The 288,358-nt window shown below is 43.1% G+C and overlaps 4 protein-coding genes across 17 annotated transcripts; 1 reads left to right on the top strand and 3 right to left on the bottom strand.

Annotated features, from left to right (window-relative positions):
* Positions 1-9,865: 9,865 nt before the first annotated feature.
* Positions 9,866-10,432, bottom strand: ASCL4 (achaete-scute family bHLH transcription factor 4). The gene has a single exon (XM_013947405.1). The coding sequence runs from the start codon at positions 10,430-10,432 to the stop codon at positions 9,866-9,868; it is 567 nt and encodes a 188-aa protein (XP_013802859.1).
* A 7,064-nt stretch (positions 10,433-17,496) lies between these two features.
* Positions 17,497-34,935, top strand: PRDM4 (PR/SET domain 4). Of its 2 annotated transcripts, none has more exons than XM_067308951.1 (11): positions 17,497-17,576; positions 18,615-18,748; positions 19,415-19,600; positions 21,741-22,535; positions 25,683-25,832; positions 27,035-27,153; positions 27,935-28,020; positions 29,193-29,320; positions 29,876-30,190; positions 32,113-32,281; positions 33,695-34,935. In XM_067308951.1, exons 1-11 carry the CDS (start codon positions 17,566-17,568, stop codon positions 34,002-34,004), a joined length of 2,403 nt encoding a protein of 800 aa, XP_067165052.1. In that variant the 5' UTR covers positions 17,497-17,565; the 3' UTR covers positions 34,005-34,935. The 2 variants fall into 2 exon arrangements, with proteins under 2 accessions (XP_067165052.1, XP_067165047.1); XM_067308946.1 differs by having other exon boundaries at positions 27,014-27,153.
* Positions 34,936-36,054: 1,119 nt separating this feature from the next.
* PWP1 (PWP1 homolog, endonuclein) lies at positions 36,055-53,440 on the bottom strand. The gene is made up of 15 exons (XM_067308959.1): positions 53,295-53,440; positions 53,151-53,209; positions 50,760-50,944; positions 50,232-50,317; positions 47,758-47,854; positions 46,508-46,618; positions 45,665-45,795; positions 45,315-45,388; positions 43,010-43,106; positions 42,075-42,136; positions 40,200-40,311; positions 39,060-39,150; positions 38,040-38,161; positions 37,458-37,563; positions 36,055-36,715 (listed from the first exon to the last, which is right to left on the bottom strand). The coding sequence occupies exons 1-15, from the start codon at positions 53,358-53,360 to the stop codon at positions 36,600-36,602; spliced, it is 1,515 nt and encodes a 504-aa protein (XP_067165060.1). The 5' UTR covers positions 53,361-53,440; the 3' UTR covers positions 36,055-36,599.
* A 20,087-nt stretch (positions 53,441-73,527) lies between these two features.
* On the bottom strand, positions 73,528-267,627 carry ABTB3 (ankyrin repeat and BTB domain containing 3). Of its 13 annotated transcripts, XM_067308845.1 has the most exons (17): positions 266,522-267,627; positions 158,192-158,341; positions 142,023-142,227; positions 128,510-128,662; positions 113,656-113,821; positions 105,984-106,073; positions 102,614-102,715; positions 101,396-101,489; positions 101,151-101,286; positions 99,187-99,407; positions 97,174-97,352; positions 84,774-84,879; positions 83,807-83,909; positions 81,933-82,014; positions 80,837-80,905; positions 77,590-77,703; positions 73,528-73,782 (listed from the first exon to the last, which is right to left on the bottom strand). In XM_067308845.1, the coding sequence occupies exons 1-17, from the start codon at positions 267,468-267,470 to the stop codon at positions 73,573-73,575; spliced, it is 3,129 nt and encodes a 1,042-aa protein (XP_067164946.1). In that variant the 5' UTR covers positions 267,471-267,627; the 3' UTR covers positions 73,528-73,572. The 13 variants fall into 13 exon arrangements, with proteins under 13 accessions (XP_067164946.1, XP_067164953.1, XP_067164960.1 ...); XM_067308852.1 differs by lacking the exon at positions 80,837-80,905; XM_067308859.1 differs by lacking the exon at positions 102,614-102,715.
* Positions 267,628-288,358: the final 20,731 nt, after the last annotated feature.

The raw sequence follows: 288,358 nt of genomic DNA, 5'->3' as shown, positions 1-288,358 counted from the left end.
GCAGCACCCTTCATTTGCACACAGAGAGATTTTTGGGCGTGTAGGGTTGATGATGGAACTGGGCAGGGCCTGAGCACGTGGTTGGGGATCCTTTTGTGGCTTTTTGCCTGGCTTCAGTGATGGTTTGCATTAGTCAGCAGGAGGGAGTTGATGGCAAAGAGGACTCTGGTGGTGCCATTGGGGTTATACAGCAGATTACCTGCAAAGAGCTCTCTTCCTCCCCACCATCCTCACTGTATCCAGTATCATATATGCAAGTGCCATGCAGGCAAAGCTGGGTAACATGCAAAGGCATTTATCTATGAGCTAAGGGGACTCCGGCGCTAAGCAGAGTCCTGTGCTTCCACTCACACCAGGGACAAGCAGCCAGATAGGTTTAACAGCACCGCAGCTACAACCAGCTCCTGTGAACTGGTATAAAGGCAATCTAGACAGTATTTTCCAGGGAGATGGGGCAGGATCTCTTGGTGTTCTCAGCAAGACCTGAGAGGAAGGCCACACTGTTAAGGAGAGAGAGGGGGAAACACAGGGGTAAAATAAACCGAGTTTATTGCTAGGCTCCCAGGCCCTCCTGACAGCAGGTGGGCTAAGCACTGTAATCATTCTCTCCGCTCCCCAGCTAGAGCACAACCTGCTCACAACTGCTCAGCACTTTGATAAGAAATACCCTTGGAGGTATTTTGCAATGATTAACAAGAAAAGATGAATGAGAGGTGATGGTAGGTATTTGAGACAGGATGTTTGAGGTGCTGGCAGACAGACACACTGTCATGCAAATGCTGTGGTTTCAGACATCTTTGTGCAATGGCTGGTGGTAGAATTATATTGCTTTTTTTATTGTTAGTTTTTTTATTTTAATTTTGCTTATGAAACAACTCCCTGCCCACCTCCAGCCCAGCTGCAGGGAGACATGTCCAACTTCATCAAAGGCAGCAGTTAGTGTGATCAACAGCAGAGAGGTGTAAGCAAGGAGGGACACTAAAATCAGGGGATGCTATGAGAAGCACATGAAATACACAGTCAGGACATGTCCCTCTACCTGTGCCCCTTTAGCAGTAGCCAGAGCTGTAGGTGCAGACTGGAGGGAAGAGAGAACTATGGGGACTGGCAAAATGGAAAGAAATGGGCATTACTATCATGATGTAAACCTATATCCACCCGTTGAAAAACACTAACAGCAGGGAACAGCTCTTCTTATAGTCCTGGGTTTGGAAAATCTTTCCATCACAATCAGAAGAGCACGCTTAGCCTAGAGTCCTTTGATTCCTCTTTCTAATGGATTTGTTTCTGCTTTGGGTTGCGTGCCCAAAGGTGGCCTGAGATCCTGCCAGTGCTACAGACACTGCTCCTTGTTTCCTTGCCATGTTCACAGAGCCAGCACTTTCCTTTTCCCGTGTGATGCCCAGCACAACATCCCCCTGCTTTCCAGGAGCACTCCTAACTCTCGAGGTGAGGGACAGAGGAAGAGGAGGGAGGAAAACTGGTGCCAGTGCTGCAACTCCTCATTTAAGAGACATATCTGTCGTGCTTGGCCTCTTGTCCATATCCCAGGCTCCTTGTCACATCTCTTGTCATGGTGCTAGGCTCCTGTTATCTTCTCTGCTGGACATGCATGTTCCCAAAAAGTCCTCTCAGGACCAAGTGCTGTGCCTGAGGTGCACCCTTTGGAGCCGGGCCAGCAGCGTCCAGCTGAGCCTTGCAGGAGCCACAGGAGCCAAAGCACATCCCGCCTGTGGCTGGGGAGCAACTCATGCTTGGGGGCTACTATCAGCCCCGCGGGACCCCCATGACAGACCGCAGATGCAGCAGCTCATGGCCAAGCTTACGAGGGATGGCCGAAGTGAGCAATGCCTCAAGGGACAAAGCTGAATCTTCCCTAATCTCATGGCACCCCTAGGCTAAAAATGTAAGGCCAGCACTCCAGGGGCATGAGCACTCCTCCCTCTAAGTGGAGTAGGATAAATAAACCGGGGGAAGGAGAAATGCAGGTTAAATGATGGAAGACATCCACACTGGCTGGTGGGAGGCAGAAGTCATGCCTCACTCCAGCTCTGCCTACTGCTCCCTGTAAGTCTTCGCCCATGAAAGTCACTGCTCTGCTTGCTCCTATTAGCATTTCTACTATGCAAAATCTCTCAGCCTTTTTACATCTCCATGGGGTTTGTCTGTCAATATGTTATCTTTAAGTCCTTTGTTTACATGAATTAATCCTCCCCAAAAGGTGTTGTTTCTAATTTGTTCATATTTATTATATGGTGATGTATAGACCATCTACCTCAGTGTGAGTGTTGCCTTGGGATAAACCCTCTGCTGCAGAGTTTGTGACTTCTTCAGTGCTTCTTAAATTTAAAGAGCTCCATCTAGACAGCAGCCTAATATAGTATAATGCTGGCAGTAAAGCAAATACATAAAAAGACCTGAAAATTCCATTTATTTGTAACTACTTGTTCTCTTCGTGAACTCAGTGCAGATGGAAGAGATTGGTTGGGATTCAGTGCTGACGGCTGACAGCCCTGGAACACAAAAATCTTATATTTATGCCCAGAACCACACAGCATCGTGATAAAATCACAGTGATAAAAAGGTGCTCTGTGAGCAGCAGAACTAATGAAGCTTGGCTTGGCTTGGCTTTGTGCTATACGTTCCCATGCTCCGTTGCAGTAAACTGTTCCCACATTTTCAACCCTTCAGTCTCCCCTAGTCTATTCATTTTCCCCCTCACAAATCCAAAACTGCCTCAAAATGCACATACTTTCATCCCTTGTCCGCAGTAGACTGGGGGAGAAGCAGTATGTGTTACAATCAGTGCAAAGCATGCGTGCCTGCGGATGGGCTAGCTGGTCCTCAGGGGCTGACTGGCCATAGAGCAGGCCAAATTGGAAAGGCAGCTTGGTGTTAGCTCTTCCTCCCTAAGGACTCTAATTGGGAGTGTTTTCCCACCATGATGTCACTGATCTTCATGGACCTTGGAGAAATTTCATGTCTTTGAGACTTCTTTCTCCTGTCAAATCTGAAGGGAGCCAAGGAAGCTCCAAAGTTTTCAATGGGGAAACTAGCAGAGATGTTTGGACTCCTAAGCTTCTTTTCCCTAGGAAGCCTGACTAAAAAGTATTACCCATAATAATAAATCTTTTCCTTTCCTGCACCTGTAGAAGCATAATGGCTAAAAACTGAGATCCACAGTAACACGAATTTAGCTCTTTGGGCTTCTTCAAATACAGATTCATTCCCAAATGAGAGAGTGAGTCCAACAAGCCTGGCTTCAAAGCTTTCAAGGAAGAGGGAGGGAACTCAGATGGAAATATGGGCTTGCTGGCTGCTCCCTGTCCCTGTCACCCCAGCTATGGGGGTATTGGCCCCTTCAGGCCAATGGTGATAATCAGCCAGAGTCTTCAGCCACCCAACTTCACAGATGGGAGTACTGACCTTGAAAAAAGCCTCAAGCTACATGAATACCAAGTTATGAATGGTGGTGACTAAAATGCAGATACACTACCTGATCTCTGCATCTGCCACAGAGGTTGTGGCCTCCAGCAGCTGGGTAGCAAGGTAATCTGGGGCCATTGACATCTTCAGCTGACCTAGCATCAAGCACCACAGCTCACCAGCTGGAGCCATAAATCCTCAGCTGGGCTTCCCTCCTCTGCCCGGCACCTATCTTGACAAAAATTGTAGAAATTTGATTTGTATTTTTGGACCCTCTGCCTGTGAGGGTTGCTTGAAAATCAGTCAGAGATTCAGAAGCTTTTGGTGACCTAAGATCTCACACAGAGTGTTATCTAAGCTTTGTTTCCAATGGAAACTGAACTAAAAATCACTAATGGTCTTTGTCTCGGATTTGCAATGTTTAGAACTCATGAGTGCATTTGCACAGGCTCATGGTCTCCACAGGAAAAGTGCAGTGACAGCACGATGCTCCAGGGCCCAGCCATGGGCTCCCCCAGCATTTCTAGCTCAAGAGCATGCAGCTACCATATTTGTTAGGGAAGAATGGTTCTTATGTAAGCCATGACAAATAAAGGGAAACCAATTAAACCAATCTTTTCTTTTGATTTTCCTTTGAAGTGTATCCAATAAACTCAGCCTGTGCACATACCTGAGCTATCGCTTTACGAGTTAGGTTTTTGTTGTTATTCACTTCATTTTTTAACTCAGTTTGCAAACCTGGGAAAGGTTTGTCTTCTGAGGTTGGACCTCACTGTCAGACTAGAGCTCTGAATCTTTATTCTCACCCTCAGCCCAGGCATTGGTAGAAGCAGCTATCCACAGCTTTCATATATTCCCAAGTAGCTGCCTTCTTGCTGACTGTACTTGAGTGCATGTTGCATGCTCAGGCCAAGGAGGGACAAGTTCTGGCAATAAATATGATAACCAAACACATATGTGCCACCAGATGCCTTTCACTTAGGGCTTAATCTAGTGAAAAATGACCAATTGATTTCAGAGAGAGAATTGCTCTTGTAAAGCCCTCATGGAAAGACCTTAGCAGAGCTGAGTCCTACATCATTGCAAACAGTAACTTGTGTCTTTTCCCAAGCCTATTTCTTGACTTTTAAATGAGAATTTTTCAGGTGATACAACAGGACAAGGCTACTAAACAGTGGATGTTAAAACAGGACCTGTCAAATCCCACCCATGGAGAGTGGTAGTTAGTATAACTGGCTCCCATCTCACTCCCCACCCCACAGCTAGGCAAGTGTCTGCTTCCCAGTGCCAAGCAACAGCCTTCTCCCACTCTGCCATCATCTGCCTCTCTGTGATCCCACTGCCATGTGAGCACCTCTGGGTGACCCAGCCCATGACACACCAGCTAGCTGTGCTGGGTATGCCAGTCAGCAATGGTGGGTTTTCACATGGGGGAAGAGAAGGCACTTGAGAAGTCAATGTTGCTGTTGTCACATTAGCTAGGATGCTTTAACTGCTTTTCTTAATTATGATATCTTCAGACATCAGAGTCAGGCATCAGGAATACCTGTGCAATGTAGATATGAGTGGGAAGGGAGAAGGACAGTCTGATGGCCAGAAAGGTGATCCTTTCACTCCTGAAAAGCACTAACAGCCTCCTGCACAACACATTAAGTGAGCACAGTGGTTTCTATTGAATTTCCTGGTCTTGGCTCAAGGTCACTGCCAGCAGTCCCCAAAAGAAGTATGTTTTCAGTTGAGTCAAATGAATTCTAGTCATAATGTTTTCAGCCAGCTCTGGAGTGTCTTCTGAGCAGTGCCACCTTGCAAACTGCTGTAAATTGCAAACAAAAGCACTTAGCCATCTGCGCTCATTTAAACAGCACCCCCGCCTGGCCCTTCTCTGTGTTTGATTCCCCCATTAATTTCAGTGTAAAAGAAGTATGGAGAGAAAAATTCACCTTTAGAAACACCTTCTCTCCTCTACTTTGTTCTCCCAGCAAGGCAGGCTTGCTCATCTAGCAGAATTTTTCTATTGCTCTGTCAATGGACATATTGACACTGAGGTAGACAAACATATAAAAATCATGTGGGAAGTACAAGTGAGCATTTATAACAGATTTTTACCTACAAGCACACCTTCAGGTTGATAATGTTGTTCATCTTGCTTTTACAGGGCTTTGAGACCTACAGCTGGACAGCCATGTGTAGGAGCTAAGTATTGCTACAGTCTCACCGCTTTGCTCCTCTCTGTTTCTTTGGGGCAAATCTCTCTCTTACTCTCTCTATAGCAATTTAACCATGTGCTGAGGACCACTACTGAGGTACCTGCTCAGGGTATACCTGCTTAATTCATATTTTGTAGAGCCCTTGCTAAGCTACAGTGATTGATATCATCTAACCTCAGCAGGGCTCTCCCCTTGGTACTGCCTGAGATGCTCTTCAAAATGTTTTGGATCTTTTTTGCCTTCTTCCTTAGTATGCTGGTGACAAATGTTTACAAAGATTCTTTATTTTTGTGTGAATGCTCCCTGTTCATTCATTCCAGAGGCATAAATTGGCCCTGATTGCTTTACTGTCTGAACATTACTTTTCTATAGCATCTTCTGGTTTTCTTTGGCCATTTATTGACACTGGATAATATAACATGAAAGGAGTGTGGATGAGCTTTTACTGAAGAAATCAGCTAAATAGCTATTAGAGGATTAAAAGCAATCCCATGGCCAGGATTACACATCTTTAAAATGCTGATAATATCAAGGAGCAAATGGATTTGTAATTTAATGGCAGAAGAGGGAAGACTTCAGATGTACGTTTTTTTCACATTTGATAGAAAGATTAAAGTGTCTGCATTTGGTGTGCAGGAGTTTGATAAAGCTGTAGCACGGTTGCCTAGGGATATCAGTGTTCGTCTTCTTTGTAAATAATAATTACGCCACATGGAGACAATTCTTCTGGTCAACATTTTTATTAAAACTTTAATTCTCAGGGTGACAAGTTGGATCATTGTCTGCTTTCAAAGTCTGATAATGATACACTTTGGAAGCTTTGAAGAAAACCTTTGTCTAGACAGAAACAACTTAAGAAAGCTTTTGAAATGTAGCATTCACTTGAAATCTTTGTTGATGCATGTAGGAAACACTGAACCATATTTGGGAAATTTTTTGTTGTTTTCTACTTCCTTGTGCTAAAAGTGCTAAAACCATGCAAGAGGTTTGTATGACAACAGAAACTGTGAGAAACAAAACGTAGAATGTTCTCTCCTATGAGTGGTTCAACCTGTGACAGGCTTTTCCCACGGAAAGAATTCCCTTTTCATCCAGAAATTAATTTTCCTTTAAAATAAAATTAATCTACATATGACATTCTAGCTCTTGAACCTTCAGCACTGAGACTGATCAGGACACATTTTAAGAAAACTTCCAGACATGTTAAAGAGAGTGAACTGTACAATCTTAAAAAAAAAAAAAAAGGGCAAACTACAGTTTCATTAAAATGTAGATTTTTAACTAGTCTCCTTGACCTGAGTCACAGAAGTCTTTTCCAGAATGTAATTTCGCGAAATCCAGGTTTGGTTCTGACTGCAGAATATTAAGACTAAACAACAAATAAAAGAGAACGGTCTGAAAGTGCACCAGATCAGCCCGCGTCTCCCACGGGAAGGGACACGTCGCAGCAGTGACAGCAGCGACAGGCCCAGGGCACCACAGAGGGGACGGTGCCCACTCAGGTAGACTCCCGTTGAGCCACATCCCGCAGGAAACGAAGCTGAAAGGTGGCGGAGCCACCTGACCTGGCGGTCAACCCCTGACCTGGCTGGTGTGGAGAAGGCAGCACTCGCTACCCTCTCTCTGGGATTGGAAATCACGGTATGGCTCTCAGATAACCCTGTAAGGGCCAAATGTCTGCAATAACCATCTGACCTAAACATTTCTGTGGGGTGTTATCTGATGCCTTCTGCCCACAAAGTATAATGGACCTTATGGTCATCTTTATTCTAGTGGCTCAGTTTGATTTGGATAATTTATTGTAATTTGACATATATTAACTGCTTTTCATCTTCAGAGAGCTTTATAAACAACTGTCTCACAGAATTCATCTGAGGTACTCTGAAGGACCGTACATTTTTCATAGGTAACGGAGATTTATTCTCTGCTTCATGGGAGAAATGCAATTCAGTCTTACTGATAGAGTTATCACCAGCATTACTGTACTTCCAAAAATCTAAAATCTGAGGCAGAGAGAGGTTGAATCTCCTGTCAGAGACCACAAAGGGAAGAAGAAAAGCCAAAAAGTAATGGATCCCAATCAGAACACTCAGACCACTACCTTACTCTCTTCCCCTTTCTTTCAATAACAAATACAAACACTTGTGCACCCCAAAATAAGTGCTTCAGCTCTGGATCCTCAGAGAGAATTGTCCAGGAAGCTGGACATACACTCTTTGGGTCTTGGAAACAGATCACACAAAAGTAACAGCCCTTATAGAAAAAAAATAGTCATCATAAAAGGAACCTGGCGACTGCATAAAGAATAAAGAATGAAGCTTGTGACTTGCATTGCCATTTTTAACAGCGCTGCTGTAGTATGGTCCGGCTGAGTGAATAATTTGTAGCAAGCCATTTGAATAACTCATTTAGACACTTTCCATGTGTAAATAGTGTGATTTGCCTGAATGTATTTGCTTTTCAAGATTATTGGCTGAAAATTTTGAAAAAAATTGGGTTCAGAGCCTCAGCAATAGTTAGACCAAAACTTTTGCTGCACGAGCTTGAAGGTAGGCAGTCAATAGCTAGAAGTGTACCATCAGATGTTTCAGAGTAGTTTGCTAGAAATCAGCAGAGGAGTATTTTTATACATAACAACTTTGATTAGCTGCCCTAAGCACACACCTTTCTTTCTGCTCCCTTTTCTAGATTTAAAAACTCTTACAAGTTTCATAGTTAGCAGTTCATATTTGCTTCCTGATCATTTTCTTTATTCTTTCCTGAAAATTCATTATTCCTGCAAACACTGCTGCCCCGTTCATTATTATCAATAGAAAGTGGAAAAAAAACACAGCCAGGATTAATTCCACTTTTTATTTAAATGAAATTCATGGACATGTTTTGAGGTATTTGATCAGTATTTGTTCATATTTATACATGAGTATTTTTTCAGGTTTTCAGTCAGCATATCATGACAGGAAGAAAAAAGATATGAAACCATTTCTCCAACATGAGGCCAAAAAAGAAGTTTGAAAGGTAAGTGGGAAGCATATGGAAAAAGAGCCGTCTACCCCTAATTTGGAATGGCAGATACTTAAATATAAGCAGATAGTTAAGTGTTTGGTTAAATCTGGCCTTGGAGAAAAGGAAGGTTTTTGAGAAATTTGAAGAAAAATTCTGCATCAGATTTTAAGTAGACATGATCCAAATTAACAGTATTTCATAGATTTTGAAATATTAATCTTAAAAGGTGTAGTCTTTTAAAAAATAATACAATATTCTAAAAAAAAAGAGAAATGCCTACATTTTCATGCAGCTGTAAACTGATATATTTAATGTTTCCCTTTTTGTACCCACCAGTACCTAACCACTACAGGAACATATTTCTAAGCGTATAAACTCTGACTTGTCAAAAAGCCACAATCAATAATATTTTGTCTGCAAACTCAGTTTTCCTAAACGAAAGAAAAAGGCTGGAAACATTGTTTCGGTATCATTAGTGGAACTTTGCTTTTACAGGTGCAGTTTTATAAAACTCTGTTTGCCACTTTCTTGTATTGATTGGAATGAAAGTGTCAGACTTTCTTTTCCTGAAAAGAATCCTTCAAATAATCACCATATAGCCCAGTTTTCAAAGTATGAGTTGTTTCTTCCACTTTGGAGGATGACTCAAAAGAAATCCATTCACAAATATAGGCCTATTTATACAGAAAAAAAAATGTTTTTCGGAAATAGAAGCATTTTTGTGAGTTTTCTAAAAATTTTAGGGAAAGACATTTTTATCTAAATCTTACCTTTCCCAGTCCAATTGTTTATAACCCAGTGCGTCTCAGGTTAGCAGTCAGGAAAAACAGACAATAAAAGTTACAGAAGGGAGCAGGAGAGAGGGGAGGAGGATTTCCTGAAACTGATTTATCTGTTTGTCTCACCAAGCGCAAGGCAAAAGAAAATAAACAGAATGGTTTAATGGTAAAATGGCTGAATGGTAAAAATTGCTTCGGTTTTTACAGTCTAAAGAAAGTTTAGTAGTACAGCTGAAGCAATCTGAGAGAAACCTGCTTGCTTACAAAGCCTCTTTAGGTTTCATGCAGACAAAATTAAAAGTCCCCTGACAGACTGAAAATACCTTTATTTCTTCCTAGCTTTTTTTTTCCTTTTCCTGGTATTCATTTTAATCTGCAGCAAAATCCCCAAGGTTTTAGATTTGGTTTTCAGTCGATCTGGAAGGCTTTTGTTTCCAGAGAGGATGTTTCCTAGCTGCCTGGCTCCTCAAATTCACTGTACGGGGATGACGCTGAAGAGGTTTTAGACTCTCCATCACTGTTGCACTCCCTGGGGGGACCAGGACTGGGAGCTTCTGTGATCTCCTTGGCACAGAGTGTTTCCTTACCGCCAGACCCTAAGGGATGACAGTCCAGCAAGCTCTGCAGGTGTTTGATGTAACTTATGGCAGCTCTCAGGGTCTCCACTTTGCTGAGGCGCTTGTCAGCAAATTCCTTGGGCAGGTGCGCTCTCAGGAGCGTGTAACCCTCATTCACACAGCGCACCCGCTGCCTTTCCCTCTCGTTCCTCTTTCTAACGAAGGCAGGCTCAAAGGAGTAGTCATAGATGCCCACGTATCCGGGGAATGGGATATAGGAAATGTGACCTGCGTGCCCGCTGTAGGCTTGATCCCAGTAAGATGGGTCCAGGTGGAAGGGAACCCCAAAGGGCTCCCTCAGGGGGACCACGTGGGGAGTCCCGTGGCTGTTAGCCAGGGACGTCGCTCCTGAAAATGCAATCCGGTTCAATAGCCTGCCATCATCTTTATTGCTGTCCATGCTTTTTCTTTTTTTCACCAGTGCAATTGTCAGTTCCTGAATTTGGCTTCCAAATCTTGTATCAATCCAAGCAAAGAGGAAACATTTGTACAGGTACTCTGCCCCGCAGGCTGCAATTTCCTCCTATGGTATATAACAATTCAGCTCTTCAAGTACAGCTAACGATTCATGAGGTCCACTCTGTGCCTGAAAATCAGCTCGAAGCCTTGTTTTTATAGATGTAGGATGCCAGCTAATTTATAGATGGGTTTTGAGGACCATCACTCCACACTTTAAACCCTGCTTTTCCTCTGATCTTCATATTTCAAAAGATAAGAGGGTTCCTGTGTATTCCTTTTCTCTCCACTTGAAATTATGACCATAAGAGTTAATGCCAAACATAAATAATCTTCCAGGCTTTAAACACTTCTCATGTATTGTAATCCACAGTATCGTTTGATATAATTGTCTCCAAAAGATGGGTAATTTGGAAAGTTTACATGGATCTTCAAAGCTTTGGCAGAACTCCTCCCTTTCAGGAACCAAGGATCTTCTGTCATCTGAAAACTACCCAAAGGCTTTTCACAATGAAATCCAAAAGACAACTGCAAGTTTTGTTGTTTCTGCTGCTCTGGTCTAACTGAAACAGCTCACATGCAGTTTGCAAAACTTATATGGCATCTCTCTAGCTTTCTGGGGAAGCTAAGAAATCATCAAAGGAAAGAGTGCTCTCTTGTGGTTGCAAGTCATGTCAGATCGAGAATGAATATGTGCAAGCATAAGAGGAAAACTGCTTTCTTCACCTGAAGAGAGGCTTTTTCAAGAAGTGTGAGTTTCACAAGTTGAAAGTGTGCATTTTCAAAAATCTTCAACATTTTGCCTGCTTCTATTCATTGCAGAGATGTTCTGGTCATTACTATGAACATCTGTCTCAAAAAAACAAATGTAACGGTTATGCTCTGATTGCCCCCAGACAGCAGTGTAGGTATTACTAGATGTTTACACAGATACTGGCTTGCTAGATGGACTCTGCATATAACTTTAACTGGGGAGCGGAAAATTCCTCTTGACTGTGCCAGACGTGTGCTGCATCCTCCAATTTGCTTGCCAAAGAGAAGAGGTGGACAGAAGACAAGGATTTTTGCCAGTGTAAGGGCATAATGTCCCAACCTGTGTTTCTAGGATGTTCTGTTGTGTTAGGATCATCTTCTGCAGCAAATGGAGTGTATTTGAAGGGTTCCATAGTTACAAAATCTTTCCAGAAACACGTTTGAAGTGAAATAAATCTGCTGGTTCTCCCAACATCAGTTTGGTGAGTTGAACTTTTGGTCTGGGAGAGCTATGGGAAGAATGTGAAAAGGTACCAGCACGTAGGCTCTATTAAAACTGTTCTTTTGCTCAAAGTGAAAGTTTCCGCCCTGTTCAGTGTTTCATGCCAAGCTGTCTCAGAACGGTGAATAACTGAAACAACATCCTCCACTCTGAGAAACACATCTATGTCTCTGCTGAGTCAGAAACGAGCAGCAATGATGTCAGTGTGCATTTTCAAGCCAGCTTTTGTATCTTTGCTGGCCTGTTCTGCAGCTTCAAAAAGCAATGATATAAGAACAATCTAGATTTTAATCTTCAATGTATGATAAACATACATACAGACAGTTCCAGAAAGAAATAAGTGAGAACAATTCTGGACTCTGATTTATGCCAGGGGTAGGATCAGCACCAAAATGGCTCAGAAGCCAGGGCAAGTATCCATCTACTTTTACCTCCTTCACTGACATCACCTAGCAAGAGCTGGTGCTTCAAGTTGAAGGTTTTGTAGCATTACCTGAGAGTCAGCTACTACATTTCATGAGGGGCTGAGATCTTTTTCAGTCACAACTAAATGTCTTTCTAAAATATGTGCCATAGCTCAGATGGAACATAGGGGTGCAAAGCAGGAATTACAGGAGAAGGCTCCATAGTATGTGCAATTCACTTCAGATCAAATGATCAAGAGACTCTTCCTACCGTTAAAAAATCTGTGAAAACTATTGAACAGCATGGGCTTCTCAGCATGACTTGCACTGTAACTTCTGCTGTCAGAAAGGTCTCTAGTAGAAAAGTTTTCAGAAATGATTCGTTAGATGAGAATAGCTCATTCACTGAGGCAGGTCAGGTTTTAGAAGTCTTCTTAAAGTAAAGAGGATGTTGATCTGTATGCAAATGCCTGAAGTAAGAAAATGACATTTGATTGTATCATTATTTAATTTGAAACTCTGTTATCTTTCACAAGCAGCACAGGCAAAGATCTTTCCCAGTTTCTATGATTTTTGCAGTGACAGTAAGGAAAAGGAGGAAGGAAATGTAAGGAAATGGAAGCATTCCTCTTGGGTGCCTCAGATGCTAGAAGTTTCCAGAGCTCCCTACAACTTTGCCAAAAGTCTAGCCTTGTTCAAAAGGCAGGGTTATGTTTCAGTTTGGTAACACAAACACACTATTCTTTGCAGCCAGACCTCTTTTCTATGTTTACTGTAAATGCAGGTCACCTGCACCTTCCAGAGCATCAGAATTCCACCTGCACCAAACAGACACCTGCTTTTCCTACAGAAAAACCCATGTTGGTTTTCTCTTTCTTCAGAGAAATACAAGAAAAAATGTTACAAGTAAATGTTATTTGTTAATCTGAATGACTGAAAGAGTTGATCTCATATCAAATGGAGTCTGTAGGCTGATTTTGTTTCCGCACAAGAGAAAAACGAAAATCCTGCCATGAGCTTTTGTTGAATGCATTATCTTCTTGACAAGCTAATGCCGCTCTCCTGGAAGGGGGGTCTCCCCTGGGCAGGGAGCCAACAGCCCACTGCAGATCCCTTTGGAGAGATCGAGCAGGATTAAAGCAATGAACATTTCTTGTCCGGACCTCTGGCCAAAGCAGGCCCTTCTCAGCGTGTCTGCGCATGCACACTGACTCAAGTGAAAGTAAGCAGGACTGACCCACCATAGGGTAAGGCTAAGGTGCTTTCTTCTTAAGAGTAGGTTAAGATGAAATGGATTATGCCCCCTTCTAAGAAAAGCCTTTGATCTTCTTTCTTGGACTGTTTCTCAGATTAACTCCTCTTCCTTAACACATTTGCCTGGGTGATGCTTTGATCCCAGAACACCACATCCTCCAAGCTGAAAGGAAGCAGAGAGCTTGGTTGCATAGTAGAAATAAAGCCTTGTTCACTCCTCTATAAGGGCAAAAAATCCCACTACAGAACTGTTGCAAGATGATAATCAGGCTCTAAGGTTCTGGAAGTATTTATATTACATGTTTTGCTTTTTTTTTTTTTTTTTTTTTTAAATACAAAGTTTAAACTGGGACACTGGGACATTCCTTACATTCTCCATTGCCCGTGGCACTCTAACAGGTTTCCTTCCTTTTCCTTCTCCTTCACTATATACTATAGCCAAAACTAATAGAAAATATTTCTCACATACATACAAATAAAAGATTAAGGCATATTCCTTCCAGATATAATTTAGTTGTGGTTTTAATTGCATATATCCCAACACAATATCTACAAGAAAAAGAATGTGATCTTTGTAGTGTTATACTTACAAAAGAACCCTCAACTACCTGTATTACTACTTTGCTTCCAATTTGTTCCAACTCCCACAAGAATCATGTATAACACTACTAACATTCTTACATTACACAGTAATGGATCTGAATGACTTTGAATTACTCAAAGCAACAGATTCGCCATGACACCGTGTCCCTTTGGGTCTTCTCTGAAATGAAAATCATCAGTGGAAATGCTACAGCAGAAATGCAACAGTCAGCTGAACACATGCAAGTCCACCTATTTCCCAAGAGGTATCTCAACTATTTTATCTGTGAACCTATTACCAAAGAGGAAAAAGAAAAAAAACATCAGGAGTTAAAAGAAACCCTCACAACATTATTCATTTCTTATATTTTACTGTATTATAATTATACTGAATTCTAATATTTATTATGCATATCATAGCTTGTCTAGGATGTTGCAGTTTATTCACCTATACAAAATTAAGAGTTTCTCATGTTATCTGTATATCACAGAATCACACTAATAACAACAATTTAGACTGAGACTCATGAATACAAGACTGAATAATTTCATGCATCTCTAATACTGTTTTCTCCTTCAGCACAGGCCATGTCTCCCCAGTTTTATAGCTAGAAGTAATAACTATCTAACTGAAGGAGGGTTTTATACTGTGACCATCACCAAGGTACAGGCGAGCCTGCAAGGTGCTGACCAGCTGATGAAAGGTGGAAGGGAATTTGTTTTTTTGATGTTAAACAGGTGGCCTCAACTACTGTTTTTCTGCTTAATCGCTGTCCAATGTAGTCCTGCTCACCCTGAGAAACAATCCAATGGCAGGTTCACAACAGCGGCAGAAGAGAGCTAATGACTGTGTTATGAGATGTACACATGGTCCAGCAGGGATTTCCACTCACACTACAAAGTACCAAAGCTTGTTTACTGCATCTTTTTTTCCCTGTGACTCCACAAGTCTCCCTTATGCTTCAGTATGTCTCCAAGATCTGAAGACAGCTTGAAAAATAGTGCTGTAATTTGTTCCTTATGCAGCAAGTACTGCTACAGATGTCAATAAACTAAGCTTTTGGGGACACAGTGCAGTTGTCTTATCAAAACACTTCACATATAAGTGTTTAGTATATAAAAAATACCTTTCCTTTCAGAAGTGATATTTCTGAAATGTGTTTTATCACAATACCTCGGGCATGTAGAATATATCTCTGTGAACAGAGATTAATTTCTCATTCAGTGACACTTCGTATTATCACTGACTTCCTTTGATACTTCGTGCTTTAAGCTGGTAGTTAGATATCACTTGTTCAAGGGAGTAGAGTGACTGCAAAACAAGCTGAAATCTGGGGGACTCAGACATTTGCCAGTAGGAGAAAGTACTCTTATCTGTGTATGACTATGTCCAGTCTGGCTCACAGGCCACAGAGAATTACTTTCAGCTCAGTTAGTTAAAATAACATGAGGATTTCAGTAACAGGCCAGTTCTCTGGTAGAGCTAGTCTATCGTAATTGGCATAAAGACAAGCTCAGAGCTTGGGATAACAGGACAGAGGCAACATGTATTGAGTATAACTGAGAAGTTGCAAGGATGACAGAAATGAAGATGAAAGGTCTCCAGTTGTATTTTATGTATTAGGGAATGCAATGTGAAGAGAGGACTTTGAGGCTTTTCTTGTAGCTGCCCTTACTTTATCAAAGACAGCCGGCTTGTAATTTTTCAGTAGCATTTCTAAGAAAGATGCAAAGTATCAACAACCACGTGAATATGTGGTATTATACACATAAAGCACAGATAAACCTCCATCACATGCTTAGCAGCCCCTAAAAACCTGAGGGGCTGTCTCTGGCTTGATGAGATAATGTTTATCAGCTGATTCAGATACACTCGATCATGGAAGACTTAATATCATTTGGTTTAGTGGGGAACATGAGGGCTTGTGGAATACGTGGGAAACTAAATGAGGTCACTCTTTTGGTCACAAATGACACTGAGGCCAGGATTCACTTCACCTAACTGTAGTTCCCTACAAGTTATATATAGAGACTAAACTGACTATGTAGGTTCCAGTTGTACTGTGACTAGTACAGCAGCTATAAACACAGCAAAACACTTCCAAAGGGGATTCATCCCACGTCTTGGATATCTACCCTAGGATGGGACAAGGCACTTTCTATAGGAGCCTATTTCTCTCCATCAACTGCAGAGAGAGCTTGAAGAACTAGCTTATGTGAGCTGGCTAAATTTTAGACAGTTGAAGTCAAATGAGGAGAGACTATTTCCACCTCTAAAAGAACCGATGAGTTTGTACTGAACTGGAATTACCCTTCCAGATCTTCCATTTAGGCTTTTTAGATCAAAAGGTATCAGGTAGAAAAATACCTGAAGTTTCCTCCTGTGCAGACATCCTATCAAGGGATGTCTCATTAAACGAGACATCATTTAAGTGTTAGGCTTGATCAAATTACAGAAGCATATTACAGTGTTTCAGGAAGCAGACATTCACCCCAGTACTTAAGTAACTTGTAGATTGATTTGAGCAGCGTGTGATTAATATACATGTGTCACAGGTGACTGTGAGCTGCAGAACTACTCACACACATCAAGAGATTCTAGCCTTAGCCAGAATTATATGTATTTGCCATAAATCACACATATTTGAAGAATACCAGATCTCCAGAATGTATCTAAGAAAGCATGGGCTGATGACACCAGAGGCCATGAAATGTAACCCTCTAATGACAACAGACACACAGGTATAACGAAAACATAGTGAGAAAGCCTGGATCTTTGTGTGGAGAAAAATGAATAATCATCACACCCTTGATCTGAAAGAAGTGGCGCATGAAACGTCAGGTTGAACAGCAGGGACCCTCAGCAAGCCCATCAAGGCAGAGAGGACACTTCAGGGCTGCAGAATGCCAACTGAAATTGTCCTCTGAGGAGGGAAAAGAGCTTCCAGGACAGTTCTGCTTTTCATATTTCCTTCTTCTATTTCTTATTTTAGTAATATTCTCCTGCTCGTAATAACTTTTCATGCAAAACTCCGGAATTAACCTTTAAGGAAAGGATCACAGGACAGGGCAGTCGGCGTAACAGAGCTGCAAGGCGGCCCAGCTCTACACCGACGACGGCCTGTGCGAGGCCACCGGGCGGCCCAGGCCTGCGCTGGGGGAAGGCCGCGGGGCAGCTGCCGCCGGGCCCGAGGCCGTAGGGAAAGCCGGCGGCGGGCACCGGCAGGGCCGGGGCGGCGGCGGCGGCGCTTCCTGGCGGCGGAAGCGCCCCCCTGCGCCGCCGCCATCACGGCCGCCGCCATCACCGCCTCCCCCTGCCTTCCTCCCTCCTTCCTTCCCCCGCGCCAGCGGGGCCGGCGCCGCTCGGGGCCCGCCCAGGAGGCGGTGGCGGCGGTTGGGGCCGGGGCTGCGGCCGCGCTGGGGCCGGCGCTGGGGCTGGGGCTGGCCCGCGGGGCCCGGGCCGCGCGGCGGGGGCTGGCGCCTGCCCTAGGGGCGGCGGCGGGCCGGGGCTGAGGGGCCCCATGCGGCGGCGGCGGCGGCCGCTCCGCCGCCGGCAGAGGCGCCGCGCCGGCACCGGGCCCCATGCACCCCAGGTGAGCGCCCTCGCGGCCGCCGGGGCCGCGGCCGGGGCCGGGCGGGCTGGGGGGGCGCGCGGGCCTCGGCGGCAGAGGGACCCCCGGGCACCGTCCCCGCGGCGCCGTGAGGCGGGGCGGGGGGGCCGCGGCCGGGGGGCAGCGCGATGGCCGGGCCTGCCGTTGCGAGGGGCGAGAATGGGCCTTGAATCGGCCCTTCATTTCTGCGGAGGGTTATGACCGCTGTAGGCATCGCCCGCCTCTCCGGCCCTCCAGACTGCTGCTCGGCAGCCCTGCAAGCGTGCCAGGGCGTGCGGGGCTCCGGACAGGGCTCCAGGAGCCGCTCACAGCGGGGAGGTGACAGCGGCCCCTCGGTGTCCCGCTGAAATATTGTGTCATCCGTCGTGCCTGTTTTTTTTGTGTGAGAGGAGCATGTGCCAGTTAAGAGCCAGGCCAAGGTAGCCTATTAAAACTCTGTAAAATGGCTGTTTTGCAGAGGTGACTCTTGTTCCTACTGGCCTGGTTCAGATTGATGGTGAATCAGAGATTTTGTGTCCATTGCCAGTTTTAAGTGATCTTTCCCACTCCTCTCCCATGAACAGAGGAGGAACTACGGACATGAATGTGGATTTCAGAAGTTATGAAATATAAATCAGATGCTGTTGTCCAAACATTTGTGACATGCAGCTTGCAGATTGGTCTGCATTCACAATACTTAAATCACAATGGCTTTGACTATAAGGAGTGAAGCCCTGTTTTCTAGACAACTGTAGACAGCTATGGTCTGATTTGTGTTTTGGAACTGGCTTTTAAATCCTGGATATTGGTATCTAATATCAATATGTATCGATCACATCATGATCTTAGTGTGAATAATGTGTCATATGCTTAGCTTTCTAAGGCAGAGTTTTAATGTGTCAATATCTGGTTTTAAGTTTGTTTGCTCAGCCCTTCTTCATCACAGTACAGTAATCAGGAATGTTGCTGCTTCTGTTTCTCTCTCTTGCACTTTTTTTTTTTTTTCTCTTCCTCATCCTCTCTCTGTTCCCTGTCCCCCAGAATGAATGAAATGAACTTGAGTCCTGTAGGGATGGACCAGCTGACCTCCCCCTCTGTGAGCAATGCCCTGCCCGTCTCAGGGAGTCACTTGGGATTGGCAGCATCACCCACTCACAACGCCATACCAGCACCAGGTAAAGGGGGAAGCTCCCACAAAGGGTATGAAGGCTGGTGCTCTGTGTTTTACACTTCACGTGGAAGTTCACAGTTGGTAGCAACGTTTGCTCTGATAGCAAGTCCTGTGCTATAGTGGATCTCATGGCTCATCAGGTGATTGGCGTAGCATTGTGGAAGGATAGACCGTAAACCGTTGCTTATGGGGTGAAGCAAAAGGGACGTGTGCTTACCAGGCCTATACCTTAATGGGAATCTTATTTTGTTCTAATGGGGTGTTTTGCACTGTGTTTAGGTGCGTGGTAGCAGAGTCTTTTGAAATGTGAACTGTAGCTGCAAATCTGTCTCCATCTTTGTCTATTTTCACTTGTGTGGAAATAATGATTTTTTTGTTTTAACCTGTAAAGCAAAACTGTTTTCTTAACTTGTTTTTTTTAAGGGGCTCCACAGACATTTGCAAAGCAGAAACAGACCCTACATAATAAATCCAAAAAAGATCTAGCCACATTCAGGCATGCCCCTCAGTCTAATAACTGTGATCCTTTCTTTGAAGCTTGTCACCTTGCTTTGAAAATACCATACTGTGCTTCCATAGTGAACTTCTAAGCAATCAGAAAGCCTCTTTGGTTATTTTTTCATAAGCTCAAATAGTTCCATTGAGTTTAAATGGGCATTTTCTTTTGCAGGGTTGCCTGTTGCAATTCCAAACTTGGGCCCTTCCTTGAGTTCCTTGCCCTCTGCTCTGTCTCTGATGCTCCCAATGGGTATTGGGGATCGAGGAGTGATGTGTGGTATACCAGAGAGAAACTACACCCTACCTCCACCACCGTACCCACACCTGGAGAGCAGCTATTTTAGACACATTCTACCTGGTAAGTAGTCTGGTGCTGATGGATGGGAACACAGAGAGAGATTGTGTTAAGAGCGACGTGGAGGCAGGCCTGAAGCAGGCAAGACTAAATGAGTATTTTGTGGAGCTGTAAATTCACTGAGTTTGTTTGAAGTCTGTGTCATTTATGCACCTGTATTTTTCTTTTATGTCTCTCTGTCTTTTTATATAAAAATATGAAGAGAATTGCAGGGCATTTGCTACTTAAACTAAATCTCTGATTTCTCCTCGCGTTGTTTTCTGTTGATCTTATAAATAAAGCAAGGCATGCCTGGTTTCGATCTTAAGTGGCCTGTTGTAGTCTGAAAACTGCTGCTGTTTTTTATTTTCTCCTGTAGTCTGAAGTAACACATTGATAGGGGCATAATGCTCGGTTGCAGTAGTTCAAAGCTTAAAAAGAACAAGCCTTCAGTGAGGAGTTTGGGCTCGTTCCCACCACTTTAGTCCATGGCACAGATTTTTTCATTATTGTTCAAGGCTGGTTTCCAAAGGTCTAACATACTGATTTCTATCTCAGTTTCCCTCTAGCATGCATTTTAGAGTGTAAATGTAAAATTTTACATGCAAGTACATCAAGACACAGAAATTTGAGCTTTAAATGTCCTCCTTGTTTTCCTTTATAGCTATGATTGACATTGTGGAAGAGGGTAGATAAACTTCAAGGTCGCACAGTGAGTGTTGTTGGTTTAGCCTGGATTAGGAAAAGAAATACAGCAGCCCGTATTAGATCCCATCCAACTACCTGCAACTGGTGGCTGAACTTACCTATTTAGGAGTAGCCTTTCCTACTAAGTGCCTGTGGCCAAAGGGCAGAGGAGGAGCCAGTGCATCTGAGGGCCAAGGGTATTTGCCATTCTTCTGAGCTGGAATAATTTATGCAGAAATATATTTTTTCCTTGTAAGCTGCTTGATGATTATTTGATGTTTCATAGGGCTCTTTTGTCAGTCATCTTACTGCCTTCAAGAATCTCCCTTGTTCAAGCCACATGGCAGTATTCCATGCAGAAATATTTGATACCGTTGATTAAATGAAACTGTTTATTACTAATTTCTTGGCTCAGCCTTTTTTGTGGGGTTATTCCACTGTTGCAGGAAGACTATCCATACATGCATATTAGTGATAATGTCCATATTTGAATGGAAAGTTTGTACAGAGCAAATGGCTCATAGGGTTCAAGGCCAAAAAGAAACGTGCTGACTCAGATCTTGCAGAATCTGCAAAATCTTTCTCTGTCTCCACTGGAAGTACTGTTTACACAAATGTGCTGATGTATTTCCTCCAAAGACCTTTCAGCTTTGTCCAACAAGAGAAGTTGGTAGTATGTAAGTGTAGGTCAGTGTTTCTTCATATCTTAAGTTACAAGGTTGTCTGACGTTTTGAAGAGCTTTCCAGAGCTACCAGAAAAGATGTTGGGGTTTATAATTTAAATTCTCAAACTGGTTCTCAGGCTATCAGGACCTTGGTAGGTTTTATGCTTTTAATTTAAGGAAAGAGAGCGGGTAACTCAGGATACCTTTGAGAGACCTTAGCTTGGTCCTTCAGGATTGCAACTGTTGAGCTCTGAGAGAGACAATTGTGTTATTTAGTCTTAGAGGAATTAGTCATTGTTAAAACTTAAACACCTAAGCAAAGAAGATATATCTTGGAGAGCTGTTTCTACTTCCCATATTCTTAGCAAAGAGTAACCAGGGATTATGAAATGTTTAATTCTACCATCAGTCTTTCATCTTTTGTGAGCTATTTCTTGAGAATGAAAAATTATAACTAAAATGTGAGGAACTCCTTTCTGATTCAGTTTGTGTACTAAGGAGCGTAGGTTAAATGCTGCTGGAAACTTGGCTGTTCAGAATATGACAAACAAGTAGAGGCTGGCTTTATTGGATGGAAACTCTGTTTTCGTTGTCAAATGACACCTTGGAAAGAGAGTCTGGTAGGCATAAGTTTGTGAGCCATGTTTTAGTCCTTAATTGGACATCATGTATAGAGTGTCTTCAGGGATCTAGGTCTTAATGTAGTGTACTGCAGGGACTGGCTCTTTGTTTAAATGAGATGTCATTGTCAAATGTTTAAATGAGTGAGATGTCATCTCACCTTCTTCTATTTTCCCCTCTCATTCTGTCAGGTATCTTATCTTACTTGGCTGACAGACCTCCACCTCAGTACATCCATCCCAACACTATAAATGTTGATAGCAATCCAGCATTGTCAGTCCCCAATAATCCCTCAGCCCTAGATCCGTACCAGCCCAGTGGATCCGTGGGGCTGGAACCAGGGATTGTCTCCATGGACTCTCGCACAGTGAACGCGCATGGTGCTCAAAGTCTGCATCCTAGTGACAGCCACGAAGTAACACTGGATACGACAATCACTATGGAGAGTGTTTCGAGAGTAACCAGCCCAATCTCTACGGATGGGATGACGGAGGAGCTTACGATGGATGACGTAGCTGGGGATCATTCGCAGATGCCAAATGGCTCCCGGAATCACGAACCTTTAGCCGTAGACACGGTGGGCAGTAACTTGACGTCGGATGCTGTGGGGCACGGCGGCGTCATCCCCATTCACAGTAGCACTTTGGAACTCCCCGTTGTCATGGAGCCCGACCACATCGCCGGGCGAGTGACTGGAATATCGGACAGCACACTAAATGACTCCATTCATACTGTGGCCATGAGCACCAACTCTGTGAGTGTGGCGCTCTCTACCTCACACAATCTAGCTTCCTTGGACTCTGTAGCCTTGCATGAAGTGGGCCTCAGCCTTGAGCCGGTGGCGGTGTCTTCCATAAATCAGGAAGTAGCCATGGGGCCAAGTCACGTGGACGTGTCTGCAGACAATCTTGCCTTCGTACCATCCTCTCTGCAAATGGAAGACTCCAATTCAAACAAGGAGAACATGGCTACCTTGTTCACCATATGTAAGTGTGCATTTGCTGCTTTCTTGGGGTAGGGTTTGTTATGCAGCTCTTGTCTGGAGGGAGGAGAGGTCTCTTGCCAGCAGTCTTACAGATCTCTGGTGAAAGAAACTTACATTTCTTTTAACTAGTCCAGAAAAGCTGGACATCTGCAATTGCGGATTAACCTCTGACTAGTAGGAGTAATGGGATGGTTTAGCATTCTTCTCTTTGTATCCATTTCCCATGCCACCCTGAGGTTGGAAGTGTAATTCCTTACGAGCCTCTTGGCTTTTGTAGATAGCTGATACTGCCCTTTGCAATGAGACTGTTGTTTTGTAAAGTCACTTCAAAAATGACTCTTCTTGCTCCCTTAAAAAAATGCCCACGCTGTACACTTCCTCATGTTTGTATAATTGTTGAGTATAATGTGTGATTTTTGTAAAATTAAACCTTGAACAATCATTGTGAAAATATGGTTATCAACAGGACCTACTGGAAAGAAGAGCAGAAAGGGAGGGAAGTTTTTAATGTTTCTAATTATTCTCATCAAAGGACTTCAGTGCAGAAGTTAGCTGATCTCCTGGGAAGAGAGGAGCACTGGACATTGCACTCTCTTGATCCTGTCACAGTTAAAGGGGTGGTGTTCGAGAACTGTGGAGTTCTCATTTGCTGGGACAGAGGTCTTTGAACTTCCAGCAGCGGCATGACTGGCTTCCTGCCACTGAAGTGTAAGGCCAGCTTTTATATTCAGTTTTGTTTGTTGTGGTAGGAGTGCTGAGTGCTGCCTTTGCACGCAAACTGGTCCTGTATCTGTCAGATTCTTATGACAAGCTTTGCCTGCAGATCTTTTTAAAGAAGTTGAAAGAAACAGTGTTAGCAATGTGAGAGGTGGAATTTAGGTGCATAGTCCTCTGAATCTAGTCAGGCACTTGAACAAAACTTCCATTTTTTTGTGGTGAAATATAACTTAAAATCAGGTGGGTTTAGAACTATGATAAAATTATAACTCTTAGTGGAAAAGTTTCACAACTGATGCCCTCAGAAGTTCATACTAGCATCTGTTGCTGACTATAAGGGCATGTTGAACAAATAACAATCAAAATACTTTGATATCCACAATGCCAGTGATGAAATCCCTTCTCTCATTCACTCCAGAGAGGTTTGGTGTGCCAGTTTATTGTTGCTATATTTAAACTAGTCTAAAGCTGTTTCCTAGCTGACATTCCCCATTGGTAAGATATTATAATAGCTGTTCCACTCCTAGAGCTTTCATGTGATTTGCAAAATAGATCTTTCGCTTGGAAAGGTTTATATTTTAACTTTTTGTTGTTGTTTTTAAACTTCTCCTGAGTAAAACATGAATTTTTGGATGAGTGACAACAAGGAGGAGGAGTTGTCTTAGAGCCTGTTGATGATCTTTCCTCACTGGGAAAGCAGGGGTTGGGGCCTTTTGCAGAAAGATTTTGTAAAACATTAAGTAGTACTTGTCACCTTTGTTTGCAGTCATGGGTGCCTAAATCAGAGAAGTAAAACACTGTGATTTCCTTGCATTATTTGGCAGGGAAGAAGGTGAAAAGGAAACAGTATATTGCACATGCCTTAGAATGTGGGGATTTATTCATCATCTTAAAAAATGTATGGAACCCTAAACCTTTGCAGGTGGAGGTGTGAACCCCTTTAGAAATGTCACATGCCTAAAACTTGCTTTTCTTCCTTTTTGCCTCGTTGGGGCTAGTCCATGAACCCCCAGTGGTCTGTGATATGCAAGGCTAAAAACAACTGTTACGAACAGTGTTTCTCCTTACTCAGGTCTGGTTGTTGTGGTTGCAGTACTTCTACATGTCATGTGTACACATGAAGCAAATATTATACAAGCTCTACCTAAGTAATTGTACCTACATATCTCTAAATTTTTAGTTGCTTAATTTGTACTTTGTATGGGGCCAGATTACAGTAGTCTGACATATTAAGGGATTATCCCCAAAGCTCTCTCTCCCCCCCTACCCCCCCCAAAAAAATTAATGAAGCTGTTGTTTATGCCAGGTGAAGATTGCTTCTGCAATAAGTCTGTCATACCAAAGTTGAGCCTAAAGAGGACAAAAAAAGTCTTTGTGGAGACTCTGCTTAATTAGCTGTTCAGAAGAAGAAAGATTCATCAGGAGAGTGGTTGCTGAATGGGTGTTCATTGCTCCTTTTATATAGAAGTAAAATGACAGGAATGTTTCTAGAAGTGTTTTATGCTGTGCTTTTTCCTGAAATTATTGGACTGCATAAAAATATCTTCCAGTGGTTTATTTATCAGCAGTACTTAAGCTGAATGACAGACTGGAAGAATGATGCTACTGCCTGTTCTTGGACCTATGTTTTTGTTCCATTCAGTGACATCTCATAAAGGTACTACATGAGTTTACCGCAGTAGGCCCTTCAAGAGCAACAATGAGGCCAGGTTTCTGCTGCCATGAAAACCTGTGCATTGTCTGAATTTAATTGGAAATAAGGGGATATGTGGGTTCAAATTAGAAGAATTTTAGAAAGAAGACCTTCCTGTCCCTGTGCGTGATTATCCTTGAGGTTTTACATGCAAGAAAACACTTGTGTTTCTGGTAAATTCAGAAAACTTAACCAGTCAGGCAGTGTTTGGTTTGGTCTGACTTGTGTTTTTTTTTTTTTTTACCTGCCAATAGAAGAAATTTCACTTGTGATCTGAAAGAAAAGGGCTCTCTCCATCATTAGTATTAATGCCAGCTTTGGGGAGACTGCCATCAGAGTATTGTAGTAGTTTTGGTGAAGAGCGGACTCTGTCCCATGGCTAGATTGCCCCTGTAGGGATAAGTCTAGAAGATTAAGTTACCATCAGTAAGGTGAGTAGGAAATCCTCATGTTTGATCTGAATTGGATAGGAGCAGCCACATGTACTACCTGACTGTAGTCAAGTGATTCATGTTCTTCTGAGTAAAAGCTGGTAAAGCTGATGTGTTAAACCACACAGAAGCAGCCTGCTCTTTGAACATTATAGGATTTTTACCTTTCAAGTTCTGTACCCCTTGTATGAGTTCAGACAAAACATCTCTGGCAGGGACTGAGCCGAAACATGTTGGTCGGGAGCTGACGGCACCACAGGGGCTGTTGCATCCTTTTGATCCCTGTTGTCCCTTTCCCTCTCTGCAGGGTGCACGCTGTGTGACAAGGCATATCCCTCAGACTGCCCAGATCATGGGCCTGTCACCTTTGTTCCTGACACCCCGATAGAGAGCCGTGCCAGGCTTTCTCTCCCTAAGCAGCTTGTCCTCCGACAGTCTATCATGGGAGCTGAAGTGGGTAAGAATCGAATTACTGTATGTTTCTATGGAGCAGTTTAAAATACATCCACCTCCCGAAATCGCAAACCTTAGGGATTTTAATATGGGAAAGATACACTGCCATAGAGAGGTGGTTCCCTCTTTTGTAATCCCCATGACTTCTTATATTATGTAAGAGCTGCTTGTCCTCTGGTCACTGTTTAGATTCTTGGGGTGCTGCCACAGAGTATTAGCTGAAATACTTGGTAGGGTCAAGAACAAGCCAAGTATGATGTTTATTCTTACCATGTGCTAAACTGCCCAGGCACAGCTTTTTGGGAAAACATTATAGTAACTGCAGTTTTGGGGAAGATAATGATTAGAAATAATGGAGGAGATTTCTTGTTCATCAGCCTCGTTTGCTACGTCTTCTGGATGCTCTCATTGGAGAATTGATCACAAGTGCCTCTTTTCTCTTCTTCCTCCCTCATTTGCATTTGGCATGTAGACTGTGACCTTGTCATTGGATGTGGACCTTGTTACTGTATTTCATGCCATTGACACCTGGAAATCGAAGAGTACAGTACAATACTCTAAAGATCTGAAGGCTAGAGAAGAATGTGATTATTGGCTTGCTTAGTGATGCTGCTTGTTAAGAGTAGATTACATCTGTTCTTTTCAAGCTGCACTAGTTTCCAGTGTATTCCTGAAAGCTATTCAGTGTATTCTTGTAGACCTATATATATAAGTGTTTAATAATAAATAATATACACGCAGGAATCCCTCTGCCCATGACAGAAATACAGCTGCCTCTGGGGAGAAATGCAGAAGCTGCTTAACAATGCCCAGCAACAATTCTGGAAATTCCTGGGGATTAGGTAGGCGAAATGTAGTTACTGAAACTAGTATTTTCTGCTTCTGCAGAAAGTGCAATGAAAATTTTAATTGGTACAAGTGGTTAGGATCTTAGTTCTTATAGCTTACTGGAAAGTAAATTACTTGCTTTTGACAAACAAAATAAGTATTTGTAATTACAACAAAGCGGCTCCCAATAGTGTCATGTGGTGGTGGTGGTTCTTGTTTCTGCAGTAGGTGTGTTCTACATGTGAAGTAGAAGCTTTGATGATCTTGTGCTTAGATATTACTCTTGGAGCGTTATCTCATAAACCTCCCATCTCCTTGTTATGCATGATTAGTTGTTTCTATAATTGATTTCTGCAGATGTTTATCTTCTACTGATAGGTGTGTGGACACGAGAAACCATTCCTGTAAAGACTTGTTTTGGACCTTTGATCGGGCAGCAAAGCCATTCTTTGGAGGAGGCTGACTGGACGGACAAAGCAGCCAGTCACATCTGGAAGGTGAGTGGATGTTACGGCTCACAAATCCTGCAAGTGTGCCTGTGTCTTGTGAAAGCCACCACAGGACACAGCAGCTTTAACATTATCATCCTCACCTGAAGTTAGACCTATTTCAGCAATTTGTTTGATTGCTTAATACTTATTACCCGCACAGCAGACCCATACAGCATGTAATATACTGGTAATCAGTCCTGAAGTACAACAACCTTTAACACCTTTTCTTTTAAAGGGCTGTTTGTGGTTTCCAGTATCTCTGTGGAATTGTAGCAAAGATTGTATATCAATTTCTAGGGCAGCATTTGTTTATTTGCTTTATATCATTGTTTGTTGAAAGTTCCCACAGGTGATTAATCATTTGCTGTAGGAAAGCTACTTTAAAGCTTTCTTTTTCTCATCAGTTCATGTTGAGAAAATAAAAGTGGTCTGTATAAAATAAAGCATGTACTGTTTGCCCAGATACTATTATTCATAAGTTTAACTTGTAAGAAAAACAGCCAAATGCATTTCTGCTGGGAGCTAAAAGTGGTGAGTGGGAAAGTTGCTGATAAACAGTTTTTCTAGCCTCCTGGGTAGTGGAGAGGTCAGGATTCCTGTGTGAAAGGGCAAATAAGGAGTAAGAACAGGGCTGTGATCTTGGCAGCGGGAATGGAGACTTCACTGCTCAGTCTAAGTAAACGCTTCCTCTCTTAAAGAAAGAAGCTGTCTTTGACTGTTTCTGTTGCCGCATTTTACCCTAACATTGCGTTTTGGTGTGGATTTTTTTGTTTGTTTTTCCCGTTAGATCTATCACAGTGGCGTCCTGGAGTTCTGCATCATTATGACTGATGAAAATGAATGCAATTGGATGATGTTTGTACACAAAGCCAGGTAGGAGCCATCTGTCCTGTGCTAAGTAGCTTTGGCTACTGGGACGTGGGCTTATAGGAGGCTGTGCAGGAGAACGTGCAACCTGCTGTGCTGACTGCCCAGATGGGTAGAGAGTTCAAGTCCAAGTGGCACCTGGGAGTTTTCTAGGCATCTTGGACTGGGGAGGGGAGCAATGAAAGAGAGTACCCAGCGGAGACCTATCTGGACACTTTGTTTTCCTTGCTTTAAAGCTTTATACCAGGTTCTTTCTATTTTCTTCCTGAATGTTAGCTTGTTACTGTCGTCTTTCTGTCTCATTCCTTCCAGATATATCTGTGAAGATGGTATTGACTGGCTTCTTTTGTGTTTGACCTGTGTTAGTGATGTGTCCCTGGGTTCTTTTGGCTTGAAGATCCAAACTCTTACAGATCCCGAGAGCTGTCCTTTTTGGTCTTTTTAGAGTGAGAAACTATGCAGGCTGACATCAGTATTGCTCCATATGTGGGCCAGTGAGAAAGCTGGACCTCTGCTATTGCTCTGTGACAGAAAGTAGGTTTTCCCTGCAATTCATTTCATCGCTCCAGTATGCAGGAGTCAAGAAGCTGATGCTTGATCTTCCATTGCAGTGTGGCAGTGCTTTTTCTGGTTTCAGATAATGGGAACACAGGCATACAGCTTCAGAAGATGAATTATCACATCTTGGAAATGTTCTCCAAGAGTTATTTTTGAAGATAACTTTGCTTTAAGGCTTTCCTGATATATATATATATATATATATATATATATATATATAAAAAATATATATATATTTTTTATATATATATATTTTTCCCCCTTGTGTGTTCTTTATTTCTTAAGGGGTTTATTATGAAAAAATATATTTGTTTTTTAATTTTTTTCTTAAGAGGTCACCAACTCTTTTCCCTCAACCTACTCCAGTCTCTGTTATTTTCTCTGCAACATATTTCAGTGTCATGAATGTTTTATGGCTTACTGGACTGAGTTGGCTCTCAAGGTCCTTTTTTTTTTAAATAATTAATAAAGAAGTGACAAAAGTGAAAATTTTCACAAAGTGCTGACAGGTCTTTGAGGTTCTCTTATTGCCTATTAATAGGAATTTCCCCTTTTTTTTCCCCGTCAAAAAGTGAGTATTTCTGGAGAGTTTTTTTTCTTTATTGTCCTTATTGCTGTAGGAACCGGGAAGAGCAGAATCTGGTAGCTTATCCTCATGATGGAAAAATTTACTTTTGCACCTCGCGGGACATCCCACCTGAACATGAGCTTCTCTTTTATTATAGCCGGCACTACGCACGGCAGCTTGGTAAGTAAGCACTGACCTTTGTTGGCTTTGCAGGGAGCACTCAGCTCAAATTACCTTTTAGTACCATCTCTGGGTACTGTGACTTGGGAGTGCTGTATGTTCTGTGCCAGTTCCTACCGGTACACATCACACTCCCTTTTTATATTTCATTGCTACAGGAGTACCATCATTTACAAGAAATGTTTCCTGTCTAATTCTGCTGATCAGGAGTAAAAGATTTCAGTTTTGAAGAAAAAGGGTTGTTTTTCTGTTGTTCATCCATCTGGTGCTAAGGGAATTTTGCTAGTTGAAGATGTTCCCACCCTCCCCACCTTCAGTTGTGCTAATTTGGGTTTGGTGGAGTTGTGCTCAAAACCAGTCCAAAGCATGGCCCCACAAAACAGTTGAAATGACCTGCCTGAAAGTGCTAAGAAGGAAGCACCACCACTGAAGGGAGCTGGAGTGAAAATCTCTTCAACTGCCTTTGCTACTGGGGCAAAGTGTTAACTTGGGTCATGCTCACTCTCTGTTAGGCCTTGCTGTGCCTCATTAAAAGTGATGCTTTTGTATTCAAAGGTGTCCCAGAACATCCGGATGTGCACATCTGTCACTGTGGAAAGGAATGTGCTTCCTACGCAGACTTCAAGGCCCATCTGAGTAGCCATATTCACAACCACCTCCCCAGCCAGGGGCACAACAGCAGCCATGGGCCAGGCCACGGCAAGGAAAGGAAATGGAAGTGCTCCATGTGCCCCCAGGCTTTCATCTCCCCTTCCAAACTCCACGTCCACTTCATGGGGCACATGGGCATGAAGCCGCACAAGTGTGATTTCTGTAGCAAAGCTTTCAGTGATCCTAGCAACCTACGGACACACCTCAAGATACACACAGGTAAGGGATGTGGACTTTATAGATAAGCCTGTGCTAGTAAATACTTTGGGGCAGGACCTGTTTGCTGATCCCTTGGCCAGTTGGCAGGGTGTAGCTCATGACCATAAAGCTAAACTCTTGCCCCCTCCTTAAGAGTGGCAGCATCCTAATGGTCTATCGGAATGATTTCTAGTCCATGCTGACCCCAAGTAATGCCTGGACATTGCCTGAGAGAGTGTAGTTGGCCTGGGGTGGGACAGTGCTGGGCTCAGTAGTATGGATGCTACAGAACTGTACTTAGCCCTGTGTTCTGGCCCAGCACGCAATGTCCAGAATAGCTTTCGGTGAGTGGAAGTACATTACAGTTGGGAGGAAGTGTCAGGCCTGGCCTGGGAGATAGAAACCCTTTGTTCACTCACAGCAGATCCAGTGCTGGCAGCTATGGTGAAACTTAACATGAAGGCTTCCCTCTGACTCATGTGGAAAAGCTAACTGGGATTGAGAGCTTGTGATGTAGACGGTTGTACACTTACGTACAGGGCCAAGTCTTCTGCTCTTTCCCACTTGAGTTATTTTTCACCTGAGGCAAATGGCACAAGACTGAAATTGGTGACTGTGGGTAAGTCTGTTACCCAGCTCTGTCAGGCTTCAAAATTTAAGTCTGAACATGCTGTTGACTTCTGTGTGGCATTTGGATATCACTCTAGAGGTTTTGGGGATAAAGTAAGAGTTGTCAGAAGATAGTGAATGAGAGCTTTTAGAGGAAAATAAAATAGCAAAAGATTTTTGAACTGTGTAAGAAGAGAGGGAATAAGAAAGGTATGTATTCAATACAGAGTGAGGATAAGGGATGGAATAAAGATCAAGTATGGTCCAGAAACAGGCAATGTGGATATCTTTGCTTCATTTTTTCAGTGAGGTTGAAATGGCTAGTGGGAGTGAAGGTATGGAAATGACAAAGCTGGAAGGTGAATAAAATTGGGATTTCAGTGCACTTGAGTCAAGCACAGGAAGCTGCAGGCTCAATAGTAAGGAGTTTTAATAAACTGATTGTGCAAGTGTGGTACCGTATGACCACAAAATACTAAGTGGGATAGGGATTCAAGTGGTGTTCAGTCTGTGAGCCTGAATTCAGTGGTACACAGGGTTTTAAACTGCATCTGCGAAGGAATAATGGAAGAACTACAGATAGTAGAAAGTGGGGTAAAATACAGAGGTACCAAAGATCTTGATAGCTTGCTTGATATTTGTTAGGTTAGAGAACTTGTTTACTTAGACAAAGGCAATGCAGTGCATCAAATCTGTCTGGGCTCCAGTAAGGCATCTGATGCAGTTCCAATGGGAAATTAGTGGAGATGAGGAGGTACTAAGCTGCAGTAACTAGATGGCTACTGGGCTTAGTATTAAAAAGGAGGCTATGATTATTTTTACTCAAGAATTAATCCTACTCTTGTTAAATGTTTGCATGAATCTCCTTGCTGGAAAACTTATTACACGTACACTGGTGGTGTTTTGTGACACCCCAAATAGGGACGCACTGTTAGCATAGACAAGAATCAGAAAGCATATCTTACAGGAAAAGCTGAATGAATGACTACAAGCACCGGAGGAAGAGGAATGGATGGGGTTTAGCGGAACAATGTGCAGGACCATGCACCATATGAAGGGCTCAGTAGTTAGAAACAGTAGCATGAAGGTTGTCTGTCTTTTTTTTTTTTTTGATGAAATGAAATTAGCTGTCTGCTTTTTTGCATAGTTAAATGGGGATTGTAACTAGGTAGGCCTTTATACTGAGTGGGAAGGAATTGTAGGTGGTGATAGGTCCTTTGCACAAAGAATCTGCCTTTCCTCAGTGTAAAATTTTATTTTTCAGAAGTGGCCAGGCTTGTTTGCTCTTGGTATTTCTTCTGACTCACTCTGTGGGTGCATGTATGTAATCCTAGGTCAGAAGAATTATCGCTGTACCCTCTGTGACAAATCATTCACCCAGAAGGCTCACTTGGAATCGCACATGGTCATCCACACGGGGGAGAAGAACCTGAAGTGCGATTACTGTGAAAAGCTATTCATGCGGAGGCAGGACCTCAAGCAGCATGTACTTACTCACACACAGTAAGTGATCTAACAGGATGTGTTGGATTGGCCAGTGCAGTAAATAACGAAGCTTACCAGCCTGAGAGAGAATCTCCAGTTTACAAATTGTTTGGCCTAGGGAGAATAGGTTCATCCTCTAAAATGAAGTGCATCTGGACAAATTCCTTGTTACTGCCATTCTGCTGAAGTTGGACTGTTCTAGTATTTGGAGTATTTTAATGACAAAGGGAATTCCAGGCATGCAGCTTGTGTTGTGAAACAGCATTCTGAAGAGCTCACCACTTTGATTAATATTTAATTTTCTCCTGAAAACTGTTTCCAGGTCCCAACATGACCATTAAAAATCATAAACTCCTCAAGCGTATTCTCACTGAGTAGCCCATTAGTGAAGTCTCTTGCTCTGTGCCCAGGAAGGTTCTTCATTCCCAGCTGTAACCTCCCTCCCAGGTCTCATTCATGCATTTTGTCGGTTCCTTGCAGGGAGGCAGCCACAGTCAGGCAGGGTTGATCTGCACCCCCAGATCCTCTTCCATTGATCTCTCTCCCAGTCCCTCAGCTCTCTGCCAGGACAGATCCTTCCCTTTTTGCTCCAAGAATCTCCTCCATCCTGTCTGGAGCTACTCCCAGTCTGAGTTCCTCCCTTAAAGGCTGCTTGCCCAAATTTAATCCCTCTGCTTGTTTCACTTTCAGCATCTGGTTCTTCTGCTCACTTGGAATCAGATTGCTGCTTCTTCTGTGCTGCCTAGGAGACAGCATAATGCAGCTAGCATCAGAGACAGAGACTTGCTTTGCTGTTTGTTTTTTATGGCCAGAGCTAGGAGCAGCACTACTTGTGGGAGGAGTTCTGCAGAGTCATCTGCAGAATTTGACTGTCACACTCTGGTAAGCCTGAACTTAGCATTTGCAAACTGAGGTTTGTTAACACTTGGCAGCTTCCCCCCCCCCCTTTTTTTTTTTCCATTTTTTGTTGCTGTTTCTACAGGGTGGGAAGGAGAGGGACTAACCTTGCCACCATAGCAACACTTCTGCCCTTGCCAAAACATAGAGATTAAGATGAGTTTGATCTTACTCCAAAAAAAAAAAAAAGTTATAGAATTGTTTCTTCATTAATTTATCATTAGGAAAGAAAAACAGTTGGTAGCAAGCTAGCAGTTAAGCCAAAAAACCTCAACTTTTGCCAGCGGTCTTGCGGGAACAGAGAATAAGGTCTTTGTAAACGTACTGGTTTTGTTAATGCTGTGCAGTTTTCTCTCACTCCAGTACTGCACTATTGCTGTTATCTGTGGACTATTTCTACTTCAAACATACTGAAACCAAAATTGAGAAAGCAGAATAACCCTTCTATTCTCCTTCTCACCACTTCCCCACTACTTAATACAGTGTCAGCTGCCTTTCTGCAGGAGTGAACTGTAACTTTTTCATGTCTTGCAGAGAACGGCAGATCAAGTGCCCCAAGTGTGACAAGCTGTTCCTGAGGACAAATCACCTGAAGAAGCATCTCAATTCACATGAAGGAAAGAGGGACTACGTCTGTGAAAAATGCTCCAAGGCTTATCTAACCAAATACCACCTCACTCGCCACTTAAAAATATGTAAAGGCCCCACATCCAGTCTGTCAGCCCCAGAAGAGGAAGAAGAGGAGGATTCAGAGGAGGAATTAATAGACTCTATGAGTACTGAAGACTGTAGAATTAACAATGGAGTATATTCAACAGGTGATGCCCTCTCAGGACACAAATGAAGAAAGTGAGAGGGAAATTTTCTTGGATGTTGAAAGTGGAAGGAAAAAATCTTTTCCTTGTTTCCCCAGTCAATATCTTATGTCAAATGAGGAGTTTTCCTTTTGTTTTGGTCTCCCCACTACCACCACTTAATAAACTCTGTAGCCAAAATGCTGAATGAGAATGGATCATGCACTTACTGTTGACAATGAACAGTTGCTAAGAAGAAACTCTGATGCAAGGAGATTTTTCACGTACACTGTGCATACTTGTTTTTCCAAATCAATCACTCAGATTATCCAGCCAGTGCCAGGATACATGAGACACCTTGCATAGTCCCTTGAGGGAAGAGCCACAAACCAGAAATACAGTTGAGTGATTAGAGTGATCTGTGAGCCAACTGTCCTGAATTGCCAAAGCCATGGTAGTAAAAAAAAACAAACAACAAGTTGGTGTCAGTTGATTTTGGGGGGGGGGGGGGTTTCTATACTTTTTAACTGAAGGATGTGGTTTGGCAGAGAGAAGGAAACCTGAGCATTGATATTCTCTGCTAAGAATACAAATTTAATGCTTTGGTTAAAAAAAAAAAAAAAAAAAGCCGGTGAAATCAGCATTTGTGGACAAAGCAATTGCCCCACTACAGCAGTATTCAGAAAATCAAAAATGGGCTTTTGGAAAGTGGTTATTGCCTCTTTTTGCTCTGGGTCACTAGGACATGTAAGTAGGTAAAGAAAGAGGGGAAAGACTGTATTGACACAGTAAGGAAGAAGCTTACAGATGATCTTTCAGTGTTTACAGTATGTATTACTTTTATTGCTGTGCTGTAAACTTTTTACCACCTAGAGCGATGGGAGGGTTTGCTGCTATTATTATTTATGGAATGAAAATGTATTTCATTCAATTGTTTTCCTTTTGAAAAAATTAAAATGTGGCTCTTTCTTTTCTAATGTTCTTTTTTTTTAATGATTACATATTCTTGAAAAAAGGGGTTTTATTTCTAGTACTGATGGGAGGAGAGATAGATAGCACCACTTACTTATTCTGCCTCTCCCAAGGTTTCCTGGTATAAGGTATGGGTAAGAACTCTTTCATGAAGATGTGTGGCTAAAAACTTTGGTCTTTAACAACAGTGTAGTCTTGTACGTGTGCTGTATGGCTCCTCTGGCTCTGCTCTACAAGGAAAACAAACAGCTGCAGTCTGTTCTTTGACAAGATTATTGGAGCTTCCCACATGAAAGAGGCTCCAGTTTTTGTCCTAAATGGCCTAAGCTCAGGCATACCTCTCCCTCTACCCCACATTTTCCCTAGAGAGCTCTGTGGGGGCTGTAGACCTTCTTGTTCTATAGTTCTTCCATCAGCATTCTGTATTGATGTGATTTATCATTTGCTTTACCTCACTAGTATAAGATATAATGGTCTAGCATGGAAAGAAGTAATATGTGCACTGATACTACAGCTACTTTAATACCAGGTACTTTGACACCCAGGACATTTTTGCAGCAGTAGTGCTTTAATACACATCTTCCAGGATGTCAATATGCAGAGAGGGAAACACTTCACAAGAAGATAAGAATGTGATTTAACTTCTGGCCTAGGATAAGACACAGGGTTTATTTTAAAAGTGAGGAAAGTGCTTGAGTCACATTCCCCAATTAGGTTCCTGCTGCTCTAAACCATAGTGGTTAAGTCAATGGTTAGGCTGATATTCAGACTGCTTCCTCCTTCAAGTTTCACACAAAAATGCTTTTGAGAGGTTAAGAACTCAAGTACGAACACAGATAGCTTGAACAAGACAGAGTCACTAGCTGAGATCCTTGCCTAAGTTTTGTGCTCTGACAGCACTTTTCGTCCCCCTCTGCATAGTAGCTCCTATTTCAATTCAAATTCTTTTTATATATCACTTTTAGAACAAGGGGGTGGGAGATGCACCATTAGTAACCTCTATGTGCTGTGGAACTGGTGAAAAGAAACTCTTGATCCTGATTGATTGATAGGAAAGAGCTGGGAATACTTCTGGTTTGATAGTGGTGACCTCACGGCCCAAGAAATAATACACTCAAGACAAAAACATTAAATAATAAGAAGAATTTTTAAAATGTATTAGAAATCTGTAAATCTAGCCACAAATTATTCAAAGGATACATCTCGATTATTTACACTTGCCCTTTTGTTCAGCATTTGTTTTACACTACACCAGTTCTGTCTGAAATATTTTTCATTAGGCCATTAAAAGAGATTTACTTTCTTTGCAATATATGACACACACTTCTGATTGATAGTGCTCTATGTTTTTTCTGGTGAAGATTTACAAATCAACTTTACAGATGTATGGCCTGCTGCCCCCCTATTTCAGGGATCATGATCTCCGGCACAAGCAAGTAATTTAATCTTTCAAAGCTAGTGATAGAGGCAGGAACTTAAAACTGCTGACTTTGAGCATAACCATGTGACCATGTTTCTTTGTATGAGATGGAGAAGGCTGCAGATTACAAGACACTTGAGTCATTTCTATGAACACTTTCCAAGCAGGGGAAGTTGTAGCATACACATTTATCTGTAGAATACACATTATCTGCAGTCCCATTAATTACTTTGATTTTGTGAGGTTTGATCTATCATGATTCCATTGCTGTCTCCGAATTGTTGCCGCTACTGTTGGCCAAGGAGCTGCAAGCCATGGTGTTCGCACCAGCGAGAACAAGTCTCTCTCTGTTTCCAAAAACTTCATTCACTGCAACACAGATAAAGGATTGCTTACATGTTTCTTTCCCAGGTACAGGAGCAGTACAGCAGGTACAGTATGGTTGACATCATAGAATGGAAATCCTAATCTGATGCAGTTTTCAAAGCTCTCCCCCTTTTCCCTGAGCAGGGAGTTGAAGTTTACATGTCAGAACAGTCTCCTGTATATAATACTTAAATTACAAGTCCTGTTCTTTCTCCACCAGAAAACCTTGATGTTTTCCTGTGCTTAATTACGAATGGGCTGCATTTATCCTAAGTACAGTGAAAGGGATGATGATTTTGGTAGAGCAAAGCATTAAGCTTAAATAATTTAATTCTGGTTTTAGTCTCTCTAGTTTCCACCAACCTCTTAAAGCCTTCTCAAAAATTCATGCCATTTAGTTGCATGCAACCCAGACGACTGATCAAAACCAGTCCTCACTTTTGTTCCTACAGGTACTCAAGAATATGATACCTTGATTACACCAGGAACATTTAGGAAAAAAAACTCAAAACATAGGTTTTATGAGAAAGCAGTTATTGTATTTCTGCTGCAAGGAAAAAGACAAATGTACAATTCTCAGAAAAGAAAAAAAAAGCTGACAATGTGAAAACACATCCAGTCTTAGGGTATTTCTTTAAAAATAATAACCTACGGTTTCTCTCAGAACCACAATACATTACTGAATATGCAATATACCCTGAGGGCAGGGAGGGAGCCACAAGATTCCAATAAATGAGAACATTACCTGCAGAAATGCTGCTTATATCCCAGATGCGCAGCCCTTCTCGCTCTCCTCCAAAAGCAAAGACAAAAGGAAAGTCAGGGCAGCAAGCTGTGCAGAAGAGAACACCCTGGGAGAAAGGTAGAGTGATCAGTTTTTTGTTGTTTTTTTTTTTTTAATTAGATACACTGACTTCTTAAAATACTTTTACCAGCTAAGTTTAACAGATGTAAGCTTGCTGTTTCCTCAAAACTGAGTCAAAATTATTTTATAAAGACACAAAATTACAGAGCTTTTAACTACAAACAGTAAATCACTTCTTTGCCTTGAACCTGGTAGATACACATTAGACTACCCATAGTTCTGCTCCAGAACACTGCATCTGGTATTCAGGTCCAAGGCTTTGAAGTGTTTGGCCAATTATATGTTGAATTGAATACTGCAATGTAGTGAGAATGATTTACCTGGAATACACATTCTTAGATGTGATTTTTTTTCTAAAAGTTGTCAAGTTATGGAAAACAAGATACAAGTTAGAAAAAAAGATTAAGCAGACTTGGTTTATATATAAACCTCCTTAGAATCAAGAGATGAAAGTTACTTTACCATTTTCATATCCCTGGAATGGATTAGACTTGGTTTCTCTCCCAGGATATCCCAGATTTTCACATATTTGTCAGCAGAAGATGTCACAAGGCACCCTTTGATCTGACTGCTTAGTTGTAGCCCTGGAAGATTACAGTGCATCAGTCAGAGCACCATGTAATCACTGTTTCACAGAGACAAGGATACATTTTGAGCAAACCTAATATTCTCCACAGGCCTTATGCTAAATTTTTTTCCAGCCCACAAGAGCAAAAGGTTAATGGAAGTTTCATGCTGCCATTGCTCCCATAGTGACAGAAGTAACAGTCTCATGGGAGCAAATTAACTTCAGGTAGGCCTATTTCACCTGTCTCTCTAACCACAGAGTCTTGCACAGTGCAAAGATGTTATTCTTCTTATTCCACATAATCAGGCTTCCCCAGAGAGCTTTCTTCATTCATTTCCCAAAGACCATCTCTTTTGCTATCCAAGACAATGGGGCATATTCACGTCATCTAGTTTTAGACAACTGATCCAGTACTTCAAGTTGCTTTTTAGAAGCTCCTACTCTGGTCAAGTTATTAAAGTAGCAAAAAGCAGGCAGTGTTAAGACCTTCCCATGTGCCATAGCCAAGTAATCTCCAGAGTGAATATCAGTATAAAATAATTATGGATCCAGGAGGTAAATGCTACAGTCAACAACCCTCAACTCTCTTTTTTTTTTTTTTTCCCAACCTAGCTTCCACAGTTTTTGTCCTTCCTCTCCCAAAAAGTATACGGAACATGCCCCAAGTGAACAGATCTGCTTTGCCATGCTTAGTCTTCGTGACATTCACCGAAAAGAGTTCGCTTGTTAAAATACTTCCCTTGTAATGACTTCTCAGCAGAGATTTGTTTCATGGGCCAGCTACCCACGATTAGTACACATGACTTTTGTTAAGCAAGTAATCACTGCCGCCTCAGCTGTATCAGTTGAAGACATCTTCTAGATGTGTACCTCCATGTGTTTGGGGACAAACACAAAAAACAGACACAAATTACCTGATACCTCTTCATCGTGAGCCTTCAGAGTAAACAGTGGCTTATCAGAACGAGCATCCAGACAGTACACAAAGCCATCTTCTGTGCTTGCCTAAGGAAAGCACAATACTTTAAAAACAAATAATCACAGTCATTCATCCAAAAAAGCTTCTATGAAATAACACCCACACACTGCCTCAAACCACAGGGATTTAACAGACTTGCACTACTTCTCAGCAGGGCACATTACATTGCCCACTGAAGTCAGACTCTGGCTGGTACCCGAGCTACTCTAGGTACCTAAACTATGCTGCACTGACATACACACAAGTCTTATCACAGAATCACAGAATGGTTGTATCCTATACAAATTTCTTAAATCACATTTTGAAAAAGGTTACACTACTAGGCTTGGTTCTGCTATTAGGCAATGAAATACAGAGCCTTTTGTCTCTTAGCTGCCAGTTCAGTGTTTTTTGGGCCATCCAGTGGCTGCATAACTGTCTGTGCAAAGTTAAGCATGATTTTTCTAAGAGGGATCTATATCAAACTCAACAAAACTGAGCAACTGCTTTTGTTGGCTGTATACACAAAGCAACAGAGAACTAGACAGCAGTTGAGACTAAACAGGATTTTAAACGAGTATTTTTGATTAAAAGTTTTATAATAAAAGATTTCCAGAGAACAAGGTATTTTTACTCTATACCAACTAGGAGGACAGTGCCCTCTAGTGCTGATGTGAAACACTGAATTAGTATTCAGGATCTTAATTCTCATTAGCTACTTCTCAGCTGCAATGGCCTCTCTACATGAGGCATAACAGGGACTACGCAAAGGAAAATATATCCCAGCCACTGAACACTATGACACCATGGCAAAGACACCACCTCTGCAGTGATTAAAGGATCAGCACCAATTGCTTTTCTTCTATCACAATGAAGAGATGATACCAAATGAATAACTGAATTCAATACACATGCTGAAAAACAACCTAAAAACATCCCCCCACATACACACACTGCATTTCTAAACTAGGCAACACCAAGAGCTCAGCTCTCCATCAGCTCCATTATATGATTCCGAAACATTACGAACACAAAAATACAGGTTAATTAAAACAGCAATAGACAACAGACCAAGAGTAGAAGAGTATACACTCACTAAGAAGTTGCAAGGCGAAAAATGATTCCACATTACTCTTTCAACTTGACCACTAAACCGCCAGATTCGATGGTTATCTTGTGGACTTCTGCAATCATACAGCACAGCTGATCTGTGGGAAGAAAGGATGGCAGAGGGGATCACATCCAAACACTTCATGAATTTGATTTGATCTAATGAACATGATTTGAAGAAGTTTGTTTTTAATCACTGTCCTATAGAGGATCCACGTAAATTACAATGCTAATATTAAAATGGAAGCAAATTCAATATTTAGTCTTCCAGCTCATAACAGATGAAAAATCTCTTACAAGTACAAGCTTCAATGTTTCATCCTGGTTAGAAACAGCAGTTCTATTGAGACAAAGCAAACAGACCTCTGATTTGCTCAATACATAAGATACTTATCGCATAAAAGACAGTAATTATGCAAACATATCACTTAATTAGGAACAAACTTTAATATAGTCAAGTAATGACTGTTCAAAAATAATATACTAATTAGGAAATCAGTGTGTGACACAAACATTTTCAAATATGCTTTAATCAAAAAAATTAATCTTTAAAAGTGGTTAGGGAAATGTTACTTTAGCAAGGACAAAGAGCAGATGGTATTTAGTAGGTCCTTTGGGATTCTTTACAGCTGTGCGCTCAGCCCAGTGGGGGCAGAATCTGTTCAGGCTCAGAAAGCTCCTTTATGCAAATGTAAGAAAGGATAGATGCTGTCACTCTAGCAATATCTCATCTCAGTCAACATCCACAGTATAACACATTTCCACCCTATCCTATAATTATAGCCAAAGAAATCCGATTTCTCAGTTCTTTTACCAGACATTTTTAAAAACAATTTTAGCGCACATGCAATTCTTAATTGGTCTTTCATGTTATGAAAGGATCTGCCAGTATTCCTTGAATAACCTGCTGTCCTGGGATGCTTTACAGGAGAAGTCTACAAAGGCACTACACTGGCTTATGGGTGCCAAGGGGTTGAAGGACTTGCTAATAAGCAATGGAGAAGTTGGCCTCAGTGTTTGGACTTTTTTATTCTTTTATTCTATTCTGACGGAAGTGGACAGAAGGAGGTTCCCAACAATACAAATTCTTTTTCCCCCAGTAATTTTACCTAACAGAATGTAGTAAGAACATAATATAAGCCAGAGAACATAAAGGCGTGGCTAAAGATTAACGAGTCTTTAAATATACAAGTGCAAAGTCTTAAAAAGCAGAATAAAAATTTAATAGAAACAAAACAAAACATGGTTATAGAAGTTATTAAGAAGTTACCCCCAGAAAGTCTTCTGATTGCTAAGTCTTGCACAGAACAACAATTACAGAGCTGGGCAAAGTGTCCAGTCACAAACCATTTCACAGCACCTCAAGACTGCAGTTACAGGCGGTGCCCTGTGAGGTTTTGGCAACAGCACACCTATCAACAAAGGCTACAGAGAGCTAATGGGGATTTTCAGTTCCCACATCCCCCCCACCTCAGGCTTACAGTTTGGTCAAATCTGGACAAGCTTTCACAGGGATGAGAAATGGCACATTTCCAATGCAGAAACTGCAATAATGCCAAACTAAGAAAAAAATTCATTTTGGAGCAGACACTTGGCACAGAAAATTTCAGTCCAGATGGTTAAAGGATTTGGCCAGTCCTAAGAAAGAGGCAAGGAAAACTGCATATTTTGGCCACATTCAATCCTGGCTACCTTACTGGGGGGGGGGGGGGGGGGGCAGAACACCCCCAAACCCAACATTACTCAAATTTGGCACAGTTATAAGCAATTGAAATAAGAAAACATGAGGCAACTTAATGGACTCAGTTCAATATTTATACCCACCCTAAGTATAACATTTGAAAACACCACCCTTGCTTACTTATCATAAGATCCAGAAATAAGGGTCTGAGTTTCAAATGGATGAAACTGCAATGTCTGAACCTATATGAGAGAAATAAAAAAAAGCATTGAGCTTTAACACACACAGCACTTTCTCAGAAAACTTCTAGACTTCTAGTAAGCTTGTTGAAACTCTCATTCTCATAAAACAGATCAAAAAGTGCAAGAGATGCACATTATTTCTATTTCAGTCACCACTGCCCAGTGGAAACTAAATATTGGCCAATGTCATTTAACTGAGCAAAACCACATGCCCCCTTTCTACCTTAAATATTAAAAAAATAAACTAGAAGACGTAGAAGAATAGCTGCTTCAGTTTGGCAAAAAATGCATACGTTAGCAAGAACAGCAACAAAAAAAAAAAAATCAGGGGTTTGCCAAGGGCAGTGACTTTGTTAACAGCAAAATAAGGTTACAGCTATTAATAACTAACTTTCACATTTTAATTAATGTAAGATGAATTGATTTCTGAAGTACCCATCACTATGGTATTTTGGTATCATTTATTTTAAAACATACTCATCTAAAACAGATTGTAACTGACACTCATTGTTTCCTTAAGAGAGTTACAATTTGACCTATTCTCAGAGACCTATTTTTTGTAGCTTATACCAGCACTATTAGATTCCCAATCATCAAGATTTATATAAAAGTGTCTTAAAAACTCCAAAAAATGCTGTAAAATCTTCCCTCAAACTTTCTAAAGGATAAGCTAAATAAAACTTTTGAAAGTGAATAGTGTTGTCCACAAAAGCAACTAATTCAGAAGTTTGAAGAATTCTGCACAATTCTGCACATTTTTTGGAAGTTACAGAATTGTTGTTCTAAGAGTTCACTACCAAGCAGCTAATGAAATAAATCACAATATTTTTCTCCATATTTTACAGTGGAAGAAACGTAACTATAATTACATACCTTGTCTGTGTGTAATGTCAGGTTGGCTGCTGGCTTACCCACAGACATATCCCACAGAATCACAGTATGGTCAGCAGACGCACTTGCTAAAACATTCCTTACAACATAATCAAAAGATACAATTTTTAAAAACTTTCTATAGACACAAACAAATAATGATAAAAAAAACCCAAAAAACATACAGAGTCTGATTTTGAAATCAGGTACACTCTGATCTACAGTCTACATCTTTCAAAGCACGAGAAATAACTTCCTGGAAGGTAATTATAAATCACATGCGAAGATTACAAACGGACCATATTACATTACATTAGTAAAACGCTTTCAGTACAAAATTGACAGTTTTGCTTGTATTTTTCCCCACGCACACCTAAAAAAGAAAAATTACTTACTGGAAGCTTTTTTTAAGCAAAGCAAGGCTTTTGAGGACTCAATCCTTTCCTCTGGCATTAAGGGAGTATTTTTAAACATTATTATGCAGCTTCGGTTTGCTTCCATATGCACATGCCAAGAGCCAGACAAACTTATTTTTAACAAAATAGTTCACTCTCCGGCATGTTTGCATAATTAATAATGACCCAGCACTGTACCCCCTGCATAGAATGCTCAAAGTCAAAGCAATTACTAACAATTTACAATTAGTTTACAGGCCCCCACATTTCAACTTAAATATCAACTATGTTCAGAGCAACAAAGACAGTTTAGACCTTTAAACAGATAAAGCCCCAAACACTCCCAAAGGCCTGTCAAGTACACAGAACAATCACTAGCAGTGCTCTTAAATACAGATCTATTACTATAACATGCTGTTTCTGTTTGAAATTGCTCCTCCTACTCCTCTCATACTAACCAAGTGTTTCTAACTGAAAAGGCTGGCATTCTCCTCAAAATACTGTTCTCTCAAACTGTGCTGAAAGGGCCAGTTAAGAACACACACAGTGGAAGCTAGGCGAACATTTTACAGTAACCCATTATGACCTACAGGCAAAAAGCTATTTACAAAGAGCTGTCACAGCACGACCTGCTCTACAAAAATGCATTTAAATATAAGCTGTTGCAAGGAGCTCCTCGTTTTGCACAAAAGCTTCCCATTTCAAGGCTGTTTTTTTCTCCTGGAGGATCTACTGGTATCAATGAGTTTGTAACCCAGCATATTACAGAATTATACATTTCAGACATTTAACTATTATAGCTGTAATTTCTGTGACTTTTCTATATACTGCCATCAGCCAGCCACTTCCAGGTAACATGAAAACTACTCTTTCGTAAGACTGATGGAATAATCATTACCATACTCTGTGCATATATATAATTTAAAAACAACAGACAATGCACTGTAAATTAAGAGTGCAATTTATGTACTTTTACTGAATGTCTATGGGGGTGGTTCCTTCTTCAGTGACTAGATAATAAGGAATTATAAGTGAAGGTTGACACTTGCTGATCAGGAGCATGTGGAAATGATTACGTGCATCTTCAGAGACATTTATGACAGCAGGAAAAAAAAAAAAAGAAAGTCTGTTATCTGACTGGAACATTAGTTTCAAGGCTCATGCCAAGGAACCTCTGACAGCTGTACTGTTAAAAATGACCGAAGTGATTTAATAAATAAATAAATAAATAATAATAAAAGCATCTTTACTTCAGTCAGCACGTTCACTGGCCTTGACCTGTCCCTCAAGATGAGCCAGCTTTGTGTTCAATAGCAGCATTTCATTACTGGTTCATTCAAGCAATGAAGAATCTCAGTCTCAGGTAACCCAAGAAGTCAGAGGCATTTCTGTATTTGTACTATTACTGCTTTTATGTTCCCTTTTTTGCTCACAGCTCTGGGGCAGAAGTCAGAAGTGGGGTGGGAGGCCGGAAAGGAGGACTGACAAGGAGTTCCTTCTATAATAGCTACCTCTATCTGTTGAAATGGTGTTTCAGATCATCAGCAAATCAGCACAGGTCAGGGCAACCTTTGTGCTACTCTAGTTTGTGCATCTGATTTAAATGTAGCTGATTCATTAAATGGCTTGGACCAGCCTTAGCCCTGCCCTCATCTGGACAACTTGCTAATAAAAAAGATCTGGAGCAATATACAGGTTTAAGGAAAAAAGTAAAACCCATGACTCCCAGTTTGAGGGGAAAAAAAAAAAAGAAATTGGGCAAATTTTGAGAATTAAACTGTGATTCATTCTAACACTGTTCTCAAGTTCAAACTTATAATACACAAAGTTTTGGATTTGTGTGAAAAATGAACGCCTAATTAAGTATGCCAATTTGTAACCATCCACTGGAAGTTATCCAAGTATTCTTTTACCTGCTTTGTTTATTCCAAGAGAGGTCAAGCACAGCATCAGTATGTCCTTCCACTGTCCCTTCTGTAGATAAACCCTGTGTATGTGGACACAATTTAAAGGAGATTTTAGAGCCTTGATGGAAATCAAACATTTGATTGAATCACAGGAAAATATCAGTCGTAAACTATCTGGATAAAACCATACCTTTATCTTCTATAACCCATCTAGACACCATCTTTCAACAAGACAGACAGAATTAAACCAGACTGCATATGGTTTTCTTTTTTCAGTGTAGAAAAAAAGAAAGAAGACATTATCCTTGCTCGAAATTTCTACAGTCCAAGAAGATAAGCTTCTTTGCAATACTTACTTTCTTTCCTTTCTTTTTCTTCTTTTTCTCTTTCTTGCTTCCTAGGGAAAAGACTGGTTCTAAGGAGTCCACTATATCAAGGTCCCAAATATCAATAACTGGGGTCATGTTTCCCACTGCAACATAACTTCCTGCAGGAAGAAGACCATTACAAAAGAGCATATTCGGCAATCTAGATGTTGCTCATTTCTTTAATTAAGTAAAATTTTTAATTAAGTAGAATTTACCCTTATGTGCCAGAATCTTCTATTTAAACATTTTTCATCATTAGAACTGACAAAGACCAATTTAAAAATATTAACTGACAACAGACATGGCCAGAAAAATATGACTTGTTCTCCAGTACACTTCTCCATTAGCAAAAGTAATTGTCCAAAGAAGCTGCACAAAGCTCCACATTTAAGGAAAAAAAAAAAAAACAACCCACATTCCAGGTGATATGAAAACATTCTGTGAAACACAGGAAAAAGTTACTAAATACATAAGTACATATAAATTTTCTTGTGCTTTATAGTTGATCAACTGCATTGGCCAGAATGAGTTTGACCAAAAGCAAACTTTCATTTGCAGACTGAGAAAAGAAGATTAAGAAAAGAGCTTTATTTGGGCTGCTAATTAATAACAACTTTATTATTTGTAGTAAAACCAATATTTTCATTAAAGTCATTTATTATGACTATATCACCAAACCAAAGAGAATTGATATTTTTTCCCCTCTTAACACCTAGGTTTTATTTCTCTGTTAGTACCTCTGGAGGAAACTATTTAGCGACATTACATTTATATACTTCAAATAAGAATGTTTTTATTGGACATATACAGTCTCCTTTGTCATTCATTTACCTGATGATTCAGCAGGATTAGGATCAAAATTCAGCCACTCCACACTTAGAGGATATGCAGGCAAAATAATATCATGATGTACATAAAATGAGTCCTCTTCATGATTATAAACTGAAAAACAATTAAAGATATTACATCCACAAAGAGACAAAACAAGCAACTATAAACAGTTCATTGCCACAAAACACACATATGGCAAATACTAAATTCTCAAGAAGATTTAGAATGTAAATTTACAGTGTGTTCAAAGATTAACATAAGGCCAGAGCCTCCACTACTAATGTTACACCTCACAGAATTATGCAAAATAAACACTCTCTAACGTACTTTACATAAGAAAGTGACAAATTCAGCAAAGCTTAATCACCTCATTCCTAACACGCTCTGTTATTTTTTGTTTGCAAGATCTTTTGAAATATGTTGCATATATGTATCACCGCAAAGCATTCCCCTTTGTGCATCAGAGGACATTAATGAAGTTTTAAAGACTTATTTTACAGAATCAGTAATCCACAAAAAATGAAATAATTCCAGATTCAGTCACATGGGAAATGGGGGTAAAGACAGTTTTCAAATTAGAGGAACCTGGAGAAGTCAGGGGAAGTTACCATTAGTAGGGTGTAACTGAGGTACAGGAAGAGTTTTAGTAAAGCAGCTCTATACTAAACACAGCATACTCTTTTGCCAACTATTTTTCTCCTCATAATAAACTAATTTAGTAACTGGATAGCAGATAAACCCTATTAGTAATCTTAACAACATGGTATCATATCATCTCACACATACACACACACAGAATCACTGCACCATTTTTAAGTCCATGTTTTAAGTAGCATGCTGAGAGCACATTTAAATAAGCCAGGAGAAAGCAAGAAAAAAAAAACAAACAAAAAAACACGAATACAGGAAACTTGCCTGGTCCAGATAGTAAGACGGTTCAGAAGAAAGAATTGTGTGTTTAGAAAATAAAAAGGCCTTAATATTTTCTAAGTGTTATTAGGAACACAGTAAGGAAAGCAAATGTTATATAGACTGCAAAAGGCACACTATTCTCTAAAATAACAGTAACTCCACATGGAATACTTTGTTTCTGGAAAGTGGGTGAAACACCAGGGCATAGGAAAGAAGACTAAACACATAGGGCAAATGGAGGAGGGGAAAAAAAAAAAGTTCCGCAAAGTGATAGGGAACAGGCTATGCAAACAGTATTTCCCAACTTCACTGCAAGGAACAAATCCCATGTTACTCACCATGGACCTCTAAACTACAGTAGTCTTTATCAACTCTGCCACAAAGTACAAGATTGTCACTGGACTTAATCATAAAGTCCTCCTGTTCGTACTGATCCTGAAACAGCAAGAAGGAGAAGACCATGGATGTTAGAAAACACACACCAAACCACACATGTTCAAAAGCCTGAATCAGTAATAATTTTTAACCATAGCTGAAAACTCTCAAAACCCAACACCCTGCTCCCCCAAGACCATCTAATGGTGGTAAATGGAGAAAGGCAGGAGCCAGAGTCCATCATGGGACATTTAAACAGTTACCATATAGACTGAAGGAGTGTTTAGGTGGACTGAGGTGGATTTATGGAGATGTTTAAAAACCAAATATAAAACCACCTTTTCAGGTTCTGTGATGCAACACATGGCGGAAAACTAAATCACTACCAGGAGCCCACACATGCAGCTTATTTCCCTTAGGCTCTCAAGCCTTGAACATTTATATAGCGTAACAATGTTTTACACAATAAATATATTGTAGCTGCTCCTCACATCCAGGAAGTAATTCCAACAGCATTAAAGTATTGTCCACTTTCTGGAAAACATTTCCAGAAAAATACTGCCTGCAGCTATACTGGGCATTCAGCTGCACCAGAGCAGATGTAGTCTCTCATCTCATTTTCATTGTTAGTGATGAATGGATGCCATTCATGGAATTTTTATTGCTTGAAAACCAAGAACTGTAAATAAACCTCAGTAGTGTTATACAAAAACTACCATCCTTCAAATATACAGTACATGCAAGACCTTTTAGCCTTCACATTGCAAAATTAGGGTTTTTTAAAATTTATCCAAGCATCTATTTAATATTAGCGTTCCATCTATCAAGAATGCAATGTTTTAGTTAGGCAAGTTAATGCTGCACAGTACTTAGTCTTCAACAGACTAGTACACACCAGAAATAACATAAAAAGCATGCTAAAGCATTTGTTTTATGTATAAAAGTTTTCTCCTTCAGAATTTGAGGAAAGGACTTCAGTATAGATGTAGGGGACAGGGAAAATGGTGTTCACTATTTCTATGTCTGGAACAGAGCCAACTTTTTTGACACAGAATTAGTGTAGCTCATACTCTCTCTGATTCTCCTTAAATCCCTGTGCGAGTCCCTCTTTGATTTTTAAAATCACCTTTAAGACATGTCTCTCCTCTACCAGTACACAAAAACAAGAAAAATCATCAACCAATCAGTGGAGCACAGAGAAAACATACAGTGCCATAAAATGTACATGGCAAGTGAACTGGTTTTAAAGATAGACTTAAGCTTTCCTCTCTGAACTTTGTTACAGTATGTGAAGTCACCATAGTAACTCACTGCCTGAGACCACATGCGTTTTACAAGTTCCCCTGACAAACAAATATGACATTGTGGTAGGAGTCTCCTGCTACTCTGCTCTGTCAATGTTATTAGCTATGTAAAGAATTCAAAATAGCAGAGAAAAGTCAGTGTCCAGATAAATCTCAGAACCTTTATGGATAGAAGACATCTCAAAAACTCACCTACTCCATCACCCTGCCCTAGATGTTCATAGTCTCTCCTGGTCACTCTCTAGGTTATGTTTTTTCTTCTCATTCAACCTCTCCTTGTAAATTAAGTCTATCAGAAGTTAGAGTCTATCCTTATAAATCATATTTCTGGACATTCTTTGAAATCTCTCCATATCTTTTCTGAAGTGGCACTCAAAACTGGACCCAATATTCTAGCTGAGACATTACCATACTAAGTAGGGTAGAAGGATTACCTCACATCTTGCATGACACACCCCTGCTTACCAGAAAAAGACATTATAGGCTGTCTAATGGCACAGTGTTGTTGAAACAAAGTTAGCTTGCAATAGACTACAGCCAGAGATTTCCCCCCACTCTGCAGGGCTCCTATAAAATTTCCCATCTGATACATTATGGGAACTGATACAGGCAAAAATAGTCAACTACACACCATGCTGTGCATAAGGGACATATTTCTTCATGCCATACCCCTAATTTGACACAGTAACTTTGAATTTTAATCCCATTCTCTAAAGTAGTCCGAGTCCCTCTCAGCTTGCTTTCTTCCACAAACTGGTGGAAGACTCTTATTGATCTGGGTCATTAGTGACCTGAGATGACGAGATTTGTTATTTCTTCAAGCACTTGCTGGTCCCTGCTAGATAACTGACAAATCACCTCCACATACAGAAGCAGGCAGCTTAAATAATGAGCCAGATCTCCCTTATATGTGACCTAGAAGTGAAAAGCACGCATAAAAGGGACTGCACAAAGCAATTTTAAAGGAAAAATGTTCTGTTGCCACAACATTTTTTGCAAAATGTTGCCAAAAACCTGGAAAACCTTTTGAAAAGGACCACAGGCATCTATAGACTATAAGGCAACCTGGCACTGGTGAAAGTTTAACAGATTTTTATGTTGTTCAAGACATTTAACATTTTTAAAGTACTTACAGTGCTTTTTAGGGTGATGTAAGGATCATGATCATTGCTCCCATATACTGCCAGACCAGCTAAAGTCTCTCCAAGCTTTGTATCACCTAGATACAAACACAACATTTCTTATATGGATCAATGATAAGTGAAGTCTTAGAAACTCCTGTACCAATAACTGTATTGCAAAATATCCGGAGCAGGCATGATCAGAAGTTCAATTTCCAAATCTAAGAAGAACCTCAGTAAGCTAAGTTGCTCAGTGCTTTCAGAGATGTCTGCTGCTCCGTTCCACCACTACAGCAGGGGGAGAGACAGCCTTTCCAACTCTGCTCTGTTTCAGTGCCTATCCCTTAGGGAGGGGGGCACTTAAATGTTTCACTCATTCAATGGCTTCTTGAACCGGGACAAGCAAATAATTCAAAATGTCACTTTCCCACATTTGAAACAAAGTACTGCATAATTTTATGATACTCGTGTCTTAAGTACAATGAGAACCAAAAAAATTCACTCACACTACAGGTTTGACATCTAAATTTCTCTTGTTACCTGTGCTTTCCTCTTCATCGTATTTGTCCAAGTCATATTCAGCCAGTTCATCATCACTCAGCTTTTCAGCGGTTTCCTCCTGGTCTTCATTTTTAGGAGAAGACTCAGCTCTGTCAGCAGTAGCAACATCCATGCCATCTGCCATCTGGCCTTGCTCTTCTTCATCGCTATCGTCAGCATCCTCCCTGTTAAAAGACACGCATCCCCGAAGAGACGGACATTTAGAATACTTCCAGGAAATAGGGGATGTGTAACAAGATTTTGACATATTCATTTCACATGCATTGACTGTTCACATGCAATCTATTCTCTCCACTCCTTTACTATCTTTTCCCAAAATACAAAGCACCATTATTCTCAGACTGCTTGACAGAGCTAAACCAAAGTGTGTCTAAACCCATCTCTCCTATCCTTTCTTTGTGGATACAATGCTTTCGACTTTTCCTCAGTATGTTCTCATATGTCCAATTCCTTCCTTCCTTTTCCTTACCCACCTGTCCTATCATTTGTGATGAATCTTGCACTTCTGCAAGACTTTTAAGACCTTATTTCCTTTATACATCTCAAAAACTAAAAATCCTTCAGCTAAGACCTAATTAGCTCAAGTTTCATAACTGCAACCTTCTCTCTGCTTTACCCAATAGCAATGCTGCCCCACCTCAATCCATGCTTGCTAAAGTTATATTCCTATGAATCTAACCATCACAGACCAACTCTTTTGGGCATCCTAACGGATCTGGTTACACTTTTGTATTAGAGGAAAATAAAACAAAAGCTTCATTAGGTAGGGCCATATTGCAGATTACTTCTAAAGACAAAAACTAGGCAACATCTAGAGAATTCTGAACTTTCATGACAACGATTCAGTTTCTGTTAACACCTGCACGGAATTCAATAGAAGAAACTGTGCAGCAAACATTGACCGAAGACCTAACAGACATCCCAGACCTCGCAAAGGAGCTGCATAGCAACTCCTCCCTGCTGAGTACACTCTATTACTGTCCTTCTGTTTGCAAAATTCCCAGGCATCAATAATCCAAGATGCTCTCATAATCTTTAAAGTGCCAGAAATCTATTTTTATGATCTGTTTAGTAAAATAAACACTTTTTCTCCATCTAACATTTTATTCTAGTAACAAATGTAAAAACTGATAGCAAAGTAATTAGAGATTTTAAATCTGAATCTGATTTGTGATGTTTGCACAGGAAAAAAAAGTGACCAATATCGCAATGAATTCTACAAAGTACAAGATGTTATGAAGAGATCATAACACTTTTGGTTGTTACAGTTATCTCTAAATTTTCATGCTGTAGTTCAACAGAATGAATAATTACTACCAAAAAGCACCTCAGATTTTTCTGTATTTTTGTAATTGCAAGAGAAGAGAATCTATTCAGGAAACAAAAGCATGTATATGTAAAGATAAATACGTAACACTGTGTGTAACAGAAATGTGAAACAGTTTGTTAAGAAATGAGTGTGAAATAAGAATCTTCAAAACATTTAGGATGATTTTGAAACCATTAAAAAACAAAACCAGAACAAAACACACTCTGGGATAAACACTTCGTTCAGTAATAAAGTCGCAGATCCATGTAATAGAAATCGGGTGGGTAATGTTTACTCAACTATAGGTTTAGTATTTACTGCTACCTACTGTATCTGTTCAATCACACAATACTGCAGTATAACCTTACACACTACATAGCTCAAACAGAATCAGAAGCCTGAATCTGTGAATAAATCTGTAGTTGAAAATGCTGAAAATGGAGTAAAACCCTCAATCCTGCCTCTTTTTCCAGACAAAAGAGACCCACTCCTTTAACTTCTTCCATAGATTACATTTCCTACATCCCTCACTGCTGTTATTCTTCTCAGGGCTCTCTCATCCATTTACTTTTTTCTTTAAGGCAGAGTGATGAAACTGAATCCAGTTACACAACTAGGAACTTTCAGAGTTGAGTGGAAAGTAGTGACATCTCCTGTTTCATATATGATCCATCCTGAATGATGCTTTGCCTTTTTTTGCCAAAACACAGATACCCACTCATTTATCCTGAGCTCCGCTACAGCCTCCAAACCCGCTGAGACGGCAATGTCTCACACTCAGCATCCACGTGTTAACACTGTCAGTTTGGTGCTTTCACCTCGGGCTGGCGCATCTCCGAAGCGCCTAACGGCCCCCCGACCTCCCCAACACCTGGGATTACAAACTCGATCTCTTACTTCCTCCTTCCAGTCGCGGACGGCTGTTGCAGGGACCAGGCCCCGCGCGCGTCTCCGCAGATCTCACCTGAAGCGCTCGCCTCGCCCGAGCGCCAACGGCCGACGACGGAAGAGCCGCCACGAAGGCGCAAACCCCCTCCCTCCCCCCCATCGGTCTCGCTCACCCCAGCCTGCTCCGGGCCTCCCCGATCAGACGCTTCAGCTCCTCCTCGCTGAGCTGCACCTGCGGGCGGACACAGAGAGCGGTGACAGCGGCGGCGGGAGAGGACGAGGACCCGCCGGGACCCGCCCCGGCCCCCCGCCCCCACCTTGTCCGGCGTCTCCTTGGCAACGCCGCGGCGCACCCACGCGGCGCACGTGACTGGGCAGCTCATGGCGGCGGCGGCGGGCACGCGGGGGGCGCGGCACGTGCCAGCGGCTCCGGCGCGCCGAGCGGTCGCGCCCGGAGTGACGCAGCCCCCCTCGGCTCTGCCTGTAACGGCAGAAGGGGAGGCGGAGGCAACAGCCGCATGAGGTCATCACCGAGCGCCGGGAAAGCCCAACGGCCGAGGGGGCGTGGCCTGAGGGGGAAGTGGCCGTTGAGCAGCTGGCGGGGCGGGGCCTGATCTGTACGAAGAGGGAGAGGGAGAGGGAGAGGGAATGGGAATGGGAATGGGAATGGGAATGGGAATTCAGCCAGGCCAGGCTAGGCCACCGGCCTGCGTTTGCCTATGCCATTAACCAGTTAGGGGAAGAAACACGTAGGGTGCCCGGCCCAGCAGGATCCTCTTTAGTGACACTGGTCCTGCTGCTGTGAGCAGAGGAGGAAGGGGCAGCTGGCTGCTTCCTGAGGTGCAGTTTTCAAGCCTGCCCTTCCAGTGTAGCCCCACTCCTCAAGCCGCCTGACTTTTGCTAGCCTGCTTTTACTCCTGCATCTTGCAGAACACCTTCACATACATTTGAAGACAACCCTGAGGCCGGAGATCCAAAAGCAGTTCTTTGGCAAACAGGCTGGCATAAAAGCGTCTCCGCCTGTTCCCCAGTCACGCTTTCTTGCTCCTCTCTCGCCATCTGCATTGTACCAGCACAGCCGCCTCTGCAGGTGCACCATGACTGGGATCAGGGAACAGATCTGACTTCACAGGGGGGACAGGAATTGGCAGCCAGAGGGGGACAGCCACTACCGCTAATGTGACATAAGCTTAGTTTGTGATCAAACTTGCAAGGAGACCTATTGCCTTGAGCAATAGTTGCTCCTGTTCCCAGCAAATTAATTCCAGAAAGGTACTCAGTTTTGTCCCTTAATTAGCCTGGATTATTATGCTTGGCACTCCTGCCATCTTTAGCTTGTGCTAGGACTAGGCAGAACTCAAAGACCCATTTAGTAGCAAAAATTAACACTTTGCAACATAATACATCTTTGCATAACCACTCTACTTGGATGGTCTGTTTAAGTAATGTGCTGCCTCATCTCCAGGCTCTTCAAGTCCTTTACTTACTGCACCTAATTACAGTTTCATATTCTTGCAGGAAGAGACCTGCTGTACTGTCCTTCTGCTGTTTTTATACACTTTGGCTCTAAAATATTCCAACAGTAATCCACCAAAATTAGAGGTTTAGCAAAATAAAAAACTACACTGATTTAGCACAAGATTCTGCTTTTGTATCAGCATACATACATGGCTGGAACTCTGTATAACTTACTGACTTTAAACTTATAGCTTGTTGAATTTTGGGGGATATACATATAATCCAGGGGGGATTAGAAGATATTCACTGTCTTTGAACATCACTAAATACACTCATAGTATTCAGTATAGGTGCCCTTTTTGTTACTGCTTTTTAAATATTGTCCAAGGAAGATAAACTGATGCACAGTCTCTGGTGTGAGGAATATGCAGGAACCTCTGTGAGGCAATAGCTTGCTCGCAGGAGATGTTTCTTTTTTCCCCTCCCAAATATCCATATCCTATACTAGCTACTTAATTAAATCAGAGAAAACTGATAAAATGTCCTTTGGAATATATAGAAAGGTAACCTTTCATTAACATGCAGAAATCATTGCTGTTTGCATCACTGAAATCTTATTTCAGAGGCTAACTGCAAATTACAAGGATGAGGAAACAAGGTTAGGGGAAGGAGCATTTCTCATGGTAAAACTCAAGGATTTGGCAGCCAAATTTCAGCTTGGCAGATAGGATGGCTATGTTATTTCATCCATATGTCACTAGGCAGCACAACTGTAGCATTTTCTTTATTTTATTTTGATTCCTCTGTGGTTCTGGCATGAGAGATAAATATCAAAACATTGCTACCTCCCCTGCTCCCCTGTTTATTTCACCCATTTGCTGTGTTTTGTCTTAACTTAGGAAAAAAACATATGGAGGCAAAAGCTATATCTTTTTAGCTATTTGTACAGTACCTTGTAAAATGGGCATCCTAGTCCTACCTGGGGTCTATGGTAGGGGTGATACATAGGTAATTACCAAACTGTGTTTTGCTATGCTGTTTTGCTGTGTTTTTGCTGACATGTTATTATTTGCTTTGCTGGTCTTCTCTTACTGCGTTAAGAAATCCCTCTTTTCCTCCCATGCATGAATTGGCTACAATTTCACTGCCAGTCCTTTTCCAAATTCTTAGGGAAGTTTTGTGTAAGCAGATGCTATTCCCAAAGGATAGGCAGAGGGAAGTGTTATGCAGCCAAGAGGTGGAAAGAAAGGTTACTTTCCAGTGACTGTGGTTCTTAGATGTGTTTTTTGCAAACATACATTTACACTGTGGATGTTTGTACAACAAGAACTTGAGCCAGACTTTTTACGGAAGCAATACGCAGAGGGGGCACACGCTCTGCCTTCCCTCCCACTGTATACATAATCAGAAAATGGTAGTGCCCTGTGGTGATGCTCAACCAGAGGAGTACCAAAAAAGAGACTTGGACATGGAGGAGGGACAGAAAATAGGTAGCAAGTGTACATATAGATAACACAGCCCAGAGAATTGCAGTTACTGCTAAATAACTTTTCTTCTCCTTTGAGAGCCAATACATAAATGCTAGGTGTCTCTACTACTTCCCTCCTTCATACGCTCTCTGGGGATTTGGAACTGGGAAAAGAAAGATCAAAGGGCTGATTTATGAAATACATTATTGGTTCAGGGTGCCTTGGCAATAGCACAGATGTGGTTGAAAGAGTGGAGCCCCAGAGAGGGAAGCTCCCTGCAGACACCTGGGATAGTAACTGGTTTGACTCGAACTCTAGTGCAGTACAGCCCCTAAGGAGCAAACCAGGACGTCTCATAGATCATAACACACCAGTAAAAAATGGTCATCTTCGTATCTAGTATGCAAAGATGACTCTGCCATAGAGGTGTGAGGCTTAGGAAAGAAAACAGATGTTTATTTCTTAATTTGGATGGAATTCTGACACAACTGTGTGGGATGCACCCAAAGAGCTGTCCTAGTTGAGAACAAGACTGTATAGATGACAAAAGTCTGAATCTCTCTGACTCTGCTAGGTGGAGGAAATGGTCATGAAGACGGATATATGCAACAGGAGACAAGGGCTTGAATGGCTGTCCCAGGCTGTCCTTGGTTGAAAGGACCAAGTTCAGATCCTATGGAAGTAAGAGGTCTCTGACCAGAAGAAAAATTATCATCAGGCAGTTACAAAACATTCTCAAGCCATAGTTTGTTCTGTAATGGCCTTGAGGCTTTCCTAAAACCGAGCTTCTAAGATTTACAGGCTTCTTTTTTTTTTTCTCATCAGCAATCAATCAGACATGGCAGTACATCTCCTGCAGATTTGGACTCTGGCTGGAATCTCTCTTAGACACATTTCTCTGATGAGCAGAGCTGAGTTTACTTTTCCTCTGTGGGGCATCTGCAAAGTAGGGCAAGACACAATATTGGTGATTTTCATTGTTTCAGTTTAGTCACTGCTTCTAGTGTCAGAAACTCCTATGCCTGTCTGAAGTGAAAAGCACTAAAACATTGGCCCTATTTCTGGATCTGCTTACGTAGAATTTGGAGCATTTGAGCTATCCCAACCTACTACTTTCTACCTAAGGATGCAAGGGCTGGATAGTTCTCATCAACAGAAAGCGTGTGTGCTTACTTTGGTCAAGGTGCCTTCATCAACATTCAGAAAGGTTCATCTGGATTAAGTTACCTAGCTAAGCAGAGCAAAGTTGTGATCTGGCATGGACTTACCAGGTCAAGAAAAGGCAGGGGGTGGGGAGGGAGGGCCAGGGCCAGGAAAAGTAGTAGGAAAAGTCAGTAGCTCCTTTAAAGGGAAAAGTCAACTTCTTCATTTTAGGGGATGGGTCAACTTGGTGCCAGAGAGCTAAGATATTTGTCTTAACACTAATGGTGTTAAGAGAGGAAACCTGGTTGATGAAGAAGTGATGCCGAAGTAGCTGATACCAGTAGGCTCTCCAGTAATTATCTGAAAAATTGAAAAGAGGGCACTGCACTCCCCAAGGCTCCGCCGAGAATTTGAAATACCTTGAATGATGAAACTGTCAGGGACACTGTAAACATTTCCAATATGAAAGTTGGAAGCTACTACAAGGCCATGAAAAGGTTCATACTGTAAATCCTATGGGCTGTAAGTAAGAAAACAGAGGGAATTTTGTATGTTTTAAGAGAGGTTATGCTGTAGGCTTATGGCTGCAGTTCAATTGGCCTCTACAGATGTAAAGAAAAGCAAGTAAAGGAACTGATACATTAGCAGGCCCCCTTATTAAAAAAAAAAAAAAAAATTCTCTCTTCCCAAATGAGCTGCAAAATATTACTTCAGCTGTCCCAGAGATGAACAGCTGAACAGCAAGGCCAGGACATCAAGAAATCCTCTGACTTAACAAAGAAATAAGGGAGTACTTATTCTGTGGCTTTGAAACACCAAGGGTAGCCATAAAAGTCCTCAAGGTTACCTTTTGATTCTCCATTTGCATTCCCTGGGTGTTCCTATGAAGTAAAGACTATGAGTAGTGAGAGGAAACCAAAGGAAGATCAGATCTCAATAGGGCAGCATCCTGTCAAGGGAGACTACATACCGTATTTGCACACAGCAGCATAGCCTGGAGGGAGAACTCTTCAACTGACAGCTAGGCATAAAGTTACATTTTCGGGTAGCTGAAATGCGGTAGCTGCTTTTGTTTTTCATTTATCCACAGTCTCTCTAAGGAGTTCTCCGGGAGAGCACCAACCTCCTCACTTTAAAAGATGAGGCATTCTTGTGCCAAAGCTTATTCTCCCAGGTCTTAGGTATTGCTTTTGGTGTTTACCTTTAATGGAATAAACTAGATCTGTTGCTTACCTTTTAACTATGCCTAGTAATAAGTGTGATGATCTCAGGGTGAACCAGATACACACATAAGGCATTAAATGCTTATTGGAACAGTGAGTTTATTATCAGTGCAGAGAAGTATGCTTATGGAGCATCTGCTTCCCTAAAATGTGTGCTGAGAGTTTGGGAGTTAGAATCCCATCATGCCTGCAGTGACTGTTTTAAGATAGTATTGGAGTCAACATAAAGGAAGAGGAGATCTTCTAGTCCGTGCCCTCTCAGCAATCTTGAAAAAGGACTTCTGGATGTGGATTCTGGATTCATATTTGCCACACACAGCCAACAGAGGAAAATAATTTTAAAGATACTGGTAGAAAGCAGAAGTAGTAGAGTTGAGAGGAAAAGGAGAGAGCTGGGAAGGAAGAACCAAGAAGCACATGAAGGTAGGACACAGTCAAGGGCCTAGTCGGCCATTCTTGGCCAACACACACAGAGAAAATGACAAAAGTTGAAAAGAGCATAGAACATTGCAGTATGTTAAAGATTTACTAATAAAGGAAAGTCAGTACACATATGGGTACAGGGGAAAAAAAAGAAAAACAATTGGTAAAACTCCCCAAGCACTGTGACTCGCTACGTTATTCAAGTTCTGCCCTTTAATGGTCATTCTCAGAGCAGGCGGAAGTGGGGTCTGCATGCGCTCTCTGGACATTGTTGTGGTCTCCACCCCAGACTTTGCCAGTCAGACCTCCCCGGTGTGAATGTGCCCATGTGAGCATGCCAAGGAGAGCCAGCGGGGCTGCATCACGCCTCTGAGAGCTGACGTGCTCATCAAAACACCTGATGACTCTCACCCCTCCAGCTGCTCTGTGCCATGAGACCGATGGGAGCTATTAGGGCTGGGATTTGGCTCAGTGGTAGGACATATTTATTACCTCCGGATCCTAAAGTATATTGTTCAATACTAATTAAGTATTTATTATTTCAGAAGAGACTCCAGCTTCTTACACAAGCCACGGGGCTTGTAGAGCAGAGGGACTGATAAGCTCTAGAAAGGTAGTCAGGCAGCAGGGCTGCGCTGGGTACGGCAGCCTCCCAGACTGCAGAGGATATGTGCACAGGTTCTCAGCATTTATCCTGTGGTCTCAGATCTTCATAGCAAAGCTTGGAAATAGCCAGCCCACACTCCTCTGGAAAAGCATTTCCCTAGAAACATTCATTAGAAGAAAGGAAAGCCATTGCAGAAGTTTTCATTAAAATATAAGGCTCTATTGACTTGAAAAAGTTTGGCTGATATTATTAAACACATAGAAATATGCCTGTATAAGCCACTATGCAGAAATTATTATTTTTTTTTTCTGAGTGGCTTTCTTAAATTTGGCTTAGATGTTACTGTTACCTTTGAAGTAATGTAAGTTAAACTGAGAATCACTTTTTTTCTGCTACACAAATATCTCTGCTACTGACTCCATCAGTAGACCTACATTAAGCACTTCAACAGTGCTGTCCTATTTGAACAGAACCTAAAGCTCCTCTCAGGTGAGCACTAAAATTAGCAGTGGTGGTTTAAGATATTGCTGCCCCTTTCTGCCCCAGAAGAGGAGAAACAACAGCAGTGGGTGTCCTAAACCTTAATTAGCTCAGTGAATACATTAAGAAAACATCAAAAAATGTGAACTGAATATAACCAAAGCATAGATGAGTTTGCAGAGAACACAGAACAATGTTGTTCTGTCTGTTGTTCTGTCAGGTCTCTCTGAACTTCTCTGTTTTTCTCAGTGAAAGTTCAACTCAGATGCCCAGAAATGTTTTAAAATTGTCCCTGTATCCTTGCTTGGGAAAGGAAACACATTAATCCAGTTTGCTAACAGTGAAGCTTGCTTTGCTTTTTCTTTCAGTTAATGATACTGGGGAGGAAGGGAAGGGGGCCTATATTTGTCACAAAATTTAGACAACTCTAGGGTTCCTCTAGAGCTGCCTTTCACACTGTGCTCCCGAACAGCTAAGCTTGCAGAGCCCAAAGGCACCTGACAGAGCCAGGATCCTGTTCTGGACAGTCACCCAGTTTACTGTGAGCAGCGTCTCACTCCCGTGACTCGCATTTGTGGCTTTTTCTTTATAGGCCATACTTGAAAGGCGATTACCACTTTTTGCCTCCTGGACCAGCCTGTTTCATAATAATCTGATACATTATGAAGAAAGGATTTGACTTTAAATCCACCAAAACATAAATGGTATAAAACATTTTAAATTAATTTTAAATCCTAGATCAACAGATGAAGTAAAAAAATCCTAAAATCAAAAGATTTTTCAATGCTTGCTTTAACTCTCAAGCCAAAGTTAATCAATTCCTTCTATTTAATTCTGACTTCTCCTGTGATACCCCTTTGCTGCTTATTTGTATACACTTGCAGCAATATAACATAATGAAGCAAGCTTCCAGACTTTCAGATCTTCATGTATTCAAAACAGCTTGTCTACAGTGCATTTGCAGATGCTTAATTTTAAGCACGATGGAGCTCCGTTCCCAGCCTCATGTGCACATTTGTTGCCAGATCAGGGCTCGGACCAGAAGCTTTGGAAAAGCATCCACGTCACTTCTTCGCAAGCACAGCAACCATATTGACAGCACAGAGTGGGGAAAAACAGCACCAGAATTTCCAGATGAAAAAAACCCTGAAGGTATATGGTTTCTGGGAGATGATTCTTGGAAGAACCCCAGTCCTGTAGCCATCTGAAGTATATTGAGAAATATCTGAACTGGAGAAGGAACAACAAAAACACTCACAGCAGCCATTTCCTAGGCTAGAAAACAATGGAATTTTTATTGAACAGAGATGGCTCATAAACACACTCAAAAGAGTTCCACCTGCTGTTCAGCAATATTCATTGCCATCTGATAGTAACCTATGGGGGCAGCTGTATAAAATAGGAATAAAATACCAAATTGCTATATTCATTAATAACTTTGCCTTCCAAATACAGAACTGTATGTTATTATTTAAAGTCTGAAAATAGACTACAATTGTTAGCATTTAAACCAAAGTTTTATGATAACAAATATACAAAAAGGCAGTCAATATATTAAACATTTAAATCAATAGCATACATTTCCCAGAGTAAACACTGAGCAAACAAAGCCACCAATGATATTCAGAAGTCACGTAAAAGTTTTAAGGTCAAGCTCCAAATGCTGTAGCTTTCCTAAAGTCATAGTGATATTACACTTTTATCTAGCCCCTAAACTATGTAGCATGAAATTTGAAAATATAACATTTGCTACCAGCAGGAAATTGGAAGTTTCTGGGGTCCTCATTGTGTTTATCTTTAACAGAGGGAAAACAGGGGGAAATGGGAGTTAAGCACTTTGTTTTGCTAGGTTGGGGTTTTAGTTCTGCTATAAACCAGGGCAACAGTGTCATCATATTAAACATGAATTCCAGCACTGCCAAAAAAAGAAGTATTGGCCTGACAAACTGCATGAATAATCAGCCTTGCAACTTGCATTAAACAGAACGGGATTTGCATACCTGCCTATTTTCTGAAAGTCAGTGCTATTTCTACTGCACAGAGAAACTCTCAGTAGTTGATCTAATGCCTGAGTTTGAAAGCTTGTTACATACACTCAAGAATAATGTGACAAATTTACTATCAATAAAAACATGTTTTAATGCCAACAACTAATAAAAGTTCATATTCCAATATTGCTCACAACATAAATGTACAATTTGCACAAAACGTGGCTCTTCAACATGAATATTTTGCAAGCTACAATATATATATATATATATATAATATGTATAATTTCTTTTCTTAAAGAATTATAGGCCAGAGTGCATGCAAAGAATTTCAAAGCAGTAACACAACAGGAGCAATCACTTGTTTACAGGTTACTGAAACCATTCAATACAGAAACATTGGGATATTAGATAGACAGACAGACAGACAGATAGGTAGATGTATATACACACTGCTTCTTTGTGGACCTTCCCATGTGACACAAGAAGTGTGGGTTCCTTCTTATTAGATCAGGTCCCTGTTAAACACTGATCCAAACAGGGCTTTAAATGTTCTCCACACTCTTCAAATATCAGAAACCATAAATCACTTCCCTTCTATTGGAGATGACAGCGAAGGAGGCACTTGTCCTTTAGCCAGGAGTGGAGGCAAGCAGTCTTCTCCATAGCCAACATCTGTCCCAGTTCCTACTCCTACAATTATAAGCAGTGGGTTGTGATCATCTATCCATCCTATTTTTTGGCTGGTCCCAAGCAGTCTCCAGCAGCCTTTACAGTCAAAACCCAAGACTGAAGAACCTGGATCTCCTAAATAGCAGTGCACAGCACTGCCACCACTCTAATCAGATATGTACAGGGAATGACATGTATCCTCTGGTTAAAAATTTACATAGAATATATACAAATAAAGCTATACTATCAAGGTGCAAATTTATTATTCTCTGGTGTGTTCCAATGAAGATTTCTTAAAAACCTTTATACAAACCCACCAGGAGAGTTTACACAAAGTTGCCATTTGTCACAGTTCATTAGGTAGACTTCTTCTGCAAGCTTTATATTAGAAGCTCCCATTACTTTCCCTTGGAGTTCTGCCTACGTACAGGACTGGATTTGGTAGACTACAGTCATGTCTAATAAAATTTTTTTGACTTTGATACATTTCCAACTGGGGTGAATTGGCACCATGTGTTTGGTTTGTTTTTTTTTTTCCCCCTGGGAAGTCATCAATCTCTATGAAATGAAGCAGGACATGTAAGTTGACATCAAGGGTGGGGTAGGGGGAGTTGCAGTTTGTGCACCCAATCCAGCTTTCCTTGCTTTTGATAGGACTGTTTGTGGTATGTGAAGCTAGCAGAGTTTGGCCCCAAGGGTATATTTTGAAGTCCTTGGCACTATTTTACACTAGCTGATGGCAGGCAATCCCCTCAAAGAAATTTGAAAAAAAAAAAGATCAAATGTAATTTACTAAATAGTAAACATCAGACTGATCCACTAAACAGATGGATATGGAATGCAACTTGTCTAAGATTAGAATGGTTGATGTTTTCTTAGGCAAGTCTAAATTCATAAAAATCTTTCCCACCACACACAGGCCTCTTTCTGCAGCATGTAGATATATGATCCTTTTAATAAAGTCATTGGAAATGCAAAGGCTGTGATACAACAAGCACAAGGAAAGCCTACCCTCTCCCATCTCTGTTCACCAAAAACCTCAAAATTGTGCAACTAACTAACTACCTGTTTATGATCCTTGCTGAAGCTGGGTTGCTATGTGCAATGACAGCAGGATTTGACCTTCAGTCTTTATGGTGTATGAACCACAACTGTGCAGATGATGGGATAGCAAAGTATATCTGTTAGTGCATTAAAAAAACCTTACAGCCTTGCAGTAACTCACATTAAATATTCCCACTGACTTCGCGAGAGGTAGAGCAGACTGTAACAAGTGTGTGTTCTGCACCACTGCAGTTAAATTTTTCATCAAATCTTTATAAGGCCATTTTCCTCCATTTTATAACTTGATTCTAACAAGGCATTCAGAGCAGAAGCTTTGCACATGTAGTCTCAAGCTAAGGGAAATATATTACATGAGAAACAAAGATCTATTTACTTTTTCCCTTTTTTAGAATAATACAATAAAAAAAAACCTTGCTAATTTCACATTCTGTCCTGCATTAATACAGTGTTAACAAAATGATGTTTAGCAACAACAAATGAATCATAACCTCATTGGAGATTTTAAAAGGATTAGCATCAGACAGAATGGGGTTTAAAATGATGTAAGGTGCACTCGGAGAACGTTCTCAGAGTTTTCCCAACATTTATGCTAAGGATCTAATTATGAGATAGAACACATAAAGCTTTCTGATCTAGCTGACTGAATACATTATGCTCAAAGAAAAAATTATGTTCACAATAAAAATAATTAAAAAAATAAAAAGAAATAAAATATGAACACACTTTTAAAATAACATTAGGGCTGTGGACAGGGTGGACAAAAGCTGCCACTTCAAATTATGGCTGACCTCCTGTTTTTAATACATTCCCCTTCTGCCCTTTCACAAAGGGCCATAAGTCAATTTCTTCAGTGGAAACAGCTTGCTCTCAGTATATTAACAGCTCCAAATAGGTAATTTTCAAAAACATCTAACAGTCTTGAGAGACTGACATCTTTGAATGAGCTATAGGAATGAGCTATAGATGCTTATCTGTCTTTCTGCGGAAAAAAAAATGGTTCCAAAAACATTTTTATTTCTTATACTCTTTGTCTGTTCAAAAACATCTGTCATCCTATTTTCTATACTCTGTGCTATTTGTAAGTTGAGCATTCATAAAAGGATAAGCAAAGAGGAAGGATGTTTCATCTCTGTTGTTAATTGTAGATGACCTCAAACACTTCTGCAAAGCCACAAACCAATACTTAAGGTACAACTGTGGAAGGAGGCCAATGTCTTCTTATTTGTTGAGGATCACTGTTGGGTTGTGTGATATTTCATTTGCTTCTCCATATAAAGTGAAACCTTCCCATACACACCCTAACAATGGATGCCAGCAAATAAAACCACGGTGCTAGGAAAGAAAAAAAAGAATACCCAAGAAACAATCATAACCACTCCTAGTTTTACATTGTGCAAATTAGGAATCTGCCTCCCCTCCCATAGGAGGGAATTCAAAAGCTGCAACAATCAAGATTCACTCAATAGTTCTGCATCATTCTAGAAACCATCTTATTTCTAGCACGTCCTTTCCTCTGGTCTTCATTTTTCTCGTCTAAGTTTAGCTTCAAAGACAGCTCAAAGATGCAGGTGGGAGTGGATGTGAAAAAGGATGAAGGAAGTAAACATTTGTCACATGGACAGTGCTAGCTCCTCTGTCTTTTCAGAGTGCTCACACTGGGATTTCCCCATTCAGCTGTTGTTTTCAGCAGCAAACAAAGATATAAAACCAGTAGGGGAAGGCAGAGGAAAGATCTCTTCCCCATTTAAGGATCAAGATTGTGCTTTCTAATTACAGATATGCATTTGGCTTGGAAAGCATGAGATGCAAAAGGACTTCAAAGGTGACTGATAGTATGAAAGAGAGGTGGAAAACAGACCTGATCCACAGACTAGAAAAATCAATGAAAAGGCTTCCAGCAATTTCAGTGGGGTAAATTTCATCATGCTTTCATGTTTGTTTTGTGAATGGTGCTATAGTAGAATCCTAACTTGTATTTTTCCTATAACGCTCATTTATCCTTCATTTAACATGGAAATTACTTTCTTGAACCTTGTATCAAATATTTATAAATGCTAAAGTAGGTACAAAGTGAAACCCTTTTGGGAAAGTGGGGCGGAGGGAGGTTTAGCTGCACTAATGGATGTTGCATTAATGCTTAGCATCAAGGAAGGCTGACTGCCATTAACAAGAAATCTCATTACAAACATGATTTCACGCCTCATAACATATCCTGTAGATCTATTTACTGTCCATCTCTCTCCCTCTCTCTCTCTCTCTCAAACAAACACACAAAGATAACTCTATGGACAGAAAATCCAAAACGTTTCATATGCTCAACCTCCCTCCCCTCAATAAAAAAAAAAAACAGAGAAACAGAAAATGCACAGCTCTGATATAAAATACAGTACTTTATAATGCCACCTTTGTTCTGAATGACTCGAGATGTTTTCCAAACTTTAAGCTAGTCAAAAGCCTGCTTTGAGGACAACGATTGTACAGATGATATTATAACAAGCTTTCAGATGACCTGGACTGAAGTAACCCACCTCAGGATCTCAGTGTTCAGGATGCCTTGGGCTCTTTAAAAGATACACAGATTAGAGAGAACCAGACTTTTAAAAGTCTCATTTGAAAGCCTCTCACGCAGTAAGCCATATGAGAGTTAATTTATCCACTGCTGGGAAGGGGAAAGGGTAAGACCGGGCTCTCTTGTACCTGTGGCTTGAACAAGTCCAGATGTTTTGAACCATTTTAATCTGTCCCTGCCAGCATATCTGAGGTGCTAAGGCTGTGGCCTTAATTAATTAAAATGACCTCCTAACAGATTGGCTTTTTATAAGGTGGATGTCTCTCTCTCTCTCTCTCTCTCTTTTTTTCCCTGAGCATCTCCATTTTCTAATGTGGCTTATTTTAAAACATGAATGATTTCTGATTGGGTATTTCAGAGAGGTTTTTTTTCCCCCTTTGTTTGCTTAGAAAGGCAATAAGAAACAAGATTGCCTCTAACTGCGGTGGGTAAAGCAGAGTAATGGAAGTTTTAATGAAAACACAGCAGCAGAGATGATGGGAAGTGGAAAGACCAAAGCTAACCACACACAAAGGGGTTCAGGCAAATTCATTCTTGCAGCTGCAGCAGTGGAGATATTTATAAGGACAAAGAAAAGTTACCAGTTGCTAGACCTCCACTGCTGAATCTGAGAAGTGGGAATGAGCAAAGCCTCCGTGTGAACACTGAAGAGACGAGAGCCAAGCGGGCTGGTTGGGAATGCTGAGAGACACATGGGAAATGAGGCTGCTTCCCTCTTTCCTCCTTCCTCCTCTCCTCATGTCCTTGCGTTCCCCTCCACTCTCCTTTGACTCCATGGAACCTCCAAGTTGGAGAAAAATGAAGCAGGAATAAGGAAATTCCATATCTCTGAAATCCAACGCAAAGATCTGGGGCTAGACATTTAAATTCTTGCACCTAATCCTTTTCCCTAACTGAGACCTCTTCAGCAGCATGCCGTGCCACACTGACAGAAACCTGTGCCTGCTCTAAGTATGCCTGTTCATTCAGGGGCACAGCACCATCACCTCTGCAGCATGAAAAAACAGAAGAGTGAGTAAAACTATCAGCCCAAAGAAGAATGGAAAAATCCCTCCCCGAGTGAAAACAAACACCAAAATTGCTGTTCTGGTACATCATCTCCAATCAGGTGGACAGACCTAGCCAACTAAGCAGCATAGCTTACAAACCAGGAAATGTTTGCAGAGTCTAGTGTTTCTGGCCAATGCAATCCCCTTTGCAAGTGACTGCCATGTCTCCTGGTGTTTCAGAGAAGAGCAGTCCTAGGAAAGCACAAAAAGCATCATCTACAGAGACTACACAGACCTCAGGAAAACAGGAGATACCACATTTTGAACCTTCTGCACAAAAAAGTCTAAGATAAATATACACTAGGCCATCAGTGGTTGATCCATGGAAGGAGACTTGAGCAAAGATAAAAGAATGACGATTTAATGACAACAAAAAGAAATACCTCCCTCCTACACACACTAAGTTTAGTTCTTAGGCCCCTTGAAATCAGTTAACAAATGCCCATTAGCTTCTGTACATATCCAGCCAGATCTTAACTCAGGAAATATTACTGGTGAACTTGATGGCAGATTTTCCTTCTGCTTTGGGCACCACATTTGTAATATTTCAGCAGTGGTCTCACTGAACTCACAGATCATCAATTCACAGCTGAAGACTCAGCTTTAATATTTTTGCCTTTGAAGACCAGTTATGAATTGTAGGCCAGGAACAATTCTACTGAAACATGATAATCTGGTCAGGGCTGGGAGCCTCAGTTTGTACCCCTTGAAGATAATTTGTCTTGCCTAAAAATAATGAACATGTTAAAGAATAAAAAACATTAATTTTGTTATAAATGAATGGAAGATGTGATTGGAAGTGCTAGGAGTTAAAGACAAAATGTTGTGCTTATATGCAGTCATCTAAAATAAGTGATTTTCTCATGTATGGGATTTCAGATATTATTTCAAGGTTACCGTTCTGAAAGCTAGTTTATTATATATTTGGACACATCCTAAACAGCCTTCTTAATGCTTATATATTTCAATCGGCCCACATCTCTGGGCTAGGGAATGAAAGCAGCATCCAGCCCTACGTTTCTGTAAAGCCCTTGCAGATCCGCACATGAAAGACACTTTGTCAAGCAAACTAACTCTAAGTCTTTGTTTGACTTTAGGTAACTCTCTTTCATCAAAAAAATTATCCACTGACTTCAGAGGCAGCTTTAGTGAAGGCAGGCTTCAAGAAGATGTCGTCCTTCAGGAATATTTTTAAGAGAGAACCAGCTCTAAATACCTGCAACTGACTTCAACAAGCTCTGCAAGTTCTCAGGCTCTAGGATTTGACCCACAGACAACAGTACTAGGAATGACATTTTCTCTAAGCTGGCTTGAGCCTTGTCTTGAGTATGCAGATGTGTGAACTTTAACAACACCTGCATTTTTCTTGAACATAAAAAATTCACTTAAACAGGGTCTCACATACCTGAGTCCCCACAGACTTAGTAGTATTCTGTGCCATAACAGAACTCTGATTTTGGATAGGTATGGGGAAGAGGCTCTCTTTCTTCCTTCTCACCACACCACCTCAGAGCAGTTTATTCCAGTACAAACTGAGGATTTTTTTTTCTTTTAATTTTAAGAACAGCACATCATGCTACGCTGAAACAAAATTAGAGTTCCTGAAAGCCCCCTAACACACCAGATGCTGTAACACATCTAGAAGGACTAGCACAGTGTGTGATATGAAGCCAGTGGTCAGTGGATATTCAGTACAAAAAGGCTCAGTGTCGAAAGTAGCACGTGGAGATTCAGCAGGCAGCTCTCATTACTGCCAACAGACTTGCTACTAAGCCTTCACACGTCTTTAAAGATGTTTTCCTCTGTCTTTAATAGACATTTGCACAAATCTACTCAGAAGCTGAGACCAAGCAGGAGAAGTTTTAGCTGGGAAAAAGTCTTAGCCTTTACAAAGCTGGCCTTTTTCCAGAGTGGAGAGCATCTGGACACCAGCTGTGTTTAGAGGACAGAAGGCATAAGGAATAGGTCACGGAAAATTTGAGTAACAAGAAGACAGTGCTGAAATTTGTCCTGAAAAGAGTACCAGCCTTCCTCTCTGATGTCCAAAACCTTTGCCCTCATACATTCCCCATCCATTTCTCTTCCCAGCTCTCAAGCTCATTATTGGAAAATTACTCATTAGTGAGAACACAGATACCATTTCTGGGCTTGGGAAGGGATCCAGCAGGGCTCAAGAATAAAAAATCAGGACATGTGGAAACTGGCTGTCTGTTAGGCAAGGTGGAAATGTGAGGAAAATCTGGAAACTAAGACAGGGCCAAGTCTCTTGTAAAAAGGCAGAAGGAAAGATCTTCAGTGAGGCTGGGGCAGGATGCCTTTAAGTCCTCAAGTATTACAGCAATGGACTAGTATAAAAAAGACAGATGGAAAGGAACCAAAACAACCCTTCAGTCATTTCAGGCTAGAAAATTATAATAAAAAAAATCTCAGGTTTTTCTAAGGATTTTATATTTCTTCCATTTCATCTAGAGAGGCTGGAGAAGGCTGGAAGTAATATTTTCTTCAAAATTGGCAAATTATTGCAAGTTGTACAAAGACTAAAGAAGCAGAAGGGGTTTTTTTGTTTTCTAAATGATAATACTATCTTTCTAAAATGCTAATAAAATGCTCTGATAGAAGAACCTTATCTGATAGAGATGGTATTCATGGACACCCACTGATACTCACACTGCTTTTTAGACTAAATTTATCACAGAGCCCTTCCCTCCACACCCCAGATTAATGGAATGAAGAATCCATGCATGAAGCCACATATAATAAAGCTAGGAGATTATGAAACATGCTAGAAGACAGGACCAAAACTAAAAACGATCATGATGAAGTAGGGAAATTGCCCCAGTTAAACCAGAACAAATTTTAATAAAGATGAGTTGTAAGTGTTACACTTTGGAAGGTACAAACGAATGGACAAATACAAATGGGAACTCCTGGTAAAGCAGCAGTAAAACCCCCAGGAATTATAATGAATGATAGACTAGATGCAAGTCAGCCATGGGATGTTCTTTCAAAATATTTTCTGGGATATATGTTTAGATATTCTGTAGGTAAAACTCAGGAGACAATTACTGCAGTTTACTTGTTATGGGATAAAACCCCTGCTGGAATAAAGCATTTTGGGGAAACTAAGAAGTCAAGAGGGGAATAACAACAAAAATCAGAGGCCTAGAACATATTTTTGAAGGGACTAGGAAGGACTTATACTAGTGAGGAAAGTAGGATAATTCCTCTCATACATAAAATATTCTTATAAGAAGGCTGTGGATCATCTGCTCTTCATGTCAATCAAGGCTTGAAAGAAAAATGGCTTGCTTTGCAGGAAAGAAATTCTAAATCAGGTATTAGGAAAAACTTCCAAGGTGAAGACTGTGGATTCTTGTCACTGGAAGTTTCAAGAGCTGGCAAGTTACACATCCTCTGGGGTGGACAAGCTATGCCTCATCCTGCTCCCTGGCAGGAGAGGTGGGCTAGTTTTCAAACTCTAGTCTTCGGATCCATAAAGATCCACGGACTACTTCCAAGAGAAATGAATGCTTGGGTTACATGGGCTGGCACTTTTGCTGGCAAAAGTTATGGGGTTCATCTGTAAAAAAAAAATGTGAAAATCATGACTTTTTAAGGTTCCTTTCAGCTATACATTGATGACTTTGGCATGACCAATGTTCTTAAGGGGAAAAGTTACCTGCTTATATATCAGTAGCCACAATCCTTTCCTGTAGCAGTTTTGACTGATATGCTACTTTGGTGGTGTTCTCTTCTACCATATGATAGAGACCAGCAAAGCAGATCTGGTGGTGACAGTGGGGTGCCCTGCTTTCTGTCATGCTCAGCCATCCAGATTCACAAGCCCCTGAAGGAGTAAAGGGACCCACAAGTGTGTAGGCTCACACAGTTCTGCTGAGGGGCTCATGCAGTGTGTGCCTGATGGCAGGCACACACTGCTGCTGGAGGCTTGAGTTCTCATTTTGCCTTTGGGTGCCAAAACACGATGACCATTCCATTCACGGACAACCACCAAAGAACAGATTATGCCCTTCATCTCTAAAAGAAAAGCAGCAAATGTTAACACAGATATTCTTGACTCAACTTATCAGGAGAAGGACTAGCACAAGAAGTTATCAGTGTTTACTTCCTACTGTGTCTCAGGCTGGTTCCTACACATCCTCAAAAACCATCCCATTCCAGGAGTAGCCCATGCACACAGTTCTCTCTGTCCTATTAACAAAGCACAATTAGCATTTGAACTAGAAACACTAGCATGACAGTTGTGGCTATCATTATCACATTAGACACCAGACTGCCTAGCCACACGTATACCTGGGTGCTTGTTTCCCAGCAAAAGATATTCTGCCTGTGGATATATGCGTATGCAACTCCTGATGACTTTGTTGGGCATTACGCATGTACCCAAGGGAAGAATTTTAGCACTGTGGTTATTGTCTGAAAAACTCTGCTATTTTAAAACTTGAAGCTGCAGGGTGAGGTCTGCTGCTGTCCTCTAGTTATTATTGGTTTGGAAGGATGGGTTTCCTTGGCCGAGGAAGCACATATAATAAGCACCCCTGTGTGTTGTAGTTGCATCAACCACATTCTTGCTTCTCTAATATCACAGCATTCCCAGAAAAGTTGCCATTATCTAAATGTTCTGGACATCATCTTGTATGGACAATTACTGTGCAGAAAAAAACTGTTTAATTGACTGACATGCTGTGTCCCTGCGACATTAGTGGCAATTCAGACATTTTTGTAATTTGTTGCAGATACTGTATCGGTTTTAAAAGACCAAGCATACAGGAGGATTTACACCTCAGAGTCATAAAACAGCTTCCTACTGTCTTGATAACTAAAGCCAAAACTGTTCTCTGAGCATTCCAAAAGCTATAAACATGGAAGAGCACCCGATGCAGATACTTCAATGAAAGAACAAGAAGTTAACATGCACTGCCAAATTAAAACATCTAAAGTCTATGGACTGGGCACAGTTTCTGAACAGCATGCTATAAAATAAATATATTAATGTCATTTTGCCATGGTCAAGGCAACACCTTTGCCTGCTTCTTAATGTGGTCTTCTCTATGTTTTAAATCAATTGATTCATGATAGGTATTATTCAAAGACAGAGCATCAGGAATGTGGTGGCACTTAACAGATTTGCCTTGCTAACAATACGCTGCAAAATAAATGGAGCCCTGACATTAAATCCCATCCCTGATCCCACCCCATCCAAGCCCTGCATTGTAGATAACCTATACATTCTCAAGATACAGTGAGAAATCGTTCTATAGTACATATTTAATTATAATTTAAAAAAGTCTAACTCAGACACATTCTCTGGCCAGTAGCAAAGTATTGACACATTACTAGAATAAAGATCTGTTATTATCCCTTCACTGTAACAAACAGAAATCAGCATCTCGGGAAGGGTCTCTGGGGGTATCATATCACAACCAATTGCACTGAATGAAAAAATATGCTAATTTCACAAATGGAGTTTGACAAGAAGTAACATTGCATTTGTCTTGGCAAAACGAAGCACAAACATAACGTTTCACAGGTACAGTTACCATGCAAATGCATGTTGAGTTTGTCATTGTTTTTAAACCCCAAATCACAATTAGCATGCAGTTCTCCTGCCCCCCCCCCCCCCCCCAAACAACTGTGATAGAGATAGTCTTGGTAATGTACCTCTTTGGTGTAACCATTGCCTGTTAGGCAAGATTATACCACCTTAGGAAAGAATACAAGCAAAACTTGATCATATGTATGTTTACACAATGTACATTTTACCATTTAAAAAACAAACCGTTACATAGATTCTCAAACACAGCTCTGTCGAAAATGAAAATTTAAGCTTAAGAAATAGTTTTAAACTACAAGGCCACCCCTTTATTTTTTATGAACAATTTAAAAAGTTCCCACCCCTAAAAATCTGCCAGTATATTTCCTCAATTATAACAGTCTTACCCACTCTCAAACACAGCTGATCATTGCTCAATGGCAACTAACAGTTCTTACATTTCTTAAATGCACAAGATAATGGACGCCGGGATAGATATAGTTTTTAAATGTGTAACACTGTGGAACAAAACAGCCTTAAATGACTAATTTATGTGTTCCATGGCATCACTGCTCAGGCAGGGGCTTCTGCTGTTCATTGATGTGGGTTCTGGCTTTTGTTGGCATCTAGCTCCGTGACCACACTTTTGTGTTCAGAATTTGAATACAACAGTGATTCACTAGACAATGTTGTATCCCTGTTACTCAAAAACATGGAGGAGCTATGTATTCTGTATTCCCTCATCCAAATGAGGCTGCAGCCTCAATGCAGCACCTTTGGCCAACACAGAACTATTTGGATGTGAAGCGGAATTTTTTTTGCATTCATTTAAGCAACTGCAACAGGAGACTTAACTTGCAGGGTCTTTATTGAAGTGTTACCATCTTCTTCAGCTTTATACAACGGAGCCCTTTGAAGAAGACAAATGAATTGACTGAATCCTTGTGGCCAACGTCCTCTGTAAGTCCTGTAGTACATTTTGACCAGACGTTTCTCCATTCCTGTCATACAACAGCTGTTTGAAAGCTTCATTTTCAATGAGGACCATCATATTTTTTAGAAAGTAGCCTTCACAATAGGCAGATAGTTCTGTGACTCCGAGAAACTACAAGAAGTGAAATTAGAGAAAGATAACCATTCTGATAAAACCTGGTCAGCAAATACAATGCTAAAAGCTGCACACAAACAAATATACAAGCCAAGCCTTTTGGATACAGATGCATATGTGTGGGGGTGGGAGTTAATCAAACAGTATTTTACACTGACAATTCTAATGACAAATTCCATGTTACAAGGCCCTTTGTTACAGGAAAAAAAATTCCAGGGCTGAAGTTTGGGGCTCTTGGAAATTGGTGGGAGTTTTACCAGAAAGTTCACTAGACCCAGGATTTCATGCTAGAAGTCATACCCTAAACCTATAGGTTTGGAGAAATCTACTAGAGACCAAGTTTAATGAACATCATCCTTAGCAAGGATGGGACACACCCCCTCCAAAACTTGGCATGCAATGTAACAGCTTCAAAAAATCTTTGGAGGAGAAATGGAGGTTTGTTGGGCATGTGGTGTGAGGCTGTCAGCAGTCCCTTTACGCTGACCATCATGCCTTTGGAGCAGGCAGGGATGACGTAATGCATGAGCAAACCTCCAATGACCCATACTAGGACATGTAGTCACAGTGGCTGAGCTGTGGGCTGGCTCCAGTGGTCATGCAAGGAGTGGACATGATATTCCGCTATAAGTCATGCGAGGTTACAGAGCAGTGCTCAGCCCATCCTCCTGCCCAGGTAAGCTCCTGCTCGGTCTGAGCTCTGAGAAGAAATGAGAACCTTTGGCTCGCTTGAGACTGGAACGACTACATCACACTGTTACCCACTACAACCTTAACATCATGTTTGGAACTAAGAATGGAAACCACTAAAAAAAGAAAATAAATACAGATTAGGGCTAGGTAGCTTTCTTCCTGAGGAAAATGAACGATTTCAACTTGATTTCAAACCGTGCAAGTTTTCATCAAATCATGAGTGAATTATTTTACACTTGGATGAGACAGTGTACGGTGTGAATCTGTATTCTTCTCTGAAGCACCATTCATCCCTGTTCATTATTTCATTATATTCACGATATTGAGGAAATAATGTGTTTTTCTTTTCTTTCTTAGACTTGCTTTGAGCCCCAAATTGCAAGCTGTGCAAGTGCTGAGTGTCTTTAGGCATACATTCAAAACTCCAGTTAATTTTGCTGGGTATGGGCATTCATGGAAAGCACAACTGCTATCCAGTGGTAACTAATCAATCACCATTATAAAGCCAATTTGCCAACTTACTCCATCTCTTTCTGGAGATAACAAACAGTGACAAAGATTTTGAGTGAAAATGAAAACCTGAAAGTGATACTAATCAAAAGACTGCCTCTTTGTAGATGTTTGCAATTGAATGGAAAACAATGGAAAGTTCATAGGATTGCTACATATGATTTTAATACTCTCAATTCAGCTTTTAAATTGTAAATGTGACCAAATGCACATTCTCTCACCTTCATACCATATACTTCACCTCTAATCCAGGGCCTCAATCTCTTGTCCCTACAGCTCCTACTACACAGCTCACCACCCTGCTAAACACTCCTCTCCTACAGCTTATGCCCCCAAAACAGACAGACAACCTTCCAAATCTGCTCAGTTCATGCTATGCTTCTGCCAATTCATTTCTTTCTCCCAACCATGATGACAAAGACTGCGCACTCTGTGCCTCAAGGCCAACCTGCTCCCCATCTAGAAAAGCAGGTCTCAGCATTGCCCGAGTACCTACAGGCGTAGCCGAGTGTGCAAAATACCAGGCACTAGAAATGGTATCTAGAACAGGAGCAAGTTACCCAAGTCCAAAGACACAGTCATCTGCTCCTGACTGACACAGTGATTCCTCGCTTCAGTGCCTGCTCACCTTATTCCCACCCTCACTGCATCTAACATGAGCTTCTTTGACACTTCAGACAGCAACATGGAAAGCCAGACAGTCAGCTGGCAAACTGCGCTTGAACTGCTTCTGAGCTCCCTTGGCTCATGAAGACCATCTGGCTTCCTCTACCACATATCATTATCTCGTATTTAGATAACAGGCAAATGAAGCTACTGTGTGTGACTGGAGCACTCTGAGCAGAATGAAATGTGCTCAAATTAACAACCTGCATATCACACAAACCTGAAGCAAAAAGATGGAGGGTCTTCTCTACTCTGCAGGCAGCATAATAGAGAGATATCTGAACTACATTTAAATGGATTAGTTCAGGTCTTGGAAACCTTCCAACTATGGCAGTATGAAGCTTAACACTGGTCATTTACTGGAAGCAGGGCAAATTAGCCCATGCAGAACTCTAGGGTGACGTGGCTTAACTAATTCCAGGACTCTATACTTCATTCTCAGCTAGCTTAGATATCCTTGCTGTGAACTCCACATGTTAATGCATACATGACCCTGGCCTTTCAAGCCTACCAAGTATACCGTTTCCACTGAACCCAGAGAGATGCAGGGATGGAAGAGTTTCAGGTTGAGGCCCTTACAGATAAATAAGGAGCCACATTTAGTCATGAACTAATCCCAACTAATCCCCCACTAACCAATCCCAGCACTGGCTGCATAGAAGTTCCTCAGACAAGTCTAAAGCTGGGCTCAAGAACGTTCTTCAGTCAGGATGAAAATAAGCGCTACATTTCACAATTTGGAGAAAAGAGGTGTGATCTTAAAACAAAATTATATGTTTTACTTACACATTACGTGTTTTACTTTTAGCAACAATAACATAAACCCCAAAGTTCCCACATGAGCTTAGAAGATAAATCAGGTATTTTTCAAGAAGATTCTAATACTGGTGATTTTTTTTCCCTATTACAATAAATGGACCTGCAGATACATTTAATCTATTATTCATTTTGGAAGTGGAACTTTATGCTGTTTCAAACACTGATTGCATGTGTCTGCACATCAAGGCTTTGCATTACCACTCTCTGAAGGAAATACCTGATGGTGGGAATAAATGTCTGATCAGCAGGGGTTTGGAGCAATCTACAGGATTATTCTGTTCAGTCAAACCTCTGTGTCACACTACAAAATTTTATCTTTCATATAGACCATGTAAGTTATGGAAAGACCATTTAAGGAATACTTAAAAAAAAAATTAATTGCAATTATTTTTGTATCATTTCCATCATGCAAGTGAAAGTCTAACTACATAGCACAAAAGAGAAGGGGACATAATCAATATGGCAAACACCTTCATCAACGACCTAAAATAGGTTTTCTAGATCTAAAAATGCCATGTCCGATGGCTTAGGTCCCCCTCATAAGCTAAGTAAATATTTGATTCCAGTGAGAGGCTGGGAATCTCTCCTCTCCAAAACATAAAATTCTTACTACCATCCTTGCAAGGTTGTGAGACATTGCACTTTGACAATATGACATTTTCATATATTGAAAAGCTGACACTAACATTGAGTATATCACCTCTATAGGCTACAGGCAGAAGGAAACAGGAAACTGTAATTGGAAAATCCCACGTGGAAGGTGAAAGACAGAGGTCTTACTCAGTTAGGTGATTCTTGCTAAATGATTCAGCAGTTTGTGTTGCTGTGATAAGGGGTAGGTCTGCCACATGGTGGTAGACACAAATAGAGTTTGAACCGGTTAGGGAAGGGGATGTGTAGCTGCCAGAGACGCTCTTATACTATGTGATCTAGAGCTGTCACTATACTAGGTACCTACTAGCCATTCAGTCTCAGTAAATGCATGACAAATCCTTGATACACGACAAACCACACCAAGTCTATCACACATCTGTCACTACTTATCATGACCCATGACCACACAGAGTATGAGGACAAACACATACATAACATGCATACATATGTGGTTATTTTTACCTTGGCATGATTATAAATATCCACGCAGTTTTCTGTATTAATGCTTTTTGCACAAATGATCTCACAGTGTCGTTGTAAAGCTTCAAGCTGGAAAAATTTAGCAGCAGAGAGAAGCTAAAAAAAAAAAAAGGAAAAATACTCAGAACTGCTGAGCAATACAGTATCAGAGCTTGCTTCTTCACTGTTTCACTATATTTTTTTCCTCAGCCCCTGCTTCAGTTTGAATGAATGTATTGACCCTTGATAAATAGTCAGAATGAGAAGGTTGCTTTGTTGGTTCAACCCCTTGCAGTCCCCTCCACATCAGACTATGGGAAGCTGTGTGTGGAGAGACCACCACTGGCCGGTCGGGTCTCCATGATGACTTTGGGAGGGGGGAAGTGCCAAAAAGAAAGTAGCATCTTGGAGAGTTTTTGGTCACTTTGCAAAAATGACTCTGCATGGAGGGATCTGCAATCACATTCCAGGAAGAAAATGTCTGGGCTCCACTGTTCCCCAAGCTCTGGCTGAAGGAAACACCTGGGTTTGATGTGGAGATGTCAGGGGAAGGGCCAGGACCAATACTACATAGGAATTCAAACCAGATGACAATAACCACCCTGTGTAGCTTAAAAATCTATGGAGGTAATAAACTTCAAACCTATCACCTCAGCAGGTTCAAGGAAATGGAGTCAGATCTCCATATGCTCCTTGCTCTAGCTTGTGAGCAGTGGTAAGGTCATGTCTAGGCCACAGGCACTAAAACACTGTCTGGCTCCACAGGACTCCTCGGGGTGGGCACACAGTGGGATACGATGCAAACGTGTGGACTGGCTTGGTACAAGGTAATGCCTCATAACACTAGCACTAGTGTGATGTATCAGTGGCTGCACTAACATGGCTCTCGTGCTGGCAGGACTCAAGCTGACCTCTCTCTTTGGCACTGCACCCACTTGGTGGGTACACTGCCTGCACTGGCACTACCTTGGGGTCTCTGCACTGCGCTCCACTGTGTGCTCTAGGCACAACCTGAAGCTTGCAGGGTGAAGGTGTGGCTTAAGCTGTGAGTTTTCCAACTGATTTCATTAGTGCCAGGATTTCCCCTATTGCCCCTTTTCTGTTCTTTACAGCTGGGGAAGAGGATTTAATTTTTTTTTCTTTTCATGGTAGGTCATCACCTCTGGCTCTGCTCTGGCTTAGAAAGCACACTGGGGTTCTTCATTACTTGACACCTTGCTCTAACCCAGACGTGTCTCTTAGGCCAAGCTGTTGATCTCTCTTTAGGCATTTATATGACCCTTATCATCATGGGCCCTGTGACAAAAAGCCATCCTGTGACTCCCAAAGAGCTCTCATGCTGCTAGGTGGAACAAAACCCTGAAACTGCCGTGACATTATTCTGCCTCTCCTGTGCAGTCTGCTCAAGCTCTGCTTTGATCCCATAAATAAATCAAAATGCTGGAAATCTGCAGTGCTGATGTGATAGCAGCCAGCTGGCCCCAATTATGAATTGCAGCAAAGATTTCTGTGGAGTATTTCTGGTGCTTCTTGTTATCATATTTGTAATAAGGCAAGTTGCTAAATGCAGTTTGGAAAGATAAAGCCAAATCCTATTCCAGCTGCCTCTGTGGCTTAAGCAGTCACGTGCTGGTTTGTAATTACTTTAAACTGTGAGGAAGCGTGGCTAGATCTATTATCAATAGATCAGTCAATCAGTCATACATTCTAGACTCACAGAAGTTTTGGGATGTTGCAAAAGTAGAGCAGACAGCTGAACTGCAGCACAAGCTTTTTAACAACCTAGGTGATTACATATGCATCTCTCTAAAGCTGTTTTACCATCTAGTTTGACAATCCTTATTTGAGAAAGGGTTAGAAATTCAGGAGCTTCTTTCAAAACTGAGTGAAAGAGAGAATCAGTGACCTGTTTCTATAAAGCTCAGAAGGTCAATGTGGGTAGGTTTAGTTAAAAATCCACAGCCTGCATTGGAGAGGGCTAATTTCAGTCCTGACTAGTTCCATCCTCTGGTTGCCAGCAGGATTGTTACAGATGTCCCTGTACCCACCAGAGCTGATTCTCTGGTCAGTCATATGCCAGAGAAGAGCTGCTGCCAATTTCTGGTTAGCCTTATTTCGGTGAAAGTCAAGCCTCGCATGAATGCCCCAGACAGTAATGTCACAGGAACAGACTAACTAGTGTGAGCAATAATAAAATATCGTGGTGCTGGTGGACTATAATCTGTACACTGGTGATTACCAGCATATAAGTAGCTCTGACTTTAGTATTTACTATCCTGTGTTCCTTTTGCCTGCCATAACTTGATTGTTGTCCACAGGAAACCTCCCTGAATGACTATCAAGAATTTGCTCAAACATGTCTTAGTTTTGTTTATTGGGAGTCATTAGGTTGGTCACTGCTGGTAATGACAGCACACAGTATTTGGAGGAGGATGACTTAACATCCGTACAGGTTATGGATGTGTGGCTACACTGAAGTCAGCTCCAATTGGCTTGGCTTGGCTTTTGCAAATTGGCCCGATAGGACTGTACTTTTTACATCCAGTGATATTCTTGAAAGGAGAAAGAAAGGGGTAAAGAATTCTCTGTATCTCAGGGTGCAGCTTAAGACTTCATTCAGAAAATCAGACAATCATGTGCTTACTTGCCACTGAATTGAACTTTGGCTCCAGTGGGATTGATCCCATGGCTAAAATTAGCTACCTGCCCCAGAATTCTCCTGAATGATGAACAAAACTGGGTGCTTTTACACCGCTGAGATAGATTTGGACATGTAAGCCTGAGCTGACAGGCCAGGAGTCACAGCATGGCAGAGAGAAGCTGAATGGCCTCCCTGGAGCAGACCACCTCACCTATTAGGCCAAGAGAGAGAGAGGATGGTATGCTATGCTGCCAGGTAACACCAGCTTTTTATTTCCCTAAAAGAGCCTCTCAAAGCATCTAGCTAGATATTTTTATTCCAGATAATTTTTTTTGTTTGATGACCATTATTTTTCTACTCTTTCTTCTGTGACAGTCAACTTCATACTGGCAGAAGTTATAATAATGGACAAACAGCAGGGCTGGAAGGAGACTGAGTATCCTCCTGTGGGACTGCAGACAGCCTGGGCACTTTGGGCACTGAGGGTGAGGTGATGCTGGGTCTTATGGGAGATCTCATGTCTTGCCCAGCAGCCAGGGTGCCCTTGTGCGAATGGTACACAGATCACTTAGCATTGCTCCCACTGCAATTAAAATAAACACCTCTTACCTCCATAATTTCATTATTTTTAATCAGGAGTGACTCTGCACCTCCATAATAAAGATACTGCATAACCAGCTGCAACGAAACAAAGGGAGTGTTTACAAAAAGCAATCCAAGGCATCAAGGGAGCAGGGGTGGTGGGGGTGGGGGTGATGTAAAAATTGCAGGGAACACCCGAGACTCTCCAACACCAGGGTTCTGGAGATAAAAGTGGCCCAAACCTCCTGATTTCAGGATTTATTTGGCTACTCTCTCGCTCTCTGCACAGTTCAATGTTTCCTTCTTGCAGGTACTCTAACTTGTCTTCTCAACCCTCAACAGCCACATTGCCCAGACTTTCTGGTGAGGTCCAGACAGCATACAGGAAGCTGATTAATTCATTCTGAATTTTCCAGGTATTTTTCAATATGATTAGTACATTTTTTCAGGAAAGAATGGCATATATAATGGTTAGTGCCTTATTCCTTCCCTGGCAACAGCACCCATACCTTCACCTAGCTGTGTGTGGGCATGCATGGATGATGAGAAAGAGTAGGGGAGGCTTTGCGCTGTAAGATGAGCCGACTAAGATTTCTCTGTAGTGAGCTTCGAAGCACGCTTAAAAGTTACTGTAGGCAGCTGGGAAATATCTGCAGCTGTAACAGCCAATACATGGAAACTGTCCAAGTGCTGACTCAAATAAAGGGAAGCATATACATGCATATGCTACATATGCAGAAAGAAGGCTCTATATTTTCATGAAAGAAATGTGATTAAACGATATTGCTAAAGACAGGAATGGGCTATGTCTCCTCCAAGCCTGTCCATTAAATACAGAAAGAGCCTATAGGATAAAAAGGTATCAAGTACTTTACACTGAAATGTCCCATGTCTGCACACCCCATGTAAGTGAAATGTATGCTATTATATCTTGCTGGGCACATCACATGTTTGCAATCAATAGCACTGTGCAGTTTAGTGTTTAAAGGGAGATGAAGCCTTTGTTCATGAAACGACTATTCTGAGCAATGTTTATCAAATACAAATGTATTAATTTGGGCAGGGTATATGCAATGTTCTTACTAAATGTTCCATTCAAATTCAATATGAGAACTGACTTTACCTGAAAGATGGGGTACTTCACATAGTTGATCTCAATACAAGTACTATCAGCTGCAGGCTTGCTAGATAGCAATGCTTTAAACCTAAATAGAAATGAGCAAAATTGAAATACCAGCCTGGTTATCTCTGTGAAAAAGTACAGCAAAGTGGAAGGACAGCATCAGCTCTTTCAAAAACAGTACACTAAAATGAATGGATTTGTCACTGAACGACATCAAGATTTAGACACTGACATAAAATAAAGTTCAAATTGAAAGGAAGAAGCCCCTCTTTTAGGAAATTTCAATTCAAAACTTTGGAAAAATACATCTGATATCACAACAGAAAAAAATCTGTCCAGGAAATTCAGATGCTGTAATGTTGTAGGGCATATTATAAAACCAGAATCTTAATGTTTTTTTGCTTGAAGAAAACACAGTCTTATAGGAAGACTTGCAACATTCAAAAACAGTGCACTGTCTCTTTCAAAGAAGATCAATTTGGGCCTATTTGCCTCATACTGCTTTAAAAAAATGGTTTGGAACAAAATATTTAAAAACCTACACTAAGATTTATTAATGCTTTTATGCAGACTCAATACAATTGTGTAGGTACAGGCAGAAGAGAAAACTGGATAGGTTGCTGTTCTCTGATTATCAAAACCTGAAATTCAAACTTGACTTTCAAGATAAAAACACAGCGGAGTTCTTTTAAGTTAATAACTGCTGATTTATGTGAGATTTATATAAATATGTAGCGATCTATGTCTCAAAGCTAGGTATTCCCATTTGATCAGAAGGTGAAAATGGGAAATACACTGTCAAAAACATCTGCCTTTGTATTTCCTCTTTTTGATAATTCATCTGACCTTCTAGAGGTAATGCAAAGCTTAGCTTATCTATCAAGACCAGCACTTGCTGGATGGTAACTTTTTCCATACAGGAACTGCACTTTGTTAATTAAAATATGGATAACAATTGGTTTGTTTTTACTACTGTCAAACTCTACTATGAACACAATTTAATCAGTTTAAAGCTGGAGTTTGGAATGTGCTTGTATGTTTACCAATATGCTCTAAAGCAAAATAGGCACTTCTTAGGCTGAAGGCAGGGTCAAATATTGAAGTTGCTTTATGCAATCTTTTTACTTTGTACAGTGATGGGTTGGCAGCATCTCTATCATTGATTCCCACATTTCTCAGACTATGCTAATTCAATGGCTTGCCCTTGCCACATCTTGAAATAAGCCCTTACGTAGGGCTGGCTAAACTTGTTTAAAAGCACATCCTGAATGATAAAGCTGTGTACAGACTAGATTTGTGAGCAGTGAAGGAAAGGATTTTTCTTTAAGGCTGGGCTGAGCTGGGTGACCTGGATTCTAGCCTTCTGAGCACAGGGAACAGACCACAGGTACTGCCTTTGGATACAGCGTGCCATGCTTTGTAGATGCTTAATTTTATTTTTTAAAGTGTAAAATGCTGTCAATGAATTGTGTGATAGTAACTTGTTTATCCTGGAGATAGCCTATACTGATGCAAGGCAGGATTTAGTGGCTCACAAGATAAATAATTGTTAAGAATCAATGACTCCTTTACAATTAAGGGCCGGATGCAGCAATGAGCTCCATGCAAGCGTGCCTTGGTGAAATGAAGTCATACGCATGGCCATAAGCACAGAACATTTACAAGGTGGGAGCCCAGTGACAGGAGTGCTAAAACGTCCTGCAAATCAAGCAGAAACAAGCTGTTGACATTTTCTGGTTAGGAGAAACTTGAAGATTGAATCTGTTAGCACCATTAGTCCTCAAAGAATTGAGGCAACAAAATGGCAAAAAAAACACCAAAATACAAAATCAAATTCTATTTTTGTTAAAAACAGAAATGTTTCTATATTTTACCTTGGTGACGCGGTAAATAGCAACACTCTATGTGCATAAAATGGTCTTCCTTCCACCAGAAATGTAACATCTGACATCTCTTTGTTGTTAAGAAAATGCGGATCTAGAATCACAAAATGAAAAATAAAAATCAAACAAATAACTTTGGTTTGGAAGAGGTCATGAACGTACAGAATATTTTCCTGTTCTGACCAAAAAAAAAATACAATAGTGTAAAAGGATATTGTTTTTAATGAGTAAAGCCCAAAAAGTTATTTTAGACAGTCTGAGACAGAAGATACACAGACAGCCAAATGCAATTCAGACAAAGGAAATACAAAGCTTTGAAATCCACGTTGACCTTTTGCTACGAGGACAGCCATCCCTCCCGTATAGCTCAGATCCGGTGGAGAGCTGGCACTGCCTCCTAGCTCTGTTACCCAAAGATAACTGCATCTAAATGGACACACGAGGGCCCTATTCTCATGGACTTTATTTCACCCAATTACGCCATGCAGGGAAGACTTTGTTTGAAAGAGAAAAGGGGCCAGGAGACTCACTCACATCTTCTCTAGATCACATTAAAACAACTCAGGCTCTGTCAGCATGGCTGGGAGGGCTCTGCCTTTGTGGTGAGAGAAGATCTCCCGACCTGTAAGTGCCAGCCATAGCCAGGCATGGTGGTTTCAGACACGGACAGATGTTTGGCTTTAGGCCCTGGGCTCAGATCCCAGCCTAATTAGCAACACAGACAAATCTTTGCAGAGTTATGGCCCCGTTCTAATGCACCTGATGATCCATCAGTGGGAGTTGTGGGTCAGGTGAAGTTCAGAGCCCTTCATTTTTCTAGTTCTGCCATTCAAATTCACATTTTCTCTGACTTGTGCCCTCCCAAAGCACCCAGTCTGCAGTGCAGAGTTCCCATTGCTCTCTGTAAAGAACCAAAGAATAACTTTAGGTCATGGCCTATAATGCACCTGATGCTTACCTAAGCGAGAAGTCTGTTTGCGCTTAATTTCAACAAGCTTTGGAATAGGGTAGGGTCCATAGCAATGAGTGAAAATGACAGACAGCTGCTGACTTATCACTTCATTCTAAACAAAAGAAACCAAATATACACAATATAAGGTTGAGTATTCAAAGGGACACGTTACAGCGTTCTCAAGAGTTGCCTATTTTGAAGCTGAAAAATGTCATCATTGAAGCTTTATTAAAAATCAGCACTTAGAATTATCAGTATTGGGTTATAAACTACAATTCTTATTTACTAGTTTGTTATGTCCCCTGTAGGAATTGACTGAAATGAAAAGTCCTCTTCTTGGATTGAAGTCTTCTTCCCGTGCTAAACTCCACAGCCCCTGAGCCCTCCAGTAAATGAAGCTCCTTTACAATAGCAATTTCATTTCACTTGCAAACTTACTTTACTGTAAAAGGACATTTTGTTGCTTTTTAAAAAATGATCATTGGTCACATTTTAGGAAACCAGGGCTACAAAACAGATATAGCTGCACTGCCTGCATATATTTCTAACCAGAATACTCTCACAAACAGTCCCCACTTTATACAGTGACACGAGGCCTCACAGCTTCTCACAGATTCTCTTCATATAATCCCAAGTATTTCATTAATGTGATCTTACATCCTTGGCACTGGCCTTGGCACTACTTTTCTGAGGAAGCCACCAGAATCTCACCAAATCTGGGGCTGCTCCCTGGCCCTACCCATTTCTACCCAGACTCTGGGGGCAAGGCATTCGCAGGACATTTTCCTAAGTGCCTGAGCAACTTAAGTATTTGTAAGCCTGAACTGCAATGATAGTGAAAGGGATTTAGCACTTAACTACCTAAGTCACATCTAAAAGCAGGATTTAAAAGCTTTTGCAAATTTTATCCCACCCTTTGCTGGTAACTGGAGCAGGTCTACTGAAGTCAAGGGTGCCATAAGGCTAATTCATGAGAACAAGCATCTTGCCTTTTAACTACTCTGTTGGTTGGCAATTCCTTTCGATGCTAGGGAACTGTGAAAAGATAAGGCACTTGGATATGAGGGGGACCAGGGCCAGGGAAATAAGCAGGTAAGGGAGAAAAATAAACTTCATATGAAAAATCAAAAAGTTTAGATGTTCAGCTAAAAATATCTCCAGGCTTATGAAGCAGAAATTGAAGCTTTCCTTTATCTGAGCACATTTCAACTCAGCTCTAAAAGTAGAGATCCCTTAAATCCCCCCAAAAATGGGGAGGAGTGGCAGAGATGCTGTAATGACTCATGTATGGCATCTAATTAGATGGGGTGGGAAAAGGGTAGAGCTGTGCCCTCATATGCAGCGAGTGCTGATGTCAATGGAAATTACACACGCTCACCTCCAGGCAGAAGTTGGCTCCTCTCACTACGTCAGACATAATACTAAGAGAAACCTGCTAGCACTGCTCCAATTTACTGCTGAGTAATACCCAATGAGCCGACACACTGGTGTCCCCGAGCGGGGAGCCAGGGTACCAGCCCCTCAGACAGGGGCCTGCCACTGCCACTCCGCTTAAAGACAAGGAGGACATTCTGCATGGGCAGCATCTTTTTGTTTAGTGTTTTTCATACGGAGCTTCTCAAAACACAGAGAGAGTGAATCATTAGGCTAAGTGAAAAGGAAGATTTAAGGCCAGATTTAAAGAAGGAAGTGACTCAGTTGCTCAGAGGGCTGAAAAAAGAGCTCTAGACAGACAGGGCAAAGAGAGCAACTGCTCTCTGCTCAAAGGGTTGTGCTGAAGAGAGGCGGCTGACTGAGTCAGCCCGGGAGGAGTGTGCTGGAGGGATACTGATTACTGGCAGGGCAGCTCTGAGCTGCGTTCAGCCATTGCCAAGAAGCCAGTAAATACAACAGAGGATGGGAATAAAACTGCAGATCAGGGCGGAGGGAAGGTTGCAGAGAGGAGACATAAACGGAAGAGCAATACTCGCCTTAAACCAGGGAATAAAAGGAGTTACTGTACTAAAGAAGATAGTTGCTGGCACCTCTCTCTGCCTCTCTAGTCTGTTGCGTGCACAGGTCCTGCCTATGCCACCGTGGTTTTAATGGGCTTGTGAACTCATTAGTCCTAGCCAAAGCCACCTTTTCAAAAACACACATACATAACAATAAAGATAAAGCACCCCCTCCTTCCAGTGATGCCCATGTGAACATCCTGATGGGAAATCTGGACATATCCCTCTCCATACCCCTGTAGGAGACCGGGGGTCTCACCCATGTAGCAGACGGGGGTAGCAGCCAAGGCACTGCACACTGTGACGTCCAGATGTACTGAGGCCAGGGGAAAAAAGGCCAATCCCAGTTACATGGGTGGGCAAAGAGGATCCCTGTTTGTAACTCAGACCAGCACAATGAACTGGTTACACGCGCAGACAGTCCCACATGAGCCTGCCAACATCGGTGAGGCACTGCTAGCTCCTGGGATAATTAATGGGGCATGAGCCCTGCAGTGTATGGATGGAAGCCCATTATAAAGCCACCTTGCCACTGACTGTCCACAAACCTGTTGAAAACTCTGGTGTAAATGAAATTTTAATTACCTCAAAATGTGAAACATTCAGTGTGAGATACTTAAAAAAACCTCTAAGGTATAGAATAGAGATGGGACAAAGGAAAAAAATACAAAAAAGGAAAGACCTTACTGTTGGTCAAAGAAGCAGAACCATCAAACGAACAGTGACTTTATCCATCACAGAGCCTCAGAGCTCAAACACAGGACATTACTTGTTTGGCAGAGAGGAGGCTGGAGGCCTTTGGCTTACATCGATAAAACTGAATACTCATTATACATGCCTTTGGAAAGCCAAAATCTGCTAAGCTAGAAAGCTAACAGGAGGATAAGTATGTGCTCATTTAGAGTCATAGCTAGCAAACAACAGCAAGGTTTCTACCAAAGACATGGAGAGGGGAGTGGTGAGATATTACCACAGAGCAACTTAACTTCCCACACAAACACACACAGAGCCAAGTCTTTAAGGGCTGTGGCCCTGAATCTGCTCCCTGAAGTCTGCTGCTTTTACCAATAAACCAGGCAGGAAGCAGCAGCAAAGAAGAGAGATGAAAGGGAGTCATTGTCAAAGGTACAAGTCTGTGACTGGATTGCTGGGGAAAAAAATTGCTTTTTCAGAATCCAACTCCTGCTCTTGGAGCAGGTTGAGCTGGGCTACCTGTCAAGCAGCTGGGAAGAAATTACAGGAGTCCATGAAGAGAATCTGGTGCATCAAAGTTGCTATAATGGAGAAAATGTATCTACCCTATTCAGTCTTCCCTTTTGCACAGTGTCCTCACCAGAAAGCTGAGAGACCACCTTGGTTACCAAGTCCATCCTACTGAGGCACTGAGCGGGGCAACTCTTCCCTATTTCTCCTATCATCCTACCAGCTGATTGTAAAAGAACAGCTGTAAAAGCTTTCAGCAGTAGTTGTGGGTGGTGATATTAACACTGGAGGGGCAAACCGAAGTTTGTTTTTTTGCTGCAGTTTGATGTTGGAAAACATTTTGCCAGGATGTGTGATGCTGAGATCTGGACTGAGGCCAGCTTCCTTTCAGACATGGGTGTTCATTCTCAGTCAAAGAGAGCTGATGTGCATCTTCTGTTGTAGGAGGGAGAATATAGCTTGGCATTGGATATTATAAAGCTATTTACCTTTCTATGGGGTAATTACAGATAGGCAAGAGGGAGCAGGGAACAACAGTGAATCTTCTTAGGGAGATGGTGCTTCCAGCAAAGAGCTTGTTTGTGAGCAAGCAACTTTGCTTTGTAGATACAGGCAGTCTCCTGACTTAAAAGCATTCTTCAGAAGAGACCTAAAGGAATCCCCCATACTTGGTGAGTGCACTTGAACTGTGAGGGGAATTCATGAATTCTTTTGAAGCAAAGCTGAAGGTTTTCAAGTTGCCTCAGCAGAGACGTCTAGTAGATTGATTTGAGAAGAGATGAAGAACCAGATGGGGGGGCATTCATTTTTTCCTGAATGCCCTTCTGATGAAGGTCTGCAGCAGAACACAGAAGAGGCTCCTCCAGACTTTGGCTCATACTCTGGAAAAGCTTGCTCCATTTTAGCTTACCCGATTCAAACCATTCTAGCCATTCTGTGGCACAGTCCTGTGATGCACTGGACACAGTGGGAAACACCGAGCCAGTTTTCTCCAGTACCTAATAAAGGTATGTGTCATCTTGGACACCTATGCTCCAAATTCTTAAGGGGAATTAAGGATTAAGCAGTTTGGCTGCTGTTTTGCTCTTCTCTGACTTTCCAGTCTTCTAAGATCTTGGCCACACTTGCTTCTGCTGCCTCCTCTTCATAGGCTCCCCCATTCCCACACTGCTTCTCCCTGGACTGCTCGAAACCCAGTGCTTTGGCCTCCTGACTGGCCTAGAGCCATCCCGCTGCCTCTCTGCACTCCTTGAAACCCAGTGATTTGGCCTCCTGACCAGCCTACAGCCATCCTGCTACCTCCACACATTTGCCCTCAACTATGGTAACAATTTAGGTTTCTTTTCTTTGCCTTTGAAACTCCACACAATACTTTTTCTCTTGCACTTATGTCACCCTCCCCAGTTCAACTCCATTAATGCCAATTTAACCAGTCCCTTTGTTTCTGTTTCACACAGCTTAAGTGTGCCAGGCCCTCAAATTCCTCTACCACAAAGCCCCAAAATCAGCAACTCACAGCATTAAACAGAAAAATAACATGTTAAGTTAACCATTCTTCTGGGCTCCATGTCTGCCTGTTACTACACATATCCACCCTGTGCAGAGACACCAGCAGGGGTGCTGGCAGAGGTATCTTTTCTTCCCCCAGTCCTGCAGATGCTGGGAGATGACCTAGCTCTCCGTTAAATATAGAGCAGCAGAAGAGCTGTTCTCAATCACATACTCTGCACATGATCCCCAGTGGCTGTTCCAGCAGTGGCAGATTCTCAGGATACCCAACTCTGTTGAGGACTGGTCCACAAACTTCCTTCCATGACATGCAGAGATGCCCTTGAATTTTTCCTCTATTTATGCTCCCCTCTTCCCAGGAAGAGCCAACGAAGTTAAGTAATAGAGAGGGCTTTTCGCAGACTGCCCTGGCTTGAGCCCCCGAACTCTGCTAGGAGACTTTCCCTGCCATCTCTCTGAATCTTTTTCATCCTTCCCTAGGTGTTTTTGCTATGGTCCTCTAGCATAACTCACTTTTGCCAGCTGCATCAAAACTGTTTAAATGCCACTTTAGAGGATCGCTCCTAGATGATTAAGCAGCATACCCATAATTAATATTAGTCAACAGTTGTAAAGGTAGGGAAGCCCCAGAGGTTGGAGATACAGTTAGAGGCATTGAACTGCATAACAAAATAGGTTTTGTTAGTGCTGGGCTCAAGTCCTTCCACTGGAAATACAAACGGAATGGAATTAATCACAGGTAAGGCACAAATGGACCCTTCAGTTAGTTTCTGGGAAAGCTGCCAAGCTTTCCTTTCAAAAGGCTCTTTATACCACAGCTGTGCATTGTATGTAAAAAGCTCAGATCCCCGGGCACAGTCTAATCCCTGGGTGAGAGCCCAGAAAAGGGCAGGTGTCACATCCATGGCATTTATTTATTGTAAATGAAGAAACGGCTTCTGCCTGTGGCAGGGAAACATTTTAGAAGGCAGATAGAGGGTAGAAAAAATCAAACCTGTGTTAGTCTGAAGCGGAATCTGTGTTACAAAAACACAATGCAGGGTTAATAGCCTGTTATTAACATGCCACTTGGTACCTGGCGTTCCCATCTCACATGGAGAATGCATGACGTACATGTGTGGATAACTTGCCTCCTGGTTACTCTGAACTGTTTAGACACAGAAGTACTACAAATGACAACAGACAATGTTACAGATCACTACAATTACTTGAGTGCAGTGAAACCTGCTTTAAGAAATCACTCAAAGTTCCAGCCAAAAGATCAATCACCTACTACAGGATGGGCATTAGCTGACACTCAGACAGATGGTATTAGCCATTCCATGGAATCTGTAAGCAGGCACTTTAGGACCGTGGATGTCTTCAGGGTTATTTTTAGTGCAGGTTTTGCTGTGTCTGCCTCCTCTATGGAAAGCCCATATTTTTTTTCATTTAAAGTATTTCAGTCATTGGCCAAAATATTCCATTTTCAAGTGTTCATTTTTTCAAGAAAAGTAAAATATTATAGGGAGAGCAAATATTCTAATGAAACTTGTCATTATATTAAAACCTCAATTCTCTGTTGAAAAGCAGTTTAACAAGAAAGTAAAATTTCACCCAGGCATAGAGTGTTTCCTGATCTGTTTGCAGGCAAGAGAAAAAACATACAACACTCTACTAAGAGAAGGCTTTACCCTAGGAGCTCAGGAAGACCCAGCGCCTGCCCATAAGCCATACTGGATTCACATCTCCCCTCTAACCTAACCCCTTCCTGTAGAACAGGATAGTCTGACTTCATAGAGGAAAACAGAGCTTCATTCAAACCCATCTTAACAAATATTCATTTCAGCCCATCATGATGCAAAGGACAAAAAGAGGAATTTTCCAGCTCCTTCGTCCTCCAACATAATTTCCTGGGTAATTTGTGGCCTAGGGGGAAAACTGATGCTTGCCAACCCCCATGTCTGGAATTTGTAGAACGGAAGTATGAATTGTGTCTGTTGACATACTCTGAGGAACCTCTTCAGACATTTGCTTTAGAGGAATTAAATCCAGAAAGACCATATCAATAAATAAACAGGACACCCATCACAAGCTTCAGCCTCTGAATATTTTTCTGCAACAGAGCAGGCAGGTGTTTCAGGCTGTCCTCTTGCTTTTTGCTTCTTGGAGACATGTGAAAATTGTTTTTTCAATAGTTAATTTTCTGTGACAGAGGCTATATATTGCTATTTCTGAAAGGATATATTTTAAAACATGATTTTCTTTACTTTCTAAGAAATTTTGGATTTCAGGCGGCTAAAACACTGTTGAAACAGTACTTTAGCTCTTAAATTATACAGGCCAGGTTTCTGAAGATACCTACATGCCTGAATTCTTCTAGAATTTGTAAAACTGCTTATTGTTTTGAATTGTTATTTGTTCTAAATAGCTGTCAACATTGGACTGATGGCTATTATTCAAACAGGTCCAAACAGTTCAACTTTTCAAAAGAGTCCATGCGCTCCTGCAGATTTCTTCAGCTGCTTTTAGATGCATTTGTAGAGTTTGTGAAACTCTGCAGGAATTCTGAGGAAACATCTTTGCAAAGTAGTTTCCTGCATCTTTCAACAATCTGTACTGTACAGTATAATCAACACCTCATTAATGGGCTAAATCTTAAAATAAACTACCAATGGGAAGGGTGAAGAGAAAGCTGCAGAACACTGCTGAGTAGGGGGGGATGAAGGACCTCCCAAAGCTTTTCAAATTGCTAGTATATTATACTAGCAGGAATACTCATAGTCTGGAGCCAATGTTTCCCAGTGCAAAGAACCTCCAACATTGCGTCCAGTGGAGCTTCAGGACAACACGTTAAGCACATGCACTTAGGCACACCTGGACTAACACATGCCCTTCAGCAATATATTCCCACAAAGGATCCAAAGTAATGGCAAATAGTAGTTCCATGTCAATACAATGGGGCGAAAGGGAAAAAGTTGTGAGAGATATTACTGGGAGTTAAAAGGTTTTTTTTCTCCAAAAACTAGGCCAAAACCAGTTATGTTCTAAATTGCTGCATGCAGAAAAAGCAGTGGATGAAACTGGCTCATAACAGCACTGCCGGCAATAGTGCTGGCTGGTCTCCATGGAAATGGGTGATCTTACTGAGCTCACACTGAGGTCCAGAGTGGAAATCTAAATCCAGCCTCCTCCAAAGGCCAGAGCAGCTTAACATCTAGGGTTGTGGTTTTGAGTCTTTCTCTTTTCAGCTTGTGGAAATGTCAAGGTCAGACTGGGACAGCTCCAAGATTTCTGTAAACAGGGAACAAAGATGCATCACTCACATTCAGCATGTTATTTTTCAAGATAACCTCTTTGCAAAAATGGAAGAGCACATATGTGTCTATATGAGCTCATGACAGCCACGGCTCCCTCCAGCCAGAGCTGCCGCTGTCCTCCCAGCCTGCAGCACGGTGGCCTGCCAGCATGGTCTGTACAGGTGTACCGGAGCTCTGACATTCCAAGCCAGTAGATCTGGGTGCAGCCTCCTCACCACTCTTTTTAAATTCTGTATTTGGGGGGCCAAACTGAGAGCTATGGCCAGACCTCAAGAACAACCCCTCTTCAGGCAACTACGGTACTCTGACATGAGGCCGGATGGAAATTCAGGTCAAAGCCAAACGCATGCAGCAAATGTCAATCTCAGCTGGAGGCAAATGAGAATTTCCAGTGAGAATTCTGTGGGTTTTCTTTAGGCCATGAAGTGCTCAATGCAGATACTGATAGGCAGAAGTTTGGTTGCATTGTTCTGTCCTTCTCCTGTAACAAGATCACCAGGGTCATCTTCGCTTTGAGGGACTCAACTCTGCTCTCTGCTCTATGAAGCATCTGAAGTTTAGCTCCGGGCTACTCGCTCCAGAAGCGTCTCTCCGACTTTTGTCTCATGCAGCCCTGTCCAAACCACTTTTAGCAGGCTATGCTTGCAAGTGTGTCTGCTTCAGAGATTCAATCTGCCTCGAAACAGCAGTGACTTTCCTCCTCATCTGGTGACCCAAATCCTTCAGTGAGCCACAACAACTTCATTGACAGTTTTAGTGTCAGGGCTTTGCTGGTTTGAACTTTGCTTGCTCTTAGGAAGGTGCCTTAAACTGAGCTCTCCACGTCCTGTCTACTGATACTACTTTCTCCAGAATATGTTGTTTCTGGTCTTCAGTTTGGTAATGACTCAGGCTTACTGCATGACAGCAGTAACCCCAGGGGGAGCAAGTGCAGAGTGATCTGTCTGTTCGGATAGCTCTGCCTCAGCAGCACAGAAATACTGTCATTTCTCAGCTCTTGATCCAATTCAGAATGGTGCAGTTGATTAAGATATTTAAAGGCATGAAGGGCAATGAAAGCGCTCAGTCCCACCGGAAGCCAACAGGAGCCAGGAACTTAACCCTTATTTGTGCCTTTCGAACTCTTCCCTCAGGGTTTTAGTGCAGCAATGAACAACCAATATGCAATTTATTAACTGTGCTTCCCCACTTTATTTCATAGCTTTAAGAAAAGCAATAATATTAGGGACTTCAGCTTAAGCACATATGCACCTGTCTTGCCTGATTTGCCAATTTTCCACCCTATGTTCCAGCACTGGGACTTCTGAAAGTTTTTCTTCTCTTTCTGCTGTCACCATTCTGGCACGTGAAGGGGAGCAGAGTGCCATTCTGCCAGAGGCTGACACAGAGCTGCCAAGGGAATTCTGACACCTGGACCCTGAAATCCTCAAGGTACAGGCATTTTAAAAAACATCTGTACGATAAGAGGAAGCGTACTTCTTTTATTTGGGGTAGTTCTTGTAGCTATTTGTATTTTATCTACAACTTTTTCATTTGTGTGGTGCCTGGCCTTTTTGCATGGCCTGGGAACCTGCGAGAACATTTCTTCAGACAGTGCAAAGCAGAAGGTGAAGGCAGAAGGCCTGCGCTCTTTCCAAAGACCTATTCTATGTTGTTATGCAATTTTTGGAGAGTCTCTCTAGCCAAATTACTCAAATTACAATTTTTTCTCTGCCTTATCTAGGTTGTCACAGTCTCTGAAGCTGAGACTGTTAGAGGTAGAGAACACCTGCATTACCCTATGAGGTGATGGAAAGCTGCCTGTTTGCTTACCTCAGTTTCCCTGTATAAGGGAGGCTAAGATCTTCCCTGTCTCAACTCATTAATGTTTGTAAATTGTTTTGAGACTATGGGATATTTGGAACTATTTACAGAAATGGAAAATGCCATTTCTATTAGGTACAAGTTGCCATGCAATTAAAATACACTGAGCATCACAATATGTAGCAAATGGGACATCTTGTTTTATATCAACCAAGAAATGCTAAGTGACTCTGTGCTTCCTAGTTGCTTATTTTATGCTTTGTGCCCTGATCGACTCATTAAGGAAATGTACTGGGCCAGACTGTGATGTTTAGCACGAGTCGTAATCTCTCCTGAAGTTCCCAGCCCACAGGGAAAAGGATGCCCATTTGGACAAATCAAACTTCTCTCCCCACAGCTTTATAAAACGCAGAGCTCTATAATTTGCTGTGCAAAGAGAGGGATCTGAACCACAGCTACAGCCCTTCTGCACTTCTTGAAGGAGATTTCCATTCTGTGGGTATATATAAAGCACAGTCTCTGCTCTCAGCCCTTCCAGAGAAGTGGAACAGAATATCCTTTGAATCTCAGCTTTCCTCAGCTGCCTTCTATGGCAGTGACCAGGGAGAAATTTTATTGTCTCTTTCTCCTGCAAATGATTTTATTTTGATTCCTGCCAAAGGGCTGGATAGAGTCTGTCCTCATTTCTGTCTGGGAGAGCTTTGTGAGAGGTCACTTGGACAAGACCGTGGCAATAATTCATGCCATTTGCAGACAATTTTTAAACCCTTACAGTGTCCCAGAATGATTCATGATTTTTCTAAGAATATGAAATTGTGTGTGTGTGTGTGTGTGAATATGCATGTGCATGAAGAGTGAAAACAGGCAGTTCCCCTAGGCCCAGAGGCAGGAACAAAGACCAACACAGATTTTGTCTTTATCTTATTGGGTTTGTTGTGCTATTTTATTTTTTCTTCCCTCCACATTTTAGCTTTTAAGTGAATCCAAAGCAAAAGGATGCACAGTCTTATTTGCTACCATATTGCCTACACGAGACACTGGAAGACCTAGTCGAACATCTCCCAGAGGTATAATCCTACATAAATAACTTATTTTAAAGCTGAACATTTATAAACCCATTGGTTTTGGCTTCAGCCACCCAGGAGAACAGCAGTTCCAACTATCTTCATCCTAGACTACCAGGTCTAAATCTAATCTCCATGAAGTTTTCAATATCATTAGTTTGATATCAGCTTTCATACCAAACAGCACCTTGCTGCTACTTGCTGGATGAACATGCATTAACCCAAGCAAATTCAGAGGGATGAGTCTACAAATCCTAGGATTTGGAATGACTTCATAAAAGTTATCTCTAAAAATTCTCCATAAATACCTATCCATTACAAACTAATCCCAAAGCAAAAGTTCATGGGAACAAAACTCAGAACAATTGCTGGAACAAACGTTCAACATTTGCTCAGGACTTTGAGTCCTGCTTCTTTTGGAGCAAGATACAGGAAATATATCTGTGTAAGTTTTCACTAGCTATGCTAAGCCTGGAACCTTTCAGCATTGAGTGCCTACACCAGAAACTCTGTCCTTTTCAGATTATTTGGGTTATTGCTGCAGGTACTAAAAAGTATTTGCTCCTTGCTGCTGTGTGTTGAATTGGATGAAAAATGGTACTTACTTCCCAGTTAAAGAAAGAGAAGACCTTATCGACACGTACTATAGGGCATAAGAAAAAGAACAACAATCAAACCCTTTTTACACTTTTCATTACTAAAATAATTTTCTGATATCAGAAAACAGTAAACTTGACTGGGCTTGGGACAGTAAACTTGACTTGGGAGGGACTGATTGTCAATGGCAGCAGTAAAGAAGAGACTGCTGGTGTTAAAACAAGTCTTAAAAGAAAGTATCTAGCCTTCACTAAACAGGTAAGACATTTTCCTCTCCTTGCCTGCCCCACATTCTTCCCTTTTGCTATTATACTTGCATACCCAATGGTAACTCTCTCAAAAGGTTTTGTTACCCTGATTTGTCTGGGTAAGAAAATGTCAAACTGAAAGAATAAATCTGGGGAGACTGCAAGTACAAACACTCACACAGAAGATTTTTAAAAATTATTCTATATGTGTGCTTGTAGCAACCAGTCTCCCCACAAGTTTAGAAGTCCAAATCCCGCATGAAGGGAAAAGAAAATCATGCAAGAGGTCAAAGAAATCCAAAGCAAACATGAATATTAGCTTTGTTGTACGGTCCTATATAGCAAGCTGGGTAAAGTTACTCTCTGGGTTGGTTCAGTTATCAACATCTCTTGGTGTACTGCAATGACCCTTGTGACATTAATTTCACCATTACACATTAGCTTCTGTTGTCTCTCCAGCTCTTTGTTAGCATCAACATTAAGCTGTTCTAGCAGGAGATGTGAATAGCCTGCATGTTTTTAACCCATGCTTCCACAGTGAAAAAAACCGAGACACACAATACAAAAAAAAATAATTCTACATAGTCTAAACAAGCTTTGGGACAGCTGTGCAAAACCAGTATTGCAAGGTTTGCATCTTCTGGGATCGGAATGAGACTGTTTTCTTTAAAATGCATAATTTATCCTACCTTGCTCGCTTTCAGTATCTCAAACATCAAAGGCAACCCTTGTGTGATGAGCTCCTCTGTGTACTCTTCTTCCTGAATGGACTTGAATTCCTTCAATAAGCACTGGATGAGGGGTCTTCTGTGCTGCTGGAAGGATGTTCGCAAGGACTCCAACCATGTGTGCAGTGTCCAGGGAACACCTACAGACGGAGGACAGAGCTCATTCCCAGCTTCAGAGGAGTGTGCGTCCTTTTGCTTTTTTTTTTTTTTTTTTTTTACCTTTAGTTATGTTAATCTTAAGATTTTAAGCAAAAGCTGCCAAATAACCCTAGAAATCAAATTCCTATTTATCCACAAAGATGAAGACTGATGGTTATCAGGACATCCCAAACCTAATACACAGGGGCGCTCCTCCAAGTGTTATGAGAAGACTGTGGTCTCTTTGCTCATCTAGCCTTCAGCTTCTCTGCTGAGACTGCCAATTTGTGATAATTGCTGTGGTGCTTTGAGATGCGAAAACCTGTTGGAAACTAGATTTACACTAGCTCATTTGTTTGAATGTGGCCCCAGAGAGGTATTAAATGATAAAAAAAGATTTTGGTCACTACCCACCAGTATTCAAACTGGTGGTCCCGCGATTAAAACTTTTTTTAAGCTCTACCCCTAGTCCTCTACTGATCGTTACTATTTCCCCTAAACAGCACTGAGTGAATTAAGTAGATCAGCCTTTTAAGTAGTCATTTGTCATGGCAGAACCACTCTTCAAGAACTTAAAGGGAAATGCTCCCATGCACTGACTGATAAAACACACAGTCCAGGCATTATGCTGGATGTGACCTAGTTTCTGTTCTTGCAGAACACAGCGAGAGGAAACATGTGCTCTGAGCCCTGGGTTTGGCTACAAAAGGTCCTTCCTTCCACTTCAGCAAATGCCCCATGCCCTGAGGGCAGCCCCTTTGCTCCCTTCCCACCCATCCCACAGTGCTTTTCTTGCTCAGCCCTCCGGGTGAGGCTAAGCACATGGCCACCACGGGCTTCCCACTCTGGCGGCAAACGCTGATTCAGGCGAGAAGAGGCCAGGGTGGGAGCACTGTGCCATGCAGAAGTGAGCCCAGCACCCTGGTCTCTCTCTCTGAATGTATGTTAACAGGGTCAGTAAACAAACAGTCCAGACCGATTTCCTTTTGCACTACCTGCCCACCCTTGGCAAAGGCAGGAGCAATTCCCCAAGAGGCCGGTGTGATGTTTAAGCTCCATGTTGGCACAATTAGCCCACTGAGAAGTCAGTTCATTGCTGCTTTACAGGCTGAGTGCAAAAGAGGAGCTGTTCTTAGTTAACACTCTGCCAAGCCAAGGTCAAGATAGTTGCTGGTGGAAACCACTCAGTTGTGCAGAAAAGTGCAGGTGGCCCCTGAGGAGGGTGAGCTGAACTGTGCCAGGAACCCACACAACCCCCCGACACCTTCAGACTGAAGGAAGAAGAACAAGGTGCTGCTCTCACTATGAATGTAACACACAGGACTTGCCACAAAAAGTGATTGCCTGTTTTGTAGGGTCAGATTAGGAAGCAGGAAGCTTAACTGCTCAACTTGTCTCTGCAAAACACTGTCTGAGTGTGCAAAACCAGAGAGTGGACAGATGCACTTCCAGCACAGGCATCAGCAGACCTGACAGAATGGAAACTTCCAGGAAAAGCCGAGCCTCACAACGTGTATGCCATGTGGCATCTGCATTTGTGACGAGACAAGAGAAGCACATGACACCCAGGGGACATCACCCTATTCAGTCAGGGTTCATTGAAACAAAGCTGACTTGACAGATGCCCAGGAACCACAGCTCTAAACCTGTCTTGAACTGACTGAACTCGCCTCTCCCTCTCCTCACCCACAGACCCACTTGGAAACCCCCTACTATTGCTGCTTCCACAGGAATTCATGCAGATTTAACTCTGGTTGGCTTGACCAACAGCTTGAAAACATGTTTCTAAGAGTAGTCTCTCGGAGGAGGGAAAGGAGAGAGGACACCACAACTGACCTATGCTCCTGATGTCAATAGTCACATCCACGTATCCGTGCTCAGCACTGTGATACATGGCTTCCTTCAGGGCTTTCAGTTTGGCCTTGCTGTTGCGGCTGGCGCAAAGTGGAGCTGCTGCAGAATCGGGCAAGTCACTCCCCTCAGCCAATATCTCCTCCAGGGACAGAATATCGCTCTTCTCTTTCTCTGGCTGAGCAAGGAGCTTACGAAACACATTCCTGTCAACCACAGCACAACAGGGAGAGGGAGAGAGAAAAAGAAAGAGAGACACAAAGCAAAGTTAGTGGTTATGCTTTCTTTCTGCCCAGGATGCTTGCTGTGCCATGGCAGGTTAGGACACCTATCCAGCAGGCCGATCAGAAATTATTCCAATTAACGGTCATTAGGTAGGATGGGCTTACAGCAGCCCTGATACAAGCACCACTCCTGCTAGTCCACCTGTACTGCCTGGACCATGTCTGCAAGACTGGCCACGTTGCTGCAATAACAGAAATTGTACAGATGTCATATGTGCAGCAGGACCTCGTAGGAACAGAAACCCATGAGCTAAACATGGCTGAACTTGGGTGGCACCTGCCCCACTCTTCAGGGAGGCTGAATTGCCTTTAGAAAAGTTTTAAGGACTTTCACTTTGAGGACACCACTTGAAAAGGGAGATGTCTGAAGCTGCTGAGAACACCATCACTGCCAATTAACAGTCAAAGCAGTCTGTGTAAGCTGGAGCAACTAGCCATTCAACTAGGCTGATCAGGGCAGGTTCAAGCAAATTTGGGACCACTCTGCAATGCCAGCCATCTAGGCTGCCAAATAGCAAAGCCCAAATTCAACCAGTGGCTTGGTACCCCGCTCCCCTCTGGTTCATACCAGCATAACCTCATTGATCTCAACAGATTTGCTCCTGGGTTTCCGCGGCTGTCAGAAGGGAAACCGGGCCAGCCCCATCCCACCTCCCACGTACCCCGGCGGCTCCGACAGTGGCACCTGTGCAGGCCTGGGGCACGGCACATTCTGAACAAATGAGGGATTCGGGGAGAGAGGGAAAGACAAGGCAGTGTATGTGCACAGTGTACAGCTAGAAAGGTAAGAGACAGTTTTTGTGTGAAAATTAAGTTGTGACTCCACAACATGCACAGCCAGCACCCAAATCAAGGAGAGCCTCAGGTCCTGCTAGGTGACACTGGTACTACGATGCAGCTCCCGCTCACACCAGTTGGCACCAAGGCCCCAGCAGTGAACATAAGATTACAATAAATAAACTGTCCTCTCTGTCCCAGAGATTCCTCATAGGCTTCAGATGGGCAGCGTTGTTTGAACCCACCCCGACATGCCATTAGCATGTTGTTAGGCTGGCAGCTCTTCTCTAAGCAAATAGACGGTAGATCTGTCTCTAACCTGTATCTATGTTCCTCTGGATGGCTACAATCAGAAAAGTAGGAATGTGAAGATCATAATACTAATCCATTACACTGCAATTAACTCCTGAATATTGCAAGATCATGCATGCCAGGTGATTATTTCATTATTTTTTTAAAAAAAATGCAGCATACATACAACATTAACACACAGGACTTTACAGTAAACACAGATGCAGAAACTCTGCTTGGTGACAGTTAAGGCTGCAGCAGCACAAACACAATCCACCCAAACCTCAGAAATACATCCATGAGAAATTCAGAAGGAATGTCTTTGGCATTCCTTTCCACCCTTGCATCAGCTCCCATTTTACAAACATAACATTGCAACACACCACAAAGAGTCCCCCTCCCTTTTTTATCAGAAATCAAAAAGCAATTTGTACCACCAACTGGTCAAATTCACATGCTAGCGAAAAGCCTTATATCTCTGCTCAGCTGGTGGCATGTTTAATTGTTCATGCAGAGCTTCCACCCATCTGCTCAAATCAGACTCCCAGGCAAAAAGTAACCATTTGAACGATGCCACTAGACTTGTTCCCACTCTACCTGTGTCCATGTGCAGCAGCCTGACTGAAAGAGTTCATGTCACCTTGTGGAGTCATGGAAATGCCATTCCTGTACATTGTTCCTATCATGGGGTCAGCTCCTCGCTCCAACAGCAAACTAACCAGTTCAAAATTTCCTGCAAGTCAAGAGACACATTTTTATTTCCTTTAAAGTCCAATATTTGCTCATCTAAATCAGAGATCCCAACTGAAGAAGTTAATACAGTGGGAGGAGAAAGTCCTTACCAGCAGCTGCTGCCAACTGTAAGGGAGTTTCAGAGTAATTTTCCTCTCCATGCTCCAAAGAACCTTCTACCTTTGCTCCAGCATCCAGCAACAGCTATAAAGAAAATTCACCATTTAGAGCAACTGGGGCAGTCACAGTGTTCAGGGTTCATGAACAGTGAAGGATGAGAGTCTAATGCTTCTTGTTCTCTGCAAACCAGATGCAATGGAGACAAGTGACATGCAAATTCTGCCCATAATTTCACAGAGGAAAATTGATTCCTTTTTTCGCTCATTTTACACTGCCAGACACCAGGAGCATTAGTGTCCAACTTCAGAGCCAAAAAAGTGTTACTCAGTGTTTCTGAATGGGAAATGGGGATAAGATCAGTGTTAGGAAGTAAATGCACTGAGGATGGAAGTACTGAAATTTGCCCAACAAGCAGCCTTCCTTCACGGTCTTCTAGAAGGTCAGCACCATCCTAAAATGGATCAGATTTCAACTGCCTCCATCTTTAATATAAAGACATGGCCAAAGAAAGGCAATTCTTAAGAACAAATTGCAGCAGTGAGTCCAAAACCTGTGGTCTCCATCAGGTACACTTCCACATGAATAATAACAGTGATGAAAACAAAACTGGCCAAGGACAACAGGATAGAGCCTGCACTCCACCCCTCTCTTGGCCATTTCTGTCATAGGCTTTCATTATTTTGGAGCTTCGTTAAGTGTGCCACAGACACAACTGTTTTGAAGAATAAACCTGCTCAATTTTTGAGATGCCAAAGCACAGAACCAGCATATTGCACAGGACGTCTTGCTTGGGTAAGGAGACTGAGTGCTTCTCTGTCTTTGGAACAGAACAACGGTTGTTGTTGTCTGCCTCTCCCCCCACCAAGATAGCTTTTTTGTTGTTGTTTTTTAGAATATTATAGTGTAAGAGAGTGTAATGAATGAATAAACAAACATATAAAACAAGTGGTCAGGAAGGAGCACAAGGAGTTGTCAGACTTTCTTTGGTGCAGCTTTGCTTTAAAATTGTCCTATTTAAACCTCATATTGGTTAAGGTTTGAACACAGTATTCATTATATAATAGGTCTATTATATATCAGTACACTCCAGAAGAAGCAGAAGTAACCAATATGAGTATGACAGAGGATACTGGTTTGAGATGGATGTAATTGTAACTGAAGAGGAGAAACAAAAAAAATGAGATGCAGGTAGGGAAATACAATAATACCTGAACTACAGGAATATGTCCATGCAACACAGCAAATGTCAGAGCTGTCCAATGGCGGGTCTCAGGGTGGACGGATGGGTATTTATGAGCAGTACTGACAACCTATAAACAAATTAAAGTTATTTTTTTAATGGCTTTCGAAGACCTATAAGTAATAAAACCCAACCTGCCTGAAAGCCAGGCATGTGAGGGAGTAAATGAAATAGAAAACCTGGGAAAGGTGCTTTATAAAATGTTTGGTTTCATTTTGTCCAGCAAAAATTTTCTTAATACTAGAAGCGTTCATGCTGATTTGACAGCTTGAATAGAGTTCATACCAAATGAAGTCTTTTTACCAACTACTGTAGCTCCACCTAAACCACTGGCCACCAGATACTTTTGCACAAGGTCAAAACATTCACAGCTGTTTACAGCAGCACACACTGGGGAAGCGAGGACTCATCAGGACACTTACAGCTAAGGACCACTCCCCACTGACTCTTGCAGGCTGCGAATCAACAGCCTTGGGATTGCTTCGTGTCCAGAAAAATTCTTTCCACACAAATCAGTGTGACTTTTGTCACTGACATCAAGGAAGGCATGTTGTGATCCCTACACTAGAGTTTAAAGATGTGTTTCCAGGCTCCTTGTCCTTCACTGGAGGAGAAAAGACACTTAAGAACTGATGGGGCAGAGTGGCATTTCAAAGATGTTTTGAAAGAACTCCCTTTTACTGCTTTCTCCTGTCTGAATTGAGTTAAAAAGAGCAGAACAGCTACAGTCAAAAGAGAATCAAACTATATCCTTTAAAAAAAAGTGATACTTCACACATTGCTCCTTCCCTTCTCTATGCTTTCATGCCTCATGCCTCTACTGCAGACCTTGGGTAAAAACTCTTTGCTTCAGTTTCCCTGTCTTCAAGATGGAGATATTAATATTAATGAGGTTCACAGAGATGGTAAAATCTAATGAACGTTTGCAATCTGAGACTGCATAGTCAGATGGAGTGTGACACTGAAATTCAAAGTTTTATTATTGATCTTCAGAGGAGGACTAAAATCAGAGTAAAAGACGCACCATCTCTCTCATCAGCCAGCTCTGCTTTCACTATTTGGTCTGCAGTAGTTTTATCGACATAGGGGAGTAGGGCTGCATTAGCAGACAACATTTCAAAGCTCCACATGCAAACTCTTGCTAGAAGCATATGACCAGTCCCTCAGTCTCAGTGCTAGGGACAAGGGCAGAGTCTGAACAGCCAGTGCAGATCCCACAGCTTGCAAGAGGAGGAAACCTGCACCCGCAGCTGGCCATATCGCCCAGATTTGCCAAAGGGAGAGCTCGAAATGCTCTTCTCTCTTTTGCAGCCCCACAGGGGCGAGTACAGCATGAGCCCTGAAGCAACAGGAGAAGCGTGCTGAGGTCTAAGACAGGCATGGAACTTCTTTGGGTCTGGGTTTGCTCAGAGGGAAGAGGATCAAGCAGCTCGAGCCTTAGGGTTTGGGCTGGGGAGCAAGAACAGCAGAGGGTGAGGATGAGCAGGCTAGGTTCAAGGCAAAGCAGCCCCTCCAATGAGACACACATCCAGCTACTCCTCTTCCTCAAGCATGGACTCCCACTATTGTTTGGGGAAGCCCACGGCAAGCAGAGAAGAAAATTAAGTAGTTTTAACTCCTGTGCTCCTTTTCTTGGTTAGAAATTCTTTTCAGTAGACACGGGGTTTGCAAAAGACCTGCAGTTGACAGGGCTTTTAAGGCCTCAGTTGAGATTTGCTGAGCAGCTACAGGTTCTACCAACTCCACAGCAAATTGCAGCTTCTCAACACATCTGGAAATGAGTCCATTTTCTCTAAAGATGGGCAATCAAAAAGGGAGGCACCCAGCATCTGTGGCTACTTTTGGAAACATATATAACTGACTTGCAAAGTGAAATGGGGAAAATGATGCAGGCACCTGACAGAGTATTTATTTTTGTTCATGGCTGATTTGCCTCTTTTTTTTCCCACATAATTGCCCAATTCTCACAGTTGGTTGTGGTATGCACAAATCATCTTATAATTGCACACCATAATTATTCACAGTTCTTGTCCCAAAGTGTTTTCATTTGACTTTAGAGCAAACACTCTAGAGAAATGAATCAGGGAGGTTCAAATTCCTCACTGGAGCTGTTCTCTCAGATGTCAGCAATTTCAGGAAGACAAAAGTGTTTAAATTTACATTTGGTTCAAGTCTCGAAGATTACTGGAGCAATTGGGAGGACTGGACTTTCTTCTTGTAATGAAAACTTGTCCTAGGAATCAAATGAATGCCACCTCAACCTGGTGAGCAACGAGCAGGGTTAAAGGAAAAATCAGTCTCCATGCCCGTCCAATCTTTGGTCTGTCTATGGAGATGCTAACAAGGGTTCAAGTGTCCAATTACTGTCAGCTCTGAGGGTGGTTTACTTGAACTTTGGGAGGGGAGAGGCAAGAGTGGCTTCCACAAGGAACTGAACTGAAATCATCAAGTGATTTCACATAAGCCACCAAACAGCAATCAGATAGTAATGACTATCAGTCTCTTACAGGTGACATCCATTTCTACTTTTAAATTAAATTTTTTAAAAGTGCAAAATGTCCGGCTGAAAGCAGTGACTACAATTTATTAGCTCTCTCAAATCCAAACAGAACAGATGAAACACAGATAAGTGAAGCAGACAGTTTAATTTACTCATGACCTCAACAGATTGAAACTGGAACCATTAACAAATAATTCCTCTGTGGATTTTCAAATGGCTTTTAAAAATGTACATACCTGCATTGCTCAGAGTAGTAGCACAATCTGTTTGGTGGCCAGATTGTGCAAGTTTGTGATGTGCGTTCATCAAAGAGATGTTTATATTCTGGAAGCTTCAAGCTCCTCATCCAACAGTTTTTAACCCAAGGCATTTCATAAAACAAAACAGTGGATCTCATATTGCACTTGTGTGTTGTGGATGCTTACAAGCAACAACCCAATGCATAGAAATGTTCAAGCTTTGGCAGGTTATCAGAAGGGTATTTCTTTTACCCTCTTCATTTTAACTTAGCTGAGATTCAGGCAGTCCTACCAGTATCATTAGAACTGTGCTAGTATTCATGTCTATATTCATTTGCAGTGTGCAATCACAAATAAATCAACAATATTACCCGTGGGATAAGTCTCCAATGACTTGACCTTTTCTGTGCAGTGGATCCCAATGTTAACCTAATGTAGTTTGATTTCAATATTCATTTCAAGTGTTGCTGCCCAGGATAAGACAACTTTTTTCTATTTTTAATTCTTGGACATTTTTCCCTCTGCTACAGTTTCAGTGGGTGGTTTAAGATGTAAACAAATAACAGAACAAAGATACAATCATAACAAAAAGTCCTCACCTCAGCATTCAGATCTGCTCCAGCATCTAGCAGCATCTGCACCATAGCCTCATCACCCCTGACACAAGCATACATCAGTGGAGTCATGCCCTAATCATTTTTTGGAGTTAAAAAACAAAGGAATTGACAAATTTACCACAGAACTCTTTTGTTTGATTTTTTAAAATAATTATTTAAGTACATATCATCACGACTAACAGTTTGTGTTTAACAAAATCCATTACCTCTGTTACAGACAAGCCCCTCACACTAGCAAAAGCCGACTGCTTAGTAAAATCTCAATTATTTGTTGCCCCATGGTTGGTTGTTTTGTTTCTGTGTTATCCTCAGCACCCTCAGCACAGTGAGTGAAACTAGGCTTGTCATCTTCATCTTCATGCACTAAACTAAGCATCTTTGTCTTTGGGGCCCCGGAAGAGAAATGTTTATATCAAAGCAACTGTATTTCCACCAATATTAAAAAAAAGGCAATCATTCTATTCCATTTTCTATGATCCCTGTTTCATCAAATCTACTTTTTAATTTCTAATTCCTCACAGAGCCTTTAAAAACACCCACAGTTTCTCTTAAGACAGGTTAGATCTGGGCACAGCTTTTTCATGAGGGGCTGGAAATGTAAAAGCTTCGTATAGCACTCCACAGCAAACAATGACTTAATTTTAAATGAAATGCTAGACAGCATTGTTGCAAGTTGCTGGCTCTAGGAAAACACTGCACAGTTTGGAGGAAAACTAGATTAACTGACCCTTCACTACAGAACCACCACAAAACAATTTGTATTAATCTGAAATATCTGGTGCAGCTGATCACCATTTCCCTTAAGATAAGTATTACTTTGGCAGTGGTAATGAGTCTAGATGAAACCATGAAGATATCATTACATCTACCATAAATTATAATAGAAAAATCTGCTTATTAAATACGGTGGGGGGTGTTGATCAATAGCCACCAATTGTATTACAGTAAATGTACTGCAGCACACAGCTACACTGCACGCATGTTTACAACCTGTCTTGAGGTCCCCTAGTAAATTTGCTGTCAGATGATAGCATGCTTGCTGTTTAACCTGAGTGTTGTCGTGAAGTGAAATTATTTTCAAAGACAAGAGAGACGCTCAGCGTAGCCAGAAGCAGAGCCACAACTCTGTTCTTCCCAGCAAGAGCCCAGCACCACTACTTTTGCTGAACTACCCATTTTTCATGTTTCCATGCAGGGCTAAGGATAGGGGCCTCTTAGGCATGTGAAAGTTGCCCTTGTAGAGAAAATATAAGGTTTGACTCTGTAAGATACTGAGATTTCTCAAGCCCCCTTGAAACACATTGAACATTTCACTGGGCACAGGAATTTGGGGCCTGATACCATTATTAACAAGAAGCAACTTCACCTCAGGCAAGGAAGGTTCTTGGGTGACCTGAGCACAGCGAACAGAGGCAGCGAACAGAGGCAGCGAACAGACGCAGCAGTTTGCGCAGCAGTTTGCGCAGCAGTTTGCGCAGCAGTTCGCGCAGAAGGGCACGCAGAAGGGACGCGCGAAGGGACCTTCGTTTCTGTTCCCTGTGGTGTAGGTTTCCTCAAGTATGGTCGTGACACGCCGCACAGCACGTTCCCCAGTGGCTGTTGGAGTTGCTGTGTCAGAGGCTGCGACCCAGACCGACCCTCTGACAGTAGATGCGGCTCTCCAGGTCTCAGGCTGCAGGGAGTGCTTGGGGCCTCTCCGGGAGGCCTGGGCTGGCAGCCAGCTCTCCTGCAGGAGGTGTGCTGCTGTTGACGAGTTGTGTCGTCAGGTAAGGGAGTTACGGGAGGAGGTCAGTAGGCTGCGCAGCATCCGAGAAGCAGAGCAAGAGATAGACAGGGTATTCTCGGAGACTGTGCAGCTTCGGGAGTCCCAACCGCCTGCAGCAGTGGAGTTGCCAGAGGGCTCTGTGCCGTGTGAAACGGTACATCATAACATTGTAGAAGAAGGCTGGAAACTGGTCACTGCTCGTGGGAGGAGAAAGGCTCCTACTCCTCCTGAAGACCTGAAGCTGAAGAACAGGTTTAGTGCCCTCCAGGATGAGGAGGAGATGGGCATGGCTGCCAGGGAAGTACCTGGGACAACAGACCCTGTGCCTTGCCGGAACGCCCGGAAAAAGCGGCGGGTGATTGTTGTGGGGGACTCCCTGCTACAGGGGACGGAGGCATCTATCTGCCGACCTGACCTCTTGTCTAGAGAGGTTTGTGGCCTGCCGGGGGCTCGTGTGAGAGATGTCATGCAAAGACTGCCTAGGCTCGTCCATTCTTCGGACTATTACCCACTGCTGCTCTTCCATGTGGGTGCCAATGACACCAAGGGCAAACTGGAGACCATCAAGCAGGATTTCAGAGCTCTGGGGATGGTGCTCAAGGGTCTGGGAGCCCAGGTCATCTTCTCCTCAATCCTGCCAGTGAGGGGGATGGATGAGAGGAGGAGGAGACGGACTTTCCAGGTTAACGACTGGCTGCGCCGCTGGTGTTGGCAACAGGGTTTTGGTTTCTACGACCATGGGACCCTGTTTGAAGATTGACAACTGATGGCGAGAGATGGGATCCACCTCACGAGGCGGGGCACGCGGGTCTTTGCCAACAGGTTGGCCAGCCTGGTAAGGAGGGCTTTAAACTAGGAAAGATGGGGGAAGGGGAGAGTTATAGTGACAGGGTAGCTGGCAAAAGACAGCTCAAGTCGGGATGCCTCCAACAGGTGAATGCAGCCAGGGAAGTGCGCGTGGGATGTGGCTATGGAGGATCCTCTTGTACCCCTCCTGGGAAACCTGCATGCTCGATCACCTCCCTGAAATGCCTGTACACCAATGCACGCAGCTTGGGGAACAAACAGGAAGAACTAGAGATATGTGTGCGGTCGCAGGGCCATGATCTCATTGCCATTACAGAGACATGGTGGGATAGCTCGCATGACTGGAGTGCCGTCATGGATGGCTACGTGCTTTTTAGGAAAGACAGGCCAGGAAAGCGAGGTGGTGGAGTTGCTCTTTATGTGAGAGAGCAACTGGAATGTATTGAGCTGTGCCTAGGGGTGGATGAAGAGCGAGTCGAGAGCTTATGGGTAAGGATCAAAGGGCAGGCTAGCATGGGGGACACTGTTGTGGGTGTTTACTACAGGCCACCTGATCAGGATGAGGAAGTCGATGAGGCCTTCTACAGACAGCTGGAAGTAGCCTCACGATCCCAGGCCCCGGTTCTCATGGGGGACTTCAACCACCCCGATATCTGCTGGAAAGACAACACAGCTAGGCACAAACAGTCCTGGAGGTTCCTGCAGAGCATTGGTGACAACTTCTTGACACAGGTGGTGGAGGAGCCAACAAGGAGAGGTGTGCTGCTGGACCTCGTACTAACAAACAAAGAAGGACTGGTGGAAGATGTGAAGGTCGGGGGCTGCCTTGGCTGCAGTGACCACGAGATGGTGGAGTTCAGGATCCTGCGAGGAGGCAGCAGGGCACCAAGTAGGATCGCAACCCTGGACTTCAGGAGAGCAAACTTTGGCCTCTTCAGGGACCTACTTGGAGGAATCCCATGGGTGAGGGCCCTAGAAGGAAGGAGTGTTCAAGAGAGCTGGTTAATATTCAAACATCGCTTCCTCCAGGCTCAAGAGCGGTGCATCCCTATGAGTAGGAAGTCAAGCAAAGGAGGCAGGAGACCTGCATGGATGAGCAAGGAGCTCCTGGCAAAACTCAACCAGAAGAAGGAAGTCTACAGAAAGTGGAAAGGGGGACAGGCCACTTGGGAGGAATATAGGAATGTTGTCAGAGTATGCAGGGATGCGACGAGGAAGGCTAAGGCCCGTCTGGAATTAAATCTGGCTAGAGATGTCAAGGACAGCAAGAAGGGCTTCTTCAAATACATCAGCAGCAAGAGGAAGACTAGGGAAAATGTGGGCCCTTTGCTGAACGGGGTGGGTGCCCTGGTGACGAAGGATGCAGAGAAGGCAGAGTTACTGAATGCCTTCTTTGCTTCAGTCTTTACTGCTCAGGCCAGCCCTCAGGAACCCCAGATCCCGGAGGCAAGAGAGAAAGTCTGGAGGAAGGAAGACTTTCCCTTGGTGGAGGAGGAGTGGGTTAGAGATCATTTAAGCAAACTTGACACCCACAAATCCATGGGCCCTGATGGGATGCACCCACGAGTGCTGAGGGAGCTGGCGGATGTCATTGCTAAGCCACTCTCCATCATCTTTGAAAGGTCATGAAGGACAGGAGAGGTGCCTGAAGACTGGAAGAAAGCCAATGTCACCCCAGTCTTCAAAAAGGGCAAGAAGGAGGACCCAGGGAACTACAGGCCAGTCAGCCTCACCTCCATCCCTGGAAAGGTGATGGAGCAGCTCATCCTGGAAGCCATCTCCAAGCATGTGGAGGACAAGAAGGTGATCAGGAGTAGTCAGCATGGCTTCACCAAGGGGAAATCATGCCTAACCAATCTGATAGCCTTCTAGGATGGAATGACTGGCTGGGTAGATGAGGGGAGAGCAGTGGATGTTGTCTACCTAGACTTCAGCAAGGCTTTTGACACTGTCTCCCATAGCATCCTCATAGACAAGCTCAGGAAGTGTGGGTTAGATGAGTGGACAGTGAGGTGGATTGAGAACTGGCTGAAAGGCAGAGCTCAGAGGGTTGTGATCAGCGGCGCAGAGTCTAGTTGGAGGCCTGTAGCTAGCGGTGTCCCCCAGGGGTCAGTACTGGGCCCAGTCTTGTTCAACTTCTTCATCAATGACCTGGATGAAGGGACAGAGTGCACCCTCAGCAAGTTTGCTGATGACACAAAACTGGGAGGAGTGGCGGATACACCAGAGGGCTGTGCTGCCATTCAGAGAGACTTGGACAGGCTGGAGAGGTGGGCGGAGAGGAACCTCATGAAGTTCAACAAAGGCAAGTGCAGGGTCCTGCACCTAGGGAGGAATAACCCCCAGCATCAGTATAGGTTGGGGGTTGACCTGCTGGAAAGCAGCTCTGCTGAGAAGGACCTGGGAGTGCTGGTGGACACCAAGTTAAGCATGAGGTAGCAATGTGCCCTTGTGGCCAAGAAGGCCAATGGTATCCTGGGGTGCATCAGGAAGAGCGTTGCCAGCAGGTCGAGGGAGGTGATTCTCCCCCTCTACTCAGCCCTGGTGAGGCCACATCTGCAGTACTGCGTCCAGTTCTGGGCTCCCCAGTACAAGAGGGACGAGGCACTACTGGAGCAAGTCCAGCGAAGGGCTACAAAGATGATTAGGGGACTGGAGCATCTCTCTTATGAGGAAAGGCTGAGAGAGCTTGGCCTGTTTAGCCTGGAGAAGAGAAGGCTGAGAGGAGATCTTATCAATGTGTACAAGTTTCTGAAGGGAGGGTGTCGAGAGGATGGGACCAGACTCTTTTCAGTGGTGCCCAGCGACAGGACACGCGAGGCAACGGGCACAAACCGAAACACAGACGCTTCCATCTGAACATGAGGAAAAACTTTTTCACTGTGAGGGTGACAGAGCTCTGGAACAGGTTGCCCAGAGAGGTGGTGGAGTCTCCTTCTCTGGAGATATTCAAAACACACCTGGATGCAATCCTGTGCAATGTGCTCTAGGTGACCCTGCTTGAGCAGGGGGGTTGGACTAGATGATCTCCAGAGGTCCCTTCCAACCTCAGCGATTCTGTGATTCTGTGATTCTGTGAAGTTATTTGCAAAGACAACTCGAAACTACTTCTGCTAGTCAGTGGCACATTTCCTTTGGCAGGCAATAAACAGGACCAGAACAAACAGGACCACAGTAATTATAAAATATTGTGCTTGGGCCTTGAAATATAGTGGTTGGGCACATGGGGGTCCAGAGCAATGAATCCCCCACAGTAATTTCAGGGACCCTGCTTAAGCAAAGAGTCTGCCTAAGTACTATACATGATATTTTGGCCCTGCTGAAGCTGATGAGGGACTTATCATTGACTAAAATGGGGGCCCAGAATGTCATTTTGCAATATCAGGGTTTAAAACAGTTAACGAAGTTTCTAACCTCCCCTTCCCTTCCACAGCGGTCACTGCTGCTTTTGTATCTGCCCATCCCTGAAGCTTGCTCTGCAGCTCAGGCTCGCTCTGCATCATCACTCAACCCCTCTCCCTTCGCATGTGGGAGGAATGGATTTTTAATGAGCCCATCATTACTGCTCAACACATAAACAGGAACACGGTAACAACATGTGCAATCAACACAACAGGCATTTGGGTTTTGGCAAATAAAAAATGGCTTTTTCTTTCAGCCTTATATCGCTTAGGGCTCTGTCCTGCAAGATGTGGGATGTCTGATCCAGCGAAGCATTTAAGCACAGGCTTAACTTTCACTCAAATGGGATGTAAGTATGTGTTCAGAGCTGAGCATATGATTAAGTACTTTGACGAATCAAGCCAGAGTGCTCCCAGCTTTCAGCCTGGAGGACAGAGGAAATGTGCTGTGAAAAGCTTCCAGGTTCAGACCAACTTAAAATAATAGTGATTTAAAGAAGTATAATGTATAAACCTTGGAATGATCTCTCTGATATAAAATTTATTCTGAGAGTATTGCTCTCTTCTGAAGCATTTCTCAAACTAATCCATGATATTGTCTCAAACTGAAACTACTGAACAGCAACATAACTCATATTCCCAGAGCAGCTTTCATCTCAGAGGACCTAAATCCCATTTAAAATGCAGCTCCCATCACATGTGACTACAACAGGGGTGGCAGTCGGCTGTCTCCTGCCGAACAGGATGCCACAGCTCCGGGAACACACAGTGACACTTTCATCAGGGGCACCAGGATCTTTCATATTTGTGCAGAACAGGCAGGATCTTGGCCTTGAAGGTCTCATCAAAATGAGTTTCTCAGAAAATTCAGGCAACTTCATTTCAAAAGGAAATAGTAATATTCATTTTCATCGTTTCCCTCTGGGAATGGGGAACAACCTTATGAACATCACAGTCCAGCACATTTCTGCTGGTACAAAATCACGGAGGCAGGTTTATCCCAGATAAAACCAGTAGCCTCATAGAGATGCTAATATTTGTTAAGAATCTACTCAAAGACAAGGGCATAGACTCATAAAGGGATTTAGCTTACTAGTTCCTTTTATTCCAGATAAATTGAGGCTCCTAATTTGGTGGGTGTTGGTCACAAAGACCAATAGAATGGTAATGCAGTAGAGAGACTGTCACATCTAGGCACTAGTTCAAACTGGGCCCAATTCAATGACAAGGTGAAAGAGAGTTGCCTTTGCTTGCCAAGGCTTGGGTGGTATATATGAAATGTGTTGCAAACCTCGGGGCAGTTTTCTGTGGAAAGACAGTCACCTCACAAAGCCCTGCCCCGCACCACTGTTCATGACATTACAACAGTTTAAGTATTCAAATCACCACTAAGCTCTCTTATGATTACCTTCTGGTTTCACCTGAATCAGTTGAATTGTAAGAAGGGGGACTCATTTGCCCTCATGCTGAGTTACCTCAGTACAAGATAATCAATACGACTCAAAATGACCAAGCTTAACTTGAATGTTCACCTGATGGTGCTTTAATTCAATGCAAAGTAATGCAGGGAAAGCATTAAGGGCCCTTCTATATTGAGCTGGATGTTGGAGCTCATGTTGTGTAATAAGCAGACAAAACTCTCATGTTTTACAGTTACTTCTTTACATTTCTCTTTTGTTACCTGTTCACTCATGCTGTTAATTCCATCCGGCCCCAGCAAGGATATGGCCTGTTTAACTAGATCTGTTCGGCCACAGTTCAGCATTCGGAAACCCAGGTCCTGCTTGAACTTCGCTTCAGTGGCAACTGCATCCAGTTTCCGAGATGCACAAAAACAGTCGTCGATTCTGTGAACGTGAGAAATAAACTCCCTCAGAGGACAACCAGAGGACAGACCTCACTGTCCCTAGGCAAAATAATACTTTGTCCTATCTTTGAAGGACGTAGGTCGTACACACAGTCATTCTCCTTTGACCTGCATGCTCAAGGGAAACGCTGAATGTGAAATGCTAATGCAAGTTAATGGAGATTGTCCTTGATCTATCTTTTATGGGACATGTTATACATTTTATAAAAAAACTGGGGAAAAAGCCACAGCTTTCACTTGATTTTGTTTCTGTGTTGACACAACCCACAGAGCACTCTCACCACAAATTCTCTCTCCACACGGGAGGCAATCCAGTCTCCCCGATCTCTGAAAAGTCTCACTGACTTCAGCAAGCTCTGGAGCTAACATCAAATGGACGTATAATCACTGACAATAAACCAAAGAGGACATAATGTAATTCCAAAAGGCTTCAAGGATCTTACCAAACAGCCCCAGTAACAGGGAAGCCTTTTTGGAGAAGAAAGTGCAAGTCCCACAGACAGAGAGGCTGCCATACAGTCAGGGAGGAGAAGGCACTCTTGACAGGTAATCGTGGCAAAACACCATGACTCCTTACTGGCTGTGCATAACAGATGGGATGTCATTTCTTAAGGTCTAGTTCAAAAGATCCTCAAACTGCAAACTGCTCAAAATATCCATTTAAAATGGAAGAAGGGCTAGGAATTATTTAGCCAAGATGTGAAGCTACAGCTCCAGAGAGAGCAGGCAATTCAAATCTGATGTTTACCTAACTCAGTTTCATCTTATTAAAAGACAGCTTTGCTTTTCTTTCATGCTGAAGAGTGTCTGGGGCAGAGGGTGGAGTCCAAATCCACAGTGCTTTTTGGTGCGAACTTGGATAAAGAACTGTTTGGATAAACATTACTTTCATTCTCCAAAAACACTAGGTCGGAAAACAAGGGGCTACTTACGAATGAAAAATAACAAAAAAAGATCAAAAGGGAAAAAGGCGAATGTGCATCGAACACTTGTATTCTATTAAATATGTAAAAAATTGCAGGAAACAGAAAAAGCCATAAACAGCACGTCATTACCATTTCATTCTCTTCTTCAAAGTGCTCTATCAGAGCTGCATATAATATAGAACACTGCTTAATATTTAACAACGATATGCAGTGAATATACTGTTTATATAGAAGCAGTGGTATGTAGTTGTAGTTACTGTTCTTCCCCTTTCAAGATAGGAAGGAAAGTGACACGGGAAATGTTAATTAATTTGATCAAAGCTGCAGCAGGACTTAGTACTCAAAGCTGTATCTGAGTTTAAGCTTGCCTAGCTGGGCCACGACCAGATTAGAAGGCAACAGACATTTCGGTAATGTTTATTCTACATGCTCAGTTTTAGTTTCGACTGCTAAAAAGTTGATGTCAAATGAATGCAAACAAAGTAAGCTTGGAGTACCATTACCCAGGGCTACAAGGATGACACTTCATCACAACAGTATGCTGCAAGATTAATGCGCAACACTCAATCACAATAAATACACTGTAACAGAAATAACAAATTCTGTTGGAATAATATGTCTATGACAGAGATGAAAAAACAAACCCATCATAAGGCTGTTTTTTGTGCAATAGTTTCTGAGAAAGTTTAAGAAAAAGGGGGAAAAAAACAGCAGAGACATGCAGGGCTCAGCTCAATGACGCAGAGACCCATGGGAGCAATTACTGCTCTTACAAGTTCACACACTACAGCAGTATTTGGTACTTGCCGCACCATAGCATGAGATGCTAGAGATCATCTGTGCACTCTTGCAACGTACAGCAAAGATAAAGCATACTCAGAAGGAAGGTGCTTGGGGTTTTCAGTGCACAGGGAGAGAGCATGGCCTTCTCAGCTCCAGCTGGCCATGTCCAGATCACTCTGGACTGAAAACAAGGTGGTTCCTTGGAGAAGTGCAGCTATAGAAAGATCTAGAAATTCTCTGAGGACTGCAGAGGTGTCTGCCACTATGAATCACTACTTGTGTTATACCTCAGTACAAATGATGAAGCAGTGGCTCATAACATACACTCAGTGAATAAAATGGGTCAAACTCAGTGCTGGTAGAAACAGGCAGAGCTTCACTGACGTCAGCCAGGCTTGGTGCATGCAAAACACTAGTCAATGATCTTCCCTTTAAAGAAAGCAGGATTTTGACTCGGTTTGCACACCCACACAAGGGAGGGAGGAGGAACAAAGACTTATCTTACCTATCTTGTGTGGGCTACCCAGATGTCTGTTCCGGCATGGGTTAGGAATTACTTACTCTGCCATGAGTAACTCCTCTGTGAGCTGGCTCCTCTCCCCTGAAAGCAAGTCAGTCCACCTGCTTATAGCCAAGGAAGGGGCATCATAATTGCTGTTGATATTAGGTATCAGCAAATTAGCACTCCTCAGTCACCTAGGGGACAGGGGTCTTCGTCCAAGGCTAGGGCTCCTAGACACTATATCTGCCCAAACGTTGCGACAGTAATACAGGTTCAGAGGAGTGTGTGCCCCAGCTGCAAGGCTGCTGGGCACTGACTGGTGCTGGTGGGTCAGTAAAGACTGCTGACCTTTCCGGGGCACTTATACTCCCCGTGGCACTGCTCTTCAGGGTGCTCCTGAAGGGACACTGAAGAAATGTGATCTAGACCAAGCTACCGTAAAGCAGGAGACCAAAACTCAGTACCCATTACCAGTGGTCTAGTGCTTGGTTATACCCCCAAAAGGACCCATGATTAATGAGTTATATCCCTGATTTATGGGACATAACAAAAGAAACCACATGGCAAAATTTGACATAGATCACTGCTGGTGCCATCATTATCATATTTTGTGAAATGGATAATGATTAAACTGAGGAGTTTAATAAAATAAGAGCATGATGTGAAGGAAAGGAATGGAAAATGCTGCAGAAAAGAAAATGTAGCAATACCTTAAGAAACCAGAGAGATGAATAAGTTAAGGAAAGGAGATTTAACACATACAGATACAAAGCAGTGAAGAGAGATCAAAAATGATCAGGAACACGGCATCACTTGCAACACTGGAGAAAAAGAACTGGGAAAATGGTACAGCAGACAGAAGGAACATTCTGCATATTTCAGAATGAAAACCAAAAATTAAAAAACCTCAAAGCCATCAAAAACAACCTTTAGCCAACACGGCACTGCATTTACTCCCAAGTCCTCTTTCATACCACTAACTGTATAATGCTGATTCCAACAGGATCATTCTAGTGAGCACGAGCAGGCAGGCTCTGCTCCGTTTTTCACTATGTAAGTGGCTGCTGCACTATCATGGCTATGGGTACAATATAGAATCATAAACATAAAAGGATGCAAGATAAATGGAAGAAGGGAGCAGGCACCCAGGGCTGCTGCACTCCAATTTTTTAACTTTGTACTGCAACAAGTATATCGATGAGTTATGAAGAGGTGGGAAAAGAATGGGAAGAAGCTTGAAAAATAAGGTTGAGAAGGAGCAGTTAAGTGATCTAAATATACAGGATCACTTTTTAGAGTTGTGAAACTGTGCATGCAAAGAAAGGGAAGTCAGCGTAAGTGCTGCTGAAAAGAGCAATGCAAACAGAACTGGAAATCTCCCCAACTGCACAGTCAGTTCACAACCCTTTTGCCAAAAAGTTTTTGTGATCTTTCCAATTGCACAGGATGCTGACACTGGCTCGACAGTGGGACGTCCCCTCCAAGGCCATGCCAGTTTGTTGCCAGATCCTGCTGGCTGCCAGCTCTCACACAGTCTGTCCTTCCCGTAAGTCCTCATCCTGAAAAAAAGGTGCTTTTTCATGAAAGCACCCACCTCAATAACTTATCTTTCCCCTGCCTCCTATCCCTTCCCTTCCCTCTGCTCCCAGCTAGGCTGTGAAACTCAAGGGAGCCCCATAATCGCAGTAATTCCCAGGAACATCTGGCATTCAGAAGAAAATTCCACAGATATTCAGCTTAATGAAATCCTTGTTTATGTCTGGGGATGGGTGGATGTCTCAGACCACTGCTAATTTAAGCAAATCCAAACCAAACAAAATTAGGTATGATCTAAGGAGAGTTTCTACTCCAGCACTACTGACATGAAGAGCATGGAAGGCTGACGGGAGGAGCAGAAGGTCCTCAGTGGCCAGCGCTCTCCTCTGCTCCTCCCTTGAGACAATCTCAGGAATGTCAGGACATCGCCCCTCTGGATGTTAGCTGGGCCAGATAAACTCTGAGGTCCCTAGAGGGCAAAGTGAAGAGGTGACTTAATGATAAAGGTACTGATAGCACCTTTTGAGGGGGATCTACTCTCTCACAAGACTGAGTCTCCAGTTATGTACTGCCATGGTTTGCCTTCCACAAGTTTCTGTATTTAGCAACCTATGGGCTGCCCAGGCTCCTTGGGACCACTACCACCACTATACACATGCTCAGATCCCCATAACTTAGAGACATGATTATGCTTGAATTAACATGCACTGATCATAGACTTTGTGTTCAACAGCAAATCCACCCCTCTAATTCAGGCATTCAATCACACACCCTATACACTCATTAACTGATCCTTCCCCACCTTGAATCAAGCAAACAATTGCCTTTATAGCTGAAAGAAAAATTAGGAACAGATGAAACATTCTGTATTTTATTTTTGTAGCAAAAACCTGTGACCACATTTTTTAACGTACAAAGCAGTATGATTTATTCCAAACCTTCTTTCAATTCCGCACAGATATTGCTTCTACAGCAGTTAGCTTCAAAATCATTATAGTGTTGCCACTGCACATAATTAACATTACTGTGGCTTTATATGGGGAATGCCATGGTAACATTAATTATTTGCAAACGGTTACTGTCAAATTCATTATGGTGACCATGACATTCTTTCATACTCTGAAATACTCAAACTTCTGAGAGGAGTCAAAGATAATCTTCTTCATTTATAAAGGGTCTTAATAGCAGAGCAAATCATTTTTATCTTTTGCCAAACTCATCTTATGAAAACATAACGCAGCACTTCTACAGAAGCAGTTTAAATGAAAGTTTTTTTCATTTTCACTCGGACTGGGTAGGATAGGGTTTGTGCATCTCTTTAAGAAGTTACTCGTGGACTGAATACATTTGGGAAAATGGATGATTCTAAGGCAAAGTGTTTCCATTTTAACTGGTAGACACAGCAGTTCTCTTATTGCATAGATTTTTAATTATTTGTTCTTTTGGAGGGGATTATTGTTATAGTCAGTAGTGGACAATTTAAAAAATGCAATGCTCTGTAAATGTAAAAAAAGAAAAAAAGAGAGAGAGAGAGTGAGTATCCTAATTATGTTCTAAGCTATACATGCCAGTATATAGCTGGCATGTTAATAGTTAATTTAAAAGAAAGAGAATGCAGACTATTATGAGTAGAAGGACAAACAGTTCTCTCAGCTGAAATGAACAGATCCTCCTCATGGTATCCAAGCACCAAAAACTTAGTTGCTCAACTGGGACCTGATCATCAGCCCTTTCAATTAAAAGAATGATAATCTATTAATTAAGCTGATCTTTTTAGCTCTGTGGAATTTATTCACTATGTCTCTGTCCTAAATATGAATGAGGTCTCAAGTCAGAAATTATAGTTCAGCTGGTTGTAACGTTGGAAGGAGCCATATTTTAGCCAGCAAAATACATTTGCAATGTTTAAGTTCTTGAGGTCAAGGATTGAAGTTTTGATCTGGGTATGCAGAGCCCATGGAATAAAAGGGTCCCATTCCTTGTCTGGGGCTCTTCAGTGAGACCACAGACATAAACAGCAGTATCAGGAGTAGCAGACAATTTGATTTAAATTTCTTGGAACTCTTTCCAGTGTGGTGCTTTAAAAGGAAATATGATGCTGATATTAATACCGCATGTAAATACTACATAGTGGCAATTATTCGCATTTTCAGTTTTGGAGAAAGAGAAACTTAAGTGCATACATTGATCAAAGTAATGAAGAGGACTATTTCTTTAACACAAACATAAAAATCTCTGTTCACTTTAATCAGGAGCCAAATTAGACAAGAAAATAAAAATACTCTAGATATTTATTAACTGGCCTCTTATTTCTGTCAAAGAGACACTGAGAATAAATTGGTTACAGATACTGGAAAATACATTAGAAACGTGATGTAACTATCAAGTCTGTATTTCAAAATGGTTTTAATATTCTAGTCCATGTGTATAGACCAGGAACCACTTTCAAAATTGGATCTGACTTCAGATTTTAAAAAAAGGCCAACAATATGAGAGAAAAAATTGCGTACAGGCTCATCTCTCATATAAATAGATAGCAAAAGTCTTCACTAATCAGCGGAAGACAGTATGTTATCTGTATCCTGATTATCATACTCAGGAACATATATAGAGATGGAGTGTATGAAACACTGATGAACTTGCTCTCAATGGAAAAAAACCAGAAGGGCTGTATCCTAAAGCCTGTAAAAATACAAGAATGCTCCGGCCCTGCAACTGAAGTAGAACATAAGGAGAAGGTCCTCATCTTCAATAATTTTTTATTACTGTTGTCTTCAAACAGCAGGTTGCCAAAACAGGTTGAGATTCACCTCAGGAAACCTGTGCACTACCTTTTAAGTATTAAAATCTCCTTCATCCTCTGGTACCATCTGCCCCAAGGGACTGTTTGATTTTGTCAAGTAGCTTGTTTGCAACCGCTCGCTGCTTTGGCATTTTTGTGTCTAATTACCGCAATAGCCATGGCCGGTGTTAAAGGATTAGTGAATATCTGCAGGAAGAACAAGGACATTCAAGGAGCTAGGCACACACCAACTGTCCCTACTTAACAGCGGCTGGATCTAATTAAATAGAAGAATTTCTTAGCAATTTTTGACTCTCTCTCTCTCTCCAGAACCTCAGCCCCTTTCCCAGTGCATTTTAAGAGAGAGTAAACAGCAGTGGCAATATTTTTCTGCCTTCAGATCTCTATTTATTAAAGTCTATTTATATTTTTGTGCTGTAGCACAAGCACAAGATTTCCATAAATAAAACATTCAATGCAACTCTTCTTCTTTCGCTTTCAAGTGAGAACTGTATATATGTGGTATAGTATTAAGACGACATAGCAAATGGTGTAGCCTGCTCTGGAGGAACAAAACAGCACACCTTGCCTTTACGCTGCTGTAGTCTTCCCTTTCCACAACCTTAAGAAAACTCTCTACAGTGAGCCAAGGATGTTCTCACGTTAAATAAGCTTCACTCTTGAGATTGATAATCCTATTTTCCTAGAGCGCCTTCATTAAGAGGGATGGTCCCAGACAGCAAAAGCAGTCTCAGGATCCCTGGGCCAAGGATACTTTGAAATTGGATCAGATTTTCAATCAAGGACAGATTTTCAAAGGCATTTAGACACTGAACTTGCCCAGAGAGCTTTCTGGATCAGAGCTGTAAATGCAACTTGGAGCCCTGGGTAAGGCTGCGACGGGGCAGCCACTGCTGGAGCACACGGGACTGGAGAGTTGTTAATCCTGGTCCCCTGCTACTACAAGGCTTGGACCTAACTACATTTTCAGCTTAAACTTACTTGTGACCAGTTAACATCCCCATATTTTTGTGCCCACACTGCTCTTTAAATAAAGTATATCTTTCCCTCCTTGGTGTTTACTCCTGATGTATTTATAGAGAACAGACACGTGGTTCCTCAGCAGTCACTTTGCTCAGCTAAATGAGGCCCATTCTCCTAGTTGTCCTCTGTAAAAAAAAAATCTTGTCAATCCTCACATCATCCATTTCTCTGTATGTGGTCCAATGTGAATATTTTCTTGACCTGGACATGGTATTTTCTCTTCCACATCACCTCCTACCAGTTCCACATACAGAGGCACCAATATTTTCCTACTTTGACTGGGAATACCTCTCCTGATGCATCCTCAAATTTGCTTTTTCATGGCTAAGGAAAAAGCCACTTGGGTGGTTCACAACTACTCTGTGATGAAATACTGCACTCTGGTCTTTACCACTTTGCTCCTTTTCAATAATCAGCTCCTGATACAGGATATATATTATAGTACATATTACATACACACTACAATATATATTTTTGCAATTAATCCCCATGCTCTTGTCCTTACATTGTGGACAAATGAGTTTCATTCCATTTCTACTGTTCCAGTCCTCAAGGTCATTCAGTTTTTCCTGGATGATTTCCCAAACTTGCTCTGTTCAGACAATGCCTCTCAACTTCGTGGCATCAGCAAATTTTAATTTCATGAGCACAATGCTGGTATTTGTGCCAAAGCCTTTCCTGAAAATTAAAAAAGATCAGTTCTAAGACGGAGAGTTGAAGAACTCCCCTTGTAACCTCATTCCAGTCAACAGAGCCCTTGTCATCTCTCTTTGAGCAAGCTCCTACTCACTTTCCAATACTTTTACTAATCCCCATCTTCTCCATCTTAACTAATAACTCCCTGCATGGACTGCATCAAATAGTTTACTGAAGTCCAAATAGATGAAATCTACTGAATTTCCTTGGGGTAGAAAATCAGTTATGTTATCAAAAAGCTATTAGGTTAGTCTGGCAAGATCTATCTTTAGAAAATCCGTGTCACATTTTATCCCATTTTCCCTCACCAACATGCCTTTAATTAGTCTTTGCTACAAAAACCATTCTAAGGCCTGGTGTATTATTGATGTTATACTAACAGCCTGGAATTTTCCTTCGATCACTTTTTGTCCTTTTCAAATATGGGCACTGTCATTATTAACTTTTAGAGTTATGGTGATAGTCTGGACTTTGGTAAAAATATTTCCCTCTGACCTTCTGATTTCATTAGCCAGTTCTTCCTCATCTCTGGGACAGAGGTTATCTGGTCACCCCAATTTGAGTGCATTAAGCTGCATAAATTTGCTCTCCTTTTGGTTATGTTTTTCCATTTTCATAACCCTGTTGCTGTTATTTCTTTTACCTTCCCCCCTAGGACTTTCTTCCTGAAAACAGAAGCAAAATACTCATTCAAGTTCTTGGGCAATGGTACCTGGTGGGGCTGATGCCCATTACTCACAGGTGCCTTCTGATGGCCAGGACTTGTGTTTACCAGTTTCACTGCTGTAGTCCATTAAGAGAGGAGAAAAACATCTTTTTTCATGGTCACGAGCACAGATGGGACCCAGACTCACAGCTGGTCGGAGAGGGCAAGAGATATTATGTGAGCCCAGCATCCTCTGGGAATCCAGATATAACTAAGAAATGCTGGCTGTGTGTATGAGCGAGCAATTAAAGGGGATCAAGTTATCACAGCTTAAGCACACACCACCCATCAGCTGAAAGGCAGCAGCAAACCCTGGGCACGCTCTCAGCCCACCCAAAGCATAAAGAGGAACGTGTCAGGCCCATGACCCTGAGGAAATCTCTTGGGATGCTTCAAGCTGACGTGTCACCCTTTGCAAATGGGGTGGGTCATTATCCCTCAGCAGATGAGTGATAACTTGTTAAGCCACAGAAGCTCAAGGGCACTTGCTGGCACTTCCAGGCCCTACCTCACTGATCTGCGATCCCCGTCAGCTGGAAGCCCGGCCGTGCTCGCCAACTCCTTGAAACTTTCCATCTGTGCACAGGCACAATTCTTGTCCTGCTTTTGCCAGCTCTGCATCGCACGTATGCTGTGCTCAGCCAGAAGTTGGGATGACTGACAGTGATGCTATCACCTGCAAGTAAATTTGACTAAACGTAAGGGGGAGCTCTTACTACACCAGCTGAGACAGCGTGCGCACTGCTGCGCGATTCCCCTTGAGTGGATAGTCCCCTGACTACCAGGGACTGCAAATAAGAGAATGAGATGTCTCTTACCAGCACCCTGTTGATACCAGAGCTGAAGAGGTCTCCTGCAGGCTGCACATAAATATGAAACAGGGCAAGAAGAAAACAGACCCCTGTGGAATTTCACCCACAAGGAGTCTGATGGCAAAAATGCCATTTCCCATCACTACCCTTTGGTTACGACTGCCAAAAGATGACATCAGACCTCTCTAAAGAATTTGCCTGGACTCCTCCTGCCGACACCTGCCTCCAGTGAAACAGCTGTGGTTGTGGCCTGTGATGGACAGTAATGAATGCCACAGGGAGCAATCTCACTTTTATAATGTACAAGAAAAGGCACTAGCTTTTTCATCTACTGATAAGAAGAAATCATTCATCAAGGCTATTAAACTCTGCTTCTCTTCCAAATCCCAGCCTGGAACTTTTCAGCCTTCAAATGAACTGGGCAAGTGACAGGTATGAAGGAGCATTAGAGGAGAGCCACCCACTACTGCAGCTGTAGACAAATGTCTATCCTTATGGGGAACATTTCTGAAGGATCTCAATGCTCTGGGGCCACATTCTGCATTTCTCTTCATTCAGATGACAGGAAGGGTCCCTTGGACATGACATGGGTTTGCTCAGTAGCCCCGCAGGGCGTTTCTTCCCCAGGCAAGCTGGGGACATTTGGGGTTCAGCAGTCAGTTCTGCACTCTCAAACAGGTCAAGTAGAGATTTCCTGAAATACCTTTTCCCCTGTCACTGGAACTACCAAGAGGAAAGACACTGCCCACTTGATTCACTTCAATAAACTGCAGAGCTGTTGTCTGTGGGGAGGAGGCTCATTGCTAGACCCAAGCTTTGCAAACAGCTATCTGTGGAGTACCTTCCTACCACCTCCTACGGAGAACAACACCATGATGAACTGAAATCTCCCACCAGCCACAAAGATTTGGGAAAAGCAGCTTTCCCCAGAAAGGCCAGAACAGAGACAAAGTTGAATATAGGAAGTTTGAAGTGATGCTGGGGGTAGAAAAAAACATTTCAAATAACACATAGGAATTGTACTTTCTAGAGGGTAACTGCTCTCAAGTCTTCAAGACTCCCCGAAATTGGACATTTTTTTGGCTTTTTCCTGCTTCTGGATCTCAAAATAAACTATCTTCCCTCCCTTCCACCCCACCAGCCCCAGAACATACCCTTTTTAAACCTCTGACTAGCCAGAAAATAGCACTTTTTCCAGTCAAGCGCATAAGTGACCATGTAACAGTCACCTGCATGACATTACCACTCTTCTCTTGGGGCAGTTTGTTGCACCATCCTTAGATCCTCCTGGATTGCCATGATATACCACGAGCAGAAATGAAGCCATTGACCCTGACAGAAAGTATGGCAGCCTTTGTGCTAATGATACAGGGTGCTCCTCCCTTGCTCTGTTTCTCTGCGTTCAGCCTGCAGCCCACAAATGCAATGTAGCCATCCATCAGCAATTCCCCCCAGCACATGCCTAACACACTGTTTTTTCCTAACAAACTTCCTACGGAAAGGAGGCATAGAAAAGACATGCAAAGAACTTCTTGTGTTGAGGCTCAACAAGTGGAGAGGCACATGTGCTTGGACTCCCCTTGCAGATGCGATGAAGAGGAGTAGCCAAAACCAGACACCTGTTTGCAGTCACCCAGACCCAGGGCCAACAGAGAAGTGACAATACCTTATTGCAGCAGATGAGCAGGTCCAACAGAGTTGTTTCCCCTGCACCCTTCTTTGACAACAAATTACCTCCATCTCCTGAGGCCTTCATTAACGAAAGGTCTAGCATCCGCCTTCACCAGACTTGTGCCAGCAGAGTTTCTTTGCACTGAATTTTCTGCTGACTACGTCGAGTTGCTTCAAGTGGCACACGATACCCATGATAAAGATGAGACCTCATTTAAGTCTGTGCTCCCACTTGACCAAGAATACTTTGGATGCATGCAAACTTCAGTTTCACCTAGCTGTTGTACAGCCAACAGTCAATTTGTCTGCAAAACCCACCTCCTTGCAAGAAGTAGAGACAACTGTCCTATTTAAAGCTGCCACTCCTGGGGGAAGCTAAACGTTTATATCCCTGTCTATCTCCCATGGCTCTGGAAAGGGAAGTAACTTTCTGGCATGTCTGCTGCTATAAAACTAAAAGAGATTAGGAAGGAGACAGGGAGCTCCTGATTCTAGCTTCCTTCAGCTCTCTCGCCAGAGCAAGAGCAGTTGCTCTTTTAGGAGATGAAAACATTGCAAGAAATAAAGGAGATGGATTGAAAAAAAAAAAAAGATCAGAAGAGGGGAGAAAGAGTGGAAAAATTGGAATGAAAGACAGGAAGAAGGCAGAGATGATTTACAGAGCCACATATCAGGAACCTCACTGCCGGAGTATGTGATTGAGCTGGGAAGTGTCACACGAATCTGCTGGGAGACCTCCACGCTCTAGGTTCAGATAAGAAACTGAACATTTGTTTTTTATCTGCACTGATCCTGAACTCCAAAGCCTTTGAGATTCTGCCAAATCTCTCTTGTGCTCTCTCTCTCTTTTCATTGCATATTCTTCCAGTGTGGAAGCTGATTTTGCTTTATGCTTTTGCAATGACGAGTTATGAATCAACACTGTGGAATGATGCAATATCACAGCACAGGACGTGGAAAATGGGATGTAACACATGATGAATTTTTTGGTTCAAGCTCTTATATTTTAGGGACTAAAGATTGTTAAGAAAAGCCTAGAAATTGAACTGGTTTCAAGGTTCCACTTATTAAGACGTTTCTATAAAGGTCATGAAAATGTATCAAACTAACTGCATTTAAAATCCTCCAGCTGTCATCTGTCACAGAGCTTATTTGAAAAGCCATTCCCTGGAAAGCTGTTGTGCTTTTCCCCCCACAGTGTTTGCATTTATGGAATTGGTGCTTGCTGAGGGCTTGATACTTAGAAACACTTCAAAGGCTGGCACTTGGGTTGGTGGCAATGGGAAGTGCTAAGGGTCTGTACTGAAAACAAATAAAAAATTACAAGCTGTAAGATTTCAAATTAATGTCCTGATGCTTCACCTTATTCTTCAGAAAAAGCTCAGTTTTTCCTTTGATCTCAGAATTACAGCCGCATAGGACCTGATTCTCAGCCACTCAAAGAACCTTTTACCCTATGCTGGCCGTACCCACAGATCCTAAAATAAACACAAATTACATGAACACTCATTTACAGACTTCTGCCAGAACAGTAGAGTGAGATTTTCATTTTGGGACATCAGTCAGGTGCCTACAGTCACACAAGGGTATACTGCAAAGTCTGGTCTGTGTAAAATCCAGAACTTGGTTCAGAAAAGATTTCTCTTTTCACCCCCACTCGACTAATTCTGGGCTGTATTCTTCAGTCTCATTCTTGCCTGCAAGAGTGGAATAACAGCTATCACTTATTTTCTTTATGAAATGAATTCTTGATCACAGCTTTAAACCAAGTGCTGATTTGTTCTTCAAAATTAATAAATATTCCTGGAGCATAATACAACTCACCCCTACTTAAAATGATTTGGAAACTTCTGTAAAATTCTCTAAATAAGTGATGGTGTTTTCCATATACGTGTTGACAAAATATAACTTTAAAAATGGTATATTGGGTTTTTTTTCATCCATAAATATTTAATTGTTTTAACTTCATTTTTAAGACCAAGGATGTAGGGAAGAAACACTACTGGCTTATCTGCAATCCTACCAAAATACTAAAAGAGGTTTTTAATTGTTCCTTTTCAAAACTAAGTACTTGGTCTTCAAAAAGTGCATAGTACCTATAAGTCCTGACATTTCAGTAGGGATGCAGAACATTGCACTTTTGGAAATGAGGGCCAAGATGTTCACACTGAAGGGAAACAATTACAGTCAATATTTGAAATATGGAACTCTCAAGATTTAGCTTTTGAAATTCAACACATTTTTTCAATTAAAAATTCACTGTCAGCTCTAAAAATCTTTATGCAGGTCTCAAAATAAAGTATTATACTATTTGGTGAAAGAGCATGTCAAGGCCAGAGACAACAAAACACAGCTGCTCTGAGGCTGGTTGTCACAGCTAATCATGTAGATAATTCCTCTGCTTTCCGTGTTGCAGGCAAGAACGTACCTATTGCTGTAGGAGAGTCAGACTGCTGAAAAATAGGTTGTTATGCACAAATCTGTTAAGTAATATTAGTGAATAATCCCTACTTTGACAAATTCATAATGCCTTTTCAGATGAAGATATAAAACATATTCTTGACTCCAGAACAGCCCTAGAAAATGCTTTTATACATGTACATAATAATAAGGCAAAACAGACACTAAAAAACGTATTCTGGCAATAAATACTTTAGGACTTCATCAGAAAACCAAAAGGTCACATCTCATATACGAGAAAGTCAAATTATCTACGCTGACATTTACAACTAATTTGAACTGACACTAGCATGAAAAATATAATTTTACTGCAAGAGGTAGTCTTACCTATAAGTTTAAATGTGCCCTTTAACCATTACTGCTGAAAACAAAGCACTGAAAAATATCTGCAGCCCTGCCAATTACATCTCAGGATTTTATAACAGAGCAATGTGAAGCAGACAATTAGCAGAAGATTTCAGCCCCTCGTTACCAAGCCGAACCTAATGGCAAAAGAAAAAAGCAGCTCTGCCGAGCAGATTAAGGGCTCGATCCTGCTGTGAGATATTCAGGCACCCATTACCATGCAACCGGCTTATCCACGGATGTGAGCAAATACCAGAGCCGATTTTGCAACACCCACAGCGATGAGTCCGAGCATCCCTGTGCCTCCGAGGAAATAACAGAGCCCTCTGCCTGCCTGCTAAATTCCTGCCACTTGGGAAGAGAGGCAGCTTTTGCACAAAGCATACGATCTTTTGGGGGACTTACTTTAACTGTCGAGGTTCACAGTCAACTCCGGGCAGCAGGAGCCTCGCCGCCTGCCGCACGTCATCGCTGTCCACGGAGAAGCTGCGGCGGTGCCCCGCGTGCGCCACGGCGACCCGTATCCACTCCATCAGGGGAGGCAGCACGATGAACGGCCTGGGGGGGCACACACACACATCAACGCTACCGTATGCTAGCAGCAACATTGCAGGTATAGAGGCAGGGGTGGCGTGGGGGGTGTTTGTGCATGTATACATGTCTACAGAGGAGTGCACAGCAAGAAAATACACACAGAGAAAAGGAAAGCAGGGAAACACAAGCATGGGGGAGCAAAACCGGCTCAGCATGTTTCAGGCAGGTCCAAACCAAGATGTCCTGCCCCGTCTCTGCAGCGGGTTTGTTAAACAGGGAGATTTCGTCTATGGGGCGCCTGCAAGCCCAGTGCATCCTCCCTCTACCCCCAGCTTTGCACGGCATACCCTGATATGGGAGCGGGACGGTGTCCTGCTCTGGTTGGCACATCCGTGGCCGTGCATGCTCCCTTGCAGGAGGGAAGGGATCGTCCCCCCGCCCTCGGGCTGCAGGTGATGGGGAGGTGGCACGCAAGGAAGGTCCCACCACCTCCTGATGATATAAGGTGAGACTCATCCTCAGTGGTGACAGCGGGGACCCTTCCAGGTGATCCCACTGTATTTTGGAGGCATCTTGAGCAGCTTCAGAAATCAGACTACTTTGTTTCACTTTTAACTCTACTGCCATTTGTATTAAATTGCTACACCTTAGGGTACCAGCTGTTCTGCCACTTGATCAAAAACAACAAAAAAATGCCTCCCACCCCCCCAGAATACGTGTTGGCACTCTGGGTCACAACCCCCACTTGAGCAAAGCTTGGTCACTAGCAGAGTTACAGTCCTTCACTCCAGAAGACCTGGACAGCCCAGGGGCCTAGTGGGAGCTGCCCAGGCCTTATGTCCCCTTATGTCCCCAGGCCGTTCATCGTGCTGCATGTCCCCATCCACACTGAAATTTATTTAGGGATCAAGAGAGAAATGCCAAACCTTGAATAGCAGCCATAGCTCTATGTTCTAATTTAGGGTTTAAAAAAAATTTAAAAAATCTGCTGCTGAACATCTTGGAAGGTCACTGTCTGTTAGATTCAGGGGAACCAAAATGGACAAAATTCCTAGAGCAATGTAGGCTGCAGCAAATGCCTTCCTATCCCTGGCAGGTCCAAAATGTCCAAATTGGGTGTCTGCTCCGATGGTGTCCTCCATGGCTGTATATAGGAGCAAAAAGTCTGTGTGGGGCAGGGATAAGGAAGGGTAACAGAAATCCCTATTTATTATCATAAAAAATAACCTATCTGGTCCAAGAGATATTTGAAAACTATGCTCAAAGTCCTAAGCTGTATGTAGACACAAGGAGGCTGTTTCATCCGTGAAGTGGATACCATGGCTGGGGGATGTTAACAGAGAACTGTTTTAACATTAAAAAAAGGGATTAAGCTTATAAATGAACATTATCTTCAAGTAATATCTGTACTTAACCTGCTCATACTTTGTTTTTCTGAACTTTTTCCTTTTTGTCTCCTTTCCTATTTTGCTCCTTTTCCCCTCCTCTTCAACTCTATGCTCCATTTATTAGCTCACAGGATATCTTCCTAATAGTGAAAATGTTCCTACTAGTACAGCAACTTCCCCTACTGTTGCCCCCTTCCTTTCTCCTGCTCCTTTTCATTCAATATCCCTTTTGCTTACTTACCTTTCCCTCTCTGCTCTCTTTTCACAGAGGAAAGAAAAAATCTGAACAAGGTAGCCAATAGGCAAATACTTTACATTTTAAATATATAACTTTACCCCCAAAGAATCTACCCTGAGAAAAATGATTTAATAGGATGTTGTTTCTGGAATATCCTTTTTCCTATTTATAGTGCTCTTTATGCCATTTATTTCTCTTTTGAAGACTTTCCTTTACATGGCTCTGATATTAATATTCTTAAGTAGGGATGAGGTATTTCAAAAGGGCTGAAGGACGCAGAAGCCCTGAGGCCACTAACTTTCCCTGGGACGTTGGTTCCTAAATCTCCCGGGCACTTAAAACGAATAACCTCCTTTTGAAATATGACATCTTTTGCTGACGTGACACTTTCATTATTATTCTATTCAAATACATTTTCATCACCTCGTGACCAGACTGCATTTGTTTCTAAGGCCTTTTGCTTTCTCCAGGCCTGCCCCTCCAATTTAAGGAGGCTGATAAGAAAGGAATATACTCTCGCACAGCTACCGTGAAAAGCTTTCTCTAAACCAGCTAATCTGTAGTGACAGTGGCGGTGGTGGCAGCGGTCAGAGGAGGGAGATTGTGTGCCTCAGTGGATAAAGTCGCTGGCTGCTTTAACGGAGGACTGCAAAGACCTCAGGCCGTATTATACGGGGGCTGACCGGCGAGAGCAGAAAGGGGCCAGGATTTGGCCATAAGCCTCTCCATCCGAGCAGGTCGGCAGTGCCTGGTAGCGGAGCAAGCAAACCTGGCCCTGGGGAGCTGGGGGTTAAGTGCACCTGGTGCAAAGAAAACGGAAAGGCTCCAAAACTTGTGACATGCTGTTTCACCAGTATATCAGAGTGGGAACAAATCAAGGGACAACAGCCGGGGAAAACTGCTGCGCGCTGCCCCGGGGCGTTAGTAGGCACAGCAGCAACTCTGGGAGAAAAGCACTCGCTGGTACACTGCAGGCTGCCAGCACCAGCTCCGTGGAGCCTGGCTTGCTGCTTGCTCACATGCTGTCCTCACAGGACAAAAAAAAACGTATTTCTCCTCCAGCCATAAATGAAGGTGAAAGAGAGAAAGAGGAATATTTTTGCTTCTGGAACATGACCTTCTTTCTAGGCTATGGCAAGGAGAAACAACTATTCTTTGCTTTCCTTAGAGCGGAGCAGATTCTCTTTAGTAGTGTTAAATAGCTGGGAACAACTGATTGGTGGGAGTTGTTTTCATCACTTACCGAACAAACAGCAGAAAAGGAACTGCAAATCACACCTGAAGTGTAAAAATGCATATAATTACACATAAAACTTGGTGTGATGAAAACAGTTAATAGGAAGCTAAATTCTAGGCTACAGTTTGGATGGGAGAACACAGTCTGGATCAGAGAAATGAAGATACGCGTCTATAGAGCCCTCCTATAAAAACTGCTGGATGAGAAGAAAAGCAGAGGGCCATGGCTGAACAGGGGATCCAGAGGTTTGCTCTTTCTGCTCCTCTCTTGCGCACATCAAACTTGCCCAGTAGAAAATCTGGCCCACTGCAGTAAGGAGCAGATAAAGTATTTACAGGCATTGTAATCACTGCACTATAAAATTTCATTTTTTCTTTCCCGGTCTTGCAAACTTTAACACAGAAATAGAAATGAACATGGCTATTTGGTATAATAAATGCAGAAGGGGAACAGAATCAGCATTCTGCGGAAGCAGCAGATTTTCTTTAAAGGCTAGTTTCACTCTGTATGTGATGGCATGGAATTCACTCAGAATATATTACATTCTTTTTTCAGAGGCAAAAAACCCAAGGCAGCATATCTGCGCATGTCAGGGAATTTGTATTTTGAGAAGAGAACCAAATATGGTTGAGTGCAATAGGTAAAAAATACCCCTCACAAGTCTATGTACCATGTGAATGGTTTTTTAATGCTATTTGTGGGCCAAGGAAGGGGAACACAAAGTTACAGGGAGGTTGCAGCCACAAGATAAAATGGCATCAGCAAGATACATTTTACTTTCCAAATGACACCGTGAGAAAACAGATTAGGCAAATACATCACATCATTAGCATACAAAACTGATAGATCTCCGCTATTCAAAGGCAGATAACAACCAGGAGAGTTTCATTACTTTTGTATCACCGAGCAGGCACGTAGCAGATAAGTCACCTCGGTATACTTTTTGGAAGTGTACACCTTAATTAAATTAATCTATGAAAGATATGAATATATGCTGGGCTGGACTCTGACCGATCAGATGTGGAAAGCCAGGACTCAACTGCCACGGCAGCATCTTATCAGGTTGCAGGTCCGTGTGCACTCTGGATAGCACAGGGCAGACCTTCTCCTCCAGCCCCTGTTTATACCTGCACTTAACCACAAATATATGCTCCAGTCCTCTTTAATTCACTGTGGTTAAGTTAAGCATGAGCTGAAGTACTGTCCCAGAAAAGGAGGGATTTCATCAGAGGCTCAGATATTTTCTTGAGCCATAGTCTAAGGGAAAAAATACCCTGATCCGGATGCAGAGAGACTTTTCGACATACAGGTCCCATGTGAGAGAGCGAGGAGGAGGGGGAGGCAGGGGGAGGCGAAAAAAGGGAGCTGCCACGGGGCAGGCGCTGCTGGGCACGGTCTCCATCCCCTGGCGAGGTGACAGCCCGGGAAGGCAGACCCCAGCCCTCTGCCGCCTGGCCGAGGTGGCTCAGGGACGGCAACGCCCTCCAGCCTGGTCCTCTGAGCGCGGGCCTTCAACAGGTCCCTACTCACAAAATGAAAAGGGAATTATCACAGAGCTTTCCTCGCCACACCTGCAGATTTCTCTTTTTAAACTGGTGGCGGCGATCGAGGCGGTGATCCAAGGTTCCTCCCGCAACTGGACTGAAACTCGCTCCCTCCACATCACGTCTCTTCCCGCTCCCTGCCGCAGCCCGGCACTCCCTGCTTCTCCTTCAGCTATTTTGGAAGGGCTCAGGGACCTGCAAGCTCCTTGGCTTTGCAGACATCTACAGGGAACAACCGCTTGGCAACCCCCAGCCAGGGACAACTGCTCAGCTTCCTTTCCCGTCCCGGATCTCACACATCTCTCTCCACATCGCCCTTAGATGTGGCAGCTCCCCCTTGGCACCCACCCACGCCTCTCTCCCCGACATGCTCCCTGCGGCAGCGGTGGCGGCGGGGCCACTGCTCCTGCTCCACGAACTTCCTTCGTTATTGCCAGGGCCGATGTCTCCCAGGCTGTGCCGCAGTCAGATGGAGCGCTTCAATTACAAAAACGGCTCATCGGGAAAACAAATGTTATTGGGGGTCCTAAATGTAATGTATAACCCCATTCTGACAATGCCACCTTAACTATATGAAGGATTACAGAAGACCCGTGTTCCTCCCAAGATGCAAACAGCCCGGGAGACGCAGCTACCTTACCAAGTGGCTCTCATGATGCACATCATTTCCCTTCCGTGCTTCCTGGCATATGGAGATGCTAAAAGTCCCATCTTACATATGTAATAGCTCAGGCTCTATTATTACTGTTACCAGGGGCAGTATACCCACATATAAATATGAGAAATCAATGGATAAAAAAGAACAAGAAAGGTTCACTCTAAAATGTAATCTGCTATTTCATTATTTTTATGTGGGTCTGTGATAAGTTTGATGAAGTTGCTTTTTGGACACAGCCAGTTGTGGCAGCTGAGCTATAAAACGATCAGGCTGGGGCTCCTATGAATCCCAGATGTGAATAATTTGCAGCCCTGCTTTTTTCCTGTCCCTACCACATTTCCAGGGTACTGAGTCTCTGCTGCCCATCAAACACGACTTTATGGTCCACCTGCCACACAACCCTTCAAGAGCAGGCCTGACACACATGCCTACCCTCTTTTTTTTCCCCTTGACTTCCCCAGCAGCCTAAGCAAACTCTTTGCAGAGTTTCCTTTTGCTCTCCAGATGGGGAAAGCAAACACAAACCCCTCAACCTTGACACTGGATATGCGTGAGGCACCTCTTGCCCTGCACTGCACGCTGTCCCCCGCACACCCCATCGCACTCCGGCACAGGCACAACAGCCCCAGGGCGCTCCTCTTGCTTTGGGACCCCTGATGCCAGACCCGGAGGGAAAACCACGTGGGGACAGGGACAAGGCGCCTCTCACAGCGGGCTACAGGCTGCGAGCAGCCCTGCCACCACCTCATGCTGCAGCCCAGAAGCAGGGGACACCCTGGGATGTAACCACAGCTCCCACTGGTCGCAGGACTCACGCTGAATTCAAAAGCGGAGGGGTTGGAAGGGGGCAGGGCAGGGGGTCCCAAATCCAGGCAGCAATCTGGGAGCAACCACACACCGGACTGCGCATGACAACAGTACATTATATCCCCAGCATTCGTTTACCTTAAGTTAGAGCCTTTCAAGATGTCAAGAGCCTCCATCCTGTACCTAGCTCTTCCTCTCCTGGGTCTCTCCCTCTCTCTTGCAGAAGGTGATCCATGTTTTTGGCTGGACCCCTCTGCCAGGAAAGCATACACCTCTCATCCCAGTTCCTACTGTCCAGGCAAATCCTCCCGAGCTCCCCTTTGGCAGGGGACTCCCTCATCACCTTTGCCAGGTGATCAAAGACCGAAGGGAGGGACTGCTGCTTATCACTTTCTGTGGCATGCAGACTTAAACTGCCTTCCCAATGGCAGCCTCTGCCTTGCTGAAGAGAAGTCCCTTTGAAGGATAATCACTCAGGTTTGGCGATCCTCTGCTGTCAGTGCTATGCCAACTGCAAAACTGTTTTCCCTTACCTTCTGCGCGTTGTAGCTCACAAATCACAGAAAGGCCACCAGCCCCTCATCCACAACGGACTCACAGTGCACTGAAGGTCTGGGAACTCATCAAACACGCACAAGAGATTTCCCCAAATAATCACAGTGCTCAAAGACAAAATTGTAGTTTCAAGTGCATCAGTCTCTCTATTTACAGGGGCACTTCACATTGCTGTTCTTCAAATACCAAGTCCTTGCCCTTCTACAGGCACACACACATTGGATTATATCAATTGCTAGGGAGAGGACTGGCCTGATGGTTTGCATCATGATGGGAACTGAGAAATTCATGAGTATTGATCATATTCAGATGTGAGTTCCCACTGAGGTCTTGGACACTTCTTGCTGTTCCTCCCTCAGCTACACTAGCTGTAAAGTGGACACAGCTGTAGAGACCTGACTTTACTTTAACTTAAAGGACTACTGTTGGGTTTCATTATTGCAATTGATTTGCACGACTTCTGCTTGCAGGATCCTTAATTATTCAGGAGGATGCTGTTGTGCTAGGGGTTTAATTTGTTCACTCACTCCAGCAAAGGAGCGGTGATTGCAAGCCTATGGGATAATGGCAGCCAAAGCACTATGCACAGTTCACTGTTCTTTACAACTGCAACACAGTAAAAGAGTTAGCAGTGCTCCTGAAAAGTGGAAGACTGTAATTATATAAGAAAAAGCCTGCCTAGACAAAGGTAGAGAGATGTTTTAGTCTGCAGATATGAGTCAGCAACTTTAAAATTATCAAGGGATCCTTTCATTCCCATCCTGTCCTTTTTTTTAAAGAAAATCCCAACAGATGAATTGAAAAGCATTCTCAATTCTGACAATTTTCATTTAGAAATTATGATAAAATTATATATACAGTGCCAGTCCATTTTTACTGTTATTGGAGCATAGAAAAGCATGTTTTTCCAATGCTTAGCATACCTTTCATATGGAGTTTTGGGCTGCAAAATGTATATTTTATATTTATACCATAAGCTACTTGTCTTTTGAGAGAACAAATAGTTTTTGATATATGTAGAAGTCTGTCAGCCCCGAACCTGCACAGGGACCCAACAGTGCCGGTTCGTCTATGACGCGAGGCAACAGCACATGAATTCACACAGATATCCCATGCTAGGCAATTCTTCCATAACTCCCGAATCAGCACTAAGGGTGAACCAAGTAGCCAGGCTCTGAAAAAGCCAATTCTGCGTTTTATTCAGCCTGAAAGATCACTTCTTCTCACTATCATACAAGTGTCATCAAACTGAGTAAGAACAGGCCCTGTCTAAGCGGAGGGAGGATGTAGCCTTATGCTTTAATGTATCAAGACTTCAATGCTCCAGTCTACACAAGGGTATCGGCAAGTCAAGTTTTTGAACTCACATTCAGTGTTTGAACGTGCGATCCCTGTTGTCTCTCCGGCACTAAAAACATTAATGGCTGAGACTTGAAACACAATCATGTCAAAGCAATGACTTGTCCAGCAACTACAATGGGGAAATATTTCACAGGCAGTTTGACACCTAATTTGACACAACTCACCGAGATATAAACACATGGAAAGAAGTCAGCGTCACAAGTGCTGACGAGAGTGCAGCTCAGAACGTCCCGGGCAACACACTGTTCCCTTAACACTGCACAGAATTTTCTCTATTTAAAAAATCCTATAGCAATCACATGGACAGCTTAAGTCTAGCCTGATAAATTAGATTTAGTATATAGCCCAGGTCCAGCAAGGATATACTGTCTGACAGCAGAGCTATGAATGCTGCCTAAACCATTTCTTGTAACACGTGCAATCCAGCATGCAGCAGACAGCTGCCAATACTATTTTGAAGGGTTTTTTTTTTAAGTAGGAAGTTTGATACTTAGGATGCAAATCTAGAGGATTTACCTAAGGCTAAATAGGGGATTTCTTTTCAGGGGTTCTCAGAGAAATCAACTGCGATACTAAGTTTGACTTCAGTGAAGGCAGGGTTTCACCAGCTGAGGTTTTCAATTAAACAGTGGTTAAAACAGGCCCTTTATACTAGTTTATGCCATACTGGCAATCAAGCACGGGCAATGTCTTCTTCGAATACACACTGCAGGATGAATAGGTTTCATACTAGGACTTCCACATTCCCGTTTTTCCAAATGAGGTGCAGCACTAGAAGTTTACCTGTTATTACTCATCAGCATTCCTGATTATTCGCTCTACTTTTTGCTGACCTCTCCTCGAGACTGGTCTACCCATGGAGTTTGTACCATGTAACAGTTTAAAGCAGGGACTTATTTCCCTAGTTATCTACTTACCAAAATGGTTATACGGGTTTAATCTGTACTACGGACACAGCTGTATCAGTTACAAAGGTGCTTTGAATGAGTTTAGCTTATTTTATACCAGTGGAACACTCTTGCCATTAAGGGAGTTTCATCACATTAATTTGCCAAGTATACTAATAATTATTCAAAGCACAAAACAAAATTCAGATGATAACCTCAACCCTTCCTATTAATCAGAATTAGCTACAGGCTACAATTCACATGTATGTGTATGCACGGGGGAAGCATACATCTGCATGTGCGTGTAAGGTAGGCAGAAATACAATAAGCAAGAAACGGCCCCTGGGAGTTTATAAGGGATTGCTCTACATTCGGGAAAAAAAGTAGTGAAGGGAAGAGAAAAGGAGGCTGGAAACAGACACATATCTATCAAATCAATTAAGACTTGAGGGGAGAAGACAAGGGCTGCCACAATGTACACAGAGTTAACGCTTGCCCAAGGAGCAGTGGCCGAAGAAATCCTGGAGAAGGAACTTTGTTGCCTCGTGAACAAAATTAATGGCAGCTTTGAAAGGGGCTGAGCTGCTGAGCTGCCGTTTCTCAATGGGCTGCTAATGCGGATGGTGGAGAGTTAGGAAGTAATGAGGACTTTGTCAATACAGCTGTGGATAAAAGTGGGTAAGGAACCACTTAAGGAAAAAAGCATCACACAAATCTGCAACTACAGATTCTGTGCTTTCCGGTGCTTAAGAAATTACTTGTAATAATTTTGGAAGTGTTATAGAGGCTGAGAAGCAAAACATAACCACGGGACAGATCCTTTTATTAAATCAGAAGCAGTAAGAGAGAAAGCAATCTTGGCAACAGCGGTCTCATCTACAATTCCTTCCTCTTTTTTTTTTTTTTTTTTTGAAAAATTCCCAGGACAGCAAAAGAACAAACAGACCTAAATAATCCGCAGCCACCCACAGGCGGAGGCACTGGAGGAGCACGGGTTTCACAGACAGCACCTGGCGCAAGACTACCGTTTCCATCGCGTCCCGGCCAGGGGTATTGGTGAAGGGTAGCCCCACACAAACCAGTCCAAACCCCCCTCCCTGTACCTCCTCTGGCCTGTCCAGCGCCAGCCAAAGTAGCCATCTACGCAGTACCCAGGGCCGTTAGGTAATATATCCCCAGCATGATGGGCTTGTGTTACTACTAACAACCCAAGAGCTGCCAGCTTTATTTACATTTGCCAACCACATGGCCAAAAAACCACAGGGCTTCTTCAAAACTGATTGGATTGAAAGACGTATATGATTTGATGGGGGGTTACATGACTGTCTTCTCGTCAGGGTTTTTCTGGCATTTAGGAAATGGGGAATCTTTTCCAGATTTCCAGAGAAACCCTGGCCGCTTTCTGCTCCCTCCCCTCCCCTCCCTCAATAAAAGCAGCTCCAAAAAAATCAAAAACAGCCCCACAACGTAAGTATTCTTTCCCCCTTTTTATTTCATGTAAAGATAAATACTGTTGTAAATACACTGCATTCTTATTTCCTTACCTCCGTGAAGAGAAAACACAGAGAAATGCTCCCTAGAAACTAAGTGCCAGATTTATTCAAAAGTAAACATCCAATTTTATGCATCCCATAAGACTTTACGGGAGGTGCTGTTCCTTGTGTTAGCAAGTGCTAAGCCAGGCAGGAGCGCTGCCCCGCATGCCGCAAGGATGGTGCTCCAGGTCCTCTCCCACACGCAGCTCCCACAGAGGGACAAGCAGAGCCTCTGCGGCTCCCGAATTGAAGTGGGTTTGGACCCAGCGTCCAGGTGGAGCAGAGACGGGTGGGAACTATGTTAAATTGCGCCGCCAGGAAGAGCTCTCAAGTGGCCACTGAGCTCTGCAAGAGCCCGAGGAGCACCCTGGAGCATCTCTGCAACCCTCTCCACCCCGGCCATGCATGGTCAGAAGAGGAGGGCGCCAAAACAGTAGCCAAATTGTCTTTAACCGAGCCAAGGACAATCCCCATTTCATGCGAAACTCACTACGGCCAGATCCATGCTGTTTCTGGCTTCTCTGCACTAGCAGGGATGCAAAGAGGCCGCAGAAGGGGAAAGTAATCTGGATTTGCTTTTTCCTTTCTGTGCTTTTCCTAACACAAAAGTAACCATAACAGCCGGAGAAGAAGAGAGGGAACGTGGAACTTAGATAAGGCATAAAGCTTGAAAACATTCTGAATACAAAAATGTCATGTTTAACAAGCCCACTCCCTCATAATGCATAAAAACCCATAATGAAAACTGAAAACACCAAAAATAAGTCACGGATCATAAAGTGTGGCTGCATATAAGGAGCAGCATTGATATTCTTTGATGGAAAATATGAAGGAAAGCTTCTCAAAGCATTAAATAGAAGTCAGCTTAACCAAGCTCTCTTCCAAGACAGCACAGGATGGTTATATTCAGCTGGTAAAGCATGCTATAGAACAAAATTCAGTGGAAATATCTGGGCATATGCTTAACCCTGTATCACTTCCACTTGTGTTCTCTAGCACTAAGTACTAAAGCATGTTCGATTAGGCAATAGAAGGAATATCTGTTCCTTCCAGAATTGACCACAAGCTCTTGGCAATAACACTGAGTACTTACTTTGGCCCTTACCACATACCACAGTTGTTAACTGACCTTCCAAAGGAAGACAGTTTGCCAAACAGAATATTCAAAATAAAAGAGGAAGAAAAATTGCATCTGGCTTTATATAATCAGCATTTCAACTGCTCTAACAAAGACAATACACATAAGATTATCTCAGAAAAAGGAAAACCTATTAAAGCAAATACCAGAAGTGAATTTTCTAATACTTCTGCCCTTTTCACTTTCTGCAGAGAAGTCTTTGGAAATTTTAAAAACCAGAGCCTCATTCTGGCTTCTTATATTCCCTCTGGTTCCACTGATATTATTCCCACAGATGAGGACTACAGATCAGGCAAGGCTATTTTCTAATTTCAGTAAAGCTACTATCTTTTTGTGTAATACCAACCATGAACACTTCTGCTCATGAGTTAGGCTTTCCACAGTAACAAGGTCAGCTGAAAAATCATGGGGGAAAAAATGGCAATGAGAAAATTCTGGATTCTTTTAATTTCCCTTCTGTTTTTTTTTTTCACACTTTGGAAACAATAGAGCAAAAACTGAAAAACATGCTCACTTAAGTCACCCAAACTAGCAAAGAATCAGCATGCCATCCAAAGGCAAATGGCAAAATTCCCAGTAACGTCATTAATGCCAAAGTTTCACCTTGTACGCTTTTCTATGAATCAATATAACAATATTTCAATAAAGATATCATATTACAGGCCATTTACAACAACAGATACAATGAGATTCTCAGATGCGGCCTTTGTGATGCAGAGCTCCTCCAGAAACACTAATTGAGCCGCTGCATGTGCGGCTGTCGGGGCACATGCACCAATCGGTTTGGCTCACATTTACCATGTGATGTATACACACATCCATCGGGATGCAAATGCGGGGTTCAGCTTGAAAAAGGAGCTTTCATTTGCACCATCACAATACATATCCGAAAAGTGAACATCCAGCACTTTCCAAACATTGGTGGCTCCTCTCATTTCCTTACCGGTTGCCCCTATTTCAGGGCCGGTGAGAAGTGAAGCAGGGAAACATGACTTGCCTCCGGCCACAAGAAGAGGCAGAGCTGGCTCATGTTACTAGAGAGTTTGCTGGGTTTTTGACAAGAGATGACTTTATTTTCTTGGCCGGAAAGTTGTCCTGGTTCGTTTTTGCGGTGCCTTGACCTAGAACAGCTGTTCCCGGCTGAGTGAGGGCAGGCGGCTGCCCCGTGCCTGGGCAGCGAGGCAGAGGCAGGGAGCCTTTGGCCCTGCCTCCTCCACTCCTGGCGAAGAGGTGGCACCTTCTGACTCTGCGCCCAGCCACACACAGACCGTTTCCTGCCTAGAGACAGCAGACAGGGGTTTATTTTTTCTTTTCTGCGTGCTACTTTGAAGTACCTTGCATATCACTTGGTAACCCCGGAGCTGCTTCCCACAGAGCGTTTTCTCCTGCTTCTCATCTTGAGGAAGACCCTGAGCCCGAATCGAGCCTTGCATTTGCCTGTCCTGCCTTGCTTTATCGTCCAAGGGAGGATTAGAGCAACGGCGTCGGAGCCTGCCGTGCCCTGAACAGCACAGTGCACCTCACCTGCCGGCCAGCAGGCTCGCAGCCCCCCAGTCGCTACTAGGCATGCGTCACACCTGGGCGCTCGGCACAGAGGGAGCCCAATGGGTTTAACAATCTCTTCTTTCTACACACATTACTCTATTCATTTTCCACTTCCCAAATTACAGCTGTAGAACCCTATTAACGTGTAGAAAAACAAATTTAAACCCAAACCTGTTAGGCTAGAAATAGAACTTCTCATTTTCTTTTCCAAAACACAGAAGAGCTGAGCAACAAAGAAAGAAAAAGGAAATCTCCACCAAGTGCACATCTGGAACCAATTTGCCGTCTGTAGCCACTGGGTGTCACTTTTGATATATATTGGGTCAGCTATGGAGCACTTCAGCAAGAGGAATGGTTTTCAAAAAGGTGATCCTAAACCAAAACAGACTGCTCTGCAGTCTCTTATGCACAAGCTATAATTAGCTGGCAGTGCTGATTTATTAATGAAATGTCTTCTCAAAGATATTAAATACCATAAAGTAGCTCTTACCTTTCAGTCTGCAGTGTGACTTTTGACGGCTCCACGTTCGGGTTTTCCCACTCCATCTGAGGGCAATGCATAAAATAACAGAGCGTGTACAGGGCCTCCGGCTCCCAATAGAGCGATCCCTGCTTCTGATGCATTGGCGTGCCGTTCCCGTGCTGCTTGGCATTGAGCGGCTGGAGGTGGTGCATTGCGCGAGACACCAGGTCACCTGCAAAGGAAAAAAGCCGGGTGAGCACGGTGAGGTTCAACCTGCCCTTCCTTCCCTCGTGTTGCCGACTTGCCCCTGAGTTTTCAAACTAAAAGACGTCTCCAGCTGTTTTTCCTTCTCATTTAACTTAACATACATAAGCAGTAAATGGCACAACAGGATCCTGGGCATTATTCATTTCCAACTCTGAATTCGTCTGTTGTTTGCACACTGTGGTGACATGCACGGGCTGTAGACAAGCCCCCGAAGGCCTGCGGGAGCACTGTTTCTGTGAATGCCGTGTCCTCAGCCACCACATGCAGCATCAGACTGGTTCATCTCAGCACTGCCAGAAAGCAGATACGCCGGGACCTGGGTCACAGCAACCACCGAGGCAGCCCTGGGAGGCTGCCAAACCCCTCCGAGTCCCCAGATTGTCAGTGGGGACAAGGCAGAAAGGCACGGAGGCACAAATTTTATTCTACCTATATAAAGGCTGCACACTCATAGCCACATACATACAGTGGCAGGGAAATCCAGCCTCTTGCTATGGGAAAGGAAGCAGCCAAATAACGCGCATGCCGCCATGTGAATGTGTGTGAAGTGAAATTTGGGGTGAAGAAAAAAGGACAAAATCCTTGCTCTTACAAAGCGTGCGGGCTGGTCTCCGGTGGGAGGAAGGGGCGGCGAGAGAGGGAGAACAAAAACAGAAAACGCTCGGCCCTGTTTTATATTCACTTTTCAACAGCAGCAACTGGCCTCTTCATCGCGCGTCAGTCAGCCTCCCCGCTGATAGCTGCTGCTTCGTTGCCGTACAGCATCTCATCAAAACCACTTTCGAGCCTTCATCCCTGCTCCGTGCGTATCATCAAGTCGCCGGGCGGGTGCACTCACCCAGCTGAACGCGGCCAGAGCTAGTTTTAAAGACGCTACTAAAAACGAGCTGGCTCCACAGCACGCAGAGCTACGTTACACCCCGCAGGGCGGCCGCAGTTTCTGAACCAGATGGCTTTTGCTTTGGTGCCAGAAACACCCAACTGAAATTACAGTTTTTAAGCCCAGGTCGGGCCTCCAAAACTTCTCAATGTTCGCAAAACAGATAATCTGTGAAAGAGACTCACTCAAGCTATTTAGGTTTCTAGAGAATAGAATATGGCCCATTAGAAAGATGTTCGTTGTCTCTCGCTACGACCATACGGTGCTGAAAGTTTCCTCGCATTACAGATACGGGAAATAAGCTGCAATATGCAGACCGTGATCAGCAAGCCCAGCAAATGAGATTAAGTTAGCGGGCAGATATACAGGCAAGCCGAAGTGGCTCTCTAAACACCGGACTGATTGTAACTAATTAGCTACAACATCTCCCTCTGAGGCAGTAAATTTTACAACGTTGGTTGACTAGTGACCACTATATAAAAGGTAGCATAACAATTTCGGTTATAAGCCGTCTGTTTTCACATGCTCAGATCGTTCTGAAAATTCTTCTTCGGGGGAAAATAATGATCTCTGATCAAATCAGATGGTTTGTTTTAAAAGAAAATCTGAGCAAAAACCCTTCGGGTCATTGTTGAGCTATACAAAAGCAAATAATGGGGAACAGAGGACACAATTTTCCAGTGTTAAGAAAATGTCACACATTTTCTATTATATGGTTTTCCCAAATGACCACTGAACACTGAAACTTGGAAGGAAAAGTTGGAAATTTACACTGAGGTAGGAACATAAAACCAAATTTGAAAATAAAAAAAAGGCTGAATAATGAACTTACGGGCAAACCTAAAAGGATCCATTTCAAATGTGCAAAAGGCAGAGCTGCAGGGTGTTTTTTGTTTTGTTTTGTTTTGTTTTGTTTTCTAAGCAAAGTCCCACCCCTGTTAATACACAGAGAAGGCTGCTGCTGCCGCGATAATTTGCACCAAGGAGAACAGAAACGTCTCACTGAAAAATGCTCAGCCCAATCCTCAAAAAAACACAGTCTTAAAACCATGAACAGAAGAAAAACCGCTGGCATGAGAAAACTGCCGAGTCCATGATTTTAGGGTTTTGACACAATTTTTGCTGCACTCTGCAATATTCTTCTGATTCAAAGCTTTCATTTAAAAATAGTTTCTGTCTTTTCTTTTTGCCAGGAAATTGTCATGATAGGACCAATCTTGCAGTCCTGCACGCTCATAATTTCCGAGAGAAGCTGTGCATGCAGAAGGCCTGCAGGATCAGGTCCACAGCAGAAACAGATGTGCCTTTGAGACAATTACCCAGTCCTGCATAAAATTAGCTGCAGGCAAACAGCAACAGCAGGAAAGTTTGGATCTCACTTCTCTCATCCCATTCTGTCACAGCAGATGTGCATTTCCAAGTCCAGCATGGGCCAGCTTAAATGCTAGCAATATTACTGTTAGCAAATGTAATGTTCTCTTTTTCTTCCAAAGGAAAATGTGTAAAATTGCAAATTGCAACATTCAGGTTTAACAGTGACAGCGAAAGCAGAGAAGAGAGTTGTAGTAAGTTCTGTCTTTTTTAGACCCAAGGCACTGAAGCATGTGCTTAAAGTTAAGCACATGACTAGTCTTATTTAAGCGGATTGAGACAGTACACATTAGAGACCTCCTCCGAGCTCTGTACTGAATGATGAATGAAAATCGGGATACAATTTAGCCCCAGATTCAGTCAGCAACATTACTTCATCCATATTCCACAGCATGTGCTTGGGAGAGAAGAGTTTTATGACACATTCGGCACTGGAGAAAAATGCATGTTGAATAAGGAGAAAAAGAACTAGAAAGAATGATGCGTGCAGGGCAGCCAACTCAGCATCACTGCTGGAGAAACTGAAATCAACGGCAAAACCCAGCTATAATGAACTTCAGTATGACCAGGATTCATCCTTTTCTTCTGGTATTTCCAGAACTGCATCCTAAGAAACTCAAACCAATTCAAGACATTAAGGTCAAATTAATGCTTTTTTATGTATAAGCATTATTTGGTTATGTTATACCAAGAATTGACTGGATTAGAACTTGGTTTTGCCTTTTCTATGATTTCCACGGTTTCATTTGAAATAATTGCTACATCAAATAACGTTATCTACCAAAGGCAACTCAAGGCTTAAATAATCAATACCTATAAAGCATCAAGCTTCATAGCGGACAGTAAATAAGCATAAAATGCTGCGTTATGAACTTGTTATCCAACAGAGAACTGGAGGCAGGATGAGAAGCTCTGATTTCTATTTTATTCTGCTGCGTAACCTTGGACAAGTCATCGCACCCCTCTGGTCTCCTTTTCCTCCCCAACAACATCAAGCTATGGTGAAAATTTTTCAGGGCAGAGATTGTGTTTTAGCATATCTATGCACCAAGATCAGTACTGAGAAGGGAGAAGGGAACTGACTGGTGCACACTCACTCTGTGGTAGTACTTCTGCATATAGCCCATAATGCAGTATACATCCAGGTGAGATGTGCATTTGCTGTTTCAGTCTCTACTACGGATTGTTTCTTCTGCTCTTGCTAATATGCTCTTGTTCCTCCTTTTTCTTCCAACAAAGAATACGCAAAGTTTAGTTGCTTTATTTCCTGATCTTGCAACTTGCTGTACATGAGTCACGTGACTCCACATCATGGTCTGTTTTAATTCTGACCAGGGCACCCCTCCAGCAGCCCCAAAACCCAGGTACTCTCACATATGAAGCCAGCTCCATACTGGGACTCACTGATCCAGTCTCCCATGGACCAGTGTACCTATTGGTCCCCTCGTCTCCTCCACTTGGTCAGCCAGCCAAAGTCTCAGCTGGGAAACCCAGCCTGGCTCCACACTGATATATGCTCTCCCTGTCAGCTGTAAAATCACAGTATATCTGAACACTGAGGGCAACCTTGAATCTGTTGCCAAATATAGACAGGGGAACCCCTCATTCATCACCAAGTCTGCTGTCTCCACTCTTCAGAGCTGTGTTCAGCTACAGCAAAGCTCTGCAAGGTGAGGCAACTTTCTCACAGTGTAGCTGGCTCTTGTAAGCTCACACAGCTTGCAGGTTTTGGTGTTTTACTTGCAGCTCCTGATAGGTACAAACACGAGAATCTCAGCTTCCGGTGAGAACAAAGTGAGTCTTTTTTAGCCCTAAAAGCAAGTCTCAAATATGTCAACTGAGTGCAGGCCAATAAATTCCCCAGTGCATCATTCCCCCCCAAAAAAATTAAAAAAAAATCCCAGCATTTGAGTCAGTCTTTTAATTGCAGCGAAGCCGCTCACGAAGGCCATGGCGTCATGGCACAAAGGGCTCGATGGGGATTCCTGCTGCTCTGTCCCCAGCACTCCTGCTTGCCCCGGTACCACGGCCTGCAACCAATCTGGGAAACACACTGGGGAACTGATCCCGCCTGACAAAAAAATTCTGCCAATTTTATTTTGTTTTTAATTTGAACCAAATAAACACTCAAATAAACAATTTATGCCACCAAAGCCAAATGAGCTGCCATGCAAATGGTTCTGCTAGCAAAACTGGGGAGAGGAAGACATCCTGTTGTGTGGGTCAGACAAAAACGAACAGCGAGGTGGGAGGCTATTTTAGGACGCCTTCGTTGCTGAAACGCTTGCGCTATGAAGCCAGAACTGGAGGGTAGCCTTCCAGAGTGCAATGAAGAAGAAGGCAGCAACCCCCAGGCCGGCACTGCCTCACAGACCTGGATCAGGAAGGAGAACAGCTCTGGCAGTGCACGTCTCCGCTTGAGCTAGTTAGCCCAGGTGAGAAATACTGTACCTTACACACCTACCAGCACACTCAGAGCTAGCAAAGCATCTGCTAAACCATCACTGCATTGCAACATACAGGGAGTTGCTACTGCAGCTACCCGCACTTTGTCCTTTCCATGATTAAAACAGAGATCTCCCGTTGTTGCTGCTGTTAATTTGGCACTTTTTATGAACTCAAGATCCACATGCATTTGATTTAAAGATTCAAAATATTATGTAATGTGCACATGGTGACACAGGCCTGGTTTAAGGCAATACTGAATATTTAAGGAACAGCTTCACTGACTTCAAGCCAAAGATGTGATGTGACAGGGAAAGTTAAGCTGTTCCAGTCACTATGGGGGTGGCGTACTCAACATCATGTAGCACAGCTGGACTGCTTGAGCCCTCTAAATAGTGAATAGCTAAGCACTTTTTTACTATGTTTGGCTTAGGCAAAAGGTATTATCACCATTCTTATTATTTTAATGCCCAGTGCTTTCAAGATAACATATCCATTTCAAATTTTGTTAAGAGAGAGGAGGGGGGAAAAGAAGAAAAATGAAGAGGAAGAAAAAGAAAAACATAGGTGCCCCATTATCTACATTTGAGAAGATTCCTGTAGGATTTTATGGCATCTGTCACGGTGCACCTGATCCTGCAAACGTTCCTGCCTATGAGCAGGCTCACTGCCTCCAAAGGGATTATCTTGCAAAACATAAAAGCACATGCAAAGATAAAGTGTTCAGCTGGGTGTGTGCTTGCACAGCCAGGACCAACAGATGAATGCTACTGTGCTGATCTTTACACGGCCCCTCCCTGTAATGCCTATCTCGAGCTTTTCTTGTTCCAAGAACGTTTGAAAATTGTAAGAACAACTTATAAACAGTATTTTTAAACACTGATAATAAGCCACACAGATCTGCTTCCTTCCGTTGAAGGAGAGGGGAGGGAGGAAGACCTTGGTTTCCACGGCTGGCCCCTTCCCACGCCACACCACGCTGCCCGGTTCAGGCACGGCGCGAAGCAACCAGCCACGTTCTCGTGCCCCGAGCAGAAGCACCCTGCGGGCAACGCTGACCAGCTCAGTCCCACTGCCTGAGCACCCTCCCTCCTCCACGGCGCTTCTCTCAGGGCTGCATGCAGCCGGCTCTTGGGACCCACTGACCCGTCTGGCATGCCTGACCGTGTGGCTTGCTGACAGCAGCGGTATTACGGCTTCACTGCGCTACTTGGGTGAACGTTTTCTCTTGCAAAAGTGGGCCAGGGCCACAACCTGGAGCTCTGCGTCTGTCCTCAGAGCCCTTTGCTCCCTCCTGTCTTGTGTTCGGATCATCACAAGGAGAAGTGCCAGCCCCCAAGCTGCACTCCCCAGATACCAGCTTCAACGACATGGCCAGCAGTTTTCAAAGTTTGCCCCCTTCCAAGCACATGAGTCAGACTCAAAATTGATGATCTTGGTCTGGATTCATTTCACACTTCGGGGTAAAAGTGTTTGGATCTATGGCTTTTGTTCACAGCCAGCTCTGGGGAGGCTGCACTGAAAATGAGCTTTATAATCCTGATTATAAACCAGAGTCTGTTCCATCAGATTGCCAGCTGGTTGCCGTGGTCTGCATCCCTTCCACATCGTACCTAAGCCTCTCTCCCCTTTCTGCCTTCCTCCTTCCCTGCTGCATTCGGTTTCTGTACCAAAGGGACGTATTGCTAGAGAAGCGCGGAGCTCATCCGGGCGTACGTCTCTAAGCGCATGAGTGCAGGTGAATATGAGTACTTTAACTGCATCTCCTGTATCACAGCAGACTGCCTCGAGTCATCTGCTCAGTCAGTCACCCGAACCAGCCATATACCTTTGATTTCAGTTGCACTGCTCCCCTATGTTTACTCTGCCTCTGGAATGGCATTAATCTGTTGTCATTTCAAACCTTGGCTGAACAAAAACTGCTTGAGCAAAACCCTTCCTCAAATGATCACTCAGAGGTCTTTCTCCCACTAACTCAAGACACAGCTATACCAGGAAAGGTGTCTGCAGCAAGCTGGGGTGCACACTAGCTACTGCCTGTAATGTACTATGCTGCATGTACTCTCTTAGCATGAAGTGCCTTACTCCATAATTCAGGAGTCACTGATCTTGGGCTAAGTGTGCACTTAGGCTGCCATATCGCACAGTCAACTGGAATATCCCATGTGCTACAGAGTCACCATCTAGATTATCTTGCAATAGCTTCCCCCACGGACAACTCCACCACTTCCATCACACCCACCTCCATGTGGTACCCATGCCATGCCCCTAAGTAAATTTGTTCCCTGCTATGCTAGGCACTCTTTTTTTCTCTCAATAGTCATTAATCTCTCCTACACAAGAGCAAATGAAGGAGCTGTGGTCCAGAACGCTGAAATCAGCCCCAAAAGACAGGACTGAGATAGGAGCAGCTGATTTCCTAACAGTGACTCCCCCATGGCCTCAAACAGATCACTTAACCTTTTATCTCAGCTTATCCTATCATCACAAGAATATTCTATTTATATTACAGAGTATGTGTTTGTTTGCAATTTAACATTTGCAGAGCCTTTGAAGATAGAGTTAAGGATTGGATATAGCCCATGAAAAAGTCACAACAATAATTAAGCCTTCTGAACTTCACATACCTATTATAATAATATTACTACCTTCAAACTCTCCTATCAGTTGAGGCAAGTATGATGTTCTTGCTTGATTCCCCTTATACCATATCAATTCTAAATAAAACAGCCCTCAGCTCTGATGAGCTATTCATCTGCTGACCCAAGGCTGAGCTTTCACTCTGTGGACCACTGCCTTTCTGGGCCACTGTCCCTTGGGATTTTCTTTGGCCTGACATGGATGCATATACTCAAATCTGAATTAAGAGCCCCACATAACCTGGCTCAGTAGGCCGGCTGAAGACTGCTTACCCTGGCCTTGCCGCTTCCTAGTGGTCTGCACAGCGTGCATAGGGATGGCTGCTAAGCTAAGGGAAGGGAAACTCTGTTTTAACTCTTTGAACATACTGTGACGCACAAGAACACAGGGGAAGATCTGACTGTGTACCTCAAAGGTAACTTATCTAGGGGAATCCTGAGCTGATGCATTGGTGTTGCAGGGGAGGGTGGCGGAGGGTTGAAGCTCCAACACTCCCCATCCACAAAGGTGATGCTTTTTGCCTCAAAACCATTAAAGCTGACCAGGCCTAAATGCTAGAGCTGAGGTAACCACCAGAGCAGTGTTTTCTCAGACAATCTGGCTTGCTAACTGGGAAAAACTTGCTCAGGAAAACAGATGAGAGCACACACAGGTCCTGAGAAAAAAGCATTTGCATTCTGACAGCAATCAGGCTCAGCCGCCCAGGAAGGTAACAGGGCTGAGTTTCATCCTGGGGGGGGGAAGCTGGAGAGCTCCAAGCTCACTGAAAGCAGGCTGGGACCCGGGCAAGTGTGAGCTGAGTCTGCTCGGCTCCTGTAATTCAAGAAAGAAATGCACCCACCTTGTCAGCAGGGACGTGAAAGCTGGTCAGCAGCAAAGTGAAAGATTAGATGACTCTTAGCAGGCGTGCAGACTGTTACCTTCAAATAATCACCTCTACTGCTTTGTTTCGGTTGATAAATAAATGTATTGTTTTGATCAAGGTTTATGATACTGCCTATGACGGGAAGGGAAGAAATGCAGGGGTTTAGTGGCACCTATTAAGTAAGTGGCACAAATCCTTCTTGTACGCAGACCCAGTCTGAGAATGGGAGACAGGTAAGGGCACGGGGTCCATCAACAGGAGGGGGGCGCAAGGAGAAAGGAATAGCAGCTAAGGAAACCAAGTGAGACAAGAAAGCAGCTCACACTTAATCATGGCATTAATCTGTTTTGTTTTCTTTGCTGGGGGATGAAGGGTCACCTCAACGGCTTCTTTATTTAAGTTTTAAAAGCAGAGCAGATGAAGTGTGGACGGCAGTGAGGAGGAATCGCAAACAAGGAGCCCAGAAAGTGGTGGACAGAATGAGGACGTAGAGATCTTGTGAAATAACCCAGCGGAGGCCCCGAACTAGAAAAAGCATCGTCACATCTACAAAGTACCCGCTTAAGCTGTCAGCTTTACAGACGAAGCATAGCCTGAATGGAGCACTGCTATACGGATTTCAGCACTCAGCTAGGATCTCTGCTTAGCTCTGCGTTGCACTAGATGAACATAACTGCTCGTACAGAATAAGCTTGGTATTTCTCTATGGTGCTGCTTAGTCTGAGCAAAAATATCTAAGAGTGCTTTTGTTCTGGCTGTAAATAAACACAGCACTTACAACAACTCTCCTTCAAATGCTACCCTGCCAGCAAACACCTTAACCCTGGTATTGGCTTCCAAGCCTGGTTTTAACCTCTTTTTTACAGGACATGAATCAATTTGCTGTATGGCTCCCGCAGTGCTCCATCCTGCTAGCTGCAGAGGATTGAGACTAGATAAAAAGGCGAGGGAGGGGATGCCGACTTTCATCATTTGCTTGGCTAGAACTGTGAGGAGAAATGAAAAACAGCATTGGTATGTACAGTCACATTCTCACTTACACTCGAGCAGTAACCCTTTCTTTCATCCCTAAGAGTGTGCCAAAATCTACTGGGAATCTGTTATTTTGGAAACACATTCAGGACTGCAGAGGCAAAAAGGACAAGAGGACGATAGGGAAGTGAAGCATTTCTCTAATGGCAAAAGGAAAACCTTGCTCAAAACTGAGTAGTGAGGTAGAGGAAATACTGGCCTGAACATAAAATTTGGGACCTCCTGGAAGTTAAACACTGTTCAAAGGCTAAAAAGGCTCTGAGTTCAGCAGTGCATCTATTAAGTCACATCCACATCTTCAGATTATCCTAGATATTTTTATCTTAAAATAAAAAAGCCTACGCCTTGTGGTTAATGCTCAGAATAATACCACCACAGGCACCAGTCACTGTGGTTCAAGCAAGGCTGGTGGCCAGCTTCCCACCCAAAGTGACAGTCAACTGGCCATCTTTTGACTCCAAGCAAGCCCAAAACAGTTTTCTGTTCTAACCTGAAGACCTGCATACAGTTGGGCTGACATCCTAACCCACAGCGAATGCCACGGCACGGCTCGAGCCCAACAGCCCTTCCGGAGTCCTTTGCGTTTACACCTCAGCATGGGCTGGGTCTCCCAGCTTGGATTTACACTAACGCCTCCTCGTCTTCACCAGGGAGTTATATTTTTTGGTGCCAGGGTTCATGACCAGAGCACCTTAAGCCTCTGCTGTTCCTGGTCATCACGTGCACGTGGACACCCAAGGGAGAGAGAGGTTCCTTCTCAACCCAGCAAAACACCAGCCACCTCCAGTTGAAAGCCTCATCCCTTCTGCATCTGGTCTTCAAGTTGTCACCAGTATTTTTAGATGGGTGATGCATAGGTGTTACAATGCTATGCAGTTAAATATAACATAAATGTCTGTGGATAGCAAGCACGCATATATAGAAGTTAGGAAAAAAAAATCAGAAGTCAAAATGCACTACCATGTGATCTCTCAAAACCCAAAGCTCTCATTGTAATCCCTTTTTTTTCTGTTCAGTTTTCCCTATCTGAAGGGGAAGGAAAAAAAGAGGAAGAACTAGGAACCTGGAAGAATTCCCCAAACTTTCTGAAAAATAGATGAACTCCCCTTCTCCTCCAGGTCTGGTCTGCAAATATGAGAAAGTTAGGAAAAACTGAAAAAAAACTGTGAAATATTTTCTCTAAGAATAAACAACGAAATACTGTCAGGCTACTGTTTAAAATCTTATTATTTTTGCTGTGCTTCAGTACTTCCCAATGTTCTCTACATAATAAGCATTTCAAATGAAATCACATTATTTTAAAACACACTGTAGTAGGCAATTACAATTCCTGAATACTAAATACCAATATAACATAGGCCAAATTTATTGTTGTTCCTTAACTTTGTGCCATGTTCATTATATTTTAATGAATAAGGTTTCACATTAATTTTTTAAGTCTTTTCCTTGGAATCATGTCTTACCTCTGTAGTTGCATTACAGAATTAAGCCTCTATTTACATTCTCCTTCTGAGTCCTACAGATAAAACCTTGCTTTAATTTTCTCTAAGTCAGCAACGTTATTTCTACATCTCATTTATTATCCTAACTTAAAGACATGTCAATGCACTAGTAATATATGAAATGTTAATATCACTCAAGTTATTAACATGATACTAAATATTAATTAGACAAAATAGATGCAAGTGCCTTACAACTCATTTCCTAATTCCAGATATATTTATCATTATTCAAAAGTAAACAATTTATACTTATTTAGTTCATAAACACACACGGTGCTTTTCTGCCCATCCGCATCTCTCTGTTATTTCTTCCCACTGTGTGGCCACAAGCAGAGCAGCACAGGTTTTATCCCAGGGCATCGCCGGAGAATCTGTCTGGAAATGCCAGGAAAGCACCGGACAGGGCAGGGATGTCTTGGTGACAAGCAGCATCCAAACCTTCGCCTCCTTCCTGGGAAACCCACTAGACGAGAGTAAAGGTACCACAAATCTCATGCCAGCAGGGTTTGTGTGAGACTGGAGCAAAGCGTCCAAGGCCAGTTGGGCCAGCCCTGCCGTGAAGAGTTTTCACTGCCGCTTGGACCAACCTTCTCATCTCCAGCATCACCACCTCGCTTGGCAGCAGCATGGGCTGCAGAGGCAGCTCTGCACAGGCATCAAGGAGCGCTTACTTAGCAGCCCACCCATACTAAAGCTCACAGTAGAGAAGTTTCATTATTGCTGTTTCAAGAGCTATTGAAGTTTAAAATTACCATGGCCATGTCACCTAGAGTGTAACGATACCTCTGATTGCAGCGTAGTTGCATCCCAACAGTCACAGTTTGCTCTGCAGTGAGTGCACACCCTTGGAGATAACCCATCAGCATGTAGCCAATTAAAAACTATGCCAATACCTTTCTGCTACAGTTGTATTCTTCATTCCACCTTGTTTCCCTTTTCTCTTCCCCCGTCATCCCTCAGGGAGACACAGCTCACCTAAATGGTCTTTTCTAATACGTCTACAGAGCACCTCACATAAAGAGCACTGAAGAAGTGAATGGTAATATCACCTGCTTTTGCTGTTGGCAATCCAGACAGCTGTGAACTTCAGCTATCACTGCCAAAGGCCACTGACGAAGGGCACGATTCAGAGTAAGAGCAGGACAGAGAAACAAAAGTTTGGGCAGCTCCTACACCCCCGGCCTTGCAGTCCCATTTGTTGGATGAACGTGTCCGGAGGGATGAGAGCTCTGCAAACCTGCAGAGCCTATCAAAACGTTCCACAGATTTAGGGCTGAAAAGCTGCTCGCTGATGCCCAACATCAGCATTTCTGGGCCAGCTGATTCTGACAGATTACACTGGTTGATTTGCCAACTTCATGAAACGTGGAGTCGACAGAGAGATAAAGAAGCAGATCAGTTACTCCAAAGAAGTCCTCAAAAATACTTACAGAAGCACTATAAGAAGCAATTCCATATCAGCATGACAGCAGATAAGGTTCCTGTCTGCCACTAAGGACAATTTTTATATTACTTAAAATAATGACACAGCCAAACCAAGCAACACAAGTGTCAGAAAGAAACTAGTAATTCCTCTCACACTACAACCAAAAGGTAGGACTTTTACCCAGTGAATCTTCAGCCCTCCCATAAATAATCACCCTGTCTGTCCCCAGCTGTATCTACAGAAAAGAATGAAATCTAGAGGAAAAACCCCAAGCCTTTTAGTATACTGAAATGATCAATGTCCCCCGAATGTTTCAAATTACAGGCAGAAGCTATGAACCAACTCCTTCCTCGCAGGGATTGCTTGTGTCACCTCATTTAAAACAGGGAGAATTCAATTCAAATGCTGCCGATACTGGCAATGCTGTCGTGGGGCTGAGGCCATGCTCCCTCCGAAAAGGCCACTCTGTCTTTCAGCAGTTAAAAGCTCTGATGTACTTAAATCTCTTTAAAAACTCTGGCTGAGCTTGTGAGGAGACCAAAAGCGCTGATCTCCCTTACTCAGAGAGAGGCACAGGTCTTCAGCTGACCTGCTTCTTAGAAAGGATGGGCACCCACCTGGACTGAGGACTGACCCCGTTCTGGGGGATCTCTGGCCTGCCTGAAGCCACCAGTGGGCACCAGCCCTTCAGGGAGCAATGCCTGAACAGAGGAGAAGGCCTCCTGCATGGCAGCATCCAGTGCTGAGGACCTGTCCTTGACCACATGGGGAGCAGATGAATGATGGTAGCACGTATAGGAGAAGTTGAAGATACAACAACATGCAACTTTTCACTTAGAATAAATTATTCTATCTTCCACCTGGGACAGACACAAAGATCCTCAAGAAACTAAGAAGATTTAAACAGAAATATAAACGCTGGCCAGTAAACAGGATCAGTTTGCCAGCTGTCATCTTCCAAGAGATAGATTTCATTTCCCAGTCTCAAAGTTTCTAGCAGCTCAGCAGCTGGTCATGCTGCTATGTGTGAGGATCCTGGACAGAACTGAGAGCAAGGGAGGTCCTTCCTCTGCATACGTGTATTTTAAAATTCTAATTATTCTGCATACTTACAATATTTTATTTATTAATGTTGATAAACTGTAGAAAATCTCATTCAATTAGAATTGCCTCCCCCCCCTTTTTTTTCCTCCAAGATAAAATTAAATTGCTTTATTGCAAGATCACTCTTTGCCCTTGTTTTTTTGTGCACTTATAAAGAGCGCAGAAATTAAGTTCTGGCTCCTGGGATACTGCAAGCTGGTGTGACATTGCAGACACACACCCATGGAGCGCCTGCTCTGCTGCTCCAGCAAGCCAAGCTTTTGTCCTTGCCACTCCCTCCTGGTTTCCATCTCCTCCTCATCTTCACAAGTGCAATCCTCTAATTCCCCCTTATTTCAGAGACTCCCACCCCCAACTTTATTCAAGGGCTCTGCATGCATCTTTTATTCCCTTCCCAGGAAGGCAGGGGCTTTTACATATGCAACCCTCCTTCCCCCATATCCGACTTTTTTCACGCTAGAGCTTGCTATATCCTCGTGTCTCTCCATAATGCCAATTCTAAAGATCTCCATTCTCCCTGTAACACCAGGGCAATGATAAATCCTCCTTCATCCTTCCCACCAACACATTCGGATCCTCCAGGTGTTCCCTACTGGCTCCTTCCCCATTGCTAAACGTTACTTCCCCCATACTACAGTTCCCCATTCTCCCTCCATGGCAGAGGCTTGCTGTAATCTCCAGATTACAACCTGTTGTAGTTGCAGAGGCAAATACAGAAGTGCTGAACACACAGCAAACCTCCTTGTACCCCTGTGCTTTCCTTCCAATTTACAGTTTTCCCCTAAATGCATACAGTTCTGCTTACTGAGATTGAGAACTTCTCTTGATGTTTTAGAATTTATTTTGAACTCTGCACCAACATTATTCCAAAACAAAGAATTTCCATTAAATTGAGCCTAAGCCTTACAAGCTTTGCCAATTACCACTACTGCTAATATTCCTTCCATGACATGCATCTGCTTGCAGTGGATGGGGAGGTACCTCAACTGCTGTTCACAGGGCTTTTTGGAGTGCTACCAGTATGCCAAAAGTGCCAAATTCTCTCTGACATCTGCATATTACTCCCACTGATATGCTGTTTTCTTCAAGTTATCACCCTGAAGAATGTTTTGCTTCTGTTTGGAGTCAACAGATATACACAGAGCAAACCATATTAACCAAGCATTTGAATCTGAGACAGTACTGAGAAATGTTAAATTTCTGGAAGTTAAAAAAAAAAAGCAGGAGGAGAATGAAAGAGTCTGGCTTTTGGGGTAGAGTACAGAAGTTCAGAGAAAAAAATCCAGAATGGAGAAAAAAAAAAAGGAACTATCCATAAATTACTTATTAAAACACAACCATATGTACTTTAAGAAGGAGAGATGCATAATGCATAATTTAGTCAGCACATGGAAAGTCTGTTGTATATTTTATACTCATGAAATAAATAAGCATAAATTACTTGATTTGAATAACACCAAACATAACTGATTCTAGAGATGGAGCAACACTTCACACTAAAGCAAGTACTCTTGGCTTGTTGATGTTTCACCAGAATAGAGAAAAATCAGCAAGTTGAAAACAGAAATTCATATTGTTGGCTTGCAAACAAACATCATAGTGCTCATAAACAGCATGTAAACTGAGACTGGATGACATAATGGAGCTACAGAGGAGACTCCTGTTGCTACAGAAAAAATCTAGGAAAACGAACATGAGTTCCCCGTGTGTGTTCTTTACGATGTTGGTAAAACAGATGCTGATACTAAGAATCAACAGTAAGCTTGGCTGCCTGTATTTTCTTACATTTGATTCTTTTCAGTTCCCCGTCCCCTTCTAAAATTTCATAACAGACCTCAGGGAAAAAAAAAAGTTTCTGAACATTTCTGTTTTCCCACCCATAACCTCATATCTCTAACTACACTCTAAACATGTGATGATAAGGCCTCTGTCTTAATAAAAAAAACTCAGAAGAGGCACTTTCAGTCCCTTTATCTCTATATTGCATTAGGATACACATGGCATTTGCCTCCTACAAACATGACATCTAGATAGTATTCAAAGAACTGTAAATAATTTATTTGTGCCCCAATCAAAGCTTTCAGATTTTGACAGATACCATAGCTTATCACATTTCTCAGAGAGTTTTGATCAATAACAAATATTTTATCCTCCAGGCACTAATTCCTCTGGTATAGGTTTATTTTGTGGTTCTCTCCTCTGCTGAAACTGGGGAAGGAAAGTTAGAGTGAAAGATCCTCTGTAACATGGATGGGACTAGCTCTGCTTTAGATTTGTGACAATATTTCTTTCATTTATAGCAATCTTCAGTCTCAAAATAGATATCCCAGTGAAATGAGAGACAAGACACCAATCTTACAGATGTTTGCAAGCTTGGCCAATCTCTGAGGTGCTTTCAGACATGGGAAGATGGAACAAAGCATTTTTCACCTTTAAAAATGAGAGCAGTGTGTGCAAACAAGTCAGACCCGCTGCTGCGCTAGACTTTCTTCCTCCTAGGCCTTCACCTTCAGCTTCCAAACTGGCCATGGAGCACAAAGACAAGTAGTCTTTCCCACTGCCTTCTTCAATATTATACATGTCCCCTTGTCTCTCTTCTGCAGAGCCAGGCTTTGTTTTACTTACAGGAAAAAACGCCAACATTATAAAGGATCTTGTACTTACTGAGTTCAGCAATGCTCCCCACACGTGTAGCCAATAGAGACTGCTCAATGGTCCTCAACTCTGACTGGCTGAACATCTGCACTTCCCCAGGCTTGTTTGACCTCTGCTGGTCTTTGTGGAGGTTCAAACTGTCCGGCAGGCAGAGAACACCTAGAGCAAATTAGAAAAAAAAGTCCACTATAAATTCAGCTGCTACAGATGGCTTTGCTGTCACAGCCGCATCTTTCTAGGGACATTCCAAGATGTAGTACTTATGTACAGAGCCCAAAAGATAATAAACATTTATAATTCAATATTGCAGATGAGTCAGACTCACAGACGTGCCCCTCATTAACTTTTCTGAATATCCTCAAGTCACTTACGATACCACTTAGGGATAATTCTTACAAAAAGTCCCACAGACTTGCTCAGAGATGAGGTCAACAGTGTTCCAAAGAAACCCCCCAGAAATTACTCTAAAACCATACAAATTTAATAGAAAATGGTATCTCAGCAACAGAATTATTATAGATTGGTTTTAAAATGAGCTAGGAGAAGGCTGTTACATTTACAGGTTTCCCCTGCAAGGGGAATTCCACTGACAATTGCCAAAATAATGGACCAGCTCAGACGCTCCAGTGCCACTGATGAGTTTATTGAATTTCTTTTGTAGCTACTACTCCTGGCAATTGAAGTGTTTAGGCTTCAATTGCCCATTATGCAGAAGCCCCAGCAGCAGCGAATTTTTGTGGGGGAGGGTATAAATAACGCTCCTGACATAGACTGATTTACATACACATTCACTCAGGCACAAAAGTCACGCTCTGCCATGATAGCGAAACCCTCAAGCACAGAGAGCAGGCACACGTTTATTAATCCAAATCACTGTCGTGCTACAAAACTGAACTTATTTGCAACAGTTAACACTTCAGTACGACCCTTTGGTAACAGATGCATGAACGTGCAGCTAGGACAGCGATCTGAGGTTCATGAACAGCCCGTTATGACCATGCTGCCCATATCATCTTCCAAGTCCCTCTGGGACACACGCAGGTACGGAGTCATGGAAACCAGAGGAATTGTGCCCATTTATGGCAATGAAATTGGATCCTATACCTGACCGTGCCCTTTGTAACAAGTAGCTTTGGTGCCTCTGTCAAAAGAAGCCAGACTAGGAAAAGTGTTTTTTTCAATTAGCTTTTAGTAGTCTTCTTAGGCACAGGGGAGTGGTTCTGCACTGACAGCACTTTTATGATCAGACTTCATAAAATATGTTAAGAAAGAGGTACCTTCCCCACATATTTGGCATTTTTCTTGAGGAGGAAGAACTCATCTAGTTTCCCAGCTCGGTACATAACCGGCCTCTAACTCTACTGATCAATAATTCTGCCAAAAGGTATAATATAGGAGGTCCCCTGCAGAAAGGCTGCCTTAACACCTTTTTACTGAGGTTATCAAACAACCATCCAAGCATCCCTGCCTGGGAGCATGGCAAGGACAGGCGGCACACCCGAAAAGGGGCATTTCTCAGATGCCTGGTTAATCCCACCAACTTGCCCTTGATTCCTTCCAGCACACGTCTCCCCACCGCCTGAGAATAGAGAGTATAGTTTAAAAGTTGTATTTGCAGCAGGGACCTAAAAAAGTCAGTCTCAGGGGAAGAGGCAACACAGGTTCAGTAAGTATGCTCAAAGCAAAAGGCAGCGATATACGCTGGAAAAACCGGGACCAGAGGTCTTGTCTACCACGGATGCAAAACGGTATGAACGTCCTGCCGTTCCAGCAACACAATCCTAAAACAAGATCACCTACCCAAGCTCAACAGAAACACCAGACCAAATTTGCTACTAGTGCATTTAAACACTGCAGATAGAAGAGCAGCAGCTGCAGCCTTAATCCCTACCCTGGCTCCAACCCCAGTGTTGTAACAATCACAAAAAAAAATCATATTCGTGTGCGGAAGGTCAAGAGAGAGGAATATGACGTCAGGAAGAGCTCTGGAGGACATCTGACACACCAGCAGAGAAGAAAAAATTAAAAGCACAGAGGTAAAAGAAGTAAAAATACCAGCAACAACAGATTATTAAAGAAGCTTTCAAAATTCTCTCGTGATCGTTCAGTGGCTGCCTCGCATAAACACTTGGCGTACTAATCAACATTTATATTCTGTAGAGGTACAGAGCTTGAGAAGTACAACTCTCGGTTTTCAAACGCAGGCTTGCCTGCATATTTTAAGAAGTATTCTCTACAGTAAATCTTTCTAATTTATTCAGACTATTCTTTATAATTTTAATAGCTAGAAATTAAGGCAAAATTGGAAGAGCCCTCCCTGAAGAAAACAGGTGTATAATTGATCTAATACTGCAAGAGATTTCTAAACATACGAAACAGAGTACAAACAACGTTATGGCATTTAAAAAATGAATATCCAACAAGAAAAATATTTTTCAGTTAAAATACACCCTAAGTGTGGGAAAAAACCTGTTTTAAGCTATCTTTACAAATAAGATTTAAATGGTTTAATATAATAATATAGGCAGAAGAGATTTGTCCGGGTGATCAAAGCACTGGAATATAGACATTTTATTTTCAGCTTTGTCTCTTTGTTCCCATAGCCAGGCATCTTCCCTACAAATAGCCTTGTTGATTAATTACTTTGTTCTTTAGCGAGGGGAGCATATTCTTAAGTTCTTGGATGAAAAATGCAAATGAAATGCAAAATGTACTATTGTTAAAAAACTTAGCAAATTATAGGACATGTCATGCCAAAGGGTTTTTTTTTTTACTTGGGTTTGAGATTAGTAAAGACATGTAATAGCCAAACATCTGATACTTATATGCCAGTTTAAAGGCTATAATTGACCACAGTGGGTGCCAGTGGTGTGTTGGAGGATTGCTTATAACTCTCATAATTTTGCTGGGTCAAATCTGGTTTTCACCCATACAGAGAAAGGGGATTCTACTGCTCAGGCACACCACTCTGCCAATTTTCTAGCTTCGACTGTTTTCCCCCAAAATGGATTTTTAAAAGTCATTAAAAAAATGCTTTTTAGAAGAAAAACTATTTTTCAGTATTTGATGTAAAGCTCAAACTTGTTGATGAAAGATTGTGGAAGAAAATTGTCCCCTGGTTCATAGGGAGCCTGCCAAACTGAAGGGGGTGGGAAAAAAGGGGGAAGGGGGAAAAGGGAAAAAAGGGGGGGGAAGCCCCCTGTGATTATAAATGATTATAAATTATATAAGAAATACTGAAATAGCCATCACCAGCTTTCACCGGGTTGCCTATAGTTCAAGGTACTTCCTTCTTTGCAGACTGGTTTTATTGACTTGCTTTTCCAGTCACGGCCCTAGTCATATTGTAGTATACTTGACAAACAGGTAAGAACCTCAAGTTTCCAACTGGCCTGAAAAAAAGAACTTTTTTCCTTGCTTTTTCCCCTTTCTGGCTGTCACCGCCGATACCATTTGTCAGTCCAAAAGGCAGGTTTCGGTGCAGGACCGTCATAAACGACCTGCAGTCACTGCCTCTTCTCGTGACGGCCACCGTTGATCATCCTTTCTTTCTGCCCGGTCACTCAGCCCGATGCGCTGCTTTGCCCATCATTTCACCCCTCGCCTTCCCTCCCATGCTTGTGCGCTGCTCTGCCCTGGGCTGCTGGGCACCACGCAGCGACAGGCATTGCATCTACGGCTGCTCCAAGCCACCAGAGCACCGCCACCCCACCAAAGCGCTGACGTGCATTCGGGGCAGGGATCTCTCTACCCTGTGGTGGTACGGAGGTGTCTATGGAGGGGGGCAAAGCCGAAGCTTGCTTTAGAAGCTGCTGTTTTCACTTGGCTCATGGCCCCAGGGGGCCCTGCAGTCTGTAGGTAAAAGACTGAAGGGAAACAAAAAGAAAATATTGTAAAACCAGCAGGACGCCAAAAAATTCACAGTGACAAGCTCCTAATGCCCTCCCCCCAAGCCTCGGGGGGGGGGGGGGGAACAGAGAGAAAATACGATGTAAAATTAATACACTCCACATTTTTCCTGCCCTTAGGCCTACTCCTCAGCTGAAACACAAGCCAGAGCTCAGTCCCCAAGGACTTAAAAATCCCAAACCAAAAAATTATTGCACAAAATGACACAGCTAAGAGTGAAGATGCACAAGCTTCCAAAAGAAGCAGTTCTCGTTTGAAATCCTCATGCAAACTCTTCCGAAGCAAGAGTTACCAAGCAAGTGCCTTCCAGTTTCCTGACACCTATTCCCACCTCTCGGGCTTGGCTGATGCACCACCCTTCATTGCAAGGTACATTTTGGCACCGATACACCCTTACGCCTGCCCGCTCTTTGCAGATCGTGCCATGGCACTGCCCATGCAGGCATGGCGGCACAACAGACCCGTGCGAATCCCACACGGGTGGCTCGGACCAGCTCCTCAGCCTCTCCCCACCAAAATGGGCTGACGGACCTGATGGCCAAGAGCAAAGTCCAGCACTGGACGCAGCGGCGGTTGCATGACCTCTTTGACTTGTCGCATCCTCAAAACTCCCATACTTGAGTCCCAAACCAGCCTCACCAGCTAAAGCAGCATTTTAAACAGCGAATCCATCTCAGAAGAGTGAGAGTGTGAGGGAGCCTTGTTAGAATCTAAACTTGCAGTTCCAGGCACTGCAGGGCTGAAGGTCACTGCTCGAACCTTCCTTTTTGCTCTTTATTTTTGTAAATACATTTCAGTACCCTACACTCCTATTTTTGAAGCTTGCAATTGTGTTTCAAGGAGTTTGAAGAAATTTAATCAAGCTATTACTTGATCATACAGCAAATCCACCATGAATGACCAAATGATCTTTCAGGTATTACTAATTTTAAATATATATATACACACACACACACACATATGTATAAGTATATATGTACAATGCACAGACAAGCAAGCAGGGAAAAGTCTGCAGTGCCTGCACTCATGGGCCTGCAATATGTAAGGTCAGGCATGTTTAGAATCGCTTGCCTCCTCTCTCTCCTTTAGTATTAAAATCCCATGGTCTAAAACAAAACAATATTCCAACACAACTAAGTTAATATAAATGCTCCACTGGACAATGTGATCCAAATTATCTGTGCTCAGGCATCTAGCAGGACCTAATACAAATGTGTTTCTTTCAACTACAAATAAAAATGCTGTAGAGATTATAAAACTTTTTTTTGCACATTTTAGCACTACCATTTCTTCCTTTGGAAAGACTGACTGTTTTTCTGTACACATATTAATTTATATTCTGGATAGAGGCTAGAAGGTTTTGCTGCTATTGTTATTTTTCTTTAAGGGCTCTACTTTCAGGAGAAAATAGTTCAAAACATCTTTGACTTCCATGTTTACCTAGCAAATGTAAGTATCTGTGGAAAATAGCTTATATTCCTGCTGCAAGGAATAGCTGGATTCTATTAAGTTTATAGAAATTAAGGGTGCAGGACAGATACCAGACAAACTGCTCTACAAAATGAACCTGAAAATGGTAGTTAGCCCTGAACAGTCCCCAAAATGTGGTGCTGCACACCACTCCAGTGAATGCCAGCTTTATCTAGAAGGACTACGTTTAGGAGCAGGAATTCCATTAGATCATCACACCCATTTGATTTCTTACACAGGAGCAGGGGACTAAAATGTCTTCAAGTCCAATCTCCTGCTCTCATAAAGAATCATGTGAACCTCAAGAGAGACCACAAGACATCCAAACAAAAATCTCTCTTCTAAAATCTCACATACCAAAGTATTTCCCAGCACTGTAGAGAAATCTTGAGATCTATAGCATAAAGACCTTCAGGAAAGAAATAAAAAAGACAAAAATACTGCCAACTATGTTTGCAATAACAATACACTTCATTAGGTGAGAACCAAAAACCTGACATCCTGACGTGCAGAAAAATTCTTTCCTGACCTTACATTTGGTAATCAGGGCAAACATGAGATCCATGAGCCACCCTCCATGGTACATAACAGATTTTTAAATACAGCGTGAAACAGAATCCTGACACAGACCCACAAGAGCTAGTAAACTCAAAGTGACAAAAACCTTGATGTATAAGCTCAAACTTGAGAAGAAACCCATTGGCCTCTGTTGTTTGAAGCAACCTGCACTGTGGCTCCTAAGCTCAACCTATCAACCTGACAGGCAAGGCAGATGGAAAAGATCTTGACTTCTCTTTACAGAAATGAGACTGTGGGGGAAAAAAACTTAACGCTAATTGTATCAACCAGTGCTCTTTCAGTTAACTGAAGACCTGGAAAGTATTCAAGGCAAGGAGTGATAAGTGTCTTCTTTCCACACATTCCAACCCGGTTAAATAACAGGGAGTAGCTTTGCATGGAGAAAATGCAAAGCGTTTGGGAAAGTTAGAAGGTGACATAAAGTTTCCAGAATTAAAGTCTTAGAGTAGGCAAAGTAGCCCAAATGAGCGGAACAGGAACATGAATCAGATGCAAGACATTAACGCGACACTACTTCGTGCATCTTTAACACCTGCTATCCAAATACATTAATAAGTATTACCAGCTTTTCATTTAGCCTCGAGATGCTGGCATGAAGAAGCTAAGGTAAAATTCATTTCCATTTTATAGATGAAGCAAAAATAAGGCACAAGAAAGTTTAGTAACTAATTCAAGGTGAAATAAAAAATGTTGGAGAAAATCAGGAAGAGAACATAAAGCCTCTAGTTATGCAGTTTAACCACAAGAGATCACCCTTTCTCTCAGTAGAAAAAGCAAGTAGAAAAGCAAGTGAAAAATGCTTAAAAATGAAAGAACTAAGAGCCTAAGAAATCTGCCAAGAAAATGATCAATAGCAGCAACCACTGATAAATGACAAACAGTTGCTGTACAAGCTCTGTAGACTTTGGTTTCTTACCTGCAGGAACTTCACTTCCAGAACAAGTGCAAAGAACAATCGTCTGAGCTATGCAAGTGTAGCTGTTTATTTTATCTGGCCACATTTGGAGGTTTTGTCTTAGCAATTTTGTCTCTGGCTCCGTGCAATTGGAAAATTTAGTAACTGTTTGCATATCTGCAGCGCAATTTTTTCCCAAAAGATGTATGATTGTTTTCAGGGCAGTATCCTGCTGAGTAGGATTTGATTTCATCAAGAGCCAGAATGGATGATCATCATCCAAAGCAGAGTACCTCTGTGAGATATCAGAACAGATGTTACAGGACAAGAAGACAACAGAATTATATTAGAAAACAGGGCGATGACATCTTTTCATGTAAGGAGTTGGTTAGCTTAGCACTTTCTACTTAATTGGGATGGTCTCCTTATTAGGATCCTTCTAAGGCAATTGGTTTAGCCTAATGATAATGAGTGGCAATCACTGCTGCTTAAAATGGCCTAGGAGTAACAACAATTCAACTAAATTAGTATATATTCAGCTAGCACCAAGTAGTTAAGTGGTGTACAACCAAGAGGAACACAGGATGAATTTGATTGTTTAGGATATAAAATACAAAACAAAGAAATATCAGAAGATTAGACCCCACAGATGCTTCTAAACATAGAAACTAAACTCCCAAATCAAAAGCTACAGCTACACATCTATTTTTTTATTAGAATATAGAGAGAGCAAAATCTTGGTCCCACAAAAATCAACTGCAAAACTTCAAAATCCTCAAAACAACAATAACAGAATATTACTAAACAGTGAACACTAAGCAAGCTGGTCTACAAGCAAGAGAAGTAATGGAGAGCCATTTCCTCATGTTTATCCCTGGACCTCTCCCACTACAGGCAACCCCAGTTCCCTAAAGTGATCCTTGCGATACTGCCACCAGCTAAGAAACAGCAGACACTGCATCTAGTCGCACATCTACGGACTGAATAGACAAGACACGTGTGAGTGCATGGCAAGCTGCCATCAGTATAATGGCTAAACCCCTCTACCTTTCCCTCATGAGGGTACTAATGTGCACCACACTCCTTTACCCACCTCTGATTTTCACAAAACTTACAGGAACTTAGGTATGCACCAGACCACCATCCTTCCTCGAAAGAGGACTGCAGTTGGCCCACTAATTCAGAAGTTATGAAGGGGACAAACAAACAGCACAACTGCTCAAGTTTTGTTTCCTTAGGAAATCTGGATAAAATCTCTTTTGTAGCTAGAAGAGCCACTTAATACAAGTACCGAAGTCTTCACTGAGCTATATTCCACCTCCACAGATGAAAAAAAAACAAAAAAAAAGATTTTACTGTGCTGCCACTGTTGTCTTACCTAGCTCACCCATTACCAGAAATGCAGTCACTGTAATGTTCACCCGTGAAGAAAGGTGAGGAACAGGCAGAGCTGGATGTCACCTCTGCTTGGAGGAGACTTGACTCTCCCAAGAGCCATCTCTCTCCTTGGTGACTTTGGAGGGACATTTTATCAACTTAACAACAGGAAAATTGCTCAATAGCATGTTCTGATCAACTACATTATTCCACTTTCACAGTGTCCATAAAGGTTCACTGTTAGTGGTGATTTCTTTTGGCACGGAGATTTCTGAGATGACATGGTGCATTTATTTCATACACAGTACCCATGAGCTCGAGATGACCCCCTCCTAAGCTATACTGCCCTGGAACCAGTGATTTGGAGGAGAAAGGTTTTCTGTTGCACTATTTGACAGGAGGCATCCAGATAAATAAAGAAAAAAAAATACCAGTATCATCTTCCTTCCCTACTAAATGCAAATTAAGAAAAATACATGCTGCTCTCAGCGTCTCAATAGCAGCAAGAAGTTGATAGATTGTGGGGAATTTGCAGAACAAAACCAGGACGATAAATGTGTTGGCAGTGCTGGATAGTGAGGAAAGCTTAGAAGAAGCTCGGTTTTATGGTACACAGTCCAACTGTGAGATGCCTCTTCTAGCTCACTGCAAGTATTGCAGGATGGCAGCTGCACACGAAAGGGGGAAAGGATGTGCTTTGGTATAAATATGGACTCTGGAGATGAACTAGTATTAGTTAATGTTAACTAACCCAAGAATGGATTTGGCTAAAAACAGGCAACGTCCCCAGACAATGAAGCTATTAGATGGAGAGTCGGTAGAAGGTATAGACTTTGAGTCACTGAAAATGACAAAGAATGCATTCACAGTTTTTTCTTTTACAAAAAAAGACCTGCCAGCTGATAGCAGCAGAACAAAAGGATTCAGTGATTCATAGCTTAATATGCTTTCCTAGAGTCTGCAATTTCCTTCAGTCATTACCGTCAGTCCCCCTAAATGACCAGCCACGACAGATGACTTCCTGTTCAGCAACCGCGATGTGGGCTCACAGAAGAGCCCAACTGTGCTGATACGGTCTCTTTTCTAACCGAGCAAATTCCCATCCATCATTTATTTATAAATGAAACACCAACAACTAATTAAGCATTATGGTATAGGCATATGGCTCAAGTCTCTTCTTTATGAACCATCAGCTTCTCATAACAATACCATTTTGGGCTTCTTGAGAACGGAGTATTCAGTCGCAAAACCCCACGATTTGCCATCTTGCTCCTCCTTGCGCAATACAGAACCCATTTCTGTGCGATATGCTCTCCCAACAGACTCCTGTACAAGGTCCTGCAGCTGTATTAAAGCAGTATAAAATGCTTGATACAACGGACTTTTTTCTGTTACTTCTTCCATGCACCACCACTCATTTGGTGCAGGCACTATGCTTCAAACACCTTCAATGGGCTGGCACCATCATTTCAGCCACTGCTGAGCAGTCGCAATGAATATTATGCAATATACTTGGTAAGAGTAAACAGAATACCTTAAAAAATACCTGCTCCGTTTGCTTCAATGTTTGTAGAGATTAGCCTGCTTTTTACAGGAGAAGGGATTGTTTGCCAAAATTCCTCCTTTCACTTTCGAACATCGGCTTATGTAAAATCCATGAATAATACATAATGGAGCAAACATTCAGTGCTCAGACTGAACACAGGACATTCCCAAACAGTTACCAACCATATACCCTTCACATTTCACAGGCAGGCATGGTGTGAGCAGCTGAAACGGGATAAAGAAGAGCGGGATGAGGCTTCTGTGGTGCACAAAGCACTCGTTGCTTCGTCCTTGGGCGCCAGCAACGTGTGCAAGTATTTCCGCAAAGCGTACTTATGGGAATTCAAACTGGTAAAACATCTGACCTTACAAGGGTGGGGTAACTGACTGACTGGAAAATGACACATGTTTCTGTGAAGCTGGGTGTTTGTTGTTCGATTTCTAAATCACCTTCCATAATGGCTGAGGTATTAGGCCTTGTCCCAGAAAATGCTACAATCACATTAAAAAGTAGCTAAAACTATTGCTATCCTTCAACTTTAAAAGCTGAAATCTTCCACCCAGCAAGTTTGGGGAGCACAGTGCTGTGCTTCAGGGGGGAAATGTTGGCGGTGCTGGCACGACTCCCATCGCCTCCGCCAGGGTCAGGTCGGGAGTTCATCCCTGGAGCTACAAGTTTTGGGTAAGCCGGAGCATGCAGAGCCCACAGTGAAGGTTAAGTAATTAGAAGCTCCTTTCAAGTGCTTGCACAGATGAATATCAGATGAGACACCCCACCCTCACCATGAAAGCCCACACATAAGTAAGGAATGGCAAGATTTTTAGAAACACCCCATGCTATTTACTGGCTTTCAGGCAGTATCGCACACCTGAGCTCCCGTACTGACGGCAGCAGTAACCTCTGTGGGTCCTTCAACTGTGCTTCGATGGGTTTTCACCATGGACTTAAAGACAAGTATTTGCTTAGAAACTCCACTGCCTGGGAACCCTGGATCCTGGCCAGGCGACTGTCCTTTCCAAAAGCAATCTTTACATTGTTCAAAAATTTCCACTTGGCTTACTAAATAGAAATTACTTGTTAATACCGTGTGTTTCATGATCCAGGTCTTTGATATAGATACCCACAACAATAAATCAGCTCTGACCAGTAAGGGTTAGCCTATATATATATATATAGATAGATGGTAAAATCATTAGAGACAGTGAATAAAAATTTACAAGAAGAGAAGTTAGATTATATCACCAGAATAGTTTTCTGATTGGTTGCCACACAGATTGGCTGACTGAACCCATTTCAAATAATTCAAATCTTACAGAAATGATGGACACACTCTTCCCCCACCCAACTATAACATGACTTGACTGTGTTCACGTGCCTGAGCTCATCAAATGGCTACCAATTTAACTCAGCAAAGATTCTTTTATTTTACAGAGGTTTAATTTGTTCCCTTTGATCCTTGCAGGGCATCCATTTGTACGGGCCGAATTTTAAGATACACAGTTTTATTCCTAAAACACCTAATTCATTTTCTGAAAATGATTCCCTCAATTATTTTTTCCAGCCAGAAAAAGCTGCACATTATTCTCAGATGATAAGGTCAAACCTTATCTTTTTCTATGCCAGATCTTCAGACCTGAACCTTTGCATTATTAATCTCTTTCACTTTTTCACCTGGACAGTCACATACAGCTGCACAAACACCAAAAAAACTGTAGTAAAGGAACGTTAATAAGTACTCAAAAGCTGGATCACCCTTTAGTTTTTAATTCAGGTTCCACACACACGCGCATTGTGAGGCAACCTATAACTGCAAAACTGTGTATGTTCATTACTCTCTCAGACCCCTTCAGTGCACCGAATCCACTCCATTCAATGAAGAAACAGCCACTCAGCTTTGCATCCTTTCCACTCAACGCGGTCTTTGGCACGACATTGACGTGATGTGACCACGCGTTATCCATCCTCTGCTTTGAGCAGCACATGGTGCCCTTCCCCACGGGCTCACCATGCCCGTACAGAGGCCACCAAGACATGGCCATGGTGGTCTGTGCTGCCCCAATGGGGACAGGGCAGCAGCAGCTGTGAACAAGCCTTCCTTAGGGCTTCCCTAATAAATGAGCACTGGGACTTAATGGGAAAACAAGCTGTGAAGCAGTATGGATTCCCTTTTTTTTCCATCCGTAGCCTCATTCTTGGAAATGGCTGGGCCAATTTGGCTAAAAAAAGTATTTTTAAATCAGCTGGAAGGAAATGTCTGCCCTAGAAAAAGTTAAATGCAGTTGGTCAGAGTTTGGAAAATATGACCGAGTGAAATCAGGGGCACGTAATGATAAACCGCAGGTAGCCTTAACAGCAGGCCATGCTAACTGCTTCACCTATTTTATCTCATCTGCTGATTTTATTTAGTCTTTTTTCTTTGAAGAAGGCTGAAAGAATCCAAATGTTATTTTAAAACATCTAGAAACTACTTCAATGAGACAGCATTACATAATAGATAAGCTGACTAAGGAACAATACATGCTGTAAAGGACATTGAGATTGAACATAAATCTTGGAAATGGATTCAAGTCAAAACCCCAGATAAAAAGAATCCCCAAATAATAAAATATTTTAAGGTAAACTCTTCATCTGACTCCATCTTCCTAATGGCCAAATAAACTCCATGCCAGTCTCTTAGATGCATGCCCAAAACAGCCAGTTCATGGTCTCATTTCTTCCCTCATTTCGCTTGCGTGCAGATCACCATTTCATTTTTGACAGGCTGAGCTCATGGCAGCTACCTGCCGCTCTTGGGTCCCTGGGACCCACTCCTCAGTGCCTTTTCAAGGGCTACAACAGAAATGTGTCCAATCCTTTTATTGTGAATGTCATCTTATACCTGGAATAAACCAACCCTATCGCTCAGCCTGGAAATCTTTGATAGGTATGGTTAAAGCTGGCTTTTACCATAAACTAAAGCTGCACTTATTCTAGTCACATTCTTTATGGATAAGCACAACAAAATGTTGTCTGGCTTATATTTCTTAATATTATCAGTGATAAGAACCACGGGGAATTATAAAAGTTACAGAATTATGAGGATAAAAATAGTTAAAAAAGACACAGATTCAGAGAGAATTACTATTTTTTTAAATAAAAACACACCATGAAATATTAATTGCAATGCACAACACTGCAAGACCTACAGGAATTACGAGCAAGTTTTAGTTGTCTCAGCTGCATGTCATGAGGAATACCAACAAGGAGTGAGGAGACTTCCATTCTAGTGAAAAAGTGAGCTCCCCAACTTAAATCATTTGCACATTCATGGCCTCCAGCCATGAGCAGACGACACACTGCCATTGACCTTAGCCACAGAGACTGTTACAACAGGTCAAGAGTGATCTCTGGGCTTCATTAAGAAATTAAGTAGAGTTCATATATATATGTTGAAGCAACGTAAAATCAAAGTTGGCATTTCTATGCACCATACTTGCCAGAAAGTACACTCTGCTGCAGAATTATCACTTTGAGCTTGTTTTAAAGTTTGCCCAGAAATCTGTAAGTGGGAAGTAATTCTTAACTTGCTGTTGGGTTGGAATATGTCTTGGACTTGACTGTGCAGCCAGATGCCAGCAGTGGCACTTCCACATATACCCATCTTAGTGGATGCTTGCTGGTGCCAACACTCAAAAATGCAAAGAATAAGGTAAAGAAGCAGTTGTCCTTCATAATCATCTTGGGGCAGGCTCTGTATTATGATCCCTGTCCCCTTTTTCTTTATATATTCATTTCATCTCAAGTTAGCTGGTCATAGGACCCAATTCTTCTCCTAACAGAGCTCTGTTTATTGCAGCAACTAAGCTGCGGCACAGTGCTGCGGGTACCAGGCATATAGGCATCTGACAGCTCATTAACGTAACACATCAGAGAGTGCCAACCCATCAACATGAAACACCATATTAAGTAAATCAATGCAGTTTCTTATGTTGCTGTTGCCTTCTAAGCTAAGTTTCATTGCACTCAGAGACAAAAACACACTGTCAATCTTAGTACAGACTTATTAGTAGGCAAAACTGAACTGTTCATTTAAACAGGAGACAATACTATTTTCTCCTGCATCATTATAAAAGTAATGGAGGGACAGCACTTGAAAAACATCTTGCACATGGGTCATCTTTCTGACATGAGATTGCCTAAAGAAGAAAGATGGTTCTTCTGACCCAAATTCCTTGGGTTAATCATGTCTCAATGTGACTAATGTGCACGCTAAAAATACTTTGTTGAGTCAGAAAGCTGTTTCTAACCCCTTCAGAAGTGGAAGCGACTACCCTTCTCCCTATCTCCTGCAGTGGAAGCATACTGTAATGGCAATATTCAAAAATACGCAGGTCACCATGAATACGGCTGCAGCGAGCAAGGCCTTCAGTATGAGAACTGAAAGACTGGATTTAATGAAGAGGAATTTTGAGGAAAGAAGTGAAACTATCTTTTTTTTGCATGCGGAAATTGTTATTTTGGATATTTCCAGAAACACAACCAAAAATTGAAACTTTTAGAGTTAATATATCTGGAGGTTCCTTCCTCAGATAATTTCAAGTTTGTGCAGTACTCAGGTGCTAATCTTTGTGCACTGCACATATATAGGGAATTTGAAACATTTTTATTTAGTTTATGAAACCAAATGTACACCTGCATCCATGTCACTGGTACTGAGTTAACATATGATCATGGGCTCTTTCTGCATCCCTGCTTAGATGGCAACTATTTGAATCTTTGAAACCATGATCAACTCTAGCATCAACTGACAAAAAATATCTCTGTCCATCTCAAATGATTTAAAGGGATGAGTTTAACAATCATGACAAAAGCAGTGATAATCTGGTAATTTGGTTTGGAATTAGGTAATCCTTTTGAGACGAGCTCTCAAAACCACAAACATTGGGAATTCAGGTTTTATCTTGCACTCGACCCCATAAACATTAACAATTCTACCAAATCACATCTAAGGATCCCCAAGTAACCTTAACTTTGCCCTGACCATGAAATGAAGGGGACAATTGGAAATTTTGAGACAAGTCTGCCTTCTTCAAATGGAGCTGGGGAGAGGAACTGGAAACTGTCCTTCAGTTTTGGTTATGGACTATAAGACTGCCTCTTGCAAAGTCTATCCACTAGGGAGAATGGAGCTTTTAAATAAAAAATGTTTCAGAAGTGATCTGATTCACGGATGAGCTTTAGGAGAGAGGGCAAGTCTAGCAGCACGGCCTTCCCCAGCGCACTCTGAGAAAGGCACCTTCTGAGAGAAACAGATGTGGAAGTAGTCGGACTGCCCTCTTCAAGCACCCTGACTTTATTTTTTCAGGATCCATAGGCTTGATCTTCGCATACTTTTCAAAATTTTAATCTAAATTTAATCCAAAAAACACATCCTGAAGTCTGCAAATCCTGGGGAGGAGTAAAAAACAATATGACTACCAGAGACATGCTTGCAACTTTAAGGAGAAAAATGGTAAAACATTTTTGGGATGACTTCAGAATCATGGGAAATATGCAGGATGAAGCAATGACTTTCATGTAAAAGCAGAAATATGATTACAATGTCCTTAGGGCACATAACTCAAGAGTCAGCATAGACCAATATGATGTAGACAAGACAGATAAGGAGCTAGTGAACTGTGGTCTATCAACAGGACACACAAGATTAATATAAGCAGCTATAGAGAAGGAAAACAATAAAAACATAAATGATGGAAAATAATCTCGCACTAAGCTGCTCTGTGTGCTTCTGAGGAATGGAATGATAGCTAAGAGTGCAATAGAGCTCATGTGATCTACTGTCCTCTTATTTTTCATTAGTTAATAGTAACTGACTGGCAGATAGCAGTTTGATATGCAACTAATTTTAACTATATAGAAAACCTTAAGTTACTTTGGGTGCTTTAAAAATAAATAGACCAACCAAGAAATGTCTCTGGAGCTAAGAGAGAAGAGACACTCAAAATATGTGAAACCAAAGCAGAGAAAGACTAGGGACCTTGGCAACAGCTAGAACCTGCAGGTCCTAAAATGAAAGAGGACAAAGTACTGCTGTAATATCAGCAAGACAAGAAATATATTATTAGAGATGGACTTAGACTAAGTGGAAACAAACACATTTTTGATGCCTCTCAGCTGGACAACAGCAGTTCATCTATTTCATCATGAACCCTTCCGGACTTGGCAAACCCAACTTGTACCAGAACGCTGCAGTGCATCTTCCTCAGCTGCTGCAAGCACGTAAGCAAACGTGCTCACCCCAGAACTATGAACCATGCTGTGTCTCACCACTTGGCATTCCGCATGCAAGGGACATCTACTTGACTTTGCTTTCCTCTGAAAGATAAAAACGCAACGGAAGAAATGCCTGCCTAAATAAAAGGAACAAAAATCCTATCCTCCTCCTTTTTCCTCCAGGAAGGGCACAAGAAACCAAAAACAAGCAACAGGCACCGGTCACATAGTTGGTGCAATGAACAACCATACTATGGTGATGATCCTAACACAGAACAACATGCGAATTCCCTGTTCCATTTTATGGCATTCCACAGGAAGACTTTCCTCCTCTTAACGGCCTTAAGTGAGATGGTAAGGACACCCACACCTACGGCTCTATCTTTTCTTGCTGTAGGACAACACAACTCCACCCACCCAAAAGTAAACTGATGATCTAGCTTTTAAAAAGAGCTACGGGCAGGCACAAGGGCCCATGGGACACGCTGAAAACACTGCCGCTAAGTGGAGCAGATGGGACCCTGCCGTTTGGATGTGGAAGGTGACTCCTGCAAGCACGCAAATGCCTGCTGCTCTGGGTCTTGGCTGATTGAAAATACTGATGAGCTGGCTGCCTCTGGAAATCCTGTTTCAGCGACAGCTCCCTGTTGGTATATGTGTGCATTTGCCAATACCCCTTCTTATTCAATTCCCTCTTGTTGGTTTATTTTGGCCTCTGATCAAATCTCCCCATGATTTAACCTACAACTAGCAATATGCGACTGTGAGGGGAGAGCAGGAAGGTGGTTGCTGGTACAGCTGCAGGGCTGCAGGCCTGAGAGCAACAGGATTGCATGGGAAACCAGCCCTGCTGTGAAGCCAGACAATTTAATGTTTCAGAGTTACAGCACAAGAAAATCATGCAGCGATATAGATGCCTGAGCCTATGAGAACAGACTGACCTCTTTTGTACCGTCATAGGACACAGGAGGTACATACGTGATGTTTTGACAGCTTTAGGTGCTGCGGTTTCCAGGCTGTGGTCGCAAATGTGTGCTGAAACAGGCAGAAGTGTTTACTCAGGCTCATTTTTTTGCATAGTGCTGGTGAGCGCTGCTTTAGGGCACTTGCTGAATATAGCTGTGCATGTTGGTGAGCGTCCTTTGCCTTCACAAAGTCATTAACATAAACCAGGCCATTGTCTGCACCGGTTTGTAAAGTGCGTTGCTGGGGTTGCTTTATTGCCAGGAACTAAATGCTATTGCAGATGACTACCATAAAGTGAGATGCATTATTGTAATAAAGAAAACAATATTTAGCAAGATAGCTAGAACTTTATTTTTCAATATATATCTTCCAAGCCATTAGCAAATATTAGGGAATTAATCTTCCTCAAACCTCTGCAATGTGTGTGGGGGGAATGTTATGCCTCTGTTAGTTTACACAATTAAGGCGGAAAGTTTTAAATCTATTGCCTTGAAAGGGAGAAGAGGTATCAGTATCGGCAATGAAACCAGGATGCAAAAATCCCTTGCTCTTAATTCACCAGCACAAACCTCCTTCTCTGTAATGAGGGGCAGAGTCGGCAGCACGGTAGAGCAGGGGGAGATGCTCTCCTGGGGTGATGAGCAGAGACAAAGCCAGTGACAGAAGCTGAACAATACAAACACCAAAAGCAAAAGATGCACCTAGTAAATGCTTTAAAACATAGATCCAATGAAGGTTTGTAAAAGGAACTACGTTCAATCTTGATGTCATACACAGTGGCTTCACCCCCCGTATGTATGTTGACACCAGGGGTATTGCTCCTTATTTACACCACTGAAGATGATCTAAAATCAGCCCAAAACACGCACTCCCATACACACACAAAAAACTATTCATTTTGAAAAATCAGGGAAATTCAGGAGCATGCTGTGCAGGAATACTGGGTAGAAAGAGGAACTTTGGGAACATATCCCTTGCCCAGGTCTGAGGACCCCTGAGAGCAGGTCCCCCATAACACACCTCCAAAACAAGCTGGGGCCAGGACTCGCTGCCTCCACTCCCAACCTGCCATGGATGCCCATGTGACCTCAAATAAGCCTGCTGACCTTCTCCTGCCCCAATTTATTTCTCTGTTCATCTGGGGATGTCATGGTGGCTTGTTTAAATAACTTTTGGAAAGCACCTTGAGCGCCTCTGATGAAAAGTGCTGTATTACATAAACAGCCCCCAAAGTAGGTTTATTAATAAACCAACTCTCAAAAGAAACACAGAAAATGGAAAACCGGAGCTTCATGGTGGTTTATTTAAACACATACAGATGATTTGGCCTGGGTAACAGCAAGGCGTGCTCTGCTGCTTGGGTGCATTTCAAAGGCAACTCTGCTATGCAGAGGTGAAAATGAAGTGCTCTTAAAAAAATACTCCCCTCACCCAACACCATGAACTTTAATAAATCCAGATGTCCAATATTTCAGCTCTTAAGACTGTGCCTTGTAAAAAAAAGTCAAAAGAAAAATGCGAGGAGGAAAGCACACTTTATATTCATTAAAGAGCTCACAGAACTGAACAGCCAACCTGAGAGAGTCAAAGGAAAGAAAAAAAAATACAAAGTACAGGCGTTTCAAATCATACAGAACAAATATTCAAGGGCAGTGAAATGTTATGAAGTAGTTTAGTAGAACTGTTTAACAGTCTCAAAGACACTTTTAAACGTTTCATTATTGGGAAATACAAATGTCGAAAAATCCTAACACTGGCTTAAAAATAAATACATTTATACGAGTAAAACTGGAGTTCTTTCATTTGCTTCTATATTTCCACAGCTTCCAGCATACGGTCTGTCTAGTCATGGTGTCAAACTTATCTCTTAAACAAGAAAAAAAGGAAATTACACTTCCTGTATGTCAGGGTTCTCAGGAAAAAACGGGATTCCAAGAGCTGGGGCTTCAAGAAAAGCATCAAATAAATGTCCAGGGACTTTTACCAAACAGCTCATCTCTGGTTCCTAACTGGATCCTCACTGGTATCTTGGTCATTCAGTCTGAGATACTTAGTAGCACCTTTCATAGATTTACAGGCAATAAATCTATCAAAGCCTTCTGCTTTTCTTAAATCTTTTGTGGGGAAAAAAATGATAAAGAATGCCAAAGAAAAGCACGTGCAGTCTGCCAGTGAACGGAAAGACATACTGAAAATAATTCAGCGCTTGAAAAAGAATCAGTATTGACAGTCAGAGTTGATAAAAATATGAAGTACTACAAAACTAATTAATAAGAAGGGCAATGGTCCCAAGACAAGAAATCATTTTCTCTAAGCTTTCCTTATTACTTTGTAATTATTTCTTACACTGCTCCACCAGCCTGAGCTTTCCCAGTCTTAATACGCAGAAACGCCTGCCCGGCTTGGTGGCGGAGGCACAGAAGCCGAGGTGCGCCGGGACATCTGGCTGCCTGCCCCGGCTCTCCTCGGAGAGCGGCTTCAGAAGATGGGACTTGCCAGCCCAACTGCTTCGCAGAATAAAGTTAATCCCTATTGAGAGCATGCTTTAAGCATAAACAGCACACACGGAATTTAATAGAAATGAATGCTCATGTAAATTACCACAATTTCAAATTTAACACACAATGCTTTGATTTGAAATTTTTGGTTTTGATGTCAGCATTTCCCACGGAATAGAAATCCATGGCTTCAGCCTCTTCTATATATGACATCCTTTCACAGGAGGGGAAAAAAAAAGATTACTCTTAAGAGAAAGTTTAACAAAAATGCCCAAGGACAGTGATAAATGACTTGAACTCAGCCATGCCATTGACTGAGCAGAATATTCTTAACCAGACGAAGGCCACGAGAAACAGGTTTCAGACGAGGCAAAACTCATACTGATTTTATTGTGAGTACAAACAGATCAAAGAAGGGGGGACTTCTTTATATGCCGACTCATCTGCTTTTTGTTTTTTAAATCCTACCATTAAAATAACGTACCAGATTATGCTCTCGATCACTACAGAGAAAAATGAGAAGTAATGACAATAACTGAGTACCACCAAGCAAAACAGACTAAAAGGAGAATCTCTTTCTCCTTCTTTTTTTGGGTATAACGAGACCTAATCAGAAGTTTACTAACAGCTTACTTCCAAAACCCAAAGGATGCCGACAGAGCTGGCAGGCACGCAACCCAGTGAAAATAAAACCTCTTGCTCTATGACAGAACATACTTATCTCTGCAAAGCTTTTGTTTAACAATCCCAGCTGAAAACACAGGTGGATAACAAGCATTTACAAGTAATTTAACCTAAAATTCATTGTGGGGTTTGTTAGTCTTTGCTGGAAGCAACATTTGGCACCCAAACCTGGTCTCAGCAACAGGCAGCCTCAGCCATGGACATTCCCAATAACACCGAATGGAGGCTGGCAACATTTTCCGTGACAAGCTTTAAAGCATTTTGTCAGTGTGTTTTTCAGAGATGCTTTTCCCTCTCTTTTCATCAAAAACTTTTGTTTACTGAACTCAAGGAAATCATTTTAGCAAAAAACGTGAAAGAAAAATATCCATGAAAACCCGAAAGAAAGCAGGAGTGAAAAATTTGACCTGAAAGATCATGTGTTGACCAGATTTTCACTGTAAGACTAATCACTGAAGAAAGCACTGAATGGCAAAATTCACTCATCATAAACTTCAGAGATTTCAAGAAAGTACTTGACAGACTCCATCACTATTCACTCTGGAACATCTTGAAGCGTTAGGCTTGCCAACAAAAATAATTACATCATCAAGTCTTTATACCAAGCTGCAGCTTGAATACTTAAAGCAAATGTAGACTTAAGTACATGGTTCAACATAAAGGCTGGTGTCAGATCAGCAAGAATTCTCTCACTTCTGTAGCTGGGCACTGCAGTCGACTTCACCAGGAAAACAAATGTAACGGGTAACAATATACAGCTTAGCAACAGTCCACTGGAAAATACAGATATTGCTTATGTCACAAGTCTTCCAAGTGTTCCTTAGCCAAAACGCCAAGTCTGATAAAGGCCAGCAATTTGATCTAGCACTGCAGAAAGATGGGGTTAGCAGTCTGCTATGAAGGAAAAAACATAATTAGAGCACAACCTCCATCTTACAAGAAGTGATGTAGTTTATACAGTAATTGGCCATAATTCACAGCCAATTGGGATAATGTCACAAACTGAAAAGATGGCAGTTGTGCTTAGCATCTTAAATAGGATTCATCCATTAAAAATTATCTGCAGCTCAAACTCTGAACTACAAGTCTTCAACTCGAAATGTTATTTCTACCTTGATATACAGACAAAAAAGCTGTAAATCCATCAAAGGTACATATAGACAAATGCTGTTAGAAGCAAGCATATCAGAAAATCCTAGCTATTACATTAAATGAATTGAGAAGAACCACAGAGATGTACTCCAAGGCAGGCTCTTATCTGTTCAGCTACCCAGAAAAGGGGGTGGAAATATTTGGCAAGCATGTTCGGGGTGGAACTAGAACAGAAGAAGGTGAAAAAACAACCCTGGAAAACGGGAAATGACACAGGAAGTTTTACAAGCCCAGATGTGTCTCTTGGAGTAGTTTTTCCTTATCTTCAACTGCATCATTAAATGCTGGCCTAAGCAATACAGACCCCAAAAGCAGTAGCTTTGCTAGTGTAACTGCATCTACACTCTGGGCTTTTGCTGGTCCAGCTGCGTCAGTCGGAGGTGGTAACCCTTGGCGTACCACCTGCCAGCGGGACACTGCAGCATGATCCTGGCTTCAGCCTACACGAGGGTCCTTCCACCAGAAATCCCGGACTACTGCTGTTCTCTCACACGTGCAGAACAACAGCTCAATCTTGCACGCTTGGAAACTATTATATTTACAGCAAAACTGCCCGCAAGCAAGCACGCAGGGGAATACCAATAAATCTGTCCCCTTGTATAAAACTCTGATCTTCACTGAACTAAATGTTTTATAGCCCTGTGCTAGAAAACTGGGGGATATTTAAAAAGTCATTGCTTAAGATGTGGACCTTACCAGCTAGAAATGAGATGTTATGTGAAAGAATTCTCTCTTTCTGTTCTTACAATGTTAGTGTTTCTATAAATGTTTTAATAGACATACTATCTGTCGTTATAGTAAATTTATAAATTATAAAGGTTAATTTTAAAAAAAGGAATGAATAAAATGTTTAAAGAAATGTTAATCCCCCCAAATCAGAAATGCAATCTTATTTAAACTAACTTATATCTTATAATATACTGGATCTACTAGCAAACCATTAATATTTAAAAGACCAGTGTGAGCATGACCTAGATTAGAATTAAATCTCACAATCCAATAATACATGGCTGACAAAACTGCATGTATTTTAACATATGCACTAAATAAAATCCTAAAAATCTGAGAAGCACAAAAACACACATGGGCAGGAAAATCATTTTACTCATCAATATAATAGAGAGACAAATGAATACTTTTGGTTTGATAGTTCACTTAAGCTATAATTCCTTCCACGCATAATGCAATCAGAAAATGGAATTTTTTTGAACAACTTACTTAATTGTACACCCAAACCACATTAAAGGAAAGTAAAAGTCACAAAGTCAAACATTCTAAAATTCAGAAATGCCAGAATTAAATTTACTAGTGCAATCTTAATTTTATTCCCTTGCACGTGTGCACTACCACACATGGTTCACTTACATGACTGCATATTAATTTTTTCACAAAACTGACAAGAGATCCACAAAAACTAATGGAAAGCTGGAAAGAAAGAAGAAATGCAAAAGACTGCCATGATTAGTCCATCATCATAGAGAAAAACAGTATCAAAGAAAGAAAAAGAAACCCAAGCACCAGCTGAATTCCCTTGTCCTTGCATCTAGATTGAGGTCTTAAAATTTACATGTAGGGTTTTCCAGTGCACGGTTAGCTACCTTTTCTCTGGCTGAACATCTGTAGAGCAATAATTTCTCCTGGGAGAAAAGGAACAGATCTCCCATCTCTAACAGGTAGCATTCCAGGGAACTGGGAAACAAGGGACAAATCGGCTCGTGAAACACTACTCCATGGTGCCGAAGTTTTCTTCACCTTAAGTAGGACAGTTGAATACCAAGTAAAAGCCAAAAAGGAAGCATCTGAAACTAGATCTCACCCTTTATTCGCTTGGCTTTAAAATGATAACCTCTCATTAGAGGAACATCTCATTAAATAACCCATCTGGGTCAACGTACAGGTTCATCTCTTTAACAGGCAGCACAAAATCCCTGACAACTCGGGGACTGTTGATATCCAAGAGCTTTTTCTGCTGCACTGAGCAAAGATTTGCCTGGCGTCTCTAAGGACTCTGACAGCAAGAAGGTTAGAAACCTTCAGTTTGTTCTCTGTATCATTAAATCTCCAATGGCAAGCCCAGTCTTTCATTATCACAATCATTAATGCTTCCTGGCTACTATAAAATCTGTTGCTTGAATCACTCATCCTAGCTCTACTGCTAAAATTCTCCAAACCAGGTTTCTGACTTCTTTTAATTCCAGGTAAAAATGCTTGCATTAGGGTCCACTTATTTAACAGCAGCTTTGCAAAGCACAGCAAGCACATGTTTTAAGGGCCAGGTTCATGAATAGTATAACATGATGAGCATTATGACACTGCAGTCATTTTTTACCACCTAAAAAATTGCCTGCAGGTTCATCCCTTCCCAAAATCTCAGGCCATTCATTTGAGGTCAGAAACATGAGATTACTGAATCGAGGCCTGCATTTAAACCCTCAGCAGCAATTCTTCGGCTGTTTAATGGTCCTCTCTGATCTTTCCAGAACTTCAGTAGCGTAAACTTCACCGCAGAGAATCAACAGATGAACAAATCAAGAAAATCAGAGAATGTGCAAGACAAGAAACAAAAGGTCCTAATCCCATTTCTTTCCTTGAATGCCACAAGCGTACAGTCTGCACAGAAAACAGGGCCCCAGGCTGTCCCAGAGGCAACAGACACTAAACTGCATTTCTGATGATTTTCAATGTATTTGAATGTGTAGTCACAAGCTCAGATACTCCTAACTAAGACTGAAAACAGACCAAATGAAAATTTAGACAGACTTCATAACCTTAAGATGGTAAATGCTTCAAGACAGAGACCAGGTATATTCGCACTGCTAATAGCACAACAGATCCTTATGGGTGCTACTGGAGCATGCATATAGTAAACAAACAGACTAAGTGTGAAAAAAACTGTTGATTTCAGGCATGGAATAAAAGGAGCATGCACAGTTTCTAGGCGATACAACAGCAGGTTGCTGCTACAATGCAGGCATACTTGAATCAGCATATCAAAAAAGCCAAACCTGTCACCTACAGCTTTGAAAGTAGGAACAAAACAACACTCTGCTGAAGTAGACATGGAAGCACGATTTAAATTTTAGCTTGAGATTCAAAGGGATGTTAATAAAGCCATGCATAAGCACATTAAAAAACAAAATGTTTTAAACCTTAGAAAGTGCCCCTTTGAAAACTCCTTTCCCCCTCCCAGCAAGAAGCTGTACTTTGACCTTTGTGTTTATGTTGCCTTACTTTCCTTTTCTGATTTCTAATTCACTCGGGACTGAACAAAAGGTAATACAGATAGCTCAGCCTTGGAGAGAGTTATGCACATCACCAGTCTTTTTGCACCACTGACAGTGCGCAAGAGTGGATATTCCAGGAGTTCTCCCTCTCTCCAAGACCAGAGAGGCCCATCCCCTTCCAGCTCCAGCTGTGCCCCCCGAAAAGCCGACCGCCCCAGCCTGCCTCCGTCAGCCCAGCGCTGCTGGAGACGGCCGCTCCCTCGCACCTGCCAGCTGGGCTGCGTCGGATTAACCCGACCGCTGAAATTGCAAGTCTTCTAAAAACGCGGCTCGTTTGGAAGGAAACGGATGAGGGAGCAGACAGATGAGCCATTCAATCGAGAGCTCTGCGGGGGGCTGCAATTTCTGGCGGGGAGCTGTAAAAGTGCTCGGGAGCCGACTGGAAGCCATACTGCCCTAAACCAGTGCAGCTGGTGTAAAGCAAGGCCCTCTGCCAATGGCGTGACTCTGCTAGCAGATAACCAAGACGCTCTTCTTAACTATACGCATATCCCTAAGTCGAAGTCTTTGTGCAGCCCTTTCCCCAATGCACGTGGCATTACACCTGGGATGCGGTTGGCCTGCCATGCACTTCATTAACATCCAACACGAGAGCTGTCCAGAAGCACAAAACGTTGTCGGGGAAGCCAAATCCTCAGAGTTAAGTGATATTTTCCTCCACTCGCAGAAGACTAGGAGGCCACTCATTAGTTCTAGTCTTTACCCATTAGCTTTGCAATCCGCAAAGGCAAAATACTGCTGAGTACTTACATTAGCAGGACGTCTTAATGAGGGTAAGCTAAGGTGCCTGCCTCAAGAAAAAACAATTTCCTCACTTAATTTAGACAAGGCAAACCTGACAACAAGATACTGCACCTACGCTTCTTTTGTAGCACAAACTCGTGGCAGATGGAGGCTGCTTCGAACTTGAGGCTCCCTGCTTTAAAAGGAGCCCGCTGCAGGAGGCCGCATCCTGGAGGCTCATTCTGCTTATGAAGTCCCTCAAAGGAAGGTCAGGGAAAGGCAAAGTGTGCTACAAGACATAATGCCGTCCCAAACACGCGCTTAAAGCAGGTGTGCGACGGGAGCACTTTGCTAGTATAGCTGGACAAGCAAGTTACGGAAGCGGGCTTTTCCTAACACATAACCCATTTCAAGTAACTAAAGAGCAATTTTACAATTGTACCTCCCCTCTCCTTGCTGACCTTAAGCAAAATACGTACGCTGGCAACAGACGTAATTTGCCCTTTCTTCCACATCTATGCGTGGGGCATCTGCTGGCACAGACATCCCAGCCACAGATGGTACAAGAAAACGCTAAGACCTCAGGACCTGGAAATTTTAGCATAAAAAAGCAGACAGCGCAGGACAGGACTAGCCAACAGTTGTGTGGGGTTTTGAGGCTCATGGTCCTGAATTGTCCAAGTCCTACCTGTCACACATATTTCAATTCTTTTGCAAGTTTGATCCCTTGTCTCTTTTTTTATGGACAGAAGCAATTTAAATGACAGGGATACCTGTTTTTCGTGCAAACACAAGGCGACGTCGCTCATTCAGTAAAGAATGGATTTTGTAATACACTGGCTATCAAGAGACACAGACTCTATTCTCAACTTGAATAAACCATAAATTTTCCAAATTACCTCAGGAAAAACACACAGGCCTCAATCCTGCAAACACATGCATATGTATATCTTAATTGAACTGTTACTCATATGTATAGATGTTTGCAGAGCCGGGGCCTCTACCTCTTTGTGTTCAGGTTGCTTGAGAAGTAAAATGCAAATGAGGTAATGTGCTGCAAATGCAAACTATTTATTATTGATAAAAAGTAACATATCAGTACTGAGGATTTTAAGATAAATTATTGAGGCCTGTACTGAAGGAGTAGAGAAATGACAAAAACACTGAAAAGAACGCAAGTGTTTAGCCTATCTTTAAAAGGTTTTAAAACACTTCTCTCTTTATTAACCCACAAAATGGGGCACCTTGTCTTGTTTGCCAACTTCAACTGCATAAAGATGCTGAGACAGACCTCAAGGAGAAATTAAGATGCTGTTCTGCCTTCCAAGATTTGATTTTCGCTACTTTAAATTAAAGAATTCCCATAGAAGGCACCAAATTGGGAAGATACCAACAGGGTAGCGGAGGAAAGAGAGACTGCTGCCCTGAAAAGTTCTATTGTGTTCAGCAACAGATTTTTCTCATTTGTTTAGTCTGAAATTCCTCCTTCAATGACTTTTGATTTGTTACCTTTTCGGAAGGCAAAAGGAACATCTGGACTCCATATGGCTCACACCTACTCTGTGCCAAATGAAGCTATATTCTGTTTTCTAAACCCTTTATTTCTCCAAGCACTGCCACTGACTAGGTTTTAAATATCTCTACAACTGACTAAAATGTAACCTTAGAATCACTTAATTTGTTGACAAAAATTCTATGGCAATGCATTAACTGTGGCTGGGTTAGCCTGTATTTTTCTTTTCTCGCCTTTTTATTTTTTAGATTAGGATAATACGAAAAAAACAGGAATATATGCTAAGAAAGCAGTTTAGCAGTAATTTCACCTGCACTCAAGGAAGCTGCCCCTGTTCACCCACTGCCAGGAAAAAGGTGGGAAATAGGTCATCCCAATGGTCTACATGCGCAGAATTACACTTCTAGGTAGAGAAGCAAAATTTGCCTTTGGTCTCTTAATTTCCCAGTGAAAGATTGTTTGTTGATTTCTGGAAGGAGCTACATCAAGTTTTCTTCCAGGAGAGTGATCTCTTATATCCACTGCTGTTGGAACTGCTGCTACTGGGGAGGCCGAACTAAGATTTCGGGCAGCAGACCCCACTGATGCAAAGGTTCGTACCATCTTAAATCTTGAGAAAATATTGTTTGGCTATTTCTCTCTCTCCAGGAGGGAAGCAGAGACCCAAAAACATTCCAACAAATTATCTGGATAACGTTCCACATACAAATGGGATTTGAAACATTGTCTCCGTTCTAGAATAATTTACAAACTACAGTCTGTATAATTTTTCCTGTTGTGCACCAGGATGATTTGGAGGTATTAATCTTCCAAAGAAGACACTGAGGTTCTTTACACTCAAGTCCTGGATCCTGAAATCCATTACATTACACCTGTTGGTGTTATGAATACCATACTTTTTCCTGAGTCATCATTTTTTGCTTTGTCATCAATAAAGTCCATCTCAGTATTCAGACACTAGGCTAAAAGGGGGAAGACTGGTATTCATTTCTATGAACTCGTTAAGGGTGCCCGGACAAGACACTTGTGTAACCTTCAATCTCCAACTCTCACCCCTCACCTGCTCAAAAGATACCAGGCTTTCTGGTGGAATGAGCTGTTTCTTTCTCAGTACAAAAAACGCATCTACCGCAATGCAGGCACAACAGGAGCTTCCGGACAACGTTATTATAAAGGCAGTGACAGTCATGGTAACACCTTGGTTCAGTTGGTAAATGAGCCATTTTCAGTGTTACTCCACAGGTATGAGTCAAAACCACAACAGTTTACTCCCAACATCCCAATTGCTGATGATTCAGGTAAAACCCAGATCTAACCCAGCTGTGTTTGTGATGCAAATATCCCATGGCAAATTTTCCCCTTCACTAATATATCTCTGTCACTAAAGACAGATCTGAATATTGCAGTCATCTTTGCAGGAATTGACCTAAATAAAAAAGGCAACACCTTCCTTTTCTTTTAGGCCATGCACTTCCAATGCTAGTAACTCCTTGCAATAACAATAACAGTGCTTAAAGAGCTGTTAGCACAAAAGACTACATGATTATGCTCAGTTATTTGCACATATCCATTGCTGTTATATTACCCAGCATGGTATGAACGCTTACACGCTACTGTGCGTTGCAAAGATCTCCACTACTCATGTGAAGGGACGGTCAGTAGGAATATCAGTTCAACTTCCACAGTGTCACAGGGCCGTCACCTGCCATCTCTCTGGGGTACCTGGAGGCCACCACCATCATGGCAATGCTCATGAGTGCTACAGGAGCAAAAAATCCCCCAGCTAGAATGGGTTCAGTGCCTGAACTCCACAGTGAGAAGTACAGCCCTGTAACTGTATTTTCCAATGCAAGTTAAAATTCCCTGGTAGTTCCTCTAAAGAATCCCCCACTGCAAGCGGCAACTTTTGCAATCAATCATTTAATATTTCTCTTAATTTATAGAGAAGCTAATGGCAGTGGTTTTACCGAAGTCTGTTACTCAGTGGCAATGCTCTCAGGAACAGAGCTACTGGGGGGCTTTACTCTCCCCTTCCGTAGCTGCTATCTCTGCCTCCTCTGCAAGTGCGTTAGCACTTCCCATGCTCCCAGCGCAGCGGCTCCTCTATTTCACACCAGAAGCAAGAGCCAGGGTGCAATACAGGGGGAACAAGCTCTCCTCAGCTGACGCCACAATGCTGCCTTGGTGCTCCATTCACCCTCATCTCCTCTATAAGGAGCCACCCAGCAGACTCCACCTGCAGTACCTGCAGCATTAAATATTTACAGAATGGAGCCCCTTCTAATGACACATGAACATACTCTAACCCTTCACTGTGGGTAAACATGACTAAAAGCAGCTGCATGAGAAACTCTGCTTCACCTCAACTGTTTTCAGCACCCACAAATCTGCTCAACTCCACTCCCAGGGTTCAGACCTGTAAGGTACCGAGTCATCAGGCTCTCGTCCAGGAAGACACTTAAAGCATCTCCTTGAACTCAGTGACACCATTTGCACCTTATGACTTTAAAGGCTTTGCTGGGTCAACGCTATAACTCTGAAACCAGATATACTTCTTTGCTATGCTCCACACAAATAAAAATAACGCACACTTCTGTTTCATGCTTACGCACACATCCCCGTCCTTCAAAAGCACAAAGCAAAACAAAGAACTCCACACACACAAACATCCCCTAGAGACAGGACCACACGTGGCAGATGCTACTACACTGCTTAATGCATCATTTATAGCCTTTTGAGGACTGTAGCGTGGTGATGAGTAATTTCACTAGAATATTGTCCACAAAAAGTACTCTGGATTAGGACACTTTAAGGGCTACCAGCCGGGTCAAGAGCAAGAACGCCACGCTAAAACCAGAGTACTATCAGCATATGTCCTGCAATAAGATTGCAAGCAGAAAAGGGCTCAACAATGCTGAAACATTTATTTCTTTTACTGCTGAACTTCCTTGTGTATAGTCTATGTATAAAATATACAGCAGATCTGTCTGTCTAAAACCAGAGTAAGGCAGATGCTGTCTGTTCCCATTCGTGACTGTAAGGCTGACAAGACCCTGACTTCAACTGTTCTGCTGGCTGGTCTCTAAACAAATTCAAATGTAAGTACATTAGCAATCATAAGCAAAATCTTCTCCAAAAGCACCTTTTCACTGCCCCATGGCAATGCAAACATAGCATCTGAAAATGAGATGAGACAATCTTACTCATCTTTAACAAAGAGTTTCAGGTCACCAGGGACTGCAAGTGCTGAAGTGCTTCTTTCTTGATTTACACAGCTGCAAATTCTGGACACATATGAATCCACACAGAAAGGCAAGGTCATGAATTATGAACGAATATTATGTGCCAAAACACATCAATCATTATCAGTCACAAACAACCCAAGCACCATCAATTTGTAATGTTGACATTTGCACAAAACTTATAAAAACAATCAATAGATTTGCATGGATGACTGGAAAAGGAGTTGTCATTTTTATATAATTTAATACTAGCCTTTTCACTGACTACCAAATGCTGAAAGACCTTCAGAATAAAATTGACAGAGTCAGTGCTCTAGTCAAAAGTCAGATAAACGGTGTTTGCCCACATCTGCTGTCTCACCGTCTGCCCTATGTACCAAACAGATGAATTTATCCATTAGCTCCTTTCCTTAGCACTGCTGATGAAAAAAGGCCAATAGCCTGCTCGCTAAACATGTCAAAATCTGAAAACTCCCAAAGAAGAGCATAAGAGAAAAAGCTATGATCACTGAAGTTCTTAGGTAAAGAATGCTTTAAAATGATACAGCAAGATTAAGAATGAAACAAAGCAGTAGAAATTGCAGGTCAGCACACCCAAAGTAGCAGAATTAACAATATTTTAATGAGGCATTTTAGAGAACAGTTTGCTTATTGACATGTCTTCTTTATATTACTATTATCAGCCATTCAACACTATTTGGATATCCAATTTCCTTAATATTAGGACTACTGATTGTTGTATTAGGACAACTTTCAAAATTATCTAACATCATGCTTTTGTACTTGAGTATCTATTCAAAGAACGCAGATTTAGTATCATGGACACGTATTACAAGTTTTTCAGTATTCTTGTTTCTAAGGCAAGAATAAGCACTTCTTGAAAGCAGGTTTTGGGCAGAGTGCACTAAAAGAAGGGGAAGCTACTGCGGTTTTCTTTCTCAGCTACCGTCAAGAAAGGACTTCCTTATGTTAGAAATTAAAGCAAGCGCATACCTCCCAGATATGAGACCAGCTGTGGCCGGAGACGCAAGGTGAATACAGTCCTTGTTCGAAAGGCCATATAGGCAGTGATAACAGTTTTGCTCAAAGGCGTTTAAAAAAATGCTGCCATTCATTTGTGTGAATAGTTTTGCTCTGTTCCTCAGAACTATTACCTCAACATGTACTACCCTGTGCACAGTTGTGGGACACACAAGCTGAAAAACGGAGCACTGAACTTGAAGCATATGACCAGGCATTTCTCCTGTAACCTTCTTTCAACTTTGCAAAATCAAACCATTACTTTAAGCACAGTACTATTATTGTTGTTGAGGGTAAGCACATGCTTACATGCGGACGCCTTACTGAATTAACGTCTGGATTTCTTTTTACTTTTATCTAACCCTATGTCTGAGCGAGCCCAAAAACCCTTGAGCGCAGGGAGAGAAAGAACCGTTCTGCAACTGTCACATGCGTAAAAGCAGACATGTGAGAAAAGGATTAACTATTTATTGAACACTGTTTACAACCTCTAGTTACACTTCATACTTAAGCAAGTTTCAGTGTAACTCTAAAAATAAATAAATAAATCTGTCAGGTATTCTCTCTGGCAAAAAAATACATTTTTAAGTCACAGCCCTCCACATCTTTCCATAGTGGGAGCTAGACCAGCTCCTCGAGGGCTACAATAGCCTATATAAATCCATGACCGAGTCCCCTGTCCTGCTGCAGCGGTCAATGCTACACGCGTGCTGCGGGGATTTGGGAGAAGCACCCGCTCTAGCTGCGGATGCTGCTTTGGAAGCAGAGCGACGCCATTCATCGGCCCAAGGAGCTCGAGAAACCCTGGGTCAGTGCCGAGAACGGGAGGAAGGTGGGGGACACATGGATGCCAGCTGGACCAGCGCTGCATCTCAGACACGCTGCCCAGGCACTGGCGAGCTCCAAGCTTTCCCGGACCACTTTGAACTGCCCCAACACGGCATCAGAGCTGGCCCGGCGAGGGCAGGATGCTTGCCTGCCGCCTGGGCGCAAGGACCACGGACCCTGCCCTTCAGTCCCGCTCGAGCCTGGTGGCATCCGCACCCTCCTGCTCAACTGCGGCCAGCGCACGACAAAAGGGAGTTGCAAAATTTTGGACGACAGCACGTCCCAGACTCCCCTTCGTCCTTTCGGGATGTTGCGTGCGCACTATGGATGCTAGTGCCTCTGAAAGTGGAGCCTGCCTTTCCTCCGCCACGTAAAGAATAAAGACCCTTTAATATCTTATCTGGAAGGGCAGGAAAATTTTGCTGACTGTTTGAACAGTTAAACCACACGAGCTCGAAACCAAAACACAGAGCGCTGAACAGGAAGAGAGCTGCACAAGCCTTGCAATGCAAGGAAAGCCTCTCTTCGCCTACCCCAGGCATCCAGCTCGGTACAGCAAATAATTAGTGTATTTTGAGATCAATATGTCAAGATTGATTTTTCTCTCACTTAGCAGTGTAAACTGGGAATAATTCCATCACAGTTGATGTAAACATTAGTATAAAATTGGTTTAAGTCATAAAAGCACTAGGTAGACTGTGTTACTGCCTTGAAATGCAGGTTTGAAAAGGACAGTCTTTATTTCCTTTTAACTATGTCTACATCAATAAAATTTTCATGAGTACTTTTATTTGTTCTAATCCTGTCCCTCAGGTTCAGGTGATAATAAAAAAAAAATGATTTAAAGTCAAAATCCAAAGGTCTACTAAAATCTACAAGATCCTTCTTGCACTGGCTCCAATGCGCTACAAATACGTTTTCTCCAGAATATTCAGGCTGATATCATCACCAATTATAACATGTCCAGCCCTTTGAGTAATTCTGAGCTGCAAACACTGTCTGTTCCACTCTCGCTTTCCTCCCTTCGCAGAAGTGGAAGTGTTTCTCCTATTTTCTGTAAGGGCATTTAAAGAGAATCTCTTTTTGCACAGGAAGAATTTCTTTCTTAAGGGACAGCCCAGCCAACACTGAAGTCTCATACAGCATGAGCTCATGTTTCCTTGTAACTGAAAGGAAAGCCCAAGCTCTTTACCACCCTTAAAAAAAAAATCAGTGACTCGGATCTTGTGTATGACAGACGACTCCCTATGCACGGACCCCGTGCGCTCTGCCTCCACCCAAATGTCACATCCCACGAGGTGCTCCAAAACTCGAGGTGGCTCCGGGGGACGGCTCCTGAGGGCCCACAGCGAGGCACAAGGAGGGACGTGGAGTACACGCATGGGGTGCTGCAGAAATGGGTTTTGCCCCAAATCACCCGAAACGGAGAGAGGTCCACGTGTGCTGCCATGGCACAGGCTGGGCACACGGGCTGGCGCTTCCAGAGCACATCTGTGGTCAGCCTTGAGTTTGGGGCCATGGTGAATGTGGCCCAATTTTCAGAAATGCTGAGAAATGCAATGAGCGACTCAGGAACAGACCAGGGCTTTTTTGCCTTATATTTTCCATAGTTGCAAAAGTTATCCCACTGATGCTGACACAAGTGTATACAAATATACTATACATTTGATATAAAATTCACGGCCCTGCTCACAAAGGAAAAAAAATGTAAAAAGCAAAAACCAGAATTTATTTATAAAGTATAAAAAAAAGACACGCACTATTATTTTGCCTTCCTGTTACCTAGTATGGCTAAAGTTTTTTTTGTCTAACACATGACAATTATTGCAAGCCTGTATTAACAAACAGCCTGCGACCCCCAAAGCGGTTGCTGAATTTTCTAAAACACCCTGGAAGATATTGATAAAAACTTCTTGACATACCAGGAAAACAAGACAGAAGATTTTCCTCCCTGCCATTGCAAATAGTCACGGCATCTCCTCTGCCTAATGCTCTGTATTTTCAAAGCAACAGGCTGGGCATTCTGTGTAAGCAGTGTCCTGTCTTTTACAGCTCAGATTTATCCTCATGGAAATTTACCTGCAGGTGTTGATGTGAAAACTAATCATTTGGCTCCACACCTGCCATAAGAAAGAGATTTGTCCTTCAAAGGATTCTAAAGCTATCTGCTATTTTTTTCTGAGATTATAGACGTTAGATTTTTACTATTATTGTTTAAGTAAACCTGTTCAATGCCAATCCTGAAAGAAGATGGAAAGCAAAGCTTGAGCTCTCTATTTGGGTCAAGTTTGTCTCAATTTAAACAAAGTACATAAAAGCATCACAATGCTATCAAATGCAGATACGAAGCTTAGTAAAATATTAGATTCTCTCACCAATTATTATCTCACAGTAAGATGACATCTGTGGGATCACTCCTGGGCCTTTTAATTTAGCATGTCTTCTAATTAAAGAAAGATTAAATGTACTTCAAACAATTGCTCCTCCTTCCTCTGTCAGACTCATACTTCTGTACTTTTCCCGTACCACTTGGGAGGGCAGGCTGAAAGGAAAATACATTCATCACAGGTCCCTACCCCACCCAAAGGCAAAATCCCAAGCTATCAGCTCTGACATATCCCAAGGGTTTCCTGGAAGACACACCTCTCTCGTTCTGAGGAAAAGAGATGTCATTTCCAACCATCATTCTTCAAAACTCCCTTCTTGTGAGAAGCTGCTATTCCTATTACCTCTGCAGTATGATGGTTGAAAGAATGTATTTATTTTCCAGGCACCCCCACTACAACTGAGGAGAAGAGGTAGCCACCTCCAGAGATGGATTCAGACCTGAAGTCCTCAGTTCTTGCTGTGGAGCCCATGAGGGGCCCCAGGGAAACCAGGTTTTTACTTGCAAAGCTTCGTTTCAAAGCTGAAGTTAAATGGGACGAATATTGACATTTGTGCCTAAGATCACACAGGGAGTCTCGGATGAGTCTCCAACTGAACCCACATCTACTAAAGCCTGAATCTTTGCCTTATTCATGGGAACCTGCCCTCCAACTCTGCCAGGATACTCCTCTGAGACTCCCCAGACACCTGCCCAAGCTCCCTGAGTGGCAGGTCAGCTTCCACCGAGATAGCTTAGGCACCAAGTTCCCATTACAGGCAATGGGAGTCACACATCTACATCTATTTAGGACCTGAACCACAGTTTAAAAAGCCTGCCTGGCCTAAAAACTGGTCCTTGTACTCATGAAACCAGCCATGCTGGCAGATGGTCTACAAACCACACACACACACACACACACACACAGCCACTAATAGATAATCACGAGATCCCTATACTCAAAAAATAGAGATACAGAAACTATCCTGCTACCTTATTGATCTTTATGAGGAAAAGAACATGGTCTTAAATGAGTTTTGGGTGCAGTGAGGAAGAGTCCTACCCTTCCGTCACCCTGGCAGAAATCCCGTCCCTGCTCACCTCGCTTGGCCAGGTGCGCTCCAGAAGAGGGCAATGGATATCCTGCCCTTTCCTCAGCATGTCGTCCCTTGGAGAGGGCTGCGGGAGGACAGCCAAAGCCACCCATGACCAGTGAGGAGAGGGTCTACTGGGGGCTACAGAAATTTCCACTTGTGGAAGCTTTATATAAAGGAGTAATCATTTTGATACACATATCGGGGGGAAAAAAACCAAACCTCTCGCACAAACTGTAAATATTCAAGATTTATCTGATTGTCAGTGTGATCTCTTATAGATGGAGTGTATAACGAGGGAAGAACTGCTACACTTCATGAATTACAGTTCATTGTCAATCTGCCTGTAGCATAAAGATGAAAGATAAACAGGCTGCATAAAAACCACGCTATTAGACCTACCTGCAGCTCCAGCACACAGCGCCTGCTCTGGTATTTGCGGTACTTTTTTTTTTTTTTTTTAATCTCATGTTTGGGAAAGGTCTTACCGTACACAGTGCTGACTTCAGCCAGTGCTAAGATTTACTCATTTGGCACGTTTAGAGTGTTTTTAAGAGAAAATTGAAGAACCTCATGGCAGGCTTACTTATGAAGCCAGGGCTTGCAATGCACGGGGGTCTGCAGCTCCCAGCTCCTCTCCTCCTTGCACCCCCACGCACATGAGCCTCAGCAGCCACCAGATGATATCTGCCCAGCTGCTCCTTCTGACAGACGAGTGTTTTTTTTCCCCTGCTGTCAGAGGGCTGCAAGCATATCTGTTGGGCTGCATCCATGCATCTTTTCAGCAGGACTCCACTCTGACTCCACTCCCCGTTTACCAGGAGATTTACTTCCCGGTCAGGAAATACAAAGAGCTGGGGAGGAACGGGCAAGGAAGGGTTTGGGAAAGCTCCTAATTAAAAACAAGGAGACGCAGCCCAATTGCTGGGAAGCAGCTGTGTCCCCCGGGCAGGTGTTCATCGTATCGTGGCGCAGTGTAAATGCAGCAGCTAGAAAGGCTGCTCGATGGGTTATTTTAACAGGCTCGCTGGTACCAAATGGTGCAGCACTTTTAACCCACAGGACGATTTCCAGACAGGCCTCAGCCCAGGGAGGCACATGACCCAGCAACAACATCCCTATGGGGCCGGGCAGGAGCGAGCATTGCAGACAAGGTCTTGCAGAAAGTCCCCAACCAAGCCAGGATGGACCTGTGGGTCACCTCACATGGAGGAAAGTGCCCTCGAGACTGCTGCTTCCCCAGGAAGAGCCTGGTCTAGGCTTTGGACCGGGCATTGGGGAGGTTTCCAGGGCCTCAGGAGATGCCACAGCCTCCCCAGCCTTTTCCCTGAGCACCAGCAATGCCCAAAATTGTCATAGTAGTTGTACAGAGGCATCTAAGAGGGCAGAGAAGTAGGTGGAGGAGGGAGGGACATTGGCCTTACAAACCCCTGTGGAGCCAGACAAAATCTGGACATACAGCTGTGCCGTGCTGTCATACGGCACAAGTGCCAAAGCGCTCACAGCCACACTAACGGGGCCACCACCAAACTCTACGGAGTTGCCAGTGCACAGTTGGGTATCACAAGCAACAATATACCAAAATTGAAACGTGTTCCAAACCCTTCGCTCACATATTTAACCACCAGAACAGCCCAAGAACACAAATTCTCCCAGCAGAAGGGACTTGAACAAATTACCACACCCTGCGCCACATCAAGCTTGATATCCGTAATGATAGCTAACGACACTGAGAAACAGCATAGTCTCAGACCTATCCAAAGACTTATTCCTGTGGAAGCTCAAAACGAGCAATATTCAAAACATCCACAGAATTTGATATTGAACAATTTTTTCATTTCTCAATAAATAATCTCTCGCGCGCTCTCTTTCTCTTTAACAATCAGAGAACAATTTCATCAACTATCTCTTCTCTTAGGCTGGTTTTGCAGTAGGCGGAGAGGGTTCAGCTGCTGCTGATTTTCTCTGTGACACTGGCTCATTCTCTTGTTCTGGGTCACACGTTCACAAAGCAATGAAATATCACCTCCTTCCTCCCATCCACCAGATTCCTACCCTTCCCATTTAAATTGAAGCTGTTTGATAGAGTTATTTCACTTTGTTTCTGCATGCAGAAAAGCTAGCATGACATAGCTCCTGGGCAATGCAAATCCTAAGACACAGTAATAACAAAGGTAGATTGTGAATCATTCCTGTCCCGCTTTGGAACAGGACTGTATTTCTCCTTTTTTTTTCCTCATCCACCCATCATTGCAAAAACAACTTCCAGTGTAACTCAGAATAGTTTTGGTGCCAGCAGGACCAGTCCTCACATACATTAATTTTGCTCACAGATGATACTCTGAGAGGGAGAAGTTTCTTCACAACAGGTTAAAATCCGTCTTCCTGAGCTGTCTCATGGCAAAACCAAAGTACAAGCCTTCGTACATGTGGGAAAACGGCACTACTTGTATGCAGATAGCTCCTAAACATGGCATTTTAATTAAGGGCTGAATCATGTTCCAGCTTGTGTAGTAACAGCATGCAAAATAATCCCTTTAAACAACTGCTTAAGGTACCTGCACCGGAGTAGCAGCAGAAAGGGGAGAGGAAGCCATCACGCAGCCGCAGCTCCCTGCCACCATCCCCTTCACTTTCATTCTCCTGCCAAAAAGGACGTGCGTGCGGGCCAGGGCTGCGAACGGGTGGAAAAGTGGCTCCATCCCTGCCGCAGCAGCCAGCCAAGCCGCACCAGCCATCCCCAGGATTTACTCTAGGTCTCTCGCCTCCAGACAGGCTGCCGCACATCCAAGCCCAACAACCTTTCAGCCAGGGCACTGCCCGCACTTAGCCCCAAATGACAGGGCCCGAAATAGGGGGGCTAGTGTTTCAATTACACCTCTCGGCACTGCAGCTTAACTCAGAAGAGATACCACCTTTCCCATCTAGAAGTGAGTTTTCACCTCACAACAAAACGGTAAAATCCTGTCGGGCAAAACCGATCTGCTTAAACATATATATGGCTAAACATACACATGGCTCTCATCGCCCCAAGAAGCTGGAGCAAGGCACAGTCTGCGTGTGCTCCAAGAGCTCGGCTTCTGCGTTTATTTTGTTAGTGCTTCTCACTGCAGCATATGCTTTCTCACAGCCTCTTTTGAATAATCCTATAGAAGGGAAGTATTTAGCTTTGCATGTCCCCGTAAAGACTAACATCTCTGACGGCCTTGGCTTTCTGTTTCCTTGAGGGCTGCGTATTAGGGGCACGGTCGCTGCGTTTGGGGCCCAGGGCTCATCACGAGGATGGCCATTAAGACTAGAGCAAGTCTGAAACGACAGCTCAGAGCAATGAGCTGCGTACTCAGAGGCTAGAGGGGAAGCTGGGGAACGTTAGGAAAAGCAGAGGAAAGGGAAGGGAAGGGATAGGAAAAAGAGAGGAAGGGCACGCGAGGACAAAGAAGTTAGGAGAGACGCTAAAGAAAGGAAGAAAGACCGAGAAAGCCTGGAGGCAGGTGGGAAGGGGGTGCACATGTGCCCCTTGCTCCCTGCAGCCAGGGATGCCCATCGGGATGCTTCCGTGTGCACCACCAGCCTCACGCCCCACATGCTGATTTATACGGGACGTGCGGGTGCAAGACATCTCTGGGTGCCTGTGCTTGTAATAGTCACCACCCCACCCCACTCTGAATCTCTTTAAATAAAAAAAGTTTCACTCTTTACAAAAATATAGTATCATTGTGCAATGCCAGGCGTGAACAGTACATTTAACATTTAAGAAATCTGAGACCAGTCAAAAGGAAGAGATTCTGTTTTACCCTCCAGGCACAGCACTAGTAAGGGCAGCTCAATCCACAACTGAGCAAGCGTGGCTGCAAACAACATGACATATGCCCAGAGTATCACTTGGAGTAGTGCTGGCCAGTCTTGAGGTCAGGGCCATAGTTATTTTTCAAAGGAAAAAAAGGAAAAAAAAAAGGCTTGCCTTACCTTGTGACTATACATGGTGAGTGTCTCAGCCACAGAGCTCAGGGCCTTCACCACACACACAACATCGATGAGCTCATATTTACAGGCCACTTTACATCTTCTTACTGGATCTCTGCTTTAACCAGAACAACTCCTACTTTCTATCCCTCCGCAACTGTTATTCCCCAAGACCTGAACCAACCTGTCTGATTTCTTTTTTATTTTTTCAGTCTTGGAAGTTTGGACTAAAAGACAAAAGGAAACAGTTCACAGAAGAACTAAAAATGGAAATGTGGAGCCTTGTTAATCAACACGAAGAGCTCTTAGACACGACGACATCCTGATGAGGAAACCTTTGCAAGCTCCAGTACAGAACTTCACACATCCTGTACGTATTTCTCTCCAGGCTGTCTCGCAGGACACGCACACTGCTCCAGTCCATCCCGGCAGCACATCACATGCTGCACTGAACAGCACACACTGCAGCACTGACCAGGAAGAAATCTGGAGAAGCCAACTACTACATATTTCTCTACATTAACCTTTTTCCCTGTTTGAACTCAGAGTCCCAGAGGTAAAAGACAAATTACAAAGTTTTGAAGTGGAAGTCCTTCCTTAAATTATGGTAAAATTCTCCACTCTGCCTCACTCGCTCTTACTTGCTTGCAGCCAGACCACAACAAAGCCCAGGAGAGACCTAAGGACCTAAGACAGGGCAACAGCAAAGGGCAGGATTCTGCGAAGCTTATCTAATCAAAGCCTTTTACTCCGTATAATAACATTGCTTTGTCATTCACTGACCAGGAACAATTTTGCTGCTTTTCTCACAAACTAACCCTATTCTGAGGCTTTTAAAATTGCAAAATCCTTTCTGTTCTAGCCCAATTGAATACAGTTACGTTTCACTGCAAGATTCAAACCATTAGCTGATTAAAAGCTATAGATCACACTGTCTTGGACACATTCAGGCCATTTTGAATAAGACCTGTCAGAAAAGCTTCCAGCATAACCAGTATCTTTAAAATTGCTATAGCTACAGTCAATAAAACTTCATGTTCAATCTTTCTTCAGGTCTGCAATATCAACAGACAAAAATTTATGGTAGTCTTTGAAATTACCTATTTAGAAGTGAGTTATAGGTGCAGTATCAAACAAACAAAAAATTCCCCAAAGAATACCAGAGATGTTATTGCATGCCAGAGAATGTATGCTTTTAAAAATTGCACAAAAATATCACTGATGAATTCCAGCTCCAATTTGTAGATTAGTTTCCTACAGACTAAACAAACTGTTGACATTTCTCTACAGACAACTTTCTTCAGGTCCATCTGTTTACTCCATTACTTCTCCTGAAAAAACAATTATGAAAATACCCTTCTAAGCAAGCATGCAACTATTACTGACTACCATTGAAAGCCACCAGTTTGCCAACAGCAGGATTTGGAATAATAAAATTTGAATGAGTAACAAAATTCTTCAGAGTTATTCTGCAAATAAACACTGACTGCTAAATGGCAATCAGTGTTTTTAAATATTGCTGTGAGAGTCAAGTCACCTCCCAATTCCCAACGTGCCAAGACTGACAGGAACAAAGTCCCTTGTATCCAGCAAAGCGCTTGACTTGCTGAAAATTTACCTGTGCCAATGCAAGTCAGGTGGGAAGCTGTCACGCTTTGGGAAGATCTTACCTCAGAAGTTCTACTGCCAAAATACCATTAGCTGTAACTAAATTAGATAACTAAATTAGGAGAAATGTAACTATTTTTTGAACATCCCTAAATTTTACTCAACTCTCACCTTTGACATCAATTCTGCCTTGACAGTGAGACCAAAAAAAAAAAAAAACACCCCACTGCGTCTCCTCCACCCAAACAGATTTCCTATTACTTCTGTCAACTGAAAACTTGGTCTTTATAAATGCACTCTATAAAGTTTCTTGGATATGTCACCGCCTTTTATTCGTGTCATAGCAAGCCCCTATTATGGGAGATTTATAATACTGCATAAAGACACACCAAGCGTTCTCAGTGCTTAAAACACTGTACGATAAATAAGTCAAGACTTTTCAACTGCATATAATAAAGATATTTACGCACTTGCATTTTAGAGCAGTAAAAACTAAATCTTGTCAAATTGTTAGTTTCACATTACTTACCTACATAATTTATCCTTATATGCATAAAATGATCTTCAAAGAGGCTATAAAAGTTTCCAGTGTATTCAAGCATTCATGACCATGAAACAAATAGTTTATGCAAACATTTTTAGCTCACTGTTCATTTACCAGCTAGTTACCATGTCCTGATCCAAAACTCACTGAAGGCAAAGAAAAGACTCTGTAATTATTTATGATTCGTTATTCACCTGCCATTCTGCATGAATGGTTACCTGTGAGTATTTGCAAACGTTCTATGACCTTGTGAATTATTTTATCCTGTGATTAAGAAAAGCAGCTTTTCAAAGTGACAGAGAGTCATTTACAGCCTGCATAGTCTGGCAAATGACAGAAGTGCAACTCCACAGACATATTAGTGTTGTTCACACGGTCCTATTTTAAAATACATTCTTATCATTAAAACATTTTCCAGTTGAAGAAAAGCAAAAAATACAGAAAAAAATGGTTTATAATCACAGCTAAAACATTTGCTCCTGTGAAGTTTTTACCTTACAAAATACTCTTGGTCTTACTACCGCATTTAATAAACAGATAACAATAAAGGTTACCATGAGTGTGTACTTTCTGAACGTCAAAGAATTCAAGTAGCATTAACTATCCTCCATGATGGACCAGAATCAAACTATTTAAAATTATGGTTTTTTCTACTGAAACCCTGTGGGTGAAGAGAAGTGCTTCTGCAGGAAAGGGGCTTAGAACAGAGTGACAGAATAGAGGTAGCATTCATTTACTTTAGAAAAGGGAGGGACTCTGGGCAACAGGAAGAGTGGGTTTAACCCTTTTTCAATACTCATTTCCCCCAAAAAAACCCTTTCTAGTGGAACTGCAGATGTCAGTGTAGCGTATTTAAGTCGAGTGACAATGAGCTTGCTTTTCTCAGTCATCTTTTTACAGACACCTTACAGGTAACCCATTGAAAACTGCAGAATACAGGCTTGAAAACTACCGGACTAAAGGTCTAGCAGGCAAAACAGTGATACAAACTTTTCCCAGTATCTATGATTTCTACATATCTATTCTGTTACATCCTTGCTGATCATCTGCTGTCATATCAATTTAAAAGGAAAACACAGTATTTATCTCAAAAAGGAAAACAGAGCAAGTTATCATCGATACATCTAGAAGCTTCAACCTTCAAAAATAAAAACTTGATCACTTAGTGTAGTAACACTGTGAAATAAAAACCTAAGAAATCAACAGAATGACAACTTGACTAAGTTTACCAAGTCCATAAAGGAAAATTTTCAAGACTCGTGAAATAAGGTCAACCAAACACACCGCTTCCTCAGTTGAACTTAAATGTATCTAACAAACTAGCATTACCAAAAAAGAATTTTGTGCCATTTCCACTTGGAGTAAAAAATTCATAAGACTGAAGGAAATATTTCAAATAGTACAAGAATAATCAAAGGTCTGGATCCATGAGAAAAGACTGAACTGATCAGATTTATTAATAGAGGGAAAAGAATAAATGCCAAAGATCTGCAAATACAGCAAAGATTGCTGCAAACAGAAATGAACTGATTTGTTCTCTGCAGTGAGAGTGTGGAGAACATGAATTCACAGGCTGAAACAGCAACAATTTCGCTTAGGTATTAGGGAAGGCTTTCTAATGGTAAAGACCGTACTGGACAGGTTTCCTATGGGATGCTGTGGAATTTCCGACATTGAAGACCTTTACAAACTGAACAGACAAACCTCTGCCAAGAACAGTGGAGGTATAGCAGATCCTACCAGGGGCAAGGGGATGGACTCCTGAAAGCATTTCCAGCCCTATTCTTATGTGTCTGTGATAAGGAGAGATTCCTAGACTAACAGATGATAAATACCATTACTGAGGACACAGATTACGAATTTCTGCTCTGTGGGAGAGAGCAGGAGGAGGAACAACATTAACCAAAAGGCAGAAGGACACTGCTGGCTTTAAAAACGCTTTTCTTTGTTAATATTACCCAGGTGTAAGATGGTAAACCAATGACTGTTTTATTACATAAATGCTTAGTCTCAGTACTTGCATTTCTGGTTTAATACTAAACACAGACATATATTAGAGGTGAAAAATCAGGAATACAGTTTTGACAAATACATATACAATAATGCATATATCCATCTGTTTGGGGATCTCAGAGCACTTGGCTCAGCCTCCAGCTGCAGGTGTTGAAATACCTGCATCACAGAGACAGGTGAGATGGAAAGCTTTTGGTTTCCTACGCAGCCCGTCTGTGGTAAGGGGAAGTACAGACGCCCCAGACAGTGATCATAATCTTCCCGTTCTCTCAGTACCAAGCACTGCAGTGTCATTTTAACCGCTGTGAGATGTCCAGCTGATATGAGTTCATTGACTTCATGATGACTCCTTGATATTGGCAGAGATTTGCTTTTAAACTAAGGTTGCAGAGCATCTTCCCCATATTGAAAAATGGCAGGAATTCAAGAGGAATGGTAAGTAACTGACTGGGGAAAAATGGGTAAGAAAGCTTCTGATAAAAGACCTGAGGAAGCTGCCTGACGTTCAGCAGGCTCTTGAATTTGGTTAGCTTTTAGATCCTTATGCCTCCGTCCTGGATTTATCCACTAAAATCATGATATTAGAAGTCTAAAAAACTAGCACTAATGAGCATAGGACCCCAGGTACATGAGGAATGTTTTGGTCATCTCTCTGCACATTCTGGTTTGCATTAGAGGATATTTATATAAAGAATTTGGCACGTGGGTGAATTTATAAGATAGCCACATAAATCGGATGGCATTTACACCCAAATCTCTGTTGCTAATCCTGAAATTTCAAGTACACCTTCAGCTGAAAGGAATGATAGTGCCGTTACCTTTGCTGTAGAAACGGCTCTGAGCACTCACTCATGTGTTTGCTGTTCCCTGGGGGAAGGATTATACTGTCCTGACTCCAAAGGAAGCAATAGGAGGCTTGGGAAAGGAGATAATGCCCCAAACCACCACTTCCCAGCTCACTGAAGAACTGGTACAGATTCGATTAAAAAAAAAGCTACTGAGACCGTCTGACAGTTGTCAAAGGAAAATTTATTCCTCGAATTTCATTTCCAAGTTTGTGAAATGTGTTGGGCTAAAAACACTTGTTGCACATTAGCAAACACTTGGGGGGGGGGGGTTGGAAAAAACCTTTTGAAAGTCAGCAGCTGTAAGTAGACTGGGTCACTGCCAGCTGTGGCTTCCTGCTCACGAGGACTTTTCAAATCACTCGTAGAGTGAAGCCAGCCCGGCACGAGCCTTGTCATCAGAAACTTTATTTATACTGTGCTAAACAAACCTCACAAATATATTAGATTTCTCAAAGGAGCAAAGAATTAGTAGCACACAATGCATGACTCCTGCAGCAATGCGCAACTCCCAGCTGTCCTGAAAGATATCACTTGCTCACACAGGATGCCATTTTCTGCACAGGACGTCATTTTCCTATCGGGTTTCAAATGCAGGTGTATGCTATAAATGTCAGCCCATGGAGGCATTACCCACGTTTGCAGGGTCCCGCCACACGGCATCCTGTGCTCAAGCAATCAGTCCATCCAGGTCTCTGAATGTGACAACCATCCTTGCAGGTGGCCAGCTTTTAAGTACAACATTCCCAGGTATAGTCTTTCAACTGCAGATGTGGGTTCTCAAACGAGGACAGATTGCAGCCCAGATTTTATTCTCAGTGGGTTAGCCTCTGATGTCTCACCTTATAAGCATGCATACTACTTCTTCAGACCAGTGCAGAGTTAACAGCCTTGCTATACATTTCAATCATTAGATCACCCACAGAGATGTTATTTTCCTACTCACTTTTAGATGTTGGGAGTAATCTGACAATACTTCTTATCTAAAACATCCCCCAACCCAGTAAGGTTTTACTCTATGCTGCATTCTTCACAATATAGCCATGAAACATGGATTTCCCTTTGATATTAATGTCAGATCTTCCTACCCAAGGGATTGCTCCTCCCAACATGGTAAAAAGCATTCAGATAACCTTTATGGAGTACATATTTCCTGCCAGTCTTCTAAATATGCAGACATCAATATTATCCTTCGGGGCAGGCCTCTAACTTTCAGAACTGCCTAAGGAGGAGCAGCTGCTCATTAGAGACTTTTTCCCAGGACATAAAACTTTGTCTAGCTTTAGCTTTTGGGGACTTCTCTATGTCAGGTAACTTGGAAGCTTTATAGGCATAATCAGGAACAGGGAAATTCAGCAACATGGAACACGATAGACTGAACAGGTCAGACTTTCTGGTTCTCACCCCTTCCCTTCCTCACCTCAATACGTTTCCCTCATTCTACTATTGCTCTTTGGAAGTGACCCAGTGTGTGTGGGGGGGTGTCAGCTTGGATCGCAGACTCTTCCAGCTAATAAACTCATTTTGAAATTGAAACATCTCCACAAAATGTTTCAGCTTCAGCAAAACAGCATCTGTAATAGTTTAGAGGAAAGGTGCCAGAAATATTCCAATTAGACTTACTCCTGTCATCCTCTTGCAGCTGCCTTTGTTAAGGGACTTCCAAAGCTCTTTGCCCGGTGTACTTGAGATCTTAAAACTTTTCTTAAAGAAAATGAATAACAAAAAAAAAAAATCCAAGTGCCTGCCTGAAAACTGCTACTCTGGAACACCTATAAAGATTTGGCATTTTGTACCCTGCGGCCTAGCACTTACCCTCAGTTATAAGTATATAACAAATTCAAAAAATTTACGTACATGTTTATGTTCTCCATCATTCTTGCTCATCTTCCTAAGGAAGCTGCTATTACATGTGCGGATTTTGGGCATCACTTTAACATCTCAAAAAATAAGCTGCTAACTGATTTAGTTTAAGTTTTCATTGTATACTCCAATAACTGATGGATTGGATCAGCTGACCAAATCTAACTTACAGTACAAGATGTAGTGCATACCAAATCTACTGCTACAACAAAAGCACCATATTATAATAATGGCAACATGATTACTAAGGCTGCTATTACCTCTTGAAAACTAAGGGCAATATAACTGAAAAAAAGCATCTATGAATTATGGGTTATCATATAATTTTCTTGGTCTTTTTCTAAATAATAATTCAATCGGCTCCAAGGCACTCCGGCTTTAGTTCAGGTCGATCAGTCTGTTGCCAAACATAAAAAAGCCATTTGGAATTCTAATGAAAAATACAGACTAGGTGAACATAAGTTTTAGCTTATTATGTATTTATGTATAATTAATTGTCATGCTAAATGTTAATAGATAAATAGTCTATGTGGATGCCAGTTTTGGAGTGCCTTGCATGGCACTGGAACTTGCCTCTTTACTGATCTAACATTACTGAGTTCTCATACAACCATTTGCTTATTCTGAATGCAATAAATATAAAAATTATACCTAACGATTCATGTTAAATATTCATTTGAAGATCTCTCCTATCAAACCTCTAGACCTTGACCTGAAGATCAGCTGAAGTATGGCTTAGAGTCATATGGCACCAAATTTGAGAGCTTTGCTCAGTGCTTTGCTTAACTATCCTCTCAAAACCAAAAAATACCACCCAACAGGAGTAACAAGATGCCAGATCCCACCAAATCACAACTAGGCAGAGGGTTTTATATTAAGTAGCTACAAGCACAGAAGTAGGCTGAAACAGAATCATTTATGTCTTTTATGTATTAACCAAGAACACAAGCTAGTTGGGGAAGTGCTGCCTTTTGCCTTGTGCTGGCACTGCACCTTCTGGAAGGACACACATCAGCTCAGATGGGGTTTCCCTGCAATACTGCACACTACACCACCACCACCAGAAAAAGGCTGCCAATGCATCCCATGGCAAGTTTCACTGTAACTTCTGAGGTTTGGAGAATGTTATCCATCCTCAAAAATTTTGACAGCAATGAGGCATTGCACTTCAACAGCAACTAACTCCTTAAAAAGCACAGATAACATCATAGTTCTCTAAAGCGCTTTCCTTAAGACATCATCTATTTATACACACTTAGGCATCAACTCTGGAAAGCAAAGTACAAAGCTTCCGTTTGTCAGTGGAAAAAAAAAGAGTGGAGGAGAAAAACACTGTTTCTCTCCAGGTGCTTCTCTGTTCGCCTCTCCCCATCCCGTCGGCAGGACCAGTCCGCCCCTGCTCCCGCCGTCTCCAGGTACATCCCCATGGCCAGGACACCTCGGCTCCTCCTGCCTCACGCAGCAGCCAGCCTCAGCGACTTCATTTCCTACACAAGTCTGAGGGGAAAATGCTTCTGAGCTGAGCACAGTTATGCTGGACTAAGCTTCTCTTATCTAGTCCCAGGCTATCAACCGCATCTCACGAGAAAACATCTTTCAGAGCTCCTCCAGATGGGCCAGTGCCTTGAGGCTTGGGTTTTTGGCTTCAAACCACATTGGCCACCCCTTGTACATCAACCCCGCCACACGCACCAGCAAAGCTGTCCCCAGAGACTCTTTCATAGGAACAAACAATGACTCACTGAATTAAAGCACCCCGAGTCTCAGTGGCTACGAATTTAGCACAGTACTGCAAAGTTTTCTGCAGAGCTTCAGCACGCCCTTGATTTGCATCCAGCCTCTCCCACACGGTGGAGGAAGGACCCTCTACCCCGCATTGCCTGGTGGGCCAGCTCCAGGAAGGGCGAAGGGGGGACAGAGAGAGGGAGGAGGCCCCACTCAGCCCCCACAGCTGGCCTCCAGAGGAATCAAACTAAAAAAAGACAGAGGAATTGATTCCCCCCTTTCATGAGCAGGGTTAGAAACGCAATGAAAAAAAGCTTCCCGACAGCCAAAATTGCTCCTGCAGCAAAGAAAAGCTGGGGCCTGGCAATGGTCCCTTAGGGCACCGGCTCCCCAATGATGCACCTGCCAGTCACACTGGTGTCACCAGGGAGGTGACCCAGCCCGGAGGGGACCACAGCCAGGCTCGGCAGCAGTATCGCTCAGGACCTTATGCACAGCAGCACCACCCTTCAAGACGGTCTCACACCCCTTTGCTCTGGGGTCTCTTCCAAACTGCTCGGCTGCTCTTCTCCTCCAGGCAAGTGTTTCCATTTCTTCCTCAAACCAGAATCCCTCCATGGTCACTTCCCTCGCAAATTTGATTAGAGCTACACATTTTCTTACATCTTTTAAAGAGTCACTTATTCAGATCCACAGTTGCTCTTCTATTCATTTGTTTATCCAATTATTTATACTGGTAAGTAGTCACCATTACAACTGTTACAAACTGTTTGCAAGACCAAAACAGCATGTTGTCCTGCAGACAGCCACGGCCCACTAGTCGTGCTGCAATAACTGGCTTTTAGCACATATTCATTTAAGCTGACATTTCTCCTGAGCAGTTTCATTATCCCAGCCATCAGCAAGCAAGTCTGTCTCCCCTTGGGAAAAAACTTTGCCTTCTTGATTGGCTTGTTCATTTGACCCCTGGCAGCTCTGCCCTGTTTGCATTCAGCCTTCCCGAGGTCATATAAAATGGAAAAAGAAAAAAAAAAAATAAAAAAGAAGGAAAAAAAATAAAAAAACACTTAAAAAATACAAGAGGTGCAGACTTTATATGCTAATAAGTCCTACATTAGTGTTTGACAGCTCATGGGCTGAATGCTGCATGCAGAATTGCTGCAGGGAACATTTCAGGCAGGAGCAGGTGTGTGACACTGCCAAAAACAAGACTGAGAGGCATTTGTGCACCTTACTAATAGTCTTTAAACAGGACATTCCAACACCTCCAGTTTGACCTATTAATGACTTACAGGATGGAGTAATGAATATAGGGCAAATAAGTCAATGCATGCCTGGCAAGGTGAACCTGCACTTAGAAGAGAAATACCAAAAATTATGTTCCATTATCCCTTTGCTGTTTTAAAAATAAAATAAAAATACTGTCAGTAGTATGTAAGCATGTTTTCACACATTTATAGACATTTCCCTCACCACCACCATGGACTGCTCATGTGCTTGAATTTCCTGGACTAAACTATAGAAATCACAACAGATATTGTTGTTAGAATTCTGTGAGGAACCAAACATTCAGTGGGTTTTAAAGGGCACCAACTCTATTCAGTTTATTTAATTACCGGAGTCCTTTTTCTGAGACAAGTCCACCAGTCTTATACTTTGTGAGTAGCTCTTTGCTTCAGCAGTGCTCCAATCAGTTGGGAAATCAACAGGGACAACTCTTGGAGCAAAGAATTACTTAGGCAAACGGAAACCAGAATAGGACCTGAAATTCAACCTTAACCACTCTTTTGATACTACAGTGATAAGAACCTTATTAGTACCTTGGAAGGCTGAATTTTACTCATACCTTTTCAAGCAGCGAAGTAGAAGCAGCAAAACAAAGAATATTAAAAAGAAATATCCCATGTCACCATAAAAAATGACACAGTTGCGCACAGATGTGTACGGTGAGAGGAAACTCTTCTTATCATTACTGAAAAAAGCAATTAAAACTATCTAATACCCTAATTACTTTGAAAGCGTTGTTCTGTTTGATTTTTTTGAAATGGTGGCAGGGCTGAGTCAAATTTTACCAACATTCGAAACAAGTTTTTTGAATGCCCATAAATACCCCCACTGGAAGTGAAACACAGGTTGCTCTCAGTCAGCGCGTACCTGGAGGGTCCCTACCGACACAGGGCATCCAAGATGCATTTCGCTGCCACCCAGAGAAAAGGCACAGTGCACAGATTTTTCCCTAGATAATCTGAGGCTTCTTGGGGAAGCCCATGTATTATTCACTAAAAGTTCTAACAACCGCTAAATTATTTCTAAAGGTCAACATTTAATATTCTCTGGAGACCTGATTTGTTTTGTTGCCCTTTAGGATAAATGTTTGCAGTAATGTTTCCCTATGTGTAGGTCACTCCTGCCTCACAAAGAGGAACAAAGAACTAGTTGAGGCGGAGACCAGCCCTTTCCATTATTTTCCAGTTTCAGCTTTAATTTTATTGTTTTAACTCAGTCCTCAGTGTTTGTGGTTGTAAAAGAAAATCCTTAAGACTACAGAGTAACAGTGAGACTGAACGGGGCACTCTTAGTTTATTTTTCTTCAAAAGGGAAGGGGGACACTCTAAATGTCAAAGAAAGGTTGGGGAACACCAGTCTCCTGAGTCTGAATTACCAAATGCAGTGACTCATTCCCCCAGTTTCACATCCTCTGCTGTAGGGCCTCCAGAGTCACAGGTTTTACGTGCGAAGAGGAAAATGCCTTGGGGTGGAGCTTTGCTGTGAAATATTTTGCAGCTCATCTTCTGGAAGTAAGAGCAGAAGACACCCATGAGCTGACACCCAGGCACCTGACGGAAACACTTGCACAGCCTTGGCTGTTCCCGCTCCAGCCATCCACCCGCAGCAGCAAGGCCAGGCAGGACCTGGAGGCAAAACACAGCCCAGGAAGACACCACTGAATGAGAGCAATACAGAGCTGAAAGTCCTCACACTGCTGGACCAGCTCAGCGCAGCATGATGCCTGCAGCCTTTATGGTATGCAATGATGGATGAAGCCATGTTTCCCCCTGGAGATGGAGCAGTGCAGGCATGGTGACCAGGCAGCTGGGCTGGCACACGCACAGGGAAGGAGCTTGAATTCAGACTGAATAAAAGAAACAGAAACGTGGAGGCCCTCCCCTACCATGGAAAAAGGAACCAAAAACAAAACACAAAGAAAGGCACAGAACAACAGTTACTATAAATATCAGCATAGATGCCTTCACTGATAATAAAGCGATGCCACTACCTGACCCTGAAGATGGCTTCCTTTCTCCTCTTTCCCTGTTTGTTCCAAGGTTTTTCTTGCAGTTTAGTTTATGTATGCAGTTTGCATTGGGGAGAAAACAGACTATAGGCTGTATTGTTATTTTTTTAATGGGGACAGCTGGCATTTCCAATGATTAATGCATCCCTGTTGCCTGCAGCATTCAGCCCAGTCCCCTCCACCAGTCCTTTGCTGCCCATCGCAGCAGTGGGGAGAAGCTGGATGTTCACATGGGACTGCCCCATGGCACAGCCCCTCTCACACAGCACAAGCAGGAGCTCCTCCAAAATCTGCTCCTCCTCGGCACTCTGACAAACCCATGCCTGCTGCTAATGTGGATGCAGTTTATATGGGTAAAGCTGAGGTTTTGCCAGCACAGTTCACCCCAGTCCTTTTTGGCAAAGAGAGTTGTATCGACAGTTCCTGCAGGGCAACAGCTCCTGCAGTGTGGGCTTTGCCCTCAGAGCCTTATCTGTCACCACTCGCAGGCTGCAACTAACTTTAAATGACTAGTGCTCATCCCTATCAGGCTATATACTGCCTAAGGCCTGCAGCTATACCATCATATGAAAGAGCAGCCTTCTCATGGGCAGACTCTGCTCCCTGCAACTGTGGCTGCAGGAGAAGGGTTTGAGAAGCAGGGAGAGTCCTGGTGGTTCTGCTCAGATCTTCCTCCACCTTTTTTCAATCCTCTTGTCTCTGAGCTGAAGCCTTTTTTAGCTATGCAGTTCCTCCTCAGGATCTGTCCTCCGTTTTTGTTTTGTGGAGGGCAAAGAGATTTAGCATCCTTGCCCTAAGTGCTCCTTCCAAAGGACTGGCAGAAGAAATACCTACATCTCCCAGGGGAAGAAATTAAGCTAGTACCTCACTGCGAGCATCCTTCAAGGTGATTCTGACAATAGCGGCTGCTGTTAATGTGGCTGCAATAGCTTATATAGCAGCACAGGTATCCAACTGAAAACGTTCAGAAGCATCAATCCCAAACTCCAACAGTGGCACTGAAATTTATGTCCATGCTACCTCCCTGTCATCAGTGCACGTGTTGTCCACCCAAGATATAGATACTCACCATCATGTCTTCTTGCCCCTGCAGAAGCAGTTCTTTTAGAGTCAGTGGGACCTACGCAGCAAATTTTCAGCATCTTTTCCTCCCTGTTGGTAATGTCTATAAATTACTTGGAGAAACCAGCTGTAAAATTGCTAACTTGCTGATGACACGAAACTGAAGGAAGTAGTAAATACAAAGCAACCACAAGAGAGATCCAGAGGGATTCAGATTGCTTATGTAACTAGGCCACTACACTGCAAATTAAATTTACTGTGGAGCAAATGTATCACTCAGTTATTGGAAAACTGCAGAATCAAAAACTACACACTTCTGAACCAAAGCACAAGAGAAAAGGACCATGCAATGGCAGCAGACACCTATCAAAAAAATCTCTTGGACGTAGAAAATTGATCCAGCAAAGCTGGTGCTGTGATGCAACCGTACACTAGCTGGGAACATTATGGCCTTAACAGGGGACTACGGGATTCACTAATCAGAAGCCACTTGGAGAACTCTTCGCACCGTTACCATCACCACATAAAACTACATCAAAACAATCCATTTTCCAAGAGTTAAATTCCAGTGACTACAGTAAAAGAAGGATAATGATGCCATGTTATGCTGTGTGCACTGCGGCAGTAAGCTCTAAGGAATAAAAACCTCAAAGCCACTTGGACACTTTCTGTGGAGCACCTGGCCCGCTTTAATTATCAGAAAAGGGTCAGCTTGGTGTTTTCTCCTGGCACTCCCCGTGGGCCCTGTGCTACCCAGAGCCCCCTTGCTTTCACCCTCGCCCTGTGCCTGCCTGTCTGCCTCAGGCTGGGGTGCCGGCTGCTCCTCTGGCTTTGCTCCAGCATCTGCCATCCCCAGGCCCGCTGGCCCTGCCCCAGCTGTGCTTTCTGCCCTCCTCTGCCGCCCCAGCTCCTGCCTCTTCCCCCAACCTGCCCATCTTTGGCGCCCGGCATCCCCTGCTCGCTCACGCTAAATATCTAGTAAGACTACAGTTTGAAGGGTAGCACATCCCAAAACACAAGGTTAAAAAAAGGAAAAGATGATGCACTTCTAAACCACTGAACATAGGGCAGGTCTCAGAGAAGACTCACAAGCACGTACAGCAAACGCTACAGCAGGAGGCCGCACAAAGACAAGAGACTTGCCTAGCAGAGAGGACTCGTTTCATTGCAAGCCCCGTCAAGGTCAAAGCCAGCCCTGTGGGGAAGGGACAAGAAGCTCCCGACTCGCTGGACCTGCCTGGAGCGGGAGGAGGGGGACCCTCGGCACCGCAGCCCAGTAAAAGCTCTGAAGGACACCGAGGCAAGAAAACTCATGAAAAGGTTGCAGTTACCTACAACAGCTCCCCAGATTATCTAAGTAAGGAAGAACTTGTTCCAAAAACCCTTGCAAAATCGCCCGGGCATTATTTTATACACCTGGGAGAGTACGCAGATCGGAGTTTGGGGAAAATAGTGAGTTTAAACCCAAGCAGCAGGCATGGGAACCGGCATGCCCAAAAATCCTGTCAGGGGAAGTTTTACGGTGGCTGCGACGCCTCCCAGACAACGCAGCAGTGCAGGGGACCAGCGCAGGTGACCGTGGGAGCAAGGTGGGGGACCCGGCTGCCCTCCGGCAGCGCCGGGGCCATCCCCTGTGCAGCTGCAAGGGGAGGCGTCGGGGAGAACGGGGTACGCTGCCAAGGGGATTGCTCTCCGAGAGACCAAAATCTAGTTGTTCCTAAGCATGGTGTTTTCAGGGGCTTTGCACTTCACCTAATTTGCGCAGATTCCCCCCAAAGAGGTGGGAGGAGGTGCTTCTGACACAGGCCAGCTTCTCTGCCAGATGGCAGATCCCCGCTCCCAAAACACCTCACCTGGGCCACAATAGCGCACTTCCCCTTAATCTCACTCTGGGAAATAGCTGAACCATTTTGGCTGGAAATCCCCCCCCCTCCCCCCAGTTAAAACCGAATCAACAAAAGCCTGGCTTCTGCTGACCTTCTCAGGAAACTTCAGCACAAGGATTTGCAGCTTGGCAACACTATAAGCAGCTAATGAAGTCTCAAAGTGCAAGGAGTCAATCACGCAACCTGACCTACGGCGATTGCTCCCTGCACTGCGTATTATACAGACATTTTACAACCGCAGAAGCAGAGACAGGACCCCCACTGTAAAACCTGCAAGTACCGCGTAACAGCATTGCAGAAGTACATGCTTCGCTTCCATGTAACACATCACTGGGACAGCAAGTTTGAAATTCCTGCAGTGAGCGATACCTGACACTTCAGTAAAAGGTGAGAAGAAGGACAAATGAAAAAATTTCAGGCTTGAATGCTGCAAGATCCTGAGCACTGCTGTAAGGTGCTGGGTGCCTCTACCTCCCCCAGGCTTTGATGGGTGTTAAAAGGTGCTCAATACTTGCTTGTCTGCTCATGGGACCACTGCACCTAGCCAGCTGCGTGCAATGCGGCAAACAATCTTCCCTAATCTCCAGGGAATCAGTTATATCCTGAAGCATGAAATTTGTTTAGCTCTATTTTCATATGCATAACTGGGTATCTGACACAAAATTATATAATCCTTAAAAAAAAAAAATCTGCTATAATACTCGACTCAACAGCAACTAACAAGCATGAGGGAAAAGAGGACATTCAAGGAAAAGATTAATTTTAAAGTGGAAAACAAAGAATGGCCTCAAAAAGTAAAACCATTATGATAAATAATAATATTAAAATGGTAATTAAAATGTTATTAGACATAATTTCAGGAGAGTAGAGAATGAAAAATAATCCATGTTAATAAGCCGAATTGCCTATTCTTAGATGCTCTTTCACATGTGAAATTTTATTGTCTGTAAATCTGTATTATGTTTTCCAATACAGAAAACTCAGTTTGCTCTGATGTCAAATTTATAACATTGTCATTTCATTTTCCATTTTCTTTTTAGAAATGTAATATGATTAGCTGATTGTGTTAGCTTAATCACTGCATCTTGATCCAAACAGTAATATCCCCAAATGTCTTTATTCTTTTCCCGAGTGGTGAACGCAGCCCCTCCACCACAGCCTGTTCTCCTAGGGGAGGGAGGATAATGCAGTTTGCCGCCCAGCTAAGTCCTCCACAATAACTTTTGAACCCACTGGCCAAGCTCAGCGACATTTGACAGAGGCTTCCCAAACACTGAATCTCTCCAAAACTAATGCAAACTGAAGGAAGGAAGCAGTCCGGGGACACTGGAGCGATCAGAGGACACCGAGGACTTGGCAAGGGATACGGGGCTTCTCCGATCAGGTGGCACAGGCATACACAAAGCCATTAAAGAAAGGACTTAGTAGCTAATCACAGATAACTCGCTCAACACCTGATGCTCTGCTGTTTTTCCTCCTTATCCTGATTTTAGCTACTAACTCCACTAAGCGCTAAAGCTTGTGCTCTCAGACCCGCTGAACCAAAATCCTAAGCAAGGATGTACCCCGAAACGCTTTTTTTGCCTTGCGGTGCCTATTGCAGGATCTCTACCAGAAGCATCAAGTGGAGATAAACAAACCAGTAAGCAAATAAAGAAAAACTGATGGATTTTTTTTCCCCTCCTGATGAGATTTCAAAGCTGACATCAGCTCATGAATAAAGAAAAGATTGTTTGTTTTTAAGATAATGTAGTTTTGTGCATTTCTAGTGCCCCGGAAAATAGATGCAGAAGAAAAGGGATGGAAACAGTATGGATGCTAAAATTCAAATTTTCTTGAGTTCCATAGCCTCTAGGCTATGACTGGGTTTTCCTATGCATTCCCAAAGGGAAGAACCAGGTCTTCTTGGGTGTCCATGTATATTGTTTTAAGTCATACCGAAGTCAGTGGAACAAAGGCACACACTTAAACATTTTGATACATTTGGACAGTTGAGACCCTTAAGGACATTACCGAATCCAAGGCCTCCTTTCAGAGCACCCAGAGACTGTTTTTTTTGCTGGGATGCTGCATCTTAATTGCTGACTGCCAAAAGCTTGCAGGATGAACAGAGCAGGAACCGTTCGTTACATGCCACATTTCTCACACTCCTCCCCAAACAGCTGATGAGGAAGCAGGAGTCACAAGACAAGGGAATCACCTGGTCCCAAGGCACAATTTCACCTCTCCATGGCCTGGTGCCTGCTTTGGACTTCCCAGGTGTGACCGATGGAGGTGGTGTTCGAGCTCTTTGGACAGTTTGACAGCCAGAGCGCACACACAGGCTCGGGTCAGTCCCACCCTGCTCTGGCACGGATGGTTTTGTGCTCCTGCTCAAAACTGCATGCAGTGGGTTTGGTACAGCAATGACTTTGTGCCTACCCAGGCCTCATCCTGCAAAAGCAGGAGTGGCAGGCATGGGAGAGAAAAATCAAAACTGGAGGACAACTGGAGCAGGACCATTAAAATCTCCCACACGTTCATAGCAGCTGATTGGGACTTAGAGGATCTGCAGAGGAGAAATAAAAAGATGGCAGGAGGGGGTTTAACATTTGTAGAATGGCTTGGAAATCTCTTACCTGGCCATGAGAATAATCGCATTTGGACAAGAAACGCTAAAGATGACAGACTGGGCCTTCTACAACAGTGTCTCCATTGTATGCAACACACATAATTGATTCTCGACTCTTTGCAGCTTAAAACAAAATGGAATAGAAAGGTGACATACAAGGCAATTGCTGCAGGTGAGAAGGCTGTGTGTAGCTGTGACCGTATAACTGTGTTTATCAGTCAACACAGATAAACATACTGATCTATACAGTTTCTGACATCAAGCTCTGAACTCTAGTAGTGACTGAAGCTAAAGGACCTCCATCTCTCTCACACATTTGTTCTTTCTCTCCCCAGAAGGAACAGCAATCAGAAGGATGCCTTCTCCCAAACGGGTCTATTTTGTTCAAATACACATTGCTATGCATTCGTGTCCAAGGTGGCAAGGGCACCGGGAGACACGCACCTAACTTGAGGGCTCGCAGCTCCTTGGCCAATTCACTCCATAGCACAGAAAAAGCCTACAACTCTCACAAACAAACTCTGTTGCTAGCGTGGCAGGTGTTGACAAAATAAAAAGTCTATGCCAACATGCAAATCCATGTTTAATATGTTTGCTAACACCTTTTCAAATGTGATGCCTACTCAAAAACAGTCCTTATCAAAAGCTCGAACGAACCTACTGGAGCTGAGTGCTTCCAGCTTTGAGTCAAGTCATGCCTTGTTGAGTCTGAGGCAGCTTTAGCTCAGCAGTATTAAAGGTGCCTGTGTTTCTCTAATAAAGAGAAGAGAGCCCTGTGGGAAGAAACAGTGGCCAGGTTTCTGAGGGAGCAACATTTATTTCTATAAGTAGACTATACTTAAAATAAAAATAAAAAAAATCTGTGCACTGTGCACTTACCTCTGGTCCCCAACCCATAAAGACCTCCTTAGCTTTTTCAGATGATGGCATGTCTGTGGAAGCCATGCTCACAGGAAAAAAAAAAAGCTCTCAAAACATATAAATGGAAGCATTAATTTCTCTGTCACTAGCATTTCCCTTACCACTGACCAAATCATTATTTCAGTAACTATTTATTTACACCCACAGCACCCAAGGATTCATTCCAGAGACATCAGAAAAAACTTCCATCCCCTTGCAAACAACCCATTTTCCTCAACTGACTATCAGGGCAACACAACTAAAGGGTCTATAAAGATACAGCTCCTGAGCTGGAATTAACATCTCACTCTAGAGTTAGATGCCAAAAGAAACATTTCCTTTAATTCTTTGGGTTCACTTTATTATTTAGAAAATCACTTTAAAATAATCTAAACTAGCAAAAGTTGAAGAGTTGCATTTTTGGAGGGGGGGAAAAAAAAAATCACTCAGACCATGACTCAGGAAAGCACGTATTGAACTCCTGCTGAAATCACTGGGACTCAAGCACATACTTCAAACCAAGCATGTGCTCAAGTGTTTTCTCAATAATGGGGCTTAGGCTTAAAATAATTTCTAATAGCTCACGCTGCCCTCCCACAGGATCCATTCCTTTACTATTTTTAGTCCCTCCAGGCAGAAGGGTGCCTAGTGAAGTTCGGGATATTACTGGCATGGGGTTTTTCTTCTTTTCTTTTAGGCTGGCCACAGAGCCACCTGCCTGGGGCACAGACCTGCTGTGCATCGTCACCGAGCAAAAGACAGCCCTTGCCTCCCAAAGCCTGCAGCATAGACAGTGAAGGTCCTCTGGCACTTCCTGAAATGGTCTTCATCTTTTTTCCATTAATTTCTCTTACATTTTCCCTGCTGCAGTCTAAATTCATCACTATTTATATCCTAACTGACTGCAAATAATTGATCTCTGCCCACTTTAAAACTGTTCTTTATGTTTTTTTAGATAATTATGCCTCTCCTCAGTTGCCTTTCTTTCTGCACATGGCTCATCCTCAGCCTTTTCTATTACAAGCCTTCTGTTCCCCAACCTTTTCTATTATTTTTGTTGACCTCCTCCTCTTTCTAATGTATCAGTTGTAGATTAACAATAGTAGCCAAAAGCAGTGAAGCTAGCACAGCATAATAAATTACCCTGTTTTGCACCTGACATTCCTGCTACTGGCAGCCAAAGTATTCACTAATGACTAGTGAATTTGGATGCCAATTCAGAGGCAACTTAAGGAGACTTGGCTTTCAGAAAGCAGTACACATCACCTCTTTGCAGTCCTTTTTTTTTTTTTTTTTTTTCCAGGTGAAGTATCCAAAATCAAGGATCACTTCTTAAAAAAAACGGCCTGTAATTTGAAGCTGACTTTCCGTAGTTCGAGTTGTGGGTTCAGATGGCAGTAGAGCACGTGCGTTCTTGCAGGATTCCACCAGGAAAATGTTCAGGTGATTCATTACAAGCCCCAGCCTCTTCTCTGGGCTGCTGACTTTCTATTTAATATGCTTTTAAATACTCTGTTTGTATATTTAAATATTCCTGCCTGCCTGAATCATACTATATGCATCTTTGCTCATTCTTTTTCCACTAGCTTTGAGCCATTTTTCCATTCACTCCATATCAGACTATTTTAAACAAAATTGCTGAGCATCTTATTAATTCATAAAACAAATTTGGTAGCATCTAGGCCTCTTCCAGGGCTGCCCACATAACCCTGAGATAATTCGGTTTTGCAAGGATTTAAGTCCACTCCTATTCAATGAAGATTTTCTGCACAGTTTGAAGTCCAAGCACCTTCTTAACCGTCACCGAACTCAGTGGGAACAAGTCAGCAAGCCACTGCACAACTCAGCAAGCAACAGAAGAAAAAAATGAAATATGTAAGTTTTTAGGGGAAAATCCATCCCTTTGGTCTTTATTTGTAGCACAGAGTCCTGGCCTATAACCAGAGTTCCTAACTGCAGGGAAAATTAAACCAAAATCAGTTCTAGGATAAAATAATTCAGATCACAAGGCAAAAATAAGCTGAAGTTTTTCCAAGCCAACCTACTGTTGTGACAGAATGGTGCATCTATGGCCATATCTACTCTAGGAAGTTTTATCTTTACAGACGTGTCAATGCAGAGTGTGCAAAAACCACCTCTATCTCTGTCCAAGAGATGCTTGCAAACCCATCCTCACCAGCAGAAGCAGCCATTTTTAGCAATAGAAATGTCCACAGCAAGGACTTGCCATGCTCCTGGCTGGCTGGCATCTCCAGCCAGACACACACAAGGGCACACTGCATAGTACAAGCACAGCAAAGCTAGTGTTCCTGGGAAACTCTGGATCTACTGTACACATGCACTGTACAGCATATGCATGCATTTTAAACTTCTCTGCATGCATTTGGACACGGTCTGAACACGCACAAGAGACATTTCCAAGCATCAGGACATGTCCAGAAGTGTCAGGAACCTGGACAAATCTACACAGTTCAAATTCCGCATGGGTCCAGAAAGAAGCAACACATCCAAAGTCTGAATTCAAAGTGACCCCAACACTAGTGTTGATAACACTCTAAAAAAAGAATGTCACAGTGTGATAGGAAGCAGAGAGTCTTCCAGAAAGACAGCAAGGGCAAACCCAGTATTTTTTCCCTGGAACTATGAAACAAAGAGAAAACTCCACGCCTATTAAGAAGCTCCAGTATACTCCAGAATGACAATACAGACTATGGATAATACTTACTTCCAAAAAGGAAACCACCACATAGTATCACGCTAAAGATCACATTCTCTTGGAGTGACTTCATGGATGCTGTATACAAGTATCACACAGACCCACTCCTGAGTACCTCAGCACTATGCAAAACCACAAACCCCAGGTAGCAGGGAGCCCAACCCTGTGTCAGAGGGAAATAACGGCCCTCTGAGACCTCTCTGTCCACCCAAATGAGACCATACCAATGGATATTACATACAGTCTTAACCAAAAAGCTGCATTCACATGCTTAAATGAAGCTGACTGTTCCCCCAACCTAACACCATTTTATCTGCATTCAAGCAATAAATCCCAAGAAGTGGCAAATCTGCTAGCTAGTCCTCGTGTGCTTCCAGTAGAGCTCGAAAGCACTGGAATTCAGGGCCGTTGGTGTTGCAATGCCATTACGAAATTACACTTAGACATAAAGTGAAGAACAGCCTGACCTGGGCACTGCAGACACGGGGTGACGTCACTGCAGTCGGGAAGCTCCCGTTGTGCCCAGAACGCTAGCACCACTTCACAGCCCCGCTTGAACTCGCGGGTGGAAAGTGCCAATGTTTGCCGTGAATAAGCAAGATGGCTAAAGGAACTGCAGTCCAAAAAAGCTCCAAGGGTTTTATTAGGGTACATTTTCCAAATTGCTGCTCTTTGAATCTCTCCCTTAAATGAACACTGCAGTTAAACTACAAATTTCTAGAGGACCTTTATTGCCTGAAACACACATTTTTTTCCAAAACTTTCTTTATACATTTTTAATGTTCATGTCAGATAGAAAACACTTATCTCCTTTTTCAGTCTTGTCTCTGTCATTTTTACCACCAACAGTCTTGTTTGTTTTAAGTAAAGACAAGCCTCAGGTAAAAGCACTTAATAGTGCTATATGGTATCCTAGTGTCCTGTAAGATTCTCGTATTTGCAGACTCAAGAAATTGGTTTGTATAGCAGGTTGTTAGTCTTCAGATAATACATGGATTTCAGTCTTTGATTACTAGGTACTGCTGCTTCTTACTAAATAAAGATTCAGAAGAAAAGGTAGTCTATGACAAATGCACCCATATACACCAACATCAAGCTCTATTTTGACATTTCAAATAGAGTTTAAATGGCACATTAATCCTTCTGTCAGCTATCTCCACAGGCATGAATTTATCACTAATATACCAGGCGGCTAATGGGCACTCATGTCTTAGGTGACGTGGTGAAAGACAACTTCTGCACAGCTCTAGTCCTGAACTCACTGAAGTCAGCAAGGTCTCAATGACCCCTGCAGGCTAAGACCAACCTAAAATCCACTCAGCAATCACAGCTCAAGTAGAAAAGCATTGGTATTTCCTTTAATATACTTTCTCCTTGACCTGGAGGACCCGCTAGCATAAGCTAGATGATATTCCAGTACGTCCTTTTAATTTAATCCTTGGACAATGTTTATGTTTTAGGGGCAACTGTGGCAACAGTATTGGGATCCTAGAGCTAATTATTTTTAAAAAGTTTCAGCTGTATTCAGAGCAAAATACAAGTTCATGTTTAATAAGTTATCTAACACCATTCCAAACTTGGTGTACTTTGCCCGTCTAGACAGAGTTCCTTTGACATGAATAACCAATATGTGGAGCAAGGTGCTCAGATCAGTCAGCCACAAATGTTTAAAATTCATCTGTCGGCTGCCCTCTTCCCCCCTAATGTGAGACTGGCTTAAAAAGCCAAATGTATATATTTTCAAATCATAATTCTTCTTATTTGCTGTCAGGTTTCTGAGCCCCTGGAGTACACATGCTTCATATTTTCAGGCTTTTTTCTCCAGCCACAGCATGTAAAGACTGACATGTGTGTGGTGGGGGAGGATTTTGAGGGAAGGAGAAAGATTAAATGAAAGCAGCAGTTTTTCTGAAATTCCACTGCAGTAGCCGAGACTTTAAAGGGAGCAGGGAAACAATCACTGTAACAGTAGCAATAAAATCACAGAAGAATAGTGTTGCTATTCAAGGTGCACCAAAGTATCAGCATCTGGATTAAAGGTACATCAAAACCAGAGACACATATGAAAACTCCCCTTAAACTTTGGAAATTTAGATCTGGACTCTGCAGCCTGGGCCTATTTCAAGGCCACTTCTAGACTTGTCACCTGATTAATATCCAAACCTAATATAAAGCTCAACACCAATCATCATCACTGTGTAGCACTACAAAAAAAGAAAAAAAATCTGTAGGCTATATGTGTTAACAGCAGCATGCTCTCAATATTGCCTTCCTTTGCCAAAAAAGAAGACAGGATTAAAATCCACAATCAAAGACAGACTTGGAGATCACATTTTATGGCACACTGGTTCTGCCCCCAGCACCGCCTGCGCTGATTTGAACCAGAACGATCTCAAACTCTTCCATTCATCTGCTTATTTCTTCTCATTCTGAATTTCTAAACTCTCCCTCAAGAGGCCAGGAATAACCAGTTAATCAAAAACACCTCTGGCTTGGGAGGAAACAAAGCTAACAGCAAATCTCTTGCGAACCTAACATTCTTATTTGCAATCCACAATAACCCCCTTTTAGTTACATGACAATATCAGCCTGCTCTCAGTGGATGAAGAACTGGTATTTTCCTGTTTATATTAAAGTTAGCAGCTGATTCACTAGAAATAAAAAGACTATTTAAATCCTTCCTACTCCATTCTTTTCAAATACCACTATATTAAAAGTTACACCACTAAATAAACTGTTCCCCTGGACCCATCTAACCAATGCTTTCCATTGAAAAATTGTGCTTTAATTTTGTTTAACTTTGCCATAAAGGCAAGTATTTAACTATTAGCTCCTTGGTTTATCCCATTTTTTTTGAGAAAAGTTGTTTTGAGTAATCAGATTAATAATGTTGAAACTCCTTTACTTAAAATTCAAGTGAGAAAGTGATTTGCATACTTTGTTGGAGACTGAGGGAAGATACAAAACAGAATTTCTCTTTTAGAGCTGCTGAACATGTAGATCTTCACCATAAAAGGTCTGCTCGATTATATATCTATTTCTGTTTATGCAAAGCTTAATATGAGCGCATCTTTGCCTTAAGGGTAATAATCTATTCCCCACACACATACTTCATTCTGTTATTAAATGCCTCCTCTGAAGGATAACTGGCCTGTAATAATTAATTTTTATAATAATGTTCTGGAAAATTCTCAGGTCATTTTTAACCAGAGAATTTTGTCATTACCTACCATGTACACATAATTGTGGGGAAGAGAGATACTGTTCAACTTTGCAAAGCATTTAGTAGTAATATGGAAATGTCACATTGGCTAATTCCTTGCCCACCCTTTGGGCAATGTATTTCAAAAACTCTCACAATTTATACATAAAAGAAAGCAAACTACTGCAGGAGGAAAAATAAGGAATTTTATACAGGATTGTCCTAGATTCTCCATCCATCAGCAGGATTTTTTTTTTTTTAATTCTCCATCCATTCAACACCCATGAAAAGTTCATTATTTAAGAAAATACAATCTCTCCTTTGATGAAGGATCTTTCTTAAAACATGGTAAGAATATCCTGAAGTACTCTTTTAGAGAAAGAACAACAAATAAAAGATTCAAGATCAGTAAAGTAGCTTTATGCACAAAACTCACGCTGATTTTATTAGGTTACAGCCCAAGGAAGTTCCTGTGTTAGGGAAGAACCCAACAATAACAAGTGCTACTGACAGCCAGATGTGCAATAGCTAATTTTTGGAAGAGAACAGATCCTCCAGAATTAGTGGCATGGAAAAATAAAGTATGGGAAATCCCTTCTTATGGGAAAATGAAAAATAAAGAATTGACAGACAGCCCTAAAGCTGATTCAAGCTGATTTTTATAATGTATGGTTTTAATTTTTTTTTCTGAACAAGAACAGAAAAAATACATGTGAAGTAGAAAACACAGACCAAATATAGACCAAATTTGATTTTTTTTAAAGGTAACAAATACTGATTATTACAAATAAGAATTTTTAAATACTTAAATGAAAATTTCTCATGTGCTAAAAATGTCTAGCACAAACTTTTCAGATGCCTCATTCTTTTTGTCCTTCTGACAGATCCCCTTACTCTCCCCTTATTTTCCCCTCACCAGACTATGGTTTTGCTTCTATCTTCTTGCTTCAGACATACCTTACCAGAGCTACCATGTAGTGGCAGCTAGTGTCCTTCCACATGGATTTATATCAAACATTCTTGACATATGTGAGCAAGAAGACATTGAATCTTCAACCATAATTTCCTCTTCCTTTCTCCTTCCTTTGGCTTGCCTTCTCATCGCTCCTCTCTGTGCTCTAAATTTTTCCTTTGATCTGTTCTCACCATATCATAAGCCAGTGTTTGCAACTCTATCATCGTATCTTGAAAGCAACAACCAAACAGGATAGACTCAAGCTACCACCCAGAAGAAAGTAAACCTGCAGTCATCTGTCCTCCTAGTGAAGAACTGGGACAAAAGGGAAAATGAAGATGGGCCACATAGACGGCCACCTGTGAGAGCCGGCTCCAAGTGCTGCCTAACTGCAGATTTCCTATGTGACATCTGAGGGACTGCTTAGTGTCCAAGTTCTGCATCTATAAAGCAAATTATGAGAAGAGTTCCCTATTTCAAAAGGCTGTTTTGCAGGTGAGAGCAACATCTAAGTTTCAACGATGAAAAGCACCAAGGGCTTTATAAAGGTCAATACCACCGTGCCCACAGCGAAATGAAAATGAAAACCTTTCTCCAACATGCAGTCAACATGGAGCTGACTTGGGATTTTGCATGCATGACCCTCACTTAGAAACTGTATGTTAAATTCCAGCACTACCACACAGGCATTATTTTCTCCCTGGCTCCACAAACAAGACGTAATAGCTGTTCCCCTGTGCAGTACATTTACCTTTGAATACATTCCCAGGGCTTATAAATCAGCAAAGTACCATGACAGGCAGAGAAGTGACTGCTGTCAGAAGACTTCGGCTGTGTGATTTCACATGAGGAGCTCTATCTCATGGACTATAATTTAAACAAAATTAGCCTCCCCCTGGAAACCTGCTCCTGTCAGCAGTGCCTTTAACCTCACTGAAAACCTTACCACATGCCTTGAAAAGCAGAAAGTCCACCTTGAAAGATGTATTAGCTTTTGAGTTGCATTCGTGTCTGTACCTGCAATGGTGTTAATAGGTGTCAAAAAAGGGACAAATACTTATTTCGAGTGGCACTGACTATTCTGTATACGCTGCAAATATTGTCGGGACTCTGCAGTTTCTGCCAGAGATGGTTCAAGCCTTCCTCCCTGCCCCGCACAGAGCAAATCCCAGCTGCCACCCTGCAACAAAAACAGCTCTCCAAGTTCATCTTCAAAGCGCTTCCCAAACGGTCGCCCATTAATCCTGCCAACACTTCTAAGAAGCAGACACCTGGGTTATTCTCAAACCGCTGACAGGGAAGCCCAGGTACGGAGCTGGAGGCTTGAATATTCAAGGGGATGGAAAGGCATTACAGGCTGCATTTGGTTGCCCTAAATTCCCAAGTCCCTGTACCCAGGCAGTGGGTGACACTAATGACCTCCAAAGGTTTCTGAAGGGCAACTGGGAATGGGCAAGCAAAGGGCTAGGCAGCAAGCTTCTGGAGCCAACCAACGGTCAAGAGTGGCCACAGGCACTTCAGTGAAATTAAACATCAGCGCAGTCCTACATGCCCCGTTCCCACTAGGCTGTTGGCATTCCCTTAGGCTCCTTTCCAAGTCCCATGAATGAGAATTCCTGAATCTCAGGCATGAGCTCAAGAACACACCCCATTCGCCCTCCTGCAGTCGCACAGGAAAGTAATAGGAAACCTTGCCTCCACTGGACAGACATCATAACCCACGGAGATCAAAATCACCTAAGCAGATGCCTTTATGAACTCATACCAGTAAATATAGGTTGCACATCTTCAGGATTTTAACAAAAGCAAGAACATGAAAGCTCTTTCTACAGACAGAACAATCCACTTGGATTGGCCATAAGTAAATTATACATTTACATGCTGAGCACAAACAGAGGTTCTTTTTCTTGTTATTTCTCTTTAACACCCTCGACTGCACAGGCCTTGAGCAAAGCGACCTAAATTTGAAGTTAGCCTTGCCTCAAGTTGGGTGTTGACTAGATCATCTCCAGGAGTCTGTTCCAACCTAAATCTTTCTATGACTATGTACACTACAATACCGCGATGCTTTTGGCATAGGTGAGCTTCAAGGCTAAGTGTGAAATGCTATAAACCCAGCAGCAGTCCACAGCCCATTCCTCCCTCCGTGCTCCTTTCCACCAAACTACACCAAGGAAACAACATCTGAAGTTATTCCAACATTCTGATGCCTTCTCATAATTAAATCACCGTTTGGTGAGAAGCTGGTAAAACTACATGTCTTTACACTCAAGGAAAACAAAAACGTACATGCACATGTGCAACAAACTCAGTGAACTGAAGTAGTTTCAAAAAACGTGGACTCACAAGCAGGCAGCAGACTGAAAAGGAGCATACAGCTAGCAGGAAAGAAAAGCAACCAAGTGCAGACAAAGAGGGAAAATATGGAGACAAAAGAGAGATACAAGAAAGAGGGAAGCTGCAAAGAAGAGTGAGCATCTTGCTTGGTCACTAAACCGAATAAGCCAGATTCCCAGCTAGCACAAACTGGTCAGACCTGTCTCCATGTGAGCTGGCCAAGTTGGGGATGAAACATCGATGCGGGTGATGTGGCGTAAGGAATGAAAGCAGCTCTAGCAATTGGCATTTTGCCAAGATGCAGATACTGACAGTACTGACTGTGGAATAGCCAAGTACCATTTTTTCCTGTTATTGTTCAAAGCACTTCTACAAATATTTAAACTTCCCCACCCAGTGTTCAGAAATTCCAGTGATGAGCAAGATATGTAAGTTTATACAGCAAAAAAGAAAAAAAAAAAATCAGATTGATGAGTTTCTCTGGTCTAACCTTTCCTTCATACCACACTCATCACTTCTAGCACATACAAATTCAACACACATGAGGCTAGAAAATTTACTGCAACAAGTTCCTTCTAGTCCTGCACTGGCTTAGTATTTCCCTGCAATCTCTGTCTAGTGACATGCAGAATACAAGTCTTCCCATAGAGCAGAAAGCACTGCAGGAAGCCACCCTTTAAAACAGTGTACTCAAATACAGATGATGTGGAATAATTACTATCCTGTAAAATGTTATAGTGCAAGAATTACTAGACCCTTTTGGTACAATGCTATAAATGATAGAGCTCTTTCTTCCTTCATACATTAATTGCGCTGAAATTGCATCCAATGAGTCCATGCATATTTAATCAGGTCTGGGCCTTCTGAACACACTGCTATTGCATATGGTGATATCAGCCAGAACCATAAATTATTAACTTTGCCAACGAAACTTCTGCTGAATGATTTTAGGTTGGCAGCACACTGTTCTACTGAGGTAAAGCTTGCTTTGTGCATCCCTTTATCATTAATATTCTTCCTGGGTTTCCCATGGCACCGAAGCACTGGAGAGGGTCACCGCTCAGCTCCAGATGAGGCCTCGAGGGAGGATGTGGTCTCAGACAGACTGTATTATATGCCATCACTGAATTTTTTCCTAAGCAAAATGCTTCCTCTTGGGTCATGTCTAATCTTATCACTAATTATACCTTTTTGTTAAGGCCAGAGAACATATCTGGTAGTCATCTTTATCAGGCAAGGGTTAATAAATAGATATGATCCTGCTTTTCAGCCTTCCAAATAATATCTAAAGCACAGCCAAGCGCTAAGAAAAAACACAGAGAACACATTCAGAAGTTCAGTCCTCCTGTCCAATAAACGAACCCATGTCTTCATGGGGCTCGGCTCATTAAATAAAATGAGACATGAAAGAGCCGCTTTGCTCCAGGTACTTCACACCAAGCTAAGAGCTTGCAGCTGGTCACAACCTCCCAAGCCTGCATGCGCAGCCAGACGAACCGCACGCAGAGGGAGGCTGGGATCCTTCCGACCGCGGCAGACTGAGCCAGGCTCGACCGCTGGTCCCACTGCTGACCTCCCAGGCCACCCCCATAACTCGTGCGAATTCCTTCTGCCCCGTCCCCCTCTCCTCTCTGGCTCACCTTGCCGCACCCGCTTTCTGCAAACATCCAGCGAGCGAGCCCGACTATCGGCAAGCGCCGTGCCAGCACCAACTGCTCGCAGGCATACGCCGGGGCAGCCACATCCTTGTTTTGCAGCGTCGGGCTTTGGACTGTAAACTGTTCGTGCCTGTGATCAGCTCCTGTTTATGCTTTGTGCTGCACAGAGCATGAGTGCATCTCTGCTGATGCTTGTAAGAGCCGTTAGAAAACAAATATATATATAATAAGATACATAACAAGCAGGCATGTGTGGGTAGGAGGAGTGTTACCCAGAAGTTACTGCACAGGTGATGAGGAACACAGTTTTCAAGCCTATTTCCAGCTTTACCACATTCTTCATTGGGGGACTGCAGGGTTAAACAGTCAGCCCCCTCACTAAACTCTTCTCCCCAGCTGCAACAAGATTTATTCCAGGCTCCTAGCCTGCATCTAAATGCATTTTGAGATTCTTGGAATAAAGGTGCTATAGAGGTACAGACTATTTCCATCTGACATTAATTAATTATTATTAATGTTAATTATTCACTAATGTGAAATTCTCCCCATGGAAGATGCAAAACATGTATCTTTAGCTGTCAATTTGCACAACAGCTGGCATAGCTGACTATGGCAGGCATCTGCTTACCAGTGATTTTTCTGACAGTGAGACAGTATTACAGTGAGGTTCTCACACCTATCATTAAAAATCAGTAGACTTCGGAGAGAAAAATGGAAATTTTGAACCAAGGAACAAAACACAGCTTGTATTTAGACAGACATTTGCTAAGGTACCATTTATAGAACAGAGCTGTTTGTGTCAGCTCATAGTTACTATACCTGCCTCAAAACTGGCACCCTTTACCCAAAAAGTGAAGGGAATTGGTACCGTCAGGCACTGCTAAGTATCATGCAAAAGTAGTGCCTGACCTACTGCTCAGTGGACCTGAACTCAGGAGTCACCCAGAAGTTAGCATCCTGGACCATAACCCTACACATGCCTTCCTGTCACAAGGGTTACAAGTAATGTGTGTACCAACTCAAGCAAGCCAGTAAAAGGAAACAACTTAGCTCAGCTGATGCAAATCTCCAAGCCTGGAGAGTCCTCAGTCACCCCAGGAATGCAAATGTAACTAAACTGGTTTGAAGTCACACTTTTGGTTAAACTGATGCACTTTGGTGTACAACCAGCTCACAGCCCCACCTCCAAGCAATCCCGCTGACTTCAGTGGAAATCCCATGCAGAAACCCACCAGCCCAACCCTGCCTCCAGGGGAAGTCCCAGCTATGGTGCTGTGTCCAGCTGAGTTACCACTACATCAACACGTACCACCTGCACATTACAGTGGAGGCGGCGTGCACGGAAAAAATGTAAAACCACATTTCCTGGCATCTGACAGCCTACAGAAAAAGATACATTGATTAGAACCATAGTGCAGGCCTGGGCCATGATCTCTTTTTGCTCAGTGGCAACAAACCAGCCACTCACCAGTCGTCTCAAGTCAACACAAAACTCATCTTATTTGCTGCCTGCAAGCCATACTGGGTCAAAGGGTCAAAATATTCTGGCACAGAGATTTGAGTGCAGCCATCAAGGGGCTGGAGGAGCAGACATCTGCAGGAGCAGCAGACAGAGAGAGCCAAACACCCTGAGCTAGGAGACAACTTGTGGATATGCACCAGAAGCTGGCGCAAACAGAGCTTCCAGCTGGGTTTTGCGAGAACAAGGGTCTTTGCAAGAAGAGAAATTTGTGGTGGTCTGCGGAAGTGACAGCTACACCCCGTGCTGCTCATCACAACTACAGAGCCCCAGGGGGCCTGGGGCTGGCAACACCACAGCACCGAGGAAGGGAGATCTGAGGTGTGGGTATGCCGAACTAGCAGCAAGACATGCCTGGCAGAGAGAGGTGATGCAGGTTCTTGGGGGAAGAGGGTGTGCTTTCCTCTCTTGGATATTTCTGCAAAAATTTAAGATACAAACGAGGTCTGCTGCAAAGTGAGAATAAAAGGTATGGAGGAGGATTGGTTCAAGGCACACCAAGAAGCAAACTGGTGCAGGGTCTCATGCAACAACCCCATGGCTGTTCTGAAATTTGCAAAGATGAGGGCCACTGCTGCCAGCACAACGCTTCTCCAGTCATTTTCTGTGTCTGGGATGCTTTTCCTGCTTGAGCAACATTGTGACAGGAACCCACAACAACTGCTCTGAAATAAAAAGACCTCCCTATTGTGGGTTTCAGTGACCACCTCACATCCGCACCAGTTGCTGCTGCTGCTGCTGCTCACCGTGTGCAGCGTGAATAGCAGCACGTCAAAAAGCTGTCACTTAATGACACTTGCAAGAGCGTTGTCACAAAAGACCGCGCACAGTGAAGTACCGGTGCGCCAGACGTTCAATTTCTCAAGGTCATTACTAATCACAGATTGGTTAATATGCACCGTGAGCGAGTGCCATATTTTGCACAAAAATAAAATATGTTCATAAACTCCCAGTCAAAACAAAATCAGCATTTCTGGAAGAGGAAAACGAGGAGACAGTCAACACTGTGACGAAGGGAAGAGTCGCTTGAGGATGTGGACGCTGGGAAGGTATTTAATTGGAAGCACAAGGAGGGTGCTTGGAGGTTCAGCTAGGAAACCACGAGGAGTCAGAATGACCGAAAATATAAAGCCAAGAGAAGGCAGTAACCAAAGACCCACACCATACAGATTTGCTCCTGATACTAAACACAGCCCATTCGCAAGTCATTCCTGGAGCACCGGATGACAGAAGGGAAGGGTTCGAGACAATCACAAGTAAGGAAAAGCGTGCAAAGTGAACTGAAAGTGATCTAAATACAACTGGTTTCATTTTAAAATATAATCATGTAATCAAAGAATCTCTCATCTTGGAAATTTGGTGAAAAAACACCCCAAGTCTGCTCATGTGGTTTATGAGGTCACCAGAACCCCTGGCAGAATTACATCCTTCTAAGTTACTTATTATTTTAATGCACCACTTTTTTTTTTTTTTCCTTTTGGCTTATAAACGCCAGTATTTTAAAAGGCCTAGAATCATGCTGCTACACTGACTGCTTTCGAGAAAGAAAAGAGACAAAGAGAAGGAAGATCATTCTCCTAAGAAGCTTTTCTGTAAAATACATATAATTACAACACAGAAGCCAATTTCTGCCTTCATATAGAGGCTCTCTTTATCATTTTTGAAGAGAAAGATCAGTTGGTTTTGTTGCCAAAGGCTAAGCCAGATAAGTGCAATTTAAGTTCCAAATTAAAGACACTGGACAGATGTGACATTAAGCATCCAGGGGAGGCACCAAGAAAGACTTTCATGGTCATATGTGAGAGTGGCAGGAAGGATCTAATGCAAACCCTTCAAGATGGAAAACAGAAAGCACTAGAAGGCAAGAATGAACACTTGTTTCAGAGCATCTCTAACTACAAGAGCTAAGATGATCACTATCTTAAAGTGAAGGGTTAAATTCAAATATATAAAGAGAATTATCCTGAACTATTCAGGCAAACACCTATTGATTTCATCTAAGTGCAAACGTCAAGATTTGGCCAAAAGACACTTAAAAAGAGATTACAATATTTGAATTGAGGGCATATCAACAACAGCGTGGATTGAGGTTATTTAATTTAGGAAAACAGGAGCAAGTCTACGCCCACAGGACTGAAAAACTGGAAAGCTTGAAATAAAACCTATACGGGAAAGTGTGCTTCAGCTGGAAAAGAGAGGAAGAGAATGGAGAATCATTTATGGTTACTTTGGATATGTGTAACTATTTCGCACTACTGCCGAAGGATAGTGAAATCGCTGAAGCAGAACCGGACGCATAGGTAGGGCAAAACCATTCTTAGAAGATCATCATTTGAATACATTGTACAAGCTGCAGAGCAACAGTATTTTTCCTAAGCTGCTGCTTGATTTGCCAGTAGTTACTTCCCTTTGTTCAACACAGTACAATGATATTCAGGTTCTCCAAAAGGAGTAAGGGGTAGAGTGGGACCTTGGGGAGCAGAGAGGTGGATTTCTTTATTCCGACTGTGCAAGTGGACAAAGGGAAGCTAGATGTGTAGTGACAACACAAAATGCTGGGCAAATATACACAAATAACTACTTAAAAAATGATATGCTTTGCTCATGGCCACAAAAAGCACTGCACTCAGCATATTTAAGGTCTGTGTGTTAGCTTTCCACATTAAGATGACTGCCAGTGCCTTCCAGGCCTCTGAAAACTTAAAATCTCACTGGGACACAACTTTTGCTGATTTGTGTTTGCATCATCTACCCTCTGTGAACCTAGACTGATATCAATGACTAAACTCCTCTGCAATAGGATTATATCATTTCTAGCATGAGCAATGTGTGTAAATATTGGACTTCAGTTTCAGGAGCAGCACAGCCAGAAAAAATTAACCCTGCTTTCATCCAGTTGGAACTGAAAATAATATGCAATTGTTTTTCAATAATGCTTTTAATTAATGTCACTATATACACCTCATTTACACAGATGTATGCCTCTCTATATGTTTGTATGTATGTGCATGTACTTATTGTATCTTTAAATCAGAAGTTTGGGATGCTTAATGCCTATCTGCACTTGTATTTTTAGAACCTTTGCAATACCCCTGGTCATCTCATTAAAAAAATTAAATTAAAAAATTCAGCTTGTGTCAAATGGCAAAAGACAGGTGAAAAAAACAAGGGGGGACCAAATCAATTCACAACAGCCTCATCTTCAGGACAAAAAATTTCAGGTACAATCAGATTTCAAGCATATCAGACTCTTGAACATAAATATGTGATGACTTTTTTCTTTTTTCTTTTAATAAAGTATTACCTAGCTCCTGCAGAAGTTCTTAATTTAATGGTTGTCCTTAGTTCTAGAAGGAGAAGAGTTTTCCAATAGCCGCAGCACATTACTGGGAGACAGGACTCCTGGGGTTCATCTGATTCATTGCTTGACTTCTGCCAAGTCGCTTCCTCACTGCATGCCCATCAAACAACACTTCACTAACCCAGAGGACACAAAATAGAATCATTTAAAGAGCTGAAGCAAAACCCTTGAGACTGCTTTTTATGGTGAACTTGTGTTACAGCTCCATGCATTACTGCAGGTCTGTAACTGCCTGCAGAGCTGTGGGGTATGGTACACATTGCTCTTGAATATTCACACGTGGGTCCTTTTCCTTGACCTCTAATTGACTTTTCCAATGGGACATTGCTATACTCGTCTCCAAAGCCACTAAATTTCATATAGGGATGGAGGGAGCAGTTGGTTACGTACCTTCTGCTCTTGCGCTATTTTGGTAGCCTTCATTGGACACTCATCTATCAAGTGGAGAGGGCACTATATTAGGGAGTATCTACCAATGCATTAAAGTTTTCCAGCCCATAAGAAGCAATCTGATCTTCACCCCATCGATTCAGAAGATAGTAAATGTAATTCCTGTTACAACAGCTGACAGACTAAAGCGGAAGTAACAACACACCAGGGAATGGGATCCCCAGCAGGTGTTTTCCTCCACCAGTTGTTGCATTTGGGCCGGAATGTTTCCCAGGGCCTGGTGCGCTGCTGGTGAGAAATGCTTCCTGTCACCCTAAGGAATGAAGTGTGCAGCATGGCTTTGGATGTCATGCTAAAATAGTTAAATTGCAACATGGAACATTAGGTCCTGCCCTTCTCTGCACGCAAGCAATCCAACAACACCTTGAAGCATGGGGCTCAAGTCATTTCCAAATGCAGTCAACAAGAGCTTTTCCATTCACATACCCAGGGACTGGCTTGGTCCATAAGTAACCAAGACCTCAATCCTGAGTTAGGCTGGAGGAATAGGATGAACAGTCAGTGGTCATTTGTTACCATCCAGGATCAAGCACTAACTCAATATACACAGACATTCTCCCATACATAGAAAAAATATGCTCAGCTTATTTATTTTGACAACTGCAATTCAGTTTCAGTTGGTGATAATAGGCAGATAAATGTGATAAAACATTAAGTAAAAATAAAACCACCTTTCCTTCAGGTCCCCTCTTGGTAAATTTTTCCTGCAAAGTGGAAGGAAGTTAGCTTTCACCTCATGTGAGAATTATAAAGGTATGCAGATTAACAGTTTTATTCTGTTTTCTTAAAAAGCTGCCATTTCTCATAAGCTGTATTAAACCTTACGCTTTAAGCTGTAAGATGATGCTGTTCAACACTGCAAAAACAATAAGCCTGTGTGCATGGCTGCGAAGCATCCACTGCCCTGCTGGAGCTAAGTAAATTATAACCTTCACTTCTTTCAGAGCAACAGTCCCAGCTGCAGAAAAATGATTCTTTCAAATGACAATATAAAATGATGCAGTCAAGCTGCCTGCCTTCATTCCCTGAAAAGAGATTTTCTCTAGGGACGCAATCTGGTTTGAGTGGAGGGAGTTATCTGAACACGGCATCAGCATACCAAGGATATAGCTGCAAGCAGTGGTTTGACTCGCAGAGAACATTCCTCGGTATATGTGGAAACACTCGCACACAATTATTGAAAAGGAACAGAGTTACCCTAAGTGCTGTTCTATGCCCCTGAAGGGCTCCTTGAATGATTTATTCATTCATTACATTTCAGTTGTTGCCACTGCAGCAGGCTCCAAGTGCAGTATTCAAATTAAAGGCTGGTGGAGGAAATATGGGTGCATCCTCCCATAAGGAGCATGATGTCACTTCCAGTAGAAAGTATTTGGGCCCTGAGTAACTTAAGATGGTTGCTCCATCACTGCAGTGTCCTCCAAGTTGTGGTCCCCTGCCTAGTCTCTGTGACTCACTGGAAGTACTCTGCAACTGAGTCAGTCCTCAGTATCACAGGAGGATGCTCAGGCTTGGGAGCTACAAAAATCTCCAGCCTACCTGGGATGGCACATCCAAGGCTTGCATGAACATGAAGTTAAGGAGCCCAGAAAGAGGATAACAGGTAGAAATATTCATTGCAATGGGAGAAAATACTACGGAAGCAATGTAATGTAGAGACCAAGTTTCAGGAGCACAAACCCTGACACCAGGCCAATTTGCAAGTATTTTGAGGTGTAGGACAAAAGCTGCCCAGCAAAAGAATCCATCTTGCAATGAAAAAACATGGCCGCAAGGAATAAAGAGTTTTGTTGTTGAGTTGTTTTTTTTTTTTTTAAACAAGGCTAAACAAAGAGACATTCTCAGTAGCTGGTCAAGGGAGAGAAAAGATAGAGGAAAGTCACATCTTAGGACTTCCACATCCAGGTTTCCCATTCTTTTTTACCCTCAATGTAGACTACATCTCACTGGGAAGATGGTCTTCCCTCCTCCTACATACAAAGATCACTCTCCCCAGTACGCAGCTTTGCCCTGACTCTTTCACAACACCACAAATACTGTATTCATCCGCCTTCATTGGGGTGGGCAAACACCCACCCCTCCAGCAGCAGTGGCTCACCAGACAGCCTAGCACAAATGAAGGATTTTGACTGCGACATGTTCAGCCATCTTGAGAACGTGAGAGCCTGAGTGTGAATATCCCACAGGCTGCTGTGAACAAATCCTAGCTGAGGTGAATAGTTTAGAAGTCGCAAGAAAAGAGAACCAGCCCTATTTGCCTCGCTACTCCTCTGTCACATGATTGAAGGTGATGTTGTTCCTAGTGATACTAATGGGAGAAAACAACACTCCCCCCTTCCCCTATGCCTCAGTAACTTCCCTGATCTCACGGACCATCACTGCGTGGAAAACACTAACTGGGGCTTTTAGACATTGCTCACTTGGCACATCTGGGCACCAGTCTGTCTTTCAAAGAGTTCTTGGAAAGGGGAGAAAGATGGAAATGTTTATTCTTATGTTTCACTTAATTTCTTGGGAGGGCAGATGGGAGCAAAGGGACACAACTGGAAATCAATGCAATTATGTTTTTAGCTCTAGAGTCATTAACAGAAGTGCTGAAGTATCATCTCTCTTTGTTCTCTCTCTAAACTACTTTCTGCACAGGGAGAAACCTACCAGCTCCATGTAAGGCGGCTCTTCCTGCTGAGGAGCCCAGGAGCGACAGAGGGGCTGTGGCAGACTCCAGACCATGCCTTTACGGAGGCCAGGTATCCAGCTGAGCCATAAGGACTGCTCTCCCAGCCCCATTACAGACTGGCAGCTGCTCACAGAGGGCAACACTGAAGAGAAGGGCTGATCACAAAGGAGAAGGAGAGTTAAGTAGCTGATCATGTCTTGCTTGCTTGCTACTCACATATTCATTAAACAGCTTTTTGAGTCAAGAATCTGCTTCCAACCACTGGGTTTGCTCTCACAAAAGCACGAAGATAATTGCAAAACAACAAAGCAACAGTGTCACAGCCATTTACCTCCACTGACATTTACATAAATATTTTGCAGTATCAAAGGGGAAAGGAAAAAAAAAAAGCCACACACAATCATCCTGTATTCATGGGAGCCCCTCAGAAGCACGGCTGGCTTCTAGTTTCCGATACAAGGCATGAACCAAAACCCTGTGGGACCAGGCTGCACCATACCAGCAAATAAAACCACAGTAAACCCACCTGTTTGGCAGGTGTGAGAAGGTAAGTGCTACCACCTCCAAAACAGAAGCCTATAAACTCTGTTAATCCATATTTACCTTGAATTGCCCTACTGGAACAGGCCAAACAAGGCTAACTCTTCCGCTAGAAGAGCTCATTTATCACTCAACCTTCACTGCCTGTCAACTCACAGAAATGGGCCATGTGGCCTTTACAGGACACAGCCACACAGGCATGATTGAAGGGGGCCACCTGGCACAAATTATCAGCAAATACACCTGAATGTTAGGGTAGTTTGAAAAGAGAACAGCAAGTCTTTGCTGGCAGCCTGGCCACAACCTTCAAAAAACAGATCTTCTGTTCTTTACGCTTGTCTCTTTATGCTGTTGGTCAGCAGATAGGACACTTTTCTTTTCTTTTTTTTTTTTCCCTGTTTTTGCCATATGAGTACAGCAGGGAAAAAAAGAAGTGAAGCTTCCCTTGTCAGGCCATTCATGCAATGCAGGCGTTAACCCATAACAGCACTGTTAGTGTGTTGAGAACAGTCTGTTAAGGCTGGGAGTACCTGCAAACACCAAAGCAATAGATCAGCAGGATGCTCCCATAGCCAGGAAACCAAAGATGGTCCCTTTTTCCACTTTCCCAGAACCTTTGAAAAATGGTATAATATAAAGAAAAATACCATTTCTAAAGAGATTTCAGTTTTAAGCTCCTTGCGTGACAGAAGAACATACAATAAGTTTAAGTGTAACTTCCGGCCAGAGCTAGTTCTCCCGGCACATCCAACATCAAGAAAGAAATCTAGGTTCTTTTTTATGCCACTCCAGTATAAACCAGCTAACTTCACCCCAATTCACAGGAATGCTAAGCAGGTCCACTTAAGAATGCATTATTTGCTCTTGAACACATTCCCTTGTAGTCCTGGAAGGCAAATAACACTTGCTTTCTGCAATACACCAAACTGAATACTCACATTTGACTAGCTAGTTATAGGAGGCATCCCCAGGCTTTCTCTACTCTTCTGCATTTTAATAATCCTTTAATTTCTGACTGATACTATTTTCACCCCAAGTGTATTAGGATTTCCACACGCCTATGCTAATTCCAACACCATAAGCAATTGCCCTTTTTTCTTAGCTCTCATGGTCTTCGTCTTCCCTTCAGTCTTGCTGCTGCTACATGAAAAGCATGCCCAGTTTGCCATCTTCAGATAACTCAGTATTAAACAACTTACTCCTGCTTCTTCTAGGTCATTTATTAATACACAGAAAACTTCACAGAAACAGCATCAATATTCTTTCACACTATACAGCCATGTCTCAAGATTTCTCATAGCCTGAGCATAGATCAGCTCAAATTATGTAATTAATGCATTAGTGCCACAGGAAAACTGAATTTTTTAATCTTTTTTTTTTTGCAGAATGAAAGATTTCATAATGCTTAGCTTGAAATAAAATCATGATTTGTACTTTTATTTTTTCCGTATGTGAGTATTTTTCCAGATTTTGCTTTAAGTTCCCACTGGTGTCTGCAATTCCTTGAAGCATTCTTATACTACACCATATGAAAATAAACTGCATTTATCTCCTGCAGAGTCAATCTGTGCACCAATAATAAACACCCTAAGCCTGTCTCTTTTCGTATGCAAAATTCTGACCTCAGCTGTATACGCAAGGTTGCCACTGACTTTAATGAAGACAGGAACGTATATTTAAGGACAAAATTTGGAATACAGTCTGGTTTTCCTCAGTATGTCATACAACCGCTCCATCAGATTCCTTAGGGTCTTTTTACTCATGTCTCTTTAATGAGCTTTTGTAAGCTATACCTCTCAGTAAACCCCTTTCCCCCTTGACTTCAAATTTCAGAAAGCTTAATTTAACTCACAGTATAAACACCAACTCCAGTGACTATTTCTAATACCATGTATTCTTTTGATGCCGCTTCATAACACATTACTCTTTCATAACGTTTGCTCATACGTTTGCTCTAGCATGCTGAAAACAATCCCCATTTAGGTATTTGGCTCCCCCAGGCTCAGTCACATTGAGAAGTTTCAGTGCACACGTCAAAGTCATAGGTAAAGTAGGGATTAAGGGCAGCAGCACATGATACTGCTCTTAAAAGAAGAATCAAGAATTTGAGCTCAGGCAGAGAACGGGGCATGCACCTTTTTTTTTTTTTTTTTAAGTCCAACTCACTGGATGGGGTCTCACCTAAATGGGTAATGTCACTCTAGTATCTTGCCACCAGCTGGCAGACATTTGCTAGCATACTTCCTAATGTATGGAAATAACTTCACAGAAGCCTGATTTTGAAAAAGAATAAGGCAAACAAGCTAAAATATTTAGCCTTATTAAGTGAAGTCATCTTCCAAAAGAGGCTTCTCAAAAAAAAAAAAAAAAAGCTAGATTTGCATTCTTTCATAAACCAAATCCACATTAAACATTTCTGAGTCTAATTCTACTACTGTGCCGAATGATCCATTTCAAAATTAAGCCTGGGCATGAACCAAGGATAATTAATACGATATGGAGTTTCCTCTCCAAGGCATCAGCTCAGGCTCAGCCTGGAGCCGATCAGAGCAGAAGTCACTGCAGGGAGCCGGGGGCTCGCAGTGCTCACCCCCGAAGCTGGCCATGCACGGGCCCCGACCCGGCGAGTTTTTAAGCTCCGATTATTAATCACAGACTCCGACTGTGGTAGGGGCTCACATTTTTGTTTGTAGCTTGGCTGTTTGAAATGCACGGGGTGAAGGCGGTTCTCCAGGGCCTCAGACCATGGGGATGCTCTCATGTGTGCACCCAGGTACCCGGGCAGGTTTTAATTACGTGTTTCTTCTGGACTGCTGCTTGCCACCCACAGAAAGCAGCTCTCCTCGGAGGGACCTGGCAGAAGTCAGCACACTTCCAGCAAGGATGCACCAGTAGATGTGGTTACAGAGGGAAGAGGAAGGTCTGGTCCAACCTGCCTGCCCAGGCAGAGAGGTTGCTGACGACAGAGTGAGATCTGCAGCTGCCATGGGTGAGGTTAGGGAAGTGGTGGAGCAAATCCCATCAGGCCCCTCCAAGGAAATGACGGCGTTCACATCTCTCCTTGCTCTGGAGAGGCCTGGCTCATCTCAGGAGCTTGACACTCATCAACAGTCTCCCTTGCTCCTGCACCCCGGCTCACTGGCTGGGTCACCCAGGCGCGACGGGAACACCAAATTTGGGAAGGGCACACGAGAAGTCCCCCCAGACAGCAACTGCAACGCCCTGCAAGCATGGGGTGACTCAGGAAATCCACCTGCGTCTTCCTCCACCCACCCCCCCCAAAAACATTCCCCTCCTTCCATAAAGTTGCAATAATACCACTCCCCCAGCTGACGGCGAGACAGCGAGGAGGCCGTGGCACAGCCGGGAGGCAGGGCTTCCCCGGGGCGAAGCCGGTCGCACACAGGCGCAGCTCCCCGGCACAGCAGTCTGCACCCTCCCGCCGATCCCGGCAGGGGCAGCGCTTGCCACTGGGAGGGATTTCAGGTTTGACGCGTGCCTTCTGCTGAGAAAGCGTTTCTCTTGTGCAGAGGGCCGCGAAGGTGAGTAAGAGCCTTCATCACCACAGCCCTGGGTTGCACCAGTTTCCTCTCTTCTCTGGCATGAAGACTAGCTAGATAGAAATTAGGTTTCACCACATTACAAATTATGATTGTGACGTTGCAGAAGAAAAGAGTTGGTTTTAATTTCTTACGGTTCCCCACTGTTGTTTCCATAAGGCACAGAAAATTTCAGAGATAGCAGAACCATTTTCAGTTCAAATGTCTGCTGAGCCCTCACCAGAACAGTATCTCTAGCCTGACCCGTGATCAATAATAAAAAAGTAAACACCACAGTATCATACTTTCAGGTGTTCAACCTGATGGTAACCTGAAAATAAAAAGCAAATGACATGCAAAACCACACCATTTTTTCCCCAAAAGCTTGCAACCTTTGCCTCTGATTTTGCCTGCGCTCCTTAAGAGGCAGGTTATTCGAAAGACTTGTATTCCAGGCACGGTTTGAAACCATGCAGATTTTCCATGGTGCTGGTTACATGGGTTAAAAATAGCAGTTGATAACATGATACAACACTTCTGCCCATCTCTCAAAAACAGAAGTGACAGGCAAGGTGAGCAAACCGGACAGCCGCAGCGGGTATAACACAGGGTTTTACATTTTATTTCATTAGAAAGACTGAATCCAAATCTTCCTTTCAAATCTTAGGGACCATCTGAGCACTGAAGTGGCATGGCAGACTCGGGGCATCACCCACTTGCATCCAGCTTTGGCATCACCTCAAGCTCCTCTCCTGTAAAAGGGCTTCCCCGAGAGCCAGGAGACTCAAAGGGTCACTAATCTGCTGCCCTGCCAAGCTATGGATATACCAATGCACTGACCGGGGTGACACGTGGTAGGTGTTAAACGAGTTGAGCCCCTCGTCTAGACCTCCGAGAGCACCCTGCCACAGCCCTGAGTGCAGGCCCACAGGGTACATCCTGCCTGGGTTGCTACTGGATGAGCAAAGTGCTGACTGAAGCACAATCTCTGTTCACATATTTTTTGGGGGGTGAGGTGGGGTGGGCGAGGAAGAGAACAGTGGGGGAAGCTGCTGAGATGACAAAAAAGAGAGTCACTTAGACTAAGTAACAAATAACGACACATCCAGTTACACATTTTTTTCAGCACATCATAGCCTCCTACAGCAGCATCGCTGATGGCATTTAAACGTCCACCGATGGCAGCCACAGACAGAAAATGGTGACCAAGCAAGCTCCCTTTATGAAAATCAGGAGAACGTCCTCCGTGCAGCTACAAAGCGAACGTCTTTGTTTTCACTGCCAAAAATATGCGGACAGAAAATAAGCTTCCAGCTCCAGACACCTCTTCTGGCTTCAGGGTAGTGACAAAAGCAAGCCACGCAAAGAAGGTCGAGCTATGAAAATGACGACTTAACTCTCTCTTAAATAAATGAGCACACCAGCTCTCCTGAAAGGCACAATGCAAAACCACACCAACAGTATAAACTCCAGGGTTTCAGGAAAGATCTCACCTGGCATTTGGCAGCCTGCTGAACTGAACAGAGGCCATGAGAGGATGGCACTTGGTCCTCAAATCTATTCCCACCCCTCAATAACAATGTCTGGTGTTGGCCTCCAGCATGTCATTTAGTCTGCTTTCCTGAGCTTTTCCATCTATAAAATGGGAATAATCACATTTAATTTCCTTGCAGAGCTGTTATTAGGGTTAATTAGCTAATGTTTGTACACTACTTTGAAAAATGTAGGAGCGCGCTCTTTCTCTCTCTCTATGTATATATATAATGTCCTATTATCATAACCATCTGTGCCAGTGGGAAATTTTAATTGCTGAGCCAGCTCTTGGGAAAGACCTGCCATTCTATAATATATACGTCAGAGGACTTTGTGAACTGTGAAGGTGATGATAACACGTTTCAGCGGGGAATGCAATGAGACATGAGGTAATGCTAAATTTGGTATTAACAAGGAGGTGTTTACTAACAATGTGGAAGAAAAGAAAAACCTTATGTCCCTTCCAGATGAACTGAGTACTAAGGAAGGTACTTAGAATCTCTATTGAGAAAAGCAAACTTTCTTTCAATTAAAAAAAAAACAGTGTGAAAACAGTGACCTGCATGTCAAAATGCAAAGGATGGAATATGCTAAAGGCTAACCTAGAAGAAATACATGTGAAAGCAATTCTATTGCTAGAGAGAAACAAGTGGGTCAAAATAAACAGCTCCTCTGGCTCTTGGCTCATTTCTTAAATGAGAAAAGAAATTAGAGAGGAAACAGAAAAGACAAAGTTATGATGTCTGAATACATGCTGGAGGTAAAATATTATAAGGTATAAAGTTAAGGGGACAAACAGTAGGGTTTTTGTTTTGTTTTAGCTTGAAAGAGTAATAGGAAACAAGTATATGTTTTTATAAATATATCCAAAGAAAATACAAGGGAGAGAATGGGTCTATTGTTGAACAAGGCAGGGGATTGCGTAGCAAGAATCCAGATGGATGAAGTATTCAATAGTTATTTTTCTCTGTGTTTTGTACAAAGGCCAGAAACATTAGGCAGGAGATAAAATTCATGATCTAGATAAGCCTGGAAAAAAAAAAAAAGAAAGAAAGAAATGGGAAAGTATATCCATTTAATGAATGCGCCAAATTCTTCCTATAGCAAACAACTACTGAAGTCAATGGAGTTAAACAAGGGATAAATTTAGCCTACATTTTATAACTCAGTAAGACCAAATGACATGCACAGAAGGGATCTAAAGAAACCAAATATACACTGAGATCATAAAACTGCTGTTGAGCAATCCTAAAGCTCATATGGGACTAGCAAGATACCAGCAGTCTGGAGAGAAAAAGAGCTCGTAGAAAAAAAGGTATGACATTAGAATGGGGTAAGAGGAAGAGTTAGGAAATTCCAATCAACTGTTTTATTAGAAGAAATAAAATAGGCAACATGAAAACAGCATGTTGTATAAAAAAAAAGGTTCAGTAAAGACTGATTCTGACCAGACAAACCTGAATGGCTTCTAAACATGCAACTGTCTTCGAGAGAATGAATACTAGATTAAATAAACATTCTTTATTACTTATTTATATAGGATTACAAACATACATGAAAGAGTATGATTTGAACAATACCGCCATAAAAGCAGAGAGAATGGGAAAGTCCTAGGTCATATTCTATACTCATCTACACTGGTATAAATCTGGAGAATATTCACTGGCTGCGGTGGATTTGCCTCGGTGGAGTCGGCAGCCAAGGCTGGACCAACCTTGGACCCAATCCCTTTGCAGTGTGAACTAACGCTCTTAGGAAAGGTGCTAACTTAGCACACATGGATAATGACATTCTCAGGTTGTCTTGGAAAGCAAAGCTGCACAGCATGCTCCTGTGCACTACCTGAACTGAACAACCACACGCCAGAGGAAGGGAGTAAATAAATCACTAAGCACAGTCAGATCTCAGAAGTCCTACCCAGACTGCCAGACAAAGGAGTACGTTATGAAGGCTGATTCTGAGGAGCTTAAAACTAAACTCAGATCACTAATTCATTCAACTAGAGATCAGCATTACAAATAGGAATGCTCCCAGATATTTTCGGTCATCTGCTTGTATCAAAGATACTCATCTTCTGTTAGTGTGTTCACTGAGAGCTTAAATAATTCAGATATACTGGAAAAGTGAGTAAGCTAGACAGCTGGCACTTTTGAACAAACGTGTGTGTGCGTACATATATTTTTTACAATATTTTAAACACAAAATTTTGAGTATTTACATTATTGGAAAATAAAGAGGACAAAATTACTATAATGCTCACACCCATTATGCAGTACCATTAGATCTCCAAAAGCTGTCATGTTAAGAACACTGTTCTTACAAAAATAACTAAAAGACCAGAAATAACAAGTAAATTTAATGGTTAAATCACATTTACAAAAGGTACCAACTAGCATCTGATGGCAGGAAGAGGACTGATACACCTCCACTACAGTCCTCCACTTACGGCCTAATAAGAAAACATATATCACTTTGATCAACACTGAAGACATTACCAGGCGATGGAGAATTACCAGTGCAGTGGAAGGTTGCCTGAAATCACATAATGATCCAACTATCAAGAGGAAATGGACACATTCGAAAAGGATGAGTCTTCATTCAGACAAAACGTACAATACCACAGAAAAAACGAATGCCCAGCACACTGAGCGAAAAGCCCTTCCTTGAAGATCAGAAATGCCGAGAGGTGCTAAGTGGGTAGCAACTGGAAGGGGCTCACAGGGCGCTGCAGCTGTGAGGCAAATGCTGGGCCGGAGGGTATAAATAGGGACACCGGTAGGAGCAGGGAGGTAACAACAGCTCTCCAAAGCTACATGTGAACCCCTCCGTACTGAAACAATTCTGCCTGCTTATGTCATGTGAAGGTTATAGATGCGTTGGAGAGAGAAAGAAATTCGGAGAGCTGCTGCAAACAGGAGCAACAGATTGAGGAAGCATGAAAGCTTTGAGGAAATTCATTTATAGTTTAGGGAAAAAAGAGGGAGCGAAGACAATTTACACATAATTGAAAAATAGCAATACACAGCAGCGAGGGAACGGATAATGTACAATAGATGAAAAATCATAAGCAGCTTGAAAGAAAGATTTATATTATAGGTTACGGTAAACCAATAACAGACCGAGTTGCCAGGGTAGGGACTTCCTGGCTTTTACCCAAGCAGTTCTTCTACTAGAACCATATCTCAAAGTCATTTTATCTTACATTATTTGCCCTGTCTGTGGAGGTATTTGCAAAAAAACCCATCCCTAATAACAAACAAGCAAGCAACAGCTCCCCACAATATTATGAGTTGTCCGCTTAGGAGAATCCCTCAACACACCTGACTTGTTTCTCTGCCTCCCAACAAGCACATAACACATGCTGCAGGGGACTGTATTTGAATATCATCCTGCTCCTTATTTTGGATGACTCATAAGAGACATACTGATTGCAAACCCAAAGCCTGACATTTGGAATGGCTTCTCCAGGATGCGCTCGATAGCTCCTTTAAGTTATAGGACATTTAAAAGCCAGGCAAGGCCTGCTGCAACAGCTGTAGATCAAAAGGCCCACAACACCGTAACTTCTGTTTCTTGGAAGAGTAACAATGAATTTCTATTGTGTGTTTTGTTTTTTCAAGGGCAGCTTACCTTGTCAAGACAGGAATGGGAAAACAAGTTGATTCAGGTTCGCCGATCCTTTTTGGAGTTCATGGCCCTCGTGAAAATAGACTTCTTTTTCTGCATAGCTCTGAGATGACAGACAATTGCACAGAAAAGGCTGTGAGGGTGGATTTTCAGGATCTCTCTCCTCAACCTGATTTTCATTTTATCTCCCTCTCTGAGATCGCTTATCTTGCGTATGGAGTAGAGATAGTATTGCAATGGGAGTTTCTTGTGATATCAGTACAGGCAGATATGGTGTAACGCCGAGTATGCATGTTTTTGCGTAACTCTCACAACATTAATTTCCAAGTGACAGGCTCACAGCCTAAAAGGAAACAACGGTTAAAAGGATTTTTGTTACTCCAGTTCTGGCTGGAAGAATTTGCTGCTTTTTTTTGGCTGCCACTAATTTAATGCATGCATGTTAGCAGCAGTTTTCAGCAGATTAATAACTGGCCTTTCCAAAGCGTCCACTCCATGGCTGGGTTTCCCCTCGAGACCTCTAGTGCTCCATTTCCAGTAGGACACCATCTAGCACTTTAGGGAAGTCTCGGGCCTTGTAGAAAGGCTACTTCCAACTGCTCTATCAGCAACTCAGCGGATAAGCCTGGTGCCAGGTGGCTTAGCTAGAGATTATCAAAAACTGTGCTACTACACCTGCCTCTTTTTAGCTGGCTTTCTCTGTTCTCCATGAAGTTCCTGCAAATCTTTCTGCTTCTGGAAAAGGAAGCATCAAGCATCTCATCCAGAAAGTGAGGCATCACAGGCTTAGGGAAAACTCTGAATGATGTAGCAGAGGTGGCTCTGGCCACACAGGCAGGCTTCCTTTCCAGGAGTTATTACGAAATCACAGCAGAGCAGTGCCAAAAGCCCGGTCCTTCGGTGGCAATGAGCCTCAGCACTGACCAGCCTACGGGCATGGCACTGAACAAGCTGCAGGCAGAGGGCACGACGGGACCTTGCTCTCCCCATTGGCCTTGACTTTGTCTTCATAGTTTTCCAGGTGGCTGATCCATACCAGAGGCTCTTGTAGGCCACAGAGCTTGGAAAGCAGAGTGCCAAGAGGAAGGAAAAGTCTTCAGAAATATGGTTTTAAATAACTTTAGGCTCGTATCAGAGTGCATCTTCCAGTGACAGTACATGGAGTAATTCAAAAGGGTCACTGTGCATTTCCCTTAATGTCCTCTTGTCTAGTTGTGAGGTGCGATGATATTCTGAAGTAAGTTGGTGTATGATACATATTAGGCAATCATTTATGAAGTACAGAATTAAGTAAAAGATGAGACAAAAGCAATAATCCTAGTTTGTCTCCATCTCCACCTCTGGTGGTGTGGCATTGTTTTGCTTTGTCTCTTAACTTCCCAAGCAAGTAGGATGTTAAACACATTAAAAGCTTAAATCTAACCCATAGACCATGCTTGGCAGATTCAATTTACCTGATGAAGTTTTGTGGCACTTCTTAGGAAAGAACTTCTCTTTCACTGTCCCTGCACAACAAAAGTTTCAACCCAGCTGAGGCATGAGATAGAACAGCAAGTGAGAGAAAACTGAGGCACTTCAGTCATCAAAAGCCAAATTACAAAAGCTAAAAGTTGCAAAATGCTAGAGACAGATTTCACGTCATCCCAAAGCAGCAGAACCAACAGCATTTAAAAGGCCAACTATTTTCAGCACCACTGAAAGGAACTCGGGAATTAAAATACCAGAATATCAGTGCATCTACTTGGTTTGCCTACTCACACGGCCAAGGCAATTATCTCCACTCAATTCACCTCTCTGCTCACTGGAAAAAGGGCAGAGGCTTGGAAAGAAGGGTGGAAAATACTGCAAACAAAAAAGAAATAGTTTTGCACAATCTCTTGAAATATATATGCGTGTGTGTGTGTGTGTATATATATATATATAAAAATATATATATATATAAAAACATGCAAGTATGTATTATCTCTAAAGGATATAAAATAATATGATGACATGCAGTACTAAACTGTGCCATCTCACAATACAAAATCACCATTCTACAGAACCTGTATAGGGTAGATCAATAGCCCAGTGGGGTACCAGAGACATCAGAGCATTCTGGGGCACCACAGCACAGCAGGGACAGGCTGCTGCAGCAATTTCGGAAAACTTCAGAGGTTTTAAAAAAAAAAAAAAAAAAAAAAAGTGTATGTGACTACATGCTCCCTTTCCCATTGCTGTTTGCAACGGCCAACAGACTGTTAAAGGGATAACTCCATTTTAAAAGCCCTTTACAGGTCACCTTTAAGAATCCACCACGTATTCCCATACTTGCTTTCTATTCCCTAACCATCTTTTAATCCTTGAAAGGATTGTACTGCACAGCCTAGTGTTCCCAAGTTCCCTTAGTATCAGATTATGAATCACAGCAAGATCAGCTATCCATAATTTTCCATATCTATGCTTGTGAATTTTTCACATTTTTAAAGTCACGGAAGTCTGAAACTTTTGGGGGAATAGCAGGGAAGGTATCATTACTCAGGCCTATCTCAAAATAAACACCACCTTCTGGCAGATGCCCATCCTACAGACGATAAGCTGAGAGCGCCAGAGCCCACCAGCGGCACGATGACTCTTAATTAGTAACAAATGGAGCATGGGAATGTATGGAATGGCCTGCGCAATAATTAGTAACATGCTGCATGATGTGTGGTATGTGACACTGTAAATCTGGCAAACTCCAGTTCGGAAAAACAGGAATGAGGTTAGACTTTCCAACGAAACATGGAGTTTAAGAAATGCATTAAAAAGATGCATGGTGGCAATAGTCAAAGAACGTCCGAGCTGGATGTTACGTGTTAGGCCAAAACCCCAAATCAGTCCCACGGCTTCCAGCAGTTTATACATTTTAAATGAAACCTCACAATCCAAATTTAAAAGTAAATAAGTAATCTTGGGAAGAAACCTCTCCCTGAAAGTCTAGGAGAATGTACCTACAAACATAAAACAGTGCTGCATTGGACACTGCATGAAGATATGGAGCACAAATGCAGGCAAAAGACCACATTACAGCAGGGGTGTCTTTGAGAAATGCTAGCAGAAAGGACGCTGCTCTCATAAGGGTGTGCTGGGAGAGACAGCTGCTGCTACCGTTTTCTGTCAAATACGCTAGAGTGCTCCCATCACCGTAAAGTAGCTCTGAGAGCACTTTGATATGTCATCTTCACCCGCCATAACATTGATGTTGCTTTCGCCTTTGCTATTTAAAAGTAGAGGGAAGAGATGGCTGTTGTCCTGGGAAGTCAATTCACTGTTAGAAACCACTCTCTTTGTCTATTTTGACTGGTGCTTTTGCTGCACAAAAATAAGAAGGGTGGATTTTCAAACAGCCTCAATAGCTGGTAAAGTTCTAAACACTGACCATATTTGCTGCAACCTTCCTGGGCACCTTGCAAAGCTGATCCTTCCCTCCAGACACTCATGAAAGGAGTGAGTGAGGAGGCGTACAGTGGATACGCTGCGGTTTCTAAGTGCACTGCTCTAGGTATATTGCATTATAGATGGGTGGAAGTTTATTTTTCCTTTTCGGAGTTTCAATCTCAAAAATCAACCCAGCAATGAGTTTACTGATGAGGATGAGGGAGGAGTCAATGTGGTTTTACTCATAAAGATGACAGCATCCAATCCCATATCACCGGTTGTAATTGCAGCTGCAGAGACTTGTAGTTGGCCCTGCGTCATCTCAACAAGAAATGTGGGGCTCCAGCAGACTCAAGATACAGCTACTACATAAGGAACTGGGGTGAAATATAGAGGGAAACAATTTGCTTTCCAGCCTTATTGAAATGCATTTGCATTGAGTTCAGTCAGTGCTGGATCACAAAAAAGGAGGCCTGGAAGGACTCTCCAGAGTCACTCCACACCAGAATTCAGCAAATGTTTTCATCACAATTACATTCTTTGCTCTTTCCCAGTCTCCCCCCCCCTTTTTTTTTTAAATGAATGACACACAATTCTTACAGATCACAAACCCAACAGACATTTACAATAACTAATGAAACAATTACATGCACGTCACCAAAATGCTACAACTGCAGAATTATTTTGACTTCATTGCACACCCTAACCACTTACTGAGCGTTGTGTACTTGCTAAAGGTCTGATTCTGTTCCTGTTGAATCCATAAACAAACACACCCCAAAATCTGGTGGAGCAGCATCACGCCTCAGGTACCATCAACACCTTGCAAGCCATGGAAGCTGACATTAAGCTAGGTTTTCAAATGTGGGTAGTGCAATATTATTAGCTTAACTTGGGCAACTAACAACTGCATGCATTTCTTAGAGGCATATCAACAGTTGGCCATATTGCAAACATGATCTGCAACGTTTGCTTCCTCTGCACATCTTGAAATTGGGTATTATGAGCTGAGTGGATACAGAAGTTGGGCTGACAAAATATTTGTTATGCTGTTCCTGAGCAACCAAAACTAAAATTGCATTTGGTCGGTCAATCAGTTCTCTTAATTTCTGCAATGCCCCTGGCAAGACACATTTTCTGTTCCGTGCGCATGTGCAATTCCAGCTGCTTTGCCTCACAGTACGTGGCAAGTAATCAAACATAAATGCGGACTTTAAATCTCAGCCAAATTCAGATCCATGCAATGCAAACGTATGTACACTTATACATACATACAGACTTTACAGCAACTTAAATGACCCCTTGTAAGGAAAGAATTTTTTTTTCTTATTTTTGCTTCAGGAACAGGCACTGATCCTGACACCCAGATGGTGCTTTGCTCAAGGACAGCAAAGTTATTCCCTTTTGTCTATGCCTGTTCTCTGGACACATGTCTTGGCCTGAAATGTTATAATGATTCCAGATATCTTTAGAGATTCTGTGCACGCGTGTAGGGACAGAACAGGCAATGCCCAGTGCTCCCACAGCATGGCAAACTGCTACTCTTGCAGGGATCCGTCATCCTTTGCCACTTTCCTTAAGCCTTACTTCTTCTGTAGGAATAACTCAGGTAGATGCAGGATAGCAGATGATGCATGAATCTCTCCCAAATTCCCACCAAGTTTCAATGCTTGCTTCACACGAGTTAGAAAATGTTTTTGTTTTTTTCTATCATTATTTAAAAGCCTACAGAACTATATAAATCCTTCCTTCCTTTTCTAGAGAAGCCAACAGTTCTAGCTAAGCCTTCTAGTTCCCTCTGCTGCCATAAAAAGGTGCAGAATTTCTGAATGTGATCAGCTGCCGTACAAAGATCCAGCTGTGGTTTTGGAAGGAATTCAGAGTTCACTTACTTTCCTCCTGAGCCGGCTGCAGGGATGACTCCAGCCCTTCACAACTACTGAACCAGAGTGGGAGGCAGCACTGGAGGTGAAGGTCACCTTTGAGCAGGAAGGCTGCAAGAGACCCTCTGCTTTGCCTCAGGCTCTTTCAAAACAACTAGGCTTCATAAATGAAGGTCTACAGATTGTACAGGACTGAAAGGAGCAGACTGTCCTTGCAAGGAAGATCAAGAAGCCAAAGAACTTAAGATTTTGCTTTCTACTAGACTTCCAAGATCATTCTCCTTGAAGGCATTAAAGTCAGGCATCCTTCTAATAGCGACAGAAAATAAGACACCACCTTGGCATCCCATCTGGGCAAGCAGTAATTCCAGTCAGAGATGCCTGGGACTGGACGGTCCTTATGGCTTCCTAAGATGGACTTACAACTAAGCAAAAGGGATCAAAAAGACCCCAACTATATGGAAATTTTGCATTGTTTCCACCTGGCATGGACCCTATGGCTGGAGTGAGTCACTGAGCAGAAGCCCAGGCCATGCCAGCCTGCAGGGATGCCAAGATATGTGACATTTCCATATGAGAAGGCAAAGTGAAGGCAGAAGAAGTTTTATATACCACCCCTCATTTACATCTCTTAACTCCAGTCTGAGGCACAGCTGTATCAGGTCCAGCACACACAGCCTGGGATTTCCAGTCCCTTCCAGTTTCCCAAGAGTTCTCGTCAGGCAAAAGATTTCCCAAAGCTGGCAAGTTAGATGCTACACTAAAATATAAGGCCTTGAATTTACTACTGCTATAACTAGCTACAGCTCCACCTTCCTGAAGGTGCTCTCTTGTATCAATAGTGAAGTGACTGCATGCCCCAAAGTCCCAAGACTAAAATATGGGCACGCGCACGAGACTCGTTTCTGCATGCTCAAGGGAGGTGGCTCTTCCCAACCCTGCACTTACCCATGTAAAGTAGAGCAACTGCTCAACTAGCTGACAGTTTATACAGTACCCTGAGGCAGCAAGACTACCTGAAATGACTACCTGTCGGGGAATCTTCTCACCTTCACCAAAGGAAGGCGGATGGCAACAGGCTGCCAAGCTCACAGCAAGAGTGGCATATTTGCTAGATCTGGGTAGCCTCCCTCAGACTGTCTTCACAGACAAGTCACATGCCAAAACCTTGACGTAACAGGCACTAATATCTAATGTCAGTCATTCATTTTGTGGTAGTTCAAGTGTATATATTCTAAAGAACAACTTCCATCAATAGCAGCACTTGAAATATAAAAAACGATGTCACTGAAAATTGTCTAAGGAGTGAAGAACTATGTGAAAGTTCAAATGTAATAGAGGATTTTCAAACAGCATGCTCCAATAATAGAAAACACAGTAAAACACTGATTAACAGAAGGATGTACATGTGTTTTCTAGGTCAGCTCTCAATAATTTGAGAAGATACCAGGTCACAAACTCATTTGCTGCATGGGTTTTTTTTTGTAATGTAACTATAGTGACTTCAATGGAATTTTTCCATTCTTAAACCACTAGAAGATCTGTCTCATAATATATGTGACCTAAATGGAACTGAAATAGCTTTCCTTCACAATAATGATAAGTGTGAGGAAGATCATTGCAGCATGTCCTAATCAGATTATTAGGAAACGAAAATTTAGGCAAGGTTCACAGCAAAACTTGAGGCCATGAAACCAAATTCAGATTCCATTATGAGCTGCTGAGTTTGAGATGCAAGTCCAAGCTTAAAAACATATGGAGTGGGTAGGGGAGAAATCATCAAATAGTAATTTGAAACCACAGAGACATATCTCAGGGAATATCTCATATAAATCACACAGTTCTACAAATAAAATACACTGTGATTTTTTACTCTTTGGAAGAAAGCTGACACCAAAAGCATGTAGCAAAAGAAAGAAAAAAATAATCACAGATTGTGACCTAAGCACATAAAGGAAAGTCTACTAACATCATTAGTTGGCTATGTCCTTTGGGGCTTATGACTACAGGTAGTCTGTGATATGCTAAATGTCTGTCTGTACACAGTATCTTCAGGTAATGAGGTAAATGTTTATTAACAGAAAGTGCCACTAGCAAAATTCCAAAGAATCTCAGTGAAAGGGTGAGCTCCTCTTCTCATTTCATTAAGCAGTCAATCTTCCAATCAGTCCCAGTCCCAAGTTCACATCACACAGACACCTAGGGCTGCTTCTCTATGCTAAATAAAAGGAAAAGAAGTGCCCTACTTTTAAAAGCACTGTCACTTCTGTGAACTGAAGTATGGCCTCTCCCAGGCACAGTCTCCTCTAAAACAAAGCTGCTGCATACATGTGAAAAAAAGTAACCAGCTACTAGAAAACATTTAGATTTGTATAAACCAATTATCCATTATGGCAAAAAGATCAGATAAATACAGATTTGAAAGCGTGCCATTATGAAGTGACTGAATGCACTATTTTGGCTCTTTTAAAAGAAATTAAAAGATAAAACTGAACAATTCTTTCTTTTCATAATATAAAAGAACTCTTCTGGTAGATGACTGTCACTGAAATCTCTTCAGAAACGTACTGTTTCATTTCAAAGTGGGGGCAAAGGTGCAATATAAAGTGCTTTAAGAAATATATTCCCTCCTATTCGGTATCCCCACCCCAGCTAATACATAATAAAGAAAGGAGGAGATATCTTAGAGCCCACTAATACAAAATCAGCAAGAGCTCTGCCTGCCAAAGACATCAGGATCCCTAGGGGTGCTTTTAAACCACTACGTGTTGAGCGTGAGCCGCAGTTCCTGTAGGTCTCTATCTTCTGTACGTGATATACAGAGACATGAGCAAGACTGTTAAATGAGTTTACAAGAAATATGAGCATATGAAGACCATCTTTCAAAACCCTCGGAAAACGGGAAGCTGCATTTCTTGCCTGGTTTCTAAAAAAACGAGATTTATGGAGTCACATTTGCCTGCCCAGTCCTTCCAGCACCTCAGTGACCTTCCAGCTCATGGGCAGATTTCAACCAGTTCTGGCCAAGCACTATTATGCAATGGACAGCCAGTGACACCATGTTTCTGCAAGTTTTATGAAAACAGAAAATCCAGAAGAGACTCTGCCCCTTTCCACCGCCAAGGGGAGGGCTGGCGGTGCACCAAACCTCTGTTGGGCATCAGAGGACCAGCCCAGGAGTGATGACCCTCATCCTCATCCCTCCACTCCTGTGTTTTGGCCATAGTAACAAATAATTTAACAACTGAAGGAAGCAGGGAGCTTCACCCGCCGTCTCAGCCACCTGTCCTACCCCACGGCTGCTTGGCGCTCCCCTGCACCCCCCTCCCCATGCTGCATCCGGGCAGGGTGCAAGGGGCCACCACGAGTAAGCCTAGAGGCACCGCCTTTTCCAGCCCCATCAAACCCTTCCCAGAGGGCACAGCACGGCAGGCACTGCCAGCCTCACGGACAAATTCACTACTGCCAGAGAGATGACAGGTCTCCACCGAGACCTCAGCCACATTATTCACAGTCACGCCAGAAAAGCGCTCGGCCTGAGGTCTTGAAACCCACAGTCCCTCTCCAGCACTTCTCCCTCCAAGCTCAGTTGCCATAGCTATCAGGGACACAGCACATGCAGGCGGCAGAAAGCAGAATACCGCCCTCCTGTATGCGGCTGCACCATGAGCAGAGAAATCCCCTCCCATCATTGGCAATTAGCGAGCCACATTTTTATTTTTCTGCAGCCTGTCCCAAGGGAATAGGGCAAGGCTATCAGAGCCCTTGCAGTGAGAAGGTTAAGCTTCAATGCCCTGCATCCACCTTTAACAGAAATTGTTTGTAGCACTTAATTCCAAGAAAACCACAATTAATTGTGCTACAGTATCAGTAAACACACTAGTTACACCATTAGAAGCCATTATTTTCCCTCTAAGCCATTACATTACTACATTATTGATGCAACAATCCACTGTAATGAAGCGGTACTTTGCATTCTTCTCCCTACTGAACATTAAGTTTACTAAGCTATAGTACTGACACCAGATTTAGTCAGGTTTTTTTTCCAGTAGGTCAAAAATTCCAGTAACATAAGAACATCTGTGCAAAAGTTAAACACCTGTCCTTAATCAAATGCAAATGTTTGGGTTTCTACTTGGTATAACTCAAAATTGCAGCTATTTCTAAATACTCTGCTTCTACAGTGAATATTTTTATATCATCTGGCCAGACTATTTTTAAAAAAGACATTCTAGAGAGATTAAGCCAGAATGCAGTAAATTAGCAAGTTGTTTTAGTAAATACTGGACTTCCTTGATGTTAAGCAAAAAAGCAACCATATCTAAAGAGTCTCCAACAGACACTCCTAACACTGAAAGAACATACGTGAAAGCCAGGGGAGGAAGTTTTGCCTGGGCCAAAGCTGTAGAACAAAACCTACAGAAGTTATCACAACCACGGAGCTCAGAACAGTCGATGGTTCAACCACACGGCTCTTGCTCATTCACAGAAGTAAGGCTATTGAAACTAATAACTTTTTTCTTGTGAACAATGTTCCAGGAAGGAGTCTGAATTTGCAGAGCGACTAGTCAGCACTGAATGATTATACAGCCTTAGAGGAAGGTCAAGAAAGCCTGCCACATGTGGTGCAATGGTTAGGAAGGTTGTGGAAGAGAAGCTGGTGCTAAAACATGAAATAGTACTTCCTCTGCAATATGAGCAAATATTAATATAATACTTAGAAACATTCTCCTTCGCATGCCTAATTCCACTAAATTATTTCCCGCTTACTTACTTCCTGCAGTATTCTGTCCACAAACCGCCAAAACGCTGCAGAAAGGAGAGGGCTCTTTAGTTGTTTTAAATTTATGCTCTTTCAGTTTCATTTAATGTCCACACATCTTGCATCTCCACAAAAAATAAAGCAGCTGATCGGTTTCTGCTTTGCCATTCACTCTTTTGTACAGTTCAATCACAACTCCTCCTGGGTGTTTTCTTTCTGGACCAAATAATGCCACTCTGGTTGACTATCATACCCAAATATTCCCCTTGGGCCCCCAGACTTTCATTATCCTTTCTGCTGTTTGCTCTGTTTTTTTTCCTCCTGGAAATGAGGCTACTAAAACTGAACTAATTACTCTAGACTCAGAGGATGTTTTATGCAGGTGCTGAATTGCACGCATTTTTCTTATGCCACAGCCAATACTAGTGCATTTATTTAGATATCTATAACAACCATTTCAGTGTAATAGTGGAGAGCCAACAGCGCTGCTGCACTTCAAAAGGGAGCAACATCAGAGCCCTTCCACCTGACGGCACCTCAAGTCACAGTCAACAGCAGCAGTAACAAACTATTATGCCATCATTTCTTCAACTTCTTTCCCTTTAATGCTGTCTTTACCCCAAAAATGGAGGTTTTCCCAGCACCCTGCACAATTCAGCCCCTTCTGGACCAAAAAAAGGCACAAATCCCAAGCCTAAGGACCACTAAAGACCCCAGTCTGCCAACAGCACCTTCTCGCTCCAACCAGGGCATGTCTGGCCCATGCTGTTACGACCATGCAACATGCATTGCACAAGGTGCCTGCAGGCCTTGCAGCTCCTTTTGAGGGTACAGGTCCAACTCTGCTCAGCAGCTAGCTTTGTGGCCAGCACAGTTTGGGTGTGCAAAGCACTGTGTGCATGCGAAGTAGCTATTAAGCAGGCAGCAGCATTCCAATTAAATTCCCAAAGAGTCCCAAAGCATAGCCCTAGGCTGGGCAAATTAGAGTAATCTAATCTCAAGGTGACAACGGTGAGGATAAGGACAGCAAGGCCCTTTGCAAAGGAAGAGCTTGCAATCACTGTGCCTAGCTATAAATGAAAGAAAAGTTATCTGTGATAACAGCCAACACCTGAGCATCCAGGGCCAACTCAAAATCTTAGAAAACACTTTGTGACTCAACAGCTAAAGTATCACATAGACACAATCTGTAATTAAAGGTGGCTCTATAGGATCTTACCAGCCCCAGTAATGTGGTGTTTTTCCACCCATCTGATAACTACTAAGTCTCTTCAGAACTGAGCACTCAGCCAGCTCATCTCTAGGTCTCAGGCGCTAGTTCACTCCAGCTCCTCTCTAGGTCTCAGGCGTTGGTTCACTCCATTATATCTCTGGTCAGCAGGCAGGAGGCAGGGCCCAGAGACATCAGGATTCCCATCTGTGGCAGCTCGATCGTTCCCGTCACCACAGGGCTCCTTACTGAACCCACCAATTATCCCATACACACGCAATTTCTACATGCTGAAGAGAGGTGATGGTCTTTCCTTCCAAAAAAGTCAACTATCTGTATCCTTAAGGCGAAAACAAGATTTAGCCAGGGTATTTTCTCTCTGTTGTATTTAATCTTGCTTTAAAAGCATTCAGCCACCATAGTTACTTTAATTGCTGATATATGTCAGACAGACAGCGTCACTGACTTTTTTACCTTGGCTCCCAGCTTTTGGCTGCAAAAATATTGCTGGAGAAGTCTAGACTCCTTTGTGTTAGATAGGAGCTTATCTCATTATTCCCACATTTAAAGCTGTAAAATATTTGATGTTATTCCTGCTTGTCTTAACTGTGGTCCACAAACCACGCTCTTTAAGACGGAAGGCAAGGAATCATGTACATTCATACAACAGGCAGGATTTTTTCAGGAAAAGTACTATGCACATTACTAGCCTCTGCTTCTGTATTTACTCAGTTTGCAAGACTGTCTTCACTATCCAAAGCCACTCAATGCACAAGGCAATTTTCTGTGAGCATAAAGGTATAATAATAAATAATAATAATAATAGTAACAGGTAAGGCACAACAGCAAAACAGCAGAACAGCAGCTCCTAACTACAGGGGGGAGAGAGGTGTTTTGGTTTTTTTATGCTAAGGGAATTGCATATTTTGAAAACCCATCTCCTTACTGGGAGAGCATGCCAGATAATTAAACTGAAGTTCTTATTTTTAAAATCCAATTTACTTTTGAAAACATATGCTGCTGGACTATTTTTAGGACTCTTCTTATATGGGACAGCAGAAATAGGCTAGTCAGTTACTGTGATGTGTTATAGTCCACTCGGAGCCGATTTCACTTTGCAGTGTTTATGCTGAACACAATGAATCAGTAAAACAGAGGAAAAAATAATTCCCTTTCGAATCAAAAACGAATACCTACAGTGAGACACTGATACTGATCTTACATTTTGACAACACTTATTTTTAGTTAAACTAAATCTGGGCCTACAGGTTTGACTCAAGGTGGTTTCTCTAATTTGTTATCAAATACAGGAGCTTGTCCTAGTATCCGACAGGCCACCCTCCCACTGAAATCAATGGGAATTTTGTCCAGGTGAGGACTATAGGATTTGGTTTAACAGTATATTTGGAACATATCGTATCATACATTGCTCCACACAAAACGTATACTGGAGAAGTGAAATAGCACCAACAGCACAAGGATAATTTTTAAGGTATTGAGTTTTGCAACAGTTATTTTATAAACATAAAATGAAGTAACAGCATTCCAGGCACCTGAATCCAGGCCCTAGCATTTCTGTTCACTACATGGCAACTTGGTGCAAAATAATCTATGCACACAGACTTACAATCAATGATTCAGTGAAATTAATTTCTGTGATGTGGTGGCATGCAAAAAAACAGCTCCTCCATTACAAAATCTTCTCGGCTTCCTCCTCAAAAAGCATCTCTGTGGGTACCCGAAATGACTCTGACCTCTGAAACACCTCTTTCCTTTCCACTGGTAAACGCTTCCCACTAAAGGGCTGGGAGCCTGGCATCGTTCCCGCGACGTTTGGCCGGCCCTGCTCATCAGTGGCAGCTTGCTTCATGCCTGTTTCTCACCCGCCAAGTCTTCTGCTCCTCGGTGAGGGCAAAGCTGAAGTACTTCACCTGGGGTGAAGGATCCACAGCCTGGGGGCTGGATACGACCTATCTGGCCCAGGGCCACACCACATTTATTTTTCAAAATCACTACCAGATAACACCCAGGAGAGGTGCTTGAAAGGCCTGTTGAGCTCTCAGCAAGGAGAAGCCTTCCTTGCCCTCCTTTAACTCCTCATTCGCTCCCTATTTTCAGACAAAAGGATTTGGCTCCATGGGTGCTCCCCCGCTTGGCTTTCATGCTGAGCTCCAGCCATCAGGCCGGACAGCAGAGGATAAAGGCGGCATCCCACCCTTGGCTCTGCAGCCCCCCTACGCTCACCCGCAACCAAAGACAATATATTAGCAAAGGCACTGCGACCCAGCAGTGTTTATCCAAGACTCCGGGCCATCCTCCCCGGGGCCAGCGAAACTGCAAAACACTGCAGGATGCAAAGCCTCCTCCAGTTATTCGACTTCCTTGCAAATTCAAACGCATGCACCATACCTCCGCTGCAACCCCAGCCCCATTCACTTCTCCCACCTGGGAGCAATATTTCGTAGCAGTGCAATTTAAAAGCAAGGTGGTTTTATTAATTTTGAAGCCTCTGATTCTTGCAGGTCCAGGTGCTACCCCACAGCATTAAGGACAGAAAACCCATTGCTGGCAAAGGCTCCTCTGTAACCTCAGAAGCTGCTGTTCCTCCACTCGCTTCCAAGTCTGCCCCAAAACCTTGACGAGAGTGCGAAGCCAACGGGCTGCTCACACGAGTGAGGTTTATTTGCATAAGGGCACTGCGATCAGGCTGCAAAGTTGCTGACCCAAAGGTATGCCCTACCTACCCGTCCCAGCTGGGCTGCAATGCCTCAACGTGCTCCTATCTCTGGGCTCGCATCCTGCCTTCCATGCCACCTGTGGCACGGATCCCGCCTCACGCTTTCGCTTTCCGCCGCCTCACCACCCTGAGATTAAAGGTTACATTTGTCTCCACACATTGGGATCTTTCACAGACCACCTGATTTACTAGAAATGTTTATGACCGCCTCAAGCGCAAATGTAGGAAGAGGTGGGGCCTGAACTGTTACGCCAGCAAAACTAGAAAGCAAAGTTCCCACCAAACGAACCTGTTAGGTTAGTCAGCTACAGACTCCAATACTCCACCAAGCAGGTTTGCACCAGAGTGACCAAGACCAGCATCCAGCCCAAACGCTTTTAATGAGTCAGTAGTCTATACCCGGTAGCGTTTAACGTGGTGCTTCTGAGGGGCCTGGAAGCAACCCAGCTTAACAAGTCTTTCCTCCTTCACCTGTCTCTGCTAGCTCAGTTGAGCAGGAGCGAGATCACCTACCCTGAAGCCTATTTGTACCAGCTGGGTAATCTTCTCACCTTACCTCCGGGCATTTGCTTCCTGTTCCTTACTACCAAGCTGGTATTGTTTAACTTTAAATCAACTGTCAAGGCCAATTTTTTTCCCAGTCAGTGAAGGGCCAAGATAATCCTGGTGGGAGACTGTAAAGATCCAAAGCACCTTTTCAGCCCCTGAGCTGGCATGTGTACTCACTGGGGGGTGCAAAGAGCGCTCTTACAGTACTATATTAAAAAACCTCCTGGATTGTTACCAGGAACTATTACAGCAAAGAACAGGTACTGCTTACTATGAACTCCAAGTAGAAATCAAGAAAGAGAATAAAATACAGTCAAAAGAATAACATTGAGGGGCACTACCCAAAGCCCAAGAAAAGGGTCACGTCTCCTATTTGTTAAAGCTGCATTCTGACTTCAGATGAGAAATGCGGGAGAAATGAGGAAGGCCATATGAACCCAGCAGGAGCTACACGTATTCATCTGGGGGTGGTTGCCCCAACATCATTTTGGCTTTGCATTATTTTTTCCAAAGTTAAGAAGTTCTCTAGATATACCAGCAGAAATCAACCATAAGCTGGGCCATGTAACTTCCTCACAACCCACAAACTATCATGGTAAGGGAGTGTGATGATTTGAAAGCATCGGTTCAGTGAAATATGTTAATTAAAATAATAAAAACAGGTCCCTGCAGCCTCAGCATGGTATCAGTATGAGTGCCTGTAACCCATCCAATCTGCTAAACTGATAAACACCGACCATGGCTCCTTGTTCTTGAACTGCTCCCAAAAATATATTCCTCACTCCTGCTATCAAAATGAGACCACATCTTCCTTCTCATTGATTCATTTTACTTCATCAATAGCCTTCTTTCTTCTGTCTTTTACAGAAAAGAGATTTACCTTTATGGAAAGTATAATGAACAACTGACCACCGGATTATCTCTCTTCCCAGCCTACAACAGAGGGATTGCTATATTACCTTCTGGGCAAATGGAGAGCTTACACATTAACAGGCAAGCGTGGCCATGCTGAGCCCACTGATGGAAATTCTTTGTTGTAGATAATCCCCGAGAGCAAGGACAGATCGCAAGTTTGCATTTGAAGCTTTGGCTGGTGTGCTCAGCTATAACATCTCCATTTTTTTCAGACTGTCCAGTTGAACACCTCAGGCAAAGTAACCACGGATTAAGCTAACTGGGCAAACTCTAAGTTGATTTTGATTCCATCTGTATGTCTCCTAAAATCTTTAAAATACTTATCAGGTGCACAAGAAGTATAATTAGAGATCTATACAGAGATGGCAGAATAAATCTCTCTTGGTCAGGAAGAAAACAAGGGCAAAGGAAGAAAAATCTTCCTACTTGTTCCTTAAGCCTTGTCGAAACCCACGGGACAGATGCAAACACCCTCTCAACAGCTCTGCGGGAGGAAGCACTGGGACAGAGAGCCTGGCAGGATGGCACCGGCGCCAGGACTGGCTGCGAGAGCCTGGGAGACACCAGCGGGGAGGCAGCAGCAAAGTGTTGAAACTGGGAGGAGACTGGGAACGGAGCAGTCACTGATGCAAGCCGCCAAGATCATATGGGAGATTGGCGAGGCGATAACATTCAAAAACCAGCCCACAGCCCCAAGCAGCTGCCTGTTTCACTGCTCCAGAGTCAAGGCTAACGCTTAGCACTCAATGAGATAATGGGAGCAGTTCGCCTCACTCCAAGTGAGGCTCTCGGCCCCTATGGACGTCCTGCTTGGGGAAGCAACTGGTGGCAGCGGTTGCCCGTTCCCGATCCCAGCGGCAAGGGAGCACGTCCCGGCAACAAGCACCTGCTAGTCTATCCCTTGCTTGCTTTTCCTTTTCATTCCATACTAGGCTGGCTACTGAGCTATTTTGGGTGGAAGGTACCAGATTCGGTGTACTGAATCCCCAAAGAGCCCCCAAGTTCTACGCATTGGCTAGAGGAAATTCCTCCGAGCAGAGAATTTAATTCTTAGAGCCCATACACATCAGGAAATGACTCTCTTTTCCTCTGGCACAACCTAATTGAGCACCGCTTTCTCCTTTCACATGTTCGTTGGGAGTACGGGGGGAAAGAACATAAAGCTTTCCTCTAGTTTATGAGCAATGAGAGCTAGTCCCCTTTTCGGAGCAAGGGAGAAATGGCTCAGGCTTTAGCTGAATTCATCTGGGACGCTGGCATATTTACTTTGGACGATGCAAAAGATTTCAGACTGATAACTGACAGCTTGGTTCGATATGCACTGTAAAAAGGCCGCCACATAAAAAAGACATGGTCTGTCCTTATGAGAAAACCAACAAAGTGAGAAATGACACGGTGCCTTTTTCAGAGTGACTTCAAAACAGTTGCTAGAGGTAACATTTACACTAAAATTAGGGAAAGGTGCAAAGTTGTCCATAAGGCTCGCCTGCATTTTGTGTCACCTGCTCACAAATAGGGTCGAAAGACTAGGTGAAGCATGCTACTGCTCAGTAAAAAAAGCCATGAAAGCAATCTACTGCTAAAATTACACTGTGATTCCTCTTGCATGCTTTCTGTATATACAATCATATTTGTCATTTGTAATTCCAAAGTCCTGTTTACATCAGAAGCTAAGTGGTATAGTCACGGCCCTAAAACTCCCTAGCGTGGCCACAGCTATAACTGCTATTAAGGTTCTTTCCAACATGATAAAGGGGATAATTACATTGGTATACATCATCTTTATGCTTTAACACTAGGGTGTTTCTGGTAATAACTATTTCTGGGGGTTTTTAAGTTACACTCATAACCGAAACAAATTATACTACTAAAAATATCCAGCGGGAAACAAACCTTAGTCAGTCAGTCAACCAGCAACCTCTCAGCTGCTGCAGCACGCAGCCCTCGATCCCTGCAGGCAGCCGGGCCAGCACGGCAAACCTGCCGCCAGCCACGGAGGTTTTGTTCTGCTGCTAATCCCTAGAGCCCCTGACCGACCTAGGCGATGTGCTTCCCATTTCGCAGCTTTTTCACATCGGCAATGGAATTGTGTAGCTGAGGCTGTCAATTAAGAGACTCGAGGAAAAACACAGATCATTTGTTACGCCGCTACTAATGTCAACCTCTGGGTAAGGAACTCAAGCGCAAAGAAGCACATGGGGAAAACATGACAGCAAAAACCCTTAAGTATAATATATAGGAGCATACAAGAGAATTCAAACTTCATTCCAATTCTTTTTCCCAGCAAAAAAAGAAGACTGAAATATAATGGGGAAGAAAAGGATGTTTTTGAAACTATAGTTAAGAAGCCCAGGAAAAAAGGCATGAATTTCCACTTTGTCCCCAAATATTCCCTTATCATTTTAGATGACAGCTCAACTAAATTTTAGATCGATTTTTACAATGCCCCTAAAGCCATAATAGCATCTTGAATGGTTCAGCTGCAATAGAAAGGATAGAAATAACAACAAACATGCAGTATGTTTGCCACCAAATGAAGAGAATGGCCTCTAAATATACATACATGCACATATACATACATACACACACATATATGGGGGGGCAGGGGTGTATATAAAAAAGAATTTAAAAGCAGTAACTGACTTGGTTAAGCTGTGCTAATATATTGGTGTCTCTCATTTGCTTAGAGTCCCTTGAGTTTGCCTGGATTAGAAGAGGCTGAGGTTAAACTGAGGTTAGTTGACACGTGTTAGCCAAGCCTGACCTAATCCTGGGTTTCTTCCTAGTTGATGTGTCTTTCTCTCTAAATAATATTAAGAATAGGAAGAAACCACATGGATACAGTTGGGTTCCAAATAACTATTTTTAGTAGATGTACACAAACAGACAAGGCCTGGTTATACATGCTGGCTGCTCTGCAAAAAATCAACTCCAAGCTCTCTCCTGCTAGCTTGCTGCTGGGAAGGGCAGAGTGAGTCTACCCTTCCCACCGCATCCATCTAACTAGCGCCGTCACACCACCGCAGGTCCATCACCTCCAGCACATACTGCCCATCCAGGTCCCCTCAGAGCACCTCTTAAGAGGCCCAAAGTTGGAGGAAATATGATTCCCACCACAGAAAATAAAAGAGACCTCTTATAAGACGATAAGACAAAAAGGGAAGCAGCCTATTTTCTAAACACTCTATACTGGTCAAGATGTTGTCTAACACCATTTCTTCATTTTACGAAAAGGGGCTTTCATAATAAAGTGTAGATAACTTTGAGCTACTTTGATCTGCTGTCTGAGCATTCCCTGTGCAAATTAAATATATGGGCTTACTCCTACTATTTGTGCTGAATCCAAGACCTGGGGCAGCCTTCCCAGTCATCTCAAAGCAGCTTTTCGATCTGGCCTGAAAGTAGGATTTTGATAAGCAGTAAAGAAAGAAAAATAATATAGCTTAAACCACAGAGGTGCTAATTTTTACTGCCTTTTATTGAGTATACAATATTTGGTCCCACTATTTCAAGGGAAATAACACTCCATGTGAATGTTATGAAATGTAAAGAGGGTACTGCAGTGTTCAGATGGAGCTCATAATTGAAACATTTGAGCATCAGTGAAATCCCAAACGTAAAGTTTTTAATTTTCACTCAACTGTGACATTAAAATAGCCTGGTTGCGCAGGAAAAAAAATACTACCTCTGAGTGCTTCTGAGATCTATTCTTACTAATACAGTAACTGGGATAAACTCAGATGCCAGAAGCTGCTCACATACTTCAGCAACATGTTCCTGATGCTGCTACCCACTTCCGTTTTGCCATCAGTCTCCCATTTCACAGAAGAGGTTGCCGTGAGGCCTATAAAAGAGACATGGACCACTGTCTGCGATGTACGAATGAACACTACCACTTCCACCTGTCCACCTTCAACCCTGCACAAGAAGTGGCCAGGGACCTGTTGGACACTGGGCTCATGTCAGGGCTGTCTGAGCTCAAGTCAGACGCGCCTGAGCAAAGCCCAGCAGGCTGAAGGCCCCCAGCAGAAGAACTGCCTTAGACGTCTTCATCTGATGGCATGTGACCACCATTCATAGATGAAGGTCATCTGGCAACACTGATCTTATTCAGCAGCTTCCACAATGATTTGGTAGGACATGAGGCTAGAAAGCCTCACTTGTAGCCGTTAAACACTCTGCAGAGCTGACGGGGAAGCCCTGAAAGAGCGAGTCACATCTGTCGAACCCTGAGACCACCTTCGCAAAACCTGCATTCACAGCCTGCTTTAGAGCCGCCTCAGACTACTTCATGCTCAAACTCTGCACCCTGCACATTCCCGTATCCTGTGATCTTCATGGGCTGCCTGTTTCGTTGTCCATATGGATTTTAAGGTGTTGATTTTAACATGAAAAGTTTTAAAAGGTTTGACATTTGCTTGCCAGAGAAACTCCCCTTGCTGCCTGAGCAACCTCCCTCCATCCCCCCAAACAAAATTGCATGCAGAAAAGGTATTAGTAGGAGACCTCCTTTTGCACTGTTTTCCTTTTCTCCCTCACTCAAACCACACTGGCTACAGTACCTCCAGAAATGAGCCAGTAATCAATTCTCATCCGTGTCTGGTGGACCAAATCAACCCATTTCAGCACCTGTAGATAAACCTGTGCCAGATTTATCACCCTCCCAGAGTGCAAGACTGGCTAGTCTCCTGCAGTAGCGCAGGAGATGTAAGGAGAAGTCTGTTATATATTCAGCTACTTTATCACTATGTTTCAAGCAGTGAGCACAGAGGAAGGATGAACTTGCGGTTATGGCACTTTACAGAAATGTAGCTGCCAGCACTTTGAACAATCTACCACAGAATTCCCAAATAGTTTTGACCAGGTCAAATAATCTCTCACATCAGACTTCCCCACCTTTTAAGTGCCTGGGAAGGAAACATTTGCAACCAACTGTGGAACACTCAGACATCAAAACGATGCAGACTGTATAAACAGATAGATATCTCAATGGTGAAGGAACAGCCTGATCACTTTAATGGTTTATAATGTCTGTTTTAGTTGCTGCAAAAGTACTTACGAGTAGGCAACGCACCCTTGGAATAAATCTAAACAGTAATAAAAAGTGGCTTTTATTACAAGAAAGGCTGACTGTTTTGTTTGCACCTGCAACTCTAAACATATATACAGCAGGATGTCAAAATACGTATTATCAGATGTTAAAAAGCAAAATAACATTGCAGTCATTTGCATGGAAAATATAATGACACAGGGAGAGAGACAAAACAAAATGGACAACTTGCTAGAGTCCGATTCTAACATCTTAGAAAAATGTCACCTGCTTGAGTCAGGACTGAGCCACCAAGGAGATTTGCGCCAGGTAAAGCTGGCAAAAATGGACGAAATGGAGACGAAAACTCCAAATCATGTCCCTGGAATGGAGATAAATGAGGGTCAAAATGAAGTTCATTTAAATCCACCAAGCTGATACAGTGGGAGTTACAAATCCGCAAAACAAAATGAAAGGCTCAATAGGAATCCGAACAGACAGCGCTGCAATGTCAGCAATGCAACACAGCGCCAGCCGAAACCTCCAGACACAATACCGGGACGGGCGGAAAAACAACAGTGTCACTCCAGGGGATGGCATGCCTGCATGCCAACTACACTGAAGTGAAGCCCAGGCATCCTGCGACACATGCCACCGCGAGCAGCGCACACGGTGCCGTGCGAGGGGCAGCAGAGCCGCCGGGGAGGACAGGCTCAGCTGGGGTAAAACTGCCTGAAGCACCGTAATGGAGCCACAGGGATTTACACCAGGGGAGGATTTGCCCCTGTCTTTTGCTTCTGCCTGGCGCCCTCCTTTGGGCCCCTTATGGGAGAGAAGGTGTCTTAAAACAAAAGATAATTGGCCATAACGCATTATCTGTGGCTATAACAACTTAACAGGGATAATCTGTAGACCTGATCTGGACTGGACTTCCAGTTATCCCGGTTTTCCCAGTTTCCTTTTTTCCAACATTTGCATCTCAGCCTGACAGGTATTTTGTATTTAGGCTCAAGAAAAGTGTGTGTATGTGTTCGTGCACGCTTGTATGAAGCAGAAAAACACACAATTTTAACGGCGCTTCCCTGAGATGCGTTACCGGCTTGTTCCGTTTTTCCTTCCCTGACAAACAGAGGGAGCTGAAATAAGAAGAAATGTCAACTTTGGGATCCTGCTCTATTAAACGAAAACTCATTAAAGATATTGGACACCGCATGAAAAAAAAACCATCCCCAGGAAGTTGATGCATCACCGTGTTGCATCTGTGTCAAGCTCTGGGTAAACAAGCAGCAACATGAATGAAATCTGTCCAGAAAGACTGCATTTCAGCGCCAACCACGCAATCTCTGGCCAAACCACTGCATATGTAACAAAGTTTGATCTCGCTCGCGAGCGCTCAGCTACGCTTCTGCCATTTCCTGTGGAAATTTCAAGCTTTGAACGCTGTGCATCACCCAGCCCTTGCCGAAATCCAACTGAGAAGCCCCTACAAAAAAATTAAGGAATAGAAACACACGCCCCCGCCCCCAGCAGCGGCCCCGCAGGGATGCCCGCAGCTTCCGCCGCGCCTCGCCGGGGAAGCCGCCGACCTGCCCCGCTCCGCGGGCAGCGGCACCGCCCGGTCCCCCCGCCCGGTCCCCGCGCCCGGCCCCGACGGGGCGGCGCGGCGCGGCTCGTCGCGCCCTCGCCCCGCGCTAGCGCTGCGCCGGGTAAAAAAGAAAAAAAAAAGCATAAAAAAAGAAAAATAAATTATAAACCCACCCAAGTCCCGCACTGGCGGCTCCCGCCCCGCCGCCCTCGCCGGGCGAGGCGGGAGGTGCGGCCCCGCCGCAGCCCGCAGGGGCCCGGCCGCTGCGCGCCGGGGGCTGCGCGCCCGCGGCGGCAGGTGCCGCGGCGCTGCGGCGGCGGCTCGGGGGCGCCAGGCACCCCGGCGGGGGCGCGGGGCAGGCCCGGCACGGCCCCCCCGCCCGGCGCAGCAGGTGGTGGCCCCGCGTCCCGCCCCGTCGCGCCGCGCCCCGCGGCGGCGACTCACCGCTGGCGTTTTTGCCGCAGATGAGGTGCTGGTAGGGCTGCAGCAAGCCCCAGAGCTCGGGGTCGTTGTTGACCGTCTGCTCCAGGGACTCGAGGGTGAAGCGCGGCGCCTCGCCGCCCTCCTTCTCCTTGTCGGGCGCGGCGGCGGCGGCCGGGCGGCCGGGCGGCGGGGCGGCGGGACCGGCCATCACCCGCGCGTGGATGTCGCGGAAGAGGCTCTCGGTGCCGGCGGTGAGGTAGATGGCGGCGTGCTCGTGGATGCGCAGGGCCACGCGGCTGTCCACCATCCAGCGGTAGAACTTGCCCACGGAGAAGGCGAGCCCGCAGCGTGCCGACTTGCCGCGGCTGAAGCGGTCGCCGCCGCTGCCGCTCATGTTGTAGAGGGAGAGGGCGCCCAGCGCGGCCGCCGTGCAGCGGGCCGCCAGCGTCCAGCCCAGCACGATCTCCATGGCGCTCTGCACCTCGTGCTTGGTGCACTTGGCGAAGCGGAGGCTCAGCCGCTGCGCCTCCCGGGCGATGCGCACCAGCGCCCGGCTCACCAGCGTCGACAGCCGCGCCGCCGCATCCCGGCTGCCGGGGCCGGCGGCGGCGCCCGGCGCCCGCGGCTCCCGGCGCGGCGGCGGCGGCAGCAGCAGCGCCTCCACCTCCTCCAGGCTCCAGGGGACCTCCTCAAGGTCGGGCAGGAGCCGGGAGCACTGCTGCCCCGCGCAGTCCAGCACCTCGGAGTCTTCCACTAGGACGGTGTTGACGGTGTCAAAGCTGTTGTGCCGACTGTGCATGGAGTCAGTTAGCTGCGGCCAGCAGTTTCCTCCATAGGGGTACGCCGGGTGGGAATCCGAGCAGCACAGCGACAAGTTGGAGGACCGGACCGAGTCCGCGGCGCCACCATAACCAGAATCCAGCGTCAAATCTTCCAGCGTCCTCACGACCGTCTTACCTCTCCTTGCCATCGCTGCACTTCATGCTGCACCCGCAGGAAACTCGGAAAGAGAAAGCGGAGGGGAAAGAACAAGGCAGGGAGACGAGCCCCGCTTACTACTTCGCCGCGCCTCTGCCTTTCGCAGCGGGGCGGCCGCGCTCCAGCCGGGCGGCGAGAGACGACAGCGAAGCGGGAGCGTCTCGGTGCGGCCGCGGCTCCGGCCCCGCCGCCCGCTCCGGCTCCGGCTCCGGCTCCGGCTCCAGCTCCTGCACTGCGCTGCGCCGCGCCGCCCCGACACCCGCAGCACCGGCCAGCCAGGCGGTGGGGGCGGTGCCATGCAAAACACCGCGGCTGGCGGCCAATGGGGCGGCGCGGGGGGTGGAGACATGCAAAGCACCGCCGGCGGCCGCCAATGGGGCGGCGCCGTGCTGCCGGCGGAGTCGCCTCGGGGCGCAGCGCCCCGCCCCGCGCAGCGCCCCGCACCGCACCGCACCGCGCAGCGCAGGGGAGGGCGCCGGGCTGCTTCGTGCCGCGCCGCCCCGCTTTATTCGGCCCTTTCTCCCCCTCTTGCGCCCGGCGAGCGCGGACCGGGTGCCGAAATGCGAAAATGCCCCGGGCCTTCCGCACCTGCGGCCTCCCCGGGGCCGGTGCGCGGGGTGCTGGCCCAAGAGGAGGGACTTTGCGCGCTGCAAAATTAAGAATTTTTAATTCCGCGCTGGCCTCGCCAAATCCCGTCTCGGCCCCTCGGCGCCTGGGAACTTTGCGGGAGACAGAAAGCACCGTCAGTAACTGGAAAGTGTGAGGCAGGTTTCTATTAAATCCATTGTGTCTCAAGCACATACATTAGATTCCCGCTCCAGCTCTCACTGTTTTTTATTCCAGCAGTTTGCTGATTTTGCTATAAACAAATTAAAGGCAGCACACATGTGCACATGCACACACACGCACCCACACACAAATAGAGATATTCAAGATGTTTTGAAACTGAGCAGAAGCTGCCGCGTAATAATACCAAGCATCGTTCAAGTCAGGAAAAGCAATTTCCAAATAATTAAAACAAGTACAATAAAACCCTTAGAAATTCTTGAAATTAACCCCTTAAGTACCATGAAGGGTTTGAAAAGTAAGGTTCGTGTTAGGTTTGGCATGCATTCCCCTCGCACATAAAGATCGCCTGCGCAGTACATGGACAATTTATCCCCAACTAATATATTTTAATCTTACATTGCTAGGCTTTAGTGTTATTAAGAGTTGCAGGGCTAATGTCCTAGGCAAAAGACTAAGAATATATTCTTGTGTGTTCTGTTCTGAAGAAATGTTATATGCTTTTAAGCGTAAAAAATACCAGCAAAATTCTATCCCTTTAAGTGTAAACACCTAGCGAAGACATTTCCCTATCATGCCAACAGAGTCAGCCAAAATTCTTGAGCAGACAAGGCGAGTCATGTAAGAGATTTACCTGTCCAAGTGAGCAAACCCTGGCATTCCTTCAACATAAACTTCCTAAAGGAAAGGCATGAATGCAGCTACAGGTAGGCTAATTTGTCAAACAGGTTGGGGAAAACTATGACATCGCTGAAAACACCAAGAGGGGGGTTGCATTCCAATTAAGTCAAGTGCTGTCAGAAACTGGTTTCTCAGCATTGTCTCAGTCATCATTGCACAAGATATGCCCTGCACCGTAGAGCATCACGAAAATCCTAAACACCACCAAATCCTTGCAGTGGTCTTAAGAAATGCCAGGGCTGAGGGCAGGAGCAACCTGAACTAGAGTGACTGTCACGCTGCAAATAACAAGTTTAGGCCCACGCTGCAGGCAGCAGCTCAGCTTGGGCTGGAATCATCAAAAAGCAGAGCGTGCCTTGAGAGCAGAATCATGGGGACTTTGTGGCAAACCAGATGTAAATCTTGCAGAAGAGCCCTCTGGTGTCTTCAGCACTTCAGTGCAGTAGCTATTCAGCTTCAGGGCTACTCAGTGAAATTCTCCACATTTTAATTTGGGAGGAGAATGGAGGCATCACCAGGACCGAACACCTCCGGTTATTTATTTTTTCTGACAAATTCCATTGGCTTGACTCGGTCCCTGCTCTTTCACAAAGTGCTGCAACTGTTTGCACTGACAGCATGTCACTTGTCAAAATCAAACTCAGGGAAAGCCAAGTCAAACTCAGGGAAGCTTAAAAGTTTTGGAAGTTTTTTAGCAAGTGATTTGTTGCACTTCACCGAGAAACACACTGGGTGTCCTGGGAGGGTGGGCTGAACAAATGAGCTGGATGTTTATGTTGCAATGATCAGGAATAAAAAGGTTAATGCAGACCTTTGAAGCACCATTTTAGGCTACAGCATTCACAATGTGTTGAGATGAATGAAACAGATGAGAAATGGACAATTGTGTCAGGCTGCCTGCAGGCTTAGACATTTATATTGCTGCTTCAGAGTCAGTTTGTACTTCAAAAACTTTCTTTGGAACTACAGAGGTGTTTTTTGTTTTAACTCAGAAAGCAAAATATGGATCCTTACTACAGATTTTGGCTACATTACATCACACAAGGCAGCTTCTCAGGCTGATTCCTAGTCATGCCACCAGGTCGGAAAATGTTGCAACACTTGGACACACCAAATGCATGTCAGCACCAGACTGGTTTAAACTTTCGAAACTACCACTGAGGACTTGTGACTCATTTCTTCAGAAAGACTAATTACCTTATCATTGAAAGAGCTGTTAGCTCAGACCAGTGCAGCATGACCATTCTGGATGTCGGGTGATCTTGCAGCACCTGAAGGACCTCTGCTTGCCAGGTGTGGATACCTTGGCTGCTGCATACTTGAGTGAGCATGATTTGGAAGAACATCTGAAAGTGTTGTCCCGAGACAGAGTGACTTTATTCTTGAAACTGCCTTGGGAAAAGACTGGATCAAACAGTTTGGAGGGAAACACACCCCTGCAACAAGATAAGTGCCCACATAGGGTGAGCTTGGGAGACGGTCCTCAGCTTTTATCCAGAAAGCACACCAGACCTCTCCTGCCCTGGGCTGAACAGCAGGTGCCAACAGCTGTGCAAGCCTTAGCGCTTGCCAGTGCCATTAGACAAAAACAGAGACTGAAGAAAACAGAGTCCCTTTACATGTCAAACAACGGGAAGGGGAAGAAAAGGAACAACTTTCAGCTAGTTGGAGACGGACGTCAATTATCCTTGCAGAGCTGGGAATTCAGACAAGAATTGATTTAGTATCCTCCCAGGATGGCAAGTGCCAACAAAAGCACTGAAAGAGGTAAATTGAAACACACTTTACGTAGTCGCTCAGGGCAAATTCAAGTGAATGGTAAGTTAAAGATTGTACAGGAGGGCCATAAACTCCAGGATTCTTTCTCTTTCCTTCCCCGCCCAGTGAACTGCCTGTAAATGGTGTCTTTTTGAGAGCTGTAAAGAAAAATGTGCCAGCAAATAGACTGGTGGAGGGAATAGGAGGGTACCTCGGGTCAGGCCACGCAGGGCAAGGATGACTAACATCTCAGAAGCAGTATTTGCATTATCTCACTGCACTATCTCAACCACTAAGGACAGGAAAGAAACCTTCTGAGGGCCTTGCCTATATTGCTGGAGAAGTCAAGGTGCTAATGTTTCTAATCAGGGAGGATTCCTCCGCATGGCCATGCTGTAATTCAGGTTCTGTAAAGCAGGTGTGAAATGCAGGTCCCTGGCAAAGGAGCCTTGGGGGCTGCAAAGACACCCATCAAGGCAGGACAAGGGCGCTGGCACTGCAGGCAGCATCGTCCCTGTCCTGGCAGGCCACGTAGAGAAGCAGGCTCGAGGAGATGACTCCTGGTGCCACTTCACAGGTGTGTGCACCACCAGAAGGAGCAGAAACGAGTGACGCAATGCGGCTGCCTGCTCTTTAGCTGGAAGGGAGGCGTTAGTGGGAGGCAGGCGCACCTGAGCAGTCTGCCAAGCCACCTACCTCTTGCTGGTCGGCTCTATACTGCTCCTTTGAGCAAGGAGCTGCGTTAGGAAGCCTGGCAGGGGCTCAGCAGGAGCCCCAGGGAGAGGCAAGTTCACAAGCAATCAGCTGCTCTTGCAGACTCTAGAAAGAGGGCTGCCCCTGAATTTCAGCCAGCTCCTGCCTCTCCGCAGCAATGTGCTTCGCCGGGGGCAGCCAGCTGGCTGTATCCTTCTGCGGCGCAAAGCAGCAGAGTTCAAACTCCTGCTGAGTTCAAAATCGTTCCCGGCTTTCTCCTGGTAACTTCCATGTCCTCATGCGCTGAGAGCGGAGGTCTATTAGCTACATATAAACTTGCGCCTGGCTTGGAGGGGAGCGATTACTCAGGATTTCTCAGAAGCCGGTAACTGGGGATGCTTGGAGAAACTGCCAGCCCAGACCAAGTCAAACAACATATAATGACACTGGGGAATTCATGGCCATGGTGCATTTTGGAAGCCTAAAGCATAAATGAATTCAGAAAGAGATCTGACAAATTCCTGGAGGCCAAGACCACTAGCTACTATTAAGTACATGCAACCTTCAGTGCAGAAAGTTTCTCGACAGCTGTTTGCCAGAAACTGGGAAGTTATGCCAGGCAAAGGAGCACTTCAGAGTCACTTAGCTCCTCATGGGTCTGCAGCTGGCAGCTGGAAGAGACAAGATCCTGTGCCATGCAGACGGGGCCAAAACCCATAGGTTTTAATAGCTGCCACCCCTGGCTGGAGCATGACGACCCACTGGCGCATGCGGCTCAGTTCGGAGGCCTGCACCCTCAGCATGGCCACACTTACTGCTCTGATCCAACATCTTTACAAAATGTTGGCTCTTGTCCTTAATTTGTAGCCAGCCGGACTGCATACGATTTTTTTTTTTTTTTGACTATTTAATCTTTACAAGGAAGACAACTGAGCAGAAAATGGCAGAAAAATGACCTAACACAGCTGAAACAGACTGCTGGTTTTGAGAATAAGAGCATCTCACCCCCTGATGAGAGAAAACAGGGACATAAAATCCTTGAGCAATCATCCAGTCCTTCCTTGGGTCTAAGGAAGGATCAACTACAACCAATCCTGACAACACCAATCCTGACAGATTTTAGTCTATTCCTTTCTTAAAATCACCCATGATGAAGGCACTACAATTACCCTAGATGGTCTGTTTCTGAGACCAGTTTAACCTTACTGTTAGAAACAGTTTTCCTAATGTCTAACATAAGCTTCTCTTTGCTACAAAGGTAAAGAATAGAAAGATGCTCCCAGACTTTGTTAGTGGACCAGACTAACATCTCTGTATCGTTTTAACTTCAGGCAGTGCTAAAAGCATATGGAGCCAAGCAGGATTCATACTTACTTATCCTCCAGCCAGCAGATGTAGGTGTTTCTCACAATTCACTATACCACTCCCCAAAAAGCATAACAACATTTACATGCTTTATATACAATAAGATTATACATACTCCATTTTGATGAAAACTCAGAGAAACAGGAATAGCAGGCTTCCTTGAGGACAGAGATGAGGAAAGAGTACTTTCAGCCAGTGGTAATTTCTGTTCCCACCCAAGACACAGCAAACCTGCATAAGGGATATATTCATGGGAATATGAGAAAACAATTTAAAGGTGAAATACAAAGCACCAAACAAGCTTGCGATAAGCAGTGGCTGTTGAGTTAGCTGGCCCTTTGCTCTTTGCCAGGGAGCACATTCAACAGAGAAATGATTTAACTTTACTGTTTTAAGTAATCACTTTCTCTCCCTTCTGTCCATCATCACTGAAATCCTCTTAATACTTGGTGGTTCAGGGATGACAGTTCTGCTTCCTCAAAGTGTGGAGCGCTCAAAGGCTTTTGGGTCTTTGCAAGGACACAGAGTCACAGTTATGCAAACATGTTTGCTGCATCCTGCAGCTGTGAAAAGGCGAAAAGCCGAAGATAGAGTGCAGCACTTGCTCTGACCCCAGCATGACAGGCAAATTGCCTGCTCTCTCCTGGAGAACTTATAGTTGTTATTTCTTATTTGCAATTTAAGAGTCCTGGTTTTAAAAGAAAAACATTCTTTTCGTGTGTTTAAAATATGATTCTTCATGGTGCCGTAATTCACACAGTCTTACATCCAATTTTAGTAGTTACAGTTTCCGGCAGTGTGACCTTTCCATGGGGAGAATGTGTGAAGGAAAGGGAGAGGAAGGAAGGGAGCTGTATTCGCTACTTTTCCCGTTCTTGGAGATTTCTGTTAAAGCAGAAAGGAAAAGAATGGACTACATTAGGTTATCTGGAGATCCATTCGCAACTCTGTTTCTTGCCAGTACTTAGGGCTTACTCACATTTCCACTATTAAAAAGGCATGATGTCAGTTAAGCTTATTCCCAGACAGCACTGTTTGACACAAGAAAGTCCAAGGTAGAGCCTTCCTAAATCTCCCTCTATAACACTTTATTTATTCATTTTAATTTAATTTTATTTATTTTATATATATATTATATATATTTACATATATAATAAATATATTATATATATTTATTTATTATATTTATTTTATTATATTTAATTTTAATTTATTTTAATGAACATTTATTTAAATGAACTTGCCACCTGCAAAGAAGATCTCTGCATCGTACGTGCCCCCACCTGCACTGCACGCAGCCACCTCCGACGTCCTTCTGCATCCTCTGCCGCTTCAGACAGGGCAACGGGCTTTGCACAAAAGTTCCCAACCTCATTCACTTTGGATTTAAACAGCCAAAGATTCCCCCCCCATCCAAAAAAGTAGTTCTGGAAAGTTTTAGTGAGTCACCGGCCTACACAATTACAAAGCATCATTAAGATAAGAGACTAACACAAGTCTCTGATATTAAGCGAGAACTTTTCATTTGTAGGCAAATGCCAAGAAAAGCACACAAAAGAAGTCGTTTTAATACGAAGGGCCTTTTTGTTCCAATAATTCTTTCCTTTAAAAAGAAAACAAAACCCAGGCATTTTGGCATAAGATAAAATTTAATGAACTAAGCAACATTAGGCAGTTCATTTTTCTTTGTCCTAGTACTTGCAACTTATTTTGCATGTTTTCCTTGCAGTTTACTTCCAAACCTGATTAAAGCTCAATTTTTAACATTACAGCATTTTGTTCATTCCTTGACTGACCGAAAGTACTACTGAAATGCCTGTAAATAAATTAGCAAAAAAACACCCGGCTGAAAACTAACTGGAAGTACCTCCAGAAAAAATCATTTTGCTTTCAGCACTTTTCCTTGAAGAGAGATATTATGTCACTGTGGTCGCCAGGTTCAACAGCAAACTATGACTTGATTCATAGGAGAGAAAGGGGAACATTCTTGCTAGAGGTTTGCATTAAAAAAAAAATTAAACAGTAAACATAGCAGTATACAGTACAACCCTCTTTTTAAAGAATATTATTATTTTCCAATAGATAGAGTAGGAGACAACAGAGCTAATCTTTAGGACTTCAGAGCACCCTACCGGAAGGATTAGGCTGGGAGATGGGAACTATCCCTTGGGACCTGCTGAACAGCAGCAAAAAGGGCCTTGATTTGGCTTTGTCTCCACAGCAAAATCGGAATTAAAAGCAATTTCAATTTGGAAGTGATCCGTGCACAGTATTTCTTCTCTTTGCTTTACAGGTAAACCTCTGTGTGGTGCTGGGAACTGCACCCTTACGAGGTGCAGCTTCCCAGACAGAGGAAACCTTGCAGGGGATGTATGCTGTTAAGCAGGGACAAATTCACCTTGAAGCCCGAGTACGGCCCTCCGTCAGCAGACACAAGCGCACCAGGCGACCGGAGTGGAAATTTCCCAACACGGTTGCGAGGTGCGTTTCATCATCTGTTTCACCATCATACAGGGCACAGCGTGGTCCAGCGCACGTACCCCGGCGACTGGGAAACGTGCAGTAGCGTTGCTTTCAGGGTGCAAGACGAGGAAGGAAAAGCAGGCTCTCCCTTCCAAGAAATGCAGTTGTGAGAGGTTACAATTGGTAACTTAATAAAATTTGGGAACCGTGCGGCGAGGGCGGTAGGCTCCGCACGGGAGGAGAATTCTTCTGCAAACCCTCTGCAGTTTCTGAACTGAGTAACCGCATTTTCAGGATTCAGACAGTGATTATAAACTTATGATTTTGCACACAGCCATGCTGTGAGCATATCATAACATATTTGTCGGAAATCGCTCCCCCAGTGGACGCATAATCCCCACTTTCTCCCTGCTCTTTCCCTCCCGTTGCTGGTAGTAGACAAACTATTTACGGTCTGCACAGGGATTATGCTTTATCCACTTTATCCAGCCAGTGACCTACTGCAGTTTCATGTACTTTAAGAAATATGAGCTACCAAACTGCCTCTTCCAATTTTTGTAATTTTAAATATTTCCTGCATTTGCAGATGCCTAAAGGCTCAGAAACCAAGTGCTGCAGAAGCAGGGGGAAGGGCTGGAAACAATTTCTACTTCAGATCCCGAGCTCTCAAATGACCTGTACTTGAAAGAAAAACCTGCCAAAACCCCTTTCCAAACAAGCAACCTTTTCTCCTTTAAAGTTCCCCTGTTGCATACGTGGATACACCTTGATGCTTGCCACACACTGATCTCAGCAACAAAGGTGTTGATATCAGTGGGAAAATAACTTTTCCAATACACAAAGTGAGATAGATACACATGACAGCTGCTGGTTGCGAATCTGGGATAGAAATAGGCTGCAAATATAGGACAGGAGCCCACCTCAGGCCCAGGAGGAGATGTGGGTTAAGTGCACACACAGGTTTATTATGTAGACACAAGGATTGTAGAAGGGAAAAAAAAAATCTAATGACACATTTACCCTTTGCTCCCGTCCCCTGCGGGCAGTGCCTGTACTCGCTCGGTGCAGGCGGGTGCCTGTAAGTAGCTGTTAAGGTTATACTGCAAATATGGCACAAGCAAGGGGGTGCCCAGTTGGTATGCACAGATGTTTTAGGCTCTATTAAAGAATAATTACAAGTTTTTTTTTTTTTTTTTTTAATAGAGTTGAAGATAAACTCTTTGCAGACCTCGAATGCCCAAAATCTTCCAAACCTGGCAGCTCTGTGGCAGCTGTGACAGCTCGGGGCCTTGATCCGCGTGTGAACCGCGATTTTGGGTCAGTGTTTCGAGCGGTCTGTATTCTCGCGCCTCATTACAGAGCCCGGAAAAGGCTGCTCCCCCTCCGCGTGGCGGGGAGACGGCGGCAGCGCCTCTCTCCACCCCCGGTGCCGGGGCTGTTTCAGAGACTGTCGGTACGCAAGAGCATCTGAGCTGGGAAGAGGGAGAAAGCAACTCGATTTAAAACAGTTTACTTTTACCATCTGCTCTGCTCTGCTCTGGGAAGGGGGTCTCCCTGGCGGCCGTGCCAGGCTCCCGGTCCCCTGTGAAGTTGCGGAGACGGATGGGGGGAGGAACGACGGGACCCGTCTCCTTGGGCCAGCTGAGCACAGTGGCTGTGGGAGAGACAAAGATGTCACGGTTCAGTGGGGAAACAACCCGCGAGGGGAGACGGACACTGATAATGCTCCGGCCAAATCTCAGCGATGGGATTTCCCAAAGGGGAAACTGTGCCTGTCTCCACGTAGGTCTTGCGGTAACCAAAGAGAGATCAGTTTGGGATTTTTTTTTCCTGCAAAATCACGCGTGCTGCGTCCGTCAGCAGCTGTGCGCTCTCGGGCGGCTGAGCTATCACCCTGGGTGGAAGCGTGGGCGTGCAGCAGCACTGCGGTGGGCCCTGCGCCTGGAAATTGGTGTGAAAAGAGCCGGCTTCGTGGTGGCAGCACAGCTGGGAAGCGGCGGTCAGAGCCCACTCCGGGACTCCAGACACCGGGAGTCTGCTTCCAGTCCCTCCGCTGCAGTGGCACTCATTGGCTTGGACAAATCATTTCATGTTTCTGTACCTTGATTTTCCAGCTGTAAAATGGAGATAATTATATTGACCTGCTTTATAAAATGCCTTGCAAATGCTATACAACAGCTAAGCACTATTATGATTATATATAAAATAATCCATTAAAGCCTCTGGATGCTTGAGAAGAAATGGATAATGGCTAGAGTCCACATAAACACTGTGTTAGATCAATGCAGGCACTATTACAATGTTGATCTGGTCTCCTATTGCATGTTTCCACAAATCCACATGGGGATGAAAAATCCAAACATGTCTCTTGGCTGACAACTGAAGGAAGCTATGTTACAGGGAGGTAGAAAATCTGAACCCATTGCACAAACCAAACTACTTATTTCTTGCTTTGATTGCAGAAGGAGGAAAGATTTGGCTGAGTTTTCTGCATATGAAGAGAACTGTTTTTGTTTTTTGCAGATGAGCCATCTGAATTTGATATGAAGAAGGCACCCTACCAGTGTATTTAAATGCTTAATACATTGTCAAAGTGAGGCACTTATCACCTACTGTCCCATTTACTGACAATGAAAAAAAAAAATAATCCCAGAGTAACCTCCATGCAAGCGCAAACTAATATCTCCTGTGCTCTTCTGTACACCTCCTGTACTATCTAGCTAACAGGCAAACTTGAGAACTAACTTACGTTTTTTCTAGAAAGCTTCAGAAGAAACTGGCTTAATGCTACCTTGCATTAAAAGCCAACCCAAAGTCACTTGTGGCTGAGACGCTGTCTACCTCCCGCTCTTCCTTTACATGCTGGTCATCACTAGTCAATGCCAACTAAATCTTTAGAAGAGCTACCCACAAAAGCAAAATGCGCTTATTGTACTTGAAACAGAATGAATTGATTTATTTCTTGGACTGCCACAAACTGTCCAGTTTTAACAAGGGCTCACCACAGAGGATCCCAAAGCGCCTCGCACGCAAAAGAGTGGAGGAAGGACGTACCTGAGCCAGGCTTGCCCAGACTGTGTGTACCAACGCATCACCCCACTGCGCTAGGTGCAGCAGGCTCCTGTGGACCGCACGGCACTGGGGCTCTGGGGTGTTTGGTGTGGAGGGGACAACCGCCTCCAGCGCTGTGGGGACACGCTGGGACGTACACTGCTGGCCCAAGAGGACACTGGATGGTTGCTGCAGGCATCTGCGTGACATCTCATTTTAACTTCTGTGCGTGATTTTTCCAGAGCTGCAGAGTGCAGCATCTAACTAATTTCCTAACTAGAAACAAAGGCTTCATTTTAGGATGATACCTCTGTTCTTCTTCCAAAAAGGCATTAGACTGAGTTTTAAGCCCTATGACACATTTCTTGAGGAGACCTGTTGCTTTCTGATTCCCATTCTGTAAAGGAAAAAAAACCTCAACAACACAACAGCAGATAAAAGGACTACGCATCTCAGTTAGGCTTTTGATTGTAAAAAGCCATCACCTCATGTACAATGACATATGGCCCGATCATCCTGCGTAACAACAGGGTAGTGGGGTGATAAAGGCAAGTATTCCAATCTTCAAATGTGGTGCCCAAAAGCAGAACCCAACCTGAGGTTTTGTAGACATGTTTTCCCCCTCAGGCCTGGGTATTCTCATATTCCCCTTGATCTCAGCTACTGCTTTGAAAAGCCAGTTTCTCCAGGGGGGAAAAAAGACATGCACAATATCAGACAATTAAAAACTGCCACATTAAAAAAAATTGGGGTGCTTTCTTTGCATATAGCTGAGCATATCTACACAGTGAAGGCTTCGAGTTCCTGCTCAGGATGTGTAAAACTCAATTCTCAAGTGAACTATTTTTTCTGCCATAGTCCAAGTTTCTTGTTTGCAAGAGGGATGGCACTTATTCAGTTGGTAAAATAATCCACCAACATATAATAATGCCCCTCTCACAGCTTCTGGAAGAAAGCCCAATATACATATTCTTACTGCTATGAAAGCTTTTCTGCAGCCACTGGCAGAAGTATTTGGAAGGGGTTTCAAAACACCCATACCAACAAGAGGCATGTGTCTGATTTTTGTTTACATGGCTCAGGCTGTATAGAGCAGCTATCACATAAAGGAATGGTAAAAGGGGCTTAAGTTACATATTAGAAAACAAAGTGATTTGCAAAGAAATTTTAAAGTGGCTTCGCTAATGGGAACCAGGCGGCTAATGTCAGTCCTTCCAGTTGTTTGACAATACCTAAAACAAGAGAGTTGGATCCAAATGCAAATAAAATAACCCGCGCTTCACCGATCCACCCACACAGCTCCACAGACACAGAAAAATCTTCTATTCTCCTGGAAGCATTTCTGCTCGAATCCCTTAATCCTGCAAACACTGCAGCAGGCAGCGCTCCCGTCCCTGCGGCTGTGCCAGCGCAGCTCGGGGGGCTGTGCTGCAAATCAGACCCGGCAACCCGGTGGGTGGGAAAAACACCCAAGGAGGAAGCACGAGGGGAAGGGTTTGTGCCAGCTCCGCTCCATGACACAGCTCGCAGTGACACCAGCATGGCTAGGGATGGCGCTGTGGGTGGACGGGGACAGCCCAGGTGAGGCTGGATGGTGGCTGATGGCTGGAAGGGACGAGCGCTAATGCGAAAACTCATGCTCCAGAGTCACGTAACTCCAGTTGTTCCCCCATCAGCAGCTCTTTCCCTGAGAGCTGCCCTTGCCATACCAGCGCGAAGCATGAGACCGGTTAATCACATATGTGATTTTTGGCAGCAGTCGATGTTGGTCGCTTCCAAAGGAATCTTAAATCCTCCATGACACATGCTGCTGGGCAACAAGATGTTATGGAAGAAGACTTCATCTGTCTGCAAAGATGACTAGGGCGCAACCTGTTTGCAAGCAAATAATACAAACAGCGTACCTGCACATGTGTTTTCCTACTCAAGTGCCGAGGCCTGGAGTTTCCAAAGTTCAAAGGATCTGAGTGCTCACCTTAAGGCACTGAAGAAGAACTAGATTTTTAGAATTTTTCTCGGCATCAAACATCTTTCAGCTGGCCCCTACAAAAATGAATGCACATGGAAATCCAGAGGCAAGCATCTTAACAAATTTGAAAAATGGCTAAGTATCCTCCCACCATCCTGCTCTGCTAATGCCATAGAATATTTATTTTTATTTTTGTGAGGTGGGCTGCCATATTTTAAATTCCATTCTTAAAATGAGGCTTTGCCCCTTCTTGTTTCTGTATTACGGTAGAGAGTACTCAAGTAAGTCTTTCCTTCCTGTCCTCTACCTTCCTGTCCTAGTTCTAGATTTCACAGACCCTGTTTTTCATCTTTTACAAAATTCTACAATCCATTTTGCCTTTATATATATATATATATATATATATATATACATATACATATACACAAACACACGCACACACATATATATGTTTCCCATTTTTGCATTATCTTTCTCGTAAAGAAACCAAAATAAATGCCATATTCAAAGCAGTGCTGGTTTTTCAAATAGCATTGCATTTTCTATCCCTGTACTGTGACCAAGGGATTTTTTTGCTTTTTACTTCAATACAACAGCACGCTGAGTGGAAACTGCCACTGAGCTGCCACTGAAATACCGACATTCTTCTTTGGAGGCTGCAGCTAATTTCCACCACATCCAGACACGAAAGTAGTGAATATTGTTCCTGACAGGGTTATTACTTTGTACTTAGGATGCTGAAAGATTTAGAAAAATTATTCTAATTTCAATGTTTATTCATCTGGTACGATATTACTGTTCATCTTTCCTTACTTTACTTCCACAGGCAACACCACATTCTGCCATTAATCCACTGTGACAGGACTGTTCTGCTGCCCATGTTGATAGCATCTGTACAAAAGGAGGAACAGATGATCAAACCACACATAAACCAACTCCAGGGCTGAAATTAAGAATGGTCCTCCCAGTGAAACTTTAAAGGTCTGGAAATAGCTGACATTTTTATAATGTATTGCTGATAAGACAAAAATCCCACAAAAGCTTCTCAGTTCAAGAGTATACTAAGGAATGCAGAAAGTCATAATACACCCCCCCCCCCTTTTAGAGCATCCATAAAGGATCCAGCTGCTGAGAGCTGAGGTACAAATGTGGAACTTTTTCTGCCTAAATATTTTTCAGTTTAGGAAATTCTGCCTCCAACTTATCCAGATGTGGTAGACAGCTAGAGCTGGGTGAATAATAGATTTTCAGTGTGATGACAGTTCTAAAAAAAAATAGTAATAATGAAAAAAAAGTTTGTGGATGAAACACTACATTTTGTTCAGTCTGAACATTTTGGCTTTGAGCCTTTTAAAACTTTCAAAATGAACCTGAAGGATTTTGAAATAAAGTTGTGGCAAACTGGAAGATGTGGAAAGGAGTGTTTCAGCTGCTTTGAAGTTTGGGCTTTTGTTTTTTTCCATTCCATTTCCATTTTTTCCATTTCAGTTTCACAAAGTGACATTTTCCTTCCAAAAAAACTTTTGGCCAACAAAATGTCATCTCTCTGAGCAGCAAGCAGATACAAAGGGGAAGCTCTCCAATTTGTCTCCCTTGAGAATGGCTCCAACATATCCTCAGAAGTAAGTATGAGATGTGAAACCCCAAAACCATAACTTTGTTCACGCAGTCAAAGTGAAGTAATGAAGACAGCTTTATGCTTGCAGTAACCTCTGACAACTGGTATCCACTTGCTGAGCCTGAGCTGGAGCCTGGGGCCAGCTGGCCCCCGTGCTGCAGAAAGCAAGGAAAGCCGGGACTGTGGGTCCCTGGAAGGGAGAGCCCCCCAGACCCACGTCTCTGTGGGTGATCTTGCCCCTCCTGGCCAGAGGTGGCCTACTCCAGGGGAGGCAGCTAGCTCCTGGCACAGCCCCCGGCGGGCACGACACGGCTCGGCGCACCCCTAACAACTCTCCTGCTGCTGTTGCGCTTCCCTGGTGGCATCTCCTGCAACATCCTTCTCAAATGTAACAGTCCCGAAAGCAGCCAGTGACTCTATTTAAAACTAAAGAGGAAAGTGCAAAGCTTTGAAGTCAGAAGGCATATAATGAATTCAGCAAAACTTTGTATTTCAAAGCAGGCTCTATTTGCAGAAGCCATCTGCCCAGAGAAAAGCTCTAATGTGCACCTCTGACAGGAGTCTAAAGAGTTGAGGGAAACAGATCCAGCTGAGGATGTTTTGCATCATCCGTTCCCACACTATCATCTGAAATGTCACTTTGTAGCAGAGCAGCTTCCATCCTTATATCAATTACAACATCTACATTCGGCTCCCTGGAGGTGGCTGACATTCGTAGCAACTGTCCAGCCCAGTAGCTCCCAGCAATTTCTAATGAGATATGCCAATAAGACATCACTGACTGTCCCTCCTAATGATAACTGTGAGCTCTCTGGAGCTTTCCTTTAAGCTATTGTCTTACTTATCCCCTTATTGAGGATTATTGATCTTCCTCTCTCCCCTTGCCAGCACTCAACTTTAAAGCTGTGCAATGAGCCACACATCCAGAGACGCTCCATCCAGGAGGACACGGGGCAGTGTAGTGTGCAGCCCTTTCACAGAAGAGGAGCACGGTTCGTTAGCAATGTTAACGATGCTGGCAGCTCGGACTCCAAATGCAAATCCCCCACCTCAGCAGATCCAGCAGCGGAGATGGCTTCTCTCAACACCAGGCTCTCCAGAGCATCCATCAGCCAAACCCGCTTGCAGCACATAACTAGGGCTCACATTTCTGCAGCAAGGCAGAAAGAGACATCATGTAAAACTCAGAACGAGTCTGTTTAAGAATTCCCTCTGATATTGCCAGTCTTTCATACAGCCCATAAGAGCCATTAAAATTCTGTCTGATAACTAGCTTCCCAAAAGCATACGGGTTAGGCAATACCGCATCAGTGACAGACTTGCCAGTATTTCTCCTGGCTTAAAGCAGACCCTTAGATAAGCCTGGAAGTAGCCTGTGAAACAAACCTGCGTTGTAGACTTTGAAGATGAGTCTCTGCATCACAAGGAAGTAGAGGAGAGCAGAGGTCAGTCCTTCAGGGAAAGGATGGAAACCTTTACGGGAAAGCTGGCAAAAGCCAATAACCAGAAGACCCAAATGTCCCACGGATGCTGGCGCGAGCAGAGCCTGGAGCTGCAGAGGCACTGCCTGCCTGGCCAGCAGGATGCACTTCCCCAGGTCTCTCCTCAGCCTTGCTGCCAGGGTTTACAGACCTTGTAGGAGCATCACTGTCTTGGAGGGTTGCAGGTGATACTAGCAGAGTCAAAAGTTACTGAGGAGAAGAGGGCAGGCATAAACAGGCAGAGACAGACAGATAACATGACTGCATAAGCCCCATTTTATTAGGAATCAAGTTAGAAAGTTTCCTCTTATTCCTGAAGTAGTTATTATAATAAATTATTATAATAATAAACAATAGTAATTCCTCAGCCTTCTTGTAAGGTTCACTGGATACAGCCCATTGCAAATGCATATGGTTCCCGCTACTACAGTTTTTGACCTCATCGCAATCTTTAATGGATTTCGCTTTAAAACATTCGTGCCATATTGTTTTACATGTGGAAAACCAAGACCAAAAGAGAATTGGCATATGCATGCCCTACAAACATCCATGCGCTTTCCATATTCTGTGAATCTGTGTAGACAGTCAGCTGTTCCTTCACCCACGCTGGTTTGGTTGGAAAGTGGCAGTCCTTGCTCACCTACGCTCACATTGGTGCCTTGCCAGTGCCCAGGCATCAGGGCGAAAGCAGCCCCGGTGCCCTGCAGCAGCGCCGCATGCAGCCCTTCCAGGAGGGAGTCTGCAGCACATCTAGGGGGGAAAGTGAGCTATTTTTCCTTGATGGCCTCAGAACAGAAGGTTTTAGCCCACTGTCATGTGTGGTTTTGTCAGTCCAACACATTGCTTGTTTTTCTGTGCCTGTAGCTGCGGATGAGTGCAGAGATGCAGGTCCTCAAGCTGCGACAGAGGGACGCTTCAGAGCCCCTGGGCTACACAGGTATGTGCAAAGGTCCATGACACAGGTGTAACCCTGCAACAGAAATGAGGTTGCGGGCACTGGATCACAGTCCAGTCTCTGATCTTGTGGCGAGCCCTGGAGAGGAAGAAACGCCAGGCTTACACACAGCCGCTCTGCCCTCCGTCAGGCTCCGTCTGCACGAAGCTCTTGGGATCAGGGCCTCGCCATTGCCTGCACAGCCACAGGATTTCATGCTCAGAGGTGTTTTTCCGGTAGTCTCAGAACAGTTGCTGTAATGGAAAGAACAGTCTTTCTCTGTGACAATTCTAAATCACAACACAAAAAATCAAACCCAGTAGTACTCAGAGAAGAAGATTCAAAGAGGATCCTCCCATAAAAACTTCCCGAATTAGCAGAGCATCATAACAGGAACCCAGACCCCATCTCAGCCACGTGCCACCTTCCCTAACTGGTGTCTGCCATGGTAGATGTGCACAGGGATGATCCTCTCTGAAACCCCGAACCTCAGCTGCCTCTCACCGCTGCACAGCCGCCACTTCCACCTTGCGGCAGCACTTTCCAGGAGCTGGTAGAAAACTTATGCTATTGCTACTGATGCCTAAGGCTTATAATTGCAAACAGAGGAGGCTACTGAGCATGGTGTAACCCTGTCTTTTTAAACTTTTGGACAGTGTAATGTCTTTCTTCTTGTTTTTGGTTTTGGAGGGGGCCTGGGAACCTTCCTCCAGCAGGTTACCTCCTTCCTGCTTCCAGCCCAGCTGCCATCTTCAGAGGCATGGTGCAGCCAGCCAGACTGCAGGATGCACCCATCTATTCAACGAGCTTCCAAGCTATTCCACCCCTTCTTTTTAAAATAGCAATATTACACATATTATGGGGTCATTCCAAACTGAGTGGGGTTTTTGTTGCTGTTTTGGGGGTTTTTTGGTCTCAGTCACAAACCAAAATGGCTAGCAGTGCAGCTGCTACATAAGTCGGCATTGCTAGTGATTAGTGCATTGCAGATTAGTGCATTGCTGGGTGTTAATGCACAGTGTTAGGTACCGGATGTTACCTAGGAAGAGATAGGTTTTGGTGCCAAAAGTATATATGGTAAGAGGGGCAGAGGATGGGAGAGGGAACAGGAGCACCAAAAGGAGAGACAGTTCCCAAAGCTGCAACTCCCGGTTCAATATGCTGACCCCGGACCGTGGCTGCAGCGGCAGGTGACACTCTCCCCAGGGCAGTGTTGCCTCGCCATGGAGCCCAAAATGTAGAATGCCGAATCCGAAGCATTTGCTCCCAAGACATTTTAGGCATATACACCAACTAATCAAGCAACTAAAACAGCAACAGCTGAGTTAACTGTTTTCCAGCTACATACAACTGACTTGCTAATACCTACCAGTAGTACCTACCTGTCGGCATTTTGAAATTAGACTAATTTCTTTATCAGACAAAGAGGAGGAGAAGGAAGTCAATAAAGCAAGCTTAGTATAGGCTCTGTACTGATAAGAAGGTTATTTTGGGCTCTTAGTTCTTCCCTCCTTTGGGAAGGCAGAGCAAGAAAAAGCAGGGCTCAAGTTCAATGCAATGTAACATTAAAATGGTGTTCCACTTTGAAAAGTGACTGCAATAAAACTGCATCTTCTAACTGAGAAGATGTGTTCCCAGCACAGATCAGGGTCATATCAGCTGATTTTAATGACAGAAAATGAGCTTGTGACATCTTACTTGTGTTATCATTGCAGAGTTAATGGGGCCAACAGATAATTGACGAAGGATGTGTGATCGAGTCTCTTGTGCTGCTCTGAGTGTCTCAAGCTGTAATTCTTACCACTGGCTCTTATAAAATAAACTGCACTCCTGATACAGCTCGGAAATCAAAACACAGCGCTGTCTAAAAGAAATGTTCCACTTTAGGAAATGGCCTTCTGATAAAGTGATTTTAGAATTAAGAGTGTTCTAAATAAGTTGCTGGCTTCAAGTGCTGTTACCGTATTCAGTGCTGTGCTATATACTCTTTGATTTCCTTGCCATGGCTCAGCGCTTTATGTTGCTGGTGACTCTTGCTGACGCATTTTGATGCACTGAGCACAACCACACACCAGCATGAACCAGAGATCACCATATTTCTGGCTGTAGAGCTAGAGTAAACATGGACCTGTGCCCAGACAGTGTTGGCAGTGGCTGGAAAACCAAGATTGCGAGTCTAACAAGAGAACTGGGGAAAAGCCGCTCCGCTGAAAGGGTGGTGCTATAGCAGCTCTGCCATTGTGCAGCATACTAAAGGCTTTCAAGCAGCCCATTTTTGGTGGCGGGAGCCGGCACCGCTCTACCCATTCCCCTGGCTCCTTCCTACTTTTCACATTCACTCTGCAACCGTTTCCCCATTTCCCACTTACATGCAGGTCTGAAGTATGGCTGATAAGGAAAGGACGGCGGGTCCACAAGCTGCACAGCCCAGCCACAGCTTCCCTGTGTGGCCTCATCTAGCCATGTCTCGCTTTCTCCCCATAAAGTGACTTCCTTACCTCCTGTGGGGGGCCAGGCGGATAAAAACAGCAACACCCACAAGGTATGAGAGCAGCCTGCGTGTTAAAGCTGACAGTTGGTTTGGGCTGATGGTTGCAAGAGCGCTCCCGGCAGCCGCCCTGCCTGATGAGCCATGCAGCCTGGTCACCCTGAGCATGGAAGCACCCAAACGACATACAGCCCCTTCTCTGTCTCGGAGAGAGAAAATAAACCTCTTATAGTAGCTTCCAAGGCAAACAGTCAAAGGAAACTCTCCCACCCTGGGCATGCTGGAGGAACTGGAGATTTTCCCCACTGCGTGGGGGCTTGTGCCCCACCCTGTGGCAGCCTCTTGATGGGAAGTAGCTGAGAAGCTGTGCTGGGAGCCTCCGTTCCTCCCTCCTTGACAAAAGCAAAAACAAGGTGTGGAAAGATGCTGTCAAACCCTGCACCACATTACTTCTTGCCACAAGTGCTCCCTTGCCTCAAACCATCCTAAAAGGAAGTGCAGTATAAACAAACTAGTGCAATCTATTCCAGAAGCCTGCTGTGGTGCTTCATCAGATTAACATATTAACTCTGAGAAGCCCACTAATTTTAAGGAGAACTCTGTACTTAAACTGGGAGAAGTTTGAGTGTGTCAGATGCTGGGGAACCAGGGAAACCTGTTAACAGCAGACTCTGTGGTTAATCGAGAAAATTAATCGACCCTGCTTTTTAAAGGACCTTTGATTAAAATATTGTATGGGTTGGTAATACTTTGCTCTTGATCTTTCGGAATATGCATTTGCAAGGGTTTGTTTATCACTAGTTTTTGACTCGCAGTCAGACAAACATGTGCTCTGCTCCTCCTGCAACTCCAGCTAAGCAGGGTTGGGCCAAATAAGATATTGTAAGAACACTTACGGTCAAAACCACCTATCGAATGCAGGAGGCCCTTATTTCAGTTTGGATGTAATGTATAATGTAGTGCTCAGAACCAGGCATTAAAGTACTGCTTGATAAAACCAGGAGAAGAAACCAACGGCTCAAAGTTATTTAAGCACCACCTAAAACTGAAGGACCTGAGACAGAGACCCCCTTCCTGTGTCAGCTCATGTGACAGAAAGGAATGAAAGTGGGGAAGTGAAGGCTAGAGAAAGCTCAGAGCAAAGGGCAGGAATACACCTGCTGAAATAAATGGGATTGGTGCTGTGCCTTGCATACAGATCCTGGAGGCTGGCAGACTTCCTCTAAGAGCAAGTATCACAACTGACGATCCTTCAGACAGACCGTCCTGCCACTGCAACCAAGCGATGAGAGCAGTCTGCCTATGGCCAGCCACGTCTTCCCGGTGCAGGGAAGGAAGAAGTGCATATTACTCCACATCTGTTTTATTTGTTTACGTGGTTTCAGTCAATGCTATGGTTATATACTTACCAAGCTGGGCATATATCGGCAATGACAATACATATGCTTTCACAGCCAGCTGCTCCCAGGACTGCTCCACTTTCTCAGTTAAAAATGCAATATACTTCCCTGATTTTAGTATAAAAGAGCAGTCACAAATAAATGTCATGGAAATCTGTCTATGAAATAGTATGCATAGCAAAAATTAGCCCTG

The sequence above is a fragment of the Apteryx mantelli genome, chromosome 1, assembly GCF_036417845.1.
Source record: "Apteryx mantelli isolate bAptMan1 chromosome 1, bAptMan1.hap1, whole genome shotgun sequence".
In the NCBI taxonomy this organism is placed as follows: Eukaryota; Metazoa; Chordata; class Aves; order Apterygiformes; family Apterygidae; genus Apteryx; species Apteryx mantelli.
Note: the sequence above shows the minus strand (reverse complement) of the source record. Positions and strands in the feature narration are given on the sequence as shown.

Bases quoted from the DNA above. Each gene is read 5' to 3' on its own strand.
- ASCL4 (XM_013947405.1), bottom strand. From the start codon at position 10,432: ATGGACAGCAATAAAGATGATGGCAGGCTATTGAACCGGATTGCATTT.
- PRDM4 (XM_067308946.1), top strand. The intron at 29,321-29,875 runs GTAAGTAAGCAC...TTGTATTCAAAG, and splicing joins GCACTACGCACGGCAGCTTG to GTGTCCCAGAACATCCGGAT. The intron at 32,282-33,694 runs GTAAGTGATCTA...CATGTCTTGCAG, and splicing joins CATGTACTTACTCACACACA to AGAACGGCAGATCAAGTGCC.
- PWP1 (XM_067308959.1), bottom strand. From the start codon at position 53,360: ATGAGCTGCCCAGTCACGTGCGCCGCGTGGGTGCGCCGCGGCGTTGCC. The intron at 53,210-53,294 runs GTGGGGGCGGGG...GTCCGCCCGCAG, and splicing joins CCAAGGAGACGCCGGACAAG to GTGCAGCTCAGCGAGGAGGA. The intron at 36,716-37,457 runs GTAATGTTCTCA...TCTGTGTTGCAG, and splicing joins TATAAGCAGCATTTCTGCAG to TGAATGAAGTTTTTGGAAAC.
- ABTB3 (XM_067308845.1), bottom strand. From the start codon at position 267,470: ATGGCAAGGAGAGGTAAGACGGTCGTGAGGACGCTGGAAGATTTGACG. The intron at 82,015-83,806 runs GTAAAATATAGA...ATTTCTATTTAG, and splicing joins CTATTTACCGCGTCACCAAG to GTTTAAAGCATTGCTATCTA. The intron at 73,783-77,589 runs GTAAAAATAACC...CACTTCTTGTAG, and splicing joins ATATTTATAATCATGCCAAG to TTTCTCGGAGTCACAGAACT.